Source organism: Vicugna pacos, chromosome 33 (assembly GCF_048564905.1).
Source record: "Vicugna pacos chromosome 33, VicPac4, whole genome shotgun sequence".
NCBI lineage: Eukaryota > Metazoa > Chordata > Mammalia > Artiodactyla > Camelidae > Vicugna > Vicugna pacos.
Window position 1 is genome coordinate 176,552 of NC_133019.1, and position 224,764 is coordinate 401,315.

The window sequence follows — 224,764 nt, forward strand, 5'->3', positions numbered from 1 at the left end:
GTAAAAAATTTCTTAAGTGGTGACTTATGTGAAAAGCTAGAACATTTGTAGCTTAGTGTGGCTCCTGTTCAAATAGCGCGGTGCGGGGTTGCGAGGGGAAACGTGGAAATATTTTCCAATTTTAGTTCCACAGGTCTCGTTCTGGACCTGACGCTCACCACTTTCAATAGTTTAACTTTAAAAAAGTGCAGATAAAACCTCACAGTTTAGGAAAGGATGGATAAAATTCTTATTCTGGCACAGAATTATGTCACAAAGGACGTTGTGTAATATATGGGCAAAATTTATATTTTCTAACCATCACAAACCCAACTTATCCCAAGAACAATATTCAAATTTTACTGAAAGAAAATCTGAAACACTTTCTAAGGAGGCTGATGTTTTTTTCACAGCATCAGAGTTTCTAGAAAATGTCCCCATTGCATGCTTTAAAACCTTTCCCTGCGCTTGTACATAGCTTTGGACTCATAAAGCTGATAAGAACACAGTGGATTTTACTTCTAGAACAAAGACATGCAGAGTTAGCATGAAGGGTCCCATTTCTAACATTAAGCAAATATTTAGTCAAGTAGCAAAAGGTAAGCCAAGGAGAGGCAAAAACAAACGCACAAACAAGAGCAGGGGAGGGGCTGGCAGGGGAGGGGCTGGCGGGGGAGGGTGACTCAGCTCCCGACCGACCGCAGAGCCAGAGAGGGGCGGGGGTGGGAAGCTCAGAGAGCAGTACCTCCCCCTAAGTACATGCTCCGAAATTAGTACCTTCTTTCCACTTCTAAGTCATAAAATTAATTGGTCGTTGTTAAGACTGTGATGAAAATATTTTGACATAATTGGGGTAGAAGGTAGCCCATGAGACTGGGAGGCGGTATCAGCCATTAGTCCCCTTTCGAGCTGCAGAGGCCCATCCCCAACACACCCAGTCTCCCCTGGGGCTGAGCAGTGAGCCCCCACAGTCCCGTAAGTCGGGGCACCCTTAAGTTATTTCAACAGCACTGGCATCTCCTTTTTTCCCGGTAGCAGTAAAACTTGTCAGCACGGGCTGTAAAAACCCGGAAACCCTCATCCCTGTGTCCTCTGTTTCTACTTATGGAACAAAAATGTAAATAACTCAGTGCTAAAGAAAAAATCATGACCTCTTACCCTGCTGGGACGCGCAGACCTATGAACACACCCTCCTCACGGCTTAAAAACAATCTTGCTTTACATGGACTTAGTGATGCCAGGGTGGCTACAGAGGTGGCACTAACAGAGGTGTGTTTGCTGACGAGCCAGGAGTTCTGGTTTTAAAATATTCGCAAGATACTCCTTCAAGATACTCCTTTCCAAAATGTTTGATGATCTTGACCCGAAGCAGAACATGTAATCCTCAAATCGCTGGGAACAGAAGCTGCTGTTGAATGAACTGGCTGATGGGCTGTGAACAAAGTGGTCTGGCCAGGCGTGTGGGGTGTGAACCCTGATTCAGAGCCATCACGACCCACGCAGGCTGCCTTTCTGGTGTCAGGGGGCCTGGTTCAGAAAAAATTAAAAAAACGTTTTCCTAAAAAACTGAAGTCCCGTGGGTCTCCTCAGCCCACCACTCTGAGTCAGAGCTCCAACGGACCCAGAGAGGTGAGTCCTTCCCTGAGAGTCCCTGAATCCCACATGGCCAGCGGGAAACAGAGGTGTGAGCACAGAGCCCAGGGAGAGGGAACTGGTTATCACTGGGAGCTAGCACACGGAGACAGTCCCATCAGACTAACTGCATCAGCTGACTCACTCTTCATTTTCAATAAGTAACAAACGGGCTTATAGGTCAGACAGTCACACGTCCTGCTTCTGAGCTACTGCCTTAAGTATGACGCACCTGAATTTTAGGAAAACATGTGACAAAACCCCTCCTGAAGTCACGAGGACAAGATGCAGAATGTGGCTGCTGTGGCAGAACAGTCACTCGGGCCCCAGCCAGCACGTGACCAGATCAGGGTCCTGGGGCCCGGACTTCCAGCCCCTTTGCTCTGAGTCCCTCAAGAAGTCAAGTTATCATGTCACGTTGCCGGAGTCTTGAGCAAAGAAACCACGCACATAGGGAATCCCAGGAATAAGCAAGGCAATTTCAACCCTGGACAAAAATAAAGTAGAAAATCCTCATCGCTGGAAAATGAAAAAGGAAAGCAAGGCCCAGTTCAGATGAGTGATCCAGGCCTCTCCCCCACAAGGTGCACTGGAGGGGCTGGAAGGGGACTGTGTGTTAGGAAGGACTGCACCCACCTCATGCTGGCCATGCTGGCCCCAAAATGCCACTTTTCAGCTCAATCTTTGGAGGCCGAAAAGCCAAAGATCTGACCACACAGCAATTCCTTCATTAAGAAGAAATCGACCGTGTTTAACATCTACTGTGCCTCAATGGTCTTCTAGGTGCTTGGGGTACAGCAGTGGACAAACACAAAACTTCTACAGAGGAAGAAAACAACAAGCATGAACAAACAAATCAGTAAATTGCAGCCTTCGTTCACGGGTAATAAATCCTATGGCACAAAGGAAGTGGGTGAAGGAAGGAGGATGGAGGGCCTGAGGGTGCACAGCGGAGGCCTCCCTGAGAAGGTGTCACAGAGCAAAGAGCTGAGGGGGAGTGCTCCTGCGCACAGAGGCCTGGACTGGAGGAAGTGCCATCCAAGCAGAGAGACCTCCAGTGCGAACGCCCTTGGGAGGCACAGTACACGGTGTTCCAGGACCTGCGGGGGTGGGGGCCTGCAGGGGGTGAGGCCAGACAGGCCTTCCCGGGCAGAGCTTGACTGTGAATGAGACGGGAGCCAGGGCAGGCTTTGGACGGGGCATCAGCTCTGCTTTAAAAGATCGCTCTGGCTGCCGGGAGTGAGCAAGGGCAGCATGAAGGAGCTCAGATTGGGGGCTACTGCAATAGTCCGTGTATGAGATGATGCCGGCACAGACAGGCAGGAGCCATGGTGTGGAGGGAAGTGTTGGAAATATTTGTCAAGCAGAGACAAGAGGACTATTGTGATTCCTGGGTGGTTTGTGGGGTGAGAGAAATAAAGAGGACTCGAGAATGACTCCAATCACTGGGCCTGAGAAAGGGAAAGAGCCAGAGGAGGTTTTCCACCTAAGATGGAGGAGGCTGGGAGGGATGCCTGCAGGGGAGTCTCCAGGCTCAGCCTGGGCCAGCTGGCCCTGAGACAGCTGCTAGACCCGAGTGCAGACACTGCGTGAGCTGTTGGACTATAGCCTGCCATTCAGGGAGAGGTCCGGGGTGGAGATGGAGATTCAGGAGTCGACAGAGTTGGTATTTAGAGGCATTAAGCTGGATGAGATCCCCCGTGAAGGAGGAGAGGATGGAGAAGCGGACCAAGGTTGAGCGCTGGACACCTGACATGGAGAAAGAGGAGGAACCAGCAAAGGTGGACCGGAGGGAGTACCTATGAGGGGGCAGAACGTTCACCAAGGCAGTGTCCTGATGGAGAGACGGTCCCGAGGAGGAGGGCCTGCTGGGTTGCGTCCCCTGCGCCCAGAGGTCACGTTAAGGAGAGACTGGGGGTCAGCCGTGGTTTAGTTGGCGGAGGGTTTGGGTGATTGCGATGCAGGCAGGTGTGGTGGGGTTGGGGCGGCTGGAGTGGGTTCCAAGGGGGAAGAGGGATCTGGGAGTGAACAGAGGACACGTTCCAGGACGTTTGCTGGAAGGAGGAATAAACAGATGGGAATGCAGCAGGTGGCGCGGGGCCTGAGTCAAGGGCATGGCCCTGCTTTCATCTCCACTGTAGGTGGGGCAGCCACGGCGTGCTTGGACACACAGTGATCGCGCGCAAAGGAGAGTGACCAGCAGCGAAGCAGGAGAGACCGTGGAGGAGTGAGCGGGCAGCACCCCTGAAGAGGTGCAAGCGGGTGGGGCCTGTGGCTGAGGGAAGGGCAGGCTGAGCCTGTGACGTGCACGAAGGAGGCAGAGCGAGCTCCAACCAGAGCAGCAGGGCGCTGCAGAAAGGAGAGCCACGTTTGTCATCTGAATCTGTCAGCTTACTTTGGTAAGAATTTACAAGGCATTTCTTTTTAATCTTTTAATTTTCAGCCATTTTGTGTCCTTATGTTAAGATGTGTCTCTTATACACCTCATACACTTAGGGGTTTTTAAAAATCATGTTAAACTTTTACCTTGTTTTTAGGTTTTCAAAAAATATTTTTATGGTGGTAAAATACACATAATGTAAAATTTATCAGTTTAATCATTTCAAGTGCACAATTCAGTGTCATTAAGTGCATTCACTTTGTTGTACAACCAGCAACACTGTCCCTCTCTGGAACTTTTCATTATTCCAACCGAAAGAAATATGTTTTCACTGTTGAGACACCAGGCTCCGCTTCCTTTTGGCCAAGTAACCAAAGTCAGGAAACCGCACAGGAGGATCGTCAAGGCACCGCTAATACGTGAATGAGGTTGACTTGTGCTCTGACTTGCTTCTAGGTTTCAGGGGAGTGAATTCCTGGAAGACAGTCGTTTATTTGATGCAGTTTTATAACCCGGGAGTTCTACCCTCTCTTTCTAGCCCCGCTCTTCAGCGGTTCCTCACTCAAACCACGTTCTCCGATATAGCAAGTATTTGTGGTTCCCGGAACGTTCCAGGACCCTCTGACACTTGCTCGTGTACCTCCCCTGAAATGCTGTCACGGCCGTCTGCGCCTGCAGGCGTGCAGTTGGCTCATCCAGAGAATCTCGTGGAGCCGCGCTCTGCTCTCGGTGCTGGGAAACACGGCTGGGCAGGACTTGATTCTGCATTAACTCAGGCACTGGGGTCCTGGAGGGAGATGGACACTTGTCCTTTATGCCTTTTTTTCTCGCACTTTTATTGAGACATCATGGACATGCACAGGAAGCATGTGAGCTGTGCGGCATGGTGTGACTGACAGACACTGTGACGTGGCGGTCACAGGGAGTTAGGGACTGTCCCTCCTCTCACATAGACACAAATCAAAGAAACAGAAAATTTTCTTCTTGTGACGAGAGCTCTGAGAATTTACTCTCTTAACAACTTTAATACAACACATACCACAGTGTTAATTATAGTTATAATGTTGCACAGTACACCCCTTGTACTGCTTTATCCTAAAACTGGAAGTTTGTACATTTCCACCGCCTTCATCCAGCTCCCCTTCCCCCACCCCTGCCTCTGGAAACCACAAATCTGGTCTCTTTCTACGAGTCTGTTTGTTTGTAAGTATGACTGACCTACCGCACTGTGTTAGTTCCTGATACACAACACGGTGATTCGGTGTTTCTACACATTTCAAAGTGATCACCAGGGCCAGTCTGTTACGATCTGTCACCACGCAGAGATGTGACGCAGTTCTTGACTACACGCCCCGCCCTGGACAGAGCAGCGTACAGACGTGTGGTTAGCTTACACTGCTGACTTCTTAAGTTCAGATGCGTTTTAACAACCTTGCATTTTCACCCCCTCACAATGCTAACCGTTTCTGACGTATTTTACCTTTCTTGTTTGGTGTCTCCCTTAACTACTTACTGCAGATACAGGTGATTTTATTACTTTTGTCTTTTAATCTTCTCACTGGCTTTATCATGGTTGGTTTACTACCTCCACTGTATCTTTGCCTTTTCAATGTGAGTTTCCCTTTTCCAACTTTCACGTGTCTGCTGTGGCCTTTTCTTCTCCCTCAGAGAAGGCCCTTCAACAGTCCTTGGGGCGCTGGCAGGGCGGTGCGGTCTCTCACCCCTTGCTTGTCTGTGCAGCTTTTGGCTTCCCCCTCAAACCTGAACAAGAGCCTCGCGGGACAGAGAGTGTTCTTGGTTGTAGGTTTCTCCCTTTCATCACTTAAAATATATTGTGCAGATTTCCCTTCTGTCCTGCAGAGTTTCTGCTGAAAGGTCAGCTGATAGCCTTTTGGGAGCTCCCTTTAAGAAATGTGTTGCTTTTCTCTTGTTGCTTTAAGTATTTAAATATTTTCTATCTTTAATTTTTGCCATTTTAATTACAACGTGTCTTGGTTCTCTTTAGGCTGATCCTGTTTGGGACTCTCCGTGCTGCCTGGACCTGGATGTGTTTCCTTTCCAAGGTTAGGGAAGTTTCCAGCTACGATGTCTTCAAGTGTGCTCTCTGCCCCTCTCCCTCCCTCCCCTCCTCTGGGACCCTTATAATGCACCTGCTGTTGTCCCAGGTCTCTTAAACTGCCCTCAGTTCTTCTCTTTTTTCTCTATCCGTTCGGCTTCAGTGACTTCCGCTGCCCTGCCTTCTAGCTGCCCTGCTCCTCTGATTCATTTAGTCATGGGTCTAGTCCTTCCAGTGTCTGTTTCATTTCAGTTACTGTGTCTTCACGTCTATTTGGTTCCTCTTTACGTCTTCTGACTCTTTGTTAAAAACGTCTGACTTCTCACTCTGCGTGTCCACTCTCCACCCAAGTTCCCCGATCATCTTCAGCAGCATCACTCTCAGCTCTTTCCCCGGTAGCCCGCCGGCCTCCTCATTACTTAGTTCTTCTTCTGGGGTCTTAGTTGGTTCCTGCGTTTTGAGCGTATTTCTCTGTCACCTCATTTTGCCTCAGTTGCCATTTTGTTTTTATCTCTGTGTATCTGGTAGGTTGGTTACGAGTCCCAACCGTGCAGAAGTGGCCTCTTGTAGGAGACATCCTGGCCCCCCAGCAGCGCACTCCCCTCTGGCCACCAGTGCCACATACGCAGGGCTGACCTTTATTTGAGCTGCGTGGGCCCTCCCGGGGTGGCGGGCTAGGACTGTGTCTGGTGGGTGTGGTTGGCCCCTAGGCTGCAGGCTTGCCAGGTCTCGCCTTATGCAGGGGCTGCCGGCCACACTGGTAGGCAGGGCAAGTCACGAGGCGATGGCTGCAGGGCCCTGGGGGTCCCAGGGCTGGTACCAGTCCACTGGTGGGTGGTCGTGGGGCTGAGGGTCCCAGATCGAGTGCTGGCCTGCTGGTGGGCTGGGCCAGTTCCCACTCAGCTGCTGCGGGGCCCGGGCTGTCCCAAGGCTGGTCCTGGCTTTGGATCCAGCCCCGCTCCTGTGCGGGCCAACAATGACTTTTACCTTTTAATCAGAGGATTTAGTCCATTTACATAGCTGACTGTGGTCTCAATGCACCTGTATCTCTTTCCACTGTCTGATCACATGCTCCCGGCCTAAGCTCATTTTCCTTCTTCGTCTTTTGCTCTTTTGTCCCTTTCATTCTTCAGTTTTCAGTTGTTGGGTCTTTTCCATTCCATTTATTCCCTTTGGCTTTGTTTCAAGTTCAAGCACCACGTACGTTCGTTAACAGCTACACCATGTTGACTGACACGCATGTTCAACCAGGCCTGAAGTCAGTGTCCGAGAACTGCAGGGACCTGGGGTCCCAGTGTTGCCGCCTCTCACCTCACCTGACTTGCCCCCAGCCTCATGGTTTCATACTGACTTTACCCTCAGACTCTGACTGAGAGCTCTCACTCTCGGCAGATCCTCCCCTCGCTCTCGTCCTTTCCCGAATCCCAGGCCTCCCTCTGGGGTCGCTTTCTTTCTGCTGACAGTACTGATCTTCAGGGCACCTTTTCTCACCTAGGGCTTCCGCAGAGACAAGCTGCAATGCCCTAAGGCATCCACAGTCTGCGCGAATCGCCTCCTCAGTGTGCATCTGGAATGACACCATAAGGAACCAGTCACTGAGGCGTTTCTGTAGGATTTCATTCTCTCACCAAACCCCGCTGAGAAAGCCGGCTTCCCTCGTGGATGCAGATAAATCGCTGACAAAATCTTATGGCTATTGTTTATGTGAAAGTCTGTATTTTGTTTTTTTCCTCTGTTTTGTTTTTCTTAAAGACCGTTTTGCTGGGTAAAGAACTCCAAGCTGTGCGTGTTCTTCCCGAAGCACGCGGAGAGTATCACATCTTCTGGGCTGTGCTGCAGTCACACCTGGGAGAGGCTGGCACAGGGCTAAGGCCGAGGAGAAAGAGGTGTGAGTCAGAGACACATGTTCACACGTCTCTGAGCCTTGGTTTTTCCATCTACAGAACGGGCACATTGCTGCAGTTTACAAGTGATGCATATGTTACACCTGAAATACAACACGTCCTCGTGATCTTCACATATCTCTGGTTTTCTCCATTAGTCTGTAATTTATCCACAGCCACCACGGGTTTGAGTCTAAAGCCCCAGAGAATAAGGGTTTTTGTAGGAGTCGTGTGGTTCGAGCTAGGGTTCTCCTTCAGCGAGCCGGCCATTCGCCGCAGTGGGAGGGAAGACTGGGGCTCCCTTGTCTTCATCCCGAACAGGAAGACTTCTTCCTCCCTTTGGACACCAGATGATCTGCCAGATTTCTTGAAGCCCCTAGGTAAGCTGTCTAACAAAGTGAGAGGCTCTGTTGTGGAGCAGTGGTTTGAATTTAACCAGGGGCTGTATTTTGATTATAAGCACAGTTGGCCCTCCGCATCCACAGGTCCCACATCCACGGATCCAGCCAACTGGGAAACAAAAACATTCAGGAAAAAAATTCCAGAAAGTTCCAAAAAGCAAAACTTAACTTAGCTGCAGCTTGGCAATTCTTTCCTTGCATTTCCGTTGTGTTAGGTGTTATAAATGACCCAGAGAGGATGTAAAGTACAGCGTATGGGAAGCCGTGTGTAGATTTACGCATTACTACATACACCACTTTATATACGGGATTTGAGTGTCTGCGGACTTGGGGTCCACGGGGGTCTTGGAATCAGTCCCCTGCTGATACCAAGGGAGGATGGCATGTGGCTAGTCTCCAGTGGTGTCATCTGAGAAAACTGGTTGTGGAATTCAAGCATTTGTGGCTTAGCCCACCAGTATCTGTCCACACCCACTAAGGGCTTCAACTGCACCTAGAGGCCGAGAGGTGAGACACAGTGTGTGCCCCCCAAGCTCTGCTGTCACACACATCAGAACCAAACAGCCACACTGCCGTACTGTCTCTGATGGGACGTGACCCACCAGCTCATCTTGGAGACACACAGACTGCAGGGAAATGTCTGAAGACATGGTTCACTGCTGCTGCACACCCCTCCTGCATGCACACGCACACACACACACCAGGATTCTGCAGACCACATGCACAATACTCACTGTGCCCTGAGGAGAGCGCCAGTCCTCACCCTCTCTTCAGTCAAAGACTCCTGTCTTCCTCCCAGCCGAGTACCGAGAGGCAGAAATAAAATGTGTTTGCTTTATTTTTATCTACCTAAAGGCACATTTGAGCAGAGAGCAAGACCTGCTAAATTAAGCATCTAACTAGCAAATCAGTCACTGCAGAGTTTGGAGACTTTTGAAAGCCTAAAATTGGCATCATATGCAGATCCTGTAACATACACGACAGTTTCCCTATTGATTTTTTAGGGCATTTTCACATTTTTGCTATTGCAGGCACATTGTGTTTGATCTTCCTGGTGTTATCCTTCCTCCTGAAGACCCGCCTGTAGCTGAACTCCAGGAATCCGAGAAGTGGGTTAGAACACGGTCTCACAGCACGGGTTTGTCTGTGCTGTAGATGTAGGAACCACTCTTCGTTTTCTCAAACAGGATGATCTAGGAAGAACAGACAGGTGGCAGGAAGGAAAGGTAAGCCCACTGAGCGCAGGAGAAGAAAGACCTGGTGACCCCACTCTGGGGGTGAAGGCAGATCTGCACGTTCGGATGGAAAGACGGGGTAGAGGTGACACACCTCGTTGTTCCCTGGGTTGAGCCAGGCACCAGGCAGGTAAAGTGTCCCCTGAGGTCCAATGTTCCAGTATCGCCCGAGGTTACGTCCATTGACGAACACAAATCCATACTTCCAGCTCTGGAAGGGAAGGAGGCTTGAGACAGAGGAACAGCTTCACCCTGGGAGGTGCCGCCTCAAGCACTCGGGCGTGACATTGGCAGTGAGTTCAGGACGGGTGCGATTACCCGTTCTCCTGGCTACCCACTCGAGGGAGGGCAGAGAAGGACACGGACGACCTTCGATGCCGACGCTCTGCACCTCCAGACCTGCGACTCACAGTGCTGCGTGTTTTTTAAAACCAGGCCTTCTGCTTCCAGAAATAAGTACTAGTAATCAAGGTGAACACTACTGCAACGGCTAGAAAAGCTACACAATTTTCCATAAGCCTGCTTGCAGTAGAATGAAGAATTCCAGGACCAAGACCTCGAAGAAGACACTGAGCCAGTTTTCCCACTGGAGGCACCTGCTCTTTCAGGACAAGGGGGCTGAGAATCAGGGCCTTCATAGCTTCACAAGTTTAGATTTTGTTTAGAAAAACTGAATATCAAGGGACCTTGTTAAACCATCTACATTCCACGCTGGGCCCTTTAGGAAGAAGGGGAGGCACAGGTTGGGAGAGGTGCTGACAAGGTTTCATTTTCTAAAGCTCTCAACAGTAATTCTGTGGTGTTCACCTTGTGATAATTTATTGGTTACACGTTCATATTTTGTGCTTTTGTGTTATCTGTGTGTGTTTATCCATAAAAGACAGACTAGCTGAAAATTAACGCCCCAGAAAGCCAAGCTGGAGCGCAACCTGTGGACGGATCCCGTTGCTGTAAAGAGTGATTGTGTGTGTGTTTAAGCAAAGCTGCACACGAGAGCACTCACACTGCTACAGCGCCTGATTCTAGAAGTGGGGGGGTGGGGTGGGAGGAGGGTTCCCACCATTTGCTCTGCATCTTATTATTTGAATTGTTCCATTGCGTTTTGATGTATTATTTTTAAACAGTGATGCATTAGGAAGATTGAGAAACGTCAGAACAGCAGAAAGGGGAGAAACCTGCAGGAACATGACGGCCCTGTTCAAGACTCTTGCAGAGAACATGTGGCTGGGCCACCAGAGCAGAGGAGGGCGGCCCACTCACCGGGAGAGCCAGGAAGGTGTCCCTGGGAGAAGAGCCGGCCTTCAAGGTCCCCAGGTAGAAGGCAGGGCCCAAGTGGTCGTTTGAGACCGGCCTCCAGATGGCAGTGCGGAGCCTGGGAAAGGGCCAAGCCTTGAGGGACAGGAAAGCCCCTTCCTCACCCCAGACTGAGCCCAGACGCCCCCGCAGGGACTAGGGCTCTGGGTGGGGGGATTGTGAGGCCAGAGCATTAAATGGGGATCCTGAGTCCATCACTTGGGTGCTCTGAACTCCAGTCCCACCTCTACAAAGGGAAGAGCTCGAGGTCTGCAAGCCCCTGCCCTCCAGGGTGTCTGGGGGCCCAAGCAAGAACACACCTCCTGAAGAAGCTGGTTCTCATTTCCAGGGAGTAGATAGTGAAGTTCTCCAGGGGGACATTGTTGATGGTGACAGATCCGATTATTCCTGCGGGTGGGAGGGGGAGGGAGGAGACAGACCGGACTGGACGTTCTCCAGCACAGATTTGCAGACCAGACACACCGTGTGACCAGGGCTCAGCCCAGAGAGCACACGCCGGTCTGACTTGTTGTGTGTTTCCAAGGAAGCTTCCCCGCCCAGGATCAGAGCTTCCCCTTAAATCCCCACAAGGGGTCAGGGTCCTCTTCCAGACACAGGACCCCACACAAGTCCCCATCCCCCAGAGTGGGAGGCAGAGGACAAGGGAGAGGGCAGCTTGTACTGTTGGTTCCAGGACCCGGGGGCCCTACCACAGCTGGGGGCCCAGTCTTCCCTCCAACCCCAGCAGTGCCCCAGTCTTGGGTCCCATCGCCAAGAAGGGAGGTCCCGGCCTGTTTCTCAGGCCCAGAGCCCACCTTTCCGCTGGTCTTGAATCTTCCATGAGAAGTTGACTCGTCCTTGGTTCTCCACCAGGATCCTGAGAAGCTGACACTCCTGGTAGGGACAGACCAGCTTGTGGGGACCACACGGCCACATGGGGCTTTTACTCGGGAACCCACTCTTTCCTCGGAGTCCCAGATGGAAGACGCGTGGATGGGAGAAAGGGGGCCCCAGAGCCCGAAGCCCCCTCCACTGTAAGGACCCCACGCGCTCTGGCTTCAGACTTGGGCCTCTCTCTCCCGCCAGCCGCCTAGGAGAGGTAGGGGGACATGGCCGTGCCTGTGACCAGAGCCCAGCCAGGGCTCACAACAACCAGCTGCAGCCTTGGTGCACCCAGGCCTGGGAGAGGCCTGGTGCCCTGCACACGTCCTTGGGGCCCTAAGCACAGAGCGGCGCCAAAGGGCGTGGTCTGCCACATGGGAGTCCAAGCCCAGGGCAGCTCCAGGTTCCCAAATTACATACCGTGATCGTAGGAATGTCCACATTCCGAGTCTCGTCAGCCAGGATTCCCAAACTTGTCTCATTCAGAAACACCTGCCAAAGAAGAGCTGGTGTCAGACAGATACGCCCACCCAAGGACGGCGGCGGGGGGTGGCTTTAGAAGGAAGGGACCGGCTTTGGTGCTCATGGGGGCAAAGGCCAGCCCGACCGGAGGCCCCAGTAGACTTAAGCTGAGGTAAACAAAGCAGTCTCTTTAGTTTGACTCTACGTCCCAGGGCCTCACACACAGTAGGTGTTTCAAAGTGCTGTCAGCGACGTTGCCCAGCAGCTGACTCCCCACCCCGATGGCAAGCCGGGGTCCCGCCCGCGGCCCACCTGCGCCACGTCCTGAGCCTCCACGTGGAGCCAGCCGCCAGAGCAGATAGTCGCCTCGTAGAGCACCAGCCCGAAGGCCTGGCCGTTCCCGCCGTGGATGGGAAGGTTCTCCATGTTGAGCGGCGTCCGGGAGACCACCGGCTGGGGGGACACGGCAGAAGTGGGGGCAGGGTGAGACCCTGTCAAGGGCTGCTGTGCCTCCTGGTCCCCAGGGGCTCTCTCGGGGGAGACACTGAAACGGGGGCTAGGAGACGGCGCCCTGCGCCCACGTCTCCACAGACCAAGAAACAGGGTGGAGGGCACTGGGAAGGGGCATTGCTGTAATCCTGAGGACAAACACAGGAATGGCTGTATCCAACATGATGGGGGCGAGCCAGGGAGCACGCGCCCCACACACCCACATGCCGGGCACGGCTTTTGTCGGACGGAGCGCAGGTGGAGGGACACTGAATTAGCCCAACCGCACACCGGTCTTCACGGACAGGCGTCTGACCCTGAAGGGAGGGCAGGAGCCCAGGGAAGACCAGTAGTTCGGCCAGTTGGTGGCAAAGAGGAGGCAGAAAGTAGTTTCACGGGCTGGTGGCCCAGCGGCCTTCCCCTGCGGACGGAGCAGCCCCGCTCGAGCGCCTCCCCCCGCTGGGTCACCTGAGCTGGGAGAGGACCCCCACCTGGCCCCACTTCTGCCCACCCCGTCTCGTGCTTCAAGTTCAGAATGGCTTTTTCCTAGTCCGCCAGAAGGAACTCCCAGCTCTGGCCCCATAGTTCTAAATTTGAACAAAATGCAGAGGATTACTCTCATGTTTCCCAGGAAGAAGCCCTTGGAGGGGTCTCTGCTCTGGGGACTGGGCCTACACCCCGCCATGTCCCCAGTGGCCACCCCTCCCCCGGTGCCCAGGCAGCACTCACCCTATTTAAGTACTGCAGGACATCCCACAGCGGCAAGTAAAGGGATGGTCTCACGGACGGATACACAGCCTTGCGGGTGGGCTTAGGTAGGAGGGGCAGGGGCGTTACTGCAGAGAAATTGGACAAGCATCACCTGGAATGACTCGCCCTTCTCCGAGCCTCCCCACACCTGGCCAGGAGCTCTGGTGCCCTTAGCCTAGCTCCCCCAGGAGTGAAGAGACACGGCAGGAACCAGGTCGGAGCCATTCCGTGGGCACAGAGGGTGACAGATACACCCTCCAGGGGCAACGTGGGCCAGGGAGGCTGAGGGCTCTTAGGGAGCGCGACCTCTGCCTTTCCACAACGCCCGTGCTAATTTCCTTGTTGGCACCCAGGAGACGGTCATTAACTTCATGTAATAAATACACTTAAGTAGGGCATTACATCGAACTAAGAGCTTTATAAATAGTTACTTAATCTTCACAGTCATTATAGGAGACATTTAGTGAAGACACTGAGGCTTAAAGGGCTTAAAAACACTCGTGCAAAACCACACAGCTTTTAAGTGGAAAAACCAGGATTTGAACTGAAGGCTGCCCCTAACCTTAATGTGCTCCTTGAAGCCCCTGCCCACAGAGAAACCTTCCCTCCCCTGCCCGCCACGGAGGGCCACCCCAGGTAAAATGGTGGCTGTGTACCAAAGACGGATTGGAAGAGCTTTCGAAGCTTGAAATATTTGTCTGTGTAGTCCCCGGCCTCAGTCAGCACGGCATCGTAGTCTGCAAGACACCAGCCGCCGTCATTGGGCTGCACTTCCAGCAAGAGATGGGCCAGGGCCACAGAGGTAGGCAGGGGACATCTCCTGGAAGGACACCCGCCCCTGGACCGGCCGGGCCCACCTGGGAGCACACCCCACAGCCCTCCCGGAGCAGAGGCTGTGGCACTGGGCCATCCTTGTCCTTCCTGTGGAGTGGACACTGTCCTCTCTCCTCAACCTGACGGCCCAGCAGGCCTGTCGGTGCCCAGGTGGCAGGCACCGCTGGCACTCTGTGTCAGAAGCTTTGGGTCAGGGTGTGTCCATGATGGCGAAGCAGAGCATTAGGTCAGAGGCAGCCCCTCCGCTGCAGTGACCGCCAGCAGTGGGGGGCGGGGGCATTGTGAGCATCTCAGAGGAAAGAAGGAGAAGCAGACGAGGAAACCCTCAGTGCTCAGCGTAGATTACGGGTCAAGAAGCCGGTGACGCCAGGACGCACAGACGCCGGGGCCCTGCAGCAAGCACTTGCCGTAGCTGGTGATGACAGCCCTGTAGTGCGTGAAGTGTATGCCGCCGTTCATGAAGCCGAAGTTGGTCCCGCCGTGAAACATGTACACATTGAAGGAGATGTCCAGCTGGATAAATTCAGTCACAGTATTTTCAACATCTGCAGAGGAGGAAGATGAAAAATAGAGGACAATTACGAGAAGACAGAAGTCTCCGAAATCTTCCCAGCCCTGCCCCACAATCAGCTTCATTGTTTTGCCCTTCAGCCTCCACCAGATTCAGGTGACAGGTGGGTTTGGCCAGAACTACACTCTGAAAGCAAGTCTCGTCAATACCAAGAGACCTTTGGAAAATTACTTTTCCCAGAGTATGGACAAAATTTGACTCCAAACTACATCTGTTAAATAATATCCCAAGAGCCTTGATGTCACTTAAATAGCTCGTGTTCACTAAACTTTCTGAAATTGAGAAATGAGTAATGAGAGTGTACTCATTACTACCTCCTAAGTGAGGCCTCGGGGAACACTGACTTAGAACCACTGCGACAGTCCACAATCTTCAGCCACAGAAACGCCCACCTCTGTCCTGCCTGGGACAGGGACGGGTGGTCGGAGGTTGGCGGCGCGGCGGTTCGGCGCCGGCTGCTCGCCTGGCGATGGTCTGGTCTGTTCCGCCTGTTTTCTCCCTGAACCTCCGCTTCCTGCTCTGTTAAATGGAAGTCCTAATTCCTGCCATGCCCAGGACTGGTGGGGGCACGTGTGTGAGGAACACCACTCAGTGCCCGGCGTCCGTGTGGTCAGAAAACTGCTGTTTATTGGGGGGGGGTTGTTTTTGCTTTGTTTTGTTTTGTTTTCCATTTGCCAGCCCAAAGCAGGGGCTTCTCAGCTACCCACCACCTTTCAGTGGTTCGCTTCACTTCAGGCACAGGTGAGCTTGTTCATACAGCAGCAATAGTTGAGGTATCTTTAGCCAAAAAAGACTCTCATTACCATCACCTGCGGGGCGCTGTCCTGGGTGGTTACGTGGGTGGCGACATCTCACCCTGACGACAGCCCCGTTAGGCGGGGTGCGTGGCAGCCCCGTTCTGGGTGGGGACGCTCAGGGGTCCCTCGGCTGGTGCAGCGGAGCCGGGACTGAAGTCCTTGTCTCCTTGGCTCCAGGGCCCTCGCTCTCCCTCCTGATCCCTTCTACCACCCGCTGACGTCCCCAGAGCAGGGCCTGTGCCACCTCCAGGGAGGACCAGGACTTGCACCAAAGCACCCCTTACTCAGGGCCCCTTCCCGCGACCCCACTGCAGGTCTGTTCCCATCTCTCCTGTCACCACACCTGTTAGTTTGCTTCAAGCCACCTGTTGGACGGGGACCCTGCACTGATTGTGCACTTCTTAATTACCTGACCGTCCACTACGTGACAGGCTCCCGGGGTGAGGCCAGGTAATGTGTGCCCACCGGGCATCCCCAGGCCTGGCCCAGTCCCTGTCCGTGATAGGTGCAGAAGGGACCACTGTGGACGAAGAACTGACTGACCATCAGAGAAATGAGCACTGACCCTGACTCGGACCGGCCCGCCGGGCTCCTGGGCTCTTACCGCCAGCGTCTGTAGGGGTGTGCCTCTTCCCCCACGTGTCAAACCAGCCAACCCAGTACTCCATGACCAGGACGGGCTTATTCTTCTAGAAACAAACCAAACCAAACATCCAGGCTAACAAAGGGGAAAGAAAGTCAGACAAGCTGAAAACAACCGATGAAAATTTGAGGAACTCACGCTTTCCACTTTTCCCAATTCAGCGCCCCTCCCATCCCCTGCCCACCACACCTTCGCCACCATCACAGCAGCGGCTCCCCCACGCCCCCCACCTCAGACCCTTCCAGCATCACGCACCCCTTGCCACGTGCCCAGCGGGGCTGGAAGAGGACCTGACAGCAAATCTTCACGGAGAGACCGAGAGTCAGGGGTCATATGGCTGGAAGGTCGGAGCCACAGTCAGATCCCCGAGACCAACCGTCAGCCACCAGCTCATATTGCCCGCTGAGCTCATCACTGGAGCTCTTTGCATCTTTGTTTAACTGTATTCTGCCTCATCTGTGCTGAAGTGCCCATTGCAATTGTTTCTATCATTTATCTTCCGTTTCTAACAGGTCTTACTTTGTATATTTGTGTTAAGAAACAATCTGGTATCTAAGAACTCATAAATGTTGCCATGTCTTTATGAATTACGTCTTTTATTTATAAAAGGAATTACTGTCGTATGACAATGACTACTGACCACTGAATTCTGACCACGTGCTGAGCACTGTTTGAACTTAATCTGTCCTGTGTAACAATGTATTAAGACAGATACTATCAGTCCCCATTTTACAAACAAAGAAATGAGGTTGGATGGCGCCCAAGCTCCCTCAGCCAGTAAGTGGCAGAGCTGGGATGTGAACGCGGCCAGCCTGGCTCCAGGACCCACACTCTTAACCATTACACTGTGTTGCCTCTGGGTTGTAAATGACTTATTTCTAAAAATAGAAGGAAACACACCAAAGCAATTCCATTTCCCAAAACTTCTGGACCAACTCTTGCCTAGAAAACACAGGCATCTCTGTGGCCTAAACCGTCAGAGGCCACAGGCTTGCGGCCTGACACCCACATCCACGTCTAGCCTAGCATTTCCCACTCTGCTGATAATGTGGGCTCTTCTTCAGAATCACAGGACTAGCTGGGTTAGCTGTTGTCGGGCCATGTGTCTGACAGCGGCAGAGTCTCCTGGGGACCGCCGGGTGTCCACGCGATCTCCCGACCACACCGCCGTCGCAGGTGAGAACCGCCAGCCGTCCTCCCGGGACACCTCTCAGCTGCGCCTGGGGTTGGACACCATGACTTCTGGGTCCCACGCACTCCTGTCTTGGTTTAATCCCGCATTTCCTGAATCCTCCAAACACTTCCGAGACACGGTGAGTGGAAAATTGGTATTGTAAGTCTCTGAATGTCTGAAAAGATCTTTATTCTACCAACACAGTTGCTAAATATTTAGACTGGGTGTAAAATTCTAAGCTGAAAGTCATTTATCCTCAAGGTGTTAAAGGCATGCTCCGTAGCTTTCTGCCATCCAACGTTGATATTTTTAAATCCTGTACACCTGATTCTTGTTGCTTCGCACGCGAGCCTCCGGTTTTTCCCTCTGTGGGACGTCAGTTTCACAACGTGGCTCTTTTTTAAATCACTTACTGTGCTGACAGTTTGAGGGGCACTTTCAGTCTAGAACTCCGTCCTTCGGGTAGAGGAAGTCTTTCTGTGTCAGTTGCAGTTTCCTCTCCTCCGTCTTTTGTCTTCTCTTCTGCAGCTAATGTTTAGTAAGATACCGATACCCTGCGCTAGTTTGCAAGACATTTGTGTTGTCTCTTACACTTCATATCTTGTTGGCTTGTACTATTTCTAGAAAATGTCCTCAGCTTTACCTTCACCTCATACTTGATTTTTAACTTCAAATATTAGATTTTAATTTCGAAGAATTATTTTGGTTCTGATTATCCCTTTTCCTTAACAGCTCACCCTGTGTCTGCATAAATAATCTTATCCATACCTCTATGCATATTAATGAGCATTTTTGATATTAGATTCCACTTCCTGAGTTATCGCTATATTCCATGGTTTCCATTTTCTCCTTTATTTATAGCTTAATTATTTTCTCATTGGGAACTTCTACTAAATAAATACTTGATTCTCCATTTCTTTTACAGGGGAGGTCTGACTTCAGTGTCACCGTGGACAGTGCGACCAGTGCCTTTGATGTCCTCCTCCTGGAAATCCCCAAAATCAGAATGAAGAATGAGAAGCAGAGACACAGACATCTCCCACAGATCTCAGAGACATCTGAAACCGGGAAACACAAATTAGAAGGAAAGAGTGTCAGAACACTGACGGTCGACCAGGAGTTCCAAAACTGCAGAAAGATGATCTTTAAAGATTTTTAAAAAGCGTAGCAGCACAAATTTCTTGCAAGAATCATACCCGATAGTGAAATAGCAACAGCTTCTTACTTGCAGTTACAGAAAGGGGTGCACAAGCTGGCAAAAAGGAGCACACGCTGCATAAGTCAATGTGTCAGAGGCCTGGAAGGAAGGAAGTATTGAAGGATCAAGGATAAAACCATTAGCAGGAAGAAGTCTGCTTGTGAAGCATCTGAGAGCAGCCCTGAAATTTCAGCTGGCTCCCTGGGAGAGGCAGGAAGGGGAGGGAGGCAGGTGGAGAAAAGAGCTCAGACTGCAGGCAGCAACGTGCACCAGGTCTGCCCTGTAGCCCGGGATGGAGTCATGCGCTCCCTCCTGGAGTACCTGAGACAACAAGAACCCATCCCACCAAAACTGAGTCATAATAAAAAAGGGACAAGAACAGGACCTGTTTCTTTAGTTTACAATGAAAAAGGGACAAAACAGGGGGAAAATTACAAAGGAGAAAGGCCAAAAATTTGCCATGAGACAGGTCAATGATGTGGCCCAAAAATATTGTTGTAAAGTTTAAAATCTCAGTGAAGCAATCACCTCTGTACATTGAAACCATGAAACAGAACTAAGAATGCTCAAGGAAGACATGGTAAGCAAACACACGGAGCTAAAAGATGACCTGGCAGAGGGTTCTTTAAAGTAAATATACTGAAGGTATATGAAGATATATTAAAGGGTAGAAAATATTAAGTCAAAACTGCAAGCAGCTAAAAAGGAAATGAACAATTTAAGGGACATGAAAAGAAAGATAGTGAGAAGTGAACAAAAATCAAATGGAAATGAACATAGACCAGAAAGGATTAGAGAGAAATGGATGAGGAGATGTCAGAGACAGAAGAAGTTTGTGCTACATGTGAATTGTGTCCCTGAAGAGATTAAACCAAATAACAAATAAAAGCATATAAAAAGATATAATAGAATACTTACAATTTCCAATAATTATGATCTATGTTAGTTGGACCAACCTCTCACTAAGGACAAGAAAGTATGTTGGATAAAATACATCATCTCAGAGCTGAAAAGAGAACAGCGCGTGTGAAGACATATCAGAAGAAAGTATCCAAAAGGCAGCGTAAAGAGACAAAAGTGCACAAGGTGGCTGCAGGTGCAGAGCACCTCTGAGAAGGTCTGACACAGCTTCAGCTGGAATCCCAGAATGAAGGCGTGAGAGAACAGGGCAGGAGCAACATCTGAGGAGATGCTAACTGAGATTACGTATTCAAGAAGCCCAACGCTTGTAAGAAAAATCATTAAAATGACACCCACACAGATTATAGTCCAACTGCAACACCCCAAAGACAAAGATAAATACTTCATAGCAGGCAAAGGGGAAAATTACCTTCAAAGGCGTTAGCCTGACTTCTCAAAAGCAGCGGTGAAGCTGGCAGACCATGTGCCAAAAGAAGACAAGTGCCAGGTTGGAATTCTGGAGCTAGGGAAAGACTGACATTTACAAAGACAGATTTTGCCACAAGCCGGATGTCACTAAAGGAATTTCAAAAGGACATGCTTCAAGCAGAAGGAAAATGATCCTAAATAGAATATTTGGGGTGTAAGAAATAAATAGCAAAAGACAATAAATATAGGGCTAAAACTAAACTTGCTATTAAAACAACAAATGGACAAGGCAAATCAAAAAATGCCCCAAGGTAAATGAAAATGGAAATACAACGTATCAAAACCTACAGGTTGTAGCAAAAGCAGTTCTGAGAAAGTGTACGTGACACTGGGAAATAAGAAAGATCTCAAATCAACAACCTAAACTTAACACCTCAAGGAATTAGAGAAAGAACAAAGAAAGCCCAAAGTTACAGGAGAAAGAAAGTAACAAAGATCAGAGCAGAAATGATGAGAGACTGACGACTACAGGGAAGTTCAACGAAAGTAAAACTTTTTTAAAGAGAAATGAAACACACAAATCTTTAGCTACATTCACGAAGAAAAAAGAGAGAAGACTCATTCACTCTGATAAACAAAATCAGAAACAAACAAGGAGATATTACAATAGCTACCACACAAATACAAAGGAAAACAAGACTACTTTGAACAATTTTATGCCAAAAAATTGGACAACCTAGAAGAAATGGATACATTCCTAAAAATATACAACCTACTGAGACTGAATCATGAAGACAGAAAATCAAAAACCTCCCAGCAAACAAAGGTCCAGGACCAGACAGCTTCACTGGTGAAAACTCCCAAACATTCAAAGAGGAACTAGTGCAATTCTTCCTCAGACTCTTCCAAAGGAATAAACACTTCCAAACTCATTTCTTGAGGCCAACAGGACCCTAAGGGCAAAACCAGACAAGGACACTACAAGAAAAGAAAATTAAAGGTTACTGTCCCTGATGAACACAGATGGTAAAATCCTCAAGAAAATGTTATCATACCAAGTTCAACAACACGTTATGAGGCTCATACACCATGATCAAGTGGGACTGATCCCTGGGAGGCAAGGATACTTTAACATTCACAAATCAATCGACATGATATGCCACATTAACAAAATGAAGAATAAAAATCATTCGATCATCTTAGTAGACGCAGAAAAAGCATTTGAGAAAATTCAACATTCATTTATGACAAAAATGCTCAACGAAGTGGTATAAAAGGAACATATCTCAACCTAATAAAAGCCACATGTGACAAGCCCACAGCTAACATCCCACTCAATAGTGAAAAGCTAAAAACTTTTCCTCTAAGATCAGGAACAAGACAAGGATGCCCACCCTCAACACTTCTATTCAACATAGTTCTTGTAGACCTAGTCAGGACAATTAGGCAGAAGGAAGGAAGGAAGGAAGGAAGGAAGGAAAAGGCATTCAGTCAAAAAGGAAAAAGTAAAACAGTGTCTATTTGCAGACAACATGATACACACAGAGAGCCCTGAAGGTTCCACCAAAAAAACCTGTTAGAACTAATAAACATATTCAACAAAATTTCAGGACATAAAAGCAGTACAGAGGACCTGAATGGGCTTTTTTCCCAAAGAAGACATAGAGGTGGCCAACAGGCACGAGAAAAAGTGCCCAACATCACTAACCATCACGGAAATGAAAATCAAAGCCACAGTGAGATGTTGCTTCACACCTGTCAGAAGGGCTTTCATCAAAAAGACAAGTAACCAAAAAATAACGAGCGTTGGTGAGGACGTGGAGAAAAGGGAACTCTGTTGGTGAAAATGTGAACTGCAGCAGCCACTATGGAGAACAGTACGGAGGTTCCTCAAAAAACTAAAATCGAACTACCGTATGGTCCGGCGATTCCACTCCTGGGTACGTAGCTGAAGAAAACAAAACACTAATTTGAAAAGATATATATACACATGTCAGAATTCATAGCAGCATTATTTATAATAGTCATGATATGGATGCAACCCGAGTATCCATCAATAGATGAATGGATAAAAAGTATAAAACATATTACATGTTTTATGTGTATATTATGTATATGTGTGTGTATGTATACATATATACATACACACACACACAATGGTATATTAGTCAGCCATGAAAAAGAATGAAATTTTGCCATTTTCAACATGGATGGACCTAGAAAGTATTAGGCTCAGTGACACAAGTCAGACAGAGAAAGACAAATACCATATGGTTTTTACTTATATGTGGAATCTTAAAAATAAAACAAATGAATGAATACAACAAAATAGAAACAGACTCACAGATACAGGGAACAAACTAGTGATGACTAGTGGGGAGAGTCATGGGGGAGGGTCAAGCTAGGGGAGGGGGACTAAGAGACACCAACTACCACATATAAAGTAAACAAATACAAGGATGTAGTGAATTGCACAGGGAATACAGCCAATATTTGATAATAACTGTATATGGAGTATAACCTATAAAAATATTGAAATACTATGCTGTACACCTGAAACTGATATTGTAAGTCAACTATACTTCAATTTTTTAAAGTCTGCTGCATTTCTATACACTAATAACAAACTCTTATAAAGAGAAATTAAGAAAACAATCCCATTTACAACTGTATCAAAAAATTAATGAAATAAACCACCTAGGACTAAATTTAACCAAAGAGGTAAAAAAACTCATACACTGAAAATTATAGAGATTAATCAAAGCAACTGAAGAAAACACAAATAAATGGAAAGACATTCCATGCTCATGGATCAGAAGAATGAATGTTGTTAAAAGGTCCACACTACGCGAAACAATCTACAGCTTCGGTGCAATCTCTATCAAAATTCCAGTAGCTTTTTTCACAGAAATAGAAAAATAATCCTAAAATTGTGTGGAACTCCAAAGACTATGAAAAGCCAAAGCAATCTTGAGAAGGAAGAATAAGCTACAGACACCATGCTTCCTGATATCAGAGTATATTAGGAAGCTACAGTCATCAAAACAGTGTGGCACTGGCACAAAAATAGCCCGTAGCTCAACGGAGCAGAACAGAGATTCTACAGATAAAGTCACGTACTTACAGTCAATTAATTTATGACAAAGGAACCTAGGATGTACTACGGGGAAAGGGCAGTCTTCACAAACGGTGTGGATGAAACTGGACTGCTATCTCACGCCACACACACACACACACACACACACAGCCTCCACATGGATCAAGGAGTCATATGTAAGATCTGAAACCACAAACTCTCAGGAAAAAACATAGGCAGGGAACTCCCTGACATCAGTCTTGGCAATTGTTTTTTGGGTCTGACCTTAAAAGCAAAGGCAACGAAAGAAGAAGTAAACAAGTGGGACGACGCCAAAGTAAAAAGCTACGACCTAGCAGAGGAGACCATCAGCAAAGCGAAAAGGCAGCCTCCTGAACGGGAGAAGACATTTGCAAATCACACATCTGATTAGGGGTTAACACCCAAAATATATAAAGAACTTATACACCTCAATAGTAAAAAATAAAATAAAATCCAACTTAAAAATGGGCAGAAGACATACAGATGGCCAACAGGTACAAGGAAGGACAGCCAACATCACTAGTTACCAGAGAAACGCAAGCCACGGCCACAGTGAGTGCACCTCACACCCCTCAGAATGACCCTTATCAGAAAGACGAGAAGTAACGCATGTCAGTGAAGACACGCAGGAAAGGGACCCCTCGTGCTCTGTTGCTGGGAATGTAAACTGGTGCAGCTACTATGGAAACCAGTATGAAGAGTCCTCAGAAAATTAAAGATAAACCTGCCACATGATCCAGTAATGTTACTTCTGGGTATTTATCCAAAGGAAATGAAAACACTAACTTGAAAAGACACACGTGCAGTAGCCAAAATATGGGTGCAGCAGACAGAAGTGAGGTCATGAGGCGTTTGTCCTTCGTGGTCTGACTCCCTTCACTTAGCCCAGTGCCCTCCAGGTCCGCCCACGTTGCTGCAAATGGCAAAATTTTGTCCTCTTATGGCTGAGTAGAGTTCCATTGTGTATACATACCACATCTTCTTTGTCCAGTCATCTGCTGATGGACACTTGGGTGTCTCTAATTCCAAAATGGAACAAAGACGTTTCAAGGAAAGAAAAACGACGAGCAATATCCCCCGTGAACATGGAAGAAAAATTCTCAACAAAAGAGGAGCAAACTGAATCCAGCAGAATCCAGAGCGGTCACACAGCCCGCCCGGGGGGTGGGGGGAGTCACCCCCGGAACGCGAGGCGGGCTCACATTCAGAAACCATTCTCCAGAAAGAGGGGACGTGGGGAGCCCGCAGCACATCCAACCCGCACCAGCAAGAGCACGGTCCACTCTGCGATCCTGCCACTCGGGTGACCCTCAAAACTCCAAGCAGCAGCAAAGGCTGGATCTCGCCTGATCCCACTGACATGAGACGCCTAGAAAAGGCAGCCCGGTAGAGCCAGAAAGCACAGCAGCGTGGCCCAGGCTGGCGACGGGAGGGGCCTCACTGCAGGAGGAAGCCTTTTAGAGCGTGGGGGTGGCTGGGAAACTCCATACGTTGAGTTTGCACTTCCAGTGGTGCATGAATTATATTTCAATAAAGCCATTTTTAAAAAGCCACAAGGAAAAAGAAACAACAGAGGAGACTTACTAAAAACTAGAGGTCGCCAGGGCTCCACCCCGGCAGGGCCCCTCCTTTTCACTAGGCCCGAAGTCGCGCAGAAATTGGTGAGCAAAGGAAGTAAGGCTAAATCGTTCTTCGATTAAAACCTCAGAGGAGGGTAGAAGGCTGAGGGGAGAGTGCTGGCGGGAGGTGGGTGCTGGGCCTGGAAAGGGAGTGTTGGGTACCGCAGGCCCCGCGGGCGCTGCAGGCTTGGACAGCATCCCAGGCACTAGGGGAGCCCGGGGTGTTGGTGAGGCCGAGTCGGTCCCTCCCAGCTGACGCAGCTGTGCTTGGAGAAAGGATGTGACCCCACAGGCATGGGCTAGGGCTGGTCCACATTCCATCACCATCCCAAGGCGCCCCCATGGAGCGGAAACTGGAGCTACTCCATGCACCTTACTTGGGTCCCAGTCTGCAGGGCCTGGCACAGCACAGCTGACCCCAGGATGCTGGGGGAGTCCTCCCCCAGCAACACACACATCTGGCATCCGAGCCCGTTCACTGCCCCTGCCCTTCCCCGCCAGCGCCCCACTAGCCGGTGACGGGAGCAGACCCCCGCCTCACCCCCAGGACAAACAGCATCAGCTCCCAAACTGCTCTGGAACCAGCTGAGGCCCCTGTTCCGAGCACCACTGCCCGGGCCGGGTGGTCACTGTGGGCGGGGGCAAACAAGGCCTTACCTGCACCTTGAAAAGCTGCTCGAACGTATCAGCCTGAAAAGTGTTCATGTTGATGGTGGCCAGCACTGCAGAGAGAGGGTGAGGGCGGCGTGAGCCCCGGGCGGGGCGCGGGGAGGGAGGTGCCGAGCGAGGGAGGGAGGGATGGCGGGCCCCACTGCTCCCCTCCGTGCGGAGCCCTCACACCCCTGGACATCACGGGCCATGGGAGGGAAGGAGGCAGTTGGAAGTCTTCATGTTTTATGCAGAGAAGGTGGACGGGCGGAGACCACGTGACTGGATGGGACCGGGGCCCGCTTGCAGGCTTCCTGGCTGGTCACAGACCCCCCACTGCATGGCAGAGTTGTGGGGACATGCCACTGAGAGGGACAGGACCGACAGATGCCCCCTGGACCCGTGTGGCTGCCGCTGCCCCCGTCACTTCCCTCACCCTCGGCACCTTATGACTCTGTCCTCAACTGCTCTGCTAGTTTTCTCCCCGGGGGCTGCTCCGCGTCCCCAGTGAGCCGTCATCCCGGCCCCAACCCAGACTCTCGGCCACAGGAAAACCAGGAAAGACGGAAAGGGGCCCCGAGGACAGAAGAGCTGGGCCACGGCTCTGCTCAAAGGTCTCAGGTCCCAGGGGCAGGGCGGGAGCCAGCTGGGGCCTCTGGCTCCGACCTCAAACTCTGAGGTCCACCTCAGTGCACGCAGGAAAGCAGGACATCAGAGATGTGCTTGGTCCTTTGAGGCTCCTTCAAGGTTCAAGCTGTCTGGCTCAGAGCCTCGGTTCTCCCATAAAACAAGTCTAAACTTGTACCTCCTTTTATGTGGCCATTCAGCACCTTGTTCGTATTGTCCGAGGTCAAGAGCAGCTCCACGACCCCTCTCTCCAGCAGGGCCTGTGGAGAAAACCGGACAGAGTGAACCCACCTCCCTACTCCCACGGGAAGAGGAAATATAAGACAACTAGGAAATAAATACATCTGCGCTCAGACAGGCATGTGGGAACCAGGCAGGAAGGCTCAAGTCCAGCCTGCTCAGGTGCAGCTCAGCACACGGCGGGCCAGGGCCTGTGGTCCCCTTCCCGGGGCGACCACACAGGCAGCTGTGCGCAGGCTCTGACCCTCCAGCCTCGAGCTCTAAAGGAAAAGCTCAACCTGGAGGAGACACGGGGGGGGGGTCCACCCCCACGAGAGAGGGGAGATGCGTAGACATATAGATGATAGACAGGTGGATGGACAGACAGACTAGTAAACAGGAGACAGAGACAGAAAGATGCGGGAGGGGGAGGCCAAGGCCGGGGACCCTGAGAAATCAGAAGTGACGTCACAAACTCGGGTCCCTTCTGGACCCTCCAGGAAGCTTGCCTGCCTTCAGGGAGGTGGGGTCTAATCTGCACATCGTGTTTACTGAGGGCGCAGGAGCAGCCGGGTAGCAGAGGGCAACGGGACCCCCTTGCGTGTCTTAGGTGTTCCCCGAGCTAGACCTGAGCCTAGGACTGAGGACGAGGATACATTGTAAAAGTCAGAAAAATACATAAAAACCAGGCTAGCTGAATGAGGTTGACGTGAGGGGTCTGAGGTGAAGTCCTCGAGACAAGTCAGGGAGGGGAACTTCTCACAGACCATGTCCGTCCCCAGAACTGCAGCGGCCAGCCCTGCCCCCCTCTCTCTCGTCACCACCCGCTTCCCCGTCCAGCAGGCGTCCCTCCCTGCTGCCCCCACCCAGTGGTCTCCATGGACAGAGAACATGGGATCCCCGCATCCCACTCAGCAGCCCAGCAGGGGTGGGGGTTGGGGGTTGGACTAGAACTCACCTGCTTCCTGGACGTGGGAAGTTGGGGCTGGGAGGGGCTGGATCCACCAGGAGGGACACCAGACAGAGCTGCAGTTACCCCCTGGCCTGAGACACCCACCCTGCAACCCGACCCCACGGCAAGCAGAGGCAACAACAGCAAGAGTGTTAGAGAGAGAGCCACAGGCGGTACCTCAGCACAAACCCTGCGAGCTCGTCTGCCAGGGGCACAGGGTCCATCTGCCCGGCTTCAGTGAGAGCTCGGGCACGGAAAGGAACAGCCTCATAATGACGTGATTTGGCCCTTCCCAATGGCACTGACTGTGTCACAGATTTGCAGGGAAACTGAACATGATTTAGTCTCATCACCCACAGCACCCTGCACAGTCACCTGCGCGGCAGGATGGGCACGCTGCAGGGACACGCGGGCTGTAAGAGGCAGAGTGAGGGAGGGGGTGTGTAAACGCCGAGGCGACCGGCAGGTCTCACCTTGTGAAGGTAAGGCATGTAGTTCTTGTCCTTGTTAAAGGACCCATATTCGTTCTCCACCTGCACGGCGATGATGGGGCCACCCTTGCGGTACTGGGGGACGAGCAGATGGCAGAGGGTGAGCTGCGGCAGAGCGGGGTCCCCAGGCTTGCTGCTGCTAAGGAGAAGCCCCTGGTGCACCCGCGTCGCCCACGCCCCTCCCCCGCCTAGCCACTGCAGTGTTTCCCCCATGTCTCAGAGTACAGAGCTCCTCCACTGCGAGATCTCAAACCTACACACTCACCTGCTGCCCCTTCCCACCTGACAAACGAGAACATGGCGTCATCCTGGCTCCCTGGTCTTAGGAGAAGCCACCACTCTGCACACCCTCTGCCTCCCACCCCCTGCTGGGGCTGGGTTCTCCCACTGACCCTCCCTCCTGTGTGTTCAACCTTCTCTTCCATGCCACCAACTCCCATCACCATGGAAATGTACCCAGAACCCCCAAGACAGAGAGGGAGAGGGAGGAGGACCGGCTCCAGGACGGCGCCCCTCCACCCTAGTCCCGCCCCTTCCTCTCTAAGGGCCCCCTTCCTGAGTTACCAGGTCCACACTGACGGGCTCTGCTTCTCCCGTGAGCCCACACCTCAAACCCCGGGGACAGGGGGAGTTTCCACCCCGGTCTCACCACCTAAGCCGGCGACAGGGACCTAGATGTGCCAGAATCACATTTTCACGCTTAACTTAATCTTTCATCATGCGTCCACTCCCTGCTTCCTGAAGCCTGTGGGTGGGGAGCAGAGCGGCCCTCCCACCGGCGCCCCAGCCCAAGACCAACGCCAGCCCTAGAGGGAGGCATCCCACCCCCCCAACCGGAGGCGGAGGTGGTGTGAGTCCCAGCGGAGGACAGTGAGCACGATTTCCTTCCCAGCCTCACCATCCGCCTGTTTCTAGAAGCCCCAGGAAATGCTGCACTAAGATGAGGGTCTAGAAATCACACTGCAGGACCCTCAGTCTCAGTTCTCATGGGGGCTCTGGGGACAGCAAGCCAGGATAACTGTTTTTCTAAAGTAAACACAAGAAAACAGGGGACAGTCATCTGTCTTTACCTGGAGCGGAACCACTCTGGCAATCAGGTGGTCGAAATACTTGTCAACGGCTTCCACAAAGGTGCGGTTGGTGGTCCTCAGCTGGGTGGTGGGGTCCTGCAGTAACCGGCTGGGTGCGGGAGGGCGCCAGCCCAGCGGGCGGAGGGAAGGCGGGGAAGGGTGAGCAGGATGCCCAGGGCTCCCTTCAGAGGTGGTAAGTCCTCTGTCCTCGCGTCCACGGTCTGGGCACCCAGGGCCCGGAAGGGTGTGTACCGTGCCCAGGTTTCTGGACCGTTCTCACGGACTTAGATTCAGGAGGAGAGATGCCACCTCCACCACCAGGACACTTTACAAGCAGGAGGTGCTGTCAGCTCCAAGAGGCTCTTCCGCCCACATCCTGATGAGACGGGCGGGACCTCGCATCGAATATTCATTCAAAACGCTTCCCCAGGTCAGCACAGCCCTAGGCACAGGGCTCCCTTTCCCCTAAGACCTAGGACTTCTAGCCCGGAGAGGCTGAGAGCCAGGAAGGCCCGGCGCCCGCGAGGGGCTGGGCGGGGCCTTCTGCTCCCGTGGTCGGGCTTCCCGCGCTCGCTGGGCGCTGGGATGGGCACAGGCCCGTTCTGGGGAAGAGCAACGCCCCTGATGCCCAGCGAGCAGACGTCGTCCCCGGGGCACAGCGCGGGAGGGCAGGGGTCCTGCCAGACTCAGGGAGAACGGAGGAGCAACCTTGGATTCGCACCGCGAACCTTGTCTGTTCCGAGGGCCGCCGGCATCACAGATGGAGAACCCCCCAAAGGGAAAGGGGGACGCAGAGCTGAGGCCCCCGGCACAGCGCGGACGCGGGCTTCCATCAACAGAGTCGGAGGAGAACCGGGAGTCAGAACAGGCCCAGAAGTTCTAGGACCCCTCCTCCCCTCCTCCCGCCCCCGGAAACAGTGGGCCTGGCCCCTCTCGGAGGTTAGGAGAGAGGAAGCCGGTGGTACGACGCGCCCCTTCCCCGCACACACTCCTGGCCGCACGCCCCCCACGCGGGGCGACGCCTCATCAGGGAAATGGGGGTCAGAGCAGGAGCCGCTGCTCAGAGCACCCCCTGCACACAGAGCGCGCGCCCGCGGTTCTCAGACCGGACGAAAGCGCTAGAGACCTTCAAGACAGCCTGCCCCCCACCCCCAACCCCGCTCACCTGGGCAAGCCCCCGAGGTCCAGCTCACTGCAGACGTAGGGGCCCGGACGCAGGATCACCCACAGCCCGACCTCCGCGGCCAGCAGGACGAAGGCCCTAGGGAGCCAGAGTCACCAGCGCTCAGGCCTCAGAGCCAAGGGGCGGACAGCTCGGCACCACAGCGCCCCATCCTCACTTCCCCTCTTCTCACAGGGGTGGTGGCACTGAGGGCAGGACGCGGCCCCCACACACAGCGCAGGGGACACCCCAACCAGGTCACAGCAGAGGCCCCCAGCCTAGGACGTCTGCACAGCCCTCTGGGGCAGGAGGAGGGGGTCCGACAGGGAGACTGGGCCGGGTGGCCTTGCGGCCTTGGAGGGGCAGCCCCCGTCCCCGCCCAGGCGGCCGGAACGCATGGACCGCACTGCAGAGGGGGGCCCACCCCGGGTTAGGGGCCGGACACCTCTGGGCATGGGGAGGTGGCCTGGGCCCTGGGAGTAACAGGGTCACCACGGGAGCGAGTCCCCCGGGTCTGGGAACAGGCTCCAGACCCCAGTCTCTCTCTGGCTCCCGGGGAGCAGAGTGCAGACGCCCACGGTCCCCGCCCCGCCCCGCCCCGCAGGGTCGCGGGCGCAGCAGCAGCACCTACTCCAGGTCCAGGTTCCCGGAGAAGTCGAACTTGCCGCTTTCTGGCTCGTGGAGGTTCCACGGGACGTAACTGTGGCAGGAAAAGACAGGTACAATAACCATGTTTTTCTCTATTCCCTCCAAATTGCTAGGCCAGTCCCAAACCCGCGTCGAACCCTGGGGTCGCTCTATTTTGGAGTAAGTTGAAGCCTCCAGCAGCACTTAAACCTGCATCACACAAATGTGGTTATTCCAATAGTCCCTTTCCCTGTTACCCACTCGTGTTCTAAGCTGCCAATGATCCTCTGAGTTCAGACTCCTTGGAGTTATGCATGAACTGTCCTACTCACCGCCTGTGCTTTGTACCATCCATGAAAAATATAAAGAAAAGGGAAAAAACACAAATGTCTATATATGCCCGGTGAATTATCGCTGAGAATTAATCAAAATAAGAACAGAGGAGGCGTTTCTATGAGGATAATGAAGATGGTGCCATTCTCAGGCCTCAGCAAGAGGGACCCTGCCAAGACCTCCCCCGGAGGAGGAAAAATTATCCTAGCAATCCTAAATAGCAGGCAAAATGGACTATAAGGCAAAAAGTAAACCCTCACAAACAGATGTCAAGAGAGGTACCAATAGTAATAAAAGGAATAATCCACCAACAAGACATCACCGTCTATGCTGTCAGCAACGTGGCTTCAAGTAAAGGAGAATCTCACTGAATCAGAGAGGGCGTGGACCACTCCACAGCCATGCGGGAAGAGTTAAAATACTTCTCTAAGAAGCAAAGATAGTAACAGTAAAAAAAAACTGTAAGGATACATATTTGAGCAACACAGTTGAAATCCTGGATCTAGTAAGCACACAGGGAACTCAGCAGTGACCCGTGGAACAGCGGAGCAGCACTACTTCCACAGCCAGACACAGGAACAACCCAAGTGCGCACACACACACACAATGGAATATTTCTCCACCGTAGGAAGAATGAATTAATGCTATTTGCTACAAAAAGCAGAGGACCTAGAGAATATCATACTAAATAACTCAGATAAAGACGAGTATTATATGATACCACGTACATGTAAATCTAAAAAATAATACAAACGACTCACAGACATAGAAAACAGACTTACGATTACCAAAGGGGAGGAATAAATTAAAGACACGGGATTAACAGATACAAGCTACTATTCATAAAGTAGGTAAGCAATAAAGACTCACTGTGTAACACAGGGGATTATATAATAACCTGTAATGGTAAATAGTCTGAAATACGTATATAACTGCATCATTTTGCTGTACATCTGTAACTAACACAATACTGTCAACTATACTTCAATTTTTAAAATATCACATAGAAGAGTTATAAAATACAAAATAAATCTCAACAAAATACAAAAATCTACATCACATAGTCTGTAATCCCAAGACAAATGCAAGCAAATGAGAAATTTTCACTTTAAAAATAGAAAATGATAAAACAAATAAAACAGAAAGCATATTCCCAAAGAGCTAAAAATGTTTGAAACCAAATGATTTTGCTACTGTATAGCAAAATTTGTGGGATATGTAACCAAAGCAATACTTGGAGGTACACTCATATCCTTGAATAAATATAAGTCACAAAATTCTGGAAAGGAAATAAGCTAAATTTTTAAACTCAGGAGACAAGAAGGAGAGAAGGAAGGAAGGGCAAAAATCAAATAAATTATAGGAAAGAAAATTATACATAACTCATAAGTTGTGAAATGGAAAACAAAAATAGAAAAGATTAATAAAGCTATGATAGACTCTAGAAACAATATAAAAATGAGTTAAACAATAACCATTCAAAAAAGTTATACTCTTCCCCAAATCTTCAACTCACAACCACAAAAGACAGCAGTCACAGAGTTTTACAGGTGAATTTTTGGAAATACTCAGGGTAAATATAATCCTTTCACAAAACACTTTTAGTAAATAGAGAAAGACAGTAAAGTCAGTTGATGGATTTATTATAAATAAGATTGATTTCAAAGTTGGACAAAAATAAATTTTTAAATCCAGTTCAGTTATAATGATAAATATACTTATTTGAAAGAAAACACTAGCAAATCAAGTCCAGCTCTCTGTGTGTGCGTATGCATGTGTGTCTGCGCACGCCTGCAGGTGCGTGTCTCATAACCAGGCAGAATTTATCACGGAGCTGTGGATGGGTTGAATATCAGAAAAATTGTCAGTGTAATTTACTGCTTTCACAGGAGAGTGGGAAAAAAACATAATCCTTTCAACAGACGCAGAAAGGCTCTCAATAAAACGCAATAGTCACTTATGATTAAAGTATCTGCAAACCAGAAGGCAGATTATCAACTTACAGCTCACTGTTGTATCCGGTCTGTGCGGGACCCTCCCCCCCCACCCCCGCCAAGGGGAGCATCACGGCGTCAGCGGTGCGATTCTCAGCTCCGCCACAAGGGGGCGGGGGGCACCAGGAGCAAAGGGCTCCTGCGCGGGTCCTGCCTGTGGTGGTCAGGGGTGTGAGGACATCCGTGGTCCTTACTTCTCTGAAAGTTCGATACATTACCAGTACCATCCAAACAACCCGTGGAGAAGTAACCGGAAAGGCAAGGGGACGTAATCTTTGGGACGAACATCATCAATACAGTTACAGAGGTGGACCACAGCATCGGACGCCCGTGGTGCTTGCTGGCACGTTTCTGCTCTTTCCCTTTCTATCCTGTGGGTCTGAGCTGCTCAGGACCGCCTTTCCTTTCTCGCAGGTTAACTCTGAAAACCCCGCAGCCTGACCATGAGAGCGACAGGCATCTCATCAAGAAACAGAAACACACCTGCATCATAAAATGGTGAGACGCACTGCAGAGGGACCGGGACTTGACAGTGAAGGTTCAAAGTGCTGTGGGCGAGACCCTCGACGCCCCGCACAGGCCAGGGTTGTGACAGGCAGCAGGGCCCTGGGCACAGCCCTTCTGTTCCTGAGAGTCCGCACCTCCAGAAGGGAGTGACACTCCTCACCACGCAGGACTGCTGCTGGCGGGCCGGGTCACTGCCCTCCACCCCCCGCTGTGTGTAAACACTGTGCACATGTTCAGCCAGGGTGAGCTGCCTCATTCAAATATGGCTTTTGCTTTGGGCGTGCTTTCCACTTGACTGGCTGGCTGTGCACGGGCAGGAGCCTCTGCTGCAGGTGACTTAGGGACGGCCTTACCCACTCACACGGTCAGGCCTCGAGGAGATGCTGACCCTGGACCAGCCGACAGAGTGCTCTGTGCTTCAGCTCCCCATGGGGGGTCACACCATCCATGCCCAGGACAGGTGTGGGGCTTCAGCGATGTCATCAAAGTGCTTAGAAAATGCCTAGCCATCAGTACACCCTAAATATGTCATTTTTGTCACCAGGCACAATCATGTGAAATATGTTAAATCCATGTTCAGATTCTTTGGGTTGACTAAACTGGATCTGCATTCCTTTTTGCCACTGTAGCTGAGTACACAGAGGCCAAGCACTGTGACGGGCATGGTTCACAGAACTAAGACAAAGGTTTTATCTCATTTAACCGTCAGTACAGCCGTAGGGGGCAATTACCCTTCCCCTTCATAGGGCCCTGGATGGGGCTGAGGACCAGGTCCACCTGGCTCCTAGTCATTACGCCACAGTCTTCATTCCCTTCCACCACTGAACTTTGCTTTACCGGCCCTGGTGTTTCCTTACACGGCCATTTTTTTGTTCTCCGATTATTCCTCTACACGTTCACAACCAGATACATAAATAAAAGTTGTTTTAAAATGCTGTGTATTTAACAGTCAGTATACTTTGAGCATCTGGTATAAAACTGAGTCCTCCTAAGGGGCACGTGACTCTCCCTTCAGAGAAGGTTCCTGGGGGAAGCCCTGCTCCTTTTCTGTTTCTCCCGTGAACCACGGCTTAGACCACAGCAAACTAACTGGGAGACGTAAGTGACACTTAAGTGTACAAGGCACATGCGGGCCTCCCCAAATCAGGGGCTCTGGACCGGGGCCCAGGTGCTGGAGCCCTGTGGGGTAGCCAAGGGGCCGCACTCACGTGGTGACAGTGTTGAAGCCGCAGGCCCTCAGCTTCAGCAGGCGGTCCCTCCAGTACTCACGGGGCACCCGGAAGTAGTGGATGGAGCCCCCAAAGATGAGGAACTTGTGACCCTCCAGCGTGAAGTACGGATTCCTCCCAACTCCTTCTTCTGCCTGAAGTCCTACAGACCGGTCCTTCAGCTCCAGGGGAGTCAGGTGAGACCAGTTAAATCTGACAGTGGGAAAGAAAGGGACTGTGGAAGCCCTACCGGAGAGAGAAGATGTGTTAGTGGCCACAATCTGCATGTACTTCTGAAGTTCTGTCTTCCCAGAAAGAAGAGAGGTCCCTCCCTCCCCACTCCGGCTGACCTTGGTTTGGATGACGTCAGCGGTTCTTTTTCAAATATAAATTTATCTGTATATTTTATCCGAGGAGCGAAACCTGATGAGATAAATGGCAGGAAAAAGATGCACAGGATTCTTCTCCAGGCAAGATGGGGGCTGGAAAGAGAGAAATGAACAGTGACACAGGAAGGCCTGGGTGGAGCTCTGGGGCCCGAGAGCAGCTCTGAGGCAGGGGAGAGGCAGCTGGCATCACAGGGAGGTCTCTGGGCTGAACCAGTGGGCAGCAAGCCTGAGGCTCTGCTGGCTTCTCCGAGGGCCCCTGCACCACCAGGGCTGGCCCCAGCCCCCCACAGTATGGATGGACACTGGGGGTGGACCTTCAGTCCTAAAAGCCTAGAGCGGGAACATGACCAGGCTGGGAGCTGGGGAGGAGTCCTGCGCAGGGAACGGGAGGGGACAGGGGCTCCGTGAAAGATGGAGGCACTTCATCCACCAGGTCCCGGAAGGACGCAGGGTCTGGGGCAGGAGCACCTCTCTGCACCACAGCCTGACCTTCCCTCAAAGACAATGGACACACCCTCCCAGGCGGGTAAGGAAGGGGCAGAAGCCAGTGCCGGTGGAGAGGGGGCTTGGAAGGGGAGTTGATGAGGAGAATCTTGGCAGATGTGAGGGGACAGGAGGGTGTCCCAGGCCCAAGTGGCCCTTGCCCTGGGAATGTCCCAGGGCAGTAAATGCCTGCGGGAGACCAGCTGGGACACAGAGCACAGAGTGGGTGGAGGAGGCAGTGATGAGGAACTCAAGATGGGCCAGAGGCAGCCCATGCCTGGAAGGGCCGATGGGCCAGTGACCCGAGGGACCTTCACCTGAAGCACGGTGGGGAACCCATCACTGCCAGGCCCAGGAGCCCACGTCCCACGATGCTCCCGCCGCCTCTCTGCTGCTCGGACCCCAGGGCCGCAGACTCAGGTGTGCGCTGTGCGGGGATCCAGAGATCGAGGTGCAGAGGCAGGCTCTGCGCAGCGAGAGAAGCAGAGCCCTGCATCCAACCTGGGGTCTTGGAACCGCCACTCTGCACAGATGTCTTTCAGCTGGGGGAAGTAAGGCGGGAGGATCCTGGGTTATCACCCCTGACCTTGATTTTCTGAAACTGTGTCATCGGCCAATCGGGATGGAAAGGCGGGGAGGAGTGGGAGGAAAGGAGGACAGCTGAGCTCACACATGCACCCGAGAGCCAAGCCAGGAAGTTTGATTCAACCGGTTCAGCAACTTTAGTGAGAACCCTCTTTGGTTCCAGACACACGGTGAAATAGTTCAACACGATGAGAAGTGCTGAAAAATGACACAATCTTATTTACAAAACAGAAACAGACTCACTGACACAGAAAACAAATGTATGGTCATGGAGAGGGGAGGAAGGGAGAAGGGATAAATGGAGATTCGCAGATATTCACCACTATAGATAAAACAGGTAAACAACAAGGAGAACTGAGGGTGTCATTGCCAGGATGGCCCTTTATGGCTTTCTCGCTGGGGCCTCGCTGCCCCACGGCGGGAGTCAGGCACTGACTGTGGTTTCATGGCCTTGGTTGGCGACCACTGATCCCGGCAGCCTCCAAGAGGAGACCAAGACAACAACGTCCCTCGTGCTGAGTCTTAACCCTCGTAGAGAGTAAGTTCTCTGACCTAAATGCTGTGGGTGGAAAATCATATCTCTCTAAGTCGTGTATACACTTGAGCAACAGTCTTTAGTTTCAGCTTCACCACAGCAGAGGCTGAACTGAAGTCAGAAAGTGTCGTTTGCCTTGTTACACAAACTAGCATGTGCTGTGTCTTAAAAGGGCTTTAGAGCAGGAATGCTGTCCAGCCAGGTAGCCAGCTGTGCAACACAGTGACCTCATGTCACTCCCTGGCCCCCCGCACCCTTGCAGCCCCTGGTGTGGGGACTATGAAGCGAGACCACCAGGAACACTGGTCCTGTCCAACTCTGACTGAGTAGGGGGTGGGCGAGCCTCAGAGTATCCAACCATAAAGGGAGCCAGAGGACTGCGCATCCACCGGAGTTACTCATCCTCCAATGTCAGTCACAGTCTGCCAGCATGGCCAGACACCCACACTGTGACCTTCCTTGTTAGCGGTGATGCCAGCTGGAGTCAGGAACGTATTGTCTGCAATGTTTGCATTGCTTGAAACTATGGGATTTTAAGATCTTCCAACATTGTTCTAAAACATTTCAATAAAATTATTGAAGAGGAAGAAATTTTCTCCAACCCTGCAAGGCTTTTCTGGCTGATCTAAGAATTAAATTAACATGAGACAAATTAACAGGAGAAAATTAAACAAAAGCTTCATAATAGGTACACCTGGGATTGACCCAGGTGAGCAGCGGCCCCACCCCCTCTCCCTGCTGCCCTTGGGGAGCAGACTCCTCTCCTGCAGCCCCCTCTCGGCACGGCGGGGCCACAGCGGTTCCAGAGTTGGCGACACCAGCATCCACGTCTGTTCTCATGTCTCTTTTGAGGGTGAGATGTCCCTTGTGTCCCCTAGTTCAGAGCAGGACCACAGCCTCCTCCAAACCAGTCCCTGACAAACAGAACATCACCATGATCGGCCCAGATAAAGCAGAGTCGTGCTCCACGTAACAGGTCGGGTTATCCTTCCTAAAGTGTAGATTCCACAACGAAACCTAGCTTCCTACACCAGGAGGAGTGGAAGGGTGGGTATCGGGGAGTGCCACACAAAGGGCCCCCAGCAAACACCACGGGGGCCACATGGGGCAGGTACACAGCAGGTGTCACTGGGAACAGACTTACAAGCAGCAAGGGGGTAGAACTCACACAGCCCCCCCAGGCTCCCCCTACCCCAGTGCTTAAGCCGGGGGGTCAGGGTGCCGGCCCCACGCTCTAGTGCCCTGGTGTTTACAGGGCTGGAGGGCGGGAGCAGCTTCGTGTCTGTGTTAACAGTGGAGGTTCCCTGGTTGAAGAAGTGACCTCCTCAGGAAGGAAGGACGCAGCTGATACTGAGTAACGCAAGCTCACCCATCCAGTCTCCACTCAGCTAGTAGACAAGCGGGCAGGTTGGAGCATGAAGGGCCACCCAGAGCCACCCCCGTCAGTCCACAGCCGGGTCCTCGGGGATCACGAGCCATAACCACTACCCTAGCAGCTCTGACTGGCGCCCAGCACAGGCATGCCGCTCCTCTGGGGTGAGGCATCTGGTCCGGAACAGATGGGGGGGCGAGGCCAGCAGCACGAGGAGCTCTCGACCTGAGTCAGGATGGCGGCAGGGGCTGCGTGGAGCTGCTCGTGCCAGGCCTGGGCCAGAGCGCCTTTCACTCCCCCTTGCCTCCCCACCCCCGCCCCGTGCCTTCTGCATTCCAGCCACATGTGCCCCCAGGTGAGGTCCATCACCCCTCTTGGGGACAGGCCAGTCTATCTGCCTTCTTGTTCCAAAGCAAGGAGTCCCACGGTCACTCTGCGGCCATTACAAGTGACCTCTGCAGGCCGAAGAGGGTGGCCCTGGGACCGCCGAAGGAGGTCACCGTACGAGTTCAGATCTTTCCTGGTGTCTTGGCTCTGTCAGACCATCTACTGGGGTCAAAGCAAGTTCAGAAAGTACACGGTGATCAGTATTCATCTGTCTGCGGAGGTGACAAGACAACAGGAAGAAAGCAGAGGTGGGTACTGTGCTGTAAAGAAAGGGAGAGGAATGTTCTGTTCCTCGTCAGATTACTATAGCTCCCCTCCCCTGAACTCCGGGTGCCTTGGAGCTCAGCCCAGCACAGGCGGGGAGGTGTGCGCCATTCGTAAATAACTGCAGACGGCCAGGCCAGCTCACCCCACTCAGGTCGTCACTGGAGAGGCAGTGGGTCCCGTGCGCGCTGGGAGACAGTGTTCTGAGCATCCCAGTCATTTCCGGCGATGGCGTTAATAGAGGTGCAGGTTGGCTGATTGGCTTTGTCAGTCCCGACACCTTTCCTCCTCCATCCATGGGTTGTTTTGTGCACAGCCTCGTGCCACGCGACGTGCAGCATAGACTCAGTGACTGTGTGTTTCCACAGAGAGGCCTTCGGAGTCCAGCCCTCGCTCACAGTTAAGACTTCGGTGCTGGTCTGCGGGTCGGCGTGCAGGTGCCGCAGCCTGTGCTCTGTGGCCGGGAGCCCTGCCTGGCACTCAGCACTGGGGCAGACGGCCACCACGTTCTGTGGGATGGTCCCCTGGGGAACTGGGCTGCCTTTTCAGGTGTCAAATCTCGTAGGCAAGACTTCAACCCAGTGATGCATTAGGCAGTCAGGTGGAATCCAAACCAGGCAGAGTCCCAGGGCCCAGGACGTTGTGGGACTGTACTTGGAATACAACAGAAAGCCACTGACAGGTTTTAACGTGGGCCTGGCTTGAACAGAGCTGGGTTCCTAAAAGGCCCCTGTCGCTGCCATGTGAAGGGTGGGGAGGAGAAAAGGAAGACTCCGGGTCAGAGCAGGAGGGGCGTGGGCTCAGTCCACAGGGAAACGAGGCGGATGAAAGGGCTGAGACACGCTGGGGGTGGGCCGCGGGGGGGCCAGGGGAGGAGGGGTCAGCATGACCCCGGGGCCTGGCCGTTTGCCGCAGGGAGAGACTGAGGCGGGGCAGCCATTAGGGCTGCCAGTCCCCAGGACAGTGGTGGCTCAGCCTCCTCCCCTAGGATCGCCCTCGAACGAGCTGTCGTCCACAGATGGCCGGAGGGTTTTAGGTTCCGGCCGTGAAGCACGATGGCCTAAAGCAGTTGATCCTGCTTCCTGCCCCCAAAGCAGAAGTGATGTCCTCACAGATTCTGTTCCAGGACTGAGCCTGTTGTGTGACAGTCTCGTCTTTCCACCAGGTCTGGCCTCCATTTCCTTCCCCTGGGTTTCTGTGAACAGAATAAGCAGAGGGCATGCCCTGCTTTTAACAGAGGGGCCCTTGGTACCGGCCTGTGACTGAGCTCAGAGGCACAGCAGCCTGTCCCGTGGCCCCGAGGAGCCTTCCTTCTGGTCTTGGCTGCGCAGCCTCGGAGGGTCCGTCCCCTTGTCCCTGGGTAACAGCTGCCAAAATGCTTTCGGAGGACAGTGCTCGGATGGGGAGGTGATGTCCGCACCACCCGTCTCCAGAACGCAGGCTTCTCTCTCGGGTCTGCGTCGTGGTCTCTTGAGAACCGGGGGCTGCCCCTCAGCTTCTCCTGGCCGGTCAGTGCCCGTTGGTGGGCAGGTCTGGAACGGCAAGTTGCCACTGGCTGGACTTCAGGTGGAGGGGAGGGTCTGGAATGGCTGTTGGGGTGGCCCTCCAGGGGGTGTCGTCTGAAGGACCGCAAGTCCCCGGAGGGTGACAAACACGAGGACCTTCCCAGCCCTGAGCTGATTACCCTTCTCTCCTTCCATGCGTGCATCACAAACGAATCACACTTTCTGTATAAATTTAGGTTGCCCCCCACCCCCCCAAAAAAAAGGAGAAAGAGGAAGGGCTTCTAGAAACCAGTTACGCTCCTCACAGATTCCAAAATTTCGCACTCTCCCAGACGGGTCTGGGTTCCCGCGGTCAGGAGGGCAGGGAGCTTGTGGACTGAAATCTTTCCTGCAGCACAAGGACCCCTACACGATCCAGGGGGAGAGCACAGAATTCTGTCAGCCCCCAACTTCTTCAGCCTGCTTCTGGAAAAACAGAAACAAAATCCACTTTTGATACAACAAACACCCCGCCCTCCTGCTCGGATTTCTGGCAGACCCCAGGTGGAAATGCTCAATGCGACTGAATTCTGCTTCTCTCAGCGTCACCTCCAAGCCTCACACAGTGGTAAACCCTAAAGACACAAGTTGAGGGACAACTATTCCTACTCCAGCCCTCGTGGGTGGAGAAGTCGTCGCTCCTATCCTTTGTGTATAATTAGCCCGACACGCTGCCTGAGGCACTAGTCGGTTACCGGGAGGAAACTTTGAGCCACGCCCAAGGCTCCTCCAGCAGCAGAAGGAGGACGCGCTGAGGGCTTGCGTCTGGCCCGGCGCCTCCTCTCCCCGGGGCTCTGCGGGATCACGTCGGGGACCGAGGCCCGGCACCAGCAGCCCCCCTGCAGCCGCCGCGTCTGCTTGCTTGCAGGTGTAAAGGGAACAGCGCTGGTGACTTTCACCCCAACTTACCCCAGGGATCCATTTACGTGTGGGGATATTAGGCTGTTTTAAAAGCAGTGCAGACAGAAAAACAGAAGTAACAGGCAGTTTCCGTCACTCGGAGCTAGGATTACACTGAAGAAAAACAGAACCACCGACAGTCGTCCGGAAGGATTTCCCCAGTTCTGTCACCGCTGCCTTTTATTTACAGAGGGTGGACCGTGCCTCCCGAAGGGGCAGGAAAGCAGCAGTTCTGACCGGGAGAACCTGGTGTGCTCTGCAGCCCAGGCTCTCACCTGCAGGGATTCTGACCCCCAGAGGAGGTCCACCGGGGTCCGGGAACATTTCTGGCTTCACAACCAGGGTAGGGAGGTCTGTGCCAGTGGCCTCTAGTGAGGAGAGACCGAGGGTGCTGCTCAACATGCGGCGAAGCACGGGGGCCCCACCCAGAGTTATGTGGCCCAGAGAGGAGTCGTGCTGTGGCTGAGCTCCTGCACCAGGACCAAGACCCGCAAAGCGAGCTCCTCAGACCAGCCAAGCAGGCATCGCCTAGGAGCCTGCAGGAATGTGAGGCCTCAGCCCCTCCCTAGACCTACCGAGCCATGACTTCTGGGGATGGGGCCCAGCCGTCCGTGGTTCGAGGCCCCCCAGGTGGCCGCCATGCACACGCAGGCTGACGCACGTGAGCTGACAGGCGGGGACATGGGACACGCCTGACCCTGCTTGGCTCTGGAGTCTCCTGGTCGGGCTTCGCCTGAGAGAAGCAGTGATGGGTGGAGCGGGCCTCTCTGGTCTTGGCGGCCTCCACCAGTGCCAGCTCACCTCCGTGGCGACCCTCTCCCCAGCTCCCCGAGGCCAGTTGGCTGACCCCAGGGCTGTCTACACCAAGCTGGAACTCCAGCGGTAGGAAAAGTGAGCTCTGGGCTGACTTGACCAGGCTGCGGCTCCGAGGACCCGGGGCACACAGACCAGAGCTGCGGGTCAGGTGCCAGCGGCGGGACTGGGAGTGGGGAGTGGCCACACGGAGAGGCACCGACGGGGAAAGCAGGGTTTCCGCCAGCGTGTGGAAAAGCAGTGGTGGAATGGAAATGCAGGGCAAAAGGAAGACGAAGCACATACGAACTGCCTGTCATTTCCTGACTTAGCTCCTACACTTCACTCGACACCCTAGGAAGAGCCCCTGCTCCACAGCACACTTGTGGGCCGAGCGCTCTGAGCATCTTCTCACTTTCTCAACACTTTATTCCCTGGTCAAACAGCCTGTTATTGCAATATGACAAAGGGTTTGCATGGAACAGGTTTATTTTGTTGCAGCATCAGAAACAGGGAGCTAACTCACGCCAAGGCAGGACCGTCCTGGCGGGTTAGGAAGCGGACCTCAGGCCCAGCACAGGGCTCACGATAAACAGGGGATCCAGGGTGGCTCCCACTGGCAGCTGTCAGCACAGGTGGGCCCCACAGCCCCGCCGTCAAGATGACTCAGCTCAGTCTCTTCCTCCTTCACGCCGCTCCCTCAAGACTCAGTATCCTGGCAAAGAAAGGCAGACTGCTGACCGTGCACCCCAAGCCCATCCCCAGAGAGAGGAACTGCTGCAGGCGGGGAGGAAAGGCGGCCTGACTGCCAGTCCCACGGAGACTCTAACGAAACAGGTGCGGTGACTCCCCGGAAGCACATCTGGATCCTGCTCCTGACAAGAGGAGGGCGGGAGGCTGGGTGCAGGGACCCCAGGCGCCCACCTGGCAAAGCAGAGCGTATGTGCCTGGTGGGGCCGGGCCCTGCATCCTCTGCCCACGGCAGCGGGGAGAGGCCCAGGAAACGTGCCCTGAGATGATCAGACGTGGCAGCGGGAGGAAGTGGGAAAGTTTCAGAAAAGGCCAGGAGTGGGGGTGCCGGGACCTCGGTGTACACCTCGGTCAGGGTGCAGAGAGCAGTCTGGGAGGGAAGGAGGCCAAAGGAGCTGGTCCCAGATGCTGGAGGGCAGGCTAGTCTGGGTCCCCACGACGGAGGGGTATGAGGACGCCGGCCACCACCTAGGAGCGGTGGACACGCTGCCTCCTTTGTCTCTGTCCTGACCGGGAAGACCCTAAAGGCTTCAGCGTCTGGGATGCTTACAGTCCCTCCAGGACAGCCTACCTAGCTGTGGGCTGTCTGTGAACTGGATCACAAGGGCAGACTTCCACTCCTCGAACACCACGATCTGTCGGAAGAAGTGAGGTGGCCGTGAGCTCAGGGTCTGCCCCGAGGCCAGGCGGAGCCCCAGTGAGGGCACTGGCAGGTGGGAGGGGCGACGGGGAAGGTCACCTCATTCGCTCCAGGCTGCAGCCAGGGTCCTGGAAGGTAAAGGGTTTCCTGGGGCCCTATATTCCAGTAGCGCCCCAGGTTCTGTCCATTGATGAATACGACCCCTTTTGTCCAGTCCTGGGAAAGATTGGAAAGGAGGATTCCAGCTCTGAGTGCTAGATGTGCACACACCCCCGCTCAGACACCACAATACACCCGGTCACAGTCACAGCTGCTCTCACACGGGAGGGGTCACCAAGGGCAGCCCGGTGGTCGGCGGCCTGGGGAGTTCGGCGCTACTGCCCCTGGCCTGGGCTCAGCCTCCAGGCCGAAGGTACCGCCCCATTTGCACCCCAAGTCCGGGAAGGTATTTCCATTTACCACCAGCACGTTTACCGTCGGGTAGCAGGATTTCAGGTGCGGCAATTAGACTCTCTTCCACCACATCCCACCACAGGCAGTGCGCTAAGGGTCTCAGTAGCTTGTCTCAGCTATGTCTGGAGACCAGTGGACCCTGCTCACTGAATTCCTCATGCAGTGGACTCCACCGTGTCCCCAGAGAACAAGGGGCAGGCACCTCTGTCACATCTGCTGGGCGTCCGTCCCCACCCTCGTCAACACCAGGGCAGGGGCGGCCTCCCAGGCGGCTGTGGGGTGAGGGGTCTCTGGGAGCCCAGGTTTCCTTGCACGGGGCAGAGCCCACACACGAGGAGCTCTCCTAAAGGGCCTTTTGGGGTGGAAGGTTGTGTGGGGACACGGGCAGAGATAGGCATACTGGCCTGCATCTTTATGAAGGTGTCTCTGGGATGATCACCAACCCTCAGGAGACCGAGGAAGAAGGCCGGGCCCCGAGGTTGGAATAAGGCTGGTTTCCAGATGTTCGGAAGGTCCCTAAGGGAGAGTCAGCCCAGTGGAAAGTTCACGCCCTTCTTCACAACGAGGTTTGTCTCCTCCCTGCCCTCCCAGCCCGGGTCCCCGCCAGCACAGCCTGCTCAAGGTCCGTGGCACGGTGAGGAAGTAGCAGACCCGGGCTGGGGAGTGGGGGTGTCCCCGCTCTGCCCAGACAGCTTGAAACCTGGGAGCCTCCCGTGCTCTCGGTCTCCGTGTCTTATCTGCAAACCGAGGGGGGTCCGTCTGGGCATCCGGGCTCCTTTCTGTCTCAGTGTCCCCCGCTCTGATCAGTCTCCTTGAGTCTGGGGCCTGGCGCCCACCTTTGTATGAACTTGGGCTTCATCTCCAGGCTATAGATTTTAAACTTTCTCAGTGGAGACTTGTTCAGATAGATGTCCCCAGTTAAACCTGCCGAAGAGAGAGAGGACAGAGGCCACGAGGAAGGCGAGGAAGCAGAGATGTGACCGGGCTGCGGCTCCCCCAGAGGAGGACAGGCGTCTCTGCAAAATCCTACAAACATTCTTCCTTCTCAGGTGCTCACAGACACCTCTCAGAGTGGCGCCTGTATCTCCCACATTAACAGCAGAAGTCACTGCACTTCCTGCAGGTCTGGCCAGCATAGTGGTTCAGCTAACTTGAACTCTGGGGCAGGTCAAAACACATGGAGGGAGAGAAGGAAGGTGCATGTGACACAGGGCAGCCCAGGGGAGGCCCGGAGAGGCCGGAGGAGGCCGGGAAAGGCCGGGGGAGGCCGAGGGAAGCCGGGGGAGGCCAGGACACAGGCATGGGTTCCAGAGAAGGAAAATCAAAGTTCCTAGGGAGGGACTCTGACCACCATACTCTCCAAGGGCATTTCTGCAGCCTTCTTCAAAACCCTCTGAAACAGGAAAGGCAGCACACTGGTTGGTAATTGGAGAACACCCTCGGGGTGGGAGGGCTTGGAGAAAGGCCACCATCATCCTTTCCCATCAAAGCAGGACTTTGTCAAAGCTTCTATGCACAGGGGTCTCACAGGCCCAAAGAGTCCTCTTTCTTTCAAGCAGTGAACCTGGACGCAGCCACCCTCGCCCGGGGTGAGAGCAGCGAGAATCTGGTCCTGCACATCTCAAGCATCTCGTCTGGGCCCACCTTTTCTCTCCTTGTTGATGTCAGGCCCACAGGCGAGTCGGCCTTGGTTTTCCACCAGGATTCGCAACATCTGGGAGCCCTCGTAGTCCTGCCAGGGACAGAGCAGCCAGAGGGGCCACTCAGCCCCTCTTCTGTGGACTCTGGGGCTCCCCAGGACTAGGACAAAGTCGCAGGCCGGGTGACTGACAGAGAGCACCCTCAGAACCCCGAGACCTCCAGCTCTGGGTCAAGCGAGCCCCTCAGCCCCTGCTCCCCCCACGTGCCCCACCCCCTGCTGCTGTGCCTTCAAGAAGTCAGGACATTTTACTAGAGATCCTTTTGAGGCTGGCGACCAACCCAGAGTCTTCTGAGCAACAAACATCCCACGTGGAGAAGTTCGGGTCGCCTAGGGCCACGAACCCGCACCTTAGAGATACACACTGCTTCCCGTCGCTGGGCCCCACGCAGTGAGTCTAGGTCAGCAGAGCGGGACGGCCTCGCACAGGCCAGGCCATGCTCAAGGCCAAGCCCAGGGCCTAGGCGGGCGCTGGGGCTGTTGGCCCATTAACCCCGGACTACATACGCTTCTCCTGGGGATAGTCAGCTCGGTGCTGGCGTGGTCCAGGACTCCTATGTACAGGTTATCCAGGAACACCTGCCGAGGAAAGGGGAGCCCTGTTAGGTCCCCACAGGGAAGGGGTGGGGGCCTGGGAAAAGCTCAGAGGAGGACAGGCTCTGGGGGAGGCGACTGCTCTGGCCCCCAGAAGGCTCCAGCGGCCACGGGTTCACAGAATTGAGCGCATCCCAAGCGGCTCAGCCGGGAGGCCAGTGAGAAAGCCCTGAGACCAGACCGGGCCAGGGCCCCGGCGGGCGGAGGGGGGCGGGGACAGGTGCCAGGCCTGCTGGGAAGGAGGGGAAGGGGGCGGAGAACAAGGACGCTGAGAGACAGGGCGGCCCCACCCTCAGCTCTGCGGCTTGTCCATCAGATGTCCTTTCAACGTCATTACCTTCTCAGGGCGGCCCTCGCTTGTGACAAATATCTTAGCTTTATCTGTAATGAGTGCCAGCCGGCTCTGCTCACTCAGTTCTCTAAACACCGCCGTGTGACACGCAATGTCCCGGGTCGCTGCCCACGTGCATGGGGGCTTCTGAAGCTCCCCCAGGTCTCCTCCGAGGAGCCCGTCAGCACCAGCAAGGGCTCAGTGAGGCCCCTCCCGGGGACGTCCACACGCCTGACACCTAGGAGAGCAGGAGCCTACGTACAAAACGTCATGGAGGGACAGAAGTGAGGAAACAGAGAGGACTTTCTGAAGGTCAGAAAGAGATCTGACTACCGTTGGACATTCAGCAACACCACGGGGTTTTACCAGCAGAGAAGTGCAGCTGGGACCCCCCGCCGTCCCCTACCTGACCCCGATCTTGAACATGACCCCTTGAGGTGAGGAGGCCTCCGCTGGAGATGGCGGTCTCATAAAGTATGTACCCGGACGACTGCCCACTCCCCTGGTTCACGGAGAGCTTCTCCATGGAGACGGGCTTGGCAGACCGGGTGGGCTGCGGCAGAAACAGGAGTAAAACCTGGGCTAAAGGTTCGGGCTGGAGAGGAAAATTTTAGAAACTCCCACTGAAATCCGCTTCCCCAGAGGAGAAACCCCGAGCGTCTCAAGCACAAGAGTGAAAAAACGGGGTGTGTGTAACGGTAAGTGTCACACATAAACTGCCCTCTTTAATTTCCACGTTTCCTCATGTTTCTTTGCACGTGCCAGCCAGTGATGCATTCTTGTTTTTCAGACGGAGAAGCTGGAGTCAAGAAAGTGGAATGTTTTGAATGTGCTCAGCAGTTCACGAAGGGCTGCACAGCCCCAGCCCAGGGGCAGCTTCTGCCCACCCTCGGCCCCCTCTCCTCCCTTTCCCAGCTGAGAGAGTCACCCTGTGCCCAGTCCGGCTGAGGACGATCACACATGGACCACTCAGACGGCGCTGACTCTCCATGTCCGTGGACCCTCCTGCCCACTGGGATCCTGCGTCTGAGGGTCCATCGATGTTCCTCTCCCAGCACTTACCCATCCCACTCTTTTTCCTCCTCAAACAGCAACACCAACACCCATCCAGAAAGTGGAAGTTTAGCCAGTGTCTTCCCTCTCCCTCGTCCTTCACACCTCCTCCTCCAGCCACCACCTCCTCAGAGTCTGCCGTTGGCACCTGCTTCATGGACCCTCCTCCCCACCCATGATCCCGGCTCAACACCTGCAGACTTCTACCTGGTCTCAGGGCCGGAGCCTGGTCCCACTCTAATCCGTCCCCATCTGGCGGCCAGGGAATCCTTCTGAAATGCGAGAGGGTCAGCTGATCCCCATCCTGCTTTAAAATAGCTTCCCACAGCTTTCAGAGAAACGTTCCAATTTCTTAGCACAAAAACACGGCCCTTCAGAACTCCTTAGAGAAACAGACGGCTCCAAGCCGGTGGCACCACACCACCTGCAACATCCTAGGGAACCAAACAGCAAAGAAGATCTCAGAAGCTCCTGGTGTCGTGTCAAGAGGACGGGAGCCAACTTAAAGGAGCTCCCGCTAGTCTAAAATGGGACAGTGTCAGCATCAAGAAGAACGGCTGCCTTGGGGCAGAAACACGTTGAATGTGTTAAGATGTGTGAGTTTATCATCAAACAAAGAGCGGTAGAGTCAAAACAGCTCCCTGGCTTCCTTCAGAGCCTATCCGAGAACACGCTCGTTATCATCCTGCTACACGAAAGCACTCGAGCTCCGTCCCGACTGTCCCGGGCAAACTGTGCATCCAGACACCAAGACAGCCGGTGAAGGAAACGCTCGTCTGCGTGGCCGGCAGCTGAGTAAATGCAGAAGGGACGACAGGCAGACAGTGCCACTCTGCAAGCCCCTCTGAGACGCTGGGTGCAGGCAGGTGTCATCACAGCCGCTGAAACCGCTAGGCAGACGGTGACGGGAAGATGCATAATGAACAGACCGGGGCCTGACTCCACTGACGCATCACGGAAACAGAAACAGCCAGCCACTCGGTGCCTCGGTGTGCACACAAGCAGTCCAGCAGCACCACCGACGGAGCAGAGCTGCAAACAGTTAAACGGAGACCACCACACCCAACTCCATCTCGCCAAGCATCTCTATCAGTTCACAGAAAGTGCAGGGAGTGTAAGCGCCTGTCCCCAGACACGCGGGGACTAGTGAGCCCAGAATGACTTGAGACTCAACTGAGAGCAGCATGTGACTGACCTAAATCAGCTCCTGAGGCAGACAACCCGAGGCGCAAAACTGACGAGACAGCGAGGACGCCTGACCGCGGGCTGTGTGGTGCACCAGCTCGGGGGCCAAGCGGACCCGTCCCCTCCCAGCTCTGGGTTTCACGCGTCCCGTGGGCAGCCTCAGCTGGCCGCAGTGGGGCATCTGCACCCCAGAAACTGACAGACACTGCTCGTCAGAATTCTTCTTCCAGGGCGTCAGTGGTGAACACGTCCCTGGAGACACTGACGACAAGGGTCCTTACAGTCGCCACCACCATCCCCATCGGGGGTGATACTGATTTGGTTGTGTTTCTCAAAAAGAGTCTTCATCTTCTGAGACACATACTGAACTGTTTACAGCTGAACTGTACGATGTCTGGAATCTGCTTTAAAATAATCTTGTAACGAGTGGAGGGTTGGGGGAGAAAGGGTGTAAATGAAAAAGACTGGCCAAATAGCGATCAAGCGGAGGCTGGGTGTGGAGCACACAGGGTCCACCGCTGTTCTGTCTGCTTTGCTGCATGTTTTCAAAATTCCATAAGAAAAAGTTGAAGACGAGACCACAAAGGCCCCAGTACCAGGCTGGCTCCCTGCCGCTGTGGCCCCACAGGCTTCCCCCCAGGCCTCCCTGCAGTTTCTTCTGTGCCCCCCGAGCGGTGTCCACGGTGCACCAGCTCCCCCTGCCCCTCCACCCTGCTGTCCCCTCACTAGCTCCTGCTCATCCCTGGGATCTCAAAGTCACCGCAGGTGGACACGCTCTCGGGTCTGGTGGCCGTCAGCTTCCTGGCCGCATCTCTGTAAGAACAGACTGCACACACTGCTCACTTACTTTGTGCCAAATGCAGAGTTTGCTGTTCAATTTACACAGCTATCCTGACTATCAGCCTCATTCTACAGGTGAGGAAACGTAGGTAGAATGAGGTTACACGGCCTCCCTCAGGTAAACACTGAGCAAGGACCAAACCCAGTGTGGCTCCAAGCCTCCCTGACGATGCTGGCTGCCCTGGCCCCTCCTCTGGGCCCTCTGACCCCACCTCTCCTCCACTCAGCTCTCCCACCGCCCAGACGAGGGCAACTTCCCAGAAAGGCGGTTCCGAGGCACTACGGTTTAGTTAAGTGTTGTGTGAATGACTCTGCGGTTTCCTCTAGACCAGTGGCTTCAACCTGTGCCCCTCTGGGTCCTCAGGGAGAGTCCAAAGTGGCACATGGACCATCCCAGAGGAGGAAACTGCCCCCGACTCAACCTCGCTTTACGGACTGAGCTTCGCAGCGAGTCTGAAGGAAGAGCCCCTCTGCCAGGATGAGCGCGCAGAAACGCTTGCCCTGGACCCAGGCCCTGGGCTCCATCCCAGTCGTCCCCAGAAGGCTGAGGCGGCTGTGGAAGGCAGTGTCCCCAGGACCCTGAGATGTCTGCAGTGTTCTTCAGGTTCAAATTTCCCAATCTGAATTCTGAATCTAGGCTTCTTATCCTGAATTGTGAAATTAGGAGAAGGAACTGAAACCTCAACGACTCTTTCTGTTCCCAGTGAGTTGCTCCCTGTTCTTTGAGCGAAGCCTCTGCCCTGTCACCATCCATCCCACAGTTCGACACCCTGGGGACTCTCACCTCATCCAGGTAAGGCAGGGCGTCCCACAGTGACATGTAGTATGTTGCTGTCACTGGCTTATACACAACCCTAGGTCGAGACTCTGGTTGCGGGGGCCTGTGGACCTCTGCAATGAAAAACAGGAGGTGGAGCCCTTCCAGGATCCTACCCCAACCCGACTCCAGGGCCCAAGCCCCCTGCCATCCCACAGCCAAGAACGAAGGGCCGGTCCCAAGGCCTGCCTGCCCGTGTCAGGGAGAGTCAGAGGGCAGGCAGCAGTTGCGCCACAGGCTCTGAGCAGGTGCCCTGCTGTCCGGGAAGTGGAGGAGGGACATCGCTCCCTCCTCTGGACCAGTGGTCCTCCACCCTGCCTGCCCATCCCAATCTCCCAAAGTCCAGGGGGAAAACACAAGTGCACAGATTCTGCCCTCTTCTCCCCATTTCAACCAAGGCACACTTGTCCAGCAGCTCTGGGAAGAGCCTGGTGCCTCTGGTTTTTAGAAGTTCTGCAGGATTCTGACGTCCAGCCCCAACTGAGCAACGTGACCCTGGAGGTGAGGGCTAGAGGGCGGATCCCATGCCTCACGCAGACCTGAATCCCCAGCGCCTGGTGATAAAACACACTGGGGCAGACTGGAGGTCCCCTGTCCCGCCCAGGGAGGGCATCTCTACCCATCCCCTCCCCTCTTCATAGCACAGAGACCACGAGGGGGGCTGAGTTACCGTTTGGATTGAGGTTGTGGCTGGGTACCGTAACAGAGCGGAGAAGCTCTTGAAATGTAACATACTCAGGTGTATAATCTCCATCCTCTGTCAGCAGTGCCCCATAGTCTGAAAAAATAAAGCAATCTGTCATTTTCCCCGAGAAAGCCCCAGCTCCAGCAGAGGAAGGGGTGACAGGTGACACTTAATTCTTCATACGGCAGCTCTGCAGTGGGAGGAATCTTTGAGCATTAGACTAGAAAATGCCAAATCCTAGCTAATCTTAACCAGGTGACCCCGCCATGCTTTCCAAGGGCTTCAACCAGAGGCAAAGGCATCAGTCCCTGGAGGCAGCAAGTCCAGCTGACAGCCCGAGACACTCGGATCCAGTGGTTTCCCCTCCCGTTCAATTTCCAACTGAACCTCTTTCTTTCTTCACCATTCATGCTCCCCTGGGTGTCTCAGAAGAGCTGCAGACTCAGGGAGCTCCAGGAATCAACGCCCACCACCCGGCGTATCAAGAGTGCCAAGGAGCGGGTTCTGCGGGGAGCACCCTATGAGCAAGGGTTTGCAGGGTAGAGTGTCAGGCTAAGCTGGCGAGTTCCCTGCCGGCAAAGTCCCACAGCCTGGCTTCTGGTTGTGGATCACCTCCAGTTCTGTTGAAAGAAGCAAAGGTCTAACCCTCCACCCCCACCAGGAGCTAAAGATGAAAAGACAGGCAGCTGCAGGGGGCCAGGACTTGCCATAGCTGGTGACCGTGGGGAGGTAACTGTGCAGGGGAGCAGATCCACCCATGAAGCCAAAGTTGGTGCCGCCGTGAAACATGTAGAAGTTGAGGGAGAACCAGAAGGCGAGCATCTCACGGGCATCTCTCATGACCACTGTGCGCGGCAGGAAGAAGCGAGGGGGTTCATGTTGGCGGACAGGAATTCCCCCTGGGGATCCTGAAACTGCGCTACTGAATGCCTGTCTGTGCGCCCTTGTCTTATGCAAACGTATGTCCAGCTCAGGGTTTCTGAGTGGTTCTCCGGGTGCCCAACCTGAAGGCATGGCACCAGAAAGATGTACCTTCAGCCACACTTTCATGATCTCTGTCACTCGCCCAGGAAGGACAGGGCAGGTCATCTGGGGCCAGATAACATTACGCTCCACCTAACGTGTTGTCCCTGAAGGGCCCTGCCTCTCAGAACGACTCACTCGAAGTATTTTACCAGCCTCAACAAAATACTGCCATGCTGGAGACCTGGCTAATCCCGGTGACTGTGGGGCGCCCACTTCTACGTCGTCATTTTACCTGCACAGATGCCTGCAGGGGGCTATCTGGCCACACTGACACCCAGAAAGCTGCAACAGCCAGCAGCCGCGTCCCCCATCGCACAAGTACTCTAACCAGCGGGGAAAGCGGGCGGGTGCCATGTGCGTCACATCCTCTCCTGAGGAAGGAGCCACGGAGCACTCACGATGCGGGTCCAGGCTGTGACGGAGAGCGCCCCACCCGTCCGGGGCGCTTGCGGTGTACACGGTCATCAGCACCGGGCTGGGGCCCTGGGAAAACAGGAGTGCCAGCTCAGCCCAGTCCGGTGCGGTCAGGCGTCCCGACCACGCCCAAGGGCATCGCCGCAGGCTCCTGTCCTCATCCCCCACGGCTCAGAACACCCCTGCACAGCCCCTCTTCTGCTGCCCGGCTCACGTCCTGCTCCGGGTCTCGCTGGTCTGCTCGTGGTTTCACTGGCTCGGGCCCAGGTAAAATCAGCAGCATGGCCACGCTTCCCTTTCCAGAACGAGACCCTCCTCGCCCCTCGGCCCACCAGAGCAGAGGTCGAGTAAGGAAGTGCCTGACCCAGAGAAAGCACTAAAAATGTCCAGCAAACCACTGCCCAAATGCTGGGTCCCATCAAGTGAGAATTCCCGGACCCCAGAGTCCCGCGCGTTTCCTGTCTCCATGCTCTTTCCATCCCTGTGTCACCTGTGCCTTCACCTTCCTGAGCCTCTGGGATTTGCAAGCCTCTCTACTCAGGCTTGGACCCCAGTCAGTTCGCCTCCCAACTGCACTCCTAGCTGTGAGTCAGTGCCTCCTTCGGGTTTCTGCTCTCACCACCGGCGGCTCCAATGCCGGGACCCTTGCACCCAGCCCCCCGCAGCGTCCACGTTCATGCCCAAGCTGCTGAATGCTTCAAAGAAAGTGAAAGGGGGAGAAAAGCACGGCCAACTTTATCCACCACAGAGCACGTGGTTTGACGTTGTATGTATTTCTGCCTGACACTCTGCATGTTTAACATTTTAAAATAGTCTACTAAGTTCCCAAAATGACGTTCTCACCTTTTTAATAAAGGCTAATCATATGGAAGCTGTGTGTTCCATGCACGCTCAGCCTCACAGAATTCCCAGATCACAGGTCCTCACATCAGCCAGGGCTTTCCCTGGAGGATTCCAGCCGGCCACTCCCCACCCCAGGCAGGCACCGCAGACTCCAAGCAGGGCCCCCGCAAGCCACCTTCACTCTCGCGGGATGAGGGAGGGAGCCATCACCACGAGAGGCAGTGCATTCCATTTCTGGGGAACGCAGACTGTCAGAAACCACAGCCCACATGCTGAGCCAGTGTGTGCTCTGTCACTCGCCGACGCTGTTCTGAGCTCCAGCGCTGGAAGGACTTGCCTTCCACAGGAAAACACGCCAGACTTCTGAAGATGCCACCACATGGGTCTCCCCTTCGTGAGAGATTCACTCCCAGTTCCTTCTTTTATCTTTTTTTGTATCAACATGCACTTTATACTCTTTTAACAAATTTCAGTAGTGTTAGCGACTCTAGTCATCAGCTGTATGTCAGACGCTCAGAACATACCTTGAAAGTGGAAGTCTGAATCTCCGCCACCCTCTGTCTCCATCCCTCGATGACCCCAGCCTCTGGCAACCGCTCCTCCAGCCTGTGGTATGAGTCCACGGTTTGCTCTGGTTTTCTGAATTCCATGTCTGAGCGACACCGTAACTGTTATATGTCTTACACCGTCTGGCTTATCTCCCTTGCATAATGTTCTCCAGTTCCATCCATGTTGTCACAAATGACGGCTTTCCTTCTTTTTTAAGACTGAATGTATTCCATTTTATGCACACATCACATTTTCTTTGTTCATTCATCCGTCCTTACACACTTGGGTTGTCCCCACGCCTTGGCCACTGTGAATAATGCTGCTATGAACCTGGGAGCACAGATCCCTCTTCAGGATGGTAACCTGACTTCCTTCCTGCACACCTAGGAATAGGACTGCTGGGTCGTAGGGTGGTTCTGTTTTTAATTTCCTGCTGAACCTCCATACTGTTTCCATGGTGAGCGCACCAGTTTACATTCCCCCCAGCAGTGCCCCAGGGCTCCCTTTTCTCCACACCCTCCCCAACATGCTATCTCCCGTCTTCTAAACAAAAACTTTTACCAAGGTAGTAAATGGTGTTTATGACTGCAAGTGGACACAGTGCTCCAACACATTAATACCCTGTGAACTTCAAAACACCAAATGCACTTATAGTAGTGTTACCGGTCAGCAAAATGAAGGGGCAGGAAGCTTTACGACTGTGAGTGCACCAGTGTTCCCGGAAGGGCGGCGCTGGCCAGACGACCACTCAAGGGCCTCATAGCTCTGGCGTGCCCACCGTGACAGACACGGGCCAGTACTCAGAACTCCCTAGGTTCCTGCAGGTCCTCACCTTCCGATTCCCCTGGGGAATGGGAGTCGGGCCAGACATCCTGACAGGTGTGAGGCGATGGCTCATGTGGTTCTGACTCGCATTTCCCCGGCGATTAGGGGTGTGGAGCACCTGTTCCTGCACCTGCTGGACACTCACATGTCTTCTTTGGGAAAATGTCTATTCAGGACCTTAGCCCATTTTAAATCAGGTCCTTTGGTTTTCTGCTGCTGAGCTGTGCGAGCTCCTTGCCTAGCTTGGGCGTTAGGCTCTCATCAGCCCCGCTCCGCAGGCGGCCTCCCCTCTCGTCGCTGGTTCCCTTAGCTGCTTTAGCCTAATCAGCCCCATGTGTTTACTTCTGCCTTTGCGGCCTTGGCTCTGGGCGTCAAATTCAAAACCTTCCCCAAGACTGCTGTCAAGGGGCTCAGTTAGCTCTTCGTATTTTCTAGGAGGTTTATGGCTTCAAGTCTCACGTTCAAGTCCTTAGTCCACTTTGAGTTGTTTCTGGAGGAAGACAGAGCTCCAGTTTGCATCCTACTGCATGTGGATATCCAGGTCTTCCAAACCATTTCTTACAGGCTTTCCTCTCCCCGCTGTACATTCTTAGCGCCTCTACTGAAAATTAATTGACGTAAGTGCACAGGTTTATCTCTGGACTCTCCATTCCGTTCCATCCATCTGGCTGGCTGTATGCCAATACGGTACTGTTTTGATTCCCACATTTGCAATACAGTTTGAAACCAGAACATGTGATGCCTCCAGCTGTGACCCTCTTACGATTGCTTTGGCTGTTTGGGGTCTTTTGCGGTGCAATACAAACTTTACAATGTGTTTTTTCTGTTTCTGTGGAAAATGCCATTGGACTTTGATAGGAACTGCACTGAATCTATAAATGGGATTGTTTTCTCAATTTCTCATTCTGATTTGTTTTACTGTAAAAAAAATACAAGTGGTTTTTGTATATTAATTTTGTATCCTGTAATTTTACTCAAATCTTTTGTTAGTTCCAGCAGTTTTTGGTGGTTTTTCAGAGTTTTCTACGTATAATATCATGTCGCCTGCGAACAGTTTTCTTTCTTTCTTTCCAGTTTGGGTGCCTTTTGTTTCTTTTCTCAGCCTTACCTTTCTAGTTACGACTTCAAGTCCTGCATTGAATGAAAGTGGCAAGAGTGGGCATCCTTGTCTTGTTCTGATCTTGGAGGAAGTGCTTTCAGTTTTCTACCACTGAGTACTTACGGGATGCAGCAAAGGCAGTTCTAAGAGTGACGTTTACAGAAATAATGCCTTCTTAAAACAGGCCGAAGTTTGGGGTTGTTGTTCCCATTTTCATTTGTCTCAAGATCTCTTTATTTCCCTTTTGATTTCTTCTTTGACGCATTGGTTGCTCGGGAGCATGTTGTTTAATCTCCGCATATTTGTGCATTTTCCAGTTTTCTTCCTGCAATGGATCTCCAGTTTCACACCACTGTGGCTGGAAGAGATGCTTGAGATAATGTGAATCTTCTTAAACGTAGTAAGACTTACTCCACGGCCTGGCATATGACGCATCCTGGAGAACATTCCACGTGCACTTGAGAAGCTGTGCCTTCTGCTGCTGTCGGCTGGACTTCTGTCACGCCTATCAGGTCCATCTGGTCTAACGTATAATTCAAGTCCAGTGTTTCCGTATTTGTCATGTGTCTGGATAACCCGTCCATGACTGAAACTGGGGCACTGACGTCCCCGCTAGGACTGTGCTCCGGCCTGCCTCTCTTCAGGCCTGCAAATGTGCTTCATGCATCTGGGTCATGTAAAGACCTTCCGTGACTCTTGGTACAGACATCTTAAAGTCTCTTTGGTCTGCTGTGAGTACAGCTACCCCTGCTTCTTTTGGCTTCCATTTGAGTCCGTCTTTTTCCACCCGTTCAGTTTCAGTCTATACGTGTCCTTAGAGCAGAGATGAGTCTCTTTTAGGAAACATACAGTTGGGTCTTATTTTTTTTAATCCACTCAGCCACTCTATGCGTTTCGATTGAAGAACTGAATGCATTTACATTTAAAGTCATTATGGATAAGTGTGACCTTACTGTCGCCATTTTGTTGTTTTCTGATTGTTCTATGATTCTTTTGTTTCTCTCTGACTCTCTGGCTCTTGTGTGTGTGTGTGTGTGTGTGAGAGAGAGAGAGATTTGACGACTTTCCATGCTGGTTTGCTGGGAGTCTTCTCTCTTCATCTTCTGTGTGTCCACAGCAGGGTTTTGCTTCGTGGTTACTGTGAGGCTCACATAACACATCCCACACTTACAACAGTTATCTCACTAGTAACAACTTCAAATGCATTCTGAGGCTCTACGTTTTTCTCCCGTCCCTGCATTCTGTGTTTTGACATCACAATTTACATCTTTCACCTTGTGCATCAACTAACAAATTATTATGCTTATAGCTGTTATTAATAGCTTTGTCTTCTAACCTCCACACTAGAGTTGTAAGTGACTGACCCACCACCACTACATTAGAATATTCTGAACTTGACTATATACTTACTTTTACCAGTGGGTTTTATACTTTTATATGTTTTCCTGTTACTGATTAGGATTCTTTCACTTCAGCTTAAAGAACTCACGTTAACACTTTCTCGAAGGCTGGTCTAGTGGTGCTAAACCCCTTTAGCTTTGGTTTGTCTGGAAAACTACTTACCCTTCCCTCAATTCTGAATGACAGCCTTGCCGGGTACAGTACCCTTGGCTGGCAGGGCTTTTTTTCCCTTTCAGCACTTTGAACATAGCACCCCACAGCCTTCTGCTGAAAATCACTGAAGGTTTCTGCTTAAAACTGCTGACAGTCTTTTGTGGGCCCCCTGGCGTGTAACGAGTTGTCTTCCGCTTGCTGATCCTACGATTATCTCCCTGTATGTAAGTTCTGCCACGTCCATTACCACGTGTCCTGCTGCCGGTTCCTTTGGGCTCCTCTTGCTTAGGACCCCCGGGCCTCCTGGGTGTGGGTGTCTGCTTCTCTACACAGGGTAGGGAGTTTTCAGCCATTATTTTGGTAAGTGAGCTTTCTGCCCTTCTCTCTCTCTTCTCCTTCTGCAACCCTTATAACGCACATATTGCCTGTCCACAAGCCCCGTAAGCTGTCTTCGCTCTTTTTCTCTTTTCTCTTCAGATGGATGAATCCCACTGTGCTGTCTTCAAGTCCATCGATCCTTTCTTCCGCAGCATCTACGTCTGATTTCCCATCTAGTTCAGCCCTAGCTCCCCTTAACTGTGTAGGCTCTACCTTGCCCAGTTTGGACAGGATTCTCTTTGGTAGAAAAACGCAAAAACAAACTAGGGGGCCTGAAAGCTCTGTTCTCCCCCTACATTCAGGTAATGCTAATGCTCCCACACCGTGTGCAGGCACAGCCCCAGACCGCTGGGAGGACTCCCGCGGACACTGCCCCATCACTGTGCTTTATCTGTGTCTTTCTATGGGGTTGGGGGCCAGGCATCATGGGCACATGACTTTGATTTAACTGCACCTAGAACCACTGATAGCAGGCATTTCAAGTGCACAACAGATCTCAGTTTTAACTGAACGAATCACTACTGAGAATTCCCCCAGCACATGAGCTCAGAGGTCTGAGCACGAGCGAGAATTAAAATGCCTCCCTCTCTGAACGGCCCTTACCTGAAAGGAAGAGAGCGTTTCGTACGTGGCCTTGTTTATGCTCCTCAGGTGGAGGGTGGCCAGCACTGCGGGGGGAGGAGAGACTGCGTGTCCAGTGGCTGGGGATCCGGGCCTCCGCCAGCACCACCCATGGGCCTGCTCACGGGTGGTCACAGTAACACCGTGCAGCCACGGCCAGCGAAGGTGGGGCCCACGTCTGTGCCCACGTGGGCGCCACGCAGAGCCTTTCAAGAACACCTGTTCACCTGGCATTCACGGTGAGTGACCCAGGGAACAAGAAAGTCAGTTGGAATAAACCACTTTGTGCTGATGAATAAACAGGAGCCAAGTGAAGCAGCTGAGCCCGGGGAGAGGAGGGCGTCAGGCCCAGCCCTGACCAGAGGCCTCCCGGCTTCATGTGCAGAACACACTTCTGTCTCACCCCACACACAGTGGAAGGCCACCAACGAGCCTGGGGAGAGACCAGCAGGGGACAAAATGCCAACAGAACAGCCTGGGTTAAAGATTCCAAAGGCACGTCCTCTGCTCCGTCTGCACACGACCTTCCGGTTCCTGCGGACTCACCCTGCCTCCCCGGCTGCTCTACTGAATTTGAGTCTCTTCCCTGCTTTGAGTCTCTGTCTCATTCATGCGATGAGTGCCTGGGGCTGGGCCAGGGCAGGACCTTCCCTCCGCATCCCCTTCAAGCTCAGGCCTGACCATACGGCTTGCTCTGTCCCAGCCCGGCCCAAGACAGGACCGAGGAGGAGGGAGCGGGTGGCTAGCACTCAGGGGCAACGGCTGGGGGGTGGGGGTGTCAGGGAGAAGACTGGCTCCTGAGTCAGCTTTGCCTGGAAGCCCCACCGCCAGGCCATCCCCAGGAAAGGGGATGACGAGGCTTCGGGAACCCTCTTCTGCCTCACACCCAACTGGCAGAGAAGGTGGGCGGCCCCAGCACAGTACCGTTCTTGACGCGGCCTCCCGTCAGGTCCTGTCCAGTATCCGCGGTCATGAGCAGCGTCTTGACCCCTCTTGTCACCAGGGCCTGCGGAGAAGCCGGAAGGTCAGTGACTGGCCAAGGCCCAGGGGACGGTGCCTCCCTGGGAAGAGCAACAGCTCTTTTCATTTTCAGCTGAACAAAAGTTGCAAGAATTTGTTAGCAGTACACCTGGGACAAGGAGAACAGAAAAGGCGCTCTTCGGGAAGAGGAAAATGCTCATAGAGACAACACTCAGAGCTGCAGAGAGAGGGGAAAAGCTACCAAAATACATTATGTGGGTAAACCTAAGCGACTCTATACGATAATAAAAAGAATAATGCCATGTGGGTCTAAGACACACACAGCATGGAAAGAAATGACAACACTAGCACCGAAGGGAGAAGAGGGGAAGGTGCAGCTGAACTGTCTCAGGTGTTTCCCTTGCCCTGGAATTGGCAAATATACTAACTTTTATCAGATATTAATGATTCAGGATGAATACTATAGTGTCTATGGCCAAGTCTAAAAAATAAGTGAAAAGTGTGTAGTAAGTTAGTAGAGGAGAAAACATAATAATAAAAATACTCAGTCAACTCAAAAAAAGAAAAACCAGAGAGAAAGCACCATAGACAGGTCGGAGAAAAAGAGTGAAAATAGCAAGATATGGATTTAAATGCAAATATCAATTATTACATTAAATCTAAATGAACCAAATATCTCATTTAAAAGACAAGAATTTTCATAATGGATTAATAAAAACAATTTCTAATTATATATTGCTTACAAGGTATGCATCTTAAAAATATGGATGGAAAAACAGAGTAAAAGGATAAAAGAGTATGTATTATACAAACAACCACCAAAAGACAGCTGCGATACCCACAGAAGGGAAAATATTTTAACATCTCTCTTTGCCTTACATCAGAGTCACGCAGGTAGTTTCCAGTCCCCTCTCTAGGGCGTGAATGCATGGAAGAACTAAACTGGACCCCATTCATCTCCATATCCCACGGTTCCATGCAATCTGTAGGTACTCAGGATGTTTGCGCCACAAACTGACAAAGTGAGAAAAGAAGTAGGTAAACATGGAGGAAAAGTAAAGGAGCACTTACCTGTTTAACATACGGCATGTATTTTTCATCCATATGATACGAACCATATTCATTCTCCAGCTGCACAGCAATAATGGGGCCATCTTCTTGGACCTGAGGGTCAAGGAGATGAGAGTCTGAGAGTGATGTGACCAGAGGGGGAAGGCTGGATGTTCTCAATCTGTTGTCGCACACACGTATTTCTAGTGCCATAAAAAGCGACGTATTTCTAGACTCGCCCCCAAGTACACTACAGTTGCGCCCATTTCTCTCACTCTACAGCCAGCAACCATCGCCAGGAGGTTAAGTGCCCGTAGCGTCCTTTTCCTGGTGCCCCCTAAGTAGTTTGTGCCCGGTAGTGACCCCTGGTTCAACGCATCAGCAGAGGCTTCAAGCCTCCGCTTCCAGCCTTTCTACTTTGGTGCCACTTAAGTGAGTAAGGCGTCCCTCCTCCCCGCCAGGCGCTGTCTCACTCCTGTGCACAGGAGCTCATCTCCTTCCCGCTGTGCCAGGACTCTGCCCCTTGGGTGTCCCTCTGTCTCCTGTATCTTCATCTCCTTCTTTACTGAGCCCTTCCCACCATCATGTAAACTGACTCCAGTGACTAACCCTCTTGTCCTCATCACCTTCGGGGACAAACTCTGTGAAACAGTTCTGCACTCACTCTTCTTATCCTCCCACTGACTCTGTCTCCCTCTGGTCCCACTTCCACTCCTTCCTTTCTGCCTGCTTTATGAACACTGACCTCCTCGTTGCTGAACTTAAACATACATTTTAACCCTAATTTAACTCCTCTCCAGCAACAGCCAAAGCCCTTGGCTCGCTCCTCCTTCTCGAAGGCCTCTCTGCTGTCTTCTGGAACATCCCCCCGGTGCTGCCCCTCTGGCCACCCCTCCTGAGTCTCCTTGTGAGCTCCTCGTGCCCCACCCACCTCTTCAGTGTTGAGGTTGCTCATGGTTCCCCATCAGTCCCAACGCTGGGCTGGATCGCATCCCCGTCTGAGCTCTCAAACAAGCCCTCTTGCCGGTATCTCCTCACCGTCCCTCCCTCCCAGTTCCCTTCAGCTGACGTCACCACGTGCAATCAGCCGTGCCTCTGTAGCTCTCGCCAGGCCGGCCGGCGCGTCTTCTCTCCGTACCTTGCACCTGCCAAGTCCTAGTCAGGTTTCACCACGCCCACTTCTGCACCTCTCAAACTGCCCTTGGAGACACATGAGCCACCATGAGGTGTCCCTCTCAGCATGCAGAATTAAGAAAACCAGTGTTGACCCCTAAAAATGAAACTCCACGCCAACAGCGAAAGTAAGAATCTGGGTTAACAGCCAGTACTGTGTGTAAGCGTGACTGAAGTGCTTGCACATCAAGCACTGTGATTATCATGACCTCAGAGAAACTGGGAGAAGAGAGCTGAAATGGGAAAGTATTTAGCAAGCGAAGAGTAACTGGCTGCACTGCACCCTGACAGGGGAGAGAAGAGGTCACAAGGCCTAACAGAGCGGTCCAAATCTTTACATCTCATCCTCTGATGGCAAACATTGAAAACCCTTTCCAAAACCTGCTTCTTTCTTCCCCCTTCCCACCCACACAGTGAGGAATCTGACAGATCAGAGAACAGAAAAGGAAAGAGGAAAACCCAGAAGTTGACAGTACCTGGGATTATCTAAAGCAAGAGCCCCTGAACGTGATAAACGCACTCGGAAGTTCTAGAAGGAGGGTACTTGGTGGCAAGTGCTGACTCAGCAGGCTGTGCTCATGCTGTCCAGACCCCCGGCTTCCTCAGGCCCTGGCTCTGTGCTCACCCCGCAACCTTCTGATTTCTCCTCCAGCTTCCCGGGAGTTCCAAGGCTAAGGAGGTCTTATCTGGAGCGGAGTGAGCGCTCCAGTTCAATGCTGTCCAACAGAACTTTCCGTGATGATGAAGATGTTCTGGGTTCTCACTGTCCAGTGTGGTAGCCACCGTCCACGTGTGGCTGTTGAGCACCTGAAATGTGTCTGTTGTGAATGAGGGACTAAACTGTTCATTTTATTTAGCTTTAATTGTAAATTAAACAGCCACACGTGGCCATGGCTACCATACTGGAGGCACGGCTCCCTTCTCCGTAAAGGACTAGCTCTACTGTCTCCTGTTCCCAACAGCACACTGACTCTGCTCTTCAGTGACTGAGTAGTTTAAACGGCTCCCTTGAGTCTGATTAATTCTGGGACACTCACAGTGTCAGGAACCAGCTCTGCTCCGAGTGGCTCATGGGATGCAAAGCCCCTTCAGATGATGACAGTGACGATGAAACATGCTCAGTGGTAATCACCCAGTGAGCTGCTCGACACCTCTCAGACTCCACACGTTTGTTCCTTCCCCCGCTCACTGTCTACCTGGCTATACAGTGCCTGAGGCACTTCCCACACACGTAAGGGCTGCCGCGACACACCACTTCTACTCAAGCGCGAGCATGCGTAACACCATGCACGGGGAGGCGTGATAAAACTCAGCTTCCACCAGATCACTGACCTAAGCTCATCTATGTAACTAAGTTAAATTAGCACCTAAGTTAAGGCATTTTGGTGACTATCATTAACTTCCCGTTTATGGTGATGGAGAGCAAAGAAATAATGGAGAAGGTGAAATGAAAATGGACAGAGTGCAGTTCCAAGCGCACTGCCAGGAACAAGGCATCTGGTCGGGCAGCAGATGAGGAAAGGCACAAAAGCAGAGCAAAACAGCCTGACACTTCTTGAATGAGGAGCTGGAATGAGCTGCTGCACATGCTTCCGACTTGTGAGTGGTGGAGAGCAGGCGGCCCACCTAGGAAATCGGGGCAGGCAACGCCTTCCCTGGGCCACAGAGACGGCTGGGCTTTACCTGGAGGGACACTATCCGGGGGATCAGCTCATCAAAATAGTGATTCACGGCTTTAGTGAAGCCCTTGTACGTTGTCCTCAGCTTCATTTTAGGGTCCCGGAGTAACCAGCTGGGGTTGAAAAGGCAAGACTCAGACTGGGGGTGGGAGACAGCAAAACGAAACGTTCATGCACCTGGGGCTACAAGCACAGCCCAAATGCGCACAGCCACCCGGGAGCAGCGAGCACATCGCGAGATGTCAGCGCATCCTCAGGAAACGCAGTCTGTGCTCGGTTACAAGAGCTCAGCACCTTCCCCACCACCTCTCTCCTCCACACACACGGGAGGTGGTGAGGTGAGGAAACGACCCGGGAGGGTCGTCAAGCTGCAGCCCACCAGCCAAAGCAGAGCCGCTGTCTGTGCCTGTGAATAAAGTTTTATTGGCACACGGCCCCTCCGTCTGTCTGCAGTCTCCACAGCATGTTCCTGCTGCAGCTGCGGGACGGAGTAAGTGCAACAGCGACTGTCCCCCAAAGCTGAAAATGCTTACTATCTGGCCTTTTACCAAAAACGTTTGCCAAACCCTAGGCTAGAATGAGATTTTTATAAAGCTGTTTTAAAGTTTCTTTTTAAATGTTCTTTACTGGAATATAATTTGGCCGTTAAAAATGAGGAACTGGTTCATGCTACAGCATTGACGAGCCCTGAAAACATTACGTCACGGGAAAGAAGCCAGGCACAAAGGTCACATAACGCACGGTCCCATGTGTATGGAACACAGAGCAGACCGATCCACAGAAATGGGAAGCACACGGGTGCTTGCCGGGGCCTGGGGGGCAGGAGTGGGGGTGACTGGGCTGAGGGCTTCCTCTTCGAGTGATGAAGAAGGTCTGGAACTTGGCAGTGGTGACGGTCGCTGAGCATTTTCAATGTATTTAATTGCCACAAAACTGCATACTTTTAAATAGTAAATTGTACATTGTGTGTATTTTACTACAATTTAAAAAATGATAGAAACAAAAAAGAAAGAAAGAAAATCCTCTTTTAAAAGAGATAATCACTGTGTGTACTGCTGTCCCCAAACCGAGAACTTACAAAGATACTGCTTACGTGGTAGCCAATAGCTTTTTTTTTCTACCTTATTTGTATGGCAGAAATGAGATGGAGATTTATAAAAAACAAATACTATATAATTCCCAGTATTTTAAGGTTCATTTTCTGCATCATTAAATGAGGGGGAAGTGCAGATTAAAAAGGCACATAGAAAAGCAAGGAAAACGCTTTGCTCTGATTCACCTGTGAGAGTGCCTGGGGCCCACGTGCAGTCACGGCCAGGGGCCCCGGAGCACAGCCTACCTGGGCAGGCCGCCAAGGTCCAAGTCGCTCCCGATGTACGGGCCTGGACACAGGATGACCCACAGGTCCACCTCCAACGCCATGGATATAAAAACCCTGGGGAGTGAAGCAATAAAGACAATTTCACATAGAGAGCTGAGGCTGGACTCGCTGCTGTCTCTCCCCAAGATGTCCTCTCCCGTGGGTAGAAGGTGGGACTCCCAGCCTGGCCCCCAGAAGTCCTTGCAGGAGACGGGACCCGGGGGGCAGGGAGCCCTGCACTCGGCAAGAAAGGGGCTCAGTCACGGACCAGAGAGCAGGACACCGACGGGAAAGCACAGGGACCCTGGACCGGACGCCAGCCTTCCCTCCTGACCTGCTCCCCACGTCTCCTCCCCCGACTGACTGGCACCGCCGCACAAGAAGTCCTCCGGCCTCTTCTTTCCTCCTCATCCCCACCTTCAGTCTGTCACCAGATTGTGTTTATTCCTCCTACTTGATACTTCTGGGCACGAGATGTCTTCTAATTCCGACCGTTACCCTCCTGCTTAGAGAACTCCTCATCTCCACTGGAGTTGTTACAGCAGCTCCCTCCTTCCTTCTTACCTTCCCTGACGCCTCTCCAGTGCCTGTCCAGTCTCTCAGCACCAACAACAAAACCAGGAGCTAATTTTCACCCTGCCCCAGCTCAGTTCTGTGAGTTTATTCTTTTACTTGGCGATTCTATGAGATGGGTACTAACACCATCTCCATTTTATAGAGAAGAAACCAAAAGCTTAAGGAGTCAGAGCTTCCGAGGTCACATTTTTGGCCCAAGGAAGAGTTAAAGGGGCCGTCAGGCTTACTTGTTGCAGCAGCTAACGCTGCTTAATAAACATCAACCGTTCTTTCACGTCTCTGACTGTGCCCTTGCTGGACCCTGTTTCTGAAGTAACATTCAGCCTCCTCTAATAAACTCCTCATCAACTTTGGATTTATTTCACTACAACTTCACTGTCACCTGCCCTGGGCTGCCCCCTACTTTGTGTCATCTACCGCCTTCTCTACAGAGAACCCTTACTCCTGACAACACAGTGTGTTATCTGTGCATCTCTAGCACCAAAGACAGCTCTGAACCACAGCACATGGACAGTACATATTTTCGAATAAACACCTGCTCTCCTGTACCATGTTTCAGAAATCCTGCAAACTACAGCTCAGAGATCTCTTCTCATAAGTGAGACAGCCGATCCCCCATGGCAGATTAAACCTGTGGCGCTCTGGATGTACACTTTCTAAGCCACATGGTGAGCAAAATGCACCCCAGACATGAAGGTCCAGGCTCCACTGCCGATAAAAGAATCACTGCTCAAGAGGCTGCAGCTGAGGAACCAGACTGTCAGAGCTTCCTGGTGGTTCTCAAAGCAGAAAACAGGCGCCCCTTGTTTCAGCTGATCCCACAGAGTCAAACCCTGCCTCTGAGCCACAGAAACAGGGACCCTAAACGTGAAACTTACGCCAAATCCAGGTTTCCAGTAAACTGAAACTGGCCTCTTCTTGGCTCATGAAGATTCCAAGGAACATGCCTGAAACGGCAAAAAGAAAACTATAGAAACTTCTCACCCACTTGCTCTGATTCCATATTGACTCCTCAGTTTTAACACGGCGCCTGGGCTGCCTCTACCAAGAAAGAGACTGAACATCCCAACAGCCAAATCTCTATGTGCATATGCACTATGCAGCAGCTTCAAAATTTCTTCCCTCAAATGCCCAACAAAGATCCAAGCAGCCAATATTTGTCCATGATTCCGGACTTCAGGTAAAATAGATGTGTTTGTCATGTCTGCTGGGGAACAGCTGCAGTTTTTTTTTTAATGCTCAAAAAAACATAAAAAATTTAAATCCACATCTATAAATGGCAAAAAAGGGAAACCATTAACCATAACATAGAAACCAGGAAGATCTGAAAAGTTTATAGAACTGGATTATACAATATTATTTAAATAAATGGAGTGAAATGCAGTGATTCACAATGTAAGATTCATAATACCCAGGATCCATTACAAAGGCTTACTAGGCAACTATGCAAAACAGTTAGGAAAATACGACGCACAACCAGGAAAAAAATCAAGCAATAGAAATAATCCCAGAAATGACACACAGTTTGAAACTGGTAGAAAAATGTTAAAAAGGTACAACATACACACACAGCAACTTTAGTAAGTAAAGAAAGGCGTGATCATGGTGAGGAAAAGGAAAGATACAAAAAAGACCCAGAATGAACTTCTAAATTTTAAAAAAGATACTGTCTGAAATAAAAAATACTCTGGATACTGTTAACAGCAAGAAATAAAACATGTACCACTGATTCCAACAGCAAAACAGAAACAGCAATAAAACGTCAGTAAGCTTTAGGAAAGAACAAAAGAAACTATCAAACTAGAACACGGGGGGGGGGGGAGGCTAAAAATGAACAAAGCACCAGTAACACGTGGGATCTCGTCAAGAGTCTAGCATGTACATGAGTCCTGGAAAAAGCGGGAGACAAAAATATTAGAAGAAACAGGGATGAAATTTTACCAAATTTTGGTAAATTGATGAAAACTATAAACCTACAGATTGAAGAATCTCAGTGAACCACAAGTAGAAAAAAAATCTGCATCACAGCACATCAGAATCAAATCACTGAAAAAGAATGAAATGAAATTGAAAAAGAAAATCTTAAAAGCAACCAGAGAGGGAAAAGCAACACATTATATGAAGAATAAAACAAGATAAGAAGTACAGCAGATTTGCCATCAGGTGATGTGTATGTCGGAAGATGACGAAAAGACATTTTTAAGGTACTGAAATTAAAACACAGAAACAAACAAGAAAACTACCAATCTAAAATTCTATACCCAGTGAAATTATCCTTAAAAACTGAAGATGAAAGAAATGTACTTTTCAAAAAAACAAGATCTAAGGAAACCACGATCAAGCGACCTCCACTGGAAGAAATGTTAAAGGAAGTTCTTCAGCAGAAGGAAGTGACACCAAGCAGAAAAAGTCATCTGCACCCAAGAATGAAAGCATCAAAAATGGTAAATACGTGAGTAACTTTAAAAAGAGATTTTTATCATCTTAAATTTCTCTCAAATACAATTAGATGTTCAAAGCAGAAAAAATGTTAGCACGAATTCTGTAGCACAAAGCACAAAGGAAAGGCAGAGGGCAGTGGATGCATACAAGCGCAAGGTTCTGCAGCGACAGCTTCACCTTCCTGGAGAAGAGAACAAGCCAGGAACTTAGGGCTTTAGGCATGGACTTTTCTGTAAGAATTTTGGGAACGAATCCAGGATCCTTAGAAAGTACTTAATTCAGTCCCCCACTTTCACTGGATACATCACCCAGACAGAAAACCAGCAAGGAAAACTGGACTTGAACTGCACGTTAGGCCGGAGGAACTTACCAGACGTCTACACGACATTTCATCAAACAGCAGCAGAATACACATTTTTCTCAAGCAGACAATGAATATTCTCCAACAGATCATATGTTAGGCCTCAAAACAAGTCTTAATAAATTTAAGAAGACTGAAACCATATCAAGCATCTTTTCTGACCACGATGATGTGAAACTAGAAATTAGTAATAAGAAGAAAACTGGAAAATTCACAAATACGTGGAGATAAAACAGCACAAACAAAAGGGAAGATATCCAAACTGTACAACTGGTGAAGAATTAAAAATATCCATACTACCCAAAGAAATCTACAGATTCAATGTAGCCTCTATCAAAATTCCAATGACACTGCTCACGAATTTTTTTAAAGACCTTAAAATTTGTATGGAACCACAGAAGAGCCCAAACAGTCAGAGAAATCTTGAGGGAAAAAACAAAGCTGGAAGTATAACACTTGCTGATTCTAAACCGCACTACAAAGCTGTAGTGACCAGAACGAGAGAGCCAGAAACAGACACGTGGATCAACGGAACAGCACAGCGAGCCCAGAAGCAACCACAGGCACATACGGTCTGTTACTTTATGGCAAGAGAGCCAAAAATACACCAAGGGAAAGGGACGCTCTCACCAATAATAATGTGGAGAAAACTGGGCAGCCACACGCCCAGCAATAGACTGGGCCGTCCTACGCCACACACAGAACCAGCTCCACACAGATTAAACATAACACACAAAACCACAGAAGTCCTAGAAAAATGGGGGGTAAGCTCCTTGACATCAGCTTTGGCATTTGATGCCTAAAGCAAAGACAACAAGAGTGAAATAAACAAGGGGAACTATATCAGACCAAAAAGCTTCTGCACAGCAAAGGAAACCACCAAAAAAGGAAAGGCAACCTACGACATGGCAGAAAATACTGGCAAACCATCAAATCTAATAAAATTTTCAAATCTGATGGGGGTTAATATCCAAAGTACAGAAGGAACTCATACAACTTAACGGCAAAAAACAAAGCAAAACAAAACAATAACAAACAAAAAAACCCAATAACCCAAATTAAAAATGGGCAAATGACCAGAATAGGCATTTTTCCAAAGAAGATACACAAATCTCAAACACGTCCCTGAAAAGGAGCTTACCAGTCCTAGTTATCAGGGAAATGCAAATCAGACCACAGCGCGGTGCCACCTCACACCTGCCGGGATGCCCATCATCAAAAAGAGAGAAGATAACAAGTGTTGGCGCGGACGCGGAGAGAAGCGAGCCCTGCACACCACGGTGGGACTGTGAATCGGTGCAGCCACTGTGGAAAACTGTATGGAGGCTCCGCAAAAATTTAAGACTGTACAACCCAGCAATCTTATTTCTGAGTATGCATCCAAAGGAAATGATACTCTTATCTCAGAGAAGTAGCTGTACGCCCACGTTCAGAGATCAGAGCAGCTTCATTCACAATAATCCAGGTATGGAAACAACATGTATACATATATATAATACTTACATACACACACACACACTCACACACTCACATGCACAATGGAGTATTATTCAGGTTTTAAAACAGAATGAAACCCTGTCATTTGCTACAACATCGACGAACATGGAGGGCACCCTGCTAAATGAACTAAGACCGACAGTGAAAGACAAGAACCGTACAATATCACTTGCATGTGGACTCTTAAAAACAAAGTAACTGAACTCCTAGAAACAGAATGCATGGTGGCTGTGAGGGTCTGAGGAGTGGAGGAAACAGGAGAAATCTGCAGAAGGGTACAAACTTCCAGTTCAAAATGAAGGAGACCTGAGGGTCCAGTGTCCACCGTGGGGCTGCTGACACGATGCTGCACAAGTGAACTTTGCTAAGGAAGCAGAACTGAAGCGCTTCTCACCGAAACAAACAAGCGCAGACAGGCCAAGGTGTGAGGTGACGGATGTGCTGAAGAACTGGGCGGGGAGGCATCTGTTCACAGTGTACACACAGGTCGAATCATGCTGCACGCTTAAGATACACCCAGGGCTCCCTCCACGCCGGGGGCCTCTCGCAGTACTCAACCAGTGGCAGCCTCCAGGGGCAACGCTCTGCGAGGCAGCTGTGCGGACCACCAGCCCAGTCTGCCTGCCGGTACCCTGTTGGGGGGGCCTCTTGGACCTCAGGGTCTCTGGTCGCAGGGAAGCCAGACGGAGCACAGGGGAGACCAGTCAGGGATGGGGTCCAGCACTTTGAGAAGAAGGGCTTTAAGCACCAGCGGGCGACCTTGCTGGGCACTCACCTCGACCCAAGACCTGCAGGGAGCCCCTCTGCCCAGATCTCATCAGCCACAGGCCCACCGGCCCCGCCCCAGTCACAGTGGAGGAAACCCCGAGGTGGTCCACACCACCTGGCTGAGGCTGCCCCAGCCCCACTGCACAACCTCGGCCTACACATCCACGCCAGCGACTCCGTGGAGAGGCCCAGAGGAGGTCCAGTTGTGGCCCCAGAGCAGCGAGCAGGTCGGACAGGTGTGGACCCCACTGCAGCACCCAGCGTCCACCCAGCACCAGCGACATCTGAACAAGAACCTGAACCCATCCCCACTCTGCCCCCTGTCCCAAACCACACCTCTGTCCACCCTCTGCCCCACCCAGCCCAGAGGGGTCTGAGCCACCACCTCTATGTGCCTTTCAGTGTCCAAGGCAGAAGGAGACTGCATCAAGTCCTTTCTGTACCGAAGTGTCGCTAGAAAATCTGATTAAATTAGAAAATGTGGGAAAAAACTGCAATAACCCTGCACACACAAACCCCCATACCAACCTCGCCACCACAAGTGACACTTTCAATTATTCTCTCAGTTGTAGGAATCATATTCCAAGATTCCATGCTGTGGACCCGTGTAAAATCAAAGCAAATCCATCTTATAAAGTTAACATGAAGACAGAAAAAAATGTAGAAACATACAGAAGTGCTTCAGGAACTTTTCTGAGCACTTACTATGAGCTACATGTGCTATTATTACCATCAACAACACAAACAAGAAAAGTCCTGCCCTCGTGAAGCTCACATCCCAGGAACTGACACAATAAAACTCTTAGAAGAGAACACTGAGTGAAGCTGCATGGCGCTGGATTTGGCAGTAACTTTCTGGATGTGACAACAAAGGCACAGGCAACAAGAGGAAAAAGAGACAGACTGGACTTCACAGAAATTAAAAACTTTTTGTAAATCAGAGGCCACTGTAGCAAGAGAAAAGCAACAAGTAACATACAAGGGAACACCCATAAGGTTATCAGCTGATTTTCCCGCAGAAACTCAGCAGGACAGAAGGGAGCAGCGCGATATATTTAATGTGATGAAGGGGGAAAACCTACAACCAAGAACACTCTCTGTCCAGCGAGGCTCTTGTTCAGACTTGAGGGCGAAATCAAAAGCTTCACAGATAATCAAAAGCTAAAGGAATTCAGCACCACCAAACCGGCTTTACAACAAATGTTAAAGGAACTTCTCTAGTCATCAAACCACAAGAAGAGAGAGAAAAAAAAAAAGAGAGAGAAAAAGACCTACAAAAGATTGCTTTGGCAATTCGGGGTCTTTCATGGGTCCAAATAAATTTTGGAAGTATTTGTCCTAGTTTTGTGAAGAATGTCTTATTTTGACAGGGGTTGCACTGGATCTGTAGATTACTTTGGGTACTGTGGCCATTTGGATAATCCAAGAGCACAAGATATCTTTCCATTTCTTTGTATCATCTTCAGTTTCCTTCATCAATGTTTTACAGTTTTTAGAGTATAGGTAACCTCCTTGGTTAGGTTTATTTCTAGGTATTTTGTTGTTTTCGATGCAATGGAAATGTTTATGCTGGTTATAAAATTCTGGTTTTTGAAGTGAAAAGGGAAAAAAAAGTGAACAAAAGGCCACAAATGACAAAATATCCTTCTTCCTTATGGGTGAGCTGTGTTCCATCACACATGTATGCTGCATCTTCTTTATCCATTCATCTGTTGATGTGCATTTATGATGCTTCCACATCTTGGCAATTATAAAAAAGTGTTGCTGATAATAGCGGGGTGTATGTGTCTTTCTGAATTAATTCTTATTTTGTGGTTGGCTTTATTTCTTTGATAACTATGTAAGTTTAAACAGCGAAAGCTCTGAACATTCTCAGAAACAACGAACAGTACATATATGTGAATTTTAAAAATGCGTGCAGTATATTGTATACATGTATTTACATGCAATACATTGTACATGTGCAGTCAAATTGTAACAATTCTACCTAATAAAAATGAAAAATTAAAAAAAAGGCCACTGTCAATAGAATGTAACAGGATAGAAGAAATTACTTGCAGTCACATGTCTGATAAAGGACAAACATCCAGAATATGCTTAAAAATTCCTACAACTCAGTATTTTAAAAAAAAAACAAACAAACTACCCGATTCAGAAATGAGCAAAGAACTTGAAATGAGCATCTAGAAATGAGCATTTCTAGAAAAAAGACAAGCAGATGGCTAATAAACAAGAAAAAATGCTCAGCACCGCTGATCACTAGGGAAAGGCAAATCCAGAACACAATGAGATACCACTTGACATTGTTAGGATGGTTACTGGAAAAAACGAAACGAAACAAGTGTTGGCAAGGATGTGGGGAAACCGGAAGGCTTCTGCGTTGCTGGTGGGAGGGAAAATAGTGCAGCTCCCATGGAAGCATTATAAGGGTTCTTCAAAAAATTAAACAGAAGTACAATTTAATCTGGCAGTTTCACTTCTGGGTGTACACACAATAAGAGCCAAAAGCAGGAACTCGAATAGCTATCTGCGCACCAGTGGTGACCGCAGCTCCACGCACAACAGCCAAAGGGCAGCACCAACCCCAGTACCTGCCCACAGGCACCAGACCCATCCATCCCCAGGGAGAGCCGGCGCCAGGCCGCCCTGACCTCACACCAGCGCCCCACCCCGAGCCAATCGCTGCTTCCTCTAATCCTGCATCAGAAGCAACAATCGATCCAGAATTCATGCCTGCTCTCTCCTGACCCCCTCAAGTGCCTTGGGCTGGACCCCAACCTTTCAAAAGTCCCCTCTGGCCAGCTGGTTGCTAGGAATTAAAAAAAGAAGAGAATGCAGCCTGTTTACAATGTTAAACACTCAGTGCTGCCTTTACTCTGAGATGACACTCTTCCTCCACTCTGGATGACCTAGAGCATCTTACAGTTTATGAAATAACAGTAATCATTTTTACGTTTCTAAGCAAGTACATGAAAAACAAATAAATCTTGGTAGGCCCATTTGAACCATAAACGTTTTCCATTTTTAACAGTTTGTGGTTTTTTTACCAAAGTATAGCTGAATCTGGTGTTTTATTAGTTTCAGGTGCACGGCATAGTGATTCAGGATCTGTATCGAATATAAACGTTCATGAAATTTCAATGTCTGAATCACTGCTTTACAAAACCAACAAGATAACGAGAAAACAAAAAAGGAAAATGATGTGACGTGTAAATGGCTTCAGGACACTTTGGGCAGAAGTGCTTCAAAACATCACCCCCATCATCCACCAGATTAAATTCCAGATATTTTCCGTCTAAGATCTGTATTTTAAAAATCAAATCACTGAAAAAAAGGACAACTAAAACTGAAAATAATGGGTTAGCACTTTCTCAGCTTATTTTTGAAGTCAAGAAATCTCTTATTTTTGTTAATTCTCAGCTTCTGGAATGAGGATGCTCACAGTGTTTGCCAGGCCTGTTCTCAGTGAAACTCATCTTCAAAGACAGAGCTTTCCGGAACAGCCTCTCAACCTGAAACCCACGATGGGGCCTACGACTCGGGCAGGGCCTCTGGGCCCAGAACCCTCAGGCTGTGGGGACCACTGGCAGGGACGCCTGCAGTTGCCACTGCCTCTGATGTGAGACTCCTGCATGCAGGCCAGAGTGACCAGCTCAGACAGAGGCCCTTCAGAGCAAGTGGGGAGGCTCTGCCCACAGGAGACTCTGGGGGCCAAGTGGGGACTGAGTCATCCTCAAAACAGTGAAGAAGGTATCCAGAGGGTCACGGCTCAGACTGGACTGACGGGCACATGTTCCTGAAGTCACCACTGATGGCACTCACGTGGTGACGGTGTTGAAGCCGCAGGCCCTCAGCTTCAGCAGGCGGTCCCTCCAGTACTCCTTGGGCACCCGGAAGTAGTGGATGGTTCCCGCTAAGATGAGGGAAGGAAAGCCACCAAGTGTGAAGTTTGAGTCCTTAACTTTCAGGCCCAAGCGTCGGTCCTTCACCTGCGAGGGACTGAGGAAAACCCTGGAGGCCCTGCAAGGACAGAGACACATGACATCCTCCAGAGGCGACCCCGAGACTCACAGGATGGGCAACTCGGAAGGCCTCTCCTTCAGGGCCCCGGGCACAGTTCCAGCCCAGGCAGAAACTTCCCAACCCTTCCCTCCAAACGCACCTGCCCCAGGGGGCTCCGGTCAGCGCAGACGTTTCCAGTAGCCTTGACGTCAGGCCCAGGAGGACCACGAGTCTCACCAAGAGGGTCTGCATGCTAAACGAACAGGACAGAACAAAGGTCAGGCTCCCCCCAGGCAGGTAAGGCGGGGGGGCCTGAGCCAGGCCTGGGCCTTGGAGGATGGTGGGGAGGACAGAGGGGGCCCCCCCGGAAGGCAGAATTCTGCGCAGCCGTCTTTGGCTTCTGCGGCGCCTGGACTCTGACAGGCGCACCCCGAGGCCCTGTCTGCTGCCCGGAGCGGGACAGCTGCATGGACAGTCTCTGCTGAAGCACGGGGTTTTTGGACACCGGCTACCTAGTGAGAGAGGACCGAGCCTCCACGGAAGGTATATAAACACAGAATAATCTCTGGGAGATTCGCCAGAGATGGTCCAAGGCTGAGGAACAGCCTCTCACGACTGGTCTTCAGCAGAGAGAACACTGCCTGCAACGTGGAGGTCTCTCCTGCAGGGCCTCGTTTTTACCTCCAGCCCAGTCTCCCACTTCCCTGCTCTGAAGGCCCCACCGCTCCACTTCTCACCGTCCATGCGGCCCACGCTTTCCCTCGCGCTGCGGAGTGGAGCGCAGGGTGCGGGCCGACCGAGGCCCCGCGGGCAACCGGGGACGGGGCGCCGGGGCGCCGGGCCTCAGGGTGGACCACGGGCGGGGAGGTCGGCGGAGGGGGAGAGCCTGGCCCCAGGCTCACCAGGTGGACGAACCCCCGCCCCAGGCTTGCTCCCCCAGCCCTGGGCAGGCCGCCTCCGCAGACCTCCCCCCCACGTCTGCATCCGCCCGGCCCGCCTGGCACCCGGAGCGCGGAGCGACAGGGACCCCCCTCCCCGGGACCCCTAAGGCCCTACCCGCCGCGGGGCCGCTCCCCGACCCCCTCGGCGGGCTCTGGGCCGCAGGGACCCCTGGCCCCGACAGGCCTGGACTCCTCCCTCCCTCTGCGCGGTCGCCACGTCCCTGCGCGAAGCGCTGACATCGGGAAGGTCCTTCCCCGGACCTAGGGGTCCAGCGGGTGCGCCTCGCGAGCCCGGGCTCCTCCCTCCCGGACCGATCCTGAAGCTGCTAACGACCCGGCCCGGAGCCGCGGCCCCCGAGGTGCGTCCTGACCCGTGCGGGCGAACCTCGTCCAAGTGCAGATGCTCGCTCCCTCCAGACCCGCGGAACCCGCGCGCCGGCTTTGCCCCGGAGCCCGCACGCCTGGCGCCGCGTTGGGAGCTGAGGCGCCGCGGTGGGCTCGGCGGGGCGCCCTTTCTGGGAGCGAGGCCGCGGGGGCGGGGGGCGGAGGGCGGGCGCGGCGCGGGGGGGGCAGGCCCGCCTCACCTGCGCAGCCGCGCCAGTGTCCGGCGGCCCGCCTCCACGCCTCCCCGCCTCCCCGCGGGGGCGCAGCCAGCGGCCCGGAGTTCCCCACGCTGGGTCGGTGCGCCCCCCAGACCAGGCTCCAAGGATCGCCCGACTCTGCAGAGCAAAGTTCTCTGCATCTGCACGAGAAGGAACGGCCAGCCCGTTCCGTGCGACCCCAGGTTAACCTCCTCCGGTGGCAGCAGCAGCGCCTGCGCCCCCCACGGCGTGGATGAGGCTGTGTCTTTGGGGATAGTTCATTGCTTGGCGCCTCCCACCAAACAGCTGAAGGTTTGACTGGCGTCCAGGAGGCTTGCCAGACTTCCCCTTCCTCCGCTTTTCTTGTACCACCGCACTTGTCTCTTTCCTCCTTGCTTTTTATTTATAATTATTTAATTTAATTTAATTTAATTTAATTTAATTTAATTTAATTTAATTTGGAGGGGAGGAGGTAATTAGGTTTTTATTCTTAATGGAGAAATAGAGGCACTGGGGATTGAACCCAGGACCTCCAGCACAGCACTGAGCTGTGCTCTCCCCCCTCCTTCTTGCTTTTTAAACCCACTTCCACTCTCCGCGCTGCTACTCCGGACACCAGAGGGAAAAACTTTCAGGACCTACTCCACTAGTGGAATCTGGCCTTTTCTGCGGTTCTCCTGACTCACAGCTGACTTACTGCTTCGGACACTCTCCCGACAACTTCTCTCCCTAACTCACTGTATCTGCAGTTTGCAGGGGCCGTGTTTCCACTCTCACTGGTGCCCTCTCCTTTCTACCTACTTTACTGAAGTTCATTTCTTTGTCTCCGCAGGGATCCAGGCCTCTCTTTCTGCTCACAGACACTGTGCTCAGGACACTGACAACAACCCTTTTAAATACCAGGCTTCTCACACTGCTCCATCCACAAACCTGCCTCACCTACTCGCCATCAGAAGTGCTTCATCTCCAAGATACAGGATCCAGAAGTTCTGCGTTCTGACCACAGTCGTTCTTTCCACCACATCTCCCAAGCCTGCTCTGCCTCAGTCTTTGACGTCCCAGGCTTCCAGTCTGTCATTTTGTTTCACTCATTCTGTTCATATATTCAAAAGCATACTTTCTTCCTCATCAGAAATGGTTATTTCCTTCACCTCATGCACTCGTACTTCACTCAGGTAACAAACCGGTCTGCCCTGAGCTGGTGAGTGAACTGGGTAAGGTCACAAAATCAGAGTTACTTAGACCCAGCAGTGGGGTTCCCTGCTTTGGGCAACGCTCACATGTCCCTACACTACACACACATGAATACAATGCTCATGTAAACCCTATGAAGTGTGCGCTAACAAACCTGCATTATCAAGGCGTATTTGGATGCTTTGTCTCTCAAGATCCAGTCCTCGGTGCTGGTAACCATAGCCGGTAACCTCCAAACCCGAAGCACTCACTCTCGGCTGACACTTTCAGTCTCCATGGAAACACTGCACACCGTTTGCCCGTTTGTCTTCAGCGCAGAAGGTGACTGTATCTAAGTGTCCTGGGGGCTGTAGGTGGGCTGTTGCCAAGGTTGGAGACAGGTAATGCTTCAATGTGCAGAAGCGCATGAAGGCAGAAGTGCTTGGGTGAAGGAAGAAGGCAAGCCCCTCTTTCAGCCCTCCTGCCCAGGTATCGGGACCGGAAGAGATGCTGGCAGGATGAAGTCACCGTTTCCCATAGCCGGGAGCACTCGTTTATTCACTCCTGCTCAGGCCCACTCGTGTTCCGTGGGAGGCTTAACAACATGCGTGTTTTATAATGTGAAACAGTTCACATCACTCTGAGATTTGTATATTTCTGGATCTAGACATGACATAGGTGAAGGGTAATATCACTTACATTGGCAAACACACTGAACACCGTAATTACAAATAATTTTATTTTAAAACTTCTGAGAGCTTAAAAAAATCTTTAAAGACTAAACCAGAAAATCAGCTATCTTTAAATATTTATTATTTGTAACTTGTATTTTCCTTTTACTTTTATTAGATGACTTTCAGTGTCCCTGTTCCCCACTTTAATTTTCCTCCACTTTCCATGGTCAGTCATGCCAATGTGTTTTTTGTACAATTGGCCATCTGTTTCTGAGTCCCAGATCTGGGACTGTGGAGGGCTGACTGCAAGGGGCTTGACCGTTTGTGGATTTTGGTGTCTCACAAAGCCCTGGAACCAATCCCTCCAGATTCCAAAGGATGACGGTTTTCTAGCCTTTGTTGTATGTGTTCCTGCAAAACTTGCATGGATGTATTAATTACCCACTTGCCATTGATTCTAGGTCTTATTCTGGTCTTATCATTTAAGATCTAAATGTGTTTTTATGCTAGTAATTCTGTAAATAACTCCATGGTGCCTATGTTTTCTTCTAGTCTTTCTGCCTGGTCTTGGTCCCTTGATGCATGAATTATTTCTAAGTATGCACGTATGTCTGTGTGTGTGTTTTCTCCAAGTTGCTAATGCTCCTGCACTATGGGCAGAGTCCGTGAATGTGATTTCTATGATGTTGACATTTGAGAATGGTTAAAACTTCTCCCAAGATTACTATTATATAATCAGTGTTTTATTTTGTAAAAGTGGAATTATTGGTGAAGAGGTTATAAGCATGTTTTGACAATTCTTAACATATTGCCATGACACTGTACGGGATTAAGGAAAATTGCCCATGTGACATACTGGAATCTAGAATGTCTTGCAATAAACAGAATTTTATGGAAATTTTAGTGAGATTGAACAAGATTTTGTAAATTCATTGAATATATGTCTCATATTTTGTTAATTCCCTGACTGTGACTAGCACTAATTTTTCATTGGATTTTGACCTTTTATTGAGTGATAACTTTTCCATGTACAATTTTTGAAAAATAAACTTTTGTCAAATGTGATCAATCTTTGTGCATATTTTAAAGGTATTTACATTCTCTATTTGATGGGTCTACAGATGCCCACCAGGTCTAGCTCATGTGGTTGTGTTATTCACATTTTGTAACACCTCTCTCCTAACATGTATGTTTATAGTAACATTATTAATAATAATCTGTACTGTCATATTAGCATTTACATTAGTATTACTAATTACATTATACACACTATTATTATTTTATATTAGCATTATGACCACATTATGCTATGAAGATACATCCTTTCAAAGTCCGGAAGACAGGTAAGTATTCAGCGAGTCTGACGTATCCGGTACCGTCAATTGTCAAATGGGAGAAGAGTCGAGGTTTCCAACAGTCAAGTTTTGTGTAAGCAAGGTTGGCACAGGTCACCGTGAGGCTCAGCTGCAGACAATGTGCTTATTAATGTCAACCCTGGACATTGATTTAAGCAAAAGTCATGATGTAACTGTGCTGGGAGGGTCAGTACAGAGGAAGGCTGTGGGGCTGGTAAGGGCATGGGAGCCTGGGATTCTGATTCTTTTACCAAAAACTGAGTAAACTGATCTAAAATTAAAAATCAACAAGTAGGACTTCAGGCGCGTTGTTTTGAAATCTGGAGACAATTACCAGAAGAAAGAGATGAACGTTTTGAAAATGACTCTCTCTGTAGAGCAGTGGGGAGAGACAGCAAGAGGCTGCAGGTTTTCTTTAAAACCTCGTGAAACACTTGACTTCCATCATTCCTTACACCTGTACCTCTGATCAGATTAAAAAGTATTCTTTAAAAAAGGAAACAAGTTGCCCCAGGCAGTTCTAACCCGCTGGCGTGGAGCACTGATGAAAGAACCGGGCAACTGGAGTTGTTCCCTCGGGGACATGACTGGGACATGAAAGCGGCCACTGGGCCGAGGAGGACCCGGCCCACGCTTGCTGACCCCGCCCACGGGCCCACATGCGGGGCAACAGCCGCCCCTCCTGGCCCACGAGCCCATCGAGTGTGACCCCCTAGAGCTCCCCACACGGAGGGGCTGATGGCCAGCTTCCACGTGGCACCAAGGGACCCATCAAGAATTGGTGTCATTGGAGAGGCTGGAGGGGTGGCGACCTGCCCACAGATGAGCCACAAAACCTCAAAATGATTTGCACTCATTTTTAGTGGGAACTGACTCAATTATCTCTGAGGGTGACATGCTGACATTTGAGGGGACAGGATTCCAGTCCCAAGGCGGAGAAAGGGGCTCTGGGACCCTGTGTGCAGGGGCGGGGGTGGGGGCTTGCTCTGGGTGGGAGGTCAGCTGCCGCTCAGGAAGGGCAGGAACCCCAGGCCAGCTGGGGAGGGCAGAGGAGTGGGGGCCTCTCAGCTCCGGGAAGTTTCTCCAGGGAGCCCGAGGCCCCCACCTGCCAGGTCCCTGCGGGGCTCGCATGCCTCCGCGGCCCCACGTGGACCCGGGCCAGGCGGGACCCAGGCTGCAGTCCCAGCCGGAGGAGCTCATCCTCCATGGGGCAAGTGATGTGATAAGTGCTTTCATGGCAGGGACCCTGTTTTACGCCAACCTGTGCCCCTGACCCGGCCTCCCCCCGCCCCACATCATGACAAGAACACACTTTTCCTTCTTACAGCATTTAATCAACAAATACTTACTCATTTCAGTTGAAAACGCAATGTTTATTTAGCTCTTCTGCCCACTTTTTGATTGGGTTGCTTGTTTTTAAAAATCTTTATCTTTTAATCAAAACTTCCAATTGAGTGCTATTAATTTCTCAGAGTTACTAAATGTTCCAGATTATGAATAATGAAGAGGAGGCCTGTTTTAAGAGTTCACATTTGTTAGGGGAAGGGCTTTTTTTAAGTTGTTTCCAGGAATTAGTCAAATCTAATGGAAAAATTAACACAAATAGTAAATATTAGTGGCCATCACCAGATCAGTGGCCTAGGTGAAGGCCCTGGAGAGATCTCTCTCAATGGTGTAGTGGTTCCTACCTGAAAAGACTCAACAACCCAAAGAAAATTCCAGACAAGAGAAGGAACTCTGCAAGTTTAGAGACCCTGAGCCCCTCAGTACCCTCCTCACTCCACGTTTTCTTTTTTTCAAAGACATTTTTAAAAGCAGATTTAGGTCCACAGCAAAACTGAGAGGAAGGTACAGAGACCACCCCCCCACCCGCCTGCTGGATGACAGACCCGAGTAATCCGGGAGAGGCGCTGGTCAGCCCCCAACCCCCAGCCCTGCCCACCCCATCTCCCGGCTCTGCGCGCCTCGAGCCCGCCCCGGGGCCACCCAGGTGGGCTCCCCGCCCCCGGGCTTGTCTCTTCTCTCTTGGAGACGCTGCCTCCACCCTCAAGGGCTCTGCGGACTCACCTCCAAGCTGTTCCACCGCTGAGCCAGCTCCCACCCGTGGATGCAGAACAACGCAGTCTCCTAAAGAATAAGGAAGGTACAAAGCTCCCTTGTGATGGGTCAAGGCTGTTAAACAGAAATCAGATGCCTCCTACAGGCAAATGATGTTAGTCTCAACAAGCTGAGCTAGCATGAGCGGAAAACCGCTCCAGCACGTGCAACCTGCCGTTTGCTAAGGGGAGGTCAGAAGGACCAGGTCGGACCTGCGCACAGTTGGAAGAGTGAAGCCAGGAGGGGACAGGAGGATGCCCGTCTCCTCACAACTAACCCAGGGCGCTGGGGCTGGTGGTCGCTACGAGGCTTCAGTAACCTTCGAAACGACTCCCAGATTATCTGCTGCTAGAGAATCATAATAAACGCGACGCAGAGCGGGCATTCGGGGCTCTTGACCCATGAGGTCTTGAGTCCCCTGGTCCCATCTTTGATCTCACTCTTGTGTCTGTCTTTCTTAAGTGCTGCGTTGCCCGTCCATTTACAGGAACTGTTGCTGCGCTGGCCACAACGCTGCCTGCCCAGTCCTTGTCTGTTCCCTCAAACATGCTAGTATCAACACGTGAGTGAGTTTCAGCCTGTCTCCGACACCGAGGACAGGTCCTGCCGGCCACTGCGTCACCCAACGGGATGGCTCACGTAAGTGTTTGCTGGGTGAGCACGAAATTCAGGGAGCCCCCCGAGAAGGGCGGGTCCTCCTGAGTCAAGGGAAACGGCGGCGGTGGTGATGGGGACGAAGACAGTCCGGAGTGTCTGCAGGGGCTGCGGTCTGGGGTCAGCGAGGGCCAGGCTGTCTTTAATGACCCAGCAAAGGCAGTCATTTAGGGAAACAAACTTCGAACTTCGTGGAGGGGCTCCTCTTCCTGAGGCTAAAGAAGCCGACCTGCTTTCACTGGGTGGTGATGGGAACTGCTTTCGGCTCTGCACAAGCGTCTCACGCTGACCCTTGCCTGTGAGGACACCGAGCGTGCTGATTTGACTCCTGAGGGGTGACTGTCACAGAAGACAGTTACCAGATCAGAGCACGGCGTGCTCAGATGCTTCAGAAGACTGGCCTCTAGACTCACTTCTGACCTGAGGATCAGGAACTGGGATCTGGAGACTAAAGCTGACATATTTGACCCCTGTGTGTGTGTAAGTCAGGACTATTAGAGAGTCTGTAACTCAGAAGGTTTGAAGCAGGACAGTCCGGGGAAACCCGTCAGAGTGGAATAGCTAAGAAAAAGCTGACGGCACGAGAGAGGTAGTGCTTCTGTCCTTCTGCCCAAAGATGCCCCTCAGACACTACGAAAGGGAAGCAGCGGTTCCAGTCATACACACTGACCCCCTCACGGAAGGACATTTGCTGGTCGACAGCGGAGAACCCGTGGGGAAGCTGGGGCATTGCTGTGCTTGGGAAGGTGGTTTGAGTTTAGAGGACCAGACACCCAGGTCAGGCTGGAGAAGAGGAGTGGGGACAGCGTTTCACCTGCGGAAGCTGGACGCACTGAGAGGGCCGGAGAGGCACGGACATGTTCCCCCTGCAGGGGTGGCCATGGCGCTGCCATCAGCTGGAGATGGCCACACCCGCAGGAGTGCGCATGGTAAACCGCAGGTGACTCTTGGGGAAAGTAACTCCATCTCACGGGAAACGCTGTGCTGGACTTTCCCCTCAGGGGGGAGCCTGGAAATCCAAGCAGAGTACCCTCTGCTCGCGCACCACCTGCCTCGGAGAAACAGGCAGGCGGCACAGACTTCAGGGGGCAAGCAGAGGGACAAAGGCTGTTTCCCCAAACAGAGCCAGGCGTGAACACCCTGGGGACTCTGGTGACGGGCAGGATCAGGTTCTCTTCAGCCAGCCTTAACTCTAAGACTTCGAAAAGTAAGAAGAAAGAAAATTTCAACAAGAGAAAATTCTTCTGTTTTCTTTACAATGAGAGTCATCAAGCAATCATCCCACGTTTAGTCCATTGCAGATACTGGAGAAAGAACCTGGCACAGTGTGGTGGGGGAATCAGCAAAAGTTTAAAACTGATTAAACAGGGCTACAGTGATAGACTTCTACAAATAGTTAACACAGTTACTACGCAATTACAGGACGATGTGGTCGAGGCTCTCCGAGGCACTGGTGTAAAATCAAGCTCTGAAAGCAGTTCTTTGAAAATTATTTGGGTGGTTTAAAGAAAGAGAAAACAATTGTCTTTAAAATAAGAAAGTCATAAGAATACGCAAGTATTTTGTAAATCTGATAAAGATACAAGAAAAGTCATATTAAATGGTCACCTGAGCTGTGAAAGTAACAGAAGGTGGCCTGAGTAAACAAGCACACGAACAGCCAGGAAAGCCTGCTGCCCCAGAGCAGCAAGGCCTAATTTCTACTCCTGGTTTCTCAATCTGATTGTTAGCTAGGCCCCTAATTTATCTGGGGTTTTTCCTTGGTAATTAATTTCAGTTCTGTTGGTCTAGAGTGTTTTCAATCGCTCACTGTATGCCAGGAGATTTTTAAGAACACGGGGGAGTGCGAGTGGATAACCCACAGCCACATCCTGTGGGCTTGGGTTAGACACTGCGTTACATTGCAACGCGCTGGAGGCTGGAACTGTACCATGCCTATTCCTGCAAGGCACTGGCCTGTGGCCACAGTGAGCGTCTCCTTGGTGACAGCGGCTTTCTCTGTTCAGCAGGCACTGAGCTCCTCCTACGTGCCAGGAAGACACTAAGGGTAAAGAGATGGATCAGATATATGTCTGACTCTGACAACCTTAAAGCCTGTGAAAGAACTTATGGCCCAACAAACCCACAGGATTTATAGACAAAGTGGGAAACACTGACATTTCCAGAAGGGCCAAATTAGTGTGCATGGGTGAGGGGTGAGGATGGTAATCCCATCCTGGGTTACCGTTCATGGTCCTGGGTATCGTTCACGCAGATTGTACGGCCCTTTCCCAAGGCTGGAGACCTCACCTTCGCCAGTGCACGGATCCAGAGCACGGGGGCTGGGAGGGCCCCTGCTCCTCCGCCTGTGGGGAGAGAACGGGCGCCCCTCCTTCGGTCCTGCAGGGATTAAGATCCTTCACCAGGAAGGGCTAAGACCCTGTTTGTGGGGCCAGGACCCCACCAGATCAGGGTCTCGGGCTTTGGCCCCTGGCGCCGGGTGAAGAGAGACAAGCACAGGGCAACGGAAGGGCCACTGCTTATAAGCAGCACTCAGTCCACAAGTAAGCAAGGTCGGGCGCACATGACCTTGCCTCCGCTCTAAGTCCCCCTGTTCCCGTCCTCCCCGCCCATCCACTGCCTGCCACAGGTCATCACACTTCTGGGATCAGGTTTTCAGCTGGAAGACGTCCACTGGGTCTCACGGGCCCCTCTCCCCTTCCTCCCAGTGGGAGGTTCTCACTGGGAACTAAAGAGGGGGAACACACTCCACCACACCCCTGCACCAGTCAACCCTCGCCCCATTGACACAAAGAGCATTCGTTCATGGGGTGTCTGGCCTATCATGATTGCGGGGAATAGCAGGCCTTCCCAAGTGCCAAAGAGACAACACGGTTCGGGCGAGAAGAATATACATGGAAGTGTCCAGATAAAGCAGAGGAGGGCCCAGGGAACGTACTGTGGAGCTGATGCAGCTGATGCTTCTGGGCCCTTCTAAGGTCCTGGGGAGACCTCAGTGGTGTGTTCATGGGCTTCCATGTTTCTGTGGTGCCGGCAAAAGGAAGATGCAATCCTGCCGCCTGCCAGGAAGAGGCAGACTAGGAATGTCTGTGATCAGCCTTGCCTGCCTACTAGTTGTGACTATTTGAAAGGTCCTCAAAAGGATGTGCCGTCACCCGTGTCGGTTTGAGCACGACAATCTCCCTACAGTTCACTCTGCTCACCTGCACAATGAGGTTGATAAGACATACCTGGGGTTGCTTAAAGGACTGTTCCAGCCTGCCACGTGGGTTCCTTTACTTGATTCACCAACTATCCTGGGCAAGGAAGCTTTATTATCTCCAGTTTACACGAGGAACAGACAGCGCGTTGGAGTGGTTTTGCTTGACGCCACAGGCAGTGGCAAAGCTGGCAACAAAACGGCCCAGAGGAGTCTGGCTCCAGGGCCCAGGCCCCCCCAACAGCAGCACCGATTTTCAGCAGGGCTGTGGCTCAACTCAATTCAGATCAGTTTAACACAGCACACATCTCTCGGGCGTCTGTCCTTGCAGGGACCCTGTGTGAAAGTCAGGAGACAGACGAGACAGTCTGCAGGAAGGTGCTTTGGAGAAGTCCTGTTTTTAAGATAAAACTGTAACCACAGAGACATGCTAAGGCAAAAACATACATAAGGTATTTCCAATGTATCAGATCTGTAAGGGGCAGAGGAAACTTTAACAGGTGACCAAAACACCCTTCTGCTAAACACACAGTCAGAGCAGTCAGACTCCCCTGCGCTGTCACAGCTTTAGAATGGAGGGAGTGTGGAGACACGTGGAAGCACTCAGACCCCGGGCGGCGCGGCTGGGACTGAAGCCACCAGGTCACCATCTTGAGACCCCTTTGGCCGGGACTCCCCGCCACTGCATCCTGAAGTGGGCTTCCCAGCCCCCGGGGTGCGTCCGGGCCAGGCCACAGGTGGGCTTAGGGGTGTGTGCTGCGGCCAGCGGGGCGCCTGCCCTGCTTCTGCCGCTTCACTCACGGGGCAGCTGGGTGACACGTGTTAGAGGCCTGCCCCAGGCTCACCGGGTGCAGCCCCGGGGCCAACTCCAGGCCGCAGGGAAGCTGACCGCTTCTGAACAACCACAGGTCTAGACCCGCTGTCCACAGACGTCAAGGACCCACCAGAACCCTGCCTTCGCCCCAGGCCGGAGCCAGGAGCCCACACCACCCACTCTTGCCCTCCAGCTTCAGGGTCCAGCACGTCACCCCGACTGCTCGAAGACCCCACCGCCCATTGCGGCTCGCCCATCTCCCCGCTCACATTCACCATGTGCATTCAGGAACTGAGGGGACTGGTTTCACATCTCCCCCGTAAACCCTCCGTGGGGACAAACTCACTGCTTGCATGGTAAGACCCACAACTCGGCTTTCGCACTCTGCTTCCAGATTCAGCCTACACATTTGTTCCGTCTGGCCAACAGCAGTGAGCCCCACCCTGCACTCCTCCTGCTCCTGGCTCTTTCCCAGCTTGAAGCTTGAACCCTCTTGGTTCCCTTTAAATGAAAGCTTGATCTGAATTCCCACCTTCTGCTCGAGTCCCTTCCACTTGACCACTTGTGCCAAACAAGCCTTTTCCGCAGACCCACCCTTGTCTTGCACCATGGCTGTGGAGTAAGGCTTCTGATGGCAGAAACTTGCTTTGTGAAGTACTCACACCCTGGTCCCCTGCAGGACCCAGCACCGGGCCTGCGACTGTGCATTAGAAACAGAAAATGTCTGTTGTAGTGCTACGGAAGTGACAGGCCAGCCAAGAACAAGCGCCACTCAGAGGGTTGGAGTACTCAGATTTATTACGCCAGTGGGCTCAACAGGGACTTTTGCTCCAAAGCTCTGAGCACCTCCAAGACATGTGCATGAGGTTTTATAGGGTTAATTACAAGCTTGGGGTATTTGACCAATAGGCACGGAATAGCTGTAGCAGCACCATTATCACAAAAGCAGAGGCAGGGAGGCAGCAGACTGACATTCCAAGGCCAGATATGTCTCTCTGAAAATCCAGCTGGCTAGCAAAAAAACGAGCAGGGAATCAGCAAACCGACACTTACTAACTTAGATTTACGAGTAGGCCCAGCCTGGCTTTTCCTTCACAGTAGCTGACGGTGCACATATTGGTCTCTTGCAAACACTGATGTGTAACAAAATACCTTAGATTTTTTCTTGTAGAGATGACGGGGTTGGATAATGTAAGGATCACCTCCAACAGGGTCTCCAAAGTCCCCATCTTTGTTACTTTAAGTCTACTTTCATGAACCATAAACAGCACTTAGCTCACAAAACTATTAGTAATTTTAGGGGCCTATTTTTTAAAAACCAACTTAATCAAGGAGAGATTTTTATTTATTGTTCTAAAATTGAGTTAAATGTTAAATTAAATTTTAAAAAATGTTGTGAAGGCTTAGGAAGATAAAAAAAATTTAATAGACCTGGAGAAGGTAGAGAGGGATATCCTTTATTTATCAATGTAGTGATTAAAACACTTAAAAAGAGAAGCAAGAAAGAAAAACAAAGCTCAGATAGAAAAAAGCATCCTCAAAACACTTATCAGGGGAGGTAGCAGACACTCTGAGCATCACTCCTAGACCACATGCTCATGAAACAGCACGCATCTAAACTCCAAACGATCTCAGCCCTTGGTATTCGGGTGGCCACGGTGCAGACACACCCTGAATCATACACAGCTTCAGAGAAGAGCTCCCAGACACTCATTTTATCACGATTTACTCTCAGAGGGGCTGCTGCCAAGGCGGTGCAACCCACAGGAACCTTCTGTGTCCTAAGCCGAGGCACAAGGGACAGAAAGAGATGACGTTTTCTCACCGTTTCTCTCTGCTTTACAATCCGGAAAACCCTCCACCAAAGCACTCACGTCCCCAGGAGAGGATCTGGTGAGCAGGCAAACTGCAGACCAGTCAAGACCGTGTGGGTCAGGAAGGGCAGTGGTCTGGGGTCAGTGCCCAGCGGTTGCCCTCTGCACCAGAGCAAGGCAGCGGTCTTCCTGCATCGGCCCGATTGGGGCGGCTCTTCTGGTCCTGCAGTGGATGCTCCAAAGGTCCCCCAGGAAGGCTGGGCCCTGGAGCGAGTCCAGGGTGAGCTCGGCATGGCTCGCGCATGGGGCGGGCCGGGCTACTCCTGCAGGAGGCTCCTGGAGACCAGCATGCACATCACCTCGTTGCTGCCTGTGGGCGGGGGGGAGAGGGGAGTGGTGATGCAGGGCTCAGCAGCGGCCAGGCCCAGAGGCGGGCGGCCCACCGGGGGAAGGATAGTGTCGTTGTTACCAGACCCTCCAGAATACATCAAGGCCAGGGAGGGAGGGAAATTTACTTCTGAAAAACCTCCCCTGATGGTAAAAATGCTTATATTAGGTTAGAAAACAAACCCCAAACCAAAAATAAAATGCAGCACATGTAATAGTACTCGAAATTTAATTCTATTTTTTTTAAAATGTATCTACAAAACCACAGAAAAAGTCCCAAAGAAGATATTTTTGGACTTACATATAAAAGAAGCCCAAAATATTAATTCATGTCAAACATGAATGGTCTTTTTCTTTTCTAAGTTTTCCTATGTTTATACGTTTTCAACAATAAATACACCAACATCTTTGGTAATCAGAAAATTGGATTTTAAAACATTTTCCCTGACAGGAGGTGGTCAGCTGCCCAGTTCATCTGTACAGCAGCCTCCCGCGACTCTAATAATCAGATCTGAAATTTCCCATTTATCCCGTAGCAAAGTCCCCAGTGAACAAGCGACAAAGACGAGCGCCCCTAGTCTTCTACAAGCGGGTGACGGTGGGGCCGTTTACTCCAACAGGGCTGAGAGACAGAGTGAGAAGGAAGTGAGGGTCCCTGCGCTCACCGGCGCGGGGTGAGAGGGTTACTACTACTGCAGTAATGGAAGGAAGCACAGTCAGCGCCCGCGAGGGCAAGGTCTGTGGCAGAGGGCAGACGCCGGCTCTGAGAAGTCTGCACTCTGGCTGTGACACGGGGGGTGGGTCTGAGTGTGGCCCCACGCAGGCCGCAGCAGCCTCAGCGAACACTCGTCAGAGCTGCAGATTCCCAGGCCCCACCGCCCGTGGAGGCAGACGCCGGGGGTCAGGCCCACAGCCCACGCTCACCAGCCTTCCCAGGGCTCTGACGAGAGCCCAGGTTTGGGTGGATGCCTGGGAAGTGGCAGGTAGGCGGAGGCTCGGGTGTCTCTGACGCCCCCTACCTGCCTTCACTGAAAGCTGGTTCCACAACCTCGGCCCCACCTGCTTCTGCTGCAGTGTCTCGACCCCAGCTCCCTACTAGCAGGAACAACAGTCACATGACTTCAAGACCCGAAAACCGGCACGGCGGGGAGAAGGCACGCGGAGCCTGACTCCTGCAGCTCACACGCCTCCCGCCTGAGTGTCCGCGAGGACCAGGAAGATGGCCGTGTTGCAGTGTATTTACTGAAAGACCCATCGGCAATGCTGACGGCCAACCTGCAGGGCTGCAGGAGATCACCCGGGCTCGCGTCTGCCCTTCAGATTACTGTACAGAGGTTCTGGGGCCCCGAGGGCCTAGCATTTCATAACAGTGAAGAGCAGTCCTTGCTGCAGTTTCCAAAATGCTTCTCAGCCTGAGCCTCCAGAAATGAGGCAGCGAGCAGCAGTGGGGTCTCCAGTGACCAGCCCGCGGCGACAGGGCAGGGCGTCCTGACCCCAGGCCGGCCCAGGAGGAAAGAGGGAGGCAGACAGACGGAGCCCAGTCAGCTGGGGAGGGACGGCTGGGGTGGAAGGCCAGGAACCGCCTCGCTGCCTTTACCTTCGAGGATCTGATGAACCCTGGTGTCCCTCACGTACTGTTGAACCACGTAGTCCTTCAGGTAGCCGTAGCCCCCGTGCATCTGCAGTGCCTGGTTGCAGATCTGCAGGGAGACGGGAGTGAGTCAGCCTCACCCCCCTCACCTCCAGGAGGGATCCTCCCCACACAGCCCCCACCCGGGCAGCTGCTGCAAACCAACGCGAGGAGGCCCCTGCAGGGAGAACCTTAGCCCCGAAGGGCTCCGGACCAGGGATGCCCCCTTTCTGGGCCCGGAGCCCGCCGGACAGGGACTCAGAGACCTCAGCCCTCTCCGCCTGCTGTCTGTTGGGGGCTGCCACAGCCATCCAGCTGGGAGTCCACCAAGAAGCAAATGCCGCCTCGATGCAGAAACAGCTTGGCTCTGTACACGGCACACACAGCAGAGTCTGTGTTCGAGCAAGACGCACGGGGCTGTTCTGAGCCCTCTCCCGAGGTGGCGTCTCACGGAGTACACAGACAACTGGACGTGCGATGACAGGGAGCAGGTGGGGAGCCAACCTGAGAGCTCCCACAAGGCCTCCCGTGAGAACTGAGCTCCCAGGAGCCAACATGTGGCTCTCCGCCTCCCTGGCCATCCAGGAGAGCCTGAGCCCACAGGCACTTACAGTGAAGCATTCATCGGTCGCAAAGAGCTTGGCCATGGAGCACAGGGCCACCGCGTCCTCCCGCTCCTCCTGCAGAGCTACCGCTGCACTGCGGATCATCATCCGTGAGGCCACCAGCCTGGTTGCCATGTTGGCCAGCTTGAACTGCAGGTACTGCAGCAGTGGAGGGGGTAGCGGTGTGGCGTCAGACCAGACAGACCAGCACCTCGCCTGGCCCCGGATGCTACGCAGGTACCTGCTCTAAGTGACCCCGGCTCCATCCCCACCCTGCCCCGCTGCCGTGGTGGTGCCAGGTGACACCAATGACAGCTACAAGCCTGTAGGCTGGAGCAGTGACAAGCCCTGAGGCAGGGCCATGTGGAGTGTCCCCCACCCCATACAGCGCAGGTGAGGGAGACCAGAAACTGGGGCAGCCGCGCCACCTACTCGAACCCAAGAGGAAGGCCTCTAACCTGCTGAATTGTTAGAATCAAGTAAAAAAGCTTCGGCAGAGGAACGAAGGAAGGTCTTGGCTACTCAAATGCACTGGCAGAGGAACAACTCTGTCAAGCACCAGAAGAAACACCGTGACACTCAGTGTCATAAGAGGCAGATGACAGTTTTCCAGAAACCAAATTTAAGTCACGGGACACTGGGAGCAAATGGACGGAGAATCCAAAATCGCCATCATGAAGAAACTCAACGAGCTACAAGAAAACTCTGAAAGGCAGGTCAGTGAGCTCAGGAATAAAACTAATGAACAGAAGGAAGACTTTATCAGAGACTGAAATGCTAAAAAAGAACCAAACCAAAATTCTGGAGCTGGGGAACTCCACAAGTGAGGTGGAGAACGTGATGGAAAGCATGGCGAGGAGAGCAGGCCGTGCAGAAGAGAGTCGGTGAGCTCAGAGACAGAATCTAGACATGACTCAGGGAGAAGCGGAGAGAGAGCCAAGGTATAAGAACACGAAACCCTACGAGCGCCACCCCAGTCCATCAGGAAGAGCGACGTACAATGGCGGGTCTCCCAGGAGGGAGGGGGAGGGAGCAGAGAGCTCACTGAAAGAAACAACAGCTGAGAACGTCCCGGACCTGGGGAAGGGGCTGCACAGACAAGCCCACGAAGCTAAGGGCACACCTAACTATCTTGACACAAAGAGATCTTCTCCAAGACACGTGATGTTAAAACTGTCCAAAGTCAATGACAAAGAAAAAATTTTAAAGGCAGCCAGGAACAACTCGTTGAGGTGACAAACAGACTTCTCAGGAGAAAATCTACAGACCAGGAGACAGGAGAACGACAGACACAAAATATTCAAAGATAAACAACAAAGTCACCCTTCAGACATGAAGGGGAGATAAAGGCTTTCCCAGACAAACAAAATCTTAGGAGTTCAGCACCACTAGATCTGTGTGGAATGTGGAACGTGGAACATGGAAATGTGGAAAGGAGCTCTCCTACATGAAACAAAAGGGCAGAAGTACCAAACTCTGAGTAAGGTGATAGACAAAATCAGAGCGCTGCAGGATAAAAAGCCTTGCCAATTTGGTAACAAATGCACATGAAGAGGGTAATTTGAGGCAAGCCATAAGAAAGAGGAGAGTGGGCCTGCACAGGCAAAAGAAGATGCTATCAGCAGAAAAAGGACCACTTTGTCTACAAGACATCTGATACAGATTTCATGGTACTCACAAAACAGAAACCTAGAATACAAACATGAAACTAATAAAGAGGAAACTGAAAAAAAATCAGAGGAAACCACTAAACCAAAAAAGGCAGACAGAAACACCAGGAAAAAGAAACAATGGAGACAGGGAGCAACCAAAAACCAAAAGATGAAACGGTAGCACCACCACCTCATCTACCAGTCATTGCCCCACATGTAAATGGACTGAATTCACTGCTCAAAAGACAGAGTGGCAGATGGACTGAAAAACAAAACAAAAAAAGCTCCAGGGCACTCATCCCAGCTCTACAGACAAACATGGACTCAAAGCGAAGGCAGGGAATTTGATTTCCCAAGCAAATGGCAGCCAAAAGAAAGGAGGGGCAGCCACATTCATATCAGACAAAAGAGACTTCAAGCCAGAAAAGGTAACAAGAGGCAAGGATGGCAGTCTCTAATGATAAAGGGGACAATTCACCAAGAAGACACAACAGTTAGTAACATAGAAGCACCTAACATGGGGCATCAACACATAAAAACAACTCTTAACAGACCTATGGGGAGAAACTGACAGCAACACAGTAACAGTGGGGGACTTTAACACCCACTCACATCACGGACAGCTCCTCGAGACAGAGTCAACTAGTAAACACTGGCCTTGAAAGAAGCACTACACCCGATGACTTAACACAGACACAGAGGACATCCCACCCAAGAGCAGCAGAATACACATTCTTCTCCAAGTGCACATGGAACTTTCTCACAGACAGACCATATACTGGGACACAAACTAAGTCTCAGTAAATTTAAGAAGATGGAAATCATTATTAAGCATCTTTTCTGAAAGTAGAAATCAATTACAAGAGGGAAGCAGGAAAAATCACAAACGTACTACTGAGCAACTCCTGGGTCAACAAATAAAGGAGAATCGAAAACTACCTTTAGACAAATGAAAATGCAACAGACCCAGATTTATGGGACGCAGCAAGAGGGTACAAAGAAGGAATTCTACAGAGTACAGGCCCACCTCAAAAAACAAGATAAGACTCAAACACTCTAGTTTTATACCTAAAGGAACTAGAAAAAGAGAACAAATGAAGCTCAAAGTCAGTAAAAGGAAGAAAACAATAAAAATCAGAGCAGAAATAAATGAAATACAGATTAAAAAAGACAATGGAAAGATCAATGATAAACAGCTGATTCTTTGAAAAGAGACACAAAACTGACAGAACTTCTGCTAGACTAAGAAAAAAAGAGACAAGTTTCAAATATATAAAATCAGAAATGAAGAAGTTACAACTGGAACCACAAAAATGCGAAGATTGTAAGAAACTACAAGGAATAGCTGTACACCAACAAACTGGACAATTGGAAAGAAACAGAAATCCATGATTCTTTGACTCATACAACTTTCCGAGACTGAGTCACAAAGTGGAAAACCTAAACAGACTGATCACCAGTAAGGAGATTGAAACAGCCGTCAAAAACCTTCCCAGAAAACAAAAGCCCAGGACCAGATGGCTTCGCTGGTGAATTCTACCAAACATTCAAACAAAACCTAAAGCTAATCCTCAAATTCTTCCAAGAAACTGAAGCAGAGAAAGATTCCTAACTCGTTTTCCAAGGCAAACATGACCCCGACCCCGACACCAGTCAAGAACAATGCAAAAAGCAAAACTACAGTCCAATGTCTCTGATGAACACAGATGCAAAAACCTCTACAAAATGGTAAGGATCACACACCATGACCATGGGGGGTTTATTCCAGGGATGCAAGGATGGTTCAACATCTGCACAGCACCAACATGATATGCCACATTAGAAAAATGAAGGCTAAAAATCATGGTCATCTCAATAGATGCACAAAGAGCATTTGACAAGATTCAACATCCATTTATGATTAAAAAAAAACAAACAAAACCTCTCAATAAAACAGATAGATAAGGAACCTTAACGCAAGAAAGGCCATAAATGACAAAACCACAGCTAACAGCACACTCAACAGTGAAAACCTGAGAGCTATCCCTCCAAAATCAGGAACAGGACAAGGACGCTCACTCTCGACACTCCTATTCGGCACAGTACTCGAAGTCCTAGCCAGAGGAGTTAGGCAAGAACAAGAAATAAAGGGCATCTTAAGGAAGAAGTAGAGCTGTCACTATTTGTGGATGACATGAGTTTATATGCAAAACATCCTAAAGACTCCACCAAAAAACTATTAGAAATAGTAAACAAATATGGTAAAGATTCAGGGCACAAAATCAAAATACAAAAGTCTGTGTGCACTTCTCACACTACAATGAACCAGCAGAAAGACAAATTAAGAAAACAATACCATTTACAACAAGATGAATAAAATACCTAAGAAAAAATTTAACCAAGAACGTGAAAGACCTGTACCCTGAAAACTAAGACACTGTTGAAAGAAACTGAAGACACACAAAAAATGGAAAGACATCCTGTGCCCATGGACCAGAAGAATTAACATTGTTAAAGTGTTCAAATTACCTACAGTAACCTACAGATTATCTGCAATCCCTATCAAAATCCCAACATTTTTCAAAGAAACAGAACCCCCCAAAATCCTACAATTTGTATGGAACCACAAAAGATCCTGAACAGCCATAGTAATCCTGAGAAAAAAAATAACAAAACTGGAGATATCATATGCCCTAATTTCAAATTGTACTTATAAAGTCACAGTAATCAAAACAGCATGGTATTTGAAGAAAAACAGACTCAGATCAATGGAACAGAACTGAGAGCCCAAGAAAAAAACCCACACATATATGGACAACTAATTTATGACAAAGGGGCCAAGAACATACAATGGAAAAAGAACAGTTACTTCAATAAACGGTTTGGCACACCTGGACAGCCACATCAAAGAATGAAACTGGACCCCTACCTTATACCATACAGAAAAATTAACTCAAAATGGATTAAAAACTGAATGTAAGACCTGAAAGTATAAAACTTCTAAAAGAATACATAGACACTATGCCCTCTGATATTAGTCTTGGCAATTTATTTTTTAAAATCTGTCTTCTCAGCAAGGGAAACAGAAGCAAAAATAAACAAGTGGGATTATATCAAACTAAAAAGCTTCTGCACAGCAAAGAAATCTATCAACAAAATGAAAAGACAACCTACTGAATAGGAGAAGATACTTGCAGATCCCTTATCTAATAAGGCATAACACCCAAAATACAAAGAACATGAGCAACTCAACAGCAAAACACCAAAGTAATCTGATGAAAAAATGGGCAGAGAAGCTGAACAGACACTTCCCAAAGAAGTCACACAAATGGCCGACAGACATACGAAAAGATGCTCAACATCATTAATTATTAGGGAAATACAAATCAAAACCACAATGAGCTGTCACCTCACTCCCATAAGAATGGCTATAATCAAAAAGAAACAAGAAGTGCTGGCAAAGACATGGACAAAAGGGAGCCCCCGTACACTGTTAGCGGGAATGTAAATTGGGGCAGCCACCATGGAAAACAGTATGGAGATTCCTCAAAAATTTAAGAATAGAACTACTGTAAGATCCAGCTGTTCCACTTCTGGGTATTTTCCCAAATAATATGAAAACATTAATTCAAAAAGACACATGCACCCCTATGTTCATTGCAGTGTTATTTACAATAGCCAAGATATGGAAACAACATGGGTGCCCACCAACAGATGACTGGACAAAGAAGCTGTGGTGTATTTATACAATGGAATATTACTCAGCCATAAAAAGAATGAAATCTTGCCATTTGTGACAACATGGGTGGACCTAGAGGGTATTATGCTAAGCGAAGTAAGACGGAGAAAGACAAATACCATATGATTTCACTTGTATGTAGAATCTGAAAAACGCAAAATAAATCAACACACAAAATGAAACAAAAACACATAAACATAGAGAACAGACTGGTGGTTACCAGAGAGGAAAGGGGCTGGGAGGAGGGTAAAATTGGTGAAGGGGGTCAACTGCACGGTGACGGATGGAAATCAGACTTTTGATGGTAAGCTCCTTGTAGTGTATCCAGAAGTCAAATTACAACGCTGTACACACAATTATATAATGTTATAAACCAGAGTTACTTCAATAAAGAAAAAAAAATTGGAACACAAATAAGCAAAATAAAATAGGGAAATCATTCTAATCCCACCCCCTTGAAATAATTACTTTTTGCAATTTCAAAGACATCTCTGAGAATGTTGCATTAATATTTATACATAATATATTTTGTTTAAAAAAAACAAAAAGGAAACTGCACTCTTCCAAAATGTCACACTTTTTTTTGCCAGGTAATACATCACAAATCTTTCCATGACTATAAATAAAAATTATTCAAAAAGTTGTTGACAGAAATGGAGCACAATTTCTGGCCAAGATGAGGGCAGAACCCACAAGAGACATGAGGGCCTCCCTGTCTGGAGAACGTTCTAGAGATGGCAGCAAATGCGGGAGCCCTGGGACGTCACCTGGTTATTGGCCAGAGGCACTCCAAACTGCTTCCGGATCTTAAGGTGGTCTCGAGCAAGGATGACCGAGGCGTGAGCGGCGCCGAGGGAGCAGGACGCTAGGAAGGAAGACATCGAAGTGTCAGGAGGAGTCCGAGGCCGGTGCCGCCAGACCTGCCCACCCCCCGGGTCCCTGGGGCCCTCACCAATGTTGACCCTTCCTCCATTCAGTCCTTGCATGGCGATGAGGAATCCCTGGCCCTCGGCCCCAATTCTGTTGGCCACAGGGACAGCACAGTCTTCAAAGATCACCGCTCGGGTTGGCTGGGAGTTCCACCCCATCTGGAAAATCAGGGCTGTGGCTGTGGACAGTTCCGCACCCAGGGCAGCGCCCTCTGCTGGGAGGGCCGGAGATATGCAGGTTCTGCTGCCCTGGACTCAGACCCTTGAGAACTTAAACTGAGGAAAGATACAAGGTCACACTTAAGTTATCTGTCAACTCGGACAGTTTTTTTTTTTTTCAGCTAAACATTTTTAAACATATTAAGGGCATCTACCTCCTAACGTCTCGTCCTCTACCAGACTAGCCTATCCCCAGACATTTCTCACAGTGTCCTTCAGGACTGGGGCAGGACTGTCCTTATGTTTAGTGCTTCTATGAGACCCTTCTATATAAAACTGATCATGTAAGGATTACTAGCAGTGCTCGCCCTTCTACAAGGACAGCATGAGGACAATCACTAATGGCAGCCACGTGTGTCCTCCTAAGACGCTGCTGTTTACACGAGGCCCTCAGCACCGACCCCCATGGTGCGTGGCACCAGCTCACAGGAGCCAAGGACACACGTGGTTCCCGGCGTGGCTTTCAGGGATGTCACCCCGTGGCCTGGGATCAGCCCCGGGGGGAGAACAGACACCAGAGAGCGGCCCAGGCTGCACACGAGGATGTCCCTAAATCAGTCACCGGCACATACCTAAGACGCAGCCCAGGCCACGGAACTTGCCACCCGACTCTTTGTCCCTGACAGGTCATCGGGCTTCTCAGTGGCTGTGCTCCCTCGAGTGAGGGGCTGCACCAGAAAGCCAGCACAGCCTCCTTCTCCAGACCAAGTCTTACCCGGATGTTTCACACTCAAGTCAGTGATGGCCCTGCATCGCCTCCTCCGGGAGCCCCGAGGCTCCAGGCAAGTCTGAGGTTGATGGGGCAGGTTCTGGAAAGCACAGGACCCGTCCCGACAGCTCCGGACACCCTTTGTCACCCTCACATCCTGACGGAGAACCGTCAATGGCTCCCCAAGGGGGGAGAGGCACTCACCTCCACAGCCTCGAGTCAGGTCTCCCCACACTGGCCACCCTTCCCCCCTCTCCCAGTCAGTCACCCTAGACCCTCCGCTCTACTCAGATGGGGCTGTGGATTGTGTGGTGGGTTTTTAAACCTGAACTCCCACTGCTGCTGTTCCCTCCCCAGGACACCCCTAGCCTGGCCCTGTCAAAGCCCAGCTTCAGTAAAGCCTCCTGAGGTCATTCCAGTCACCCAAGCTGATGTGGCCCTGCTGCCCTCTAGGCTCCCAGGATCCCCATCACAGCCTGAACCCTCCCAGGCCTGGCCTGTCTGGTGCCCCCTGAATTTGTCCCCCAACTGGAACTCACACGTCTGAACGGAACAGCAAGTGCAGACCTACAGGGGCTGCTGCCCCCTCACCCGCCTGTGAACCCCCTCCTCACCTGGGCAGGGAGGGGCCCTGGGAAGCTGTGCCCCAGAGAACTGACACCCCCTCCCTCCCGAAGCCCCGCACCACAACCCTGACCAGGAGCCCCGACCGTCTTCTGTACCCCAATCATCTTCACTGCCGCCAAGAGTCTGGCATCCACCCTTGAGAAAGACTCACTCTCCTCCCAGAACCTTTACCAGTGAGATCCTAGACAGAGTGGCTCCCCCCACACTCCCTGAAGTCGCTGCTCAACTGGGGGGATCGAGCTCTCAGCCACACCACGTGGCCGTGCACCTGCAAGGCCCACCCCCTTCTCTGGCTCACCCCCTACCGCTCTCTCTGCACGACCATCAGCCACGCTGAGGTGGGGCTTCTTCCAACGGTCTGATCCCGCCCCCACGTCAGGCCCCTCATGCCTCCAACACTGCAGTGCATCCTGAATGTCACGACCTCAGAGTCCACCTTGCCCAGGGCAGCTCCCCTCCGTCACGCTGCACCCCGCCCTACCCCCCAGCCCTGCCGCTTTGCCAAAGGCCCACTGTTCTGTAGTGACACCATACTCCATTTCATATGCTGCTGTCGAAACCCTAACTGAAGCAACAGCCTCGAAGGCAGGTGGCCAGCATGGAACCCATTTCCCGAAATTGAGCAGAGGCTGGTCTGGCAGAAGGAAGAGACTCCCAGCCCCGTCCAGAGCGCTCACCTTCTTCTCCTTCTTGCCGAAGCTGAGGCCAGGGGCCCCCTTCTCAACAACCACGCAGGAGATGCCTTTGGGGCCTGGCCCTCCTGTTCGGCACATGACCACGTAGGTGTCCGCTTCGCCTCCACCACTGATGAAGGCCTGGGGGGTGGAGAGGGGAAAACCACCAGGCCCCTAACAACCGTGAGAAACTAAGGACGGCCGACAGGAGCCTGCACTGGTGGGGGCAGGGCCGAGCCGAGGAGACACGACAAGGACAGAAGGAATGAAACTAACTGGACTCCGGTCAGAAGAGAACCAGGGAAGGCCAACACAGGGAAGCAGGTCTGAGGTTCCTTCTCCAGCATGCAAAGCCCTTTGGGAACGTTCGCTCGCAGACACAGGGTCTAGGCCATGGCGGCAGGATGGGGGACAGCCTCCGAGCTGCTCTGGGAGGGCAGGGGACGGCATGCTCATACCTTGGTGCCATTGAGGACGTAATGATCTCCTTGTCGCTTGGCCGAGGTCAAGAGGGAGGCGGCATCACTCCCGCTCCCTAAGGTAGGGAGCAAAGGAGGCAGAGGTGGGGGGGGGACACCAGGGAAGCTAAGGGAGCCCCGCAAGGCTCCACCCCATAAGGACCTTCCCTACAGCAAACACCTCAGAGTCTGACACTTAGAAGTCCAGATGCCAGAATGACCTGTCTCTCCTTGGTGAAAACTGCGCATGGATTCCGCCCCATCACACTAGCTTGCAGGCAGCCTCCCACAAGGGGAATCTGGTCTGCAGCCTGGGAAGTCTCTGCCCCAGAGACCTCTTAGTCTCATGACACCAGGTCACGGGAATGAGGTGCTCAAGCCCCAGCTTCTCAGTCAGCAGTAGGTAAACATGCTTCCCAAGGGCCCTACTGAGACGGCACGCTCGCTGAGCTCCCATGAGGGGCACCTCCCGCTGCACCTTGCTCACTGCAGGCAAACCCACCTGGTTCGGTGAGGCAGTAGGAAGCAAACTTCTCCATGGCACAGAGTGGGGGGCAGAATCTGTGCCTCTGCTCCTCACTTCCAAAGGCATCAATCATCCAGGCACACATGCTGACAGGGACACCAAGAAAAGACATCAACAAAGACAGAAGAGACAAGGGAACGTGAGGGGAGGTGACGTGGAAAGAGCACAGGCAGCCAAGTAGAGTGACGCAGAAGAGAGAGTGGGAGTGTCCATCTTTAGAGCAGAGGCCTGGATTGACACATGTTCCTGGGACACGTGCTCCCCAGAGCCACCCAGGGCCAAGCTCTTCTCATCTGGATGCTGTTCGTGCTGCCTCTAGTTAGGTAAACTGAGCTCCCCAAAAGCCAACCAGGCATATGTACTTTCTCATTTTACTGCAGGTTCCATTGCTGGGCTGAGGAAGAGGGGGACAGGCCCTGACCACTCTACCGGAAAAGTCTGTTTGGCTCCAGGTCAACCTGGAATTTGGGAGAAGGCCAGCATTCTCTACATATGAAATGACAGATTCAAGTCCAACAGGCAGCAGCAGACTTAGTGTGAGCTTTTAACAGTCTAGTTCTTCAAGGACAGCCAACCTGAAAAGAGAAATCTTTTCCCTGTTTGTATAAAATTCCTCCGCCAACCCACACGAGCATTTCCCGGTGCTTCCCGGGCTTGGTCACTCACTTGTGGATGCTTATGTAGGCAGTGGTGCTGGTGCAGCCGGTGGCCAAGGCCTCAAAGATGACAGAGGCATCGAGGCGTGACAGTCCAGACCCTCCTACATCTGTGCGCGTGTAGACCCCCCCAAAGCCCAGCTGGGCTGCCTTCCGCATCATGTCCACTGGGAACAGCTCCTACGTACAAAGACAGCGGGGTCATCGGTAAGTGACCCAGAGGCAGACGTCTCTGTGGAGGGCACGAGGAGGGGTTAAGACGTCTGCCTTGGGGGAGGGTGCGGGTTCTCTGAACTCAGTGTCTCTCTGGTCGTCTGCACAGTGGTGTCAGTCACAGCGCACCCTGTAGGGACTGACCTTCTGGCATTAGGGTTTCTTTTTATCACCAACAGAATTGCCTTGGTTTTAGAATGTCCAAATCTCTGTATAATTAAAAACAAACAAACGGTATCTACAGGATGAGAGGGGTGCCATCTAGAAGAGGAAGCACGCCATTCCCAGAACCCACCTTCCCACTCAGGGCTCTAAGGGGAGGAGACACGCTGGACAGTCGGACCACAGGCAGATGAAGACAGGGTCACCGCGCAAGGCACCTGTGCGAACGTCCGGCACGGGAAACTCTTACCTTCTGGTCCCACTCTGCCATGTGTGGCGCCATCTCCCGGGCAGCAAAGTCGAAAGCCACCTTCTGAAACTCTTTCTGCTCTTCATTTAGTCCCATGGAAGCTGTGGGCAAGGTGGCACCTATTCAGAACGGGGGCAGGGGTCTGGGAGGAGGACCATGAGCAAGAAGCACCATGAAGCTGGGACGGACAGTGGGTCTGTTGTGTCATTTCCCACCCAGAGTTCCACCTTCAGCACCCGGAGGACGGTGGGCAGCACCCACCCCTCTTCAGCTGGACGTGTCATCCCCCCACCTTCCTTCTCTCCACTAGGCTGGCTGACTTCACTTATCTGTTACTTAGTCTTTCGTCTTTCTCTCCCCCTCCTCATACACCCACATTAGAAAAATAATAAACACACACTGACCCTCAAATTATGGTAAACACTTTTCCCTCTAGTATGTCCCGTCTTTTCTGTATTGGCATCTGAGTACACCTGTCTGCCTCAACACATTCACTTCAAAGATCACTCAGGAAAGGAAGGTGCATGTAAGCTGAAGAGACACCCCTGTAATAAGGCTGTGCACTGGATGGTCAGTGGCGACACTGACAATGAGCCTCCCAGTGCTGAAAACAGGGAGAAGGCCTTCCTGAATCTGTCTTCACCCAGCAGACTCAGAATTCTTAAAACACTTCTCTCCTAACTACCAATGCCACGACTTTCGGTAATGCCTTCACTTCTAAGTCTAAGATACTTAAAAAGCTAAGGAAATGAACTGACTGATATCAATGGCAGGCAGTGAAGCTTCATCGACAGAAGTTTCTCTAGAACCTGAAACATTTTGTAAAAGACTACATTATAGAGAGAAGCAAGATGGCAGAGCAGAAGGACGCTTGTAGCTCACCCTCTCCCACAGATACACCAAAACTCACATCTACGGGCCCACTCAGCCAACCAGAGCACCTGCCAAACTCCAACAGAACATCGCCCTCTTTGAAAGACAAAGATGCCAAAAATCTGGTAGGAGAAAGGGAAAAAAGAAAGAAGAAAAAACAAAATAGTACGGGACTGGTCCCGCGGGGAAGGAGCGGCAAAGGAGAACTAGCGCTCGTTTGCTGGGTCTCCCCCCTCCAACGGAGAGGCCAACGGGGACGGAGGGGGAGCCTCCGAGGCTCAGATCTGCTCCAAGCACCCCTTGACCGACAGAACTAAGTTAAACGGGCACAAAGTGTCCCTGTGAAACCCAGCCTGAGACGCAAGCTGGCAGCTGGGGCCGGGACAGGCCGCTTGAGCCGGGTGGAGGACTAGGGCAGCTGCACTGAGGCAGCCCTGCGGGACTGCAGGGGGCTGTGTGCCGTGGCTGGGAGCAGAACCTTGGTCCCTCATAAATTGCGAAAAAAGCAAAGCAACAAGGCTGGTGTGCCCTGGGGGGAGGGGTGCCATAGCCTTTGTTTCCTCAGACCCTCGGTGCCATTACTGGTGCTTCTCGCAAGAAGAGAGGCGGGGTGCAGCCACAGCCGCTGTGTCCTGTGTGTAGTGCTTGGGCGGGGGCAGGGCCGAGACGTGGATCCGCACCCCGGGGCTCCGCAACCTCATAGGCAGGACTGAGACTTGTTTACAGCCTGAGGTAGATAGCGTCTTTCTGCCCTGGCACCTCAAGAACTCGGCCGCCAAGACAAACAAAGAGCTGAGATTTGGCACAGAACGGGGCGGGGCTGTTCCATGGTCTTCCCCAAGCCCACCTATGGAGCGCCGACCCGAGACGGAGCAGGCAGCTGCACAGACCCGCAGAGCGACTGGCGCCAGGAGAACGGGCAGCCACCCGCCTTCCTGGCAGGAATGCAGCACCTGACCACAGTGCTGGGATTGGGGGCGATCCACCCACCTGCCTCGCCCAAGCGCAGCATCTGATTGCGGCATCAGGAGGGGAAGTGACCCGCCCACCCAATGGCCACAGTGCCAGAGAGATAGGAGCAATATGAAGAAGCAGAGGAACCACTCCCAGTTAAAAGATCAAGAGAAACCCCCTGAAAGCATGATCAAGGAAATAGACATTGATGACTTACCAGATCAAGATTTCAAAAAAGGAGTGATCAAAGTACTGAAGGAACTAAAAGAGATAGTGTTTAGAGATATAAAATATGTCAAGAATGAAATAGAAGCTATAAAGAAGAACCAAGTAGAATTAGTAAACCCATTTGCTAAGATGAGAGCTGACCTAAAGGCTGTACAAAGCAGGCTAGATAATGCAGAGGAACGAATAAGTGACCTAGAAGAGAGGACAACAGAAAGCACCCAATCAGAACAGCTGAGAGAAAAAAAAATAAAAAACAATGACCTATGGGATAACATAAATATAAGGGACCTATGGGATAATACAAAGCATGCCAATCTATGCATAATAGGGGTTCCAGAAGGGGAATATAAGGGACCTATGGGATAATATAAAGCATGCCAATCTATGCATAATAGGGGTTCCAGAAGGGGAAGAAAGAACAAAGGGGATTGAAAAGGTATTGCAAGAAATCATCACTGAAAACTTCCCAAACCTAAAGAAGGAATCAGATATCCAGGCACAGGAGGCTCAGAGGGTCCCAAACAGGAAGAACCCAAACAGACCCACACCAAGACATAGCATAATCAAGATGGCCAGAGTCAAAGATAAAGAAAGGATTCTAAAGGCAGCAAGAGAAAAACAAAGAGTGAGTTACAAGGGAACCCCCATAAGGCTCTCGGCTGATTTCTCTACACAAACACTATAGGCCAGAAGGGAATGGCAAGATATATTCAAAGTCCTGAATCAAAAAAAAGATGCAGCCTAGGATACTCGTATCCAGCAAGGCTATCCTTTAGAATAGAAGGAGAGATAAAGAACTTCACAGACAAGCAAAAACTAAGAGTTTAGCAACACTAAACACATGCTAAAAGAAATATTGACAGGTCTACTCTAAATAGAAAAGAAGCAGGATGCTACAAAAATGAGAAACTCATAACTGGAAAGGTGATAATGACTATGAATTACAAATAGAATAAACACAAAATTGTAAAAGAAGACATCTAAATCATTAAGAGTGGGAGAGGGAAGCAAGGAAAGCCACTGTGGAAAACAGTATGGTGATTCCTCAAAAGACCACGAATAGATTTACCACATGACCCAGGAATCCCACTTCTGGGCATATATCCAGAAGGAACCCTACTTCAAAATGACACCTGCACCCCAATGTTCATAGCAGCACTATTTACAATAGCCAAGACATGGAAACAGCCTAAATGTCCATCAACAGATGACTGGATAAAGAGAAAGTGGTATATTTATACGATGGAATACTGTTCAGCCATAAAAAACAACATAATGCCATGTGCAGCAACATGGATGTTCCTGGAGAATGTCATTCTAAGTGAAGTAAGCCAGAAAGAGAAAGAAAAATACCATATGAGATCGCTCATATGTGGAGCTATCTAAAAAAAAACCATAAATACAAAACAGAAACAGACTCATAGACATAGAATACAAACTTGTGGTTGCCAAGGGGGCGGTGGGGTGGGAATGGACAGACTGGGATTTTAAAATGTAGAATAGATAAACAAGATTATACTGTATAGCGCAGGGAAATATATACAAGATCTTGTGGTAGCTCACAGCGAAAAAAAATGTGACAATGAATATATGCATGTTCATGGATAACTGAAAAATTGTGCTCTACACTGGAATTTGACACAACATTATAAAATGACTATTACTCAATAAAAAATGTTTTTTTAAAAAAAGACTACACTATAACAGAACTTCAGAGGGGACACTTTGGGAGAAGCATACTGTATCAACCTGCATAAAACAGGACAACTATCCATTCACAGTATCATTCCCCTACAGATTTTCTTTAAATGGCCAGTTCGCCTCACGACATGAAAGCTATTTTTTACACATTTCTTTCAAAAATTGCATACAGGGGGGCTGAACTGGAAAGCAGGCTAACTGGCTAGCCAAGTACGGCCTGAATATTCTTCCTGTTTTGCAAGGCGATTCTTGCAGCCAGCAGCCAGCTAGAAGCTGAAAGTGAAGAACAAGAATGTAAGCAAGGTGACAACCTGCAGCCTTTCAGGGATGGCAGAGGACACAGAGCAGCCAGGACCACAGACCCTGGGAGCCTGCACACCATGGAAGGACCACTCCCTGCACCAGGGCATCACTTACACTGTTCACGTTTAGTTCCCTTCCCTTTCCTTAGTACTGCTGTTTTGAAAGGACCACCTGTATCAGGTGTGCTAAGAAAAAATAATGGAGTGTCTGCCTGTGGCTGGAGGTACAGCGATGGCTACAAAAACCAAAGGGGGACAAGGCAGGTGCAGGACTCTGCAGTACCCTCTGAGGGCTCGTCCTTCACTGTAAAAGCCCGCTCATGGGGTGGCGATAAAGAGTGCCAACAGAGTGGAGCCTCAGGGACAAGGACTTAGTTCTGGGCCAGATCGTGCTGCCTGGCCCTTCTGGCAGAGGCCAAGGGCAGGTGGCAGGGTCCATTCCCCTGGACAGACCCAGGCCTCAGGCGTGGTTGCTGTGGGAGCCAGGAGAGAGCTGTCTGTCTTAGACTCTCACAGTGGGAAATAAACTCAGAGATGAGAGGTGAGGAGGTTGAACGATGACACTGCCCTGAGAAGCCCAAAGCAGAAAACTACGTTAGCTCTTGCTCTCAGGGATACGGTGAGGAATAAATGGTTCGTGGCTAACTGCCTGGGAGTCAAGGCATTCACTACTCAGTTCATTACTCAATTCACTACTCGCTCATTTCTGCAGCGAATCCAGTCTTCCTGTGAAAGCAGGATGGGTAACACGGCGCAGCTCCGGACAGTGAAACCGGCTGGTGGGACGTGCTACCGGGCCGGTAACGCTCCGAACAATTAAGGGGCAGCGTCAGCCGCAAGCACGGAGCCCGAGCCGCCAGCGTCCCACGTCCCTCCCACGGAGGCCCCGGAGAGGACGCGGCCCGGCGCCCTGGACCGGCCCACGCGGGGCAGTGAGGGCGTCGGGGCCGGCCAGGGGGACGGACCCCTGGGCACCCAGGCGAGCCTTACGGTCGATGCAGGAGACCAATGCCCGCCGGCCGCTCTCGGCGGCGGCCCGCACACCGGCGCGCAAAAAGCAGAGCCGCGCCCCGACACGCCAGCAGCCGTCCCGCAGCATAGCTCCCTCCCGCGCAGCTCGGCTCCGGCAAAGGTCTGGCGGCGCGGGACACCCGCCGGTCGGCCCAAGCGGCCGCGCCGCGCGGCACGCTGGGAACTGTAGTGCGCGCCGCACGGCACGCTGGGAACTGTAGTGGGCGCGGGGGGCTGCGTTACGACTCAAGGCGCCTACGCGAGGAGTCGGGACTACAACTCCCAGAGAACCCGGGGACGCGGCGCGCGCGGGGCGAGGGTGGTGGGACAGTGAGCCCGGGAGCGCTGCGGGGCGGGCTGTGCGCGATGGGGGCGTAGGTAACGGGGGAGGAGTCCGCGGCTCGACTCTGGCTGGGTGCTCCTCGCGGGGACCCCGGCTCCTCGCAGGGACCCTCGCAGCCCTCCGCCCGGCTCGCGCGGGCCTCTGGCGGACAGAGTCGCACGAGGCGCTGTCGGGCGAGGGGGAGACCATGCCGAGACCCCGGAAGAGGCTGGCGGGGGCTGCTGGGCCAGGTGAGCTGCGCCTCTACTGCAGAAAGGCAGGACTTTTCCCCAGGCCCTTTTAGTGCCGGTACATTCCGCCCCTGCGTGTGGGGAGAGACCTCGGGGGATTGTTTTTCGGTGCGATATTCCTAATTGCCCTCTATCTTCTCCACTCTACCCGCCAAGCTCATGCCCAAGGCCCCTTCTGCTTGTTAGTTCTTTCAAGCAGTAGCTATTTGGTAAGCACAGAAGATCGGGATACAGGCTGGCACGTGCTGAGGCCGAGCGTGTACGGTTCCTGCTCTCAGGGGAAAAGCAAACGTGAAAGGGCCTGGGAAACTGGATTGTTAGGGCTGTGCGGGCAGGGAGGAATCAGGGCACGCTCTGACAAGGAAGAGGTTTTGAGTCCAGCCATAAAGACTGCAGAGCTTCCTGCAGGCAAGGAAAACGAGATGTCTTTTTTATATTCACAAGAATGAACGGCATTCTGAGTGGAGGAAGAGCAGGAGCAAAGCAACTAAAGGTGAAGAAAGTAATGGCAAGGGTTTCAGGTTGATGGTGTTTAGACGCGTGCCTGTTACCTCCAGTGGGACCACTGGAAACTTGGAAGGCCCAGACTACCAGACATGGAGAACGATGGCTCATGTGGAGGCTGGACTCAGTCCAGAGGCGGGTAGGATGGTCATTAAGTGGGGCTTCACATAGACCAGAGCGACAGGTCCTGATTGTGTTGGATGTGTAATCTGGGACACATCCCGATGAAAGGGACATCTCATAGGTAATACAGGTTAACGAAGTTACAGTTAGGGTCACACAGAGCTTAGCATTTGTCACATAGGGTAAAACACAATCTTTACAATGTTCACAAGACTCTACGCGAACTGTTTTATTCGACTCCTCTTGGCACCTTCAAGGAGCAGGGAAGAGGCAGGCCACAGAGCACAGTAAGCGAGAACCAGAAGTCCGAGGTGAAGACGGTAATAGGTGGTGTTTATTGAACACTTGTGAGTACACCAGGCCATGTAACCATCGAAACAAGTCCTCGGAGTGCATGTTCAGTCTCCTTGCTGGAGAGAGCAGCCTGAGCGAAGGCACAGGAGAGTGACAGAGAGAAAGCACTCACTGACCGCTTAACAGTTGCGGGAGGCGATCTTGCCCACGGAGCAGGTAGTCCAGGAGACAGCCTGTGAGGAGGGCGTTCTTGTCCGTTTTCGTAGGTGAGAAACCCGGGGTCAGCAGTTAAGGCGCTCCTGACACATGCAGGATTTGAGTCCAGCACTGACTCCAGGGCATGTGCTCTCCTTACAACAGAACGTTCTCTCAGTCAAGCAAGACAGCTCTCTTCTTTTTGCCTCTATTGCAGACAAGAAGGGGCCAGAAGGAAAACGTGCCAAAACGGAGGCCCCAGGTGAGGCACTGGCCAAAGTGGAGAACTCCAGCCTTCAGAAGACTTCAGCCTCTAAAGACTGTGGGGAGAATCTAAGCAGGTACTGGCTGATGAAGTCAGAGCCAGAGAGCCGGCTGGAGAAAGGCGTAGATGTGAAGGTGAGGTCGGTGCTTGCCTCGAGTCCATCACCAGCTTCTCTTGGAAGGGTAGGGAGAAGGCAGTAAGGAGTGAAAGCAGCAGGATTTGCTACCAACAGCTGTCTGTCCTGTGATCGCCCAGGGAAGGGGCTGGAGGCTTTCTGTAGGAAGGTCAGATGTTGCTGTTGTAACTCTCCTCTTGTTACAAGAAGGGGGCCACAGACTACATGTGTCTATGTTCTAATAAATGGTGTGGCCAAGTTCCACTGAAACTATGAACATAATCGGTCTTGTTGCTAGATCTGGCTTGAGGGCTGGGGTTTGCTAACCCTGATCTAGGCAGCAATCTTGGTTGCCTTTGTCTTGCCACCTGCCATGCTCCTAGGTGTCTGTCTCCCTGCCAGCAGCTGGTCTATGTTCAGGGGACAAATGTAAATCAATCATCATCAGAGCCTGGAGAATACGTAGAGATAGTACAGAAGAGATACATATTTCAATGAGTGAAATACGAATAACAAGAGGACTACTTTATCATTTGGGTATCCATTCAACTCATCTCCTTGAAGAGCAAGGATGAGGGGTAACATAAGGCTTACCTGCATTTGCCCAGTATAAGTGGCTCTGTAGAGCTGCTTTCCAGCAAACTACCTGCTTCCACTGTAGCCAGCAGCCCCTCAGTGTAGGGAAAGAAACCGTCTCCTTCCATGTGTTCTTACCAGTTGGCCCAGAACTGTTTGGTGAGTGACTTGGTTTTCTCCTCGCCTAGTTCAGCATCGAGGACCTGAAAGCACAGCCTGAGCAGACGGCGTGCTGGGATGGCGTTCGCAACTACCAGGTAAGAGGGTGCGAGCTGGACCGCAGACCCGGGGAAGCGAAAGCCTGCCTCCTCCTTGCGACTCATTCAGCAGCAAAATCTCTTGGCCAAGCTTGCTTTTAACAGATATCTTCACTGCTCTGACTGCATGCAGTTTTCAAGTGGCTGTGTTCTAGCCAGTGTCCTGATACGAGTCTAGGCACAGGGCAAGAAGTGAATTGAACTGGGGGGAGGTTGCAAAGGAAGTCTCACCTAATAAAAGCAGACCTGACTTCTGGGCTAGTCTCTTCCAGCCGGTGGGGAGGACAGTTCTGTCGTCTCCCCTGAACAGGCCCGGAACTTCCTCAGAGCCATGAAGCTGGAGGAAGCAGCCTTCTTCTACCACAGCAACTGCAGAGAGCCAGGCATTGCAGGACTCATGAAGGTCAGTCATACGGGGTTAGCTACGTGACAGAAGGAAGCGCGCACTCCCCACCTGCTGTCGCAGGAGTGCGGAACGGGGCAGGCCTCCACTTCAGGCCCCACTGGCACAGACTCTCCATTCACTCAGAAACAGGCCCAGTGGCAGCTCTCCCAGGCGAGGAGCTACCGGGACGAACCTGCCTGTAGGGGGAGAAACAGTGGCACCAACAGGCTGTAACACTTCTAAGGGTTTGTCAAAGCAGGGCCAATTCTTCCGTGGTTACTTCCCAGCACCTGGGCCCTTGCTGGCGCGACAGCAGGACAGGCGGGCGAGAACGGGCAGGGTGAGAAGTGACAGTTGGACTGGAGACTGGCCGTGGAGCTGACTGTGCAGGTGAACAAAGACTTGGTTCTGGTTTCAGATTGTGAAGGAGGCTTACCCCGACCACACACAGTTTGAGAAGAACAGCCCCCATTATGATCCATCCAGCAAAGAGGACAACCCCAAATGGTCCATGGTAAAGACTACTGTTTTTCCTATTTTATGAGAGGGAGAGGATGGACAGAGGGAGGAAGGAGGTCTGGGTGTCTTCAGGTCAGGGTACAGAGCGCAGCACGCTCCCTCGGGGGCTCCCTGACTGGAGGGAGGGACAGACCACGGGCAGCCAGGCCCACAGCACCTCCTGCAGGCAGCTGAGCCCCCCAGGCAGGCAAGCTGGACGCGTCCTCTTGCCCCTCCCGCTGTCATGTAGGTGGATGTGCAATTTGTGCGGATGATGAAGCGTTTCATTCCCCTGGCTGAGCTCAGAACCCATCACCAAGCCCACAGAGCCACTGGTGGCCCCTTAAAAAACATGGCGCTCTTCACTCGCCAGAGACTCTCGGTCCAGCCACTGACCCGAGGTAAGAACGGCCCTTTCCTTTTGACCTGGGACTCCCCAGAGAAGTGGCTCTGTCCCGAGGGGCCCGGCACAGCAGTGCTGGGCACACAGGGACACGCCTGGCTGGAGAAATGCACCCCGCTTCCCTGTGGAGGGAGATGCCAGCCTCGTTCTTCCCTTCCTTCTCGCCCTTTTCCATAGAGGAGTTTGACTTTATTCTGAGCCTGGAGGAGGAGGAGCCGAGTTAACTGACCGCTGCTGGACAGCACAGGGTGTGAGGCGCACTCGGCTGTGCTCCCCTGGGGTTGTGTCCAAGGGTGGGCTTGGTGTACTCGTCTCAATAAAACGTTAATGTCAAAGCTGGAAGCTGCTCTCTTACAGCAGCAGTGGGTGTGGTGGGACATCTCACATCCCCTCAGCGAAATGCAGGGCTCCCCTGCTGCCCCGCACCACAGCATGTGCCCAGTGTGGGGCTCCATCTGGTGACATCTGCTGAAATGACTCTGTCCTTCTGCCCCAGCCTTCCTCATCTGCCCCTCACGTATCTGGCCCCATCGGGGTTTAAACCAGCAGTTTCAGGACAAGTTGCCAGATGGGGTGAAACCAGAATTCCTTTCTCAGCCATGTGCTTGTCTACAACCGGCCTTGTTGTTCACCAGGGGCCACAGACATGGAGACGGCAGGTGTTGTGTGGGTCTGAGTGGGGGTCTCCCCATGTGTGCAATGGGGCAGCGTAAGGAGAGACCACAGAGCCTGGGGGACCAAGGGCACGTGCCTCCGAGCCCAGGGCCTGCTTTAATTAGACAGCTGAAACAAGAGTTCTTGGTTGAAAACACAGCCACTGGAAAGACGACACGTCGAGACACTTGTGAAAATCCCCCAGGGAAGGGGACCTTGGAAGGAGGGGCAGGGATCTCCCCATGCTCCCTGGATGGACAGAGGGGCAGAGAATGGGGGCACGGGGAGAGCAGAAGGCCTGGCCTCTGCACAGCTCCAGAGTCAGAGCAAATCCGGTCTTCTGTTCCCTCAGGACAACAGACGACGGGTCTGAGATGTGGGGGAGCTGGGGAGGGACTCTGCTGTCAGCTGGGAGGCAGAGGCTCCATGGGACACCAGCCAGCATGGGGGCATGGGAGAGCTGAGTCTCTGACCCGGCGGGGACACAGCCCTGCCTTCTTCACACACTTGGGGCCCGACCCTGATTGTGTGCTGCTGGGGGGTCCTGTTCCTTTCCTACAGGGCTGTGCTGCCCCAGTCCCCCTCAGGTGCCACCCGTAGGCATTCCCTCCAGTCAGGTCTGATCCACCAGCCCTGCCCAGTCAGGGTCCGTGACTGCACTGATTTCTGAGGAAAAGAGGGGTCCCCATGTCCCACACTAACTGAGAGGACACACAGGAACCAACCTCTGTGCTTCCCAAATGACAGACCTCAGACCGCCAGACAGTGCACTTGCAGGCCACCGGGGTCGGTTTGGTCTTTCTAGAAGGGAGAGCAGTTCCTGGTCTCAGTGAGGCAGGAAGGATGTCCGCGTTAACACAACAGGCCTGGGCCCAGTGCGGCAGGGGGCCTTCCCCTGCTCTAGCCCGGCCAGAATGTCCATGCAGGGGGTTTCTGTGTTTGTGCCTTTAAAGAAAACCTCAGTGGTCCCCAACTCTGGTCAGTCATCTGGTGGAGCCGGCAGGCAGAGTCACTGTGACGCTGTGGCAGGTCTGCTGAGCCCCCCCCACATGGCCTGTAGGGAAGGCGCGGGCAAGAGCCTGAAACCCAGCCCCAGTTCCCAGACACGAAATGGAGAGCAAGGGGATGCGGGCCCACCCGGGAGGCAGAGGGGGCAGGCCCTTCCTGGGACCTTCTCCAGGGAAACAGGCACCTGGCTGGGGCCTCAAGCAGCACTGAAAACCTCCCCGCTCAGGGCTGCCCTCCGCCACGCACAGCACCTCACTTCCCCACCCGAGTCCCACCCTACTGCCATCCACACCCGACACCAGCCCCAGGTGTCCCTGTGCCCAGAGACAATCAGCCACAGGCCCTTCACAGACTCTGTCCAGGACAGTACTGACAAGAGTCTACAGAAGATGGAGGAGCGAGGTGCTGGGTCCCAGAAAGGGGGGCTTGGGGAAACCTCAGAGCACTACACCTGAGACTCCCGAGGAGGCAGCTTCCTGGTCTGGAGTCTCCCTGCTGCCACTCAGGACAGGGCAGGCCTGCCGCCGCTGCCATGACCTCAGGGACAGGAGGGGAGTCAACGACGTGACCACCCGGGCCCTGCTGGCAGCTCTGAGTCCTGGGACGGGCTCTGACCTGTCCCCGGAAGCTCAGAGAGCCAGGGGCCACGGGGCTTGCCCTCCGCACCCCAAGAAGGTGTCAGGCAGCCCCACACGGAAGGCCTGCAAGTGGCTCTCTCCCCAGATGCTACCCTCCCTAGTCTAACGTCGGCACAGGAGCCCAGAGGGACCACTTCCCAATCCCAGCCCCTTGGGTTCTTCAGAAAAAAGAATTTACGTCAAAAACACAATTTGTTTTCAGGTTGCGAGTAACGGGTCAGCTGAGCATCACACTGGCCTGCCCTGGGCACCAGCGTCTGGCAGACCAGCGCTCGGTGGAAGCCCAGCAGCTCGCAGCCCTGGGCCTACTGTCTGCTGTTGCCGTCCGACAGCTGGCCGGGGGTCCGCACCTCCCCCAGGGAGGTCGTGCCCTCGAAGCGCTGTGAGGCGATGGCTGCCTGGTGGGACATGCTCTTCCGAACAATGTCGCCCTTCCGCCACAACACCACCTCCTGCAGAGTGGGAAGAAGTGGTGGGGGTGGGAAGACGTGAGGCGGCGGGGAGACGCAGTGGGACGGGGAGGGGTTTCCCAGGGGCTCTGACATCTTCCTGGGGATCTCAGGCAAAAACCTCTGCCCATCTCTCAACAAAGACAGCAGATGTCCGTAACCCCCAGCCCTGGGGCTCCCGGGGATGGCGTGGCTGGGAGGGCAGAGTGGCCACAGGGGCTGGGTGTCCACGGGTCCCTCGTCCTGGCTGCGGGGCTCTGGGTGAACCACCACTTGGCACAGAGACTAACCAGCTGTCTCCCCGGCCCACCTGGACCTGGTCTGGCAGGATGCCCCACCCCCGCCCCGGTTCACCTGCTGCTTGAAGTAGCGCCGTTCCTCCTCATCGATCAGCACCAGGTTGAGGTAATAGCGCACTGAGAACTTCTTGTTGATGTCCCGCATGGTCGGGGTGAGCTCGTAGCCTGCCAGGAAGAGCCGGATCGGGATGGACTCTCCTGCAAGGACAGGTGAGCATCAGAGCAAGGGGTAGAGCGACCCCCACCAACACTAGGCAGGGAGGCGCCGGGCGTAGCAGGGACCCCAGGCCCAGGCATTCTCGGACGTGGCCTGCTGCCTGCTGCCCACGGACTGGCTGAAACAAAGACATGGCTTGGCCATTCTGTTCTGGCCCTGTCCTGTCTAACGAACGTCCTCTGCACTGAGACCCTACAGAGACAGTGCAGCAGGGAGCGCGGACAGCACAGGAGGAAGAACAAGGCGTCTGCAGACTCATGCAGTGTCTTTGCGTTGGGGTTTGAGAGCCTGTGGTCAGACCCCCAACTATTCATGTGCCCCTCCCTCCGCCCCTCCCCAAATGCGCCTCCCCTCTGACGGGCTTGCAGGGCTTGGTGGTCTGCAGAACAGGAGAGCCTTGCTCTGGCTCTGGCTCCCCAGAGATGGCCGCTTGACTAAGTCTGGTGCTCCCGTGGCCTTGAACCTTCTCACAGAACTAGGAACTAGGAATCCAGACTACGCTGTAACTGCAAACGCCTTCCTGCTCTGAGCCTCCCCTAGTGCAAGTTAGGGCAGTAACTGCTGGAAGTGCAGAGTGAAGGTAAGTGTGAGGCTTCCCCACCGCATGCTGCCCGTCAGTGGTGCAGGGAGGAGGGCCCCCACCGCCCCCTGCAGGCTGGGAGCCGATGGAAGAGTGGTTGGGCTGGCTCAGCCCTGTCCTGAGGACGCAAGGGTCTGAGAAGCCTAGACACCACTCCCTTCATGGGGACCAGGCAAGATAAACAGAACAAGGCCCTGGGAGCAGCGGGCGCCCCAGATGGAAACACATCCTTCGTCACAGCGGCTGCAGAGCCCAGGAAGACCGTCCATGCCTGCTCCTCCCAGCAACCACCCCCGTCTGTCCTGGAGCCCCCACGGCCGCTGGAGCCCTGGGGGTGCTGGCTGGGTGGCTGCTCTTGGCAAGCAGACTCAGAGAATGAGTCATTTCACCTGAGCTAGAACTAAGGAGAAGTGACTCTTCTGCTGTAAGCTCTCGCCCACTAGCAGCAAAGAAAGGATGTCAGTAAGAAAAAGTAATAAAATGTTCAAACTGTGTCTGCTAAACTAGCACTTTTCAAACATGTTTTGTTTTTCAAGAGGCATGACTATTGAGACGCAATCTCCAGTCCTAGCTCAGTCTACAGACAAGTCCAGGTGGGTCCCTCCTGGGAGATGGTGGGTGAGGGCCTCCCCACCTGCTCACTGGGCCCACAGTGCCCGAGGTCAGGGAGGTACGGGCTGGCCCCAGAAGCCCACCTTTCGTGGGGGTGCACCCCCCGAGCCCTACACGTGCCTGAGCCCAGCTCTCCCGGGGGCGCATCCCCCCCCAGCCCAGCTCTCCTGGGGGCTGTCACCACCCCCAGCCCAGCTCTCCCCACCCCCAGCCCAGCTCTCCCAGGGGCCGTCACCCCCCTCCAGCCCACCTCGCACGGGGGCGCCGTCCATGATCTCGTACTTGGCGATGGTGTCGTTCTCGTGGTACACGTTGGGGCCCGTGCCGGTCGTCTCCCGCTTGATGATGTCGATCTCCATGTGCTTGATCTTGATCCTCACCAGCAGGAAGTAGATCTTCCCCACGATGACGTCTTTCAGGTGGTATCTGCCAGGAGGAAGCACAGACGCAACGTATGGCCAGCGGCCGACCCCACACGTTACAGGCGCCTCTTTTTCTTCCCATGCAGCGTGGAGATAATAGCAGACTAAACAGAGCTCAACGTGAAAAGCATCCTGGTTCCCGCACGGCGGGTGAGACGGAGGCACAGCACACACCCAGACCCCTGCCAGCCGTGCTGCAGGACCACCCGGCCTGTTCCAGACCCCTCACAGCGCCACCTGCAACTCCGAGGGCATTCACCCTGCGTGCTTTCGCTTCCTTTATCCCTCTGGCACTAGCGTGTGTGTTTTTCAGATACCCAAACATGTGAGAGGCCTGGCCCAGCCCACAGGAACCAGGCCCGCTCTTCCTCCCTGAGCCCCACAGCACATCTTTGTGGCCCATGGTGAACTGCGGCAGGCTGCCTCCCGACTCCCCGGCTTCTGCCTGGGCCCATCAGCAGTACGGCTGCTCTGCACCAGGCATGGCCGGCGGCTCAGGACCAGGGTACAGGGTACAGGGTGCTGGCGGGGCTTCAGGGTTCAGCCTCCTGCATTACAGGTGCGGAAAGGGAGTGCAGAGGAGACAGGTAATCTACCAGGATCTGAGAAGGGGTGGACACAGGGTGTGAACCAGGTTCCCGACTCCCAGGCCTGCGTCTCCCAGCTGTTAAGTGCCACCTTTCTGCTTCTGACCTCACTGGGGAGACCGCAGACTCCCAAGGGCACTGAGAGAAGCAGCCACTCACAGCATTTCAGAAGGAAAGCTTACTGAGCACAGACTCTTGGGGTTTTCAGATGTTTATGAACTGGACGCTCCTTTACTCCGGATGAAATCTTACGCATAAGAAACACAAAGGAGCCGCTCTGGGGGGCCCCAACCCCCGTCACTGCACCCTTCTACGGACCTGATCCAAACCCCTCATTTTTCAGATGAGAAACCCAAGGTACAGAGGTTTCAGGCCCTGCTAACCCGAGCCCAGGTCCCCAGTGGCAGAACAGGACGCTGTCCTAAGCTCCAGCCTGAGCACCCGCGATGCGGCCTGACCTGCAAGGGCAGGGCCAAGTCCGGCCCATCCGATCTCTGCGTCTCAGGCTCCACTTGGTCTCAAGCACACTGCAGGCTGGCGGCTACAGAGCTCCTACAAGGTGGCACTGCCTGCGGGTGCCCTTCACCAGGCGTGGGGGTGCTGGCAGGCAGGCACTTTGGGGGCTTTGCCCTAGGAAGGCCTGCCAGGCCCCGAGACTGAGAAACGGGAAGGAGCCTGTTCCCAACTTGTCCCGCCTGTTCCATACGTTGCCCTGGGCTCCAGGCTGAGGGCAGGGGAAAACGCAGTTCCCCCTTCACAGGAGAGCTGCCTGGCTCAGCCTGCTGCCCTGAGCCTCTGGATGACAGCAGGTCTGAGGTGAGGGGCTCCCCCAGGGAGAGTCCTCATTAGAGACTCATTTTTTTAGCTCTCTGTGAATAGACTTTCACGCCTACACATTGGATTCTCAGGCATTTTCAGGCATGTATTATACTGGAAAGATGCTCGTGGCACATTTATGAACTGTTGGTAAGTTTCGTGATGGACAAGCACGTAAGCGTTTTGATGTTCTGACAGGAAGCATGGTTTCAAACATACATGACCAGTTAAAATAATTTAAAGGCCTTTATCAAAAAAGCACCAGGTACTCTGTGCTGTGATTCATTCTGGCTCAAGGTGGAGGCAGTAAACGGTGTTTGTTTCCCGCTTTTATTTCTAAGCACACACTGTACACGGGCTACAAATGGCAGTGGGGTGGTGTTCTGAGATTATTCTCATCAGTGGGAGGAGACAGCTGTGCCTAGAATCCAGAACAGATACCTTAAAGTCAGCTGTGCTGGACCCGGGAGGACATCATAGACGTCTGACGTAAGCTTGCCGTCTTAATGTAACGCCGTGTAGTTTAAGCAGAACGACGTTGTTTCCTGCTCAGCCTACTTGAGCAGCCTGGTGCACACAGTCACCGGGCCACTTCTGCGGTGTCCCTGCCGCCGGTCCCCACGAGCCCCCACGCAGCCGGGCCCCTGGCACTCACTTGGACTTATTGTACTCGAACTCGATGTGCAGACAGTCCTCGATCCCCACCTCCATCTTGATGGAGGAGTTCAGCTCCGGGTACGTGCTCAGGGTGTGAACCACGATGTCTGTCTCCTTGACCACATCGTTGAGGCGCCGGCTGATGGTGGCTCGGAGGAAATACCTGGAGGAGAGGGGCGTGCGGTGAAGGGCCGCTCCCCGTCCCTCGCCCAGCCGGCCGCAGGAGTGCCCTGGACAGTGGGCAACTGGGGGCTTTGAATTTCTTTGAGAACTCACCTCTGGGGACCCTCCTCCCAGGAAAAGGGCACTTATACACAAAATTCTGCAGTTACAATTCCAGGGAGATCAGAGTGCCTCCCCCAAGCCGTCTCCGAGCCCAGGATGCTGCCCGAGTAAAGGTGACTTCTCTGCCTGCACCTGACGGCGGGCTGCACCTGGTCGTGGCCCCGCCCGCCACCTGCGTGCACCAAGTACAGGCTCTATTTCCACGACTGACTCCTGGCTCTTTGGCACAGAGATCTCATCCTCTAATGTTTGCATACCATTAATCTAACAATATTCGATTGATAAGTAGTTTTCAACCAGCCGTCCCAGTTAAAAGAGAGGACTAAGTAAGGGAGAAATTAAGTCAGCAATTCAGCCAGGCATAGGACAGACAGACAGACAGAGCATCCCGGGATGCTCACAGTGCCTGGCAGAGATGGGAAAGCAACAGAAAAACTGGAACACAGGGCAAGTGCTCACTCCAATGCAGGATCAAGCGCTGCGGGGCGCCGGTTTGTTCAGGAGGAGCGAGCCTTAGAAGGAGAGCCGTGGAGGGTGGGCCGTGGTCTGAACAGGGATGGTCTTGGGCTGGGGTCCTGGGGACACGTTAGAAAGCAGTGGCCCTGTGGGTGGTGGGCCAAGCCTGACTGCTGGCCAGGGCTTCTGCATGGCCTCCCCAGCACCCTGTCCTCATGACTTAACTCTGCGCCAACCCTCAACCGGGGAAGAAACGGCCCTTTACTAAAGCCGGCTAACCCTGCCTGGTCAAGCAGTCAGGTGTTGATGGAGACAGCTGAGCTGCCCTCCCTCACCGCCCCCAGGACCGCTCCAGCCCCTCTGACTGCTCAGGCTCTCAGGTCCCTGCCCTGTGGACACGTTGCTTCCACGTCGAGACACGGCTCCCTCTCTTCTCTGCCCCATGCTGCTCAAGTAGGGAAAGGACACATGTCCCTCCCCCCAGCCGCGACGCTCACTGGAACCGCCCAGGGCACATCCAACAGGAAACTGCCCCTGGAGAGGGACACAGGGTCGACATTTTCAAAGGCCCCCAACTGGCTCTAACATGGGACCCTTGGTAGAGAACTACTGGCATCTTGACCCTTCAACTTTTCCAAAATTTTCAACACATCCAACCTCTCTCCCACTAAAGCATTTTTCCTTGGAGTTTATAAAAACCCATCACCATCATTCAAAAGTTCACAAACGATAAACACCGGAGAGAGTGTGGAGAAGAGGGAACCCTCCTACGTTGCTGATGGGAATGTAGTTCGGTGCAGCCATTATGGAAAACAGTATGGAGATGCCTCAAAAGACTGAAAGTAGACTTACCATATGATCCAGCAATCCCACTCCTGGGCATGAATCTGGACCGAACTCTAATTTGAAAAGCCGCATGCGCCCCAATGTTCACAGCAGCACTATATACAATAGCCAAGACATGGAAGCAACCTAATGTCCATCAACAGATGACTGGATAAAGAAGATGTGGTGTATTTATACAACGGAATACTATTCAGCCATAAAAAAGAAAATAATGCCAGTGCAGCAACATGGATGGGCCTGGAGATCGTCATATTAAGTGAAATAAGCCAGAAAGAGAAAGAAAATTACCATATGATGTCACCCATATGTGAGCTCTAAAAAAATGCCACAGGTGAACTTATTTACAAAACAGAAACAGACTGCTTGGGGAACTTTCACGTTCTCCCTCTGCCTGTGTAATGGCAACAAGCTCTCAATCTGGAGCGCTGGCTAACGTTCCCATTTTAACCTGCTCTCTCAGCACGAAGCCAGAAGTCCTCCTCTAATTGGACACTAACATGTTTCTTTTTCACCGTGGTAAAATACAAAATACAGGTGCAGAGCACGCACCCCGAACAGGCCCTCCTGCAAGAGAACTCTACTGAGCTGAGGGCACCGGGCAGCAGCAGACACAAGACAGACCCCGCAGGCCCCAGAGGTGACCAGTGTCTGCAGAGCACACCTTGCTGCACCCCCCTGCCTGTGCCTCCTGCAACTTGCCTCCCGAGAAACGTGGGTTGTCTGGCTACTTCTCTGCACAACTGCTCCTCCTCTGGCAGGATGCCGCGAGCCCAGGTTCTCACCACCCAAGTGCTGGGCCGGGTGCTGCTGGACGTGCGGCACCCGTGGGGAGAAGCCTGTCGTGCGCCTCGCGCTCACCTGTCCTCCGCCACTCTGATCTGCAGGGCCCAGCAGACGAACTGAAGAAGAGTGAAGGAAGTCTCTTCCTCTCCAACAACAGAGGTAAGGAAACTGAGCACCTGAGCCATTTTCAGGTGCACAGTTCAGTGGCATGAAGTACGTTCGTGCTGTTGGACCTGGAGCCAGGTCCACCTCCACCTCCAGCTGTCCTTCGACTTCCCCAGGTGACACTCTGCCCCGCTAAACACTGGCTCCCCCAGCGCCACCCTCAGCCCCTGGCAGCCACCACCTGCTCTGTCTCCGTGATTTTGACCAAGTGCCTAAAGTAAGTGGACAGACTGTGTTTGTCTCTGTGTTGGGGTGACATTCTCAAGGCCCGTCCGTGCTGCCACGGCATCAGGACCCCCGTCTCCGATGCTGTTGGCTGTGTGTCTGTCTGGTCCATTCACTCGTCTATGCACAGGCGGTGCCCACCTTCTGGGTCCTGTGGACAGTGCTGCTACGGGCGTGAGTGCACGTAAATCTGTTTAAGTCCTTGCTTTCCCTTCTGGACTTACACAAGCGGCACTGATGAATCAGATGGCAATTCTACTTTAAATATTTCAAGAAATCGCCATACTGTTTTCAATGCCTCTCTTTCTGACATAAAACATTTCTGAGAAATCTACTGCAAAAAATAAAATTAAGCAACAGTACACCCCAGTGCTGAGCTTAGGTGATGACTAGCTCGCCCTCACTGCAGCTTCTTCTGAGCGCGATCAGGCGACGCTGTCTGAGTACGGCAACCTCAGTGTGGCAACCTCAGTGTTTAGACCTCTCTGCAAAGACCAAAAAAGAAGAGGCTGCAGTTCCTCTCCTGCTGGGAGGGGGAGACCAGGGAGACGGGAGGAGAGGGAAGACCCTGCTGTAGCCCAGAAGGTCCCTCACCCAGGCCTCAGGTGATGACCAGGCCTGGAGCCAGGTGTCCAGAATACCACCACACACCCCGGAATCAGTCCCCGCCTTCAGAGTTTCCAAGACTAGAACAGTAAAAACAATGCCATGTACTTAAAGATGGGTAGTAATTTTTTAAGAACTTGTCACACTGTGTTACATGTTATTCTCTCATCACCCCAAAAGCTGGAGAGGGCAGGTGTCCATTTAGAATCCAAACCTATTCCCCACTTCTCCAGCGACAGAGCTCAGGACCACACCTGTGTGTAGGGCTGCACAGGTGTGTGGAAAGAAGCTGCTGGACTTTCAGGAACTTGACGTACCAGTCGTTAAACAGCATTTACACTTAAATGACACATATTTACAGTGAAAAGAATGACTAAGTCACTAAAAACAAAGGTATCACATACTAGGACCCACTGCCTCCTTCCTAATGATCCTGGTAGGCCCCGGCTCTCTCTGCTCCCGGGGGCGCTCCTGCCCGGTCTGCACAGGTGATGCTGTGGGGGGCTGCTCCGCGCTGGGGATGGCTACACTCCAGAAGCTGACAACCCTGCAGACCGGGCCCCCCCACCCCGAGGGCCCCGAGACCAGACACCCCTGCCTCGGCCACCCCTCTCGACACCCACCAGAAAGCTCAGAAATGGGCCGCGTCAAGTCCTCGTCACCCGGGGTCCTTGTCGCCCAGGGCGGCTGCCGGGGGGGGGGGGGAGGGGGCTTGACTTACCGCAGCTTGACGTTCTGCCCGGTGTAGGACTCATAGGGCTTCTCCACGTGCGTGAACTCAAAGTCGAAGGCCTGGGACTGGGTGATCTCCCCGGGCCGGGCCAAGTCTTTCACCAGGGACACAAACTCGTGGTGGTTCCCGCGGTCATAGTAGAGTTCTGCGGAGAGAGCGAGGCCTCCTCTACCAGACCCTGGGCTGTGAGCACCAAGCGGGGCTCCACGTCTGGAAGGCCCCACAGTCTCACTCACCACCCCCTCTCTTCCTGTCCCTTCACTACGGGCCCCCTCCCCTTCCCTTTGCACAGAGGCACAGGGAGCCAGGACACTGGGCAGACCAGGGGGCGGGGGGAAAGGGGGTAAGACCAAGACCACCACAGCTCCTTAAACACATTTTAAAAACTTCTAACTTTTGAAAGCATATCCTCAGTTATTCAATCACATCATCTTTAGAACAACCTTGTGAGATAGCCAGGTCAGGCCCCTCACCCATGTAACAGGTAAGGAAGCAGAGGCCCAGTGGGGGTCAGTGACTGTGGTTCAGTGACTGTGGGTCAGTGAGTGGCCAAGTCACAGGATCGGTGGCAGGGCTGGGATGAGAGCAGGTCTCTTGCTGGACTGGTCTACTTCTGTAAGTTGGCCAAAGGGGCAAGGATACACCCCACTTCCTAAGGTTCTGTGAGCACAGGATCAAACAGGCCCTGACAGACAGCAAACGCTCCAAGTGGGTGACTACCAGCTACGTCCACCCCGGGAGAGGGGTCCATGTGGCTGAGCTGAGCAGGGTGGCCGTGCTACCCCCATATCTGAAGCCGTGGTCCTCCGACTTCTGTGTGCACCGGGACCACGGGGAGGCTGTGTCACAGCACAGGCTGCCCCCCTGCCCCACCAGTGTTCTGATTCAGGGGCTCTGGGGTGGGAACCAAGAATGTACATTTCTAATAAACCCCTGGAGATGCTTCCTGCTCGTCTGGGGACCACAGCCAAGGAGCACCGCTCCACAGCTGTCCTCTCTGGAAGTTCTGGCATTTCTTTACTCCAAGCTCACTTCACCCTCCTGTCCTAGCGTATATGATGCCTGTCTGTACTCTGCTAGTTACGTGTTAACATATGCTACATGCAAGGTCTTCAGAGATAAGGCCTACACCCCCAGCTTCCTGGCACCCCAGTCCCTGGCTGTGCAGGGGGGACACTCAGTACTGACTGTGCTCTACGTGGCCACATTACAGTTGAGGTACCGGCCTTGGGCATTTCCAGGCTCCAGCCCCATGCTTGGCTGCAACCTGCGATAGCAGGACAAGCCACTTGGGAGGAAGGACGGGCACGGTGCGCTCACAGCCGATGCTGCTGGCTGCGTGGGGACAGACGCCCACTAAGCCTGGTCGGCATCTTCAGAGCATGGGGGGTGTCTCTTAGGGACAGTCTGAGCACTAGGGGCAGTGGGGCAGACCGCGGACAGCAAAGGTCTGACCCCCCCAGGATCAAAGCCCTCTTGGGCTCAAGAAGCCAGATCTCTTGCCTCCCCAGAGCCAGTGCAGTGCCAGCCCTGCCCTGGGGGAGGCTCAGAAGGAGAAAATAATTTCAAGAGTGCTTTCAGTCTTGCAGCCCTGGGAGCTGGCCCTGACAACCCATTCCACAGAGCCTGTTCTCCCCGGACGGTGAGATTCTGGGGAACCTGGTGCCCCAGTTCCCAATCACTGGATTCTGGCCACAGTTTCAAGGCTCGGTCCTCAGATGCATACAGCTTGTGAGGCAGCGGCAGTGTGGTGCATCCCAAGCTACTGCTGCCACTTCTGCATGAAGTCCTGCTGTATTCTGTGATCACAGTGGGATGTGGACTTCTGTGCAGTGACACTTTGATCCATCTTATGCTACAAACAATCCACCTTCTCCTCCAAAGGCCAGGTGGTGTCCCAGCAGGCAGCCCCTGGGTAGTGAGTGAGAATCCACAAAGCTGCTAAAAAGGAGATGGCAGTTCAAACTTCGGGGGGAAGCTGGGGAAAGGTGAGCAACCACACTCGTTTTCAAATCCAGTACCTGTGCCCCCAGTGAGGTAAGGAAGGGCAGTGAGAAGGCAGGAACTGAGCCACTGGCCCCGTGGCATGGGCTCCCCTACTCACACCTGCTGGGCCATTGCAACGGGAGCCCCTGTAGCTGGGAACTGACCCCTTTACTGGGGAACCTGGCAGCCCAATTCCCAAGCGCTGGTTTCTGGCCATAGTTTCCAGAGACAGACGGCTGAGCAAAGCCCCAGTGTCTGTGAACGTTAAGTGGGAAATTCCCAGTTTAGAGAGAGATGGTAAGAGAAGGGTGGGAAAATACACAGATGTGATCACACAGCCCAAAGGCAACATGCCGCAGGAGGCAGGGCCTCGGCTGCCGCCCAGCTGGACCAAGCCCACGGGAGACGGCCTCTCTCAGGGCGGCACGTCCTCCCTGCGCCCCCTCACCGAACGTCACGGATGAGTGACCAACGTGTCGTCTGACTGCAGCTCAACTGGGCTCTTTAGTTCATAACTTATAAGCCATTTGCAATGCTTCTGCAAACACCATGGGGAAAAGGGTAGGAACAGCAGCTGTACTTCGCTATTTGCCAGAAGTTTGGTTTCCCCTCGCACAAACTGAAACATAGAACTCACGGCTGACCGGCTGGAGGTGTGGGCCTCTGTTGCATCCCCAAGATGCAGCCACAAGTCATCCTTAGTTCTCCCCAATCTCCACAGGCCCCCGGGACCAGCCACATCAAGCCAGGAGGAACCCATCGGTTCCTTGTTGGATAACTGCCATCTTGGGCCTCTTTCTCTGTCCTACAGAAGGAAATGACTTTTGCAGTCAGGATGTGCTCATGGGGAAACTTGCCACCAACGGCTGGGGCGTGAATCTGCCACCTGGAAGGAAACTGAGCCAGCTCTGCCTCGGGCTCATCCCGTGAAAGCTGCCCTGAGACCTGCTGCTGGGCCAGGCTTCACACTGGTCCTGGAAGAAACCCGAGATGACCAGGGAAAAGGACCTCTTCCTCATCCCGACATTCTGGTGAAGACTGCTGCCTCACACATCCACTCAGACCTCCTGGGCCTGGAAACTCTGGGGGCAGTAGCGGCCCAGGCCGCCCACACCTAGAGGGCCACCAGCTCTGCTCCACACCCTGCAACAACTTATCAATTGGCCAGAATCAATGCATTTCATCCCAGCCTGCTTTCTACTCAGTGTCTCATGGCTTAATGAATTAAAATACAGTAAGCCTCTGGAGTTTTACAAGCACAGGCCTGATATGGGCTGATGAATTTAGATACATTCAGTGGCTCTTTTAAAGTTTTTTAAAAAAAAATACAGATATCTCTTTGGCTTTGGGGTGCAGGATTATCAGGTCTGCCTTCTCTGCAAGAGTGACCTTCCAATGACCTTTGTCTCCATTAGTCTCCAAGGTTGCCCAGCTCTGCATTACACCCTCCACGTGTGCTCCCCCGAGGATCCCAACTAACCACGGTCTCTCCATCTTCAGGCCTCCCCCCAGTACTCCTCATGTCCACACTGCATTCTCCAAAAATGCAGGCCATAGAGTGACGTGGGAGATGCCCCAACCACACTTCGTTGGTGTCAGAACACAGACCAAGCTGCTGGAAAGGGCACACCAGACGCAGGAAGAATCCCGACGCGGCTCAAAAACTTACTGGCGATGACCCAGAAACACATATGGCACGGGCAGATAAATCGGGGTCAACGTTCAAACTGCAACACCTTCGAGGCCGGCTCAGCATAGGATGGGCCATGGCCCGACGGCTCTCACCTTCCTATATTCAGGGAGAAACCAGCCTCCACTGGGCCCAGGAGAGTGTGATGGAAGAAGCCCACAAAAGTGAGAAAGGGCACCCAGCAGCAAGGCTTCCCTCGTGGAGGTGCTTCCGCGGCCTGGAGTAGGGGCTGCACCTGCGCCGGGAGGGCACGCCACAGCCTGAGCGGGACGCCAGCCTCCAACAGGCAGCAGCAGAGCAAAGCCGCACCCTCCCACTCCTTTGCTCGGATAACACTCTCAGATCTGACCACCGTGTCCAGGCAGCAGTCACTTCTTGGGCACCCACCTTGTGCTGGCCGCTGGGACCAGAGGTTAGCCACCAGACTGCTGATGGACTGAAGGCAGTCCTTGGCTCCAGGGGCTCAGAACTTAGTGAGGGAGACAAATTGAAAAAAAAAAAAAAAAGAAAAAAGAAATTCACCAGCTTACCCAACTCACTTGCCAAGAGGCACCAACGAGGCCTCCACAAGAACAGCGGACACAATGCTTCAGCTGGCCTGGGGAGGCCAGAGAGGGCTTTCTGCTGGGCGCCATGTCTGCTGGGCTGTGAGAATGAGTGTGCTTAGGTGGAAGGGCATTCCTCCAAGACAGATGTTCACATACAAAGCGAAGATGCCAAGACTCTCGAAGGGATGTGATGTTTTGAGGGAACTACATGTGGTGGGATGAGGGCTGGAGAAAGGCAGCTCAGGACAGAGCTGCATACTCTTCCCCTTCACTAGGGAGCCACTGAGGGGAATTCTAAGGAGCGGCCTGACAGTGCCACAATGCCTTTTTGAAAGTTCACTCTTAAAAAAGATGAACGGAAGGAAAAAGAACACAAAGGCAGGGAGACCAGTTAAGGGACTGCCACACACAGAAACAAGCAGGGTGGCGGCCGTGCCAAGAACAGAGGGGAGCGCAGATCCAAGGAGAGGCTGCCAGGGAGGACCCAACGGGACGCTGGGAGGAGGGACCAAGGGTCCAGAAGCCTCCCAGACTTCTGAGGCTTCAGGGACCCCGGCGACACGTCCAAATGGAGAAAACAGGAGAAGCAGAGGGGCCAGGGCTGGAGCAGGAAAAGAAGGGGGTTTCTGGCTTGAGGGCGTCTCCAAGGGGCCTGCAGGGCGTCACCTGCAGGCAGCTGAAAACACGGGCATGGAACTGAGCAGAGTTCAAATTGGGGAGCCACCTGAGTCTGGGACAACACTGGACTTGTGGGCGCAGGTGACGCTGCCACAGCACAGCCTAGAGTGAGAAGGGAGGGGACAAAAGTGACCCCTCTTCCTACCCGCCTCCAAAACCAAGATCAACACAGGAGCTCTTCTAAGCAGGCCTGGGCCGCTGTGAGGATTGGGGTCTAAGAGGATCGAAGCATCAGGTCACCAGACAGCCGTCTCTGTAAGGACTCCATGGAGACCCTCCTCTCGGGTTGTCCCTCATGCTGGTGGGCCTCTGGAAGAGGTGGACCAGCAGAACAGGGGTCGTTAGCCTGGCATGAATGTCCTGTGGACAGTGTGCAGGGAATCAGGGGTGACGTTTTAAAGATCCAGCCCCTGGAAACTTCTTGTTGGATCAAACTTAACAGGCAAGAGAAGACGATGTGGTCATCTTAACTCCTCTCGTCAGGCACCCATGGCCGGGCCACGCCCTGCACCTCTCATACCAGCGGCTCCAGTCCTCAGGGGCCCAGCAGAGTCAGAGTCATGAGACAAGCATCATTTAACCCACGCACCCTGTCTGCTTGACCCTCAATCATGCAGCAGGCTGTCCCTCTCACTAATGCAGGTAGGATGCATGCACTTCCATCAGGAGGAGAGAGAAATTAATCACAAGAACAAGGAGGCTAATTACATAAACTGCTTCATTTCCAAGCTGTGGAACTCTTCCAGGGAAGCAGGGAAGGGAAGAAAGAAGGAGGGAAAAAAGAACCAAATCCAAGAGACTGTGGTTGATAAGGAGAATAATTTTGAGTTAAAATGGAAACCAATGAGCCAGGTGGCCCCACAGAGTAAGACCGTCTCGTATCACCCGCACGACCAGACCTGAGAATCTGACCAAAGTTCCCCATTTCATGCACAGTCGAGAAAGCAATGGAGCAGAAAACCACGGACCACAACCTCGGGGAAGTAGACTCCAGCGTTGCTGGTGCCCTGAGGTCAGCTCGCTGAGCATCCTGGTACAGAGCACACGCACACCACCCCCGCACGAAGCATGGTCCCTTGACACCTCAGCGTTCTCACCAGGTGACTCTGTTATCACCCCGGCCTCACAGGTGAGAAAGCCAAGGCCCAGAAAGGGGTGCAGCTTCCCCAAAGTCACAGGTCAGCTCAGCCCAGAGTGCTCAGGGACTCATGAAGAGCTGTCAGGGGAGCAGTGAAGGTTCTGAGCAGATTCAGCAGGGGTGCCGTTCTGGGATCCAAGGAGTTAGGCAAGAAAGTGGGCAGTGTCAGCAAGCAGCCTCCTCAAACCCTCTCACTTGCTGGGAGGGAGGCCCTGACACCGTCCCCAGAAAGGAGCATTGCTGGGCGGGGCATTCGGTTACTGCATCGCCCCTGGGTGATGGCATACACACAGACTACACGTGCCTGTCTGCACCCAAAGGAGAGCCAAGGATCCATGCAGTAAGTAACCTTAGCACTACGGCGAGGAAATGCTGATTCTTTTGGGTTCACCCCAGCTAGCCAGGGGCTCCTTACTAGCGGTGATTTTACCTCCTAGGGATGTGAGACATCCCTGTGGCCACACTGGAAGGTGTTTCTGGTCTCTGGTGGGCAGAGGCCGGAGATGCTGTTTAACATCCTACCATGACAAAGACTCATCAGGTTCACAACGTGGACAGCACTGCGGGTGAGAGACCCCACCCAAGCAGAAGCAGGAGAGCAAAGTGAACGGAGCTTGCTCTTCAGCCCTCTTTCTAGGACATAAAAGGCCACTTGTATTCTGGGTTTAAAATAAGAACAGAAAGGTTCCTGTGGGGCCAGCCAGCCTCCAACCTGATCTCCTTTTCTTAAATACCAGAGACTGGGCTGCAGAAGCAGGCCACACAGCTGCTCTCAGTACTGCAGGGCTCCAGCGCATCCCGCCCTGTGAAAGGGGAAGGCAGGTTCTGTGCTGGGCTCTCCAGACAGGACAGCGAGCATCCAAGGAGCTGTCCTAGGAAATCCCCCTAGGAGCAGTCCCAGGCGATCCCGTACACAGGGAGAGCGTGTGGCATGGGGTGTGAATTTTCTGCCAGGGGTTTTTCAGCCCACACAGGTTACTTACTGTGAATCTGCTCCTGAGCCAATGACAGGGGCAATTTATTTCAGGAGTGCCTACGAGTTTTAATAAACACAAGATCCAAACGGCCTTAGAACTGGAGAAAACCCGTGATGACTGGCAGCTCCAAAACCTGTACCGTTGCCGCCCCTTATGTCTATTTGTGGTGACTAGTCACCATGTTTGAAGATTGATTCGGGAAATTCTATTTAATTTGGGTCTTAGGAGCGCGTTTCTTTGTGTTTAAGGAGAAGGTGAGACTACTCAAAACTAGTTCTAATCAAGAAGTCTCAGGCATACTGGCTGGGCGGACAGAAGGGCCGCGCTGGAGTTCGCGGCGCCGCTTCCCCAGCAGCTGGGAGCGAAGGCGGGATGTGAGGGCGGGTGGGCCACCGGGAGAAGAAGGGGCGGGCGGGTGGGCGGGCTCGGCAGCCTCAGCGCGCGGCCTTGACGTGCGGGCGGGCCCAGAGGCACCCAGGCCCGGCCAGCGCACCTGCGGGTCCGGCAGGAGCGGACGCCCAGGCGCGCGCGGGGCCCAGGCCTGCGGCGGGGGCGAGGCGGGCCGGGCGGGGGCTCGGGGCCGGGGTTGGGGGTCAGGGGTCGGGGCCGGGGCGGCCCGGGCCCGCACTCACCGATCTGCCCGATGAACTCGACCTTGATGCCCTGGTGCTCCAGCCGCTTGTTGGGGTTCTTGAGCGCCAGGCTCACCTTGCCGGACACCGTCTCCCCGTCGTAGAAGAGGAAGTACTTGTCCTTCTTCCCGTCCTCCGTCTTGTGCTCGGCCCGCTTCCTGCTGTCCGCATCGTTCAGCAGGATGTCCACCTCCACGCTCTGCCCGAAGCCGAAGAAGCTCATGTCCTCGCCGGGCCGGCCGGGCCTGGGAAGGCCAGGGGGCTGGACGCGGCGCCGACGCCCGCGTTCGCCGAGCCGGCGCGGTTCCCGGGCAGCGCGGAGCCGGCGCGAGGCCCCCGGCCGCCGGTGCGTGCGGCGCCCACCAGCCTGCCAGCCGCCCCGCCCGGGAGCAGCGCCCGCCGCCTCGGCCGCTCAGCGGGACGCCCCGGACTCACCGCGCGCATGCGCACGCCCCCGCCCCTCCGGCCTGGCCGCCGCGCCTTCCGCCGGAGCGCGCACTGCGCACGCGCGCCGAGCGCGCCGCCCGGCCTTCCCGCAGTTGGCATGGCGGCCACGACCTCCTTCCAGAACTCGGGCTAGACGTCCCCCCAAATTCAGAATTAAAGATGTCGCTACTCGATGCTTTCCCCCCCGCTTTTCTTTTATTGTTTTAGTTCGGTAGACAGTAGACGGTAGGCTGCCACCCACATTCGGATGTGTACAATGTTTGATAGCTGTCTGACGGGAAAACGGGGCCCTTTCACACACGCGCGTAACGCCGCTTGACAGGGGGCAAAGGTTACAATTACAGCAGGAAGTATCCTGTCTCAGATTCCCTTCAGGGTGTCCCCCACTTAGGAAAAATGAGCCGGGAAGACACCACTAGATTTAGCTCGCTTCTTGACCTCCTTCTTTCACGGGAAAGCAGACAACCACCACCCAAACCTCGGCAGCATCCACCGTCCTGGGCCCGCCCCACCCCTTGCGCATGCATCAGAAGACCCTGCTGATTGGCTGACGGGACGGAGCGGCCGGGCGCGGTGATTGGTCGGTGCGAATTCCGTGTTGCGATTGGGCCGCAGTACGGCTTAGGCGCGCGCGCGGGAGCGAGCTTTGAAAGTTGAGGCGAGCGGCGGTCGTGATGGCGCGGCCCAGCCTGGGGAGCGGCCTGCAGCCATGGTCCCCGCTGGACCTCAGTCGGGGTGAGGACGCGGCCCGAGTCTGGGGCGCCGGGGGAGGGGCGCTCGGCCCCGGGAGGCCGGGGTCCGGGGCTGGGGAGGGCCGGCGCTGGGCGGCGACGTTGGCCGGGTCTCTGAGGCTCCTTTGCCGCTTCTTGGCCTTGCCTCCTGTTCTGCGCCGACAGCCTCTCAGGCGCCGAGGTTTTAGCTGATTGTTTGTTGGCCGGACTGACCTCCTGCACAGGTGTTGAGGGGGCACGGGTGTGGCTGGCGTCCTTGGGCCCCCGGCGTCACTGAAGGCCAGTGGGCCCCCCAGCCGCTGGTGGCGGCAGCCCCTCGTCCCCACGCCATAGGAAAAACGGATTCAGCGCGTGAGGAGGGCCGGGTCCCAGGTTTCTGGGGAGCCCCTGGGAGGCGCCCCACCAGGTATGGGTCCCCGGCTTCCCGCAGGAAAGAATTCAAGAGCGAGCCACTGCTGAGTAAAGGCAGATTTACTTAGAGAGATGCACACTGCATAGAGTGCAGGCTGTTTCAGAAGGCGAGAGAAAGGCCAAGAGGTGTAGGGTTGGGTGCTCGGGCTAAAGTAAAAGTAGGTACACACTCCACAGACCGAGTGCGGGTGGTCTCCGAAGAGGAGGAAGCAAGAGAGACGCGGCCACAAGGCGTCGTGTTGCCAGCGTTTGTGGGCTGAGTAGCTTCAGGCCTACAAGTGGGAGGACCATTCCGTGTACCCTGGGGAAGGGGTGGGGATTCCCAGGAATTTGCCACGGCCCACTCTTTGACCTTCTGTGATTATCCTTGGGACTGTCATGGCCTCTCTGGGCATGTTGTGTATCATGCTACTCTGTCACCATCAGCATATAATGAAGCTCAAGATCTACTAGAAGTCAGGTCTCCCTCAAGGCCTACTGGGAGTTGAATCTTCCGCCATACTGGTGCTAATTGCTGTTATTCCCTGAATGTCTGTGCGCTGCCCTCTTCTTCCTTGTCTCAAGCCTGTCGCCTGTCCGCTGCCGGCCTGGGCACTTGGGGCGCAATCTGCCTCTTTCTGGGACTTGCATTCTGGCCCCACTCCGCTCCCCTGCCAGGATCACTTGAAAATACCGGCGTGACCCTGCCAAGTCTTCGAACCATTAGTGGCTCCCCTTAGCTTCTTAAGTAATGACTGCTTGTCTGGCCTGTGCATGAGAGCCCTTCGCATACCCTGTGGTGGTCCCTTCCGAGAGTGTGAACTTTGGAGTCAGCCAGGGACTGATCTCTTGGTCCACCGCTTGGCATTGTGGATCGCGGGCCAGTTGGTTAACCTTGCTAAGCCTCGGTTCCTTATGTGTCAAATGGGAATAATACTGTCTGTGTCCTGGGGATTTATGAAGGTTAATTTAGTACCTGCGCATGCTAACTGCTGAGTAAATACTGATAACAGCTCACCCTTCATGGGGAACTCAGTGCTGTAACTGTTCTGTTACAAACAGGTCACACTTTATTTCCCCCCCTTGCTTTGTTATGGGGTCCTCTCTGTCCAGGATGCACTTTTCTGCATGTCTTTCCCTGGTAACCCCACGTGTAGGTGCAACTGAAGAAGAATCCTCATGTCACCTCTGTCCCTCCCCTCCTCCAGTAATCTATCTGCTCTCTACTGTTGTACTGGGCTACTGCTGTTTTAACACCCACCCATTGTAAGCTTAATAATAGCTATCATTTATTGAATATATTGATTTCCTAACACCAGATCTTTTACCTCTGAGCCTTGGTAATTCCGAATCAGAAGTGAGATCAGAAATACAGGTGTGTGTTTAAAAATATGCATATAAAATAAAGGGTGGAATGTATGGGGAAAAGGCAGGAAAAGATGCAAGAAGATGATTGTATTTATTAAGAGAACAATTAGGAAAGAGCAAGTGAGTGATGAAAGCAGGTGAAACAGTTCTGCTTGGCTGCACGTCTCCCCAGACCCCACCTTACTCAGGGATGAGCCTTGAGGTCTCTGTGGTGCAGAACATGCCTTAACTTGTCCCTTCTTTCCTGGATTACTGACAGGTTTTTCAATTAGAAATTTCTCTTCATGGAATCTATACTATCTTTAGGATCTTTCTTGTGGATATACTCAGAATTGTCATGCTGTTTGTATATTCCAGTTGTCAGCAATGATTAAAGCCTGTTTCCTTAAAAAAAAAAAAGCACGTTAAATAGTCGTTGCCTCAGGTGTCCCTTTGCACTGTTACTTTATTTGGGTTTATTGACTTGGCTATAAGAATTTTACAAAGGGGCAGGTGAGGTAATCTTTTATTAACCTTCTCTTTCCTCTCCAGATTAAATATATTGGAAAGCTGGATCATATCCCAAAACTATTATATCTAAAAAGTATTTTTGTTCTTGATATTTTTAGAAGATGACCAACCTAATGACCAACTGTTAGTTATGATCAAAAAACGATTTCCTTAACCTTTTTTGCTTGTGTCTAATTATGCTGCACCTGTATGGTGTGGTTAAGTGAGACTTGCACTGGTATAGTTTTCTGTTCTTGAATGTACCTGGTGTCTAAAGCTTATTGGTGTTTACTTGTTGTAAAACATTTGTTGGTTTAATTGCATCTTCCCACTAGAATGGGTGGACGCAGTGTGGGAATTGGAGTTCACAGAGACTGAGCCTCTGGATCCCAGCATTGAAGCAGAGATCGTGGAGAATGGATTAAGTGCGTTCACAAAACTCTATGACAGTCTTCTCCCTTTTGCTATTGAAGAACATGGATCTACAGAGGTAAAAAAATTTTTTTAATCAAACTAGCCATCTTTATTTGCTAGAAGTAGAGGGCAAAAGTCATTGTCATCTAAAGCGTAGCTTTTTTCAGTGTATAGTTCATAAGGAGCACAGTGAGCAGCACGAGAGTGGGGTCCACTCGCCAGTGTGCCCTCACAGCCTTTCTCCCAAAGGCTCAAGGCGTTGTTCTGTGAGTCTTTGTCAAGTCGTGGCCACTTTTTACGAGAGCAAATTAAAGAATAAAGGCCAAGGCATGAAGGAAAACCAGACAAACCAAATAAGCAAAGATGGCCAGTGCAGTGACAATTCAGGCCTTAATTTAAGAAAATCTGATATTAAACTGAGAAGTGATCACTACAAATGGAAAAAAGAGTTCCTTTAAATATTGAGTCTACTCAGTGTGCTTATTACTATTTAGATCATTAACTGCTTTTCAGAAACTGAAGGGCTAGGCATTTGCAGCAACATGGATGGACCTGGAGTCCATCATTCTAAGTGAAGTAAGCCAGAAAGAGAAAGAAAAATGCCATATGATATCACGTATATGTGAAATCTAAAAAGGACACAACTGAACTTATCTACAAAACAGAAGCAGACTTACAAACAGAGAACAAACTTATGGTTACCAGGGGGAAAAGGGGGTGGGAAGGGATAAATTGGGAATTAAAAAATTCCACCTCTTGGAAAGTGATGGAAATGTTAGCTATCTTGATTGTGGTAGTGGTTTCATTGGTGTATACATCTATCAAAATTCATCAGATTGCACATCTGTGTACACTATCCTTCAGTGACATTGTACACATGTATATATGTAGTTTACTGTACAGGAACCATACTACAATAAAGGAGTTTAAAAAAAGGCTGAAGGGGTAGAAAGCTTAACAAAATATATTTAGATATTAACATCTCTGGAAAATTTAAATTATCAAAAAATGTTTCAGTTACAAGGCTCATGTAGCTATTCAGAAATTAAATCATCCAGTTAAACATTCGTTAAGTGTAGTGCTGAGTGCTGAGTGAAGCACCTTGGACAATCACATGATTATTAAGAATCGGAGCCTCTCCCGATATGAAGGAGGAGAATAAGCTTTGGCTCTTGGAGCGCCCAGTCCACTCTCTGCACTGACCGAAGCATACCATCCAGCCACACAGGTGGAGACCATACCATCGGGGTTGTGTTGTGAAAGCTGCTCTAAGACAGGTTAGTTAGAGGCAGTCTGACAGAGGCATGGAAAAGGAGCTCGGTAAGACTAGGAAGTTTCCAGAAAGAAAGCAGCTGGCTGCAGACAAGTCTTCACAAGTAGGTACAATTTAGACCAGCAGAACAGAGGGTCCCCGGGCATCCTATGGAGGGAGCATCACAGTGGGAATGTGTCGGGCAGGGCAGGGCAAGGTATGCAGAACTGACCTGTGCACTGTGGGGTTTGGAGGTTTGTGACAGGCTGTTCGTCGTGTATTAACTCACTCAGTCCTCACACCTGGTTCGGAGGAAGAGGTTCTAGTGAGCAGTGGACTAAGGAACATGGAGAGATCTGCTTTAGGACAGGTGTTCTTGACCACGGACTGACTGACGCTGGAAAACATTGTACACAGGGAGACAGTGTACCCTGCGGATAATACAGTTGACCTTTGAACAACATGGGTATGAACCTCACGGGTCCGCTCATATGTGGAGTTTTTCAGTAGTAAATAATACAGGAGTACACGGTCTGGGTTGGTTGGACCCATGGATGCAGAACCATGGATATGGAGGAACCCGTTTACTGAGGAGTTTGGGCTCCGCAGAGTCAGCGCCCCACCCCCACCCCTGCCGAGCTGTTCAGCGGTCAACTATACTTTGCTCATTTGTGTTTTTATGTTACAGCAGCCTCTGGAGTTATGGTTGGAGGGCTAGAACCTAGGGACATTTCTGAGGTTGAATTGATAGGGTTTGTGAACTTAGCCGGCCCTCGTCAGGTGTCATGCTGCAGAGGTGACTGGGTCTCCAGGGTCACAGCTGCAGGGGATGGGAGGGGAGGGGAGCTGATGTAACTGCTGCGAAGGTGGAAGGTGGCTTCTTCCAGAAGTTCCATGTGGGGGAAAGGAGAGCGCTGAGAGGACTGTAGACAGTCTCTGCTGTGAAGCGGCATGTGCTCGGCAGTGTCTCAGCCAAGGCACCACCTACCACTGTCCCCATCTTTTCAGGGAAGCAGGACATGCAAGGTCTGATTTCTTGAACTTTTGTGGGCTTATGTTTTTTTTTAAGGTAGCCCAGAATAAAATGTGTAATTCCTGTTACATTTGGTTTATAGAAATAATCTGTTTCCTCTTCCTGTGTTTAGTAGGAGAAAGCATGGAACAGTGGCAGAATTAATAAAATTGTGGTTTATTCTCTGGGGTTTATTTCCTTTCTTCCCTAGACTACTTCTGAAACCTGCTGAGGGAGAAACTTTCAGATATTCCCTTTTCTACTCCCATTGATCATAGAACATTGAGATTGAAAGAAGTTGCTCTGATTTCCTCAGTTACTAATTAGAGTGATGAATGAATTTAACCTAGATGAAGGGGTAACTTGTCTGAGCAGTTGCTAATATAGATCCCAAAATCTGAGTGTAGTTTACCTACGATAATTTCAGAAATATATATGCTTCAAACTTACCCAAAAAAATTTTGGCAGTATAATTATTGAAGTTTCTTATATAGTTATTTATCTTTGTAATTTTGAATAATGCATTTGCATTTTTAATTTTCTATCTTAGTCCCTGTGAAGATGGCAAGCACTTATAATTAGGAACCAGGATGGCCTGTTCCTCTTCTTTGTAAGGCTTTAAGTACGTACAAAAATCAAATAGTAGGAGATTTTCCCTTTCTCTAACTGCTGGCTTTTGTGGTCTGCCCCTCCTGCAGAGCGTCTGGACCTTCTTCATCGAGAACAACATCTCTCATGGTGCACTGGTGGCCTTGTTCCATCACTTTGTTCAGGTGGTCCATAAGAAGAGCGTCAGTGTACAGCATCGTGAATTCGGCCTTCACGCTGCCGGACTTTATTTTCTGCTGCTGGAAGTACCAGGTATGTGGGTTTGGTGTGATAGGACAGGCCTTTTAGTTTTTCATTTGTCTGCATTGTTTTGAACACTTTGTTCCCTCACTTGTGAAATGAATTTGTTCCCAGATTAGATGACAGTAAATCTTGGAAGTACATGGCATGTCACCAGTGTTGGAGAAATGCCCCTCCCATTTTTCTGTAAATGTGTTTCTGTGCTGGGTCTGTAACCTAATACAAATAATCCGAGAGGGTACAGCTGGAGGGGCTGTTTCCCAGTTACAGGAGCTGCACTCCTAGCATTCAGCTCTGATGTTGCCCGGCCTCCCCTGCCTCCCTGTCCCAGCTGAGAAAAGTGCCGGGGGCGGGGGGTATTCTCTCCCCCGTGTGGGTGTAGGAACTGGTTGGAAGCATCCTCGTCCAGAAGGCCTGTGGACAGCTGGTCTCAGTGAGGGAAGCACAGGACAGTCTGTCTATGATGCTGTAGCACTTCGTTTCTGGGCCGAGCACTTAGGTGTGAGCAGAAGGGGTGGAGGGGGCAGGGAAGGGCTATAGCTGTGGAACTCAGTTCACCTGAAGAGAAATCAGGACCTGCCCCCCGCTGCCCCCTCCTTCTGCTTGTCATTGTTTACATTGGTATGTCTGTAATGAATGTTAAGGACTTTCCCATGTGATTTGGAAATTGGTAGAGATGTGTAAAGCCTTGAACATTGATTTGTTTTGTTGCTAATGCTCCTGTGATGACTTTTGAAATAAGTTCCCAAAGAACTCATTGGCCGAGCGATGTCTCAGTTATACCTGGGCTCTCAGAGAAGTGGTGGTGTTGGAAACCCAGTTTCACTCTTCTCTCCTTGCTGAGTTCAGCTCCTTCTGTTCCAGAGCCAAGAGGTGGCTGTTACTGATGACATGGCCACTTGCAGCTTTCCAGCAAGTCATATTTTTGCCAGTTACCTGCTGCCTTTAAATGTTTCTGGATTATGGTTGGGATGTTGTTGATAATGTTTGATCATAGTTTATCCTTTTTCAAGATGGTTTTAGTTATTTTGGGTCCCTTGCATTTTCATAGAAATTTTAGGATTTGCATGTCGATTTCTTTCCAAAAAGGCAGCTGGGATTTTGACAGGGATTGCATTGACTAGATCGATGTGGAGGGTGTTGCCATCTTAACAGCATTGACTCTTCCAGGATGTGAACACAGATGTCTTTCCATATACTCAGGTCTGTAATTTGTTTCAGTGATGTTTTGTAGTTTTCAGTGCAAAGCTTTTGCACGTCTTTGGTTAAATTTATTTCCAAGTATTTTATTCTTGTCTCTGCTGTAGTAGATGAATTTGTTTGCTTAATTTAATTTTCAGATTGTTTGCTGGTGGTATATGGAAGTACAGTCGCTTTTTGATTATTGATCTGGTACCCTGCAACTGCTGAACTCATTTTCTGGTTCTAGTAGGATTTTCTACCTGTAAGATCAAGTCACTTGTGAATAGACATACTTTTCCTTCTTCCTTTCCAGTCTGGATGCCTTTCAATTCTTTTTGTTGCCTAGTTGCCCTGGCTAGATCCTCTAGTCCACTGCTGAATAAAATTGGGAAAGTAGGCATCTTGTCTTGTTCCCGATCTAAGGAAGAAGACTTTCAGTCTTTTGCCCTTATGATGCCTGCTGAGGGTGTTTTGAGGCTAGCCTTTATCAAGTTATTATTCCTACTTTGTGGAGTGTCTTATTATGAATGAGTATTAGGTTTTGTCATTTGCTTTTCTGCACCTGTGTGTGAGGTGATCGTGTGGTTTTGTTCTTCATTTTAATAATGCAGTATATTCACTGATTGATTTTCATATGTTAAGCCAGTTTTGCATGACCTTGGTCATAGTGTTTAATCCTTTTTATATCTTGTCAGATTCAGTTAGCTAATATTTTATTGAGTATTTTTGCATAGATAAGTTTTTGCTTGTTTGTTGATGTCTTTTTGATGGTTTGTGTTTTAGGACTATACCAGTATCATGGAATGAGTTGGGAAATATTCTTGCCTATTCTACTTTTTGGAAGTTTGTGAAGAAATGGTTGTTCTTCTTTCTTAAATTTTTGGTGGAATTCGCTAGAGAGGTATCTGGGCCTGAGTTTTCACTGAAAGAAATTTTTTGTTTGTAGAATCTGTAGTGATGTGTTCTATTCATGGTTAATGTTGCTAATCTGTATTTTTTTTCTTTATCAATCTAGAGATTGATCATTTCAGAGAACCCTCTTTTGCTGTTACTGGTTATCTCTAATGTTTGTCCATTTTCTATTTCAGTGATTTTGGTTTTATCTCTTTGGTTGCCTGCCTTCTTATTTTGGGTTTCATTTGTTTTTATTCAGACTTCCTAAGGTGGGTGCTTAGATCTTTGTTCTCATGTACTTTTCTTTGTCTCTAATACACGTAATGTTACACGTTTCCCTCTATTTACTGCTTCATCTGCATCCTGAAGATTTTGATGATCTGTTCAGTTAGACCAAAGCAATTTTCTGATTTCTCTTGTGGTATTTGGTAGTGTGTTTAATTTCCAAGTATTTGAGGACTTTCCTGAAATCTTGTAATGCTTTCTATTTTAATTATGTTGAGATCAGAGCACATACTTTGTATGATTACACTACTTTTAAATTACTGAGTTTTTTGTTTTTTTCCGGAAGTGGCCTGGCACATGCTCTGACTCAGTGAATCTTGTGTTTACACTGGAACAGAATGTGTATTCTACCTTTGGTGGGTCTCTCTTCTATGAATGTCAAATTGGTTGCTGTGGTTGTTCGAGTCTTTTATACCCTTTCTGATATTCTGTTTATTTATTCCATCAATTACTGAGAGAAGGGTGTTGAAATCTCCAGGTATAATTGTTAATTTATCTGTTTCTCCTGTCAATTCTGTTGATTTTAACCTAAGGTATTTCAAAAGTCTGTTGGATACAGACATTTATGCTCGAATGTCTTCCCTTTTGGTGTTGTGTCATGTCCCTCTTTGACTGTATTCTTTGCGCTGAAGTTTTCTTTAATCTTTAGCTGGTTACTACATAACTTGTCCTTGGTTGGGATACCCTTTCTCATGCCTTACGTGTGCTGTGTCTGTGAGCTTATATTTCAGCAGCGTGTTGAAGACTGCTCTGCACTGTTTCATCCTCTCAGTAATCTTTGTCTTTTTATGGAACATTTGGGCAGTTTAGATAATTACACTTAATATAATTATGAGTGTGGTTGTGTTCCTGCCATCTTGATATTAATTTTCTGTTTTCCATCTGTTTTTTGTTCCATTTTCCCCTCTTCCTGCCTTTGATTGGTTTTTTCTTAGTATGCCATGTCATCCCCCACTTCAGGCTTATTGACTGTACTTACTTGCATGTGTGTGTGTGTTAAGTGCTTGCTCTGGATGTATAGTAAGTACTTTTAACAGTGTGTCTTCAGATGATATTCCACTAATTTATAGGTGATGTGAGGACCATGAGACAGTGCAGTCTCCCTCCTCCCCTCCTCTGTCTGCTGCTGTAGTTATACATCTCATTTCCACGTGTCATGAACCACACAGTTCATCCCTAACATTTCTCTTTGAAGTATCTTTAATTGTTTTAGAAAACAAAAAACAAATGTCTTTTGTATTTTAGCTCTGGCGTGTCTCTGCCCATGGTGTGCTCTGAAAGCTGCCCGTCTCCCACCTGTTGATAGTTTGCTCTGCCCACCTTCCTGGGGGTCCCTCTAGTGTGCACGGCGGTGATCAGTGCTGTGCAGACTCCCCCAGTGCCCTGCTCCGTACCCTCCAGTCCACTCGCCCTCCAGACTCGGTCTGTCTGTGCTCAGGTTCACCATCTTCCTGCTGTTGCCCAGACATCGCCTCTAGACACAAAATCAGGCCAGCGTGAGGATTTACCTCACTGGTTTCCCTGTTCTCAGGGGTTACATGGCTAGACCGCTTCTTGCTCTGTGTCTTAGAATGGTTATTTTACAAATTTCTGTCCAGTTGTAGAGTTGTTTATAGCAGGAGGACAAGTATAGAACCAGTTTCTCCCTCATGGCCAGATAGGAAATCTCGTTACTTATTTGTGATCAGCCCAACTGCTCACTGCCTAGGGCTGATGTTGGATGGAGCTTTCTTGCTAACGGTTCATTGTTATTCAACGTTAAAGAGAAGCTTGATTTTGCTTTTTAATTTTTCGTTGTTGTTACAGACGTATTTCAAGACACTGAAATCTGTCCTGCTTACTCTCTGTTCTGTACGAATAGGCAGTGTTGCCAGTCAAGTATTCCACCCAGTGATGTTTGACAAATGTATTCAGACTCTAAAGAGGAGCTGGCCCCAGGAGTCCAGCTCGAGTCAGAAGAGAAAAAAAGAACAACCAAAGAACTCTCAGGCTAATCCACGAGGGAGCAGGAAGAGGGGGAAGCTCCCCAGGAAAGAGGACACGGAGGTGAGCAGTGAGTGGGCCAGTAGAGCAAGTCTGTACCAACAGGGGATTCTGACCTATTTAAGAATTAACTCCATGTTAAGGCAGGGTTTCAGGGTCATGATTATAGCCGAAGGCCCTAGGTACCGTCAGCGCGCCAGTAGGACTTTCGGTTGCCCCACGTTCTCCTGAGCGTAGGTTTCTGCCTTGCCGTCTTCCTGGTCTCATTCCAGTTGTGCCTCCCACATGCTGGCAGGTGTGTTTGCCATGTTCTTATTGTCATTAGAGAGGGTGGTCGAAGTATCCTGAGGACTGACATCCATAAGAACATAGAAGGATGTTAATTCCAAATTCTTGGATGGTAGAGAGAAGTTCACTGACTTCAGAACTTCTGAGAAACACAAAAATTCTCACTGTTCCAAAATATGGGACTAGAAACTGTGATAGCATCCACCAGTCCAGTGACCGATCACTGGCCATAGAGACCTATAGCAGGCAGGGGACCTGCTCAGCATCTCAGTGACTACCTGGGGTTTCACTGGCCTTCATTTGGGGACATGAAAACCACCGGGAAAGTGTTAGGCAGTGTTACCCAGTCAGCTGTACATTTCTTCATAATCTAGATGGATGAAATTATTGAGGAACAAGAAGATGAAGAGAACATTTATATTTCTGCCCGGGACCTTTGTCGGATTCGAAATGCTATCTTTCACGTTTTGAAGAACTTTTTAAGGCTTCTGCCCAAGTTTTCCCTGAAAGAAAAGCCACAATGTGTACAAAATTGTGTAGAGGTAAGTGAGAATTCCTGAGCCTTGGGCACATGCAAGGGCACAGACGATGGCTGACACTTGAGGAGCAGGAAAGATGAGACCTCTTCTGGGCATCTGTTTTCCAGGTTTTTGTGGCATTAACTAATTTTGAACCAGTTCTTCATGAATTTCATGTTACACAAGCCAGGTGAGTGTTTAAATCTTACAGTGCTAATATTTAAATATTGTACAATAAGTTGCTCCAGGAGAAGTTTAAGTGCCGTCTTTTTCCTAATTGGCACACGGGTCCAATTCATTCATTTAAATATGGCTTATAGGGTTGGGAAGTATTCCAGGTGAAGTCATACCCATTAACTAATCTTTTCTCTTTAGAAACCTTGACGAAGCAAAATACATACCAGAACTGGCCTATCACGGATTGTATTTGCTGTGCTCCCCAGTCCATGGGGAAGGGGATAAGGTAAAGAGACGGGACATAACTGAGCTGCTCTTTGAATTGAAAGCCTGCAGGTCGTCAGATGGAAAATGCTGGAAGCAGTTGGTGTGATGCCGTGTTAACTCATCAGACTGTTCTCATGACCTGAGGACTTCTGTGTGATGAAAAGCATCCCCATTGCCACTGGTTGCCTGCTGTTCATTATCAGACTCGTACCCAGATGCTTGGCGGCCATGGGAAACGGCACAGAGACTGGTTCCAGTGTGAACTGGGTGAAAGACAGATGAGCTGTTGAACAGAGCATTACTTTTACAGAGTCTTTACCAAATTCTTCTCAAGAGAAGAGCAGACAGTCATTGAGTTTTCAGGTTTCCCTTGGCAATTCATGTGTGCTTCAGTACTTCTGTTAGTGTTTGTACTTTGGTGGATAATTCTGCAGACACATTCCTGGTTACTGTTCATGTGTGATTTGCCCCCAGGTGACCTTAGAAGCCCCTCTGCTCTGGGCGCTGGAGTTAGGGGTGTTAATGAACCTGGATGTCATTAATAAAACAAGAGTTTGCAAAAAACTTGAGCCCAAGGTCCTGTGCCATTGGTGGCTGTGATATGCTTAGTTTCCAGGGGCCCCAGGCCTGTGGCCTCTGCACCTCTGTGCCCAAACTCAGGCACTGCTGCTCACTGGCTGTGTGTCCTTTGTGAGTTACTGGACCTTTGAGGCCTCAGTTTTCTCGTCTGGACGAAAAGGACAAAAGGCTTACCTTCCTTGTAGATGTGTCAGGAGGGTGACATGAAGTGCCTCAGCACAGTGCCTTCTGCTTAGAAAACGTTCCGTATTTTGTGATTCATTACGTCATTGTCATTTCTGTGTTTGAATGTGGATGTGATAGAATTGACAGTAATGCTTCTAATCCCCATGTGCTTTTCAGTGTGTAGAACAAAAGGTGGGTGGAAAGAGTTACCCTTCTGTGTCTGCAGTGTCTCTGAGGACGTAGTGTTTTCTTGTTGTGACAGTGTTGTCCTGATGTTGGGTGACATTGGTTATAGCCTGACCTTTAATTAGCTGAGTTTGGACTATTCACCTTTGGAGTTTCTTGCTGTGTATCAAGTAGAAATAATAATACTGGTATTAAGTATAAAATGGAGGTGCTGCCTTGCTTACCTCATGGAGCTGGGAGGTCTCGGGTTATGATCAAATCTGGTAATACCTGAACGTGCTTCATGCAATGCCTGCCATAAGCTTGGTTTTCAGGAAGTGTTTTGTTTCCTGGATGAATGAATGAACAAGTTGAGTAAATTACATGGGATACACGTGGAAGGTGCTCTGTAAGCCTCGGGTGAAGTACAGGTGTAAGGTGTCATCATCTTTTTTCTGTAAGGGGTTATCAGTAGCATTCTTTGTAAGTTGCAGGTGGTCCTCCGTGGGCCCTGATTTCTGGGCTGCCATGCAAGAAGGTGGACAGAGAACAAGGTGATATGCCTGTCGTCGCCCACACAAGCAGGGCTTTCTCACTGTTTGCGTGGTGTGATTACTGAATACCGTGTCAACCTGACTCACCTCCAGACACTTGAAGTGGTTCGCTGTGGTCTGCTTGCAGTCCCCGAGGCCCTGGGATTCTCTGTCATGCCCTAAATTGAATTTTCTTTTCTCTTCCAGGTTATCAGCTGTGTTTTCCATCAAATGCTGAACGTCATACTAATGTTAGAAGTGGGCGAGGGCTCCCATCGCGCCCCCCTTGCTGTCACTTCACCGGTCATCAGCAGTAGAAACCAGGCGGTTCGCTTTATCAGGTGGTGCACTCACCGCTTGGAGCTTTACTGTTTCTCACTCTCCCTCAGTCTTCTGGGCCCTGTACTAACCAAGATTTATGACACCTATGGAAACTAACAAAACTGTGATCTGTTTGTGGTTTGGGACTCAAAATACAGCACTTTGTAGCTGGTCTGGGTCTGTGGGAGGGATGCGCACCTGCAGTCCGTGGCCTGCCTGTGGGGTCAGCTTGGTGTTTACCTCCCCAAGCCCGCCTCTTCCTGGGCTTTTTCTGCTTTTCTCTCCTCTGAATCTCCTTGTTGCTCCTTGTTACTTCTACTTACTTAGTTTTTGCTTCTTTGGCAATAATTAATAGACCAGTTCTTCCCTCAGGAGTCACTTAGCTTCACCTAAAAAGTTCCGTGTCTCAGCTTTATTGGCAAAATGATGTTTGCTGTGTTACTGGCTTTTGTTTCCCTCCGTTACTGGGTGTTCAGTGTGCAGCGTGGAGGTGGTGAGGAAGTGGGAAGTGTGCGTGTGAGTGTGTGTGTGCGTGGAGGTAGGCGCGGGACGTGGTGTGGTTGGAGCTGTGGGCTGTGGACAGTGGAGTCCAGTACAGGCTGCCATCCGATCCTTGAGTGAGTGTCTCTGGTTAAGGATTTTTTTGAACATCAAATAACTAAGATGTTTTAAGTAGAAACACTTGTTCTAGTTCTTCCGTGAGTTAATGGTGCCACTGCAGTAATATTCATATGATGTGTGAATAAGCTGAACAGTAACCGTGGTTCAGATCTGTGCATTATAATAATTTCCTTTTGGGTTGGAGTTTGGAGAAGTACTGCTGTAAATCATCGAAGCAGAACATGTCACTGAGCCACCACGAGGTGGTACTGTGTCTTCGTCTTTACTTACCCCAGATGGATATATTTTACTCTTAATATGAAATGTCCTGAGTAGCCCCAAGGTCGTGTGAGGACTGCACACCTGCTCCTCCCTGACCCCAGCTGTCCACTTGCAGCAGCTCGGGGACCACCTGGGAGTAGGGAATGGTCTTCTGCTAGGACACTTTGTCTTAATCTTCATGCTCTGAAACAGTGCTTACAGTATGGGGGTTGTTTTAATATTCAGGATTTCTAAAGTGCAGAAATTTCTCTGTTTTTGAGAATGGATTCAAGGAAAATGCTGTTTTATTATCATTGTAAGTGTATGATTAACAGTGGACGTGTTGCTTGCTTGCTTTTTTTAAGCTCTCTTGTGGATGAACTAAAGGAAAGTGTGTTCCCAGTCCTTCGTATCTTACTGCAGCATATCTGTGCCAAGGTATGGTTTGTGTTAATAAAAGTGCGTGAGTACATATGGAGGAGGGTGTGTGTCTTTGTGTATGTGTATGCATCTGTGTCCATCCCAGGGGATGAGTCTGTCCTCGCTAAACAGCTTTATTTAGTATGTTCACTAGGTGTTTCCCGAGATAGTGTTGTTTTTTTTAATTTTGGACACTTTCAAATACATGAAGAAATAGGATGGAGTGAACACATTATCAACAATTTTGTGTCACGTATATCCCTATAAGGTGTAAGTCCCCCAGCACATGTACACACTGGATTTTCTTCTGAAGCAAATTTCATCATATCCTTTCAGACATACATATTTCATGTGTCTCTCTAAAGATTAAAAATTCTTTAAAAGCATAACCACAAAATATTAAAACACCTAAAAAATTCACAGTAGTTCCTTAAAGTCATCCAATATCCAGTCAGTGTTTTGATTTCTATGATTCTCTCTTAAACTTTTATCACAGTTTGAACAGCTGATTCTTAACTGAAACTCTGTGGACCTTAGGGGTCCATAAACTCTGAAATTTGGCTAAATCTGTATTTCTTAGGAAAAGGCTTAGAGATTTCTTATAGGTTAGTTTCTAGAGGGGACCAAGACCTAGAATTGGTGAGTCATTCCTGTAACATTTGCTGCTCAGCGCCTGTCGTTGAGCTGGTGTGCTCACTGGTTGTCCACGTGTATTACCAGGAGTGTTTCAGTTGTCCTGCAGGTGGATGCTGGCCAGTCAGCCTCCCAGTGCTGTGTTTCAGGTGATCGACAAGTCAGAGTATCGGACCCATGCAGCTCAGTCCCTGGTCCAACTGCTCAGCAAGCTTCCTTGTGGGGAATATGCTGCGTTCATTGCCTGGCTTTACAGATACTCGCGAAGTTCCAAGGTAGGGGACACATCTGCACAAAACCTTCTTTCCCGGCTCCGCAGCCTTCTGACGAACAGATCTGAAGATGCAGGGACGCTTTGGTTTTCTTCCTGTCTAATGGAGATGCGTCCAATTTGTTTTTCCAGATCCCACACCGGGTGTTCACCCTTGACGTTGCCTTGGCTCTGCTGGAGCGGCCTGAACGGGAGGTGGACAGCACGCTCCCCCCAGAGCAGCACAGGTTCCTGAAGCATAAGTTCTTGGTTCAGGATATCATGTTTGCCCGGTGTTTAGACAAGGCCCCGACCGTGCGAAGCAAGGCGCTCTCCAGCTTCGCACACTGCCTGGAGTTCTCTGTCCCGTCTGCGTCCGAGAGTGTCCTGGAGCTTCTTGTTAACAGTGAGTGTGGCGAGCGCTGTGGGGTCCAGTCTGCGTCCTGCTGGTCCAGAAACTGCTCTGGCCAAAGCAGCAGATATAGCATGACAGACCGGGGCCCTTGGAGACCCTCTCAGTGCGTTTCAGTGACTGTCCATGATTTTAGACAAGCCTTTTTAAGTATCTCACATGCTTGTGTTTCAGAGGTGAGGTGGCTGGCTGTGCTCCCTGTTCCTTTGCATCGTTGGGCGGGCTGTATGGGGCCTGACGTCCACCCAGTGTACACCAAGGGGGCTGTTACTGTCAGAAGTTTGAAACCTGCCTTGTCTTCAGGCCTCATCATCTTGATGTTGATTCCTCTGTAGATACTTACTTAACGGTTTTTGACATTATGCCTTTTTCTCTCTTATTTATCTGCTTATTTTTAGGCTCTACAATTTCAGGAATAGAGAGCCACCATGACGCTTTGCCAAAACATTCAACAGGTAATGAAATGGATCAATACATTTTGAAATATTGAGTAATTGTTTTCCTGCATAAAGGACTCGCTGGATTTTGGAGGTGTTTTTCTCTATCTCTGTACTACCTGTTTCAGTACTGTGCTTATTTTCTTCACCAACCCAGTGATGCTGCGGTAACTTAAATGCTTATGTTGCTAAAAGGTGTAACAAGTTTTCACTCTAATGACAGAACCTTTTTAAATCTGTTTTTAAGCCTTTTCCTCTCAGAGGCAGACACTTAGCCCCCCTGGAGGCTCGGAGGTGACCCATACAGACAGCAGTGGTGGACCAGCTGGATCTAGGGGTATGTCGGCTTCTGTCGTGGTCAGGGCGCTGGTAACTGCTGGATTTCAGACAGCTGTGAGTAGGGCACAAAAACCTTGGACGTTTTTTCTGACATTTTCAGCCTTAAGAATTGGAAAATCTTTTTTTCCCCTTAAAAGTGGAGTAATTTCTATTTTATATCTTTAATTGATGTCTTTCTACTAAACTGTATTTCATTTTAAGGTAAGAGTAAGTTGTATTTCACTTGTCGTGTAGTAAACCCCAGTGTTTCTGTAACACTCAAGAGAATATTAGCAAATGGCTTATTATTGAAGTCAGTTGTTCTGAACGCTTGGGCTCACTGACCAGAAAGAACCAGTTACTATGGAAAGTGCAGTAGAGATTAAATTTGTTTGGATAAAAGTCATCACAGAAAAGGGGAAAGCTGGACAATAGTATGATGCTCACTCATCTTTCTCATTTTTATTTCTTATTACTTTTTCCATGTGGCATCTTGACTCTAAGCCATCCCAGAATTTACTTTTAAAACATGGTAGGAAACTGTGAGTCCAAACTTCCACTGAAAGGACAGTTGAGAAATTAGATTCTAATTTCACCAATAGTACGAGAGTTTTTTAGTGGGTGGAGTGGTTGAGGGGGTCTCTAACCCATGGACTCCAGCAGGATTCTGAACATGCTGATGCCTATTCTCTTCATCGACTTGAACCCAGAGTAATCTGGGGTAGGAAAGCATCAGTGTGATTCTGGAGGGAAGAAACAACCCTGGGCTTGGTGGTGGATGGCCCTGGGGCTACTCTCAGATTCTATTTCTGTCTGGCTGTGTGGTCTTGAGAAAGTCACTTTACTTTTCTGGGCTTTCTTTGATCTGTGCTACAATGTTGCATAACATATTGGGGGAAGAGCTACATTTGAAGTGGGAGCTGTTACTGAACTGCTGCAGGACCCAAGATTTGGAGTCAGCAGATCTTCCCACCGGTTGCTTTCTGGCCCTCCCAACATCCCTGTCTTTCACAGAGGGCTGTGGTCCAGGCCATAGAAACTGTGTTTAGAGAAGGGACTTTAAGAGAGAGACACGAGAGAGAGAAAGAACACGTGTGCAGAGGATAAATTCTCTAATAAGATTTATTAGTTTATTCTGTAAACATGTGTCTGGTCCCTCCTCATCTGTGCTAGGCATTGTAGATACACACTTTAATAAAACATGGTTCCATCTCTTAAGGAGCGGTGGGAAAGGCAGATACATGGGTGCATAAATCTTACACATTTGTGTTTCTGCTTCTATTTACGTGAAGTTGTAATGTTAGGGGATAGGTGCAGAGGTTCTTGTAAGGTGCCGGGAGATAATTATCAGATCAGCCTCAGATACTACATTTACATGGCTAGAAGTTAGCACGTGTTACTCAAGTTAAATTCAGAGTAATAACTCAGTGTAAATAGAGATGCCCTAAAATGCATAAAGATTTAATCTAGAAAAATGTTGAATGTTTGCATTAACTCCAGTCTTAGCAAGTCTTACAGGTTTACTGTTGCACAGACACTTAGAACTATCAAGTTGTATTGATTCAGTGGTGGTTCCAAATTACTCAAATTTGCCAGATATGAAGAGCTTGTTGTGTCCTATCTTATCTTTGATAAACTGAAATGACTTACATTGTTGGCACTGATTATACTTTAAAAAATTTGTATAGTTACTACATGCCAGGCTGTACTAAGCACTGTTTTTGGTGTTTTTTTGTTTGTTTGTTTGGCTTTTACTTTTGAGATATAATTCACGTATCATAGAATTCCCCATTTAAAGTGTATAATTCAGTGGGTTTTAGTGTATTCACAAAATTATGTCATCAGTTACAGAGCATTTCCATTGGCTGAAGAAGACACCCCACCCCTAGTAGTCATGCCCCATTCTCCCTTCCCCCAGCCTCTGTCTTTGGATTTGCCTGTATCGGCATTCCAAAGACATGGATCCTACAGTGTGTGACCTTCTGTGGATGGCTTCTTTCACCTAGCACACATTTTCAAGGTTCATCCACATTGTAGGGTCAGCATCTTGTTCCTCTTTATGGCACGATAACAGTCCATTGTATGGACAGACCACGTGTTGTGTGCTCATTCAGCCTGGCAGTTCCCCTGAATGTTAGACGTGGAGTCACCCTGTGACCGAGCAGTTCCACTCCTAGATGAGCACCCAGAAGGAATGGACCATATTTGAACTTAAAGCCAGTACAAGTGTGCTCGTAGCAGCGTGGCTCATACTAGGCCAAAAGTGGGAACAGCCAAGGTGGTCTCATTTATCCTGTTATTCTCGAGTTTAAAGAGTTCTTTTTGTAATTCTGGTTCCAAGTTCCTTATCAGATACATGACTTGCACATACCTTTTTCTCATTCTGTGGGTTATCTTTTCACTTTCCTGGTGTTCTTTGAGGCATAAAGCATTTTAGCTTTGATGAAGTCTGTCCACTTTTTCTTTTATTTGCTTGTGCTTTTGGTGTTATGGCTAAGAAACCGTTGCCTAATCCAAGAAACTCCTATGTTTTCTTCTAAGAGTTTTTTATAGTTTTAGCTCATACATTTTGGCCTTTGCTAAGTTTTGAGTTAATTTTGGTGTGAGGTAGGGGCCCGTCTTTCACATGTGAATATCAAATTGACACAGCACCGTTGAAAGGACTGTTCCTTCACCTTTGAATGCTCTTGGCAGTCTTGTCAAAAATGAGTTGACCATAGACACATGGGCTTTCTATACTCCCAGTTCTGTTCCTTTGACACTCCGTTGTCCATTCTTACGCCAGTACCACACTGATTACTGTTGCTTTACACTAATTTTGAGATCAGAAAGTGTGGGTTCTGCATTCTTGTTCTTAGTTTTCAAGATTGGTTTCGCTATTCTGTGTCTCTTGTATTTCCCCATGAATTTTAGGTTCAGCTGTCAATTTCTACAAAAAAGCCAGCTTGGATTTTGATACGGATTGATCCGTTTGTCAATGTGGGGAGTATTGCCATCGTAAAAATAGTAAGCCCTTCAGCCCATGAGCAAGGGATGCTTTTCTACCCACTTAGGTCTTTGGTTTGTCTCAGTGATGTTTTATAGTTTTCAGTGTGTAACTCTTGCTCTTTAAACTTACCCCTTAACATCTTATTCTTTTTGATACTGTTACAAATGGAATCGCTTCCTCAATTTCATTTTTGAATTGTTCTTTGCCAGTTTTCACAACTTCAGCCTTGCTGAATTTGTTACTAGCCCTAACAGGTTGTGTGAGTGTGTGTGATTCCTTAGGCTAATCTGCGAATCAGATCACACCATCTGTGAGCAGAGTTTGGGTTCTTTTTTCCAATCTGATGGCGTCATTTCCTTTTCTGGCACATTCTCCCTGGCTAGGACCGCTGGAGGTCGTGGAAAGTGGGGAGGGCAGACATCCTTGTCCTTCTTTCACCGCTGAGAGTAGTGGTAGCTGAGTTTTTTTTTCCAGTTTGGCCTTTACCAGTGTGAATAAGTTTCTTCTATTCTGAGTTTGTTGAGTGTTTCTACCATGAAAGAGTAGGATTTTGCAAATGCTTTTCTGCATCTGTGGAAATGATCACGTGGCCTTTGTCCTTTATTCTGTGATGATGTGTCACAGTAAGTGGTTTTCCCACGTCCTGGTATAAATCCTAAGCATGGCGTATAATTCTTTTTGTATCTTGCTAGATTTAATTTGCTAATATTTTGTTAAGGATTTTACATCTATATTCACAAGGGATTTTGGTCTCATGTTTTCTTTTCTTGAGCTGTTTTGTCTGGTTTTGCTCTCAGGATTGGCTTCATAGAGGGAGGTGAAAAGTGTTCTCTTCTGTTTTTTGAAAGAGTTTATGAAGCATTGGTGTTAATTTTTATTTTAGTATTTGGTAGACTCTCCAGTAAAGCCATCTGGTTGTGGCCTTTTGTGCACGTGTGGAAAGTGCTTTCATTGCTAATTCAATCCCTGTACTTGTTATGCTGTGTTCACACATGGTGTATTCTTGAGTCAGTTTCCATAGTTTGTAGAAATGTCATCTAGGTTACTTTTCATAGTATTCCTTTGCAGTCCTTTTATTTCTGTAAGTAATGGTAGTGATGTTCCCTCAGTCATTCCTTTTTTTTTTTTTCCTAGCAGTTTGAATCTTCTCTCTTACTTTCTACTCTAGCAAAAAGTTACTAATTTTGTTGATCTTTTTCAAGGAACCTACTTTGATTTCATTGATTTTCTGAATGGTTTTCCGTTCTCTATTTCATTTTTTAATGTGCTGTCTTTTACATCAGCAGTGCTCAAAAGTGTGGTTTTGGGTCCCTAAGCCTCCTTCATTGGGTCCTTGAAGTTAATACAGTTTTCATAATGATATTAGGACACCATTTACCGTCTGCACTCTGATTTTCTCACAGATGTAGTTTGGAGTTTTCCAGAGGTCCCAGACAGGCAGAAACAGATAGAAGCAGAGATGAGAATTCGGCTGTCTTTTATTAAGCCAGACATTAAAGAATTTGCAAAAATGTAGAACAGTGCCATTCTTTTCACTAAATTTTTTTTGTTTTGGAAAATATAGTTATTTTAAATTAAAAATTATGCCATTTAAAAGTGACATACCTTGCTATTTTTAAATGAATTATTAAATCTTTTCACAATTCTCAGTTTAAATTTCTAATTCACATTAAAGATACAATCTACGTAAGAAAAACTCGGGAATCTTCACTAATTTCTAATAGTATAAAGGGGCTGGTGATAGGAAGGTTTTAAAGCTACTGTTATGTATTATTTAGTCTTTAAAAGAAAAAACCCTATGGTTTAGGTATTCCCATTTGTAGTAAACAGAATAGAAGATCTAAATAATTCATTCAAAATTTCAGACATAGGAGCCAGAATTTAAAATAATTTTCCAGAATTTGTGCTTTTTAAAAATTTTACTGCTCTGCCTTTTGCATTATTGTGAATAGCTAATTATTTGAACTTTTTTCTTTTTGTACATCATTCCGTGCTCTGGTTTCTTGGGATACAGAACAAGCTAATGAGGCAGTCAGATGGTAGTGTTCTCTGCACTGGGTAGGGAGGTGCTGGCCGCTGTGTGGTGTTTCTCAGCCCTGATGACTCTTTCCGTGGCAGAAAGCTGTGTCATGGCCATGCTGAGGAAGAGGGCCCAGGACGAGAAGGCCAATGTCAGGAGGTCTGCACTCCAGGTAGGAGTATTTTCTGGACTTTCAACTTGAACCTGCAAGAGAGTATTTCAGAAATGCTCCGGCACATTCGTTACGTACCTTGCTTTCCACTTACCACTAGTTCTCCTTGGTCCTTGTACGTGTAAATTACATAGATGAGCTGAGGACTGTCTGTTCTTAACCTCCCTACTGCATTGCTGGCTTTTTAGGAATCGCAATTTTATGTCCTTAATTTCTTTCCTTAGAATGAGGATTCTTAGCCTAGGGGGCACGGATGGGTTGATTCAGTTCATGAAACCTCTGAAATTGCAAACACTTGTGTACATAAAATGTATGTCAGATTTTCTCCAGAGCGAGGTTGTAACTTTCATCAGATTCTAAAAGGCGGGACTTCCTGGGAGGAGGGATGGATCTGTGGCCTCAAAAATTAGAGCCACAAACCTAAGGGGAATATTTCTGTCTACAGTTCGTCTTCTTGTGCTTACATTGGGCCTGAGTCATCACTTGATGTTGCATGTGCACCTTCTAGGTGTTAGTGAGTATTCTGAAGCACTGTGACATCTCGGGCATGAAAGAAGAGCTGTCCATTCTGCAGGACCGGTGTCGGGACCCCACGGTGTCCGTCCGGAAGCAGGCCTTACAGTCTCTTACTGAGCTGCTCACGGTGAGGGGCAGCCATCCTGTGTCTGATGCATGGTGTGTCACGTTACGAGTGATTCAGCTCAGCAGGGACCTGTCGCCAAGCATTGAGCACCTGTTAGAGCCTCTGCCAGGCCCCCTGCAGGACTGTACAGGGTGGGAGAAAGGACTCTCCCAGCTGTCTGTGACAATGGTAGCCCTCATTTCACACGAGGTGTGAGTGTGAGCTGACGCTAGAGAGTGCTGATGGCGGGCCTTTTCTCGACTTGCGCTTAAACCGCACATAGGGATGTGGGTTTTAAAATTAATTTGTTTAGGCCAGAGGCCTAGTTTAACTTTTATCCATTAAAACCTATATAGATGATATTGCCAAAAGAGCAGACCCAGTAATCCTGTATATGATTTATGTCTGCCTAACAGTTGGCCTTTGGAGAATTTTTACAGCATGTCACTTCAGGGTGCAGGGCAGTGAACGACGCACCTTTCGACATTCTGTCAGCATCCGCTCTAACTCCTCCTCGGGATGAATATTTATTACTTGCTCTTGACCTTGAAAAAGTCTAAAATTTCGGTATGCACTGATTCACAGTAACTGGAGATTGAACCTTGTTTTCACATGTATTTGAAATGCTGATTTTTTCCCACTTTATGCTTTATTTGTAATCGTGTGTGCGACTACTTTTAACATATGTGAAAGCACAGATCACAGCTTCACCCATTAGTGTTTAGACTTCTCAAAGCTTAGACTTCATTATGACTTCTTCCCTTTAACTCCGCAGGCCCAGCCTCACTGCATCCAGATACAGAAGGCCTGGCTGGTGGGGGCCGTCCCAGTGGTGATGGACTGTGAGAGCACGGTGCAGGACAAGGCCCTGGAGTGTCTTGACCAGCTCCTGCTGCAGAACATCAGGCACCACAGCCAGTTCCATCCTGGGGACGACAGCCAGGTGCTGGCCTGGGCGCTGCTGGCGCTTCTCAGCACGGAGAGCCGGGAGCTGAGGTGGGCCCGCCTTGCGCCTGGTCCCAGTGGAGGGCTGGTACCACGAGCTCCTGTGTCGGCCTCGGGGTGGTAGCTTTCCAAACTGCTTAATGTGAAGACTCAGTCTTGGTCTTGTTTTCTTGACCCAGTTCACATCTCTTACCATTTTCGTGATGACAGCTTTTGTGAATCCGTCCTCTGCTTTTCTGTGCGTGTTCTCCAGTTTGGGGTTGTAGTAGGAAGCATTAGTGGATGTGATACATTAACATTAACTTTCCACAGTGCTAGTTTCTGTGAAGGATGGCTTCCTGATCTGACAAGTTAGACTTTTTCTAACATCTTGTTGGTTTGGTTGACTTGGTCACACTACAGTGTTTTCCCTGTTTGATAGCGTTTATCGGGTGTTCCCGGGCGGAGAGCAGTGCAGTGAGGAGTCAGCTCCTGCAGTGTTCTGTTGCATCTCTGCAGCAGGGATCTGACTGCTGGTTCATGTTGGTGCTGCCTCTTCCTTCCCTTTCGTCCTTATCATACAAGGTTTATGTCCCCACCATTTGCGTTCAGTTTTGGAGGCATTGCTATCCAATGGAAAGCGTGATAGATTTGTATCCTACGACCCCATCTGTGGCCCTGGCAAGTCACCCCCCTTTCTCGGGGCCTTAGTTTTCTCATTTGCAAAAAAGCTGATTAGACTCCTCATCTCTTCAGGTCCCTTTTGCTGTTTGGGCTCTGTCATTGAAAATGTGCTCACTCATTAAATGTTTTCTCCGGACCACCTGTGGCTTTGCTGAAATTCCTAGAAGGGAGGGGATTCCGCCAGCAATAGTAGCAATGACTTTTTTGCTTTTCTTAGGGATTTCTCACTGCATACCCACCGTGAATTAGCTCATGAGAAGCTCTTGAGAGATTTCCTTCTTTTTTGTTTAACTTTTATGTTGAAATATAACAGGTACAGAAAAGTAAACAAACTGTAAGGTCAGAATTATCAAAAAGAAAATGTGCCATGTGACCACCACCCAGGTCCGGAAAGACCCTCATTCTTCCTTCCAGTTACTCTCCTTCCCTCAAGGGAACCACCACTGTGCTTTTCACCCCCATGTGAGTTTTGTCTACTCTCTGTCTGCATGCTGGTGGAATTAACGTGGTGCGTGCCTGGCTCCTTCCTCTCAGAGTGTGCGACTCAGTCGAGTTGCTATGTGTGGCTGCAGCTCACCCGCAGTCTTCGCTGTGTGGGGGGCATTTTGCATTAGCTAAAATGTGTCTGTGCAGCCTGCTGTTGAGAGAGAGCTGGGTTTCCAGTTTGCATCGTGACATGCAGTGCTGCTGTGCACATTCCTGTACGTATCTTTTGGGACACACGTCCATGCATTTCTGATGGGTTTGTACCCAGGAACAGTACTTACTGGTGAGTGTGTTTTTATTCACCCATAATAGTTACCGCCGGACAGTGTCCCAGTGTGGCTCGCCAGGTTGCGTCTGGCTCTGGCATCCACGAGAGTTCCCGTTCTTCGTGTCTTGGCCAGCGCTTTGTGTGGTCAGTCCTGTCCTTTGTGCCGTCCTGGTGGATGAATACTGGGGCCGCACATGGCTGTCATCTGCACGGCCGTGCTGACTGGTGCAGTTGAGCGCTCCCCATCGGCGGACTGGTGTTGAGACTCTCACCCTTGTCAACTGCCTGCCTCGGTCTCTGGCCTTTTTTTCTTAGTTAGGCTGTCACTTGTTAGCTTGTTCACCGGGAAGTGCTCACCATGGTCTCTGCAGATTCTGCGTGTCTCTCCTGGCCCACGACTGGCCCCTCTACTCTCCTGGTGGTGTTGCTGCGTTCGGTTTGCCAGTGGTTTTCTTTATGGTTAATGTACTTTGAAGGAAATCTTTTCCACCTCAGGAGTGTGTGGATGTTCTCCCATGTAATGTCCTGGAAGTCTGCTTGCTTCCCCTTTGTGTTGAGTCTTTAGCTTACTTGCAATGAAGATACTTCTTAGCGTCCTTCACAGGCTCTGTGTTCCTTTAACATGGGGAGCACCTGTGAGTATCTGCAGTCAGGAGGAAAGGGAGCCAGCAGGTAGAAACGCTGTGGGTGACTGAATGGGGCAGTCACTGAGGCTCGTGAAGAACAAGGCCTGCGAGGGTGCACTTTATCAAATGGGAGGAGTGAACACCGGAAAGGAAAGGCCAGGCCAGAGAGCAGGGAAGGAGGTGCAGGAGAGCACGCGACACGAGCCTGCCGCTGGCCTTCCTCTTCCCAGCGGGGGACACTCAGGGCATGTGCCAGCATAGCACATGCTCAGCAGCCCAGAGGTGGAACCAGCCAGCTGTCCTTCCACTGGTGAAGAGATAAGTGGATGTGGTCTGTACACAATGAAATGTCACCCAGCCTTGAAAACTGTCAGAGTTCTGACAGCTGCTACAACGCGGGTGAACCTTGAAAACGTGGGGAGTGAGACCAGCCAGGCACAAAAGGACAAATACTGCATGGTTCCCCTCTGACGAGGCCCCTGGGACAGTCACGCTCTTGGAGACGGGAGTAGAACGGTGCTTCCCAGGGGCTGGGGGGGGGCAGTGGGGAGGCACTGCAGAGGGTTGTGGAGTTTCCTATGGGTGATAAGAAAGCCCTGGAGGGGGACAGTTGCACAACAGTGTGAATGTGTAATGCCACTGAAGTCTACACTAAAAAATGGTTAAAAAGGTAAATTTATGTACATTTTACCACAACTAGGAAAAAAATACATATTTGTCAAAGTTAGGAAGGAGAGGGTAGGAATAAGTAAGTTTTGGAGTAGCCATTGCAGGACGTGAGCAGCTCTCACAGGGTGGTGGGTTCATGAGCTCAGAATGTGTTACCATAGTATTAAGGTGTTATGTGCCCTTCTCACTTTTACTCTTTCATGGTAATAAGTAGAGTTTCCCAGAGGCTGTGGGACAATACTGAAGCAGATTGAATACAGAGCTTCTGTGTCTTCTGCCTGAGCCAGGCATCGGGAGTCACAGAAGTACAAAGGAGGGTCTCTCCTCTCACCAGGTTTATTTTGTTTTGAGGAAGGTAGCTTTTTGTTTTGTTTTTTGGTAAAATAGTGCATCAATTATGTTAACATATAAATGGCCTTTTTGTTATTCTTAGACAAAGTAATAGATAAATATTTAAAAATTTCTGTTTTAATTTCCAGTGTGGCACATATTGGTAGATATAACCCACATAAACAAACACTCTTTGGTGGACAGTAATTTTTAGAAGTTTGAAAGGCCCGGAGCAGAAACACGTGAGAGCCACTAAGCAAGGGAATCTGCTTTAAAAGGAATTGTTGGAGCCGCAGGCTGCTGAGAGAGCTCCATGAATGTTCATAAACAAGACCCTGTGGTGGGCTCTTCATAAACAGAAAGTGACAGGATGTCAAGAACTGTTCAGGACCAGAGACTCACAGAACAGTTGACCTCTGAGTCTGATTCACCAGGGTTCCCGGGCGGGGGGGGGGGGGGAGGCCTCTCGGGTGCAGGGCCACAGGTGCCTCTCCTCCAGGAGGTACAGGGACAGGCAGTTTGGTGACCAGGAGGCTGGGGCGCAGGGTGGGTAGTCAGTGAGCTGACGGGGCTGTTGGTGGGGTGAGCCAGAAGCCCAGCCAGGATGCCTCCCCCACGGAGGGCACCACAGGAGGGGGTCACAGCAGCAAGAGGGAGGGCATTGAGCAGTGTGGGCTTTCCACTTTTTAAGTTTGTTGAGCTGAAGTGGCTTCCTATTAATGGTGGTGACCTAAACTGTTCCCAGAGGTGAAAAGAGCTGAAATTAAACAGGCAGGCCGAATCGCGTGGTTTTCCAGGCAGTGCAAAGACTTAGAGGCCTGAAGCTCCGAGCATTCTAACTAGAAGGACTGTCGGGGATGGCGGGAGGGCTAGAGGGGCGTCTTGTTTCCAGTGTGTGTGTGTGATGCTTCTGGTGATGAAGGACGTCACCTCAGGATAGACCTGTCTAGATTCGGCAGTCAGCATGACTAGAAGAAAAGGAACTAGTGGAAGAGGTCAAAGCAGCAGACTAGGGTGTAAGGAGGGGAGGGCCAGTCCACTTGGCAGAGGTTGCTGGGGTGGGGCCGAAGAGGCCGCCCGTGCTTTCCAGGAAAAACCAGACAGTGTGAGTCGACTGGGTCCCGGTGGCTTATGCTCACGGGGGCTCACTGAGGGTCTGGCTGGGAGGCGCTGGGGACCACTTGGCCAGCGTGGAGGGTGTACATTGTCAGAGAGGGGCCAGGTTGCGATTTCATAGCTGGGAGCTCAGAGGATGTTTTTGGTGTTCTTTTGGCTTCCTATAGTAAACATCGTGTAATATTTTGTGTGATTCTTGTTAATAAATTTTTAAATATTTGTTGATTGTGCATATCTTTTTTGTACATATCTTGATTTTGGACAGTAATCAGATATAAATTATGTTAGTCATTTGCAGTAAAACTAGATACATATGGATAATTTTTTTCCATCAAAAGCTAATTTATTAATAAAACCATTAATTTATATGCATATTCTTATAATACGTAGGTATGTTTATTTTATTGTAGTTGCCTTCTGCATGCTTTGAGAATTCCTTTTTTTTCATTTAACGAGGAAGTCTTATGAATCTCTGTGTGTGTGTGTGTGTGTGTGTGTGTGTGTGTGTTCCTAGCAGTCTAAGAAAAGCTGATTGAGGGATGAAGTGTATTTTTCTCTCCACTTAAGTATGTAATGCATTCGTCTCATGAGTCGCAGAATCTCATTCAGTGCCATGGGAAAAGCAAAATAAGAAATGACTTAAAAACAGCAGTGACCTGACATAAATAATTTAATACATCAGAAGCATTTTTTGTTTTGTGCATTTCTGAGTGGCGTTGGCAGGTCAGAGCGAAGTTTAGCTCATTTAACATCACCATGTTTAAATGCTAGAATGTCATTTTGCCCCAGGCCTTCCTTGAAAAGGGGACAGTATCTGCATTGTTTGTCATTATAAACTCTGGGTGTATTTGTTGTTGGTAACCTACCCCGTATGTTTGTATAGAAATTTTGGAGGGGTGAGAATGAGAAGGGTCTCAGATGAATTATGAAATTTTATTCTTTGCTGTAAGAACAGACAGTTTATAAGGGGAGATAAACATGCCTTGTTTTGTGTCATACAAATTAGGGAGCCACCTAATTTGGTATCAGATATGCCACCAGCCAGGAACCTCTGCATGGGTGTTCCGTGTGCCAGAGGAGTCCTGGGTCGGTAGTCAACACCCTTCACTGGGGCTGATCTGAGCAGTTGTGTGTATTTGTAGTCACAGTTCTGCTTTCCCATCTTCTTTTCCAGCCGCTATTTAAATAAGGCTTTTCACATCTGGGCCAAGAAAGATAAATTCTCCTCTGCTTTTGTGAACAACGTGCTCTCCCACACTGGCACAGAGCACTCTGCATCGGCCTGGATGCTGCTCGCCAAGGTGGCTGGCTCCGCGCCCGCCCTGGACTACACCAGGATCATCAAGTCCTGGGAGAAGATCAGCAGGTGCGCGTGTCGGGGGCAAGCTGCTGCGCCCGCCCAGAGTCTGGGAGCAGCGTGCCTGGTGGGGTCCGAGGGGGTCCTCATAGTACCGTTACTCTCGTATCTTCTTTAAACTCTGGCATAAAGACAGACATGGAAACCAGGGGTCACTTGAGTCCTCACTGTGCGGGCACACTAAGTGCCTTCCTGCTCCTGACCCGCACCGCCTGCCTCCTCCAGGATGCAGTCCGAGGGGAGCAAGCTTGTGGCGGCAGCGCTCCCTTTGGTTCTGTGCTGATGTGTCTTCCGCCCTCTCCCCAGTCAGCAGAGCCCCAGCGCAGACACCTTAGGGCACATTCTGTGTGTCATCGGGCATATTGCAAAGCACCTCCCTCAGAGCATCCGGGACAAGGTGACTGGTGAGTGTCTGCTGGAGAGGCGGGAACAGGCTCTGCCTCTCACTTTGTATGTGTTTTTAAGCAGTTAAACTTCAGGGAATTGACTCTTTTTAGATGTTGTCAAGGATAAGCTGAATGGATTCCAGTGGTCGCTAGAGTTGATCAGCTCAGCTGTTGACACTTTGCAAAGTCTCTGTAGAGCATCTGCGGAGACGCCCTTGGAGGAGCAGGTAAGCTGCGCCCCCCAGGTGTCTGTCATTTGTACGTAGACGTGGTGCTGCGCCTTCACGCTGGAGCCTGTTCTCTCTAGAACCTGGAGGGACTGGTGGTCCCACAGCTGGTGCTACAAGGAACGCTGTGGCAAGCAGTGGACAGGGCTGCTGAAGGCACATGGTTCCTACAGGAGGCCACCCCCGGTCCTGGTGCCAGTGTCTCCTGAGGAAGCACACCTGCTGGCAGGTGTCTCCTGGTGAGAACCTGCAGGGTTGTCTTTTACTCAGTTGTCACCCTGGTGTTGGGGGCGTCTCCCTCACCTCCCCCTTCACTCAAAGAATGTGGGAAATGACTTCCTACCTAGTCAGGGTTTTCCTCCAGACCAGACAATTTCTGACACATCATCCCCCATGAAAACCGTACCCTGTCACCCTGCTTGTCTCCTGCTGGGTCATGTCCCAGAGTCCCAGGGCCTCCGGTGAGTGTCCACGGGGATGCGTCATCACAGCTCCACACCAGTGTCTTCTGTGAGACGGAAGGTTACTTTGACTCCCCAGAGCTATCCAGATCATGTCTCTAATGGTAAATTATTACGATGTGTTCTGTTCTTAACATGAAATACACTCCTAGACAGAAAAATTTTAGGCTTGGGGATTATTAATAATGATTTTAGAAGTCAAACATTAATTTAAATAATTGCTGGAATATGTTTAAGTTTCCCACAGTAGGAACACTTGCTTCATCCAAGTTGCTCGCAGCCTCCCTGTGCTTCCTTCCTTGCTCATTTAACGTTTTCTGTTTGTAGTAACTGATGTAGTAAGACAGCACATTGTAGCTTTTTTGCTTAGTACTTAAAGCAGTTTGAAATTTACCTAACTAAAAATGCCAGCTCTTTCTATGGTGTTTTCTTGGCATAAACCTTCTGGCACTTTTTGGTGAAAGGGATACTTGCGTTATTTGAGTTTTCTGACCATTTATCTCTGATGCAAGAAAGAGTGTGAAAAACTTTTAAATAAGGAACATTACCTAAGTAGGGAGTATATCTGAATAGCAGAAGGTAGGTAAGAACAAAACAAAAAGCTGACTTTGAGGAAAGAATGACGTAGGAAAGGTGGGGTTTCCACGCGGGTTGCAGAGCTGCTTCCCTGAAGTCTCTGTGACACGGAGCTGGTTCGTTCTGATCCCTGCTGGCACTGGTCCCTGGTTCCCGCCCAGCATTGTCACAGCTCTGGCTGGAGGAGGGGTCTGCACTGGGGGAGCCAGGTCTATAGGGTCTCACTGCCTGCCATGGCCCACAGTCATTGGGAGAATCAGTTATGTCGCTGCCAGAGGCTGGGAGGAAGACAGCTCTTGCCAGACTTACACACCAAGACCTGGGAGAGGGGGCTCACCGCTGTGTCAGGACGAGGCAGGGCTTCAGCTCTGCCAGCCCCACCTCCCTCAGTTGGGGACAGTTGACTGAGGCCCTGAGACTTCCCAGAACCTGACGTAAACATACTTCTCTGTTTCTTTCCTCTGTAAATGAGCATCTTGTATTTTACTGAGGAAAACAGGTTTTACCCCAAGAAGAGTAGAGAGGTGGCTCCATGGCAGCCTATGTGGGAAAAGGTGTGGTCTCTGGGCATCCCTGCTCTCTGAGAGCTGGGTATTAGTCACTGCGTCTGAGGCCAACACTGGAGAGATGGGTGCCGCCTGGGGCTGTGTTGAGAGAGAGAGAGTCAGGATTAGAGAGGTGGTGGTCCTGCCCCTGTGAGTTAGACCCAAGGCAACATGGCCTGTACTCTTATCTCCGAGAGCGCTCCTCAGGGAAATGCGGATGAGACCCATGTGTCCGTAGGAGGCCATTAGTGGTGAGGGTGACCACAGGCTGAGCAGGGACAGCTGAGGGGCCTGGCGTGTTCAGCTGGGGAAGGGAAAGCCTTATGGGGACAGGCTGCCTGCAAAATTCACACATTAAGGACCTGCAGGTGACAGAGAATTGGATTTATTTGGCATCAATAAATGGGTGGAAATTGCAAGGGGACAGATTTTGGCCAGCTTGGGGAAAGCCGTCCTGAGGCCTGCCAAAATCTGGTCACGGAGGGGCTCACGGAGACGCCGGAGCCATGGCAGAAGCCCTTTGTGGAGAGAATCCCGGGACTGGCCGGCCTTGACTGTGCCCTCCCGGACTCTGAAAGCCCTTCCTCCCTGCCAGGGGTGCCAGGCCTCAGGACTCTGACACCTAAGCCCTGGGGTCCTTCAGGGAGAACAGGGCATCGCAGAAGCTCCCCAGGGCCGCATCATAACCTGGGCTGTGTGGTCTGTTAACATCGTGTGTGTGGTGGTTCTTTAGAAAGTAATCAAGATGATAGCTTGGGGACCACGCAGGCCAGGTCGGACCACAGGGCCCTTGGACCAGGTGCGGGCTTTGCTGGCAGTGCAGCAGACTCTGAGGGCCCCCTGGTGCTGGGGCCACTCACCCTGCCTGGGAGGGGTCAGGACAGTCCCTTCCTGCGGCACCTGCCAGGGGAGTGACATCCGGGTGGTGAGACGTGATGGAGCTCCTCACTTGGCCTGTAGTGTCGCGAGATGTGTGGGCCAGAGGTGGGACCCCTAGAGGTGCCTTCAGCTAGTAAGAAACTGAAAACGTGTCTCTAATGAATAAATTTCAGGAGGATAACAGCCGTCCTTTCTTATTCTGTGTCTTTTAAAAATATAGTTTATTACAGTAGCTAATTCATCCCCATGTGCCAGCAGGATCGTGTTTCTCTTGGGTAATGGAGGAGCACTGCTGCTCCGGCTCCCCTACAGATCAGGGCACTGGGTCTTCCTGCACGTGTGCCTTTCCCTCCCATAGGATGAATGTAGAAAGACATGATATATTTATGTTCATGTAACAAAGAGCACATCCAGATGCTCTTGGTAAATTCCAGCTAGCCGGTTCCTGTGGCCTGACTGCTGAAGGCACGAAGAGGCACAAGCACAGGTACATGTGTGAGGGTCACAGTTTCTTCCGAGCAAGCTGTGTCTCGTGGGCAGTCTGAGGGGAAGGCGCCCTTCAGAGATGGCCTTTGGCTTGCACAGGAGTTACTGGCGCAGGTGTGTGGGGACGTCCTCTCCTCCTGTGTGTGCTGCCTCTCCAACGTCGTTCTGAAGGAGGATGGGGCTGGGAGGATGGATGAAGACCTGGTGGTGAGTACCTCCTGCTCTTAACTGACCTCCTCTCCTCCGTAGCTCAGCTAGGCTTGTGCGTGGCTTTGTGATGGGCATTTCCAATACTGTTAGCAGGACAAGGTTTGTCCTAGCCTAGAACTTAGTTTTTTTAATAAGAATTTTTTACTGGTGACCTGTCCATTTTTTCTCCCGTACTCATCACCAGGGGGAAATGATGGTATGCCCTTCTGCCAGTCAGATCCTGTGAGACACCTGATCCAGCAGGGAAAGCACAGTGTGTGCCATGAGCTGGTGGTGTGAGCTCAAAAGTGGCAAGGCGAGAAAATATTAGAGCGAGCATGCTCTTTGTTCTCTTGGCTTATTCGTTTAATGTTTTTAAAAATTGCAGTGTGTCTGCTGAGCCTTGACTATCAGTCTGTAGAACCACTCCAAAGTCGTGTCTAAAACAAACGAGATATTTGAAAACTGGAGAACCTGCTGACCAGGGGCAGCAGGAGTGTGTTCCCCTCACCTGTGTTAGAAACGGGATCGAGGAGACCTGCCTTTGACCAGTCACTGTGGGGCCATTTCCTGATTCCATCCTCTGACCCGCCCAGTAAGACAACCCAAGCTGCCTTTGGTGCCCTTCAGGAGAGGTCAGCATTTAGCAGAACTTGGCCATTTCCCTTGTCTGTTTGAAAATCAGTAGTGCACCTGCCTCTGTGCTCAGTTCCTGCTCTGCCGCCTCGCACCTGTCCGGGGCCGAAGACCACTCTCAGCTCTGGTCGAAGACGAGCCCGCTGCCTGGGGCAGCCATCGGCGCACGGCGCAGGAATAAGTGTCGTTGTCAGGAGGAACTGGGTGTTCAGGGCAGAGGCCACGGTGTGCAGAGCGCAGAGCAGCCTGACCCAGGCCTCTTGTAGAGGGGTCTGACTCTGGGGACTTGTCTGAACAGTCTCTGCCCGAACTAAGAAAAACGCTTACTTATTATGACCAGTTAGTTTTCCCCCCTTAGTTTTTTTTCAACTGCTAAATATATCACCAAAATCTACCCTTCAGTCATAATATATGTGAAGAAGTTTGCCAAGCATGTTGTCTGTTTCACTCTTCCTGTAACGCACTAGGGCACAGGACCGTCCAATCTTTTCAAAAACACATACCCTTGTTATTAATCAGCTTTCTTACTCTGAAAAGCCTTTATTTGCATCTGACTATTTAGCATCACCCTTGCATTTTTGGGATAAAAAAGCACTATTACTTAAATATTAAGCTGAATGTCCTTAAAACAGACACAGTAGTGGCAGCTTGAGGAGGCAGGTTCTTGTAAGTTTTTGGTAGGAATCTAACTAGTAAGCTAACCAGGAGGACAACTGGGAAATGAGTTTTAAGGTGCAGCAGTTTATATGCCCTTCCAGCCTGCACGTCCTCTCCGAGGACAAAGAGCACTGACTGTCATGGGGCCTGAGGCAGATGGGAAGGAAGAGATGGACGTCGGCCTCTGGCCCTAGTACAGTGCCCTGGGGTGGCGGCATGCTAATGTAGTCGACTGTTAAACACGTGTATTGTGTACATTGACATGAAAGGATGCCTGGTACTGAAGTGAAGAATCACGGACTTCAAGCCAGCGTGATGGGTCAGCGTGAGGAGAGCAAGCACGAGGCCATGTGACCACAACATACTTGGAGAAGAAAGCTGCACCCAAAACAAGGGCAGTGTCTGCGGGCAGGGCCACGCTCGCATGTGCGTAAAGCGCCATGGTTCACCCTGCTCCCACAGCAAAACTGTCACACCACCTGTGCCTCACAGGAGCGTCTAGGTGTAGACAACAAGACTACACGGTGGGGTGAATTTCATTCAGCGGTGACTGAAGTTTGACAATGACTATGTATTTTTATGGGGTAGAAAAAAACAGTTCATATAATTTGGGGGCCAGAAAAGTTCTCCACTGACATGGCCTTAATCTACCTGGAGGTCGTTTTTCTCTTGCCTTATTCTTCTTGCAAAACCAATTCTCTTTGCAGGTGAAGTACATTTTTACTTTAGGAGATATCGCCCAGCTCTGTCCGGCCAGCGTGGATAAGAGAGCCTTCCTGCTGATCCAGTCCATCCTGGCTGCTTCTGCCAGTGCAGACTGCTGTAAGTAAGGCACTTGGCGGGCCCTGTGCACCTGCTGCCTTGAGGCTGGGTTTGCCCCCAGAACACCAGAGACAAGCCCTTCCTCCTTCCCTCTTCCTGCAGTGACGCCAGGTCCAGGCAGCAGTGAGGCCCCAGCCTCCCAACCACTGTCCCAGGTCCAAGGCTCTGTCATGCCCTCCGTGATCAGAGCACATGCCGTCATCACCTTGGGTGAGTAAGGGAGCACGGGGCAGCCTACTCCTTGGGTGCTTTCTGTCTTAAGTAAGCCAGTCACTTAGCAAGCTTGTATTTGCCCCGGCTCCTGTGAATTTGGGAGGTGACTCTAGGTGGGGCATCAAGCTCTGCAGGGCACCAGGGTGCCCCTGGGCTGCAAGATGCTCCCCACGGGGAGCTTTTGTTTGTTATGTTAATTTAACCATTCTACCTGTGATTTCTGTATACTCATAAGTAGCACCACGGAGTCTCCTCATCAAGAACTGTGTGCCAGGTACTGCACTGAGTCCTGGGAATGAAGAAGTAAATCTGCAGTTCATTTCATACAGGGATCATTTTCTGTTTTGGTTTGGTTTTTTTTAGTGTGAATGTGTTGCATTTTTTATCTTACATATTTTTGTATTATTATACAGTTTTTGGAGGTTACTTTCCACTTACAGTTATCATTAAAACACTGGCTGTAATGCCCGTGTTGTACACACACCCCCCCAGCCTGTCTTACACCTGGCAGTCGGTATCCCCCACCCTCCACCTCTAAACTGCCCACTCCCACACTGGTAACCACTAGTTTGTTCTCTGTATGAGTCTGCTGCTTTTGTTAAATTCATTAGTTTGTTGTATTTTTTAGATTCCACATTGAAGTGATATCATACAGTATTATTCTTTCTCAGTCTGACTTACTTCTTCACTTAGCATAATGCTCTCCAAGTCTATCTATGTTGCTGCAAATGGTATTATTTTATTCTTTTTATGACTGAGTAGTATTCCTTTGTGTATATGTACCACAACTTCTCTATCCAGTCACCTGCTAATGGACACTTAGGCTGTTTCCATATCTTGGCTACTGTAAATAATGCTGCTGTGAACATTAGGGTGCATGTATCCTTTTAAATTAGTGTTTTAGTATCTTTTCAAATAAGTGTTTTTTGGATATATACCCAGGAGTGGAATTGCTGGGTCATGTGATAGTTTTAATTTTTTGAGAAACCTCCATCCAAATTGTCTTCCACAGTAGCTGCACCAATTTACACTCCCACCAGCAGTGTAGAGGGCTCCCTCTTCTCCACACCCTCTCCAGCATTTGTTGTTTGTGTTCCTTTTGATGGTGGCCATTCTGACAGGTGTGAGGTGACACCTCATTGTGGTTAATAGTGATGTTGGGTATCTTGTCATGTGGCTGTTGGCCATCTGTGTGTCCTCTTTGGAGAAATGTTTACTCAGTTCTGCCCATTTTGAAATTGGGTGGTTTGATTTTTTGATGCTGAGTTGTACAAGCTGTTTATACATGTTGGATATTAATCCCTTATTGGTCATATCATTTGCAGATATTTTCTTGCATTCAGTAGGTTTTTTCGTTTTGCTGGTGGTTTCCTTTGCTGTGCAAAAGCTTTTAAGTTTAATTAGGTTCCATGTGTTTATTTTTGCTTTTATTTCCTATAGGAGACAGATCCAAAAAAATACTGCTACAATTTATGTCAAGGAGTGCTCTGCCACTGTTTTGCTCTAGTAGTTTTATAGTATCTGGTCTTACACTTAGATCTTTAATCCATTCTGAGTTTACTTATGTATACAGTGTTAGAGATTGTTATAATCTCAGTCTTTTACATGGAGCTGTCCAGCTTTCCCAGTACCACTTATTGTAGAGACTGTCTTTTCTCCATTGTATATTCTCGCCTCCTTTATTGTAGATTAATTGACCATAAGTGTGTGGGCTTATTTCTGGGCTCTCTATCCTGTTCCATCGAGCTATGTGTCTGTTTTTGTGCCAGTATCACACTGTTTTGATCACCGTAGTTTTGCAGTGTAGTCTAAAGTCAGGGAGCCTGATTCCTCCAGCTCTGTTCTTGTTTCTCAAGATTGTTTTAGCTATTCAAAGTCTTTTATGTTTCCATATGAATTTAAAAATTAATTTGTTCTAGTTCTGTAAAAAAGGCCATTGGTATTTTGATAGGGATTGCATTGAATCTGTATGTTGCCTTGAGTAATATGGTCATTTTAACAGTGTTCTTCTATTCCAAGAACACGATATGTCTTTCCACCTGTTTGTGCCATCTTCAGTTTCTCCATCAGTGTCTTACAGTTTTCCAAGTACAAGTCTTTTGCCTCCTCAGGTAGGTTTATTTGTAGGTATTTTACTCTTTCTGGTGCTGTTGAAATGTCTCCTTAATTTCTCTTTCTGACAGCTTATCGTTGGTGTGCAGAAGTACACAGATTTCTGTGTGTTAATTCTGCATTCTGCAACTTCACCAAAGTCACTGACGAGCTCTGGTAGTTTTCTGTGCACAGCACCCTGCCATCTGTAGATGGTGATGGTTCTACTTCTTCCTTTCCAGTGTGGATTCCTTTCATTTCTTTTTCTTGTCTGCTGTGGCCGGGACTCCCTCAACTGTGTGGAACAGAAGTGATGGGAGTGGGCATCCTTGTCTCATTCCTGGTCTTACAGGGAATGCTTTCACCGCTGAGTGTGATGTTAGCTGTGGGTTTGTCACATACGGTCTTTATTGTGTGGAGGTGTGTTCCCTCTCTGCCCACTTTCTAGATAATTTTTATCATAAATGGATGTTGAATTTTATCAGAACCTTTTTCTTCATCTATTGAGGTGATCATATGGTTTTTATTCTTCAGTTTGTTAGTGTGTGTATCACATTGATTTGTGGATATTGAAAAATCCTTGCAAAGGATGGTTTGATACTTCCCAGGAACTCAAATTGTTAATCATGAAAAGGCTGACTTCTGTGCTATAAGTTGACATTTTTTGTGTGTGATTGTGTATTTTTTGCTGGATATGAGTTACGAATTTTTTTGTACTAATGGTTATTTTTCAAAAACCTAAGAATTGTAAATAAGAGCAAAACACTCTCCGGGCTGCACACTAAAAAGCATAAAACACAGAACTCAGCAGCAGTCTTCCTTTTCCTGACTATGAACGAGAAATGAAACGGATGAGATGATCGTTTATTTACCTAGCTCAGATTTTTAACTTCTATCAATTATGTGTGTAACCAAAGGTGAAATGATTTGATTGGCCATTTTCCAGGTAAGTAGATAATGCCAGAATTCAAATGTTGACCTTGAAAGGCAGATAATGTTACTACAGTGAAGAGAATCCCGTGACACGTGCCTCAGGAAACCCAGTAGGGGCGCTGTTTTGAGCTGCTTAGTGTTCAGTCAGAGTTGGTCTGCCTTTGATCTCTTGTAATTGTTGATGTGATGCTTTGACTTTGAGTAAGTAAAGTCCGTAGCAAAGCACAGCTGGACAAGAGCTAAGGCAGAGGACTGGAGTTGAGTCTGGGTCTCTCGGGGCAGGGAAGCTGTGTTTACAGCACGAGGACCTCGCGAAGAAGAGCGTCCCAGCCCTGGTGCGGGAGCTGGAGGTGTGCGAGGACGCGGCCGTGCGCAGCAACGTGGTCATTGTCCTGTGTGACCTGTGCATCCGGTACACGGTTATGGTGGACAAGTACATCCCCAACATCTCCATGTGCCTCAAGGACCCGGATGCCTTCGTCCGAAAGCAGACGCTTCTCCTGCTCACCAACCTCCTGCAGGTGCGTGTGCAATCACGCTTCCATCCCTCCACCGCTTCCGGGGTCTTCATGGAGCATTCGAGCAGTGTGGGGGTTGGGCTGTCGTAGAGGCCAAAACGTCAGCCTCACCTGTGGTTTAAAATACCACTCTTCTGAGGTTCTACACAGACTCATAAGGAGGTCGTGGCGTCCTGAGGCGTCTGGGGGTGTTGGTTCAGAGGGCCTGCCAAGCAGTGCCCGCTCCACCACAGACGAGCCCCGGGCGGAGCAGAGCGCCCACAGACGAGTAGTTTTCCTTCCAGTCCCCAAGCCATCGGCGTCCCCAGACGCCACTTCTTCATAAAACATGGACCCTCGCGCTTGCCCAGCCTTCCCGCAGCCCTGCTCCGAGGGCCCAGGAGACGCGTCCACTGGGACCGCCCTCGGAGTTGGGGCCCTGCAGGAGTGTGTGTGCAGCCCTGCATGAGGAGGAAGACTCTGACCTTTGAAAAGAAAGCATTTGAGTTGTGTGTGTGTTCTGGTGTGTCCTGTACCCTCAGTGTTCACACAGTGTGCCAGGGGCTCTGGCTCATCTTCGGACGGCAGAGGGGTCGGGGGTCCTGCCTGCACCCTCCCTCATCAGCCCTCAGGGTGGTGGTGTGAGTGCAGGCAGCCCGGGAAGCTGCAGGCTTTCTGCTGAGACTCACCATGAGTGTGCCTCTCTCCGCAGGAGGACTTCGTGAAGTGGAAGGGCTCCCTGTTCTTCCGGTTTGTCAGCACGCTGACAGACCCGCACCCTGACATCGCCAGGTGAGCCTCCCTCACCCGGGCAGCGAGTGGTTGGCCTACTTCCCGGTGCATGTAGATCTCTTTTTTTGAAGTTGGTTTAGAGTTGGGTTATTTAGATTTAATGAGCTTTTTTCAGTGGCCAGAAAACTAGGAGATTTTTAAAGTAGAAAGCTTTATTTTGCAAATAAGTTTAAGAACAAAAACGAAAAGGCTTTGTCCAGATCGACCATCAATGGGTGTCCATGTGGACACATTCACCAGTGGTGTGCTCTTCCGACAGAGCCGAGGAGCGCGGTGGGGCCACCAGCCGTCAGAGCAGCCGGTAAACGCTGACCTCCAGGCCAGGAGAGTATTAGTTTTAGTAGGAGTTCAGACTTTCTTCTAAGTGTAGAAACTGTGAGGAAGAAATTCTAGGAGTTAAGACGGCATCGCTCAGTAAGAGTATGCTGTTTACATGGCCCTGGGAAGTGGTGATTCCTGAGAACTAGAAGGGAAGTGGTCACCTTGCCACTTGTTAATTCCTGTCCTTCCATAACTTTCTTAAAAGATTTGTTTTCAAGGGGTCGAGAAGTGATCTCACAGAATTTGCTAACCTCGATTATGTTGTATGAGTGATTCTTTTTAAAGCAAGATTGCAGTTGGGAAATTGCCAGTTGAGCGCCACGGAAAACCTAGCACAGTTGGGAGGAGGTGGTCATAGATTTCACTCACTATAAATAGCAGATTAAATAATGGGCCCCTCTGGTTCCAAATATGGTCACCCATGGTTTACTCTGAGTTCCGTGGAAGAGGCTCTGCTTGATCTCCTGTGGGTATAATTTTCCAAGGAGGAACATTTTCCATAATAAACAGGTAGAAGGTTAACATTGTAATTAATACGTCTGGAGTCAGAGCGGAAAGCCCAGGCTGTTACTTTTTCTTTTTCTTTGTTTGTACAATTGGGAGGGGGATGGAGGTAGCCGTTCAGTGCCCTCGACGGCCATGGCGGGGGAAGAGGACGTGCTCGGAGGGCTCTCAGACGGGGGCCCAGGAGGGAGGAGGGCTACTTAACCTGCGTGTCCATGTTGTCCCCACTGTGACCAGCTCCTGCCGTGTGTGTTAGGAAGAGCCTTGATCAGTATGTAAAATGCACACAGGACCTGTTACACAGGTGATGAGAGCACGGATCAGAAAGAAATTAGGACCAAGAAGAGGCTTAAGTAAGATTATCGTTGCCTCTTAGAGCATTTTATTACATCCCCCTTAAATCTTTCCATTTTATCTCTGCGTGCTGGGTTTGTTTGAACTGTGGTAAAAATGTGGACTAGAATTTTCAGCTTTGAAAAGCTGATGAGTACCTTTGGTAACTGTAGTTTAAATTAATTCGTTCCCATGTTTTTTGACCAAAGGTCAGGCCTATCTGCTTACCTTAAATGCACTGATTTTTCCGTGTGCATCTGCTAGTGCAGGGCTTCTGGAGAGGCTGCAGTGGCAGAGCCCTTTGAGCTTACTTTTGGTGAAGGTGGATTTCCTGACGATTCTGGCATGAGCAGAATTGCATGACATTTTATACTGGTCATGTAAACACAAAATTGGGGCCTCCAGAATCATCTGACCTGTGTTCCCTAGGTGGCGTCCGTTTAGCACCATAGTTGTGGTCACTGGGGGGCAGGGAGGCTGTTGCAGGGTTGCTGGGCAAGTGCTGCAGAATGTGCGAGAGGGCAGGACCCAGAGAGGTTCAGGCAAGGCTGACGGAGTGATGGGCCATGGAGATAGGAAAGGGAGTGAAGACAGAGAAATCCAGAGGGCTCTGTGCAGAGCGGCTTGGGGTGAGGAGTGAGAACACTGGCAGGGTGGGCGGGCGGGTTGTCTGGCCTCAGAAGCGGGGTTGCAGGTGTCCTGATGAAGTCGGGAGAACAAGAAGCTGTGTGGACGTTGAAGGTGCGCTGAGAGAGGGCCGCTGTGACAAGTACCGCTTTCTAGGCAGCTTGTGAAATGACGGTGTCACTGAGATGAGGGCCACATGCTAGGATTCTGGGGATGCCCCTTCTGGGGAGCAGACCTCCGGGGCTTTGTCGATAAGCCGCTCACCCCGTTCGTGAGAGCCCTGCCCTCCTGACCCAGGCCCCTCCCAGAGGCCACCTCCTGAAACAGCCTCCTTGGGGGTTTCCAACATAGGATTGGGGGGGGTGAGGACAGGAACACTCAGACTGTCGCCAAGGTGGTAGGATCTGGAATGGGGAAGGCAGGAAGCAGTTCCCAAGCAGTTGGGCGGTGGAGAGTCAGAGGAGGGGCTAGGTCTCGTTGCCGCATGTGGAGTCCATGTGGAGTCGAGGTGTCTCAGGCAGCAGCCAGCCCTCCCTCCCCCGGCCACCTTTCTCATCAGACCACTTTTGGGAACGTGTTTGTACGGCACGTGTGACATCTGTCTACCTACTAGAAAAGGGCTTCCCCGGGGGGCCCTGGGACTCTGTTCTGTTTACTGTTCTATCCCCAGCGTCTAAAAGAGTTGCAACAGGAGACACTGGATGTTTGGGAAAGGAAAGAATGGAGGTGTCGGGGGATGTGGTCCTCGTGCTGCCCTGACTGACTGTGGGATTTGAGAGGCTGTGCAGGAAGTGCGTCCTCAAGGACAGAGAGGAGGGCAGAGCAGGAAGCAGCCATACCACCTTGTGTTGGGCCCTCTGGGTCCCTCTGCAGCCTGGTCCCCACAGCCCCTGCCTCCACAGAGGGTCCCCATCCTACGGACTCGGACTAACCCGCTCTTGGGCTTAATCCCAGCCCTTGAAAGAGTTCAGAGTTCAAGTCAGGGTGGGAGGCCAGGGTTCACTTCCAGGTGGTCGTGGCCGTCGGGGTGGGGTGGGGGTGTCCCAGCCCACTGGGTTTTGCAAGGAGAGCTGATGAGACCTGGTCTCGCAGGGCAGGGTGTGCCACGGAGCCAGTCTGCTGGGTGGGCTCCGTCTTGCAGGGTTGTGGAGTGATGGAGAGGCGGCCTGCAAGCGGCTCGAGGTCCCTGCCTGTCCCCTCCACAGCCTCGGCGAGTTCTGCCTGGCCCACCTGCTGCTGAAGAGGAGCCCCGCCACGTTCTTCCAGCACTTCATCGAGTGCATCTTCCACCTCAGCAGCTACGAGAAGCATGAGAAGTACAACAGGTTCCCGCAGTCGGAGAGGTGGGCGCTGCCGGTGGGGGCCGGGGGGGGGGGAGGGCCACTCAGCCCCGTGCCCAGGCTGTGCTGAGGCCCCTGTGCTGCCCTAGAGAGAAGCGGCTGTTTTCGCTGAAGGGGAAGACGAACAAGGAGAAACGAATGAAGATCTACAGGTTCCTCCTGGAGCACTTCACGGATGAGCAGCGGTTCAACATGACCTCCAAGCTCTGCCTCGGCATCCTGGGTAGGCTGGCTGCCCGCTGCTTGTCCCAGCTCTGCAGTGAGGGGCCCTGGGGAGCCGAGCCGTGCAGACCCTGACGGCCGCGGCTTCTCACCTGCCCCCTGCTCCCCTCAGCGTGCTTCGCCGATGGCACCCTGCCCCTGGACATGGAGGCCAACGAGCTGCTCTCGGACACGTTTGAGGTGCTCAGCTCCAAGGAGATCAAGCTGTTGGCGATGAGGTCGAAACCAGATAAGGACCTCCTCTTGGAGGAGGATGACCTGGCCCTGGCAAACGCGGTCATGCAGGAGGCACAGAAGAAGCTTATCTCCCAGGTGAGGGTGCCGTTCCCTCACTGGGCCTGCTTTCGGTCTTCCCAGCGGAGGTGGTGGCCCTTCCCACCCCCCAAGTCGTATCAGAAATGGAAAGTAAATGTGCATCGTGCGCATGGCCGGCTGTGCAGGAGCCAGGCCGAGGGGGAGCCTTGGTCTTTCAGGCTTTGTGCACCTCAGATAGCCTCCGTGTTACTGCAGGTCCAGAAGAGGAATTTCATAGAAAATATTATTCCGATCATCATCTCCCTGAAGACTCTGCTCGAGAAGAACAAGATGCCAGCCCTGCGGGAGCTCATGAACTACCTCAGGGTAAGGGTGAGCTCGGGCTGCTGGTGGGCCCCCACCTCCCACAGTCCTGAAGGGGGTCTGTCCAAGCTCAGAGCTGCACCCTGGCCGGCCTCTGGCTGTGGGAGGAGCCGTCCTGCCTGCCTTCTCGGGCAGCGGGGTCTGTGTCCTTGCTGCTGGTCAGCTTCAGCCTTGAAGGGTCTCCGCTGCGACCAAGAACAGAGCCTGGTCCTTTGTCACCCTGCAGGGGGACACTGCTCAGGGTTTCCTTCCAGACGTTGGCCTCCAGTGCTCTGTCTGGTTACCAGTCGGGAGGTGCTATTCAGAGGGAGTCATGGGCCTAGGGGTCCTGACCCCCAGTCTACACAGCAGGGTGTGCATACGTGCACACAGCGTGGACTACATGAGGCCACAGGCCTTTCCACGGAGTCTTTCAGTCCAACAGGAGCACAGTAGGTTTTTCCTTTTCTTTGTTGACCCTCTGCTGTTTGCTTCCTCAAAAGATGCTAGGAATCCTTTTTTTCCAAAAAGGGCTATGAAATTACACTGAGTATGATTTTTCAAACATCTTTATCCTACAGACGTGAAGGTGGGAAGTTGGGCTGACTGTGGAGAAAGTGAGAACTCCCGGTCATTCCTGGTTTTATTGCTCTGATAAACCTCAGAAAGGGATAAAAGAGCTGAGCTCCTAAGGGACTCTCTGAATGTTTGAGGAAAGCAAGTCCCTGTTTCTGAGCACACCCCGAGCATGGCTCGGGGACTGTGTGGACCCGCAATTCTCTCCTCCAACTGGGAGCCCCCATGGGGCTCTCCTTCCCTCACGGGGGCTCCCCTCGTGATCGAGGCCACGGTAGTGCTTTTTCCCAGCATGTGATGGAAGATGGTTCTTTCTCGGAGCAGAGTCCCTTGCAGCTGTCCTCAAGACCTGAGAGTGTTCCCAGCCAACGTGATGACAGGTCTTCTGTCTTGTGTTCAGAGGAGGATGCACAGATGGCTTCGGGGCGGAGCTGCGTCCTGAGAAGCCAGTGTAGACGGCAAGCTGCTGTCAGACTGCACTGCCCCTTAGCGACCCCCAGCCAGGGCCATGCTGGAGTCCGCTGACCACCTGCCTCTGACCTGGCTTCCTCAGGGGCCTGCCTCTGATGCTGCAGGATCCCTTGAGCCGACTGATGGTGACCCAGAGCCAAGCCAGGCCACTCAGACACACCACCCAGCTGCCGGGGCAGGGCTGTGCCTGTTACAAGGGCTGCTTTAGGCTGAAATGGTGATTCCATGTCCTCCCCCTGGGAATCTGGGAGGTTAACAGGCAGAGATGGGAAGCTTCCAGGTTAGACCTGTCCGCTGACATCCCGCATCAGGCCCAGCTGCTTGTGTGGCTGGAACAGGGGCAGCGGTGTTGACCTGTCAGCTGACGGAGTCGGTGTGGCCTGCTCTCAGCACAGCAGTCTTACCGCTCCTGCTACTTGTTACGTTCTGTTCATTCAGGGAAACATGCACGGATGCCCCCGGTCTGTTTCAGGAGGTGATGCAGGACTACCGGGATGAAGTCAAGGACTTCTTTGCGCTGGACAAGCAGCTGGCGTCGGAGCTCGAGTACGACATGAAGAGGCACCGGGAGCAGCTGGCCCAGGAGCAGGAGCAGGCGCTGGCCCGGCGGCCCAGCATGGGCGCCCAGGGGGTGCAGGCCATGCAGGTGGGTGAGCGCCCGCCCCGTGCCCTGCTGTCCCTTCCCAGTGTTTCCCAAAACTCACCTGTGAGTGTGGCCGGCTGAGTTAGGCCTTTGGGTGGCCATGTGTCCATGTGACACTGTCACAGAGGGCCTCCCCTGGGAAGGTCATTGTGTCCCAGTCAGGGAAATGAGGGAGGGTCCAGACGGCGAGTGGGCAGGTCCTCACTCCCTGATGACAGAAAACCGGGTCTGCCCCCCGGGCCACGCTCTGGATGACTGTGAAATGAGGTAGTTGTGGGCCTGCTCAGAGTGTAAAAGTGTTGGGAAGTGCGTAGTCTTTCTTTTTCTCCTGGGACAGGTCGTACCAAGCTTGGAAATAGGGCCGGCAGGAGCTGGCCAAGATGGCACCTCACTCGCTCCCGGCAGCCCACCCCCCGCCCCCGGGCCACCAGAGAGGCTAATGCACAGAGCCAGGTGTGCGGGCCGAGGCTGTGAGGGGCGCGTCGTCCGCGTGTCATCAGGGGGCTGGAGGGAGGGCGAGGGCGCATCTCACCTTTGCGTTGTGTCCCCTTGGCCGCAGGCCTGTGTCACTGAGCACCATCGCCGTCCTCAATTCTGTCAGGAGGGCCGTGGAGTCGAGCGGCCAGCCTCGCAGCCGGAGTGCAGGGCTGCTGCCCTCCTCCGTGCGTCCCAGGAGCCCAGGCGAGCCCAGCAACCAAGGTGAGTCCCCTCCCTCGCCCAGAAAGGGTTTCTGTTTGCTCGTCTTTAAAACAAGGGACTTGGTCTGGGGAACAACCAGTCCTGTTGACAGTGGAGAGTGTGCGTGGTTTCACTGCGAAGCTGGGCCTTACTGTACACAGTTTGTTCCCGCTTCCCACAGTCCCTGGTCACGGCCTCCCTGGGCCTGGGGGGCGCCGTCTCCGTTCATACGTGCTCATCACTGGCCCGAGCTTGGAAGCAGAGGCGTTTTTCAACCTTTTGAGATAAACAGCCTGAAACATACAGTCTTGTATGTGTGTAATTCTGAGGATTAATTCCCGCGAATATTTTGGTCGTTCACACCATCCTCTCCAGTTCCCTCCATGTGACACTCCAGTCATGGCCACAAGGGCCCCCTTGCCCTCCTAGAGGCACAGGTTCATAATTTTCCATCTTTGCTAGCTCTGGAGACTGACGGTTTTCATCTTAACGTCCACATCTTTGCATCTGAGTGAGACGGGTTGACGTTCCTCACATTTACCGTGTATGTGTGTCTTTTCTGAACCACTTCTTCGCACGAACACCTTATTTGGGATATTAAGTTTGTCGTGTATCTTGCAAGCGTGTCTTCTTGTTGGGATGTTTTTCCCCGTTGCTGTTTGGGTTTTTGGAGAGGTAACACTCTTGCTTTTCTGTAGCGTCCTCCCAGGGCTTGGAGCAAGAGTCCAGTGGAGCCATTGACCGCGTCACTAACCGGGCCATCAGCACTCCTGAGCGTGAGTACCCCTGTGGCGGGACTGGTGTGCTGGGTCACAGCCGACCCCTTCTGTCGCCAGTGCGTCCCCACCGGGCGGTGGCTCTCCTGAGGCCGGCGGTGGAGGGCACCCGGTCTGGCTGCTCCTAGGCCGCCGTGAGCTCTCCGCTGACGTTGCGCTGCTGACCGCCAGCTGCTTCCAGATGCCTTTACCCTGGACATGCGGTTAAACTCCCCTCACCCTGCGTGTGAGGTGTCCGACTTGGCAGGCGAGGGGCTGCAGCTCAGACCCTGATTACCATCCTTGGGCGGTGCTGTTCCAGCCAACCTCGGGTCACTAGCTGGGCCTGCACCCACCTCGTGGGATCAGGTGTTGGCACTTGCCACTCACATGTCATTTCGGAGCCAACTGAGCGTGCAGAGGGCTCCACTGCCGGCCATGCGGAGGGCCTGTCTTCTGTCTCCCACTGGGAGGTTTCTCTGATGTCCCGTCCGGCTGCCTGCCCCCTCGCTCCGCAGCCCAGCCATGTGCAGTCCTCCCCACTTCCTGTCCCCTCCGACCCCGAAGACTGGACGCACTGCACCTCCAAGTACCTCATTGTCCATTCTGCTTTGGTTCTCCACCATGTCCGCCGGGCCTGCGGCCAGAGCACAGGGGTCAGGTGGATGGCAGAGCTGGGCGTGAGCTCGGCTTCTCCAGCTCCAGCCCCTGCTGTCCCGGTGCCAGTCGGGTGTCTTCCCTAGGCGCACCGGGCCCCAGCTTGGTGGTTCTGGTACCTGCGATCACTTGGAATGTTTGCCAGTCACAGATGATTTTCATCTCAGTCCTCCTTTTAAGGAAGATTACCTACCTTCCTCCCAGATGACAACCAAATTGTGATAGCTTTTGTCACGAAAAGCAGTGGTAACTTTGGGTTCCTGTGTGCTGAGCAGGTATGATGTCACAGTTGTAGAAAGTCAGCTGCTTTCAAGCAGAAAAGTGTTGTGTCTGCTCTGTGCTCCTGTACGGGTCCCAGATGCTGCAGGAGCGGGACCACATTGCCCTGTGGTTCTGCTCGTCCGCTACGCCCGAGCAGTCCTGGCAGCCCGGGCCCCTCGTAGGAAGCCTGAAAGCTGCATGGCTGCTGCTACTGGGATACACTGAACATAGGACTCTCAGGTGTCCCAGGTCAACAGCCTTTTCTTCCTCGAGTGTAGGATTCGTGGGGGTCTCTCCTGGCAGGTCCCTGTCAGGATGTAAGTCGGGAGCAGAGCACGCGGTCCCATCCTGTGGGGCTGGAGACTTCCGCCTTGACGGGGCTCCCACCTCCCAGGAGGAGCACACAGAGCCCAGGGACCGGGAGGCCCTGCTGCGGCCCGTTAAGGGCTCCCAGTGCTGCAGTCGTGTTGCGCTGACAGAGCCCAGCCACGGCTGGGAAGGGCCCCTCTGCCCCTGGGGTGACCAGAACCACTAGCGTGCCCCCTGAGCACATGGGCGTGACGTCTCGGCAGGGGCGGTGACAGCTGTGCACGCACGGGGCGTCAGCACCCTGTGCTCAGGGCCCTGGGCAGGAGGGCTGTGGGCGGGCAGACTGGCTGCAGGGGGGCAACGACCACGTTGGGGCCGGGCCTCTGAGCGCGGAGCCCTCAAGAGGCACAAGCAGATCGTCAGACAAGCCTGCCGCTGGGGGCGGGGGTCCCGGCTGCTGAAGCACAGCCCTTGTGAGGTTTCAGCACCAGCCTGGCACAAGGACGGGGTTGAGGACTCCACGTAAATGGTTTCATTTAAACCCAGCAACTCCCCAAGAGAGGGAGGTGTTTTCCTTTTTAGAGAGAAAGAAACTTGAGTAGTTCTCAGAATAGTTCCTGCACCTGCTAAGCTGCAGAGCCAGCGCCGGTCCAGTTGCCTAGTGAACTGGGGGGCTAAGCCCAGGTGGGCAGTGAGGTGGGGGGCAACAGCGACTGCACAGAAGGAAGGACCCGCCAGTACCTGAGGAGCTGCAGGAGAGGAGGAGGGGGCAGGGGTCTCGGGAGGACGGGCAGTCAGAGCAGTGGGGGGGGGGGGGACAGGGTCTTCAACAAACAAGGGCCGCTGGGTTGGACGGGCCCAGACTCCCCGCCCGGCACTCCATTAACTATGCATCTCCCTCCACCAGGAACCATCCAGAATGTCACGTTTGGAGCAGGACTCAGCTACATAGGCTCACCCCGGACACCGTGCCCTGCCAGAGGCAAGTCCCCGCCCATCAGACACACCAGCCGCAGCCCCATTGTTCTCCCAGGAAGTCTGAGTTTGTCTGACTCTCTTTCAGAGAAAACGGATGCCGAGAGTCACAGAGACGACATCCTGTGTCTGTCGCTGCCCGACAAGCCGTAAGTTGGCCAGAGCCCCTGCCTAGCCGCGTCCCTGTCGGGGTGTCCTGGCCCGTGGTGACTAGCCTGCTCCTCCCCAGGCCCCCGCAGCCCCCGCAGTGGAATGTGACATCTCCCGCCAGAGGCAGGGACAGCACCGCCCCCAGCAGGAGGTCGCTCCGGAAGACCCCCCTGCAAACAGCCAACTGACTGCACGTCCCTCGGCTGGACGCTGCTGCTGCGTCCGCCAGGGCTCTCCCTGTGGTGCCAGCACAGCCCGCTTGTCTGCCTGGGCAGCTGGCCAGTCCTGTACCTTCCTCCTTGTGAAACGTGGGGTTCAAAACTGTAAAATACCAGAGAAAGTCTTCAGCTATTTAACACTGTAACTTTCCTCCATTTGAAAGTATCGAGTCTGTTCCGATGAGCTACACCCCAGTCCCCACAGAGCCCAGCACGCCCGCTCTCCTTCACTCATCAAGCATCTGTAGCTGGTTTGAATTCCTGATAGTACATGGTTTCCCACATTTAATATCAAAACTATTATTTTTTCTATTATTTATAAATTACAAACTTTTAGGAAAGTGTACAGCTGCCTGAAATGAATAAAGGTTAAGTGTAAGCATGGCCTTCAAGTAACCAGTAGACTGCTTTTAGCACAGGGCTTTTCTTGGTAGTCATTTGACACGGAGTTTTGCTAAAACTGAAAATCTTCCCTGGTAGGAAAAAGGGACTCAACCTGGTTTTAAGGTGCAGCTTGTCTGCCCCCTGCCTTTGCCCCTCGCAGCAGGACGTCCTGCTGCCTGAGAAGAAACCCCAACTTGCTCACCAGAGCAGCAGTAACGCGGACTTGCGCTTGGTCCGCGAAGGGCTGTCCTCGTGGGGGAGTGGCTTGCTTCCTTGTTGACACTGTTAGCTCGGTAACCATCAGACATTTGTTCTGTCTAAGAATGACCAGAAGGAAAGGCGGCTGGTTCGTGTTTTCCCAGAAGCAGAAGTGCAGGGTTGCTGTTGCTGGCCCCGCACAGGTGGTGGTGGGCGGGAGTGAGGCTGGTGAGCCCTGGACCCCAGGCCCCAAGTGTGCGCTGTTGGTGGGGGGCAGTCGCAGGGCTGCCTGAGCAGACCCCCACCTCCGTCCGCTCCCTCCAGGCCTGGGGCTGTGCTGACGAGACGCTGATGAGGAGAGAAAGGAGGCGGCCAGGATGGTTTTTAGAAGCTTTTATAAATGAGGTTTAAAAATACCAACGTACAGGCGTGTTAGTCATCACAAGTCTGCATCACTACGTACAGCTGTTGCCACACAAAGGCCACGCAGCCCGGCGTGGCCTCGCGCCTCCAGCGGCGTTTCCATCTTTTTCGTCCACGCGTTTATGAGACAGGCAGCAACTTCCCAGACCCCACTCTCCTCTCTCAGACCCAGGTCATGTGGCTACAGGGATGGTTTTAGGGTGTCAGGGCCACCCCATCATTGTAACAACCAGGATGGGGGTGCTACCCCCCCCACCAAGAGGAGGCAAGGGTGGAGGGACAGCCTGATGTCTATGCTGTCGAGACACGAAGGCCGAGGAAGCGGGCGCCCCCAGCACTGTGGAGGGCTGCTCACGCCTCTGCTAACACCCATGGCAAGGGTTCACACAGCTCAAAAGAGAAAGGTCAGCGTAAGTCTCAAGTATTCAATTTTTAAAAAGTATAAAAAATTAAGACACTGAGAGTTTAATCCCAGGATGACTACGTTCTACATAAAAACCCTCCTTCAGCACACAGTGGGCGGGGTGCAGCCCTCTGAGAAGGTCCCTGCTCCACAGGGCCCCCAGGCCTGAGTGTGTGTCAGGGAGCCAGGCCTTGGCACCTGCGGGGTGGGCCACCGTGTCTCGGGCGGGTGAGAACTTTACTCAGGTCAGGAAGGGCCTGACTCGGGCACTGGTGTCCGCACCACCGCCTAGGGCGGCTGGGAGGGGGGTGGTCTGCATGCCGTCCTCCCCGCAGACGGACAGTGGGTTCACTGTCTTTATTCAGATTTGATTCCCAAACTACCTCTGGCTCCAGTCTCAGAAACCACACAAGTGAGCAAAGTGAATTTAGCGCCAGACAGGCTGCTTTGTTTCACCGAGAACTCTGGGGGCCCAGGCTGGGGCCACACAGAGGCGCCCCCCCCCAAGCCCCTTGGCACTGTCCTGGGTTGAACCATGTGGCACAGGAACAGCCCCCTTATAGCTGGTCCACAGGCCAGGCCACTGTCGGGGTCAGAGGTGGCCAGGGCTGGCCTCAGTCAGGACCCAGTGTCCCGTTCGCCCCAACCCTGCCCGTGCAGCATGGTTTGCACGCAGGTGTAAGGGTTTCAGCAGTGGTGGTTCGAGCAACGTGAGGAAGAGGCAGCTCCAAGGCCACCCCGGGAGCCCCCCTGCCCCTCCGCGGAGACGCGGGCAGGGTGGGCACCGCCCAGCTGGGACTTTCAGAGCCTCTCTGAGCAGCAGTGCCTGGCGCATAGGCGGCGTGAGTTTCCCTGGGGAAGTGCTAGCATGCGCGTGGGGACGGGAAACGTGCAGCAGGCCCCCCTGAGAAGGCTGCTTGGGTTAAAGAACTCTGAATCACTGGTATTTTCCAGTTCAGCATGAGGAGCTGGGGCCTCCTACCTGAAGTAGAACTTCTTAAAAAAAATAGGTTATTTAACATTGTATGACAACATATTTACAGTTTAAATAGAAATTTTCTTTTCAATAATCAAAATACATCTTTAGCAAAAATTTAGAATGTAAAATTTGTAAAAATAAACACCCATAGAAAAGCAGGACGTCGCAGCAGTACCATTTCAGGTTCAGCCCAAGACGGAGGCTTTCTTTTGATGCTGGAGCCCTCCTTACAGGAGCGGGTCCCACAGGTGAGAGTTCCCCTTCCTGACCAGCTGCTGTCAGAGATTCCCCAAGGGGCACAGGACGCGGCCACGGCACAGCCCCCAGAGGACACAGCCCGGCAGCACTGTCTCCCAGAAGCGCCTTCCAGACGCACAGGTTCAGCCACCGCTGAGCCCCCAGTGCCGCCCCAATGACCGTGGGAGGGCAGGTCACCTGGCCTCTCCGGCCCACAGCGCCCGCCTGCCCCCGGTGGGAGTTGTCCTCTGCTCGGGGTGACTGTGCCCATCTCGAGGAAAACTTTTATTTGTGTGGCTTGTTAAAAAGTAAGGAAGGAGTAGCGGTCAACTTTGGCCAAAACAAGAAGCTTTTGCGCGAGTGTCTTGCCCTGTACGGTGCCCTCCCCAGGGCTGCTCCCAGCTCAGGTCCCCGCTGGTGGCGGCCATCTAGATGACGAACGAGGACTTGTGTCTGAAGTCGCCCTGCAAGGCCAACACCAAGTTCGAGGGCAGCCCCCCAGCCACGGGAGCCAGGACCCTCGCACCACTTCCCAAAGAGGCACCCTCGTCAAGACAGGAAGCGCAGTGTCATCCGCACGGGCGCAGCCCCCAGGGCCGGCTGGCTGAGCGCCCTGCCCGCTTCATCCAGGCCAAGGGCCAGGCAGCGGTCTGGGCCGCGGCTGTTTTCCCCGCTGGGGACACTGACCACTAGGGGTCCTCTGGGAGGTCTGCCCTGTCCCTCACCCTACCTCCTCATCCGTCCTGATGTAGTTCACTCCGTCCGGCCTCCCTGGGCTCTTGTAGCTGAAACAGGAGGAGCGGAGTGAGACCGACGGGTCACAGGAGCGCTGCCTCCAGCTCCGCTCTGTCCCGCTAGGTGGGCTCACCTGTCCCCGTCCTGCTTGTTGTTGATGAAGTAGCCGCGTCTGTACGCACAGCAGATCCCCACCGTGATCAGGGCCAGGACAGCCAGGACCACCAGGACCCCCCCGATGATTCCACCGATGTTCAGGTCATCTGGAGAGGAGGGGGTGACTCACATGTTCAGGTTCCTGCAGACATGCTGACTGCTGCACACCCGCTGCCCGCTGCCCTGCCCCTCATGCCCGCCCAGCCAGGAGGGCCGCGTGGGAGCCCTCGGCCCTTTCCCAGCCGTGCATGCGCACGCACGCTCGCACGCACACACACAGGCTGTCACACCCACATGCTGCACCAGAGGGGCCCCGGACTACCCTTTAACAGCCCTCTGGGCACGTCCTGAGAACGTCGTAAACTGAGGAAATGGTTCACCATTAACACAAAATTAGGAGTCAGAATCCTAAGGAAGGAAAACCCCTAAGTCTGTAGGGCCCCTTTGCTGGGGGTTAGTTTGTGATCATCCAGCTTCAAGCAGCAGCGAGGCGAGAACGCAGCCTGGCCCGTGGAGGCCCCGGCTGTTCCCTTCCTGCAAACAGGAAGGTGGGGGGTCGACAAAAGCCAACTGACTTGGAAAGTGACGCTCCCCCCTCTAGCCCGGCACTCTCAAGTGTGAGTGCACATCTACTTAAAAGTCCTTTGAGGTTCTAGCTCTGTGATGTCAGTTCACACGCTCACCCCCGGAGGGCTGAGAGGTCTGGAGCAAAGCCACGAATCTTCCTCCCGCCCGAGAGCAGATCCCAGTCTGACAGCCGAGGGTTCCTGTCTGCTGATTTCCTGGAGTCTGCCCTCGACCTCCCCTTTGGAGCCGACCCCTAAGAGGAAGAGTCCCTGGACAGAGCAGAAGTACTGGGGCCAAAGCTCTGGGTTTCAGCGCAGCACAAAATGGCCACAGGTGACTGGAGGCCTCACACAGCCTTTGCTTTTGATAATTCTGCCAATTACCAAAGAAAAGTTAGGCTTCACCGTGTTCTGACACCAGAAGACTCTGGGAAATCTATTCTGAGGAAGGGACGCACCGCAGGGCCCTGCCTAGGATAGGAGCCACTGAGCTGCTCCCCAGACATCCACATCCTCCCGCTGAGGGATGGGGCAGGCCTGTCTCCAGGGGAAGCTGACTGCGAGGAGTCTACACCGTGAGGCGTCCACACGTGAGTCCCAGGGGGACCCCATGCTCGGCCGCAGAGAGACTCACAGACTTCCATCTCCTGCTCCTCACAGCGTGCTGAGCCCGCGTCATTGGACGCGATGCAGTAGTACCGGCCCGAGTCCTCCTTGTGGACGGCGCTGAAGACCTGGGGGCGGGCCACAGGTGAGGCTTCGAAAGGGACCCCCACTGTCGAGGCAGCGAAGCAGCAGCCAACACGAGAGGCCAAGCTTCCCGGTCATGGACACGCAGGGAAAGGGGCTCCGTGACCATGACCTCTGCCCACCCTCCAGGGCAGTGGTCACACACCCTCCCATGCAGGACTCGTCCGGGGCCATCTCAGTGTCTCCAGAAGGGCTTTTACAGCCAATGTTCCCAACGTCCCAGAGTCTGCTGGCTCTCATCCTTAGCCTCTTCCACCCACCACACAGCCACCCCCACCCCCTGCCTCAGGACCCTTCTGTTGGGAAGAGGGGGCAGCAGCTCCTCCTGCAGCATCTCCCACATCCCAGGTTTGTGAGGTTTGTGGCTTAGCCTGGACCGACTCCCAAGAACCGCTGTCCCCACAGGACTCCCCCTCCCGGGGTCTCACCAGTGTGCCAGTCTCTGCGTCAAAGAGGAAGGAGGAATTCCGAAAGCGGGGGTTGGCCCTGGAGTCCGTGGGCAGTGGCACGTCATCACGGTACCAGCTGTAGCGCGGCCGTGGGGACCCCTCGCCCTCCTGGCAGGTCAGCGTGGCTGCCTTGCCTGCAGGTACAGCCCTGGGCACCCGGCACATGGGGGACACTGGCTTCACTGCAAAGGGACACCAGGCAGGCTCTTCTCACCTTGGCCCGTGGCCCAGCAGGGTCTGCATGACCGCCAGGTCACCCCTGCCCCCCAACCTGGTCCCACTGCCTGTGACCCCCGCCTGTGACCCCCCTCCCCACCTTTCCAACACTGCCTCTTCCTCCGGCTGGCACAGGGAGGTGCCAGAAGCCCAGCTTCCCTCCTCACCTTCCACCCAACTCAACCCAACTCTGCACCTCCCGGGGGCTCTAGAAGGAGAGAAGGTAGGATCTGCGTTGGGAACCTTCCCTCCCAGGCAGGCGCCCCACCTTGCACCGTCAGCTCGATGACAATCTCGTCAATCTCCTTGCGGTCATCCCGAGCAACCACCTCACAGCGATAAAGAGCTGAGTCTGTCCGGGTCACGTTCCAGATCTTCAGGGAGGTCTTTCCCAGCAGCTCTGCGCGGCCCGCCAAGTCTCCTGCAGGAGAAGAGACAGGGAACAGGGGGTCTGTGAGGAGATGCTGGATGTTCAAAGGACGAGGTTCCCGAGACCAGCCCTGGGCCTTTCACACTGGCCTCTGTCCCCGTGCCTGGAAAGGGGGGGCACTCCGAGGTCACCGCACGCCAGGCGGGTCCCGGGGGTCCGGGGGACTCAGCACACGTGTCTCTGTGGTTAAAGCCTGGGCTTCACTTCCTTCTCACCATTCACAGCAAGGGTTCCCCATTAGGAGAGAAAAAAACCAAACAACATGAAAAGACAAGCCGCTTCCCATGAGTGGTGCTGGGACCGCTGGGCATCGCGTGCAGGGGAACAACGCCGGACCCGCCCTCACCACACACAACAAACCTACTGCAAGCCTGAGACTGCAGGACCCACAGGAGGAAACAGACATAAGTCATCGTGACCTCGGGCTGGACCATGGTTTCTTAGGCACAACCCCACAAGCACAAGCACACACAGAAAGTTGGACTGGCCTTCACTGTACTTCCAAAAAACTGTAAAACTTGTTTCCTCAAAGGACACAAGCAAGTGAGAAGACAGTCCGCTGGGGCGAGAGGGTGTCTGCAGACCATCAGCCTGACCTGGAAGGACTGACGCACAGAATACAGGAAGAAATAGACAGATAACCTCACTAAATACAAAAAAGGGTTTGGATATACATTTCTCCACAAAGATGCACAAATGCCCAAAAGCACATGCAAAGATGCTCAAGGTCCTCAGTTCCTGGGGAAATGCAGACCCAAACCGCAGTGCGGAACCACGACACCCCGGCGGACGGCTGGAGCGGAGTGTGGGGCGCTGACAGAGCTGGTGAGCTGTGGGGACACACTGCCCGCCGCTGGTGCAGCCACGGTGGGAAGCACCATCCACGCAACACCACGTGGCCCGGCAAACGCATCCTGGTCCTTTATCCCCAAGAAGTGAGAACTTACGTCCACGCAAGAGCCTGCACAGTGTCTACAAACAACATTACGGATGCCAGCCAAAAAGCGGAGACAGGCCGAGCGTACATCCATTGGTGAACTGGATAAAAAGTGTGGCTTCCTCATCGGAACGTCGCTCGTTCATGTTGAGAGAATAAAGTGCAGACTTGCTGCGACGAGGCCAAACCCCGTGCACGACGTGCCCCGCGGGGCCGAGGACTCTGTGGCCCGCTGACGCCAGGGGCCAGGACAGGCAAACCACAGACCAGGAGGCGGGCAGGGGGTGTGTTTTTGCGGGGGCGGAGATGTGCTGGCAGTTCCCCATCTTTGCTGAGTGTTACCACCACCAAGTACGCGGCTTCACGCTGTTGGAATTACTGCATCTCGACTTACACTTTTTTAAAGCATAAAAAGCCACGGTAGCTCTTTCAAAGAAGCATGAAGAGCCTGAACAGTGACAGACGAGGGAGGACTTGGGAAAAGACGACACACGATAGAAACCAGTCATTACTAATGCTGCCAGCTGGTGAGAGTGGGGCGCGCCACAACGCGAGAGCAACCACGTGCTTCTGACGGGAGGCCGAGCGGCCCCTCTTCTGAGGGAAGGCTGGTCCCCCCCCCGTCACAAGTCGGGCAGAACCCACCACAGAGGAGACGGCCCAGGAGCCCCCAGCTGCGGCGGGTACAGCCCTGGGCTCAGAGGGGACCCCGGGCTTCCGGGCTCCTCCGGGGCCTCGTGTGCTGTGTGCTAAACACGCCCCTCCCCCGGAGAAAAGCCAGGTGCTCAGTCCCCAGAAGCAGACCTCAGGAAGAACACCCCCACCCGGGTCAGGGCGGATCAGGAACAGCCTGATTAAGCTGCCGGAGAAAACAGACTGGTTTTCCGAGAATCACATTTCCAACTCTCCATGAAGAAGTGGGGGTACTGGTGGGGAAGCGAAACCACGCTGAAGGGCCGCTGACCCTGATGCTGTCAGGGACCCAAGGAAGAAAGGCCACCCGTTCCCCAAACCCTCCACTGTCAGCTCTCCTGCTTCCGCAGCTCAGGCTGCCTCCCTCTCGTCCCCTCCCTCCCTCCTGGGTTCCACCCCAGAAGCAGCGGGCAGGCCTCTCGGCCCCTTGGAAGCATGAAGGTGCCCATGTCACTTCCCTCCTAACGCCTTTCAAGAACACTGTCCACCCTTGCCTGGTGCTGCCGGCTTCATGTCCAGCTCCCCGTGGTTGCCCACCCCCCAGCCTCCCCCAAAGCCCGGCCTCCCCGCCTCCACCCTCCGCCGGCTGTGCTGGAGGACCCGCAGTCTCTCCGAGCAGCTGCCTTTGCCTCCACATCTTTCTGCCTGGCGTCCTCCCCGCCCACATCGCCTGGCCTGGCTAACGAGCCTTCCTCCACATCTCCGCCTGGACACCACCTCTGGGAAGCCTCCCCAACTGCCGTCCTGGCCCTGCCACCTCTGACCTGGCACAACAGGAGGTGCGCAGTGAACACTGCTGTCCCTTCTGCCCCACACAGTCCCTGACAGGCTCACTCAACTTATGACACGGAGACGTCCTGCGAGTGTTCCCTCCAACGCCTCAGAAAGACGCAGCAGGCAGACTGACCTGACTGGTGACGCGACATGTTCTGATGCAGGGGCGGGGCAGGGAGGTTCAGGACACTATTCTCTACTTTTGTATATTTTAAAAGCAAAACAAAACAAAACCCCTGGCCTGGAAGCAGGTCTGGTCAAGGGCCAGTCTCAGGCCCAGCGCCTGTGGGCCTTTTATATGAGGACAGGACCGAGGGGTCATACCCTGAATTTTGTTGTCAAAGTACACATATGTGGTTTGTGCATCTTGAATTTTCTTCCACTCAATCCTGGGGTCGCTGGTCTGTGAATCCGTAATGATACAAGACAGCTCCACACCTGACGAGAAAGGAAAGATTCTCAGGACACATGCAGCAATTTTAGGTCTGCTTGTCCACCCAGACTCGCAAGCTGTGTATAGGTTTAGACAGGTCCAAGAGACATTAAGAAAAGATTCATTTTAGCCAGAAAAACAATAAAAGATGATTAGCAAAGACTTCTCCTGAAGAAAGTACACGTTCCCCTTCATACTCTGCTTACACATAAGAGCTGTCTTGGTGAGAACACAAACCCGGGCAGGAAGCAGGCTTTAGCCAACGGGAGGCCTGCAGTCAGTGCTTCACTGACACGTGCTTGTGGGAGACAGTTGAGGAGCCTCCCCCGAGTCTCTTGGGGACGATACACACGTGTATGTTTGCCCTGTATCAGCCGCAAAACCGCCAAGGGTCCCTTAGGTGGGGCCCATTCCCCTAAAGTCTCCCTTGTACTTACTTTCAAATTCCTGCACCACTGGGTTTCGGTTGCTGGATTTCAGGTTCACAGCCCCGAGCAAGCAGCCTGAAGGAAAAAAGAGAAGCGAAATCAGAAACCATGCAACTCCACAACAGCAGACAACCTGCAGACTGTGTAGGCCGCAGTAGCTAGCCACGGGCAGCGGGAGACGTCGTGTTCCCAAGTCCCTGCAACACACACCTGACCGCTTTCCCTGGGGCTGGGCTGCCCTGGGAGGGGCCACGAGGGCGAGATGGGTCCTCAGGGAGCAAGTGCTCCCTTACCTCCTTAGTCCCAGAACAAAGCCCCTGGAGCTTTGAAAGCTTCTCCTCTGAGAATTTACCTCTTTACAAAGGATTATGAGAATATCACGAAGTTATACACCAACAAACTGGACAGCCTCGAAGAAATGGATAAATTCCAGACTCACACAACCTTCTAAGACTGAATCTGAATGGACTGATCACTAGGAAAGAGATCAAAACAGTCATCAAAAACCTCCCCCAAAACACACGTCCAGGACCAGATGACTTCACAGGTGAATTCTACCAAACATTCAAAGAAGGTTTAATACCAATCCTTCTCAAATTATGTCCAAAACTGAAGAGAAGGAAATGCTTCCTAACTCATTTTTCAAGGCAAACATTGCCCTGATACCAAAACCAGACAAAGATAACACAAAAAAGAAAACTATAGGCCAATATTCCTGATGAACATAGATGCAAAACTCCTCAACAAAATGTTAGCAAACTGAATACTGCAATGTATCAACAAGATCACACACCATGAGCAAGTGGGGTTAATCCCAGGCATGCAAGGATGGTGCAACACCCACAGATCAGTGTGACGCAGCACATCAACAAAGTGAGGGTAAAAACCATTCATGACCATCTTAACAGATGCAGGAAAAGCATTTTACAAGATTTAACACCCGAGTATGAGAAAACTTTCAAAAAAGTGGGTATAGAAGGAACCCCAGCATTATAAAACCATAAAGACAGACTCATAGCTAACATCATACTCAACAGGGAAACACTAAAAGCTGTCCCTCTAGAATCAAGAACTCGACAGGGGTGCCCACTCTCACCACTCCTAACATAGTGCTGGAAGTCCAAGTCTAGCGATTAAGCAAGAAAAGAGAGAATCCAAACTGGAAAGGAAGAAGGGAAATGGCCACCACTTGTGGATGACATGATCTTACACACAGAAGACCCTCAAGACTCCGCCAAAAACTATTATAATAAATGAGTTAAGCCAAGTTGCAGGGTACAAAACCAACACACAGAAATCTGTTGTGTTTCTATACATTAATATGAGCTAGCAGAAAGAGAAATTAAGAAAACAATCCCATTTATAACCACAACAAACTATAACAGCACGTAGACACAGAGCAGTGGTACCAGAGTGGAAGGGGTGGGTGGCGGTGGGCAGGGGGTCAGCGATGCAGTGACCATGGAAACGACTTCTGGGGGTGGGCTCGCCGCAGGGTACACAGGAGGAGAAATAGAGTGCTGTACACATGAAACATATGTTATAAATCAATGTTACCACAATAAAATTTTTTACATTTTTTTTCACTTGCTTAGAGTCACAGTTAACCCTTTGTTATCCATCTCCAGACCTACAGTCACTCCTGGTCACTCCTGCATCTTCCTGGCACCTTCCCCTGCAGGGCAGCGCCAGCACTCTCAGGATCAGTTATCAACCAGCTAGAGACCACTTCGCTGTGTCAGCCAGGTACCCAACCCCGTGAGTCCCATCCATTAAAAAGTTTCCACCCATCTTTGGTAAAATGAAAAAAGCAGTAACATGAGGACCTTCCCGAAGCTAAGTTCAGTGAAGCTACCGAGGAAATCAAGATACGCCGCCTGCATGTTGGTCCCTCTCACAACCAGCACCTGGCTCCTCACGTGTTCAGATGAGTTAGTTACTTTACTGTTTTATACCGTATCTTTAGGCCTTTGATCTATTTTAATTTTTTGTAAAGTAAAGACCCAACTTAATTATTTAGGATGTGTATAACCAGTTTTTCTAGCACCATTTGTTGAAAAGACGGTGCTTTCTCTATTCATTGGTCTTGGCACTCTTGTTGAAAATTACTGACCACACACACAAGCGTCTACCTCAGGGCTCTCTTCTGCTCCACTGGGCCCTGTCTGTCTCGATGCCAGCACCAGCCTGTTTTGATTACTACAGTTTCATAGACGTTTCATAATCAAGCGCGAGTCCTCCTCTTTTGTTCTTTTTCAAGATGACTCTGGCTATTCAGGGTCCCTTGAGATTCCACGTAGACTTTTAGGGTGGGATTTTCTATTTCTGAAAAAGACACTGTGGGGATTTTGATAGAGAATGTCTTGAATCTGTAGGTGGCTTTGGGGAGTGTTAACATTAGGTTTTCTAATCCATAAACAGGGGGTGTCTTCCATTTACTTGTATCTTCTTTAATTTCTTTCAGCAATGGATTATAGTTTTTGGTGTACAAGTCTTTTACCTCCTTGATTAAATTTATTCCTATGTATTTTGATGCAATTATAAATGGAATTTCTTAATTTCTTTTTCTGATTGTTCTTTGTTAGTGCAAAGAAATGCAACTGATTTCTGTATGCTGGTTTTGTTTTCTGTGTTCCTGTTATTAGCTCTAATGGGTTTTTTGTTTTGTTTTGTTTTGGTCTGGTTTGGATTTGGGTGTAATCTTTAGAGTTTTCCACGTGTATCTATGAATGAGGATAGTTTTACTTCTTCCTTTTCAATTTGGGTGACTTTTACTTCTTCTTGTTGCCTGACTGTTCTAGCTAGAAATTCCAGTATTTTGTAGAATCAAAGTGGTGAGCTCAGGTGTCCTGGTCTTGTTCCTGATCCTGGGGAAAAACCTTCCAGCCTCTCACCATTACTTACGACACTAGCTGTGAGGTTCTTCATCTATCTTTTATTATGCTGAGGGAGACCTCATCTACTCCTAGTTTATTGAGTGTTTTTATTATGAAAGGGGGTTGGATTTGTCAAATGCTTTTCCTGCATCAGTTGAGACAAACGTGGTTCTTTTCCTTTATTCTATTAACGAGGTGTATTACCTTAATTGTAATGTGTGAAACCATTCTCGCAAACTGGGAACAAATCCCATTCATTCATGTGCATAATCCTTTTAATGTGTTGTGGAATTCCATTTGCTGGTATTTTTTGGAAGATCTTGCATCAGTATTAAGGAGTATTAATCTGTAGTTTTCTTACAGTGCCTCTGTTGTTAGAATAAGGGTAACATGTGGCTTACAGGATGAGTTAGGAAGTGTTCCCTCCTCTTCAGTTTTTGGGAAGAGTTTGAGAAGGACTGGTGTTAATTCTTCAAACGTTTGGTAGAACCCATCAGTGAAGCCATCTGGTCCACGCTTTCTGTTTTCAATTACTATAGGTCTATTCAGATTTTCTACTTCTTAATGATTAAGTTTTGCTAGATTATTGTTTCAAGGAATGTGTCCATTTCACCTCGGTTAACAAATGTGTGGTACATCCTTGATCATAGCATTCTTATAATCCTATTTCCATAGAATCAGTGGTTGCAGCCCCATTTTCTTTGCTGATTTTAGTAATTTAAGCCTTCTTTTTTTCTTTAATCAATCTGAAGGTTTGTCAATTTTGTTCTTCTCTTCAAAGAAGCAACTTTTGTTTTCATTGACTTTTCTCTACGTTTTTCTGTTCTCTTGTTTATTGCCCTCTGCTCTAAGCTTTATTCGTTCCTTCCTTCTGCTGGTTTTGGGTTTAGTTCTTCTTTATCTAGTTCCTTAAGATGTAAGATTATTATTGATTTGAGATTTTTTCTTTTTGAAATAGAAGCATTTTAATTTTTAGTTCCGCTTTAGCTGAGTCCCATAAGTTTTGGTATGTTGCGTTTTCATTTTCATTTCCTCAAGGTATTGCTAATTTCCTTTATAACTTCTTTGACCTGTTGGTTAAGAGTATGTTGATTTTCATGTATTTGTAAAATTTCTAGTTTCTTTCAATTGTTTACTTCTAGCTTCATCCCATTATGATTAGAAACAATACTTTATATGCTTTAAATTTCTTGAATTAAGACTTGTGTTTTGGCCTAACATATGATCTATCCTAGAGAATGTTCCATGAGCACTTGTGAAAAATGTGTCTGCTGCTGCTGCTGCAGCTGCTAGGTGCAGTGTTCTGTGCACAGCGGATCCAGGTGGTTCATACTGTTCATGTTCTCTGTCTTGTCTATCTGTTACGAAAGTGGGGCACTGAAATCTCCAATTATTATAGTAAAACTGTTTCTTCCATCAATCCAGTCAATGTTTGCTTCATATATTATGGGGCTTAGATAATTTATGCATATGTTTATAATTGTTTTATCTTCTCGGTAAATCAAGATGTATTATCATTCTTTGTGCCTTGTAACAGTATTTTGTCTGATCTGAGTATAGCCGCCTTGGCTCTCTTTTGGTTATATTTGCATAGAGTATCTTTTCCATCCTTTAACTTTCCCAACCTATTAGTTTTTAGATTGAAAGTGAGTGTCTTGTAGACAGCATGTAGCTGGATGTTATTTCATCCATTCTGACAATCTCTACCTTTTGACTGGAGCGTTTAATCCATTTACATTTTAATTAACTGATAAAGGACTTACTTCTGCTATTTTACTACTTGTTTTCTGTACGTATTATTTTTTTGTCCCTCATTTCCTCCATTACTGCCTTTTTTTATATTTTGTTGACTTTTTTGCGGCACATTTTGATTCCCTCCTCATTTCCTTTAGGGTACCCTCCATAGATAACATCTCTGTGGTTATCACAAGGATTATTCCAACATCCCAAAATTACAAAAAATTTGAATTAATACCAACTGAACTTCAATTGTATACAGAAACTTCCCTGCCTTCCCCTTTATGTTACTGAAGACACAAATTAATTTTATGTATTTTGTGCCTTATCAATAACATTTACATTTACTTTTATGCATCTGTCTTTTAAATTCTATAGAAATGAAAAGTGCAGTCACAAACCAAAATTATAGTAAGACTGGTTTTCACATGTGTCCGTGGCTACCTCTACTGCAGGTCTTTGCACAGCTGAGTCACGGTCTAGTGCTGTTTCATCTCAGCCTGAAGGGTTCCCTTTCAGCAGAGCAGGTCTGGTGGTAATGCACTCCCTCAGCTGTTGTTCTTCTGGAATGTCTTAATTTCTCCCTCATTTTTGAAAGTCAGCGTTGCCAGATATTAACATTTCTGTTTACAGTGTTTTTTTTCCTTCAACTTACTAAGTATACTACCTGCTGTCTTCTGGCGTCCAGTGTCTCTGATGAGACAACAGCGAAAGGGCTTGTTGAGAACCCCCTTGCAGGTAACAACTCGCTTCTCTCCTGCTGCTTTCAAGAGTCTCCCTTTGTCTTTGGCTCTTGACAGCTTGATTATAATGTGTCTCAGGGTAGGTCTCCATGGGTTTATCCTACTTAGACGTCACCAGATTTCTTGGATTTGTAGATTCATGCCATACATCAAGTTGGGGAAGTTTTCAGCCACTATTTCTTCAAATAATCTTTCTGCCTCTCTCCCTCTTCTCCTCCTGGGACTCCCATAAAGCATACGTTGGTCAGCTTGACAGTGTCCCACAATCCCCTCAGGCTCTGTTATGGGCTGAATTGTGTCCCCCTGCCACCCAAATTCTTATGGTGAAGCCCTCACCCCCAGTATCTCAGAGTGTGACTATATGTGGAGATAGGGTCCTTAAAGAGGTAGTAAGTTAAAACAAAGCCATGTGGGGCCCTAACCCAATCTGACTAGTGTTCTTATAAAAACAGATGAGGACACACAGAATGATGTTGTAATAGGAAAGAGCACGTCTGACCCCAGGCCGGACCTTCTCTTACTGTGACCTGTGTTGTCTCTGCTGGTCCATCACTAAAGGGATGCTGCCTATTAGCTTAAATGACACACAATGGCCCATCCCTGGGAACCCTGCCTCCCAGGTCATGAGCGTTAAGCTAAAATACATTTGTTTAGCTCACAGGAAACATTCTGACCAGGCCCAACTGTGAGCAACCGCAGGAAGGAAGGAATGAACACCTCCCCTCCAGAGGCTGACCGGAACTAGGAAATGTTTGACTTTACTCCCTGCCCTTTTAGTATAAAACAAGCCTGAATTCTAACTCGGGCAAGATGGCTCTTTGGGGCACTAGTCCACCATCTTCTTGGTCTGCTGGCCTTCCAAATAAAGTCACTATTCCTTGCCCCAACAACCCATCTCTCGATTTATTGGCCTGTTGGGCAGTGAGCAGTACGAGCTTATACTCGGTCACAATATGTGTGCAGAGGAAAGACACGTGAGGACACAGCAAGAAGGTATCTGTCCACAAGCCAAGGAGAAGCCTCAGAAGAAACCAACCCTGGCAATGTCTTGAACTTGAATATCTAGCCTCCAGACCTGTGAGGACATAAATTTCTGCCGTTTAAGCCACGCGGTCCCCAGTGTTGTTACAGCGGCCAAGCAAATGGCACGGCTCTGTTCACTCTTCTCCGTGCCTTTTCCTTTCTGCCCTCAGACTCGAGAATTTCAATTTTCCTATCTTCTAGTTCACTGATTCTTTCTTTTGCTTGCTCGAATATGCTGTTTATCCCCCCCACCAATAAATTTTTAATACTGTACTTCTTAGCTCCAGAATTTCTCCTTGATTCCTTTTTGTAATTTCTTTCTTGAAACTTTGTTGCTCATCTAACGTTTTCCTAACTTCCTTTCCTTGTTTTCCCTTAGCTCTGACCACATTTAAGACCAATGATGTAAAGCCTTTGTCTAGTAAATCCAATATATGGGCCTCCTCTGGGAGTTTCTGTTCATTCATTTTGTTCCTTTGAATAAGCCATGTTTTCCTGTTTCTTTGTATGTTCTGTCATTTCTTTTGTTGCTGAAAATTGGGCATCTGAGTCTTATAAAGTGATTACCCTGTAAATCAGTCTCCCTCCCCAGGGTTTGCTGTGTGTGTGTGTGTGAGATTATTATTGAAGGCTGCAATAGGTTCGTTTGTTTTGAGAGTTCCAAACATTTTTTTCTCACTGTTTCCTTTCGAAGATGATCACTGAGGTTCCTTTACCTCATCTTCAAATAACGTTCTGATGCAGATTTCCTTGAATCCCAAGAGCTGAAACAAACAAAAACATCAGGAGAGGGGAAGGGGGGAAGCCCCCGTCCCAAGACTTTGCAGACTGGCACGCAGGTCCCCCTCCTCCCCACAGCTAGGCTTGCTCTGCATGCAGGGCTCACGGAGACGTGATGTGGTTGCCTCTGAATGTCCTCGTTTCCCAGTCTCACCACAGCTTCTGTTCTGGGCTCAGACAGTCCGTTCATGTCTCCACCCAGATCTTTTCAGGCAGCTATGGGTTTGCTTTTAAAGCAGTGCCTGCTGCCCTTCCCACCTAAGTTCCAGGTCAGGTGAGACAAAGACCAGGCCCTTGAGTCAGCCCTGCAGGCATCCGCAGGCAGCAGAATGACTGGCACAGCCATTTGCAAAGAGGGTCTGCTTGGTCCCTCCAGTTTGGTGGGAGGAGGGAAGGCGGCTGTGCTAGGAGAGGTAGGGCAAAGGTGAGAGAAAGTCTCATAACTCTCCTACCCTTTTTAAAGATCGTTTTTCTTGACTGGACACTTACTTGGTGGCTATAAACCTTCCACTGGTTTCCAGCTCTCCTACAAAGTTGGTGCAGCTCCTGTCTGCTTGTTTTTCCAGTGTTTCTGTGGGGGAACAAGAGCCTGAACTCTCCTAGTCTACCTCTTGCTGATGTCACTCCAAGCTGTACTGTCCCTGGACGGACCCAGCAGTGGCTCCAGTGTCTGGGCCAGCCTGGAGCGCGTGGAGGAGGCGCCGGATGACAAGGCGCTACTGAGGGGTCACCAGCCAGGAACCCCGCCCCACGGAGAGCAGGTCCTTCTCAGTCAGTAGGCTAAGGACTGAGCACACAGACCTGCCTGCGGGGCCACAGCCGGGCTCAGCTGAGAGAGCAGGGACGCCGGCGGGGACACTGAGCCATTCATCTGTGTTTGTCGCTACTGACCTCAGCCTCTGCCCCTCTGTGGGCACAGAGGACGTGGGGCAGCTTCCAGGCTCTAGCACCATCTGGCGGAGCAGCGCGGCTGGGGGAATGACAAGGAGCCCGCCCCCCACAGGGGTCCATGGTGGTGAAGGGGGAACACCTGCTTCTCCTGGGAAGACAGGGTGGACTGGGCAAACATCCCACCCCTCGTCGGTGCCAACGGACACAGAGGAGGCGGACTTCTCGCCCTCAAGGGCAAGGGTGCCAGTCAGCTGCTGCCTGCGGCTCAGGCCACCATCCTGCCAAAAAGGGGCACTACCACACTGGCCAGGGGGCTGTTCTCAACACAGGACGTCGGTCCCCACCCTCTGCAGGGCGGCCCAGCAGAGCCAAGACAAAGCCCTGGCCTTCGGACCGCGAACCAAGCCGGGGAAGCCGGTAAGCGCGGCACTGCGGGGGCTCGTCGAGCACGCATCGCCCAGCCTTCCGTCAGGGGGAGGGGACACGCGCTCGCGGCTGGTTCCAGGAGCACGAAGTGAACACCGGAGGCCAGGCGCGCAGGCCCCCAGCCTGCCGCCCTGACCCAGGGCGCGCTCTCTGGAAGCAGCAGCGTCCTTGAACTCCCCCCCCCCCGCAGCCACAGGCGCCGGCGGGGCGGGGCCGAAGGGGCCTGGAGATTGGGGGGGGGGGGTCGGGCCCTGGGCCAGCTCCACCCGCCGTTCCTCCTCCTCGGCCGAGCTCGCCAGGGAAGCGGCCTTAAAAAAGCCCCGCGGGCCGGATGCAGACGCACCTCCAGGGAGCCGCGACCAGGGCCGGAGAGGAGGGCTGCGCGCCAGGGGCTCGGCCCCACCCTGCCCAGGCCACGTCTGGGGTCGCCCGTCCCCTTCCTGGTCCCAGACGCCTGCAGCAGCCACGAGCAACAGTCCAGTCTCTGGCTTCAGCTCTGGGAGCCCGTTCAGGAATCTGCCGGGCCCGGGGCGCTGAAGCAGGCAGCCTGCAGGGCGGCCCCCGAGGGAGCCCGCTTCCCGGCGAGTCGGGCCAAGCCCGCGTCCCGCGCCGCGGTCTCAGGGCGCAGGGGCGCCCCGGCGCTTTACCCGTCTGAAGGGGGAACTGCCGACTGCAGACACTCCGGACCCCAGGCAGAGGGAACGAGCGACGGCACAAAACCCTCCTAGAAGAGCCGCCGAAGCCTGGCGGCGGCGGGCTCGGCCGCGCCCCGGCCCCGGAGGCCGCCCGCAGGGCTGACCCAGCCCCCGGCACGCGGGCGAGACCGGAGGACGGCTCCGACCCTGACCGCCCGACTGCGTCCGGACACGTCACGCTGCCGAGTGGGAACAGCCCGTCTTCCCGCCCCGTCTTCCTGGAGACAAAGCCAGTCTCGACAGCGAGGAGGCCCGCGGCCCCCTCGAGCCCTGGGCGGGGCCTGCGGCGCTGCGGCTGCAGAGACGGCTCTGGCGGAAACCGCCGCGCTGCGTTTACACTCACGACTATAAACCAAGGCGAAGAGCAGCTCTTTTAGAAACGTTTTCACTTTAAGGCAGTTCGTGGCTCGCTCAGAACGGGTCTGTGTGTCTGCGCGGAGGAGTTATATTTAGCCTCTGACATCCCGTCCAGCACGCCTCCCTCCCGACCAGGGCTGGAGCGGCCGGGGCGCCCGGGAGCAGGCAGCCCGGCGGTGCCGCGGGGCTCCGGGGGCAGCAGCAAGCGCAGTGCCGCCTGCCAGGGAGAGCGCTCACGCCCGCCCTGCCAGACCACTGCTGTGCCCTTGCTCGGACAAGGAGCCGTCCCAGCACGGCATCTTTCTACAATGTCCCGGATCCTTAACCAATTGTTAGAGGAACTTAAGAGCAGAGGGAGGAAGTCTGTGATATTTTCCAGACACAGAGCAAAGAATACACAGTAAATCCATCAACTGTGGGCTCCGGCAGGAACACAGGCAGCTGGGGCTCTGACTAGAGCTAAACCAAGTGGTTTTACAAAGAGAGCCTCAAAAGTAAAGTCTAAAAAGACCCAACCCGACACCATGGAATTCCTAATAAATCTGGCTGTGGCGGTTCAGGTGTCCACTTGGAGGGTGTTTCTGGCTCAGACGAACATCACTCTGGTGAACTTGAAGTAAGCACAACCCGACAAGACGTGACGGCCCCTGCCTGGCCGGCCAGCACAACACCTCGTGTCAAAGCTGCTCTGAAGAAATGACTTTAGCATTTTACAATTTATCTTAATAACAAAATGCACTACAAGGATCCATGGAATAATTTATTCTGATAAATTACTTTATTTTACAAAAGAGGTAAGGGGCTGGCTTGACTACCACGGGGCTGCCTGATAGGCTCATTAGGGTCTGGGCTGCTGTGATGGTGACTCCACGGCCATGCACCCACCACACCGTTCACAACTGCAAGCACAAAGTGAACGTCACTGCAAGAAAATGTGAAACGTAATATCCTAGAGGTCCAGGGAACCGGGATGCAACGCAGACTCTGACAAATGAAACTAACTGTATTACAAATAAAATAACCACGCTTAAGGGGGTGGGGAAGAAAGGCGTTGACAGAAGTATGGAACACAGTGTTTTGACTGGATATAATAAGGCTACCCAGAGAAGAATTCTGCAGAAACACTGCACTTCTAGTTGATAAATTTACTTCTCAGAGCAAAATAGGGTAGCAGTTCTGAAATGCTTTACAGGTATAACAGGGTTGAACAAGGAAGAACTGTGGAGACGTCATCAGTACTGAGAGCGAAGTTTCTCACTGTCGAAGAAAGAAGTTGTGAACATGCCAGGGGAAAGACTAGAATTAATCCTATAGTGCTGATCAGTCCGGGCACCAGGACAATCCAATGTTTATTTTAAGCCACACGCAGATAGAGAGATAAATGCAGACTTATGTGCACACAGGGTCAGTACAGACACATACATCTGGACCTGTCTCCCGAGAGCCCAGAAGCACTGACACCTCTGTATCAAGGAGCACTCTCGGTGCCAGATCTTGGTTTCTAACTGCCATTCTCCAGTAAAGGGAACCAGGGCTCCTTGGAGAGACGCCCAGCTCCAGGGCCGGGGCAGGAAAACACAAGGTAAGCCAGGAGCGTCTTGTAGTGTCAGGAGGTGAGAAAGTGTTAAAACAAACATCAAAAATATCCAAGGACCAGAAGCCAAACTGAAAGAGCTTCCAGTGGCTGAAACTGGAAGGTTGGAGCAAAAAGTAAGTAGGATAGACTGGGTTATAACACAAAGAATAAAATAACCCCCCCCCCCCGAGTCCACAGTGATGTAAAAAAGTGAACGATTAAGCCCGTGAGAGAGGTGCTTTTCTTTCTGGAAGAATCCCAGTTAATAAATGCAGAAAGAATGAGAGAAGAAGAAGTCACCTTCAGAACCAGAGGAATAATAGTTGCTTCAGGCAAGATCCCCTGAGGGCTGTCAACACAAGTGGACAAAGGCCTCGAGGCACATCTGACACCAAAGTAGTAGAAAATCTTCAAGGAAAAACGGAGTATTTGGACAACTTCAGAACATCTGGTCGCCCAGAAAACTTACTAGCTATTGTGGTGGTTGCATCATATGTCCACAAGTCACTTGATACTCCTCCCTCCGGGGGGTGAAGTCTAGCTCCCCTCCCCTTGAGGCGGCTGGCTGGACCCCAGACTCAAAAAAAGGAAAAACAGTAACTTCACAGTGGAGAAACCCGGAAGTCACCATGCAAACCCGGAGACCCAGGCAACTGGTCGCCGACATGTCAGGTACACCACGTGCCCTCTGACACACACAGTAAGAAGGGTGGTGCCCACACCTCTGCGGTCTTCCCCAGCCCAGCCCTTCAAAATCTATAACCCAAGTCCCCGTCATGAGAAGACGCCAGGTACACTCAAGCCGAGGGCTATTTTACAAAACAGTCCCTACTCACTAAACACAGCAAGGTCATAAGTAATAACTAATAAGCTAACAAAAGAGATGAAACAGAATAAAAAGAAACCCTTACTCTGGGGGTAGGGCATAGCTCAGTGGTAGAGTGTGTGCCTAGCACACACAAGGTCCTGGGTTCACTTCCCAGCACCTCCATTAAAAAATAAATATAGAGAAAAAAACCTAATTACCCCCCCCCAAAAATAAAATTTTTTAAACTTTAAAAAAAAAAATCTGAAAGAAGGCAAAAAAAAAAAAAAGGAGGAAAGAGGGAAAAAGAAAGGATGAGACATGTGGAAACAAACAGCAAGAGGAGACTTAACCCTAACTATAAAAATAATCATATTAAGTGTAAATGGTCTAAACATCCAAACGAAAAGGCAGAGGTTGTCAGATTAGATTTTTTTAATGCAAGACATTTTAAATATAAAGATACAAATAGAAATAAAGACACAAAGAGAAAAAATACAAATAGAAATAAGAAACTAGTCAAAAGAAAAGTGAGGCCCCTACACTAATATCAGACAAAGTAGACTTAAGAGCAAAAAATATTCACAGGGACTAAAAAAGGGTCATTCATAACGACCAAGGGGTCAGTAAATCGACAGGACAATTTTTTTGAGTTTATTTTTGTTTTTCTTTGTTTTATTGAGATGTGATTCACATGCAGCACTATGTAAGTTTAAGGTGCGCAGCATAATGATCTGCCTTAAATACATCATGAAATGAACCACAGTAAGCTTAGCGAGCGTCTATCGTCTCACACAAAGGTAAAGAAACACAGAAAAAAATTTTTTCTTGTAATGAGACCTCTTAGGATTCACTCCCTTGATGACGTTCACACGTAACACACAGCAGTTACATTCACATTTCACGTGTTGTACAGGACACCCCTCGTACTCACGTACCTTACAACTGGAAGTCTGTGCCTTTTGTCTACCTTTGTTCAGTTCCCAATCCCCCCACACCCCCACCACGGTAACCACAGATCTGATCTATGTTTCTGTGAGTCTGTTTGTCTGTCCGTGGGGGTCAGTCCATTTTATTGAGGAGACTCGGGGGCAGGTTGAAGGGCTGGGAGGACAAGTAGATCTGACGGCCTCGTCCGGCCGGGATCGCTCTAGCTTCACACTCGCTGAAAGGACGGGGAACTGCTGTTTGTCTTTAAGGTATAATTGACCTACAGCACTATGTCGGTTCCTGACACACAACATGGTGATTCCATATTTCTGTACATTTCAAAATGATCACCATGGCCAGTCTGTTACGATCTGTCACCTCATGTGATGTAGTTATTGACTATACTGCCCACACTGTACACTGCACTCCTGGACACCCAATGCTTTCCTCCTCCCAACCCCCTCCCCTCTGGCCACCATCTGTTTCTTCTTTATATCTATGACCTTGTTTCTGTTTTGTTATATTTCATTTGTTTTGTGTTTCAGAGTCCACATATAAGTGAAATCACACAGTATGTGTTTCTCTGTCTGCCTTATTTCACTTAGCATAATACGGCAAGACTTTGTTCTTTTTTACAACCACATAACATTCCAGTGTACATATACACCACACCTTCTTTATCCAGTCACCTGTTGACGGGCACGCAGGCTGCTCCCATATCTTGTCTACTGTAAATAATGCTGCTATGAACATAGGGATACATGTGTCTGAACTAGCGTTTTTGTATTTTTTGGATGAATACCCAGGAGTAGATTTGCTGGGACTTGTGGTAGTTCTATTCTTAATTTTTTGAGGAATCTCCATACTGTTTTCCACAGTGGCTGCACCAATTTATATTCCCACCAACAGTGCACAGAGGTTCCCTTTTCTCCACATCCTCACCAACATTTGTTATTTCTTGCCATTTTGATAAAAGCTGTTCAGACAGATATGATGTGATATATCACTGTAGTTTTGATTTGCATTTCCTTGATAATTAATGAGTTGAGTTTCTCTTCATGAACCTGTTGGCTGTCTGTATGACTTCTTTGGGCAAATGTCTGTTCAGCTACTCCGCCCATTTTTAAAGCAAGTTGTTTGTTTTTTTGATGTTAAGTTCTATGAATTCTTTGTATATTTTGGATATTAACCCTTTATCAATATATCATTTGCAAATAGTGTCTCCCATGCAATAGGCTGCATTTTCATTTTGTTGATAGTTTCCTTCACTTTGCAAGGCTTTTTAGTTTGATGTAGTCCCATTTGTTTATTTTTGTTTTGGTTTTCCTTGCCTGAGGAGACCAATCCCAAAAAATATTGCCAAGACCAATGTCAAAGAGTGTACTGCCAGTGTTTTTCTTCTAGAAGTTTTATGGTTTCAGTTCCTTCATTTAAGTCTTTAATTTTGAGGGGTTTTTCTAATACGGTATGAGGAACTAGTCCAGTCTGATTCTTTTGCATGTAGCTGTCCAGTTTTCCCAACACCATTTATTGAAGAGAATAGGTATATTCTTGGCTCCTTTGTCATAGACTAATTGCCTATATAAGTGCAGGTTTATTTCCAGGCTCTCTATTCTGTTCCACTGATCTAAGTGTCTGTGTTTGTGTCAGGACCATACTATCTTGATTACTGTAGCTTTGTCATAGAGTTTGAAGCCAGGAAACATGCTACTTCCAACCCCATTTTTCTTTCTCAAGATTATTTTGGCTCTTGGGATCGTCTGTGTTTCCATATAAAGCTTAAAATTATTTGTTCCAGTTCTGTGAAAAATGCCATTGGTATTTTCATAGAGATTGCACTGACTCTGTAGATTGCCTTAGATAGCATGGTCATTTTAACAATATTAATTCTTGATACAACATTGCATACCAACTATACTTCAATTTAAAAAATTAATTCTTCCAAGAACACCGTATATCTTTCCATCTGTTTGTGTCTTCAGTTTCTCCATCAGTGTCTCACAGTTTTCTGAGTCTTCAGTTTCTCCATCGGTGTCTCACGGTTTTCCAAGTACAGGTCTTCTACCTCCTTAGCTTTAGTCCCAGGTATTTTATTCTTTTTTGAAGCAACTGTAAATAGGATTGTTTTCTTAATTTCTCTTTCTGATAGTTCATTGTTGGAATATAGAAATGCAACAGATTTCTGTGTATTAAATCTGTACTCTGCAATTCTACCAAATTCACTGATGAGCTCTAGTAGTTTTTTTAGTGGCATCTTGAGGATTTTTGATGTATAGTATCATGTCTTCTGCAAGCAGTGACTTCTTTTACTTCCTCCTTTTTTACTTTGTCCTTGCCAATTTTTATTCCTTTTATTTCTTCTTCTTCTCTGATTGCTGTGGCTAGGACTTCCAGTACTATGCTGAATACAAGTGGCGAGGGTGGGCATCCTTGTTTTGTTCCTGATCTTAGAAAAAATACTTTCAGCTTTCTGTCATTGAGAATGACGTTAGTCGTGGGCTTTTCATACGTAGCCTTTATTTTGTGTAGGTGTGTTCCCTCTACACCCACTTGGTCGAGTTTTTATCGTAAATGATGTTCAACTGTCTAAAGCTTTTTCTGCATCCATTGAGATTATCGTATGATTCTCATTCTTCAATCTGTTAATAAGACATTAACAATCTTAAACAATTATGTACCTAATAAAAAGCTGCAAAATACATGATGCATAAATCCAGCTATTATTGGAGATTTCAATATAGTTCTTTGAATAATTAATAGAACAGAAAGAAAATCAGACAGAAAGTCTGGATGGATACAGAAGACTTTCAAAAGCAGTCAGCTTGACTTAGTTGACATTTATAGAACATTTCACCCGAAGACTGCAACAATATATTCTTCTCAAGTGCAGCATTTACCAAAGTAGACCATATTCTGGGAGAGAAAACAAACCATGATAAATTTTAAAAGATTAAAGTCATACAAAGTCTGTTCTCTGACTACAATGAAACTAAACTAGAAATCAGTTACTGAAAGGTATCTGAAAAGTCCCTAACATTTGGAGACTAAATAGCACATCTTTTAGTACCTATAGATCAAAGAAGAAATCAAAAAGGAAATTAGAAAGTATTTTGAACTGAACAAAAATGAAAACATGGCATCGGAGTTTGTGACAGGCTGCTGAGGCAGTAACGAGAGTCAAGTCGGTAGCACTGCATGCCTGCATCGGAAAGGAGGAAGGGTCTCAAATCAGTGGCCTCAGCTTCTACATCATGACAGTACAAAGAGCGGACCCAACTGTATCCAAAGCAAGCAGAATAAAGGAAATAATAAACAGCAAAGCAGAAATCACGAGACAGAAAACAGAACAGAGAAAAACCAACAGAGCCAAAAGCTGGTTCTTTTGAAAGATCAACAAAATTAATAAACCTCTATCTAGACTGATGCGGAGAAAAAGAGGAAACACAAAGTAACAGTATCAGAACTGAGGGCAGGGACATCACAACTGCACAGACATTAAAAGAGTATGAGACAACATGCAGGTTTGTGCCTGGAACTCTGACAACCTGGCGGGAATGAATTCCTCGAAGGACACAAGCCACCAAAGCTCACTCAAGAAGAAATGAGTAATTTTTACTGTTTTACTTATGAGCACTTTTACTTCCCTTTACTCTTTGATAAAGAAAAAAAATCTTTGTTGAAAAAAAAGAATTTGTAAGTAGAAACCTCCCCACAAAAAAATCTCCAGGCCCAGACAGCTACCAAACATTTTAAGAAAAAATAATACCAATTCTGAACAAGCTCCTCCAGAAATGTGAAGAGAAGGAAGTGTTTCCCAACTTATTCACCCAATGAGACCAGTATTACTTCAATACCAAAAGGAGACAAAGACATTACAAGAAAAAAAAATACAGACCGATAAAGCTCATGAACATAGAGGCTTGGCTAAATATCTGAAAACCAATGCATATAACTCATTATACAAGCAAAATGAAAAAGAAGAGCATACTTAAGGTATAGATCAAAGGAGTGATTTCAGTGGGCCCAGACTCCTGCACCTTCCCATACACAGAAAAGAGAGCTAAACTCATTAACTTGAGATGTCTGGTTTCCTTCAATGAACAGTAATCTTTTAAGGTTCCAACTATCTGGTTTTTGCTGCAAAACTCCTATGTATCCTGGCTCCTCCCTCTCCTCTTTGGAGCGGTCCCTCGGAGCCATCTGAGAGGCTATTCTCCAGACTTAAGTCCTCAGTTTTGTCCGCCAAATAAAACATAATTCTCAACTTTTAGATTGTGCATATTTTTTCAGTCAACACTACTATCCAAAGGCTGAATACGTCTTGCTCCCTGTTTGTCTGGGTATATAAAGTTTCACTGGAAAACAGCCTTTGGATGCTTCCCCTCTAAAATGGCAGGTAGAGAGGCGTCAAGGGGGGCAAACGCAGGAAAGATGCTCCACGTCACTAGCCAGGTGAGAGGTCTGGTAAAGGGATGCCAGTCCACCTGCGAGAAGGGCTTAAATGGAGACAACAACTACAGCTGTTCACGAGGCTGTCAACACATGGACTTCTCAGCCCCTGCAGGTGGGAACATAAAATGGTACAACCACTTTGGAAATGAGTTTGGCGGTGTCTTAACATTTTCAAACATACACCTATTATTTGATTCAGCCATTCTGTTCCCAGATACTTACCAAAGAGAATGACATTCATGCAAATGCTCATACACAAATACTCACAGCAACTTTATCTGTAATAGCTAAAATCTGGGAACAAGCCAGACACGCATAAACAGTGCGTAGATGGACTGTGGTCATTTCCACACAATGGCACAGTGCTACTCACCAAGAAAAAGACATGAATTATTGATGCTCTGCAACACAGACAAGTCTCAGAACGATTACGCTGAGTGACGGAAGCCAGACAAAGTAGCACAAGGGTGTGATTCCACTCATGTAAATGTCCACGGAATCCGAAGGGGCACAGTGACAGAAGAGAGGGAGGGCTGTCTGGGGCCAGGGTAGGGTGGGGCAGAGAGGATGGGGCACGAGGGAACTTGGCAGTGGTGGTGGATGTGACCAAAATCTTGACTGCGCGGGACGTTCCAAAGTTCACGCACAAGCCAAACTCATCAAACTACATTGAAAATGTGTGGTTTACTGTATGTCAGTTACAACCTCGACTGTTCTCTAACATGTCCAAAGTTGAAAATCGGGCTCTGACATGTGGCCCTGTGATGTGGCGGTCTGCTGAGTCAGGGTGCTCTAGCGCTCAGCCGGAATCCCTGCTCCCAAGACGGCCCAGGTTCAGAGGCCCCCGAACCTGCCTTCTGTGAGCAGCTCAGGGCACAAGGGTGCGGGGCGGTCTCACTGACAGGCACGGTTCCCTGAAGATGCTGCCTGTCCTCGCTACAGCTTTCCTGTGGTGTCTGCATGCCTGCACCCGCCCCACACACCCTCATCTCACTCAGCCACAGGAGACACCGACGACAATCAAGCCATCCCATTTCCGTCTCCCTGCGCAACCCTGAGGGGGAAGGAGGCGGCGAGTAAAATCCTAGGTTTAAAAAGGAAGGAACTCCTAATTTTCCTCACGCCATGTAATGACCTTTCCCAGACAGCCCAGAATTAAGCTTCTGACCCTGTTTTTGAACTTTAACATGGAGCCTACAGTGTACCAAGGAATAAGGAAGAGAATGGAAAAGTGTGGAAATGGTTAAAAATCACATGTGAAAAGCAAACTGAAGCTTGGGAGAAACGTGTTGTTCTCATTCCAGACAAACAATAAAGCAAGAATCTCTGTGTTCTTTTCAGATAATTCATCTCAAGGGAGAAGGACTTCATTTTTCACCTCTGTAGATCCATAAATTAATCAGGTGCCCACATACCAATTTCATACTGCTACAATGCAGACCCAGCCGCCCGGCATCCAGACACCTCAGGGATCTGGGCCCAGCCTCTCCTCCCACCACAGCCTCCTTCAAGTCAATCTACAACCATAAGCTAAACAGGGATATTGTGTGTGTGTACGGGACGTGAGTCACACGTGTTCACACACACACCACCACACACACACGCCAGCACCCCTGGTGGAACTTCCTACCTGCCACGCGCCGGTTCCTTGCAAGCACTGGGCTCGCGGTCCCCACAACCACCCTGGATAGGACTGTGATGACCCCCAGGACAGAGAGGAGGGCTCATGGAGAGGTCACGTGGGGAGAGGGACAGCAGGGCCCCAGGTGGGCTGCCACCTGGCCGCTGTCCTGCCCAGCACACACGAGGATGGACCCGGGCCACGGACGTGTCTCAGAGAAGCTTAACATGCTGCCTTCTGTGTGCTGGGGTGGGGGTGGGGGGCTGCAGTGGCCCTGCACTCCTGATTAAATCACCAGGATTACTAGGAAAGCACACCAGTCAAGTGCATCTTAGAGACAGGTTACTGGAACCCAAGTGCCTGAATCTTGCCCTTCTCAGAATCCAGGGCCAGCACAGTCACTGGATGTTTTACGGCCTCATAAATGTAACTGGATATCTTAGGGGCTTGAACGACTTCTGAGGAAGAAATGTCTCCCTGACAGGAAGTCTGCAGTGTGGGTCTGGTGTTCCGATTGGCCAGCACCAGCCCCTACACGCGCCTTGGATGCCACCAAGCCTCAGCCTCCTCACCTGGGGACATGGGCGTCCGTGCCCCCCGCAGCCCCCCGCTTCTTCATGCAGACCTGGGATGGAATCCACAGTCTAAACTGTACCTACGTGGGGGCGAGGCTGTGGCTCAGTGGTACAGCACGTGCTGCGCATGAATGAGGTCCTGGGTTCAACCCCCTGTACCTTCATTAAAATTAATAATAATAATACAATAAGCTAATTACCGCCTCACCCCCCCCCAAAACACAAACAAACTGTACTAAAATGGCAGTGCCTTTCTGTAAAGGGTACCATCACCTAGCCTGTCATCACCTTGAACAATGTGCACTTTCTCCCACCCTACACTCGCCGCAAATATGCCCTCGTCTGAGGGCTGTTTCCTGTCCTGAGCTCACCCACTCCCGACAGCTATGCACCTAGTAAGATGCTTATTTTTCATGCAAACTCACTGATTCCTACTGGCAGCGCCTTTACTTAGAGACGCGCTGGGCTTTCCACTGAGACTTTCTATTACTCGAAGTCTGTCGGTGCAGGCGTGAAAAGTCCCCCGGGGTAAGACGTCTGATCTTCTCTAGAAATACCACAGAGCCACTTTTCAAATCCGAGAAGAATGTCAGAGAATTTTTTTTCTTCTTTACTCTTGAAACTTAAAACTTGATTTTTGTTTTCTTAAGAAAAATCCAGGATACCAATCTGTACTTTAGATGAACTGTCTTTCCTATGTGGAAAAAGTAAACTAAAAACTTGCTGTCTCATCAGAATAAGCCATCAGGGAAGCTTTACTACAAGAAGGTTGCTTTAAACTGGGACTGTAAGCTACCACCTTGGAGAGCCGAGCGGCAGTGAAACTCGAGCCTGGAGGGGCGGAGGCAAAGCAGGGTGCTGCTCACATCTGTGCCGCAGCTGTCACCACAGCACCACTCTCACACACAGTCTCGCCTGATCCCGGAAAGAACCTGAAAGCAGGCATTATCTCCTCTCCGCAGAGAAGGAGAACCGGACTTGGAGCCACTGAGAGACAACTGTATACCTCGAACCGTGAAAGGCTCAGCTCAAAGTGGAAGCCAGGTCTTCTGATTTGGAACTATTTTAAAACAACAGTTAAGACACATACAGATTAGGCCATGGTTGTAAGATGTTTGAACAGAAATACACGTGTCAGCCCCTCTGAAGCAGCGAGGGAAGCCCCCGCCCCTCCCAAACCACAAGCAGGAGAGCCCTCCCGGCGTGCGTGGGCGCAGAGCTGCCAGCGGCAAGAAGGGAACAGTCTTGTCTGGTCACAGCCGAGCACCTCAGTGTCGCAAACCTAAGGACAAGCTGCTAGGATGCACCCAGGGCCCTGAAGGGTCTCTCTCGGGGGGAGTCCAAAGCTTGATAAGGTTCACTTCCAGTGTGCCTCTGGATACCTGAGGAGCAAAGGAACCGTAGTGAAGCAGCCACCGGAGCATCAGCAGTGACAGCGCGTCTCGGAGGGTCTGTTACTGCGCCAGGCCCTCTGCTGAGCCCTTACGTAATCACTGCTTGTTTTAATTTTACTACGTTAATTAGTGTTATTTTTGTTACTTACTTAGGTACTTTGACAGGAGCACGGACTGGTGTGCAGAACAGTCCCACAAAGTCCCGTGTTCCACTGCTCCTTACGGGTAGGAAACAGACAGTGACAAGTCACAGGGCAGAGCTGAGACTCAAACCTCAGTCCAGCTTCCTGGTAAGCAGGGATCCAGAAGGACCACTCCAGGCCAGAGCCCGAAGAAAGGCCCATGCAGAAGCGCACCGCGCTGGGTACCAGGGCGAGCTGGCCGGGGCCGGAGGCGGGGGCTTGGCACTGCAGGCAGACGGGCCGCCATCAGAGAAGAGACAGTCCCACGGGGCGCGAGTCCACGCGCCAAATATCCAGACTCCCCAGTAAAACTGAGTCAGTTAGATACACTCTTAGCATCGACCTCCTCCGCGTGACACAGCCATGACCCTGTAGAAGGAAAGGGAAGGCCACGTCCCCCTGGAATCCCGCTCCTCTAAGGGGAGGGCACTGTGGACACCAAGGGCCACCCCCAGCCTGCCTGGCTGGCCGGCGGTGTCTCCCTGAGGGCGGCAGGAGGGGGGGTTCCCAGCTCAACGGGACATCACACTGTCACTGCAGCACGGAGGGCAAGTGAAATAACCTTGCTCCAGGTTTCATCAGACGGGGCTCTAAGCACAGGAGTTGAAGGAGCTGCTCACACGGAACAGAAGCACTGAGTCCCGCAGGCAGCGGTCCCTCTGCACACAGGACACACACCTACAGGACAGCACCGTGGGCACACCTGAGAGGTAAGCAACAGACAAAACACAGACACGCTCCTCCTCAAGGAGGCGAGCTGCGGCTCCGGGCTGTCCCGGGGCACAACCGCGTGCGGGCACCACCACCGGGACCCAGGCGCTTGTCCTGCTCCAGCAACGACCGGCCCCTCAGCCAGGGGCGCAAAACGTGCCTTTGGACCTCTTATCACTGTTGCCTAAGTTAGAGAGACAGACAGACAGAGCCTGCTGGACTCGGGACACCAGAGCGAGATGGCAGAGGAACGCGAGCAGTGACCCTTTTCTGCTGTCCACTTGGCTTAACCCTGAACACCTCCTGGAGCCAAGCTCACATGACGAATCACTGCGAAAATCACAGAGCTCAGCATCTCTAAAACCACGTGCACAGGCTGCTTTTCCATTTAACTCGCAGTCTTCACTCTGACCTGCCCACAGGCTGATTTAAACTGGAAACGTGCAGAGATCAGGGCACTGACAGTCATCGTCCGAGACACTGGCTAACAGGAGAGTCAGGCCAGGGCAGAACTAAAGGAGAAAAGACGTTCACTCTGGGGGTCCTGAGCCCCAGGGAAGGCCTCTCAACCTAAGGTCTCAAACGTAAGCCCCCCAAATTGCACACAAAACGTCCGTATTTGCACATAAAAACACCACTCGGAGGAAGAGGCCCAGAAGCCCCACCCGCCCCACCCGGCGCTCCTGCCGCCAACTACTCGCAGGCCAAGGTCTGAAACAGCGCCTGGTGAACTAAAGATGTGTAAACACTTGTCCTCACAGAGCCACGGCCCGAGAGGTTCACAGCAAGGTTCTGCGCTCCCAGCGGACTTGAAAGCGAGGCCAGATGCAGTCAGAGTGAACACTTCACGCTGACAGTAAGATACCAAATGCACAGACTACCAACCCAGCCAAACACGGTCCATCCTGTTCTTCACGGCAAACCAGCACAGGAGCTCTTAAAGCACTAGGTCTAGTAAGTAGGGTCGCAGCAGACTGAAAAAACAAACCGAAAGCCTGAGCTTCTGAAAGACGAACTTCCCCAATCCCTTGGGGCGTAAGAGGGTTCCGAGCCGTTTCCCTGTCTCTAAAACCCTTCCAAAGTTTCAGAAGAGGAAGAGATTTCTGTGAACTAGATTTTCAAAACCTTCAAATGCACTTTCGATTAACAAATAAACTTCAACTAATCAGTTAAAAATTCTCTTGAATTCCCATAAAATCACTTCTTTGGATCTGAACCTCACACAGTGAGTTACCAAATGGGGGAAAGAAATGGGAACCTTCTGATGGTAAAGTAAGAGATGGTGTTGAAACTGCTTTCCAGTGTCTTGGATAAAAACCAGTATTATTTCCCCCACGATCCCAAAGTGAATGGCAGGCAAAGCTGGGAAATGGATCCAGAATTCCCGACGCCCACGGCGTGCCCCTTCCTTCACCTAGAACAGTATCCGAGAGGCCGCAACCTCGAGGCTCGGGCGGGCCTGGGCTGGGCCTCTCGCAGAACCAGCACTGCGTCCTGGAGGAACCTGAATCTTGGATTCGGACTTCGGCTAGAAAGCTCAAGGTGACCTTCTATTTTGCCCTGAACATCTTCACCTGTCCCGTTAACAGAGGAGAAAGAAGCCGCTGTCCCAGGCGCCAGAGCAGCGCTGAATCTCGAGTTTCAGTTGTGGTATCTCGAGTGACAGACAGTTGCTTTTCGGATAAACGCATGCAGGGACAGAGATGGCAGCTGTACAGTGAGGCACTCCTGCATAGCAGCCAGCCCCCTCCCAGGCAGGGATGCTAAGCAAGAACCGTTCAACCCACCCTGGGCCCAGCAGAACCCCCACAGGGTGTACGTGCTCTGAAAACACACAGCCGACATTTTTATTCTGTATTTGAAAAGTAAAAACAAAAGTATCACCTTTGTAATAGAAACTCTGAGAGAAAATTGTGTGACTCATCAGTTACACAAGGGAGACGAGGTGAATGAAGCACAGCCCTGACCCGGTGGGGCCCTGGGTCAGGGTTAGAGTCAGGGACTGCGGGCCTCTGCGCCCACGGGTCCTACACAAAAGGTGGTTTTTACCACACCCCGGGCTCACAGGAAGTGGGGGTCTTTAACAGGGCAAATAAAACAGCTGAGGGCTGAGACCAGAAAGTAAGGAGAATGTGGGGTGTGACCCCGGGGTCACCAGGGAGAGGGCACCATGGGGCCAGCAGGAAGGCAGAACCGAGCTCGAGATGTTCAAAGAACACCAGGGCCCCTGAGAACCAGCTTACAAGTAAAGAAAAACAAGCCCCTGTAAGTCAGACTCGTGAGAAACAGCGAACATTAGATTTGGATTCAGATATTTGAAGTATCACATACAGAATATAAAACATCTGTGCATGAAATGTTTAAAAAATTTAAAAAAGGAGTAAAAAAATGAGCAAGCCAAAGAAACCAGATTATAAAAAGAACAAAGTAAATTTTTAGAAATGAAAAACTGGTTTAAAAAAACTTTATACATTGGTTAAATAACAGATTAGACATGGCTGGAAAAAGAAACAGTTGTAAAGCTAATGTAAAGAAATAACCCAAAATAGCACAAAGAAAGAAGAATGTGAAATTAAGACAGAAAGGTTAACAGTCTTGGAAGACAGAAGACCGAAGAGACCTAATCAGAGTCCCAGAAGGAAAGACTTAAGGAAACAGAAGCTGGGCAGTATTTGAACAAATACCTGAGAATTCTCTGGGAAGAAGTACACTTACAGCTACACAAAGGCCACAAATTAACAAGTGGAGCAACTAAACAGAAAGGTACCCTGGACACGCGAAGCAACACTTTTGCCAAAGAAAGGCCTTGAAAGGAGCCGGAGGGGAGCCGGGGCGAGACCACGGTGTCTCAGCAGAGCGCCGAACCGGACGCAGCGCCGCCGTGGAGCCCGGCCCCAGACAAGGCACCCGTCAGCGTGAAGCTTGTAGCCAGTGAATCTGTGTTTCAAGAACAAGACTGAAATAAACGTATTTTCAGATATAAGCAAAATGAATTCAACAGCAGGAGACCCTCCGTCCCAGCCCTCTTGACCACAGTCTCAGAGCAGCACACGTCGGATCACCGATCAGATACCTCCGCACCCCACGCCCCGCGGTCCGGATTTTCCAGGTGGCATGAAAGCGCTTCACCACCTCCCAGGCGGGTTACTCTCCGCTGTTCTCTTGCAGGGACGACCTGCACCTCGACCCACTGACCGCGACCTGGGGCTCAGGAACCAGCCTGCCTGAGCGCCACATTCAGCGCCCTCGAACGAGACCTACAGACACTGCCAGCCGAGGTCCACCGGCTCCCCCGCTGGGCCGGCCCTGCTTTCAGTAAAGGGCAGCTGTGATCATTCAGCATCGTGATAACGCACTGGTCCCCACGCACGACACATGCATCCCAACGCCGCGCCTTCGCTCCCGTTATCTCCTCTGCTTTTCTGGCCCCAAACACCCCAATCCCACCAAACCTGCACCGCGTAAATCAACTTATCCCTCAAAGTCCAGCGGCTCCTGGAAATTCGCCTCTACCAGGCCAGCACAGAGCAGGCACCCTCACTCCTAAACACATGAAACGTTTGTTTTTGTTTGTTTGCTTTGGGGGGGGTAATTAGGTTTATTTAATTATTTATTTTGATGGAGGCACTGGGGATTGAAGCCAGGACCTCGTGCAGGCCGAGCACACGCTCTACCACTGAGCTAGACCCTCCCCCCTCAACACATAAAACATTTACACAAAGGGCTACTCCGTTAGTTAGCTGTCTACACTGTATCCTCCTGGTCTGCGGAAGGGCTCATCTTAGGTTTCCCTGCTTTGCTCACGGAAGGCTTTACTGCCGTGAAAACAGCGATCGCCAAATAAACATGGATTAGCTGATAAAGCCCCAGCGCCCTTGAAGCGACACTTTAGAGGAAAAACATGGCACATGCATAAGAAGGCAGGCAGCTGTCTTGGGATGTGCTGCGTTCTTTGCAGTCCTCCAGACAGCTGTACTTCATTCTGGAGACACTAAGTATTTTCCTTAAAGACGTCCAACAAGGAAGTCGGGTGGGCAGGAAGAAGTGATAAGGGGACAGCTGACTTCAGGAAACATCTTTCAGAGTCTGTTTCCCAAGGAAGTCAATTTGACCGGGATTCCTATCACCCAGACAAAGAAAGCAGGTCCCCCAGGAGGGGCGCGGCTGGCACAGAGCGGGGGTCCAGTAAACACCGGCTGACTCTGCACAGCAGACCAAAGCAACTACTCAGGTCTTTCCGCTTGTTTGTCCAAAAAAAGGAGAGGCAGGTATTCTCATCAGCCCTCAGTCTTCCAGCTACGCATCGGTAGAGGCTCCCCCACCCTAGAGCCAGTGACAGCAAACCTCTCAAACAAGTCACAAAGAACGCGGGATCAGACTGAGCGTCCAGCCTGCCCCTCCCCCCTGCCGTGCAGCCGCTGCTAATTCAGGTGCCAGAAAAGCCACAGTCACACGGTGTCACACTCAACTAAGTTTTCCCATTTTAAAGGAAAGCTTTCCTTGGTGTCAAATTTAAAATGTCACTGTTCTATCTACTGGCGGCCAGAACAAAGGCAAGCTTTTTCATCATATAAAAACATCCTTATTAAAGAAAACTTGGGAAAAAAAAAAGACAAAAGAATCAGCCAGGAAGTCAGAGAAAAGTAGGAAAAAACCCTCAGGCTTCAGGCCCACCCCTCAGAAAGGCACCCGCCAGCACTCCGGCTCATCACCCTGCAGGTGTTCCCGAACGTGAGATGTTCTGTGCAACTGGGGTCAGACGGGGCAGACTAGCCTGCAGCTTGTGACTTAAATAGTTTCATGAGCATTCCCTCATGTTTTTCTTTTTCTTAACCTGTGTAACTGCATAGGGTAGGAAAGAAAGATTTTTAAATTAAACCAAGTCAAGAAATACTTACCATTCTCTCTCATCCACAAAAACTACTGTGGTAAAAACTAAGGACTTCCAAAAGTTCCTGGGTCACTGGAACTAAGACACATAAAAAAAGAAAGTCTGGACACACAGGAAGTGCTTAAGAAATGCTGACTCGCAGGTGACAGAGAGAATATTTACTATAGTCATCTCTGGAAAGATACAAAAGAAATTAAATTCAGCCTCTGGTCCCAATGAATTTTTATTAACACTGAGAAGATGAAACGCATTTACACTCAACAACTAAAGCGCAGCGTAATTCCACACTCATCCTCCTGGCTCTTCAAGGGCTGGGGACGCCCTACCGATTTCTGTACCCCTAGCATGAAGGACAATATTGCAGACACTCAACAGATGTCTGTCATACTGAACAGAACTGCAGACTGAGGACCGTGCTATTCAGAGACAGGAAAGATGCAAGCTGTGCGCTGAGGTTAAGCTCAGGGGAACTTGGCGTGGCCAACATTCTGCAGAAAGGACGCTGAACCACAGAAGTCTCGGGATCCCCCTGAAAACCAAAGGTGGAAGAATGTTCGTATGGTCCTAAGGTATTACAAGTTTGATGTTTCTCCACGACGAGCTTTGAAACCTCTGCTGTGCGCACTAGCTACTCATGGGAAGGATAACACATAACAGAGTAGGTGCCACTCAGAAATGCAGAAAACACACGAACACCATTCCCTGACATCAGAAACAGGGAATAATTCTCGGGAAGCTTTCTGTGCATCACGGCAAGTGGGAAAGAGGCAGTAAATTAAGGCTTCGGCATTCCATACAGAGCATCGCAGCGCATGCTGTCCTTGCTAAACTAGGTGTGAAAGAATGTGCTGGCCGACACTTTCTTTCAGGAACTCTTTATACTCCACTGAAGCTGCCTGCACATACTGCTGGCATTCAGAGGGCAGGCACAGAAGGTCTGAAATCTCATTCAGCCCTGACGGCAGCCCGTTCGCACCAAGCAGTTACAAACACATCTTAAAAGAGGGGACCCAGCTTCATACGAGGGCACCACGCAGCAGCCTCCGTACACCCTAGCGTCGTTCACACGTTTTCCTTTGTTTTACCCCACTTGTGCTCACGAAAAAATTCAAAGAATCTATGGAGAAGGAATCTGCTAACAGCACATCTCTAGCAGCTGCTAGGTGGACTGTACTAAACCCACAGCCTCTTCGATTACACTATATGCCCAGTTCAGAAAACGCGCCCAATGCAAATCCGGCTCCTTTCCAAAGCAGTGATGCAAGCCTGCCCTGCGGGGCTGCCGCAGGAGCAAGTCACCTGGAGCGCAGGCATCGGGGGTGCACTCAGTCTGTCAGGAGGTGATACCGCAATTCCTTATGAAGTGTCTCTAACAGCTGCCCATTCAGTCTCCCCAGCCTGGAGCACTCTAGATCAGACGCCACGGACAAGACATTTGGAAACGAACAGCTGATCCGCGGCAAGCATGCTTCTGGACAGGTGTTCCTTGTTTTTCTCAACACACGTATGCACACACATATCTGATAATGATCACATCTGTCAGATAAAGTTAACTCAAAAGGATTAAAACATAAAAGAATAGGTCATTTAAAAATATTTTTAGAAGTCCAAACAAATGCAAATGGAAAATACATTTTTTTCAAAAATGCCCTGGAACTCATGATTTTCAGATTTTGATAAGCTTTTGCACACAAACTGTCTTAGCCCAAGAATACAGACTGTTTCTGTTTTAATTCTAAACGAAGCACTTCTCCCTAGGACATCAAAAGACTTGGAAACCCACAGTAATTACCACATAATCATTCAAAAAAGACATGTGGCATAACATTTGTAAAGAGGAGCTACACCTGTCACCAATTCAACAAAAGAGTATTTTATATACAAACCACACAGCTTTGAACACCTAATAATTTGGTTAAAATGATCCCTAACAAGAATTAGATTGTCAAACGGAATAATACATGCAACTAAAAAATGGATTAATACAAATAGTGGAGATATCCACATCCGAGACACACGGGATGGTGCCCTGAGCGAGTTACTGAAACTCTCTGTGCTTCGGTATCTTCATCCACAAAATGGGCAAAATGACAGTAACAACCTCTTAGAGTTGCTACCAATATTAAATGAATACATATTAAAAGGTAACTAATGAAGAACATTTGTATTATATCAGGAACTAAATTGTTTCTAAATGAGAACAAGCAAAAATAACAGCAACTGAAAAGAGTAATCATTTAAAAAAAAAAAGACACAGCTGTGATGCCCTGTGGACGAGTCAAGTTTCCAACGTGTTGCAGTATATTTAGAGCATCAAGTAATGGAAACGGGCTCCCTGCTAAAAATGACAGCTACCCCCTTCAAAGTGGTTATACACCCTAACACCTGAATTCTTTGTCATTAGTCCTATTTTGCAAAATTTGATTATCCCTGCAGGTAAGAAGGCCACGAAAGTAACCCCTGGGGAGACCAAAATAAGAAGTTAAGGGGAGGTGAAGGCCTTTGCATCAGCTGGTTTTAGTAGCAAACCACCACAGTGAACCTCAGTCCTGAACTAAACCGCCAAATGTTTCTGCAGTAAAAGCTGCGAACTTTCACGACAACAGACCTTTTCAACAATAGCGAGTTGTTCCAGTCTGTGAATAGGACAGTGTCAGTGTGACCAACAAAGCCGGGAGGGGACATTCCTGACACCCTCGTCCCCTGGCTAGCCTTTCATCATTCATCTCCCCTAACTGCCCGGTTTTGGAAATCACTTTCAGGCAAAGTCTATGGACAATCTCTACACCCTGAACTTAGCCTTCGTCACGGAGCCCTGCTCCCCAGCTCCTGCCCGGACCCTCATGTTCCCGCCGCCCCTGTGGGCGACCCCCACCATCACCCAAGTGATCCTCTAACACAGGAGCCTTTGTTTTCCGAGTGCGCCCTCCCCACCCCTGCACAGTCACTTGGGGCTTGACTGTGTGACCCTGGAAAACATCACGGGATGACGACGGCAACTAGGCAGGCAACAAAGTGACCCAAGTACCGGGAAAGGACCGGGCCTGGTGGCCTGCGGATGCCACCAGGGAAGGGGTGGCGCGGTGCTGGGGACCGCGGTCTGAGTCTCCCCGGGTCCTGCGAGCAGACTTCGGGCCCCGAGTTCTCTCTCGAAGCGCGTTGGGACACCCACTCGCGGACTGCGGTGAGGACCGCGTGGGATCAGGTCTCGAGCGCCCAGCGCGCCTCGCGGACACCGGCGTGTGGTCCTGCCTCCCGGTGGCCTCCCGCCGGGGGACAGACCCACCCGGTCCAGGGGCCCCCAGCGCCACTCCAGGGCGGGCCCCGGGGCTCGGAGGCCGGCGGGACAAAGGGCCGGCGGGGACAGGAGGCCGGTCAGCGGCCGGCTTTGTTCGCGGCGGGACGCGGGGCCGCCGGACGCGGGCCGGACCCCGCAGCCCCGGGACGCCCCTGCACCCGACCTCCCCGGACCCCGCACCCCCACGGCCGCTCGCCCCGCCCGCACCCGGGACCCCGACCCCAGACCTGGACCCCCGGGACCCCCGCACCCCCAGGGCTGCTCCCCTCGCCCAGACCCCGGACTCCCACGCCTGGGCCCCCCGACCTCCGGGGCCCCTGCGCCCCCGCGCCCCCCCCCCGCGCCCGCACTGCGGGGCGCGCGCGATGTCCCACGTCCCCGGGCCCCTCGCATCCCCGCCTCCGGACCCGCGCCGGACCTCTGCATCCCCGGGCCCCGCCCCGCCGGCCCGCTGCCGTCGCCGGGCCCCTGCGCCCCGCGCCGGCGGAGGCCCGCGGACTCACCCCGCAGGAGCAGCAGCAGCGCCAGCGCGGGCCGCCGCCTCAGCGCCATGTCGAGCGCAGCTGAGGGGCCGCGGGCCCGCTCCCCGCGCATGCGCCCTGCCCGCGACCCTGCGCCCGCCCCGGTCACCATAGCGACCACGGCGGCGAGCCGTCGCTATGGTGCGCCGGAAGCCCGAGTCTGGTTGCTATGGAGGCAGGGATGCTCTGGACCCGGCCCTTGGGGGTCCCTTTGAAAGAATTCGGTGGGAAGAGGTGAAGGGGCGTGTTCAAGAGTGGGCGGGGTGAATTTCCACAGCTATAAAAGGAATCCGGGAAGAAATGCTCCATTAAAATTTGGGAAATGAACTGCTTCTTATTTTACAAACAAGGATGCAGCCCAGTTATCCAGGAAGCACTATGGCCTGTGCCTCTGTGGGCCCCCAATTCCAAATGTGATGAGAAGGAAAAGCGCTGAAAAATACATAAAACACAAGCAGGACATGCATTATGCAGTGCATAAAAATTATGTCTTTAGTCCATACTCTCTGTGGTATCCCAAAATCATAATGGTACCCCCAACAGTTGATTCTGCAGAAAAGCGGGGTAACTCTTTGCTTTGACTTCTGAATATTGGGAAATGGTGAAGTTAGGGAAGAAAAACAGAGCACTTATGAGGACAAGCACACAAGATGAAGAAAACAATTACATGCACTGGAAATTGGACCTAGGGATACAGGAGAACTTGAGTGTTGTTTAATATGGTGGGAAACTCTGGAAATAGCTTATATTACATCTAATGTAAAAAGTACATTCCTAGTGCCCCAGGAAACAGCAGAGTCAAGCAGAATTCTGAGGGTAGTTGTGAGTAAAATATGCCAACAACGAATATTTTTTGATGTCTAACTTATGTACTTCATTTTTCATACATCACCCCAGGTTTTTTTTGAGTATTTTAGTATTTTTAGTTTGTAGAAAAGTAGAACAATGTGTGTACATATGTATGTGTATAAGAATACATAAATTACATGTAAGCTAAATCATGAATGCCAAGAAATAGATTGAGGCTGTTGCCAAGGATATGCTCCAACTGCCATCACATATGATCTTCTTTATAAGTCTTTATAACTGTTCAGACTTTTGAAAGTGTGAGTTAATTGCATTCCCCCAAATCTCATGAAGACAGAATAAAAATTAAAAAATAACTCAATTACCTATTATGACTCTATTGTCTTTCTTTTCCTAAATCTTCTTTCTGTTCCAGTTTACCATGTTTCAAAGGCACAAGTAAAAGCATGTAAAAGTTATTTTATAGTAGTGGCCTCGCTGCCTTCATTAACCACAAAACAGAAATTGAAAAGAGTAAAATTCTACTTAGAACCACTGACTTTTTCCTTTTGCTCTAGAAATGGAGCAGGACCCTGTGGGGCCATCCCAGGTAAAAATCCTCTCTATGTCCCCATTTCTTGTTTGTAGGAAATAGGCTTCATTCAGCCTCCTTGACCTTCCCTGAGTTCCAAAGGGCATATTCAAACAGTTGCTTATCAGGGAAGAGAGGCAACACAGAAACAAAGGAGGAGCCATCAAGAAACAATAGTACAGGGATGGGGCAGGGTCCCGGTTCCTCCTCATGGAGTTTATGAGAGTACCTATGAGTTCTTCTGCGGGAGCTAAGGCCCCACCCTCGATGGAGGAAGGGATGATGACATTGACCTTTTCTGACTTCAGTCAGCTAGAGCTGGACTCTGTTGACTGGGCCCCAGTTCTGCACTGAATTGTCCTCTGCTCAGGACCCTTCATGAATATGCACATATCCTTAGCTTACAACGTCCCCAATGCTGCCGTTGGGAAGGATCCCTGGTGTGCTCCTTACTCGCTGGGAGTCACACACCCTTCCTTCTCCCGATCTTTGGCTTGGTTGCGTCTTTTGGCTCAACAGCCACCACGAGGCAAACCCAGACATGCCGCATATGCTGTTTTGAAAGTTCTTCAGCTCAATTTGTTTGCACGTTCCTCTCCTTTGTAGCTGTTCATTTGAGAAAGGTCATATCAATGCCAAAGTTTTGACTTAAAGTGGCTTCCTAGAGAGAAACTATTTGGCAGGCCTCTCATGTTTCACCAAAGGGAGGCAGGGTGTCCCGGGCTAGCATGCGTGTGTGCGTGTGTGTGCAAGCGAAGATACCACACGTACTGTGGGTGTAAGAGTCCCAGCCCTGGGGCCTCTCTCCTCACCAGCGCCGGCACAGCAACAAGCAGGGACGGATCCCCACAATGGAAGCCTGACGCAGGACTTGCTTCTCCCAGGCTGGGGCCCTACGGTTGTGAATCCCAGCTCCCCAACAGGCGGCTGCCGCAAAGCCTTCTCTGAGAAGGTGGAGAAGCAGGGCTTGGCCAGGGCCCCCCGCAGACCCCGGCGGCTGGCAAACAGCACTCCTGACCACTTCCGGAAGGACACCGCCGTGAGATGAAACAGAGCAGCTCTCTTGTTCGCTCCACTGGGTCTGGTGAACATTTCCACTGGCCTGAGGGAAAGTGAGAGACTTTTCTTAGTCTGTGCTCTGGGCCTGGGGACACACGGATCTGAGCTGTCCTGGAGCCAAGCCAGGCGAGCAGCTGTGAAGCGGGAAGACGCGGGCAGACAGGTCCCTGCGGCCCGTGACACTCAGGTGTGTCCCTCCAGGATGCTCCAGCTGCTCTGTTTACAGGCTGAAGGTATTTTCAGCCCAATCCTCCAATTAGAGGTAATTGTCTCTCGACATCAATCGTACTACTGAGTGTCTGCTCCCTGGAGGCACCGAAGAGACCAGCGCCTCGGCTGCTGTAGGGACCCTCGCCTGCCTCAGAGTCCCTCCCGGGGTCCCTGCCAGGGTCTTCCTAAGGACTAGGCCCAGGGACTCATCACTGCCACCTGAACAGCTCATTCCTTTCCTGGAAGGGAAGGACAGTTTTGCGTTTGTCATTGCAGCATTCAGGATGTCCCGGCCCAGGTCTGGAGGGAGTGGGGATTTGATCCCACGCCCCCATCTCTGGTGGTGACGAGGATAACACCACACATTCTTTTTCCAGGGATTATTCACTATCTTGCCTCTTAAACAAGTGGATAAATGCTCTGCATAAGACTAAAATTTCTCTCTAATGCGACAAAGTTGTATTCCCACGAAATTCAGGATGAGGAGGAGTGGGTGCTGGTCCTCTGGGGTGAGGACCAAGCACCACAGCAGAGACTCAGTCTGTCAGGATTGGTTGGGGTGGCTACTCTCGGCCGGTGGAGGACGGAGACCTCGAACCACCCGGCCGGAGAGCGCCTAAGCTTCTGTGCCCTTCGCACTCTGAGGTCTCCCCCAGGTCCACTCACTCTTTGCAGACAATGGCTTGTTTTCTGGCCGGGTGTCATTCCCTAGAATCGCACCATCCAGTGTCCTGCAGTGCAGCACAGAGATGCCCCTTGTGCCCCCCTTGGCGGCGGCTGCCGCCACCCCGCCCAGGGCACGCCTCGTCGCCTTCCAGTAGGACTGGAACAGGGTCTGTGGGCACTGACTTCACCTGTGGCCTCCAGACGTGTCTTCCCAGAGCTGTGAGCTGTCCAGGGCCTGGAACACAGTAGGTGATCAGCAAACATGTGTGGACGGACGTGTGTGAGACTCCCGCGTCTCGCAGAGCTGGCACCTGCTCCACATTCTTACGTGGCTCCTTGAAACCTCAGGATCTACCTAAAATCCCTCACATACCTGAAAAAGTCACGGCTGAGAAACATCAGCCGCGGTCACAAGCACGACGGCTCCGTGTCTTCCGCTCGTCTCACCTGCACCCTCGAATCTAGTCACTCCCGGTTATTCCAGTGTGAGACTTGTCGCCCTCGGGAGCCGCTGCAGCCTTCCGAGTGGTCCCTGCACCTGCGCCTGCGCTGCCCTCTCTCAGCCCGGTCCCTCTGCCAACTCGCACCTCCAGCGTCTCCTCTGGGAACCACTTGCGGCCTCAAGCCTTCACGGAAGGGTTCCCGGGGCCTCTGCCGTCCTCGCAGGGGCGCTGGGCCTGTATCCGCCACTCTGTGCATGTTGGGCTGTAACACCACGTTTTCTCTGCCGTTCTTTTCAGACTTCTGGAGCTTCCCACCACTTCCCACCTCCCTTCTTCTCTCATACATGCCTCTGAGATGCATGCCTCTCCAAATCCCCACGTGCTGCAGCCCACACGTAACCTCCGCCGTCTTCACTGCCACTCAGCCCCCGGGATTTCCCAGCTGCCCTCAGGACTCCTGCCAGACTACCCATCATTAGAGGGTTAGAGGGCTGCCTTATTAATCGCCCACTGTCGGGGGCTGGGGCCGCCTTGCCTTTGCTGACTTCTGGCTTTATGGCACTGCGGTCCAAGAGCAATGTCTGCGTGAAATCATCGCTTCCTGTTCGTTGAGACTGTCTTTGCAGCTTAGTGAGAGTTCATTGTTTTATTTTTTTAATTTTGCTATCTTTTTTTCTTTTTTTTAATGTCTTTTGGAGGAGATGTAATTATGTGTATGTGTGTATATATATAATATATACTTTATGGTACAGGGGATTGAACCCAGGACCTCCTGCATGCTAAGCATGCGCTCTACCACTGAGCTACACCCTCCCCCAAGGGTTCGTTGTTATAAATGCTTCATGGGTGCTTAGAAAATTAAGTTTCTTCTCTAATGGCTGGGCGTAGGGTTCTAAGTATGTATTCACTTAGTTAAATGTATTTATTGTGCCACTTAAAACGTCAGTTAACTTTGCCCTTTTCTTTGAACTTTAGCTATTAACTTCTGGGCAAGTTTTGTTAATGTCACGTATGGTCACAGACTCCTCATCATCTCGTTTCCGTTTTCACCGCACTGGGCTTTGCCCCTCCCACTGCCCCCACTGCCCCTCCCACAGCACCCCCGCCTTCCCTCCACCACCCCCTGCCGCCCCCGGCCTCAGGCTCGGGTCCTGCAGCCTTAGCCGCTCTCCGGAGTAGGCCTCTAAACACTGTTCTCCAAACACACCCGGTCCTCTCCACCAATGAAATCATGGCAAACGCCCCGCGTGCCGGCTTTCCCGGTGGTGGCCTCCAGCTGGGGGTCCGCAGGCTCAGTGCAGGCCTCGGGCCACGTCCTGGAGGGCCTGTCACACAGCACTTGCTCGGTAGCCAGGTTAGAGCGTTGGGAAAACACACGCATGTCCGTGCCATGGTGACACGCGGCGGAGTCTCCCGTAAAGATTTTTCAGAAGAAAAGAATGCGTTTGTGCTTGGGCTGACTGAGGAGGTCTTCCTCCTGGAGCTGTAGAAAGAACTGCACGACCTTCGACAACCCCCTTGCATCGCTGACTCGCCCACCCAGAAAACGCAGTGCCCTTTCTGCCCGGCACTGGGAGAGGGGCCAGAGAGAACGCGGGCACAGTTTCCTTCTTCCAGGAGCCCCGAGTCCAGTGGGGAGACAGGAGGAGAAATGATCGCACCTCGGGCGTCCAGTAACTCCGAGAATGAGCCTACGTGGAACCCCCTGCGTGACCGAGTCACACGGGAGGTTCGTACCAGAACGAAAACGCATGTGAGCGTGAACTACAGAAAGACATCCTCAAGTGACAGAAACGAGGAAGGACATGGGGAGCCCAGATGGTAAGTCTGCAAGCCAGAGCCTCGGCCGCGTGGCCAGGAGGAGGAGGAGGTCACCCCAGACCCGGGGAGGGGTCCGACCCCCACGTGGGGAAGCGCACAGGCCTCAGAACCCATCTGAAGCAGGACTTTGGGACTGAAATCTCTGCTCCCTTCGGGTAAGACAGCTAGGAAAAATCTCCGCTCACCATTTTCTGCCCTAGGCTGCGGTGAGAAACCCCAGTGGTTTCCTGTGAGAAACTCAACTTTCCAGGCGTGGGGAGTGAACTTTCAGCATCTCTCAGGGCATGGAGTCCTCAAGCTGAGAAGTTAATGTAAGACTTGTCCTCTCACTGGGGACACTCTGCCCAACCAGTGGAGGCAAAGCCACAACTCTTCCTGGCGGTTCCTGAGACTTTCAGGCCCCGAATCAAGCACCCGTGAAGATGCTGACTCACCAGCAGCAGGAGGCCAGTGTCTCGGGCAGAGATGAGACGCGGACAGGACAGGTGGGAGAGTCAGCGCCCCAAATCCTGACAGAGTGAAGCAACCCAAAAGAGACAGCGAAATAAACGGCCTCACAACGTGCACACAGAAGGGGACTAGAGAACACGGAGGGCAAAGGGCACTGGAAAGGCCAGGCAGACAACAGAAAGAGCCGCACGGTTTCCAGGAACGAAACATTTGGGAGGGAAAAAACACATACACACCACTTCAGTGGATGAATTAGTAGCTGATGGAAAGAAAATTTGTGAAACGAATGAGAGATCTTAGGAAATCACCCAGGATGAGGCACAGAGAGATAAAGACACGAATATGGGGAGAAGGTGTCCAGATGTGCAGCAGAGACTGAGAACTGCTGAGGAATGAAACAAGAACAGGGGAA

The 224,764-nt window shown here is 51.2% G+C and overlaps 7 protein-coding genes across 22 annotated transcripts; 2 read left to right on the forward strand and 5 right to left on the reverse strand.

Annotated features, from left to right (window-relative positions):
- Window positions 1-9,151: 9,151 nt before the first annotated feature.
- On the reverse strand, window positions 9,152-42,462 carry GLB1L3 (galactosidase beta 1 like 3). The gene is made up of 21 exons (XM_031670308.2): window positions 42,341-42,462; window positions 35,753-35,977; window positions 34,914-35,045; window positions 34,564-34,809; window positions 30,526-30,594; window positions 29,898-29,993; window positions 28,733-28,841; window positions 27,645-27,737; window positions 26,179-26,260; window positions 25,383-25,447; window positions 16,249-16,333; window positions 14,684-14,821; window positions 14,099-14,179; window positions 13,422-13,528; window positions 12,516-12,656; window positions 12,162-12,233; window positions 11,675-11,753; window positions 11,180-11,267; window positions 10,827-10,938; window positions 9,661-9,777; window positions 9,152-9,524 (listed from the first exon to the last, which is right to left on the reverse strand). The coding sequence occupies exons 2-21, from the start codon at window positions 35,929-35,931 to the stop codon at window positions 9,459-9,461; spliced, it is 2,157 nt and encodes a 718-aa protein (XP_031526168.2). The 5' UTR covers window positions 35,932-35,977; window positions 42,341-42,462; the 3' UTR covers window positions 9,152-9,458.
- LOC102536196 (beta-galactosidase-1-like protein 2) lies at window positions 42,286-75,800 on the reverse strand. 14 transcript variants are annotated; one of them, XM_072954012.1, is made up of 21 exons: window positions 75,585-75,800; window positions 74,220-74,312; window positions 73,880-74,077; window positions 65,868-65,936; window positions 64,393-64,488; window positions 63,058-63,166; window positions 60,223-60,315; window positions 59,095-59,176; window positions 58,153-58,217; window positions 52,286-52,370; window positions 51,569-51,706; window positions 50,847-50,954; window positions 50,144-50,250; window positions 46,688-46,834; window positions 45,864-45,935; window positions 45,302-45,389; window positions 44,494-44,581; window positions 44,062-44,173; window positions 43,304-43,332; window positions 43,136-43,199; window positions 42,286-42,529 (listed from the first exon to the last, which is right to left on the reverse strand). In XM_072954012.1, exons 1-20 carry the CDS (start codon window positions 75,740-75,742, stop codon window positions 43,163-43,165), a joined length of 1,974 nt encoding a protein of 657 aa, XP_072810113.1. In that variant the 5' UTR covers window positions 75,743-75,800; the 3' UTR covers window positions 42,286-42,529; window positions 43,136-43,162. The 14 variants fall into 14 exon arrangements, 9 of the variants coding, with proteins under 9 accessions (XP_072810113.1, XP_072810112.1, XP_072810116.1 ...); XM_072954011.1 differs by having other exon boundaries at window positions 43,304-43,420; window positions 75,585-75,795; XM_072954015.1 differs by lacking the exon at window positions 75,585-75,800 and adding an exon at window positions 75,386-75,527 and having other exon boundaries at window positions 43,304-43,420.
- An 11,183-nt stretch (window positions 75,801-86,983) lies between these two features.
- Window positions 86,984-106,018, reverse strand: ACAD8 (acyl-CoA dehydrogenase family member 8). 2 transcript variants are annotated; one of them, XM_031670334.2, is made up of 11 exons: window positions 105,825-106,018; window positions 100,777-100,877; window positions 100,162-100,331; window positions 99,472-99,581; window positions 98,970-99,046; window positions 98,515-98,652; window positions 96,306-96,441; window positions 96,121-96,218; window positions 89,990-90,142; window positions 89,346-89,448; window positions 86,984-87,731 (listed from the first exon to the last, which is right to left on the reverse strand). In XM_031670334.2, the coding sequence occupies exons 1-11, from the start codon at window positions 105,931-105,933 to the stop codon at window positions 87,679-87,681; spliced, it is 1,248 nt and encodes a 415-aa protein (XP_031526194.1). In that variant the 5' UTR covers window positions 105,934-106,018; the 3' UTR covers window positions 86,984-87,678. The 2 variants fall into 2 exon arrangements, with proteins under 2 accessions (XP_031526194.1, XP_072810273.1); XM_072954172.1 differs by lacking the exon at window positions 89,990-90,142.
- A 129-nt stretch (window positions 106,019-106,147) lies between these two features.
- On the forward strand, window positions 106,148-110,368 carry THYN1 (thymocyte nuclear protein 1). Of its 2 annotated transcripts, none has more exons than XM_072954153.1 (7): window positions 106,148-106,418; window positions 107,752-107,933; window positions 108,679-108,747; window positions 109,010-109,150; window positions 109,551-109,646; window positions 109,881-110,031; window positions 110,211-110,368. In XM_072954153.1, exons 1-7 carry the CDS (start codon window positions 106,376-106,378, stop codon window positions 110,255-110,257), a joined length of 729 nt encoding a protein of 242 aa, XP_072810254.1. In that variant the 5' UTR covers window positions 106,148-106,375; the 3' UTR covers window positions 110,258-110,368. The 2 variants fall into 2 exon arrangements, with proteins under 2 accessions (XP_072810254.1, XP_006211698.2); XM_006211636.4 differs by having other exon boundaries at window positions 106,152-106,418; window positions 109,058-109,150.
- Window positions 110,369-110,761: 393 nt separating this feature from the next.
- VPS26B (VPS26 retromer complex component B) lies at window positions 110,762-129,175 on the reverse strand. Its single transcript, XM_031670336.2, has 6 exons — window positions 128,721-129,175; window positions 121,060-121,216; window positions 116,971-117,135; window positions 114,741-114,916; window positions 113,137-113,279; window positions 110,762-112,785 (listed from the first exon to the last, which is right to left on the reverse strand). Exons 1-6 carry the CDS (start codon window positions 128,941-128,943, stop codon window positions 112,639-112,641), a joined length of 1,011 nt encoding a protein of 336 aa, XP_031526196.1. The 5' UTR covers window positions 128,944-129,175; the 3' UTR covers window positions 110,762-112,638.
- A 628-nt stretch (window positions 129,176-129,803) lies between these two features.
- Window positions 129,804-178,289, forward strand: NCAPD3 (non-SMC condensin II complex subunit D3). Its single transcript, XM_015245578.3, is given in 34 exon segments — window positions 129,804-129,902; window positions 132,481-132,635; window positions 135,522-135,684; window positions 139,895-140,079; window positions 140,679-140,846; window positions 140,951-141,012; window positions 141,198-141,285; window positions 142,916-143,049; window positions 144,256-144,328; window positions 145,093-145,218; window positions 145,347-145,599; window positions 146,004-146,060; window positions 146,290-146,379; window positions 151,468-151,541; window positions 152,050-152,184; window positions 152,939-153,159; window positions 158,441-158,632; window positions 158,930-159,027; window positions 159,121-159,236; window positions 162,283-162,390; window positions 164,373-164,487; window positions 164,590-164,697; window positions 168,007-168,245; window positions 168,934-169,013; window positions 172,004-172,141; window positions 172,228-172,361; window positions 172,473-172,672; window positions 172,871-172,981; window positions 174,477-174,623; window positions 174,626-174,650; window positions 174,985-175,100; window positions 175,207-175,346; window positions 176,024-176,101; window positions 178,215-178,289. Coding segments are annotated over 33 exon segments (4,155 nt in total). The 5' UTR covers window positions 129,804-129,841; the 3' UTR covers window positions 176,067-176,101; window positions 178,215-178,289.
- Window positions 178,290-179,610: 1,321 nt separating this feature from the next.
- Window positions 179,611-218,426, reverse strand: JAM3 (junctional adhesion molecule 3). Its single transcript, XM_072954139.1, has 9 exons — window positions 218,308-218,426; window positions 187,851-187,916; window positions 187,305-187,418; window positions 184,415-184,567; window positions 183,910-184,112; window positions 183,366-183,465; window positions 182,143-182,272; window positions 182,005-182,059; window positions 179,611-181,738 (listed from the first exon to the last, which is right to left on the reverse strand). The coding sequence occupies exons 1-9, from the start codon at window positions 218,396-218,398 to the stop codon at window positions 181,703-181,705; spliced, it is 948 nt and encodes a 315-aa protein (XP_072810240.1). The 5' UTR covers window positions 218,399-218,426; the 3' UTR covers window positions 179,611-181,702.
- Between the last annotated feature and the right edge of the window lie 6,338 nt (window positions 218,427-224,764).

Excerpts from the sequence above, each read along its gene's own strand:
- GLB1L3 (XM_031670308.2), bottom strand. The coding sequence starts at position 35,931 with ATGCAGGGCTCTGCTTCTCTCGCTGCGCAGAGCCTGCCTCTGCACCTC. Across the intron at positions 14,822-16,248 it reads CACCCCTACAGACGCTGGCG|ATGTTGAAAATACTGTGACT; the intron begins GTAAGAGCCCAG and ends CCTCCTCTGCAG. Across the intron at positions 12,657-13,421 it reads TCCTGCAGTACTTAAATAGG|CCGGTGGTCTCCCGGACGCC; the intron begins GTGAGTGCTGCC and ends GTGTCCCCCCAG.
- LOC102536196 (XM_072954011.1), bottom strand. The coding sequence starts at position 75,742 with ATGCAGAGAACTTTGCTCTGCAGAGTCGGGCGATCCTTGGAGCCTGGT. Across the intron at positions 65,937-73,879 it reads GGCTTCAACACCGTCACCAC|GCATGTTCCTTGGAATCTTC; the intron begins GTGAGTGCCATC and ends TTGCCGTTTCAG. Across the intron at positions 52,371-58,152 it reads AAACGCTCTCTTCCTTTCAG|GGCCCCAGCCCGGTGCTGAT; the intron begins GTAAGGGCCGTT and ends CTGTTTTCCCAG.
- ACAD8 (XM_031670334.2), bottom strand. The coding sequence starts at position 105,933 with ATGCTGCGGGACGGCTGCTGGCGTGTCGGGGCGCGGCTCTGCTTTTTG. Across the intron at positions 100,332-100,776 it reads TGGCAGAGTGGGACCAGAAG|GAGCTGTTCCCAGTGGACAT; the intron begins GTAAGAGTTTCC and ends CTTTGTACGTAG. Across the intron at positions 89,449-89,989 it reads CGACCGATGAATGCTTCACT|ATCTGCAACCAGGCACTGCA; the intron begins GTAAGTGCCTGT and ends GTCTCCCTGCAG.
- THYN1 (XM_072954153.1), top strand. The coding sequence starts at position 106,376 with ATGCCGAGACCCCGGAAGAGGCTGGCGGGGGCTGCTGGGCCAG. Across the intron at positions 106,419-107,751 it reads GGCGGGGGCTGCTGGGCCAG|ACAAGAAGGGGCCAGAAGGA; the intron begins GTGAGCTGCGCC and ends CCTCTATTGCAG. Across the intron at positions 109,151-109,550 it reads GCATTGCAGGACTCATGAAG|ATTGTGAAGGAGGCTTACCC; the intron begins GTCAGTCATACG and ends TTCTGGTTTCAG.
- VPS26B (XM_031670336.2), bottom strand. The coding sequence starts at position 128,943 with ATGAGCTTCTTCGGCTTCGGGCAGAGCGTGGAGGTGGACATCCTGCTG. Across the intron at positions 117,136-121,059 it reads GGGCAGAACGTCAAGCTGCG|GTATTTCCTCCGAGCCACCA; the intron begins GTAAGTCAAGCC and ends CCTCTCCTCCAG. Across the intron at positions 114,917-116,970 it reads TTCGAGTACAATAAGTCCAA|ATACCACCTGAAAGACGTCA; the intron begins GTGAGTGCCAGG and ends TCCTCCTGGCAG.
- JAM3 (XM_072954139.1), bottom strand. The coding sequence starts at position 218,398 with ATGCGCGGGGAGCGGGCCCGCGGCCCCTCAGCTGCGCTCGACATGGCG. Across the intron at positions 187,419-187,850 it reads AGTGGTGCAGGAATTTGAAA|GTGTGGAGCTGTCTTGTATC; the intron begins GTAAGTACAAGG and ends CTTTCTCGTCAG. Across the intron at positions 181,739-182,004 it reads ACATCAGGACGGATGAGGAG|GGCGACTTCAGACACAAGTC; the intron begins GTAGGGTGAGGG and ends TTGGCCTTGCAG.